This window comes from Triturus cristatus, chromosome 5_1, assembly GCF_964204655.1.
Source record: "Triturus cristatus chromosome 5_1, aTriCri1.1, whole genome shotgun sequence".
Lineage (NCBI taxonomy): Eukaryota > Metazoa > Chordata > Amphibia > Caudata > Salamandridae > Triturus > Triturus cristatus.
Window position 1 is genome coordinate 853,294,023 of NC_140587.1, and position 288,358 is coordinate 853,582,380.

The 288,358-nt window shown below is 45.9% G+C and overlaps 3 pseudogenes; all 3 read left to right on the top strand.

Annotated features, from left to right (window-relative positions):
• Window positions 1-7,994: 7,994 nt before the first annotated feature.
• Window positions 7,995-88,623, top strand: LOC146831547 (serine/threonine-protein kinase LATS1 pseudogene; annotated as a pseudogene).
• Window positions 88,624-92,317: 3,694 nt separating this feature from the next.
• Window positions 92,318-133,247, top strand: LOC146831548 (serine/threonine-protein kinase LATS1-like; annotated as a pseudogene).
• Window positions 133,248-136,513: 3,266 nt separating this feature from the next.
• On the top strand, window positions 136,514-140,722 carry LOC146831549 (serine/threonine-protein kinase LATS1 pseudogene; annotated as a pseudogene).
• Window positions 140,723-288,358: the final 147,636 nt, after the last annotated feature.

Below are 288,358 nucleotides of genomic sequence, written 5' to 3' on the forward strand. Positions count from 1 at the left end.
AGCCCATGGCTAAATGCCTTGTCCTTGTGCCAATGACCAATCCCAATGCTACATTGCAGCATTGCGATTGGCTTAGGGGAGGGAGCCTGGCTGCCTACTTCCTATTCTTGGAAGCAGACTCAGGAGAGCAGGAGCAACAAAGAGACGGGATCCAGCCTCGAGGTAATATTTCTCTCATTTAAATATGTACAACACACGCCCCCACGTCCTATCCAGTGTCCTTTTGGGTGTTTCCCACCTCCCAACTGTCCAGTCCCCCCTGCAGCACTTCTCAATGGTGGCGGCTGTACGGTCATGAGCAGCGGGCGTACAACTGGTGTGCCAAAGGTATATATGAAGTTACGATGCATACCATTACATCGCACTCCATTACAATGCATACCAATACTAGGCATATTGCAACAGTAGGGAAGGTGTTGGATAGCGTAGATGTAAATATTACTATTCCCACTTCAGTGAGTGCAACCCTAAAACTAACCCTTGCACCCCAAAGCAAACCCTGAACCCTAACATTCATCTTTGAGCCCCCAAAACACACACTAGAAATCATATTTGACCCAAATGCACACCCCAATTCTCATAATTGACCCCAAAACACAAACCAAATTTCAAATTTTACCCCATAATACATCCCAAATTTCATCTCCAACACCCGAAACCCATATCCACCCTAAAACTTAAAAAATATTTCATTACTGACCTCACAATGCGTTGTAATGGAATGCAATGTAAATGCACCTGCGTTGGTGGGGTTGCATTGTAAAGGCATTATGATGCAATGCCTGCATTGTAATGGACGTCTTCCATGCCAAAGGTAAGCCATAGGCAAGCCCGTCTGTGTCCGTCTGCCCCTGGAACGCGCTTAGCAACAAGCACCCTTTCTCTCGGACACTCCACTGCTACAATGCCAGCATCCTCCTCGCCGCCAACCCTGTACGCCACATTGCCTGCCAGGACCAACCTCAGTTGCTGACCGGACATCGCCATCACTGACGGCTACTAAATCACCCACAAGGACCACCCCGACCGTCCAGGAGGAGGCATTGCCATCACCTACAGAAGCACAATCCAACTGACCACATACACTAATGACCCAACGGTGACCATGGAACACCTCAACTTCCAGATCCGGACCAACCCAAGCTAATCCTCTGCGGCACCCTCATCTGCTGGCCCCTAGGGCCATGGACCCCCATTCTCCAATACCATTGTAGACCTCATTGCACCCCAGGCACTCCTATCCACCGACGACATCCTACTCGGTGAACTCAAGTTCCACATGGACAACCCCAGTGACCAGAACACCACCCCCTCCTGGGGTAGCTCCCCAACATCCGACTCAAGCAGCTAGTAACTGCAGCAACCCACATATCAGGACACACTGTCGAGCACGTGTCCTCTGCCAGCGGGAACTTCAACTACAGCCAAACCACCATACTCTCCTGGACCAACCATCATTGTATATATCACGGCTGTCACCATGCCCACTGTACACTACCGCCTTCATCGTACCCCCTCGCAGCTGGATCAAGGCCACCGAAGAACATATCGTCAACTCCCTCAGCATCAAAACTCCGCCAACGCTTACAGACGATGACACCGCTGCACGCAACCGCGAACGATGGATCTCCAACTGTGCCCACACCTTGGCACCCCTCAAGAACGGCACTGCGTCAGTACCTTACGCCTGCCTGATGGCAGGCTTAAGGGTGGTGCAGTGCCACAGGGATAGGCTGGCCACATGCATTGCTGAAGTTGCGTCATGGTTGTGGCATGACTGCAGCAATGCGTGACTTTGGCACAGACAGATACGCCAGGATTCCAGACGTATCTGTCATTACTTACGTCATGGAGCGCTGTCCAGTGAATACAGTGCATCCATGGTGTCGCAATACAGTGCATCCATGGTGTCGCAAGAAGGGGGTTGTGAAAAGTGTTGCAAAGCTGTCTTGATGCAGCGCTGCAACACTTTGCATGACTGAGGACCAGGAATTGATGGTGCGCATTCCTGCCCTGTAGTTTTTTTGCAGGGCAGCGCAGCAACATTGCTTGCAGTGCTGTCCAGCACCAAAACCTGCTGAAAAGAGGCCCTAAGTGTTAGCTCCATTTTTAAGACCAGCTATTTTCCGGTCTTAAAAAACTGCCTCCAGCTGCAGTTAGCAGCAGTTTTTTGAGTCCTCCACAGTTCAAGAATCCCCTTGTAAATATCAGGAAGTTGGGTTAGCAGCAGTTTTTGCAAGGGAACGCCTCCCTTGCATGTCATTATGGCTAACAGAAGTGGCGATCTCTAGATTGGAAGTTTTTGCTGGAAAACTGCCACTAACAGAGGTTAGCTGCAGCTTGTACATAAGGCGATAAAAATCTCGCAGCACAACAGTCGGAAAAGTCCTGTTAAGGCGGCCTTAACTCCTTTGCACATATGCCCCATAAAATGGTAATAACTTTAAGTTATTATCATTTTATGCTTCGTGTCATGCTGCTTTGTGGACGGGCATGTCGACGGGGCTGCTCTGCTCACAGAGCGGGGGAGGAGTGGTTTGCCCACTCCTAAATGTGCAATGACTGTTTGGCCGCCCAAACCAGTCTCGAGCACTTTCCTCATTCTCCATGCAGGTGGCATTACAGCCTGGATGGAGAACATGCCCACCCCTCCAGCCCCTGGCTGAACGCCGTGTCACAGTGCTCGGACCAATCACAACTCTGTGTTGCAGCATTGTGATTGGCTTAGGGAAGGGAGCCTGGCTGCCTGCATCCTGTTCCTGGAGTTGAAGACAGGTGAGCAGGAGCAGAGATGCAGGACACGGCCAAAAGGTAAGTTTATGTTTGTTTTTATTCTCCCTCCGAAAACGCCCACTGCCCCCCTTGTGACCCCCGCAACCACGCCCCCCAACCGCAAGCCATGCCGGCCACTGCTGCCTTCAAGAGAAGTTCCACTGAGCCAATTCAAAGGTCACTCTAAAGTTTGATTTGGTGCACCCTAAAACAGTATGGGCTGCGTATGTCTGTCCTTTGAAACAGCTTCGCTAGCCTCACAAGGCTCACAGACGGGCTTTTCACCAGTAGGCTTCATACATTGGTCTTCTAAATTGTTGCTTTGCTTCCACCCTCTACAGAATACTGCAGGGGGATCTGATCTCCTCACACAATGGCTGCCTTCACTTTGAGTGACTACACAAAGCCTGTGTACTCTATTCACATCCACTTAACATAATTACTTTCTCTCCAGGTGCAAAACTGGTTCAAAAGATGCTTTTTTATTTTATTTATTTTTTTTATAAAATTTTAAATACTAGTTATTTATTTTAGAGTGTGTAAGTGATATTCTACCATTGTAACTGCCTGCAATTTGTGTAATTGGTTAGATACAAATAAATGTTTCTCTCCTTCACAAATAATAATAAAAAATGCATGGCACAACCCCAATGAATAGAGTTTAAATATAATCAGTGGAAAAACAATCGCATTGATGTATGTTTTTTAGAAATGACATTTTATTGCTAGAGTAAAGACTTCAATACTTAGGTGACACATTTCTTTACTTTTCCCTTTTTATTTTCGTGGCAAATGGTTGCAATTTTTTTTTTAAATTTAACAATTGTACCAGTGTCCCAAGGTCAGGCCAATTGGCTGTACCAAAGCTTATTCTAGAGAAGGCCTTCAGGTGCAAAGATCAACAGACATAGACATGAATAATAAAGAATGTACAATCCAATTCAGGTTCATAAAAGAGTTAAAATTTACTACCAAAGAACAATAAAACTTAAAGAAAAATTTAAGGGAGCTGAGCACAATAGCTGCAAGTATGTCTACCAGCTTACAACATAATTATTAACAGTAAATTCAGTAGGAAAATAATGCAGGTCAATGAGAATTTGAAGAAAAATGGAAACAGCTTCTAAATATTACTTTTGATAATCGAGCGCTCAAAATGCCCTGCATGTTCCTATAAGATTGACTGGCATCATTGTACTTTGCAGAAATAGCCCACCTCGTTAGAATTCAATTTAAGTAAAATCCTAACTCATCAAGGAATCCAGAATATTGTACATGCAAAGAAAGGTCAGTCGGGCTCATTGGCTATGTGACCACATCCAATGTGTGTACTGATTTCTAGTTTTCTAAAATGGTCCACTAAGTAGGATACAGTTCGCTTCTAATTAAATGGTCTGACTGTTGAATTTGTCTATTATGTTTGACAAGCTCAAGTCAAATTCATAAACCGAAATGAAAGACAAAGCAAGAGAATAGAAAAAAAACATAAATTCTTTGGTGTTAAATTCACATATAAAAAAAACTAGGACAATCCAATCAAGTCCACATACACAAGATGTCTAAGTATTCAAAAATGTCTTGGTCAGAGAAAGGTCTATTTTAAACATACACAGGACTAGACTAGACAAAATGTCCACTCAGTAGACCCACCCAGAACAACCTACTAATGCCCAAAAAAGGCCACTATTAATTCATGCCCTGTGATACTGGCTATGTGCTCCCCTGATTTTTAAGACATGTATCAGGGGTGGATGTCAGAGCTGACTACATTTGATTAAGGGGCTTATTATGATATTGGGTGGACTCACTTCTGCCTGGCACCGACTCGGTCATGGGACCGACCGACATCAAGTCGGCGGTCCTGACTGCCTCATTAGGCCTATATTTCTCTATGGTATCATGCATTATGGCCGTAAACTGGCCGTAATGCATGCTCCCATAGTGAAATGGGAGATGCAGTTCATCCCTGAACCCCATGGCAGTCACCTCAATGTGCTTGCCACAAGGTTCAGGGATCAACAGGGGCACCATAGGTGCCCCTTCAGCCTCCAAACGGAGGCCGTGCACCAAAGGGGGCCCTACTGGGACCCCCAAACATGCTTTCTGACATGGTTTCCATGTCGGACAGACCGGCATGTCAACCATGTCAAAAACCGTGCATTGTAACCTCAAGGGCAGAAAGGCCTGCCCTTGAGATTATGGGCAGGATTCTGACTGGCAGACGGGCTCTCCGAGCCTGATGGAAGCCAGCTGGAATTACTTTCTGACCACCTCCCACATAATGAGGCGGTCCGAAAGTAAACCGACTGGTCCATTACGATGCAGTCCTAAAGGCTCTGACTAATGGTCGGAGCCCTTGAGGGCCATATCGTAATCGCCCCCTTTGAGTTTTATCAGACACACCAATAGACATTTTAAACCACCAAAAGCTTTTAAAAAATCTGGAAGTCAAACACAGCAGACAAAGAGGCCTACATTACACATATGCTGACAATTAGGAATCACAGAGACTGGACTTGGATTTGGACTAATTTTACGCTTGGTTTAAATGGTAGTACCTACCATAGTGGCTGAATCCAACAGCATGTGGGAATTGAAGTTTGTAAATTAATTTAAAGTGTTCTTGCCTGCAAATTCAAGGGTTTGAATTACTTCATAAATGCTACAGTGTCACATATGGTGAAACATTGCAAACACAATTTCTGCAACTTCTCTTGCATTACCAAGCTGGGTAACTGAGAAAACGGGTACTTGAATTACATTGACTGAAGCATTACTAGTGTCCCAGAGTGAGTCAAAATAGGATATTATTACCTGGGCACCTTGAGGGCAACTGACACTCTTCAAGGCCCGGATACTCTGACCATTCCCATGATAACACTTGGTCCCTTTCATGTGGCTGGAATCATTAAAAACTCAGCACATTCCTTAGGACACTGTAAAACTGAGATGGGTCCCTTCCTGTCAGGACTCACGGGAGGTTTCCTCCTTTTAACGCTATGCTGGCTACCATCTCCCCCCTGCAAAATTATCAGAAGTCAGTCAATCCCTTAAGCTGGGGTGCATGTTGGCATTGTTGGAACTCCAATATGGATGCCAGCATGCATATACTGCTACAGCACTCCGCTGTCAGCAGTCTAGTCTTTTAGGCTTCAGGACACCTGGTGAAGTGTGCACCAACATTCTACTGCGCACTTCACTGAAGACACTGAGAGAGGAGCATCTCTTTTCCCTGCGTCGAGTTAGTGAGTTAGGGTAGTTTGCGGAAACTGTGGGGTTAACTTTGTCGGTATTCTGAAATTCCCTTTGGAGTCAGGTTAGTCAAATATTAGAATTATTAACGTGTAAATTCCTGAGAGAATTAAAAGGCATTTAATGCTTCTAGGTAAAGGCCTCCTTCAACGTTAGTTGAGATGACTAAAAAATCACTTAAGGCAAAATTTCCTTTTTAAAAAATAAACAGTGAGCTGAAACGTGAGGAGTTTTCTTCAGCTTGCACTGTTTCTCGTTTCAGTCAGTTTAGACGTGGGCGCGTTAATTCAAGGACCGCGTCTGTCTAACCTTTTTGAAAGCATTTCTGAGGGCTCTAAAATAATTGACCCGAGGTAAACGTGGACGTTATCCTTTTAACGTCTCGCGTTTACATGAACTGTTAATAAGGCAAAAGCACCGAATTGAACTAGACACATTCGTGTCATTTCCGCACGGCGCGTCTGGCAAAAGCTTTCCGGTTGATTAATTCAGCAGTGTTTAGACCCGAGTAACATTTCCACATAACTCGCGTCTAAACAAACAAGCCAGAATGCATATTATTTGAGTTTAACAATCCCTTTAGTGTGGCTCGGCTAAAAGGGATACAAGTTTGTTTCTCATAAATTAATTCCCCAAACTAGAAAAGGACGAGATCCTTCAGCCTTAAAAAATATTGTGAAGTAGTTAAAACGTGATTAGCTGAAAACTTATTGCATAAAAGAATCCTCAATAAAAATCACCCTCATCGCCCAAACGAAGAAGACACAAGCTATCATAAAAGCAGAGCCAGAATCCCAATGCAATTCCTCACTCTCACCTCATCTCAGTAAGTAAAAGAGAGTACGGAAGGTAGAGCCACTAATTGAACGAAGTAAAACACACATACTTACCTAATTATCTTTTGTGAAAGGTTCAGGAAGAATCCAGTGCTGAGTGAACCTTAAATAAAGAAGAGGTAGAGTGAAGACTTCTCATTCATACTGTGCTGAGAAACATGAGAAGTAAGACGAGAAGCAAGCCTCCAAAGATATTCTGGTAAGGTAGAAATCTATATTTAAAAGTGAAGAAAGAACAGTAAATTCTACGTTACAATAAGTTCTAACTTTAATGTAACTGTTAACAGACCTTAAAAAAAAGGAACTTAACGAAGCAGAACAGGCAGACTTGGAGCAGTCTCTTCTCTGTCCCAACCCCTTTCCCCCCTTAGAACTTACCTGTGACGGAACGCAGAGACCTAACAGGAATGTTTGAGAAGGGCATTGGGATCTAGCATCATTCTGCTCCTGTGCAGTTTAAGTGGTTGCAAGTTATTGTCTTGACACTCCCTTCGGAGCTTATACATTTCCTCAGCCTTCAGTAAAGTCTGTTTTGTGCTCTATCTGCAGGAAGAAAGCTGGGAACTAAATTCAGACATTTGTTAAAAACTAGATTCTTTAGCTGCAGCTTTCTCTACTTGAAACTAAAATGGTTTTAGCACCAGGAACCCAAAGCTCGCATTTGCTTATACAATTGTATAGCTAAGTTCAAGAGAAGCAAGCTGAGGTATGTCTCTCATTCCTAACACATAACTTTCAAAAACACTTTTTAGGGATATGAGGTCTAAATTGCAAACAAGTGGAAACTGCAGAAGGATCTACAGCACATCCTTCCACTTCGAAGTCTTTTTTAGCACAGGAAACAGACAGCAGCCAACCACCAGGAAAAGCGGGAGGAAAACAAGGAGAAGTAAAAGAAAGATCAAGGCAAAACTTGAGAAGCCAGAGAATGACCTAGTAGTCAATATTTCATCAACTGAAATCGCTCCACATCGGAAAAGGATTTAATATAAAGGATTAGGATATGTTCCTACGTATCAAACCAGTGCCCTTGAGAATGAAATAACATTATATAAATTCATGAGGATTTTACGCTTGCGATACTTTTTTTCCACGTTGAATCCTTTGGAATCACAACATCTGGAGCCGGAATACATGGAGTTTAAACATAAATCTACATTTCAAGCTCATGTATCTCATAAGATTCGGAATGCATTTGAGAACCTTGTCAGAAACGATCTTCTCAAGATCAATATCAACAGATCCAGAAACAGTAATTTCACCAAACAAGAATACAACACCTTGAAATCTTTGACTCGTGATACCAGCATTGTAATACAAAAAGCTGACAAAGAAGGAGCTATAGTCATAATGGATAGGACATTCTACAACCGCAAGGTTGAGAAGCATAACACTGATTTGAGTACTTACCTTTTATTAGACCAAGATCCTACACAACAACTGATCTCGACATTGGAGATCATCCTTAATAAAGCTATGGAAATGGGTTGGATAACAACCCATCTTTATCTGACAGAAGTAAATCCCAAAAGGCCAGGGGGCATATGTATCAAACGATTTTGTATTCGCAAACACTGCGAATCGCAAAAAAACAGCGTTTGCGAATACAAAATCGCAAAAGGAGATGTATGAGGCATTTCAGCCTGGCAATCTTAAGTCTTAAGGAATCGCTAAATTTGCGATTTCTTAAGTTTGCGTAAGCATTTAAGAAATCGCAAAATGCGATTTCTTAAATGTAATGTAACACGCACCCAAGTTGTGCGATTTCTCCTTAAGAAATCGCAAATTACAACCAACTTCAAGTTGGTGGTAAATTGCGATTTCTTTGAAATATGCACTTTTTTGCATATTTCAAAGTGCCATGTGGTGCACATACATGCCCTTAGGGCATGTATGTGCGCCATATGTGCACACATGCTGATTTCAGGGGTGCATCAGGGTGTCATCCTGACACCCTTGCACCTTTGAAAATATTCTCAATTTGCGATTCGCAAATAGCGATTCGCAAATTGACAAGGACTTCCCATTCATTGCTATGGGCCTCCTGGCCCATAGGAATGAATGGGAAGGTATTCCTTAATTGCGATTTTGCAATTTGCTAATTGCATTTAAGGAATTTTAAGAAATCGCAAAATTTGTGCGATTTTTTAAATACATCCCGTTTTGCAATTCTCAAATAGCGATTCTCAAAAAATCGCTATTTGAGAATCGCAAATGGAGATGTTGATACATATGCCCCCAAGATTTTACAAGCTACCTAAAATCCATAAAGATTTATTTGATCCACCATTAAGACCTATTGTGACAGGGTGTGGGACCATCTTTGAACCCATTGGTCAATACATTGATTATTTTTTACAGCCTTTTGTTCAGGAGTGGCCATCATATATCAAAGATACTTCACATTTTCTCAAAAAGTTGCAAACAATTCAGGTAAATGACCATACAGTTTTATGTACGTTGGATGTCAAAGCATTGTACACCTCCATTCCGCACCAGGGATGGCATGGAGGCGGTGGAATGGGCTCTATTAAAACAACCAACTATAAGAGCAGACAAAGTTTTTGTGTTGGAAAAGTTAAATTTCTGTCTACACCATAGCTATTTTGAATGGGACAACCAATATTATCTACAACTGAAAGGTACTTCAATGGGCTTCGCTGGGGCACTGGTGCATGCAAATACCTATATGGCTCATTTTGAAGAGGCACATATATACAATGACATGGAATGGACACAGAATCTGCTGCTCTATTGCAGGTACATAGATGATATATTTTTGTTATGGAACTACAGTCGGGAACTGTTGGAAAGAAAGATCACTCAATTGAACTCTAAAGACGAGCACATTCAATTTACTAGAACTATTCATAGACAAACATTACCCTTTTTGGATGTACTGGTAACCATTGAAGAAGGTATCATTCTGACTGAAGTATATCATAAACCAACGGACAAAAATAATGCACTATTATTTACCATCTTTCATCCTCACAATTTGATTCATAACCTGCCGTTTTCACAGTTTCTAAGAGCGAAAAGGATCTGCTCTGATGAAAGAACTCTACAAAAAAATATTACGATTCTAAAAGATAGATTTGTGTCAAAAGGCTACCCAGAGGTTGTCTTGAACCAAGCTATTTTAAAAATGGAACAGCAAACATGTGACAGTATCCTGACCACTCAACCCAAAACAAAAAAGACTAGACAAGTTTTTGTATCAAAATATTCCACGTGCTCCAAACAAATCAAAAATATCATTAATGCACGATGGGAGATGTTGGAAAATGAAGTGGAGTTCAAAGATCTATTCAAAGATAAACCATTGTTTGCTTATGAGAGATCCAGAAATCTGAAAGAAATGTTAACCTATAAACCATTAGAAATCACGATAGAATTCAAAGGAACCAGACGATGCCAAAACTGCGTGCATTGCAATAACGTGATCATTGGCGATGGGGTCCAACACCCATTAACAGGTCCAACAATAAAACTAAGACACAATGCAGACTGCAATTCTAAAAATCTGATATATAGTATAAAGTGTCCACGTGGACTACTTTATATAGGCAAAATTGAAAGGAAAATAAAAACTCGTATTTCAGAGCACAAAAGTACGATTCGCAACTGCAATACCAAAAGCAGTTTGGCTGAACATTGGATGATGGTCCCTGAAAGCAAAGGAGTATTTCGAACAGCAATCAATATAGCCACAATTGGTACTATATTATAGCCTATGCCCAACCGGACAAGGCAACTTTAATAAGAAACAATAATTTGCAATGATCAAACAAATGTAAGCAAGGTATTGGTGGGACACAAGCCTGTATCCTGTGGCTTACATATCAAGAGGACATACATTTTCTGAAAAACATACAGGCAATTGAAGCGATGTTTCTATGTCAGAGAGTAACAGGTAGTGAAACATCTTAATATAAATCTAGTCACCTTCACGACATTTTATACACACAAGTAGTCAAAGTGTAAGGTGAACAACATAGTCGACGACGTTTCGATCCTTAAAGAGGGGATTTTAGGATCATCATCAGGACTAATTAGTATGAATTGCCCATTAAAAATGCCTGAAATAACAACAATCAGTACAAAAAACAACATATACAATAAAAGAAGGAAAAAAGGGGGGAAAAAAGACATAATGGTTAAAAATATATTGAAACATCAGACAATATTGTCAGAACACGTGCCAGTCATAATGGGATTGACGTAGTGAAAAGCAACGAATCGATGACAATTGAGGATGATTTGAGAATAAGTGGCGTGGAACATGCTCCCGAGGAGATCGTGTCGGAAAACGAGAGTTCTAATTACCGCGAGTGAGAGGGAGGATCTCGTCGGTGGAGAAAAGGGTGAGGAATGATACTGTGTCTCGTAAAAGGGCGTGAGGGGTGAGTGCATATACAGGAGGAAATTACCTCGTGCTGTGTAGGATTACAGCAAAAATTGGTACTTCGGCTTGGTCAATTGACCTAAGCGAGTTAGAATTCCTCACCCTCTTTCTCCACCGACGAGATCCTCCCTCTCACTCGCTGTAATTAGAACTCTCGTTTTCCGACACGATCTCCTCGGGAGCATGTTCCACGCCACTTATTCTCAAATCATCCTCAATTTTCATTGATTCGTTGCTTTTCACTACGTCAATCCCATTATGACTGGCACGTGTTCTGACAATATTGTCTGATGTTTCAATTTATTTTTAACCATTATGTCTTTTTTCCCCCCTTTTTTCCTTCCATTATTGTATATGTTGTTTTTTGTACTGATTGTTGTTATTTCAGGCATTTTTAATGGGCAATTCATACTAATTAGTCCTGATGATGATCCTAAAATCCCCTCTTTAAGGATCGAAACGTCGTCGACTATGTTGTTCACCTTACACTTTGACTACTTGTGTGTATAAAATGTCGTGAAGGTGACTAGATTTATATTAAAATGTTTCACTACCTGTTACTCTCTGACATAGAAACATCGCTTCAATTGCCTGTATGTTTTTCAGAAAATGTATGTCCTCTTGATATGTAAGCCACAGGATACAGGCTTGTGTCCCACCAATACCTTGCTTACATTTGTTTGATCATTGCAAATTATTGTTTCTTATTAAAGTTGCCTTGTCCGGTTGGGCATAGGCTATAATATAGTACCAATTGTGGCTATATTGATTGCTGTTCGAAATACTCCTTTGCTTTCAGGGACCACTGTCTCTTGTAAAACGTAACTTCCCAAGGTCCCTGTCCAATTGCTTTGGGTGCCCTTGTGCCTCCTTTACAGAACATTGGATGAAACATAGACACACAATAGCCCAAATTAAATTTCAAGTCATAGAGATGGTTTTCCCTGTCCCTGGTAGAAATCTCACAAAAACATTGTTACAAAGAGACATTTATTGGATAAGGAAATTAGAAACCCAGGACCCTAAGGGGATTAATGATAAGGTGGACCTAGGGTGTTTTTTATAATATGTATTGGGAAAACATCACATAGTATCTATAATGTGGTAGACTGGGCACTGTTTTATTTTGTCTCCGTGGAATATGTTGTGCAACATTTGTATACAGCATTTTGTACTATATCAGTATGAGGGTACATTGTGTTATGTATTATAGACAAACTTGCAATTATTGTCTTTATATTTGCCTGTATTTGTTTATTTTATTTTTTGACACTTTCATGGGTTTTTAATTTTTTATTTTATTTTCCACACTTTCTGGGTTGATGGTGGTTGTTTTTACTCAACACGTGATTTGTCCTTTTTGGACGATGGTTTCTTGTAGTCAAGATGGAACGGTGGTTAGAACACAGCAGTCCGGTTGTTTTATACTAAGGTTCTTCATTGATAGTGGTATTTTAGCATTTCTATGGTTTCAATATGGCACCTAAGGCTAGATCACGAGGTCTATGTTAGTCTGTTGTTTATTTTCACAGCTATTACGTCGAACTACGGTTTCACTTGACACTCTAGGCTAGATTGTGAGTTCTATGGTTAGTCCGTCGTTTATATTTTCAGTTATTACGTCAGACGCGGAGAAGCAGGTCAACGTTTTCTGGTGGAACTAAGTTAGAGATTGGTGAATCTGTGGACGTCGGATGGTTAGAAGTCCGCTATCTTTTGGAAAGGTGAGACTGTTAGTATGTGCATAATGAGCAGACGTGATGTTGGTTTTTTGAGCTGGGATTACAATATCATTTACGATCATTGCAGGTTCCAGGTTGTAGCGGTAGCAAAGACCTGTTCCTTTACTTTTATGGATTAGACGTGCATTAAGAGGTTTGTCTTGCTCTTTTATGGTGTTTTTAACTGCGAGGAGTGTATAAGCATGAAGAGAGTTCTGATCATGTCCGGTCTCTTTTCAGGTTTTATTCACACATGGATTAAAACCAGGTATGATGTTTTGAGACAGGCGGTGTATAATCACTAACGTGGCTTTTTCAAACCACTGGACGAAAAGGGTCTGTCATAGCGAACTTCTTTTTACACGAATATTTGGGTGCACCACTTTTCTTTTTTCAGTTTTTTCTTTTTAATTTAATTGGTTTTGTATACCTTGGGAATTTTTACAAAACATACAGGCAGTAACTATATTATGCACGGTGAATATCATTTACGATCATTGCAGGTTCCAGGTTGTAGCGGTTGCAAAGACCTGTTCCTTTCACTTTTATGGATTAGACGTGCATTAAGAGGTTGGTCTTGCTCTTTTATGGTGTTTTTAAGTGCGAGGAGTGTATAAGCATGAAGAGAGTTCTGATCATGTCCGGTCTCTTTTCAGGTTTTATTCACACATGGATTAAAACCAGGTATGATGTTTTGAGACAGGCGGTGTATAATCACTAACGTGGCTTTTTCAAACCACTGGACGAAAAGGGTCTGTCATAGCGAACTTCTTTTTACACGAATATTTTGGGTGCACCACTTTTCTTTTTAATTTAATTGGTTTTGTATACCTTGGGAATTTTTACAAAACATACAGGCAGTAACTATATTATGCACAGTGAATGATGTACATTAGCTGTATTGCGTTTTTTTTATAATGGTAGCGATGTTTCTTGTAAATCTGAAGAGCTGTTTCCCTGCAGGCTGAATCTAATAAGAAAATTATTTGTATTGTTCCTAGAATTTATCCCCTGAAGAAGGGCCAAATAGGCCCGAAATGCATTGGGCGGGCAACAACAAAAAGAACAATTTTCACGGATTGAATTTAAACAAATATAGCATCTGGATATAAATCATGTTTTTTCTGTGATATGAAACAGAATAAATGCTTTATATATCTTGAAAATATGAGCCAATGTTTTATGGTATTTTAGTATGGAGGTTTTTGGAGTTTGTATCTAAAAGTATTGTTTAATTAGAAGAATTTGTATGAGTTAATTTTGTGAATGTGAATTTTGCAAAAGCTCAGAGGTTACAGTGCACAGAGGTCAAGTTTCATCAACTTGAATTTAGTTGCTAAATTGCATTAAGCCATATTTATGCTTCACCTCCACATCACTGCTCATAAGGAAAGAAGAATAACTGTGTTTCACTTTCAGGATATCTCTCTTGAGCTGCCTGATTTCTTCCCTATGGCCCACTTATGTCAGAGTTTTGTTTACATTGCATATTTTAGTGCTCATACTCTTTGTGTGTTTGGTGTTTAGCCTTCATTTTGTTCCTTTGAGAGCTTACCTGTGCAACCCCTCCATTTGCAATTTCTATTAGATGTTTCTAGTATTGGCTAATAAAGGGCTTCTTTGTGTCTGTGACTTTGATCATGTTTCCGACTGAGGTGATCAAGGGTCTTCACCTCATTCTCCTTTTTGCAGTTCCTGTCTGTGGTTGGTCCCACCAGTTTTTTTGCGACTTTACCCCAGATGCCTACAAAGATTGCCTTTTGATTTGCTCTTTTTAAAATCATAAAATAATCTTTCTTATATTAAAAATCATTGAGACCTGGGACATTTATGTATGTAAAAGTGCCCAAAACAATCTTAATTTAAGAAATACAAAATTGTGATACTAGCCACTACGTAGAAGATTATACCTTTAATGCTTAAGCTAATTAAAAGATGAAGCCTATGCAGAGGTGCAATCCTCTGCCATGACAGAAGTGGGCTAGACGATATAAAGATTTATATGTGCTTTTGATTGTTTCACAATTTACCTTTGACAGAGATGATCCACAGATATAACCTAAAGGTCTCCTCGAAATATCCGTATTGAATTGATAAGGTAGAAGGTGTCAATCAATTCAAATGCTACCCATTTAGGATAAGAAAACAGGTAAGGTCAAGCTAAGAATGAAATCTAGAGATTTACAAATGAAACAGAATTGAGCAAAATCGACTAAAAAACAAAAACGTCTTCTCTGTGGAAGTTGATGAGGCAAATGTTAACATAAATAGCAGTTGGAACCACTACAGGGCCACTGGAAACAGCACAAGAGTCAGACAATGTATATACTTTAAAATATATTAAAAAGCTACATTTTAGTGCAAGAGTGTTGTCCCTTGATATAGTGGTAGTCCGAAGTGAATAGAAGTTAGAAAAATGCTTTTCAATTTAAAAAATAATATACATGTATTTAGTAATTTAAAATAATTAATTCTCTTTATATTCTATATTATTTTCAGTGCAGAGAATCACACCCTGATGGTGGAGATCTCCGAAAAATATTGGAAGTAATGTTACTAATCGTAAAATGACACTCATAAATTCAGTTGAAGGAGGTTGCACCCTTCCTTTCAGAGGTTGGACGCTCACCAGTAGACATCTAGATATAATCTACACATGAAAATGATAAATCCATCCATGAACAGATTTACACCAAGGTGTAGAACTCCAAGGAAGGATATCTACATATACCAACTTACCTTTGTGAGAAATGCTCTTTGCATAAGTAAATCGTTTCACAAGCCAAAACCTACGTTGTGCCATCAAAAGTGATTTTGTATTCATAAACAAGGGTAATTGCATGCATAAGCCTACCAGGCATAAAAAATTATTTTTTGAATTGGGCCCTTTATACCATTCAAAATCCCTAGATGACTACAAACAGTCCTGGCAATAAATCAAGTCACTTTCAGATTTATGGTACAAGGACATCACTAACAAAAATATTGTCTGACAGAAATATTGTGTCCTAATTTGTGTAAAATCTCTCACTATTGGAGTTAATAATATAAGGAAATACTGTCAATATGACAATATATTTATAAATGAACGATACTTTGGACACAACATTTCTGGCAGAAGATTCTTTTGCTAATGCTATTCTGAAATACAACAACCCTTTGTTCAGGTCTCACCAACATTATTGTTAGCAGTCCAAGCACCTGTAAACACTGAGCAATGTTTTTAAACAAAAGGATTAAAATGGCAAATCAAAACGAATTATATCCCAATCTAGTTTAGAGCCTGTTGTAGCCAGTCCCTTGAAATAGGGATGTTTTGTGACTTAGGGGCATGAGAGGATCTAGGCTCATAGCTCACTCAGTGGGACTTGTGCAAGGGATGAGAGAGGTGACCTGCTGTTTGACACAAATACATAGTGTGTAGGCACACCACAGAATAATTGCACACACTGGTTTATTCAGGTCCCTTTCAATCTAACACACTGACCATAGGATGTAAAAAAAGCAGAAAGAAACCTACAGGAACACATGGGTGAGGGAAAGTATCCAGGTTCTTGAAATGAAATTAAAAAAGTCAGAGGAGTTCTGAAGGAAATGGATATCAAGATCAGTCTATGGTATCCCAAATTCTCCTGGCTTAAAGGATGACTCTCAGAACGCTTGCTAAAAGAGGCACAGCAATCCCATTCAATATGGACAAAATGGTCTAAAGTTTCCTTAGCCAGAGCCTTCTTCGCTCAACGTCTTGAAAAACAATTAAGCATGATGGTCATTGTTGCATAACATGAAGCGACCTATGCGAAAAGAGTGTCAGCCTGATAAAGCCATAACTCATGTTAAATATTTTCTTGTGAATGACAACATAGGTGCTGATTCCGATCCGTTAAAAATATTCCCCGTACGAATCGTATCCGGATTTTTTTACGTACGAATCGTACAAGTCCCGCACAAACTGGCAAGTACGATTCGTATGTTAAAAAATCCTTACGAATCGCATTGGGAAAATTCCCCGACACGTCCTCGGGTCGGAAAAAGTGTCCGACACGTCCCCGGACAGTTTTACGCACGAATCGGGAAACTGAAGTCCGAGCGCGCAAGTACGATCCGTCCTGTCCGTCCGAATGCACAACCGTGAGGAAAAAACACCGTACGGAGCGAACTCCCATAGCAACCATGGAGACGTCCAAACATGTGCCCGCATACGCGCCGAACACCCCCCCAGCACTCCCCCCATGTCCGTGCCGAACCCCCACCCCCGTATGTACGGAGCGTACCCCCACCACACCCCGTATGTACGGTGCATACCCCCACCCCACCCCATATGTACAGTGCGTACCCCCAGCGTGTAGTGCTGGGGGTACGCACCGTACATACGGGGGTGGGGGTACGCACCTTACATATGGGGTGGGGTGGGGGTACGCTCCGTACATACGGGGGGTGGGGGTACGCACCGTACATACGGGGGGTGGGGGTACGCTCCGTACATACGGGGATGGGGATACGCACCGTACATACGGGGGGTGGGGGTACGCTCCGTACATATGGGGGTGGGGGTTCGGCGCAGACATGGGGGGGGTGCTGGGGTACGGCGCGGACATGGGGGGGCTGGGGGTACGGTGCGGACGTGTAGGGATGGCGGTACGGTGCGTACCGGGCCCCCTTTTCGCCGTGCATCGTGGCGTACTTAGCTTTTCCGGCACTTTTTGGGTCCCTTAAAAATATTGCCGTGCGAAGTGCTGTGGGTACGAATCATACTTGCTGGTCCGTAAAACGCTGCCTGACTCCCTGCGAATGTCGCGTACGCGGTGTCCCGGAACGGAATTGTGGGTATATTTTAGCCGGTCGGTGTTTTTTACGAATCGTACGGAAATGGTGTTTCTGTACGAATCGTACTTGCATGTTTGTAAGGTATTTTTCCCGGGTACGAGTCGGACGGAGAAAACGCTCCATCCGACGATTTGTACCCGGTTTTTCCAGGATCGGAATCGGCCCCATAATATTGGGAAACAAATATATTGTTGTTAAAGCATCAACTGGAAAAATACAGACTTTTATAACATCATACACAAAATGCTAAATATTAAAATATTGACCGCTAAATACTGTCATTCCAAATTTTGTTTAAACAATAACATACTGTGCAAAAAGTTAGATTTCAATAATATTGACAAACCTGAAAATCAATAAAAATAGCCCAAAAACAGCAAAAATAAAAAAATACAAGAGTTCTAAAACAAATCAACTAACATTTAAACATATATTAATTAAAAAATAGAAAACACATAATGCCACAAAGTATAAAAAAAGTTCACACATGAAAAAGAAATGAATTACATTCAAAAGTAGAACAGTTAACAAATTCTAAACCTTACTAATTACTGACGGGTATGAACAAAATGGATGCCCTACAATCAAACTGCTACACAGCAGCCTGCAGAGAGTACAACGTCACACTGCTTGACAGAACTACCATCATTTTTTAATGGAGTAAGTCCCTGTTGTTTAAACAACTTTAAACTATAAAAATAAATTCAGTGGCTAAAATAAACAACAACAATTAAATATTGCGTAGACATAAAAGTAACATTACTTTGTTATATTGCATTTCTTAAACATGACAAGCAACCTTGTATCTACTTAAAGAACAAACAGAAAGAGCCTGAAAATTGAATACAAGGTTTTGCATTTATATCTTATGAAGATAATATGTCAGTGTAACTTTTTTTAATAAACACTATTACTAAATTAAATGCAACTTCGATCACAATACTTTACATATAACACAAACATTATTTTTCTGTAATCATGCCTGTGGAACTGAACAGTCTACTGCTTGTGAACACAAAACAATACAGATATTTATACTGAACAAACATTTAACGGGCAAGATGATAATACCAACAGCAGAACAATAGATAAACTTCATAAATTATAGTTTGTATGCTCCTTCAAAAGTGATCTCTTGAGAAGAGGACAAGTACAAACGGCAATAAGCAGGTACTCTCACAGATTCTGGAACAAGACCAAGTGGCTCTTATGGGATAATAGTGTTACTCCCAGCTTCAGAATCTCAAAGACACACTTAGTAATATTAATCAAGATATCAACAAAACCACCAGAAAGGACACAAAGGTATACACTAAAAAACACTGATAAACATAACTGGGATTAGGGATCAAGGAGAAGTGGCAAGGGATTCTAAAAACATGAGTGTGTGTAAGGAAGGGAGGCAAAAGAAATCTTTTCTTTTAAAGACGAGAACCCTCACTCACCCGAGGGTGACATGCTTCATCATTGGGTCCCCTCTTGCACACTGTAACCGCAAGGTATACAGTGTGGGCTACAACTCTCAAAAAGGGACAAGAGAGGAGCGTAAGGTGTTTTAATGGGGATACCAAAGTTGACAGGGGGAGTAAGGGGCAGAGTGTGAATTTAAACAAAATGTGGGTAAATAAAACTAGCTACAGGGTAACAAAGTCAAATTTAATAATAGTTCCCATCAGCTAGAGTTAAAATGAGGTGATCTAGGATTGACAAAATATCCTAGTTATTGGTGGTCGACATGTTTCTGCCAGATGACTATTTGTTCGCGGCATTCATCAGGACCTCTCAATATTATCACTCTGCTCGTATAACCAAAATAAATGAATTACAGACCATACTCATTGGTAAGGTGTAAATGACAAGAGGACCAGCTGCAGTCCGGTCCAGTGTCTCTGGAAAAAGATAGTTGATAAATTCAGTATCATTTCTAAAACCTTAAGGTCAACCTCCACACACCAAAATAAACACCACACACGTGATATGTGTTGCACACGTGATTAAAAAGGGGGAAACAAACATCATTCAGGTACGTCGATGTATTATAGGAACTCACCTAGGGGTAATGTTAATTTACCTCTACCTTGCGAAGAATGATGCTACAGAGCACAGATTACTAGAAAGATAAAAGACCGGTTCAGTATGGTTCTCACATGTTGCACAATTATGGACACATGAACTGATAGATTGGTATTGCTGTCATTAGATGTCATTATGACAAGCACAATCTATAATTTACACAATACACAGTATTCAGGACAATAAATAAAAACTTTATAAATCACATGTCCCAAAAAACGAGTGACTCACAGTCACTACATAGCCACGTGTAGCTGTTGGAGTATGGAACATGTGTGAATGATATCAGCAATGTAGAAAGATTAAGTATGCTCTGCGCATAGCCAGATCAGTTTATTCTGGTCTAATGCTAGTAAAAATGAATTAAACAGCAAGCAAAATCAATTAAAATCGTCCGTATGCAATATTACACCTGCTAACCCAAGAATCCCAAAGAAGCGAGTGGGTCAATAGCGTTACACGCGAGCATCCAGCCCTTAGAATCATGAGGCATGGGTTCAATAGTAGTGGCTTAGTCAGTAAAAAACTGCACAAATCGGGTCGAAAATCACTCAATCTAAACAGCGCACAAGCCATCAACGGCTGCCCACACTCGCTCCCTCCAGTACCTTCCGTTAATCCGTGTCGTCCTATTCAGAGCACCAACCCGCTGGGGAGAAACTGCGCGTCTCACAATGGTTTTAAATCAACCCATGCACCTTCATTAATGCGTCTACCCGGAAGTAGAACAAGTAGCATCCGGGTTACACAGAATCATGGGAAATGTAGTATTATTCGGGGAACTAGAGGGAGATAACGCTAAACATGATCGGAATACATCAATGTACGCCGTTTTTTTGAACTTAAAAATTGCAACAGCCAGTCCAGACACTCTGAAAATACTATGTGTCCACCATGCAGTATCAGGATTGGTTTATTATAAAACGGAACTAGACACCAAAAGCGGGGCCATGCCATGACAAGTTGCAAGGGAACACGGGAAATATAGTTTTAGTCATCTTAGAACCAGTGGAATACATTACAGAAGATCGGGAGACAACAGTCGGGAGACAGCAATACCCGCAGTCTCGATAGCTCAAAAGACATACACACAGATATCCGTTGCACTCAGGATGACTAGTGTGCCCACCGTGTACTAAGAAAGTAAGTCGGTAATTGAGAGCTCTACACCAGAAAGGAGCTGTACCACCACGACATAACACATCCAGATTAGGTGGCTTAATAGATGGAAATACTACATACATGTAGTTCCATACGTAGAGCAAGATGCCAAATCAAAATCACACAATATTTGTGATTGGGTACATGATGCACATTAAAGACTGTCTATCCCATAAGAAATCGGACCAGCATGTGTAGATAATGTGGTGGTAGATCAGAATGTATATGATATATCTCAAAGCTAAAGATAAAACTTATATCATAATGCTGGCATTGATTCAATGAGGATCAGTCATAATGTTATCCACCCTCTATGAGTAACATCATTATTCCCATGTTTGTGTGTTGTTAGCCATCTAAAAATGGATTGATGTGCTGCGGGGGACCTGGAAAAGTTAAACAGAGCACCAGGGAATATCTTCATTAAGACCTCTCAGATGGCTTTTAAGACGGAACACCCACCGTTGTTCCCGGCGGAATAGAACATGTTCCAAAGGTCCCATATTCACATCATAATGAGGTTTGTCAATGATGACCCATTGAATATATGATCAAGTGCCCTTGCTCACTGATCTATATTGGAATGACTTGTCGCAAAGTACGACAAAGAATTACTGAGCATTGCAGTACCATTCGATGCAAAAAATCGAATACACGTATGACAAGGCATTACCTTGAGAAGGGTCACACGGAAAATGACCTTCAATGGGTCATCATTGACAAACCTCATTATGATGTGAATATGGGACCTTTGGAACATGTTCTATTCCGCCGGGAACAACGGTGGGTGTTCCGTCTTAAAAGCCGTCTGAGAGGTCTTAATGAAGATATTCCCTGGTGCTCTGTTTAACTTTTCCAGGTCCCCCGCAGCACATCAATCCATTTTTAGATGGCTAACAACACACAAACATGGGAATAATGATGTTACTCATAGAGGGTGGATAACATTATGACTGATCCTCATTGAATCAATGCCAGCATTATGATATAAGTTTTATCTTTAGCTTTGAGATATATCATATACATTCTGATCTACCACCACATTATCTACACATGCTGGTCCGATTTCTTATGGGATAGACAGTCTTTAATGTGCATCATGTACCCAATCACAAATATTGTGTGATTTTGATTTGGCATCTTGCTCTACGTATGGAACTACATGTATGTAGTATTTCCATCTATTAAGCCACCTAATCTGGATGTGTTATGTCGTGGTGGTACAGCTCCTTTCTGGTGTAGAGCTCTCAATTACCGACTTACTTTCTTAGTACACGGTGGGCACACTAGTCATCCTGAGTGCAACGGATATCTGTGTGTATGTCTTTTGAGCTATCGAGACTGCGGGTATTGCTGTCTCCCGACTGTTGTCCCCCGATCTTCTGTAATGTATTCCACTGGTTCTCAGATGACTAAAACTATATTTCCCGTGTTCCCTTGCAACTTGTCATGGCATGGCCCCGCTTTTGGTGTCTAGTTCCGTTTTATAATAAACCAATCCTGATACTGCATGGTGGACACATAGTATTTTCAGAGTGTCTGGACTGGCTGTTGCAATTTTTAAGTTAAAAAAAACGGCGTACATTGATATATTCCGATCATGTTTAGCGTTATCTCCCTCTAGTTCCCCGAATAATACTACATTTCCCATGATTCTGTGTAACCCGGATGCTACTTGTTCTACTTCCGGGTAGACGCATTAATGAAGGTGCATGGGTTGATTTAAAACCATTGTGAGACGCGCAGTTTCTCCCCAGCGGGTTGGTGCTCTGAATAGGACGACACGGATTAACGGAAGGTACTGGAGGGAGCGAGTGTGGGCAGCCGTTGATGGCTTGTGCGCTGTTTAGATTGAGTGATTTTCGACCCGATTTGTGCAGTTTTTTACTGACTAAGCCACTACTATTGAACCCATGCCTCATGATTCTAAGGGCTGGATGCTCGCGTGTAACGCTATTGACCCACTCGCTTCTTTGGGATTCTTGGGTTAGCAGGTGTAATATTGCATACGGACGATTTTAATTGATTTTGCTTGCTGTTTAATTCATTTTTACTAGCATTAGACCAGAATAAACTGATCTGGCTATGCGCAGAGCATACTTAATCTTTCTACATTGCTGATATCATTCACACATGTTCCATACTCCAACAGCTACACGTGGCTATGTAGTGACTGTGAGTCACTCGTTTTTTGGGACATGTGATTTATAAAGTTTTTATTTATTGTCCTGAATACTGTGTATTGTGTAAATTATAGATTGTGCTTGTCATAATGACATCTAATGACAGCAATACCAATCTATCAGTTTATGTGTCCATAATTGTGCAACATGTGAGAACCATACTGAACCGGTCTTTTATCTTTCTAGTAATCTGTGCTCTGTAGCATCATTCTTCGCAAGGTAGAGGTAAATTAACATTACCCCTAGGTGAGTTCCTATAATACATCGACGTACCTGAATGATGTTTGTTTCCCCCTTTTTAATCACGTGTGCAACACATATCACGTGTGTGGTGTTTATTTTGGTGTGTGGAGGTTGACCTTAAGGTTTTAGAAATGATACTGAATTTATCAACTATCTTTTTCCAGAGACACTGGACCGGACTGCAGCTGGTCCTCTTGTCATTTACACCTTACCAATGAGTATGGTCTGTAATTCATTTATTTTGGTTATACGAGCAGAGTGATAATATTGAGAGGTCCTGATGAATGCCGCGAACAAATAGTCATCTGGCAGAAACATGTCGACCACCAATAACTAGGATATTTTGTCAATCCTAGATCACCTCATTTTAACTCTAGCTGATGGGAACTATTATTAAATTTGACTTTGTTACCCTGTAGCTAGTTTTATTTACCCACATTTTGTTTAAATTCACACTCTGCCCCTTACTCCCCCTGTCAACTTTGGTATCCCCATTAAAACACCTTACGCTCCTCTCTTGTCCCTTTTTGAGAGTTGTAGCCCACACTGTATACCTTGCGGTTACAGTGTGCAAGAGGGGACCCAATGATGAAGCATGTCACCCTCGGGTGAGTGAGGGTTCTCGTCTTTAAAAGAAAAGATTTCTTTTGCCTCCCTTCCTTACACACACTCATTTTGCTTTTTAAGGACAGTAGCATTTCATCACTTTTAGTGAGATACATTCATTTGGAGTTAGTGATGCCTGATGCTTTGTTTTACTCCACCATTCGTACCCCTTAGTGTGATACATTCTAAAAACATGGACAGTACTGAACTCCGAGATTACAGAAACAGGAACGCAGAAATCCAAGAAAAGGGAAGCTACAAACAAACAGGAACAGGACTGGGACAAAGCACAGATTGTAAGGAATAATAATCCAAGACATAAAATCTGCACACCATCATTTGCAGGGCAGAGAGAGTGCAGACAGAACTAGAACCATTTGTTAAAGGGGGGGACATAAAGGCAGCAATAAATGGAACAGGAACAGGAGAGACCAAGCAGTAAGCAGGGAGGAAGAATCATAAGAAAAGCAAGATACAAACTGGTGGACATTGGGTTACTGGTTCATTGGGGTGTCAGTCCTGGTCAAGCAACAACAACAATCCTTGTCAGGGTAAGGCACAAGTGATCCCAAAATTAACCTGTGCTCAACCCTCTGGTAGATTGGCACAGAGCAGTCAGGCTTAACTCAGAGGCAATGTGTAAAGTATTTTTGGAACACTACAAACAGTAAAACAGTGAAAACATCAAACACAAAGATCTCACATCAGATTATAAAAATAAAGCTTAATATAATCAATAAAATAGGACCAAAATGACAAAAGTCCAAACAGTAGAACCGGATTTATGATTTAGAAAAATAAATAAAGTAGGAAATAGCACCCAAAAACATAAGGCGCCAACTGGAGATATCTGGTCACACTGAACCTGGTCAAAGTCAAAAGTTCTGTCCGACTGTGATGGATTGCAGTTCAAATACAGTCCCAGATTATTCCTGCTGAAGGTTTTCCTTCTCAGGTTTTGCACCAAGTGTCCAATTTGCATTGGCAAGGGCTCCAGAGAGCAAGGACTGTGTTGCTGGCAATGGTTAGTGTGGCGTGAACAGCAGGCAGGATGCCCGGATGGGTGGGCTGGAGCTTCGCCTTGGCAGTCCTCCACAGTTGATTGATACTTGCTGTGTGAAGAGATGGGCTAGCAGTGGCTCACACTGATTTTCGATGCGAGTGGCACGGTTTCATTGTGAACTGGCCCGTTTGCGGTCGCGAAGAACCCAAAAGCTTAATTTTGAGCCCAAGAGGCACACCAAGGGTCCAGGACCAGAGGAGCACCACTTGGGGTCATGGACTAGTTGCAGTGGAGTCCAGGAGCTGGGTGAGGAGCCTTTTATATCCCTGAGGCTCAGATCAGGAAGCCAGAAGACTACCCCCAGGAGCCACTTTGGGATCCTGGGTTCAAGATAAAGTTGCAGGTCAAGTTCTTCTTCCCTAGGCAAGAATGCAGAAGGCAGCAGGTCAGCACAGCAGGGCAGCAGTTCACTTAGAGCTGTGTTTTAGCAGAGTGGTAGTCCTTGTAGCAGTTGTATGATAGAGGTACGCATGGCTAAACCAAGTGTGCCTCTACCACGCAGCCTGATAACCATGAATGCATGTTAACCAGTCCTTCCTTTACCACACATGCCTTTACCACACAATTTCATTGTAAAGGCATGAATGGTAGGGGGCTATGCATGGTTAACTTTGCCACTACTCCAACCTCCCTCCACCCACCCTAAGCCCTTAATTATGAACCCCCTACCTGCCCCCCGACCTGAGGCCCAAAACCTGCCCTGAAAACTACCCCTTTCCCTCTCCCTCCCCTGAGACCTAAAACCCTGTCCCTAAACATACACTACTCTGCCCCCCTGTGCGGTCCCCAGTACTACCTAAACCCCTTCCACTGCCCGAGGCTTAAAACCCTGCCCCCAATTACAAACACTACCCTGATATCCCCTGCCCTCAGCCCAAAAACACCCTATTCCTACAAATCTCCACCCAACCCTCCCCTTAAAACTACTCCAACCTCCTCTACCCGCCCTGGGCCCTAAAAACCTGCCCCTTCTTAAAAGTACCCCTCCCTGATCCCTAAAAACGTGCCCCTTCCGCAAAGTACTCCACCCCCCAATGCAGCCCCCAGACCAGTTCCCAGTCTCCCTTTCCTGTCCACGTCCAGAGCTTCACGCTATCTGCCATAACCATGCATATGCGTGGTTAAGGAAGATGTGTTGTTCGGGCAAGCCTGGTTACATTTGCAGTGTTCCGGGATGCAAAGCTCTGGCCACATTGTTAAGGGTGTTTCCACCTTGTAGCAGCACAGCAGTTCCTCTTCTTGGGAGAGAATCCACGGGTCCAGAAGTGTACTCAAGAGTTGCTGTCTGGGGTTCAGCATTTATATCCAGTTGTGCTTTGAAGTGGGGGAGAAGCTTCTAAATGGTTCTCTTTGAAGTTCACAGACATCCTGCCTTCTCTGGCTCCAGACTAAATACAGGGGGTATGCTGCCCTTTGTGTGAAGCCATAACACAATCTATTCAGGTGTAAATGGGCTTTGTCCAGCTCCTCCCTCCCATCCTGCCAGTGATGGCCCATTCAGGCACATATAACCTATTGTGTGTGGCTGTCTAGGAGAATTATACAAAGCTCACCTGTCAGCTACACCCAGTCTGGTGACCAGAGACAAGCTGCAGTCACTAAATTGCTAGGACAGGGAAATGACAACTTTCTAAAAGTGTAATTTTCAGATTTGCAATTTAAAAACGACTTCACCATAAGTTAGGATTTTAAATTGTGATTCCAGAGACACTAAACATGAACTGAATATCCCTTCCCAATTGGAAATTACACTTATAAAATGTAATAAGGCAACTCCAATATTATCCTATAGGAAAAAGTGGGCCTTACAGTAGTGAAAAACGAATTTAGGAGTTTTTAATTACCAGAAAATGTAAATCTGACAAGTACATGTCCTAATTTTTAAATACATTGCACCCTTCCCTCTGGGATTTCCAGCGCCTACCCTTGGAGTGACATATTTATTTAAAAGGAAGGTTTGAGTCTTGCAGAAGGTTTATTTTGCCACGTCGAATTGACAGTTTAAAACTGCATACACAGGCTCTGCAATAGCAGGCCTGAGGCATGTTTAAGGGGCTACTTAAGTGGGTGGCACAATCAGTGCTGCAGTCCGACTGATTGCATTTAATTCACAGGCCCTGAAAACATGTTGTTCCACTTTACTAGGGACTTATACGTTAAATAAACATGCCAATAGGGAATAAGCCAATATTACCATGTTGTAAAGATTGAGCACATGAACTTTAGCACTGGCTAGCAGCGGTAAAGTACCCAGAGTCCTAATTCTAGCAAAAACGAGTTCAGGAAAAATGGAAGAGGGAGGGAAACAATTGGAGGGAATACCACCCTAAGGCTGACATGTCTAACACAAAGGAATTAATAAACAAGCTTGGATTTAGAGCAGCAAGCCAAACTGGAGCAGAAAAGACTGTTGCAGGCAACTGTACCCTTAGTTCCCAATGCAGAAATTGCTGGAGGTACGGTGTTAGCCATCAACCGGGTGCAGGGAATCAGGGAACCACCAATTAAGAGACTATTACACAGGAACTTGGAGAAGGGAGGACTATGAAATCCAGCTGTCACAACAAGAACAATAGGAAAAACAGAAATGGAGTGCAAAATGGAGTTTAGAGAAAGACAAGTCAACAAAGCAGAACTGAATGATACACTATGTCTGTAGGGTCAGAACTCATGATGCAAAACTGAATTGAATACTACCACCAGGACATAATCGGGCAGTGTTTAGCAACAGGGGAGACCACATACCCCATAATGCATGAGGATGGTAAAGGGAAGACTGAATTTCAAACGTAATGTGAATCCAGGTGTGCTGTGTGTTAAAGAGTGTACTGGCATGGTCAGGTCTGAAAGCAGGACTGCAGAGGGCCTACATGAGTGCAACCTAGTGGACAAATAATAGTTTCCTGAGATGGGTGCTTTGGTCATGCTATGATACTTAATGAAAACATTAAACATTTAAGAAAACACAACCATCCACTTTTCTTGGCAGGAAATGGAAATGTAAACATTATGCAATACTTACAGGAGGTACACTGGGACAAATATTAAAGAGAATGTTCCCACAATCCCACATCAATTTGTTAGACAAATGCCATTTAAGCAAACTTAAAGAGGTCATTAGCAGAAAAATGAGAATCCAAAGACAAACTACAACTGACCCTAACATATTTCGCCTCATCCTACTGAAGTACAGTCCATATAAGAATGAATCCTTTATGGCAACCAAAATGAGAATATTAGGTTAATTATATTCTGCATTACTAACACCCTAACAATATTAGCACATGCACCATTTAGCTTGTGGATGACAAATTAAATCATGCCCCACCCTTAAGCCAAATATATACAGCACATGAACTGTACCACAGTAATAACATACCCTTAGTGTTCTCCCTCGTACTAACCAAAATAATATCTTCCATGAATGTACAACTATAATACAATTGAAAATTAACAAACATGGCCCTAAAAATCATAATGAATTATGATCATGTAGTGAGGCACACAATCCTAAATATGGACGCCTAAGCTCAGATACAATATTTCTACTCTAATTTTAACAAGGCAATTTGCTGACACCTGCAAAAACCCACTTACAGCATTAGGTATGCATCAAATAGCCAATTATTTTTTCAAATAATGAAGATAAACTCATACTTTGAAGACACCTGGGTTGGATGTATGCATCGGTCAGAGCAATGGCGCTGACCTAGGTTCCATATAACATGGTGGAATGTCTTCAGTAACACCCTCAACAAAATGGCTGAGAACAAACAATGAAGAGAACGAGTTATAACCCTTCCAAAGTCCCACCAGAACACATTGCACCACTCTGTACTGAATAGCACAAACATCTAAAATGAACATAGCTCTTAAGATCAATGACAGAACTAGTCTCTAGGCCTTACTTTATAATTTAATTTTGCAAAGGAAACCAAATAATTAAATCACACACTTTGTAATGGCATCCAGTTTTCTTAAAACATCTTATAGGCAAGATTACTTAGAACAATTAGAATGTAAACTAATCTAACCAACACTTACAGATCAAAATACATTATCCAAACTCACAAAACAAACATATACGTGTACAAACTAACCATGTGACTTCTAACAATTGATAAAACCCAAACTACTCATCATAAATTAATTCTTTTCATGCTCAGTTTTTTTAAATTAACTAAATATTAACTACATGTCTCAACATACAATAAAATACTATTATACACAATGATTTATTAATTACCAAAAAATGTAAAACGTACCTACGCTGACAGCTTGACATAAATATACAAGACACATATTTCATAACAACAAAAAAAAAAACAATCATTTTGAATAATGACAGTCAATTCAATAACATATTAGAAACAACATTCATCTTAAAGAGTATACACATTATAGCAGGAAACAGAGTATATCGATGAAAAGATTCAAAACTATACACAAAAATAAAAATAGTATATAACCAAAGCATTTTAACTCACTAAAATGTCCTCCCATTTAAATAATTCTGAAAAGAATACTCCACTTCTGTCACTGTAAATAGTTTGTACAAATGATTCCATCGTATCTGCTGAGAATACAAAAGAGAATCCTCAAAAATGCTAAATATTACATGAAATTAGTTCCATATCAAGTCCAACAAATTTCTGTTGGAAAGGCGTTTGCCGGAGGGGGGTTCGGTACACGTCTTGCCCACCCCTTTGACCCACCTCTCCCAAGTAGGCCGAACCAGGCGCGCACATCCTGAGCTTACACTACGAACAGAGTGACACCACACGTATTCTTTGTAGGACGATAGGCTCTTTTATCGAAGGTTTCAAGGGATCTTTATGATCCAAGGTGTAAGTAGTACATCAGCGGCACAAGATACTACAAATCGGTAGTAGGGGAATGGGGGTAGCGGGACAGTCTTTGAAGGTAGTGTCTCTGCAAAGTACCCTGCGGATAGCTCACAATCCTCGAGCTAGAGGGTGTTGGTTCTCTGGGCGATCTCTTGCCAATTCGTCCTCGAGGGGAGCGCCGCGAGTCACTCAGCAGGCACAGGTAATCGGAGTTCGGGAGCCGCGATCTTGTCAGCAGGGCTCAGATGGTTCAATGGCTGGGGGCCGCAAGTCACTCAGCAGGCCCAGGTGGTTCGGTATTCGGGAGCCGCGACAGCGTCAGTAGGCTTCGATGGTTCCAGGTCTTCACTGCCATTCGTTCCTCACGCACCCCCTATTATACTCCCCCTGCCCTTTGAAGTCCGGAGTCCTCGCAGAGAGGGGCCTTTGGTGACTGAGGGGGTTCGGCGGGATTTCCTGCCGCTCGTTTCTTTGGTCCTTTCAGGTGGGTCTGGGAGGGTCCCCAGACGCTCGGCAGGCGAGGCGCCTGCTCCCCAGGGGCCTGGTGGCCGATCGAGTCCTCCCGGGGGAAGGCGATCCGAGGTGTGACTGGGCTGGCGCCTCTTGGTCTGGCTCGGGGGTTCCCGCTCCCTCGGTCGGACATGCGTGGTAGGGTGTCGAGTCTGTCGGGGACTCTGGCTGGCCCTCGGGTCTGTGTGGCTGGGGCAGCCGGAGTCGGAGATGCCGTGTCTTGGGGGTGGTTGCAGGTTGGCTGGATGATCGGGAGGGCATACGCCGTGAGGCCGGTCTCACACGCGTCCCCCCCAGCTGAAAGGCGTGGAGAACTACCCATCCACTGGGGGGTTCTCCTCGCCGAAGCGGAAGAACCGGGACAGGCCGTCGGCGTTGGCATGATCCGTCCCGGGGCAATGCTCGACAGTGAAATCCATCCCTTGGAGGGAGATTGACCATCGTGGTAGCTTGGGGTTCTCTCCCCTCATCTGCATCAGCCACCGCAAGGGCCGGTGGTCCGTCTGTACTCGGAAGTGGGTTCCAAACAAGTAGGGCCGTAGTTTCTTGAGGGCCCAGACTACGGCGAAGGTCTCTCGTTCTATGGTACTCCAACGCTGTTCTCGAGGCAGCAGCCTTCGGCTGATGAAGGCTATGGGCTGATCTATGCCCTTGTCGTTGAACTGCGAGAGGACGGCTCCGATGCCGTGTTCGGATGCGTCGGTCTGGACCACAAATTCTTCGGAGTAGTCGGGGGCCTTGAGTACTGGGGCGGTGCACATGGCGGTTTTCAAGGCGTCGAACGCCTGTTGGCACGGGGGGGTCCACTGCACCTTCTTCGGGAGTTTCTTGGAGGTCAACTCCGTGAGAGGCCCTGCGAGGCTACCATAGTTTTTAATGAACCGCCGGTAATATCCTGTGAGGCCCAGGAAGGCCCGGACTTCCGTCTGAGTGGTGGGGGGCTCCCAGGACTTGATGGCGTTGATCTTTGGTTGGAGGGGGGCGACCTGCCCGCTGCCCACCTGATGCCCCAGGTAGACCACGGAGCCTTGCCCGAGCTGGCATTTGCTGGCCTTCACTGTTAGGCCGGCTTGGCGCAGGGCCAGCAGTACTTGCCGGAGGTGCTGGAGATGCTCGTGCCATTGAGAGCTGAATACGGCTATGTCATCAAGGTACGCCGCGCTGAACTCCTCGAGTCCGGCCAGGACCTTGTTTACCAACCGCTGGAAAGTGGCCGGGGCATTTTTCATCCCGAACGGCATGACCCTGAAGCGGTAGTGTCCATCGGGTGTGGAGAAGGCGGAGCGTTCTTTTGCTCCCTCCGTGAGCGCAATCTGCCAGTAACCGCAGGTCAGGTCGAAGGTGCTGAGGAAACGTGCGGCCCCAAGGCGGTCGATGAGCTCGTCGGCGCGGGGAATAGGGTGAGCGTCCGCTCGGGTGACCGCATTGAGCCCCCGGTAGTCCACACAGAATCTTAGTTCGGGGCGACCCCAGGGGCAGCAGCTTTCGGGACCAGGACTACCGGGCTGGCCCAGGGGCTATCAGAGGGTTCGATCACTCCAAGGGTTAACATCTTCTGTACCTCGGTCTTGATGCAGGTGCGGACCCGGTCAGGCACCCGGTAGGCTCGGTGTCGCACAGGTGGGCTGTCGCCGGTGTCTACGTCGTGGACACATCAGTCAGTGACCCTTGGGATGAGGGAGAAGAGGTCTGCGAATTGTCTGAGCAGCTGGCGACAGTCGTCGGACTGTTGGGGAGTGAGGGTGGTTGACAGTTTCGCTCCCTCCACGGAACCATCCAGGTCTTTAGCGCACAGGGGGTCGGGCAGGGGTTCAGTGTCTTCTTCCGCCCCATCATCGGTGGCCAGTAGCAAACTCAACTCCGTTCTCACAAAGTGGGGCTTGAGACGGTTCACGTGGAGAACCCGAAGGGGGTTCCGTGGGGACTGTACATCGATCAGGTACGTGACCTGACTCTTCCGCTCGATCACCTTGAAGGGGCCAGTCCATTTGTCCTGTAGGGCGCAGGGTTTCACCGGGGCCATGACCCAAACCTGCTGGCCCGGCTGGAACTCGACCAGAGTTGCGTTCTGGTCATACCAGCGCTTCATCTCTTCTTGGCTGGCCTCGAGGTTAGCCTCTGCGAGTTCTCTGAACTTCCGGGTCTGGTTGCGTAGCGCCAGGATGTAGCGGAACACATCAGGGGGGTCCCCCGGGGGCTTGTCTCCCAGCCCTCTTTGACCAGGCTCAGGGGCCCCCGGACGGGGTGTCTGTATAGTAGTTCGAATGGGCTGAACCCCAGGGACTTTTGGGGAACTTCCCGGTACGCGAACAGGAGGCAAGGGAGGAGGACGTCCCATCTTCGGCGCAGGGGCTCCTCGAGGCCCAGGATCATCCCCTTCAGGGTTCGGTTGAAGCGTTCCACCAGGCCGTTGCCCTGGGGGTGGTAGGGGGTCGTGAACTTATATGTTACTCCGCACTGCTGCCACAGGGACTTCATATAGCGGGATATGAAGTTAGTGCCGCGATCACTCACAACCTCGCGAGGGAATCCGACACGGGAGAAGATCCCCATGAGAGCCCGGCCCACCACGGGAGCCGTCACGGTGCGGAGGGGAATGGCCTCGGGGTATCGGGTGGCATGGTCCACCAGGACGAGGATGAATCTGTGGCCCTGGGCGGTCTTCGGATCCAGGGGTCCCACGATGTCGATGCCGACCCGCTCAAATGGGGTACTCCCAACGGGAAAGGGTTGTAATGGAGCCTTGCGCTTGCCGCCACTTTTCCCACTGCCCTGGCACGTGAGGCAGGATTTACAGTGGGCTTCTACATTTGCTCGCATCTTGGGCCAATAGAAGTGGGTAACTAATCGCTGATATGTTTTGTCTTGGCCTAAGTGTCCTGCCAATGGTACATCGTGGGCCAGGCCCAGGAGGAGGCTTCTGAAGCGCAGGGGTACCACCAGTACTCGGGCTGCGCTTAGCTCGGCTGACTTTTGTTCGCTGTATAGGAGGCCATTGTCCCAATAGACCCAGTGGGTTCCGGTCCGGTCACCGGCGGTCTGGGCTTCGGCTTGTTGTCGGAGACCCACGAGGGAAGGGCAGGTGGCCTGTTCCAGGCAGAACTCTTCACGGGAGGGCCCTCCCTCACAGCGCCACTGGGCCATCTCGGGCAGTTCTCCGAGCTCAGTCAGTGCCTCAGGGGCGGAAGGTTCCGGCCCTTCTCTCGGGTTAGTGTCTTCTTCTCCCTCCGAAGGGGGGTTGTCCGTTTCTGGTAGGGTGTCCCTGTTCTCGGGGACAGTGTTCGGTGGGAGGGCCTCTCCGCCCTCGGAGAGAGGCAGTCGCGCGGTCATGGAGCGCGTGGTGGCGCAGACCCATTCGGATAGGCCCATCATCCCGAGATGGGCTCTTCGTTCCACTTGCCCCCACGGGGAACTCTCAAGGTCGTTGCCCAGGAGGCAGTCTACGGGCTGTGATGTTCGGACAGCTACCTTCAATTCTCCGGAGACTCCTCCCCACTCGAAAGGCACCAGAGCCATCTGGCAGATGCTCTCGGAATTGTCGGAGGATATGACCGGACAGAGGGAACCGGGTAGAATCTGGTCTTCAGAGATTAGGTTGCGGAGGATCTCGACTCGGTGGCCGTTGATGGTCACCTGCTGTCGGTACTTCTTCGTGTTGGCGGGCAAGGGTGTCCCGGGACCATTTCTCGATCACCAAGGGAGACCAGGGCCATGGCAGCGGGTTCCCACTCTTCAGAGTCCTCTATCTCTTCTCCTAGGGCCTCGGAGGCCATCTGTCGTGCCGGGGGGTTGGTCGTTGCGGTTCGTTGATACTGGGGACACTGGGGGTCATTGGCGTAGTGTCCGGGCTGTTGGCAGTGGAAGCAGGTGATCCTGGGTCGAGGCCCTAGCCGCCCCGGGGCTCCGGTGCTGGCTGGGGACGGGGCTGGACTTGCCGCTGGTGGGCTGCTGGAAGGGCTGTGCGGGGGCCCCCCTGGGAAGTCTCTCGGTCGGCCGTGGTTTCCTCCGCCCCTCTGGCGGGGGGGTCCTTGACTGTGGCGACCGTAGTCTCCCACGGGGCCTCGGGTGGCCCGGGTGTTCACCCAACGGTCAGCCTCGGCGGCCAGCTTTCGAGGGTCGGTGAGTTTACTGTCCAAGAGATGTTGGCGCAGTTCTACAAAGCAATTGGCCGCTAAATGTTCCCAGGCGATCAGATCAAACAGCTCTTCGAAGGTGGAGACCTTGCTGCCCTTGATCCACCCGTCCAAGGCCCGGCTGTAAAAGTTCACGTATTCTACCCATGTGGTGCCCGGTATCTTTTTGCAATCTCAGAACCGTTGCTGGTACATTTCGGGGGTGAGTCCATACCGGCCCACGAGGGCTTCCTTCATCTGGCTGTAGGAGTTCATGACCGTGGAGGGCAGATCCAGCAGGGTATCTCTTCCTTCGCTTAAGAACCGGCCCCATAGCCCGGCCCACCAATCCTTCTGCGGGACTCGGTGAGAGGTCATGGCGACTTCGTAGGACTTAAACCACTGCTGGATATCGTCGTTTTTGTAATACTCCTTTACCACATCCTTGGGGATGTTGACTTTGGCTTCCACGGTGGGAGCGGATGGTAGATTCCCGGAGGGTCGTGACTCTTCGCTTTTAGCCCTCAACTCGATCTCTTTCAGGCTGCGTTCATGTTCCAGCTGGAGTTTCTTTTCGTCGTGCTCTCTTTGGCGTCTTTTTTCCTCGAGTTCCCCTTGTAGCCGTAACTGCTCGACGGCTAACTTTTTCTCTGCCAGTTTTATTTCTCCCTCGATTTTCAGCTTGGCCAGTTCAAGTTCGTGGTTGCGGCTTCTCTCCCGGTCTGCAAGTTCCTCGGGGGACAGGTTCCCCTCTGGCCCGTTGTTTCTCACCGGGATGCTTTGTGGTTCATGGGCGGAGTCTCCTTCCGTTTGGGTCGGGGGCGCCCCCGTTTCGACCCAGGTCTTCAATACTTTCTGGAAGTCTTCCTTTGTGCTTAATCCGGTGGTAGCGATTCCAAGGTCTTTGCAAAATTGTTTTAGTTCTCTATGCGTATAATAGTCCAATTGATCCTCTCGGAACGGTGAGCTCATTTCGGTGCCTGCGGCACCCAGGGAGGTTTCTCCTTCCATCTCTGTTTGGTAGTGCGTCAGTTGTTCACTGCACGCTCTCTTTCGGTGTCGGCTCGGATCCCGTCGTCTGCCACCAAATGTTGGAAAGGCGTTCGCCGGAGGGGGGTTCGGTACACGTCTTGCCCACCCCTTTGACCCACCTTTCCCAAGTAGGCCGAACCAGGCGCGCACACCCTGAGCTTACACTACGAACAGAGTGACACCACACGTATTCTTTGTAGGACGATAGGCTCTTTTATCGAAGGTTTCAAGGGATCTTTATGATCCAAGGTGTAAGTAGTACATCAGCGGCAAAGATACTACAAATCGGTAGTAGGGGAATGGGGGTAGCGGGACAGTCTTTGAAGGTAGTGTCTCTGCAAAGTACCCTGCGGATAGCTCACAATCCTCGAGCTGGAGGGTGTTGGTTCTCTGGGCGATCTCTTGCCAATTCGTCCTCGAGGGGAGCGCCGCGAGTCACTCAGCAGGCACAGGTAATCGGAGTTCGGGAGCCGCGATCTCGTCAGCAGGGCTCAGATGGTTCAATGGCTGGGGGCCGCGAGTCACTCAGCAGGCCCAGGTGGTTCGGTATTCGGGAGCCGCGACAGCGTCAGCAGGCTTCGATGGTTCCAGGTCTTCTCTGCCATTCGTTCCTCGGGCACCCCCTATTATACTCCCCCTGCCCTTTGAAGTCCGGAGTCCTCGCAGAGAGGGGCCTTTGGTGACTGAGGGGGTTCGGCGGGATTTCCTGCCGCTCGTTTCTTTGGTCCTTTCAGGTGGGTCTGGGAGGGTCCCCAGACGCTCGGCAGGCGAGGCGCCTGCTCCCCAGGGGCCTGGTGGCCGATCGAGTCCTCCCGGGGGAAGGCGATCCGAGGTGTGACTGGGCTGGCGCCTCTTGGTCTGGCTCGGGGGTTCCCGCTCCCTCGGTCGGACATGCGTGGTAGGGTGTCGAGTCTGTCGGGGACTCTGGCCGGCCCTCGGGTCTGTGTGGCTGGGGCGGCCGGAGTCGGAGATGCCGTGTCTTGGGGGTGGTTGCAGGTTGGCTGGATGATCGGGAGGGCATACGCCGTGAGGCCGGTCTCACAATTTCTTTAAAAAGTCTGAAAAGAAAAGAAAAGAAAATGTTAAAAAGTAGTTGGAAACTAGAAACATTTATCCAAAAGTCTTTTCCAAACAAGGAAAATCAAAAAATAAATGAAACTTCTAAGAAAATCATTCTTCAGGGATGCTCATCCTTACTTGGGAAATAAAAGACTACATTTCAAATTCATCCCCAGTTCACTGTGTAATTAAATTTAATGCTAAGAAAATACTAACAGCACATTTACAAATTACATCCACACTAATAACAAAAATGCACTAACAATTAACCTACACTAATCAATACATTCATTTCTACCAACACATTTAAAATATAGTGCAAAGGCTATAAATTTGTTTTCTTACCTGAACCTGCATCCACCATCCTTGTCATTCACTGCTAGATACTATTGAACAAATAATCAGCAAAGGAGTTATTGTAAAGGCAAAATGGTGGCTTAATAGAAGTTCAAAAATAGACGGTGAATGTATATTTTAGTTAGTTAATAAATACTACTTTAACTCATATTCCACACATAATTTGGAATGGAGGAAAGTGCAAACAATGGATGTAGGAGCAGACAACTGTTCTATATCCAAATCCAAGAAAACATGGAAAATAAAAATGTTATGGAAAGGTTCCAATCAGCGGTTATAACTCCAATCCTAAAACAATTTGGGCAGTAAGGGCGAGTACGGGAGAGAGTTACTATTCTAACTTCAGTCCCATATATTGGGGAGAATGCTCCAATTGCATGTACATTGGTGAAATTTCAGATATGATGGATGATTTATTTATTTGAACTTGTAAGGCGCAACAGCTACCCAAAAAGGGTTTCCCGGCGCCGAGATACAGCAAGAAACATGTCAGGGACGAGTGCTAGCTAATCTAGTTATTGCTCGAATAACCAGGTCTTAACATTTCTTCGAAACCTGTCATAGTTTTCCTCTTTTCGAATGAAAGGAGGGAGTGCGTTTCAGAGGGATGGACCAAGGTAGGCAAACGATCTGCCTCCCATCCTTGCCAATTTAAATCTCGGGATACAAAAATTGGAGAGTGATTGTGAGCGAAGACTACGCTTGGGGATGTACGGCTGGGCCAAAGATAAAAGATAATTTGGTGCCGTACCAGCCTTGATTCTGAACATATAGGTCAGAGCTTTAAAGCGTATTCTGCTTTCCACCTTTAGCCAGTGGAGTTCCCTGTGGTGACTTGAAACACCGGAATTTTTCGGGATTTTACAAAGTAGGCGGAGTGCGGCGTTCTGAACAAGTTGCAGTCGACTGATTACCGCTTTATTTGACCCGAGATACAGAATATTCCCGTAGTCAAGCCGCGATGTAATGAGAGCATTGACTACAGTCTTCTGAGTGGAAGGGGGCAGCATCCATATAATTTTCCTCAACCATTTGATAATGGTGAGGCAAAGACCAACAACTTTGTTGGCCTGTTTCCTCATGGAAAGGGTACTGTCCAAAATGAAACCAAGGTTGCGAACTTGCGTCACTGTGGTAGGAAAAGTGGCCAACTGGTCAGGCCAATGAGAGGGATTCCAAAGTTCTTGCCATTTTCCTAAAAGAAGAACCTCTGTCTTGTCTCCATTAATTTTTAAATGGTTTCTAGTCATCCAATTCAGGATGTTCTGTAAACCAAGTTTGAGGGGAGAAGAAGAAGACGGACTAGGTTCGGATAGGGAGAAAATAATTTGGGAGTCATCGGCGTAGCTCATAAGGGAGAGTCCGGATTTTTCAGCTAAGTCTGCTAGGGGTCTGAGATAAATATTAACAAATAGTGGGCTCAGTATGGATCCCTAAGGCACGCCGTGGGGGGCTTTGAAAAAGTCAGAGCAAGCTGTGGAAGATGTTACTTGAAAGGTCCTGTCTCCCAGAAAGGAACGAATCCAATCAAGCGCTTTACCTCGGACACCATTCCGAAACAGTGCCTTGATGAGGATTTCATGGGATATGGTGTCAAAGGCCGCGCTCAGGTCAAGGAGCACGAGCGTGACCGTCTGACTTTTATCAAGCAGGTTACGAATGTGTTCAGTGACTCCAAGAAGAGTGGTTTCAGTCGAGAAACCAACGCGGAAACCAGATTGTGAGGGGTGCAAAAGTGAGTTATTGTCGACAAAGGTGGTTAAAGTCGTGTGGACATGTCTCTCCAGGCACTTAGAAAAGGCAGGGAGCAAGGAAATGGGTCTGTAGTTTGCCAAACATTCCGGGTCAGCTGTAGGCTTTTTTAATAATGGCGTAACCATTGCGTGTTTCCAAAGAGTAGGGACTGAAGAGAGTTCAAATGACGCATTAAGCGTATCAACAATGACCCCCAAGGACTGGTCATCAAGTTGTTTAATGATTTTAATCGGGATTGGGATCCTTGGGAGAACCAGACTTAGTGTTTTTAAGTATGATTTTCATTGTATCTACCGTAATGAGGGGCCAGACTTCCAAGGTATTTTCACCCAAGGAGACAAATTCCAAGTCGGTAGAAGAGGGTGATACGGAATTGTTAGTGTTTATGTCCCTGATAATTTTCTCAATTTTCTCAGAGAAGAAGCAACCAAGGTCTTGGTATTGTTGCGAGTTCAGTGTGGCAGCCAAAGCTGTGGTGTGGGCTCCGGCTAAGTCCTTGACTATATTAAACAATGTCTTCGACTTGTTTGTAGCTTCCATAATAGAATGAGAGACAAAAGAAGCACGCGTTTTTACACAGGCAGTGTGATATAAGTTCCTAGCCTTGTGATAGATGTTTTTAGAGTCAGGGGCATAATCTTTACCCCATTTGCGCTCCAGTGCCTTACATCTTGATTTTACAGTTTTTAAAAGATCATTGAACCATGGGGCAGGATGACGGTGTCTATTTCCTTTAAAAGAAGTAGTGACTAAGCAGTGATCAGCAGCATCGCGGAGCCATTTATGAGTGGCTTCCGCCAGGCTGTTAATGTTATGAATCTTCCTAGGAGGATTTACATGAAGTGTCTCATTAAATTTGGCCATATCAAGTAGCTTCCAGATGATCAGATTTACTATCCTAACTCCAACCACACAACCATTTAAGAATGTAGAAATGTTGAGGGGCTAGTCCTATTTACTATTCTAAGTCCAATAACTTAAAAACTGGGGAGAATGAAAATAGTGTAGGAGGTCTGATTTCGAATTCTAATTCCAATAAACAATATATGGAAATATGGGATATACTTTCCTAACTCTAGTCCCACAAACACCTTGGAAATTACCTATTCATTGGGAATGAGGCGCAATCTCTATTTGAACTCTAGTTCCACAACCATTGGGGAGAATAAACTTATAGGTGATATGATTTACTATTCCAAAACAAATTCCAGATACATTTTTATCGAAAATTCAGTTAATAGAGAGGCAGAATTATTGCCTGAACTCCAACCCCTCAAACTTTGGAGAAAGGGCAACTTAGCTGCGGCTTCACAGGGCTGTTACAGGCAGCCACTGATCAGTTTTTGGTGCAAATTGAAAAAAAGAATTGAATGTTCCATACCATTTTGGTTATAGTACAACCTGCACTATATGTGTAAATTGTTTTAAGGTGTCCAAATTGGTGTATATTGGATGGTCTTTAATTGTAGGTAACTTAGTAAGCCCAGAATTTACATTTGGTGTCAGATTTGACATATTTGAATTCCTTCACATGTATAATAATTTGAAACATTAATTTGGCCAAGTCTCAATGACATTCCTATTTTGACCTTCTCTTATGAGAGATTCAAATTCTCTGATACTGCAGCTGCCAGTTCAAAGCCCCTGAATATGGTGGGCCCATTCTAATGAGATTTGGTTACGTCTACTGCAAGAATGGGACAGGTGGAATCTTCAAAGATGTTATTAGCACCTTCATCTAAGTGGCTAGAAGTTTTTCCCACTGAGCAAAGAGAAAATGCTAGGCCTCTGCTCACTGAAGTTAGATAGCAAAGTCATAATGCCTGGGTTAGTGGAGGTTTGCACAGAGGGTACAAACGTTAGGATTTCATAGGGAATTACCATCTTCAGCCTTCCCAGAGTTCATACAGGAGTGTTAGTGGCATTAGGTTGGGTCCTTTGAGTGACATAAAAAACTCCCCTTTTAAATCAAGTCAAATCAAATCTCTGTATTTATTTTTGTCGCAAGCAAAATAAGACGTTGCAGCTAGTATTTTTCCACATTTATTTAAATAGACAGTGCACACGGTTTTTATAGGTTTAGCTACATGTATGTATGCGCCAAATTAAGTAAACACAATACAGTCATCTGAAAACTTTGCCACAGATTACTTACAGTATTAGTGAGCTGCTGCTGTTTTACAATATTGAAAACACTGCCATTAGCCATGATTATTAAAGGTAAACACATTTAGAATTTAGACAAGTTCACCCTTGCACTTTCAGTGACCTGAAATTAGTCCCCCCCCCCGAAATTTGGCGTTAGTTGCGCCTCTGCCAACTACGGTGGCCTCCCGAGGACACGACGTGACTGTAGTTTCGCCTCTGAATTCCTTAGCTACTTGCACACGAGCGTGGAAAGCACCTGCCCTCTGGGGCACAGAGCACTCACACAACATGTGTTCCCACTTTGGCCCAGGTTAGATGTGCTGAAAGGCGCTTTCAGTTCATCGCCTTCACGTTTGACACCGTTGGTTGTCTCTGCATTCAGAAAACAAAAGCTGAACATTCACAAGGTGAGGGGCCTGTCACTAGTGCAAGGGACCCTTCAGCCAAGCAGAGGGGGCACCTCATATCAGCAGCTTCGACCTCTGCACCCATGAACCCAAGAGGGCACATTTACGTAACTTTAATGTCATTTAAACCCTGAATTAGGAGAGAACACGTAATTGTGTGCACCACTACTCACTACTGGCATCAGTGAAAGTGTGCAATGCTGGCAGCAAACACGCATGCCTGTCAGCACTGCGCTTCCAAAGCAATGTTGCTGTAAGGCACTACGAGGCAGCTGCCCGGGGAGTTACTAGGTGGGTAGCAGCAGATTGCCCCTGGAGCCACCAGCCACGATTGTAGGGCACAGGCTTTGCCTCAAGGTGCGCAAATGAATGCCCTGGTGAAATTGCCGTTCCTCTTCAAGGCTCCTGGGCACAGACCTGGGCACCTCATTTTTGAGTGTGCTCAAAGGGCTTCAGCACCCCCCCACATCCCTTGTGTGTCAGCACGGGCTGAGAGAGCTTCCCAGGCACACACAAACATGAGCTTATCGCAGATGCACTCGAGTACTTCATGGGTCTTTAAAATACCATTTAAGTGTTAACCAGGTGCCTGCCAGAGATTAATGGCCCAGCAGGTGTTAATGTGGGCAGGCATACACCACAATCAGGAAGAGGGGCATGGCAGCCAACCCTGGGCTGGAGCACGGATTGCCGAACAATTCTCGGAATCCAATTTGGTTGTATTTTCCCGCTTCTATTTATAAATACAGACGGGAAAAAAATATTTTTCCGTCTGTATTTATGTGGAAAAATCTGTTTAAACGGAAAACCGGGAGCCTTAATCATATATAAAAGTTAAAAGACATAGATATAATCGGGAATACAAAATTGACATCCACAGTTAATTAAAACACTAAGCTCTAACTGTAGGCGACCGTCCTTTTCAAAAACATCGCAACTTTCCATATCATATCAGCATTGTCCAGGGTTTGCAAAGCAATATTCGCAGGTCGACAAGTCCTAAATCGCATAATTTTTAACATTGGTCAAATCCACACTTTCCTAATTTCAGAGTAAAAACCACAAAAAAAACATAACATGGATGGTGGATTGACATTAGCTATCATCACAAGGACAGACTATCAAAGTGCGACTCCAATTGTTCATATTAGGAAAGCTGGTGAGTCTATGAAATATACCAAGTCGGAATCTTGTTAATAAAAACCTATCAAACTCTGCTGGAACTATGGCTAAGCAAGGCTGTATTTTAAAAACACTTAAAATCATTTGATTATCTAATACCGAGGGTTTAGAAATTTCCGTCGTCAGCCTTGTCATTTCCAGCAATGCAATGCCTTCTTTTTTTAATTCCTTCCTGCTTACTGAGTGCAAGGATTCAGGGTCAGTAAAATATTCAGGATGGCCCAGATTATTCATAAAATTAGAGACATAATAAATCCAAGGAATCCTTAAAACTTTTTCCAATTTTAAAATATCCTTAAAAACATCCCTATTTAGGGACCGATTCCGATCCGTCAAAAATTTCCCCCGTACGAATCGTATCCGTTTTTTGTTACCGTACGAATCGTAAAAGTCCCGTACAAACGTGGGAAAAATCCATACGAATCGCATTGGGAAAATTCCCCCACACGTCCTCGGGTCGGAAATAGTGTCCGACACGTCCCCGGACAGTTTTACCTACGAATCGGGAAAATGAAGTCCGAGTGCGCAAGTACGCTCCGTCCCGTACGTCCGAATGCACAACCGTATGGAAAAAATACCGTACGGTGCGAACTCCCATAGCAACTATGGAGACGTCCAAATATGTGCCCGCATACGCGCCGAACAGCCCCCCCAGCACACCCCCCCACGTACGCGCCATACCCAAGCACCCCCCCATGTCCGCGCCGTACCCCCACCCCACCCCGTAGGTACGGAGCGTACCCCCACCCCATAGGTATGGTGCGTACCCCCACCCCGTGGGTACGGAGCGTACCCCCCCTCCGTATGTACGGTGCGGACCCCCAGCGCATAGCGCTGGGGGTCCACAGCGTACCTACCGGGGTGGTAGTACGCTCCGTACCTACGGGGGGGTTTGCTCCGTACCTACGGGGTAGGCTGGGGGTACGCACCGTCCATAGGGGGGGCTGTGGGGTACAGCGTGTACATACGGGGGGCGGGTGTACGGCACGTGCATACGGAGGCTGGGGGTACTGCGCGTACATACGGGGGGGCTGGGGGTATGTGCTGGGGGACGGTGCTTACATACGGGGGCTGGGGGTCCACAGCGTTCCTACGGGGGTGGTGGTACGCTCCGTAGTACCTACAGGGGGTACGCTCTGTACCTACGGCATGGGGTGGGGGTACGCACCGTCCATAGGGGGGGCTGAGGGTACGGCGCGTACATACGGGGGGCGGGTGTACGGCACGTACATACGGAGGCTGGGTGTACTGTGCGTACATACGGGGGCTGGGGGTATGTGCTGGGGGACGGTGCTTACATACGGGGGCTGGGGGTACGCACCGTCCATACAGAGGTGGGGGTACGCACCGTCCATACGGGGGTGGGGGCACACACCGTATCCCCAGCACCCCGTATGTACGCGCCGTACCCCCAGCCCCCCCATGTACGCTTCGTACCGTGGGTTCACGTATGTACGGCATGTACCCCCAGGCCCCCACACCCTGCCCGTGCCTGTACGTACCCTACCCGAGGCCCCTACACCAGCACCCTCACCCAGCCATGCGCATGTACGAGTCGTACCAAGCCATAGCAAATGTGAGCACTGTACAACAACATGGCCGATGTACGCACCGCACAGACGCGAAAAACACACGTACTGAACCCGTACACTGCAAAACACCACAAGGAGAGTCAATTCGAATCGCACAACACCACAAAACACGTACAACAAGCCCAAAGACACCCAATACACTGACCTGCAACAGCCAAACAGGTAAACAGAGGCCCAAAACACAACCACCCCTTATAACACACCCACCCAAAGTTCAAACACAGCCACACCCACAAATGGACCAAAACAAAGAGCCCACACACACAAACCATGAGCCTTTGCAACAGACCCACTGCTGCCAGACCCCACAGACAACCCACAGCACCAGACTTGAACCTTTACTACACCTTACACTTGCACACCTTCACACAACCACCTTCACAAACACCCCCTCATCACATTCACACACACACCTTCACAACCACACACACACACACCCACAACCATCCACACCATGCCCACAGACAGGAATCCAAAGCTCACAACAGCGGAGCTGGAGATCCTTGTCAACTAAATCATCAGAGTCGAGCCACAGCTCATTGGAACATTGGTCAGACAGACCAGCGTATCAGAAAAATCAGCCATGTGGCAGAGGATCATCGAGAGGGTGAATGCTGTTGCGCCCATCCAAAGGACCAGGCATGAATGCCAAGCCAGGTGGTATGATCTGCGGAGGACGGTCCGCCGCAAAATGACAGACGAACACAACCAGGCCAACATCACTGGATGTGGGCCGGCCCGCAGACCGGTACACTACCATCCCTGGGAGGAGAAGGTGATGCGCACGCTGCCGCCGGTGGGAGTACACGGACTAGAAGGACTCGCCGAGCCTGGTGAGTACACAAACAAATCACCCCACATGGGGGGAACCGCATCCACAACCCAACTCCCGATAATGCACGCAACTACCCCTAAGCCATCACCGGACGCAACCACATTTCAACAACACGCACATGCCACTATCGGCTCCATGCCCCATGCACCAAGCAAGGCCATGCCAAGTCACAGGCCACACAAAACACAAACACAAGACAGGATGCCCGTGATGCCGGGAGGGGGGCCTCCAAAATCACATTGTGCAACTCAGAAGCAGACACCAAAGTCCTCAGCCCATATGGCCTAGGGCAGAGCTATAGAAACAGTGTGTCCCGACACTGTACTGTGTCGCCTTCAAATGGCGGCCGTGTCGCAGGATGACATGGGTATGAAGGCCCAATTCGCACATAACAGCAGCTAATGAAGAGGCAACACTGTGAAAGAGTGTCAGCACACACCGCCGCTGCAGCGCAGACTCTGAGACACTCTGCCCAATGGGGTCCGGTAGATTCTATACAAAGCCACATGAACAAGCCAATGGCCTTTGAAAGACCTGCAAAGTGTGTGTGCCCAGGAAGCTGGGCTGAGGTGACAGAGGGTGACAGACAGACGGAGGGAGAGGGAGAGAGAGGGAGGGAGACAGAGGGCGACAGAGGGCGACAGAGGGCGACAGACAGAGGGAGGAAGAGGGAGAGAGAGGGAGGGCGACAGAGGGTGACAGAGGGAGACAGACAGAGGGAGGGAGAGGGAGAGAGAAGAGGGAGGGAGACAGAGGGCGACAGAGGGTGACAGAGGGTGACAGACAGACGGAGGGAGAGAGAGGGAGGGAGACAGAGGGCGACAGAGGGCGACAGACAGAGGGAGGGAGAGGGAGAGAGAGGGAGGGAGACAGAGGGAGACAGAGGGAGACAGAGGGAGACAGACAGAGGGAGAGAGAGGGAGGGAGAGGGAGAAAGAGGGAGGGAGACAGAGGGCGACAGAGGGAGACAGACAGAGGGAGGGAGAGGGAGAGAGAGGGAGGGAGACAGAGGGCGACAGAGGGCGACAGACAGAGGGAGGGAGAGGGAGAGAGAGGGAGGGAGGCAGAGGGAGACAGAGGGAGACAGACAGAGGGAGGGAGAGGGAGGGAGAGGGAGAGAGAGGGAGGGAGACAGAGGGCGACAGAGGGCGACAGAGGGCGACAGAGGGCGACAGAGGGCGACAGAGGGCGACAGAGGGAGGAAGAGGGAGAGAGAGGGAGGGTGACAGAGGGCAACAGACAGAGGGAGGGAGAGGGAGAGAGAGGGAGGGAGACAGAGAGCAACAGAGGGCGACAGAGGGTGACAGACAGACGGAGGGAGAGGGAGAGAGAGGGAGGGCGACAGAGGGCGACAGACAGAGGGAGGGAGAGGGAGAGAGAGGGAGGGAGACAGAGGGAGACAGACAGAGGGAGGGAGAGGGAGGGAGAGGGAGAGAGAGGGAGGGAGACAGAGGGCGACAGAGGGCGACAGAGGGAGACAGACAGAGGGAGGGAGAGGGAGAGAGAGGGAGGGCGCCAGAGGGCGATAGAGGGCGACAGACAGAGGGAGGAAGAGGGAGAGAGAGGGAGGGTGACGGAGGGCGACAGAGGGCGACAGACAGAGGGAGGGAGAGGGAGAGAGAGGGAGGGAGACAGAGGGAGACAGAGGGAGAGAGAGGGAGGGAGGGAGAGGGAGGGAGAGGGAGAGAGAGGGAGGGAGACAGAGGGCGACAGAGGGCGACAGAGGGAGACAGACAGAGGGAGGGAGAGGGAGAGAGAGGGAGGGAGACAGAGGGCGACAGAGGGCGACAGACAGAGGGAGGGAGAGGGAGAGAGAGGGAGGGAGATAGAGGGAGACAGAGGGAGACAGACAGAGGGAGGGAGAGGGAGGGAGAGGGAAAGAGAGGGAGGGAGACAGAGGGCAACAGAGGGCGACAGAGGGCGACAGACAGAGGGAGGAAGAGGGAGAGAGAGGGAGGGCGACAGAGGGAGACAGACAGAGGGAGGGAGAGGGAGAGAGAGGGAGGGAGACAGAGGGCGACAGAGGGCGACAGAGGGTGACAGACAGACGGAGGGAGAGGGAGAGAGAGGGAGGGAAACAGAGGGTGACAGAGGGCGACAGACAGAGGGAGGGTGTTGGACCCGGCCTCGTAGAATGGCCCTCCGTGCCCCCGCACCACCGAAACCTGGTACCTGCAGCCCAAGCACACGGCCCAGCCGAACCTCCCCACCAAGACACACGCACCGACCCGGACGTCCCCGTCCATGGACTCTCTCCTTTCGGCCACCCCGGGCCCGCGTGCCCACTTCATGCACCAAGATGGCCGCCCGGCCCCGGCGCGACCCGGGCCTAGAGGCGCCACTCCGGCTGGAGGACATCACGCTTCCAGGGGATGAGAGAGGGAGGAGCAGTTTCTATCGCACCTCTGAACCCCCCTGGGACGATGGGTTTCGATCGGCCCTCCGGCCTCCCTGAGGGCTGGCTCCGTGCCTGCTGGGCGTCTGGGACTCCTCCCGACCCGGCCCTGAAAGGATCAAAAGACTATAGCAGGAATCCCGGCAAGCGACCCCCAGGTGACAAGACCCCTGCCTGCACAGACTCCGGACATCAAAGAGGGGTCGACCTATAACAAGGGGTGCTCTGGGTCTGTCCGGCAGATTCGACGCTGGAACAACGAGAGCCTGCTGACGTGGTCGCGGCTCCTGGAACTGAACCGACCGAAGCCTGCTGAGTGACTCGCGGCTTCTTGAAGATCGTAAAACCTCCGAACCGGTACCTAAGCCTGCTGAGTGACTCGCGGCTCCTTGAAGATCGTAAGACCTCCGAACCTGTGCCTGAGCCTGCTGAGTGACTCGCAGCTCCTTGAAGATCGTAAGACCTCCGAACCTGTGCCTGAGCCTGCTGAAGTGACTCACGGCTCCTTGAAGATCGTAAGACCTCCGAACCTGTGCCGGAGCCTGCTGAGTGACTCGCGGCTCCCCCAGACTCTCACGGTCCCGCCGGACCCCGACTACGGCCGCGCATTTCCCCAGCTCGAGGATTGTGAGCTGGGCGCCGGATACCTCCCTGCTTTGAACCTTGCAAAGACTGTCCCGCTACCCCCTACCTTTCCGAGACTCTCGAGCCCGTGCTCACCTTGTACATATTTGCCGTGATAACCTACTTGATAAAGCTTACTGTCTGAGAAAACCCAGTGTGGTCACTCTGTGTTGTGTGGTACTACCAGTACGATCCTAGTTGCGAGATTCCTCCTCCTGGGGAGTCTCCCGCCAGTGCCCGGCTACGATACTACGAGGGTGGGTCTCAGGGTAGTCAGGACTCCCTCCCGGGCTCCTCTGAGGTCGCCGTCTAACATTGGTGACAAGCGACGGGATTCGGGCCCATCACCTAGAGATCGTACAGTGAACAACGGACGCACGACCGACAAAGATGGCAGAAGGAAGCGCCATGAGCCCCGCAGCAACCAACGCCAACAGAGTGTTCCAGGTGGAGCATCTAGAAGAATATACACACAAAGAGCTAAAGCAATTTTGCAAAGAGCTTAAAATCGCTACCACTGGTCTCAACACTAAGGAAGATTTGCAGAAAGCACTGAAAACTTGGGTGGAAACCGAGGCCTCCCGCACGGAAGGCACGGGGGAACACCCCGACGAAGCCGAACCCCCCTCAGGTGAAAGCAGCAGCAATCGGGTGCGAGGCATCGTACCAGACGGGGGCCTATCCCCGGAAGAACTCGCGGACAGAGAGAGAAGCCGCAATCATGAACTCGAGTTAGCCAAACTCAAAATCGAGGGCGAATTGAAGTTAGCGGAGAAAAAACTAGCGGTAGAGCAAATGCGCGTACAAGGCGAACTGGAAGAAAAGAAGCTCCAACGGGAGCACGAAGGAAGGAAGCTCCAACTGGAGCACGAACGCAGCTTAAAGGAACTCGAGCTCAAGGCCCGAAACGAGGAAGGGAGGCCCCCGGGAAACCCAGCGACGGCCTCCCCAGCGGAACAGAAAGTCCACATCCCCAAGGATGTGGTCAAGGAATATTATAAAAACGATGACATTCAGCAATGGTTTCGGGCCTACGAGGTCGCCATGACCTCCCATCGGATACCGCAGAAGGACTGGGGGGCGGGGTTGTGGGGGCGGTTTTTGAGCGAAGGAAGGGACACCCTGCTCGACCTACCCCTCGCCCTGCAGACCTCCTACAGCCACATGAAAGAGGCTCTCCTCACAAGATATGGCCTCACCCCAGAAATGTACCGCCAACGGTTCCGGGACTGCAGGAAGATCCCGGGCACCACCTGGGTGGAGTATGTAAACTTTTTCAGTCGGGCCTTCGATGGGTGGATCAAGGGCAGCCAAGTCACCACCCTTGCCGAACTCACTGATCTCATGTTGTGGGAACATCTGGCTGCGAACTGCTTCATAGAGCTACGTCAGCATCTGCTGGATAGCAAGCTCACAGATCCCCGGAAGCTGGCTGTAGAGGCCGACCGCTGGACCAACACCCGGGTCTCCCGGGGCATGGTAGGAGAGTACCCCCGAAACAGTCAGGGACCACCCCGCCAGAGGGGGGGAGGGAACCAGGGAGGGCCGAGAGAGTCCCAGCCTAGCCCCCCGAAGACACAACCTCCACCGTTCCCGGCGCCCCCCCTCCCGTGACCGGGCCCCCTGGGAGACGGGGACACCGGGTGACCGTCACCTGTTTCCGTTGCCAGAAACCCGGGCACTACGCCAATGACCCCGAGTGCCCCATGACCACAATCCCCCCCACAAGACAGATAGCCAACGTAGCCCTGGGGGAGGAGGTTGAGGAAGCCGAGGAGTGGGAATCCGCAGCAATGGCCCTAGTATCCCTGGGAGATAGGGAGATGATCCCTGGTAGCCTCCTACCCTCCAACACACAGAAATATGGGCAGCTCGTCAAGATCAATGGCCACCAGGTAGAGGCCCTGCGGGACACCGGGGCCAGTATCACCGGTGTCCTCCGGCACCTAGTCCCCGAGGAGCAGATCCTCCCCAACGTCTTTTGCCCCGTGATATCCGCCGACAATAGAGAAAGTATGTGTCAGGTAGCCCTGGTGCCATTTGAATGGGGAGGGGTGATAGGTAAACTCAGGGTGGCCGTAAGAACCTCCCAGCCGGTCGACTGCCTCCTAGGGAACGACCTGGAGAGTTCTCCCTGGAAGCACGTAGAGCACAAGGCCCACCTAGGCATGATGGGACTCCCCGAGTGGGTGTGCGCCACCACCCGATCTATGTCAGCCCGACTCACTCCCCGGAGAGAAGCCGAGAGCACCCCGGACGAAGAAACCAGTACAGTCCCCGCCGAGGGTCCTCCCGTCCCCCCAGCCGAAGGGTCCGCTGCCCGCGACGAACCCGCCCTATCCGACCCCGCCCCGGTCCCCGGGTTGGGGGATCTACCTGAGTTAGCCCAGTGGCGCCACAAGGATGGGCCCACCCGGGAAGAATTTTGCCGGGAGCAAGCCACTTGTCCTTCCCTGGTCGGGCTGCGGCGCCAGGCCGAGGGCCAAGCCGCAGGTGACCAGACCGGGACACACCGAATCTATTGGGAGAATAACATCCTGTATAGTGAGCAGAAGACGGTGGAGCTGGGATCCGGACGGGTGCTGGTGGTACCCCTCCGCTTCCGAGATCTCCTCCTGGGCTTAGCCCACGACGTTCCCCTCGCCGGCCACCTGGGTCAGGACAAGACCTACAGCCGTCTCGTAACCCATTTTTATTGGCCCAAGATGAGAGCAGCAGTAGAGGCCCACTGCAAGTCCTGCCCCACGTGCCAGGCCAGTGGGAAGAGTGGGGGGAAGCGCAAGGCTCCCCTCCAGCCCTTCCCGGTCGTCAGTACCCCCTTCGAAAGAGTCGGAATCGACATCGTGGGACCACTGGACCCCCCCACCTCCCAAGGTCACCGTTTCATATTGGTCCTAGTAGACCACGCCACCCGCTATCCGGAGGCTATTCCCCTACGCACCATTACGGCCCCCGTGGTGGGCCGGGCCCTGATGGGGATCTTTTCCAGGGTGGGTTTTCCCCGCGAGGTCGTGAGCGATCGCGGCACTAATTTTATATCAAAGTATATGACGTCCCTGTGGCAACAAAATGGAGTGTCCTATAAGTTCACCACCCCGTACCATCCCCAAGGGAACGGCCTAGTAGAAAGGTTTAATAGGACTTTGAAAGGGATGATCGCGGGCCTAGAAGAGCCCCTCCGGCGTAAGTGGGACGTCCTATTCCCCTGCCTCTTGTTCGCTTACCGGGAGGTCCCCCAGAAGTCCCTAGGGTTCAGCCCGTTTGAATTGCTCTATGGGCACCCCGTCCGAGGTCCCCTCCGTTTGGTTAAGGAAGAGTGGGAGGCAGCGCCCCAGACCACCCCCCGAGATGTGTTCCAATACGTCCTGGCCCTCCGGAACCAGACCAGGAAGTTCAGGGAAATGGCCGAGGCCAACCTGGAGGCAAGTCAAGAAGAAATGAAGCGCTGGTACGACCAGAATGCCACTCTGGTCGAGTTCCAGCCGGGCCAGCAGGTGTGGGTCATGGCCCCCGTGAAACCTGGCGCCCTCCAGGACCGATGGACTGGGCCTTACAAAGTGGTTGAGCGAAAGAGTCAAGTCACATACTTGGTGGACGTCCAGTCGCCGCGGGACCCCCTCCGGGTCCTGCACGTGAACCGCCTCAAGCCTCACTTTGTGCGGACAGAACTGAGCCTCCTGCTGGCCACCGATGACGGGGCCGAAGATGAGTCGGATCCCCTCCCGGACCTCCTGTGTGTCAAGGAGCAGGATGGCTCCGTGGAGGGGGTGAACCTCTCCCCAGCCCTCACTGACCAGCAACAAGCGGACTGCCGCCAGCTCCTAAGACAATTTGCCGATCTCTTCTCTCTGACCCCCCGGGTCACCAACTGGTGCGTTCATGACGTGGACACCGGGGACAGCCCGCCGGTGAGACACCGGGCCTACCGGGTTCCTGACCGGGTCCGGTCCTGCATTCAAGATGAAGTCTCGAAGATGTTGGCCCTGGGGGTGATCGAGCCCTCTGACAGTCCCTGGGCCAGCCCCGTGGTCCTGGTCCCGAAGGCAGCGGCCCCCGGTGTCGCCCCCGAGCTCCGATTCTGCGTGGATTACCGGGGGCTCAATGACATTACCCGAGCCGATGCCCACCCCATTCCCCGAGCCGACGAACTCATTGACCGACTAGGGGCAGCCCGGTTCCTCAGCACTTTCGACCTCACCTGCGGATACTGGCAGATTGCGCTCACCGAAGGGGCCAAGGAGCGGTCCGCTTTCTCCACCCCCGATGGGCACTACCGCTTCCGCGTGATGCCCTTCGGGATGAAAAATGCCCCGGCCACTTTCCAGCGACTGGTGAATAGGGTCCTGGCCGGGCTAGAACAGTTCAGCGCGGCATATCTGGACGACATCGCTGTCTTCAGTTCAGAGTGGAGTGGGCACCTCCAGCACCTCCGGAGAGTGCTAACCGCCCTGCGCCAGGCAGGCCTCACAGTAAAAGCCAGCAAGTGCCAGATAGGGCAAGGATCCGTAGTCTACCTGGGGCACCAGGTCGGGAGTGGCCAGGTCGCCCCTCTACAACCAAAGATCGACGCCATCCTGGCCTGGGAACCACCCATCACCCAAACGGAGGTCCGAGCCTTTCTGGGACTCACGGGCTACTACCGCAGATTCATTCGGGGGTATGGCAGCCTTGTCGGCCCCCTCACTGAACTCACGTCTAAAAAACAGCCAAAGAAGGTGCAGTGGACGGCCGCCTGCCAGGAAGCTTTCGATGCTCTAAAAAAGGCCATGTGCACTGCCCCCGTCCTCCAGGCTCCCGACTACGCCAAGGAGTTCGTAGTCCAGACCGATGCCTCCGAGCATGGCATTGGGGCCGTCCTGTCCCAAGTGAATGACCAAGGCCTAGACCAGCCCGTCGCCTTCCTCAGTCGGCGGCTGCTGCCCCGAGAACAGAGGTGGAGCACCATAGAGCGCGAAGCCTTTGCCGTGGTCTGGGCACTCAAAAAACTACGACCCTACCTGTTCGGCACTCATTTCAGAGTCCAAACTGACCATCGGCCCTTGCGATGGCTCATGCAGATGCGAGGAGAAAACCCCAAGCTACTGCGGTGGTCAATCTCCCTCCAAGGAATGGATTTCACCGTCGAACACCGCCCAGGTACGGACCACGCCAACGCTGACGGCCTCTCCAGGTTCTTCCGCTTCAGCGAAGAGAACCCCCCAAGATGATGGGCAGTTCTCTCCGGCTTTCAGCTGGGGGGGACGCGTGTTGGACCCGGCCTCGTAGAATGGCCCTCCGTGCCCCCGCACCACCGAAACCTGGTACCTGCAGCCCAAGCACACGGCCCAGCCGAACCTCCCCACCAAGACACACGCACCGACCCGGACGTCCCCGTCCATGGCCTCTCTCCTTTCGGCCACCCCGGGCCCGCGTGCCCACTTCATGCACCAAGATGGCCGCCCGGCCCCGGCGCGACCCGGGCCTAGAGGCGCCACTCCGGCTGGAGGACATCACGCTTCCAGGGGATGAGAGAGGGAGGAGCAGTTTCTATCGCACCTCTGAACCCCCCTGGGACGATGGGTTTCGATCGGCCCTCCGGCCTCCCTGAGGGCTGGCTCCGTGCCTGCTGGGCGTCTGGGACTCCTCCCGACCCGGCCCTGAAAGGATCAAAAGACTATAGCAGGAAATCCCGGCAAGCGACCCCCAGGTGACAAGACACCTGCCTGCACAGACTCCGGACATCAAAGAGGGGTCGACCTATAACAAGGGGTGCTCTGGGTCTGTCCGGCAGATTCGACGCTGGAACAACGAGAGCCTGCTGACGTGGTCGCGGCTCCTGGAACTGAACCGACCGAAGCCTGCTGAGTGACTCGCGGCTTCTTGAAGATCGTAAAACCTCCGAACCGGTACCTAAGCCTGCTGAGTGACTCGCGGCTCCTTGAAGATCGTAAGACCTCCGAACCTGTGCCTGAGCCTGCTGAGTGACTCGCGGCTCCTTGAAGATCGTAAGACCTCCGAACCTGTGCCTGAGCCTGCTGAAGTGACTCGCGGCTCCTTGAAGATCGTAAGACCTCCGAACCTGTGCCGGAGCCTGCTGAGTGACTCGCGGCTCCCCCAGACTCTCACGGTCCCGCCGGACCCCGACTACGGCCGCGCATTTCCCCAGCTCGAGGATTGTGAGCTGGGCGCCGGATACCTCCCTGCTTTGAACCTTGCAAAGACTGTCCCGCTACCCCCTACCTTTCCGAGACTCTCGAGCCCGTGCTCACCTTGTACATATTTGCCGTGATAACCTACTTGATAAAGCTTACTGTCTGAGAAAACCCAGTGTGGTCACTCTGTGTTGTGTGGTACTACCAGTACGAACCTAGTTGCGAGATTCCTCCTCCTGGGGAGTCTCCCGCCAGTGCCCGGCTACGATACTACGAGGGTGGGTCTCAGGGTAGTCAGGACTCCCTCCCGGGCTCCTCTGAGGTCGCCGTCTAACAGAGGGAGAAGGAGAGAGAGGGAGGGAGACAGAGTGTTAGACGGCGACCTCAGAGGAGCCCGGAAAGGGGTCCTGACTACCCTGAGACCCACCCTCGAAGTATCGTAGCCGGGCACTGGCGGGAGACTCCTCAGGGGGAGGAACCTCGTATCTAGGATCGTACCCCTGGCACCACACGACACAGAGACACCACACCGTGCGTTCTTAGGAATCAAGCTTTATCATTCAGATTAGCACTGCAAAGATGTACAAAGAGAGCGTGGGCTCAATGAGTCTTGGAGGGGGTTAGGAGGTAGCGGGACAGTCTTTGTGGATAAGAATCAAATGCAGGAGCGTACCCGGCGCACAGCTCACAATCCTCGAGCTGGGGGATACGCTTGTCGTCGTGGGGTCCGACGGGACCAAGAGAGTCTGTGGGAGCCGCGAGTCACTCAGCGGGGCTCGGTTACAAGTTCGGTGGTCTTACGATCTTCGAGGAGCCGCGAGTCACTCAGCAGGGCTCAAGCACAAGTTCGGAGGTCTTACGATCTTCAGGGAGCCGCGAGTCACTCAGCAGGGCTCAGGCACAAGTTCGGAGGTCTTACGATCTTCAGGGAGCCGCGAGTCACTCAGCAGGGCTCTAGCACAAGTTCGGAGGTCTTACGATCTTCAGGGAGCCGCGAGTCACTCAGCAGGGCTCAGGTGTTCCAAGGCGAATCTGCCGGACAGTCCCAGAGCACCCCTTGTTATAGGGCGACTCCTCTTTGATGTCCGGAGTCTGTGCAGGCAGTGGTCTTGTCACCTGGGGGTCGCTTGTTGGGGTTTCCTGCCATTGTCTTTTGATCCTTTCAGGGCCGGGTCGGGAGGAGTCCCAGACACCCAGCAGGCGTGGAGCCAGCCCTCAGGGAGGCCGGAGGGCCGATCGAAACCCATCGTCCCAGGGGAGTTCAGAGGTGCGACAGAAACTGCTCCTCCCTCTCTCATCCCCTGGAAGCGTGATGTCCTCCAGCCGGAGTGGCGCCTCTAGGCCAGGGTCGCGCTGGGGCCGGGCAGCCATCTTGGTGCATGAAGTGGGCACGCGGGCCCGGGGTGGCCGAAAGGAGAGAGGCCATGGATGAGGATGTCCGGGTCGGGTGCGTGTGTTTTGGTGGGAAAGACCGGCTAGGCCGTGTGCTTGGGGCTGCAGGTACCAGGTTAGGTGGTGCAAGTAGAGCCATGCTACGAGGCCGGGTCCAACACACGTCCCCCCCAGCTGAAAGCCGGAGAGAACTGCCCATCATCTTGGGGGGTTCTCTTCGCTGAGGCGGAAGAACCGGGAGAGGCCGTCAGCGTTGGCGTGGTCCGTACCAGGGCGATGCTCTACGGTGAAATCCATCCCCTGGAGGGAGATTGACCACCGCAGTAGCTTAGGGTTTTCTCCTCGCATCTGCATGAGCCATCGCAAGGGCCGATGGTCAGTTTGGACTTTGAAATGGGTGCCGAACAGGTAGGGGCGTAGCTTCTTGAGTGCCCAGACCACGGCAAAGGCTTCGCGCTCAATGGTGCTCCATCTCTGTTCTCTGGGCAACAGCTGCCGGCTGAGGAAGGCAATGGGCTGGTCTAGGCCTTGGTCATTCACCTGGGACAGGACGGCCCCAATGCCATGCTCGGAGGCATCGGTTTGGACTACAAACTCCTTGGAGTAGTCGGGAGCCTGGAGGACGTGGGCAGTACACATGGCCTTCTTTAGGGCATCGAACGCCTCCTGGCAGGCAGTTGTCCACTGCACCTTCTTTGGCTGTTTTTTGGACGTGAGTTCTGTGAGGGGGCCGACCAGGCTGCCATATCCCCGGATGAATCTTCGGTAGTAGCCAGTGAGGCCCAGAAAGGCTCGGACCTCCGTTTGGGTGGTTCCCAGGCTAAGATGGCGTCGATCTTCGGCTGTAGAGGGGCGACCTGGCCGCTCCCGACCTGGTGCCCCAGGTAGACTACTGATCCTTGCCCAATCTGGCACTTGCTGGCTTTTACTGTGAGGCCTGCCTGGCGCAGGGCGGTTAGCACCCTCCGGAGGTGCTGGAGGTGCTCACTCCATTCGGAACTGAAAACGGCGATGTCGTCTAGATAGGCCACGCTGAACTGTTCCAGCCCGGCCAGGACTATATTCCCCAGTCGCTGGAAGGTGGCCGGGGCATTTTTCATTCCGAAGGGCATTACGCGGAAGCGGTAGTGCCCATCTGGGGTGGAGAAGGCGGACCGCTCCTTGGCTCCCTCGGTGAGCGCAATCTGCCAGTATCCGCAGGTGAGGTCGAATGTGCTGAGGAACCGGGCTGCCCCGAGACGTTCAATGAGCTCGTCGGCTCGCGGAATGGGGTGGGCATCGGCTCGAGTGACGTCATTGAGCCCCCGGTAGTCCACGCAGAATCGGAGCTCGGGGGCGATACCGGGGGCCGCGGCCTTCGGGACGAGGACCACGGGGCTGGCCCAGGGACTGTCAGATGGCTCGATCACCCCCAGGGTCAGCATCTTCGAGACTTCCGCTTGAATGCAGGACCGGACCCGGTCAGGGACTCGGTATGCTCGGTGTCTCACCGGCGGGCTGTCCCCGGTGTCCACGTCATGAACACACCAGTCGGTGACTCGGGGGATCAGGGAGAAGAGGTCGGAAAATTCTCCTAGGAGCTGGCGGCAGTCCCCTTGTTGCTGGGCAGTGAGGGTTGGGGAGAGGTTCACTCCTTCCACGGAGCCATCCTGCTCCTTGACACACAGGAGGTCCGGGAGGGGATCGGACTCATCTTCGGCCCCGTCATCGGTGGCCAGCAGGAGGCTCAGTTCTGTCCGCACGAAGTGAGGCTTGAGGCGGTTCACGTGAAGGACCCGAAGGGGATCCCGAGGCGACTGGACGTCCACCAAGTATGTGACTTGACTCTTCCGCTCAATCACTTTGTAGGGCCCGGTCCACCTGTCCTGGAGGGCGCCAGGCTTCACGGGGGCCATGACCCATACCTGCTGGCCCGGCTGGAACTCGACCAGAGTGGCATTCTGGTCGTACCAGCGCTTCATCTCTTCTTGGCTTGCCTCCAGGTTGGCCTCGGCCAGTTCTCGGAACTTCCTGGTCTGGTTCCGGAGGGTCAGAACGTATTGGAACACATCTCGTGGGGTGGTCTGGGGTGCCGCCTCCCACCCTTCCTTGACCAAACTGAGGGGACCTCTGACGGGGTGTCCATAGAGTAATTCAAACGGGCTGAACCCTAGGGACTTCTGGGGGACTTCCCGGTAAGCGAACAAGAGGCAGGGGAGCAGGACGTCCCACTTACGCCGGAGGGGCTCTTCTAGGCCGGTGATCATCCCTTTCAGAGTCCTGTTAAACCTTTCTACTAGGCCGTTCCCTTGGGGATGGTACGGGGTGGTGAACTTATAGGACACTCCACATTGTTGCCACAGGGACGTCATGTATTTCGAGATAAAATTAGTGTCGCGATCGCTCACGACCTCGCGGGGAAACCCTACCCGGGAAAAGATCCCCATCAGGGCCCGGCCCACCACAGGGGCCGTGACGGTGCGTAGGGGGATAGCCTCAGGGTATCGGGTGGCGTGATCCACTAGGACCAGGATAAAACGGTGACCTTGGGAGGTGGGGGGATCCAGGGGCCCCACGATGTCGATCCCGACTCGTTCGAATGGGGTACTGACGACCGGGAAGGGTTGGAGGGGAGCCTTGCGCTTCCCCCCACTCTTCCCACTAGCTTGGCACGTGGAACAGGACTTGCAGTGGGCTTCTACAGCTGCTCTCATTCTAGGCCAGTAAAAGGGGGTCACGAGACGGCTGTAGGTCTTGTCCTGACCCAGGTGGCCGGCGAGGGGGACGTCGTGGGCTAAGCCCAGGAGGAAGTCTCGGAAGCGTAGAGGTACTACCAGCACCCGGCCGGATCCCAGCTCCACCGACTTCTGCTCACTGTACAAAATGTTATTCTCCCAATAAACTCCGTGCGTTCCGGTTTGGTCGCCTGCGGCTTAGCCCTCGGCCTGGCGCCGCAGTCCGACCAGGGAAGGACAGGTGGCTTGCTCGGCTTGGCCCTCGGCCTGGCGCCGCAGTCCGACCAGGGAAGGACAGGTGGCTTGCTCCCGGCAAAATTCCTCTGCTCCCGGCAAAATTCCTCCCGGGTGGGCCCGCCCTCGTGGCGCCATTGGGCCAATTCGGGTAGATCGCCTAACTCGGGGACCGGGGCGGTGTCGGACGGTGAGGGTTCGTCGCTGGCGACTGACCCTTCCGATGGGGGACGGGAGGACCCTCGGTGGGGACTGTTCTGACTTCCCCGGTCAGGGCGTCTTCGACTTCTCCCAGGGGGGTGAGTCGTGCGGACATAGATCGGGTGGTGGCGCACACCCACTCGGGGAGTCCCATCATTCCTAGGTGGGCCTTGCACTCGACGTGCTTCCAGAGAGAACTCTCCAGGTCGTTCCCTAAGAGGCAGTCGACCGGCTGGGAGGTTCTTACGGCAACCCTTAGTTTACCTACCACCCCTCCCCATTCAAACGGCACCAGGGCTACCTGACACATACTCTCTCTATTATCTGCGGAAATTACCGGGCAAAAGACGTTGGGGAGGATCTGTTCCTCGGGGACTAAGTGCCTGAGGACACCGGTGATGCTGGCCCCGGTGTCCCGCAGGGCCTCTATTTGGTGGCCATTGATCTTGACGAGCTGCCCGTATTTCTTCGTGTTGGAGGGCAGGAGGCTACCAGGGACCATCTCTCTATCTCCCAGGGATACTAGGGCCATAGCTGTGGGTTCCCACTCCCCTGTTTCTTCAACCTCCTCCCCCAGGGCTACGTTGGCTATCTGTCTCGCAGGGGTTGCCGCAGGGGGGACTTGGGTGGCCATGGGGCACTCCGGGTCATTGGCGTAGTGCCCGGGCCTCTGGCAACGGAAACAAGTGACAGTTACCCGGTGTCCCCGTCTCCCGGGGGGTCTGGTTACTGGTGGGGGGGGCGCTGGGAAAGGTGGAGGTTGGGTCTTTGGGGGGCTAGGCTGGGACTCTCTCTGCCCTCCCTGGTTCCCCCCTCCTCTCTGGCGGGGTGGTCCCTGACTGGCTCGGGGGTATTCTCCTACCAGGCACCGGGGGACCCGGGTGTTGGTCCAGCAGTCTGCTTCCACAGCCAGCTTCCTGGGATCGGTGAGTTTGCTGTCGAGCAGATGCTGGCGTAGTTCCACAAAGCAGTTCGCCGCCAGGTGTTCCCACAACATGAGGTCGGTGAGTTCCTCAAGGGTGGTGACCTTGCTGCCCTTGATCCACCCATCAAAGGCCCGACTGAAAAAGTTTACATACTCCACCCAGGTGGTGCCCGGGATTTTCCCGCAGTCCCGAAATCGCTGACGGTACATCTCGGGGGTGAGGCCGTACCTTGTGAGTAGAGCCTTTTTCATGTGGCTGTAGGAGGTCTGCAGGGAGATGGGTAGGTCGAGCAGGGTGTCTCTCCCTTCGCTCAGAAATCGTCCCCACAACCCTGCCCCCCAGTCCTTCTGCGGGACCCGATGGAAGGTCATGGCGACCTCGTAGGCCCTGAACCATTGTTGAATGTCATCGTTTTTATAATATTCTTTGACCACATCCTTGGGGATGTGGACCTTCTGCTCCGCTGGGGAGGCCGCCTCTCGGTTTCCCGGGGGCCTCCCTTCCTCGTTTCTGGCCTTGAGCTTGAGTTCCTTCAAGCTGCGTTCGTGCTCTAGTTGGAGCTTCCTTCCTTCGTGCTCCTGTTGGAGCTTCTTCTCTTCCAGTTCGCCTTGTACGCGCATTTGCTCTACTGCTAGCTTTTTTTCCGCTAACTTCAATTCGCCCTCGATTTTGAGTTTGGCTAACTCGAGTTCGTGATTGCGACTTCTCTCTCTGTCCGCGAGTTCTTCCGGGGATAGGCCCCCGTCTGGTACGATGCCTCACACCTGATTGCTGCTGCTTTCGCCTTGGGGGGGTTCGGCTTCGTCGGGGCGCTCCCCCGTGCCTTCTGGGCGGGAGGCCCCGGCATCCACCCAGGCTTTCAGTGCTTTATGCAAATCTTCTTTGGTGTTGAGACCGGTGGTAGCGATTTTAAGTTCTTTGCAGAATTGCTTTAGTTCTTTATGCGTGTATTCTTCTAGTTGTTCCACCTGGAACACCCTGTTGGCGTTGGTTTCTGCGGGGCTCATGGCGCTTCCTTCTGCCATCTTTGTCGGTAGTGCGTCCGTCGTTCACGGTACGATCTCTAGGTTATGGGCCCGAATCCCGTCGCTTGCCACCAATGTTAGACGGCGACCTCAGAGGAGCCCGGAAAGGGGTCCTGACTACCCTGAGACCCACCCTCGAAGTATCGTAGCCGGGCACTGGCGGGAGACTCCTCAGGGGGAGGAACCTCGTATCTAGGATCGTACCCCTGGCACCACACGACACAGAGACACCACACCGTGCGTTCTTAGGAATCAAGCTTTATCATTCAGATTAGCACTGCAAAGATGTACAAGGAGAGCGTGGGCTCAATGAGTCTTGGAGGGGGTTAGGAGGTAGCGGGACAGTCTTTGTGGATAAGAATCAAATGCAGGAGCGTACCCGGCGCACAGCTCACAATCCTCGAGCTGGGGGATACGCTTGTCGTCGTGGGGTCCGGCGGGACCAAGAGAGTCTGTGGGAGCCGCGAGTCACTCAGCGGGGCTCGGTTACAAGTTCGGTGGTCTTACAATCTTCGAGGAGCCGCGAGTCACTCAGCAGGGCTCAAGCACAAGTTCGGAGGTCTTACGATCTTCAGGGAGCCGCGAGTCACTCAGCAGGGCTCAGGCACAAGTTCGGAGGTCTTACGATCTTCAGGGAGCCGCGAGTCACTCAGCAGGGCTCTAGCACAAGTTCGGAGGTCTTACGATCTTCAGGGAGCCGCGAGTCACTCAGCAGGGCTCAGGTGTTCCAAGGCGAATCTGCCGGACAGTCCCAGAGCACCCCTTGTTATAGGGCGACTCCTCTTTGATGTCCGGAGTCTGTGCAGGCAGGGGTCTTGTCACCTGGGGGTCGCTTGTTGGGGTTTCCTGCCATTGTCTTTTGATCCTTTCAGGGCCGGGTCGGGAGGAGTCCCAGACACCCAGCAGGCATGGAGCCAGCCCTCAGGGAGGCCGGAGGGCCGATCGAAACCCATCGTCCCAGGGGAGTTCAGAGGTGCGACAGAAAGTGCTCCTCCCTCTCTCATCCCCTGGAAGCGTGATGTCCTCCAGCCGGAGTGGCGCCTCTAGGCCAGGGTCGCGCTGGGGCCGGGCAGCCATCTTGGTGCATGAAGTGTGCACGCGGGCCCGGGGTGGCCGAAAGGAGAGAGGCCATGGATGAGGATGTCCGGGTCGGGTTCGTGTGTTTTGGTGGGAAAGACCGGCTAGGCCGTGTGCTTGGGGCTGCAGGTACCAGGTTAGGTGGTGCGGGGACAAGTAGAGCCATGCTACGAGGCCGGGTCCAACACAGAGGGAGACAGACAGAGGGAGGGAGAGTGAGGGAGAGGGAGAGAGAGGGAGGGAGACAGAGGGCGACAGAGGGCGACAGAGGGTGACAGACAGACGGAGGGAGAGGGAGAGAGAGGGAGGGAGACAGAGGGCGACAGAGGGCGACAGACAGAGGGAGGGAGAGGGAGGGAGAGAGAGGGAGGGAGACAGAGGGTGACAGAGGGTGGCAGAGGGAGACAGACAGTGGGAGGGAGAGGGAGAGAGAGCGAGGGAGACAGAGGGAGACAGAGGGAGACAGAGGGAGACAGACAGAGGGAGGGAGGAGGGTGACAGAGGGAGGGAGAGAGAGAGACAGAGGGAGACAAAATCACCCTTGGGTGGTGTGGGCATGTCCGCTCATCAGCAGGTGGACTGTGTGCATGTTGACAAGGTCTGGCAGTGCGTGAAACACCCCTCATTCGTTTGGAAAGCACTGGGCCATGTGTCAAACTGTGCACGAGTCGATCCTTGCTGCAGGCACAAACCTAACCTCACACCCAGTATACCCACTCACTGTGTTTGTTACAACCCAGTCACAAATGCATAAGTTTCCGACCTGCATTCTCCAATAGACATGACAAAGCAACATTTGGCCGCGTACAGTGCAACACGTAAGTCAGTTCTGCAGCGCTCGCTACGCACGCTTGCTACACTGCTCACTGCGTTCAAAACTGATGCAACAACAAAGAGTGTGTCACACATAGTAAAAGTGTTGACAGCCGTGGCCAAGGGACATTCCCATGCACCATGCACAATGCACAGGGACTTGCCAAGTACAGACAAGGTAGATGACACTTGGCCCTGCTGTAGACAGCACAAGGCAAACAGGTGACCACTGTACACTCAAACACCAACTCCACATGCCCCCTACCTACCACAGGAACTCACATTCACTGTCATGCCAGCAGGCACCATGAGGGGATAGACACATCACCTGGTAGACCCAATGACAAATCACACCACACCCAACAGCATGCCCGGTCACACCCCCCCTTACACAAGCACACACCCCCGGGGCAGCCAACGCAAATTGTCACCCCCACAATGGATATGTGACACAACAAGACCAATCCATAGCCAAATAAGCATCCCAACACTCATTAGACAGGCCAAATAACCAGGAGTATATATCAATCTGACCCCTGCAACATACCCATCCACAAGTGCACTGTGAGAGGAATGCTAGACATATCCAACTACCCAGAGGAACAGTGCCAACTTGAATATGTATGAATCATGGATGACGCATGTAACACCATTAACATTGTCTCTCTCTCACACACAGGGCAACGTCGTTGATCTCCCCCAACACTGGGGGGGAAGACACACAGGACCAGGCTTGGCGTGACGATGATCCCACCGGCAGCGACGACTCTCACCACACCGTGGATGACCCCGACCAACCTGGCCTCTCTGGTGCCCAAGCACCTGCAGCACCTGCGTCAGGTACAACTGTGCCAACCACCACCCCCATTCCTGCCACATCCCAGGATACACACAGGAGCCCTGCTCGCACACAACGCAGCCAGTCTGACCAGGAGGGATGAGGGACCCCGGGCACCCAGGAGGAGGCAGGCGACCCCGCAAATGCCATCCCTCAGGGGTCCCGGAGACCCTACGTGCCCACAAGGGCAGGCCAGGCTCAAGTGGGCAGGGGTGGTGGGAGTGGAGGACGGCGGAGGCGCGAGCTTGACCAGGCAGCTGAGGAACCGGTTATGTCACACGTCCGCAACATCCTGGACACATACCAGCATGACACCAGAGGCATCGACCAGGTCGTGGCAAGACTCTCCGAGATGCAGGGGACCCTCGATGAGGTTAAGAACCTGCAGGTTGAGCATCATGCCAGTCATCAACAACACCAAGGACGGATGGAGGCAAGACTGGCTGAGCTCCTGGCGGTGCACAGGGACGTGAGCCAATCACTCCGTTGAATCGCCCAAAGCCTGGCAAACCCTCCCTGTGCCACCAGGCGTAGACCAGCACCAGACACAGGGAGGGAGGAGGAGGAGGATTCATCTGACGGAGCGTCCCCAGCATCGTCAAGGCCTGCATCTGAGGGTCCCCGGAGGAAGGTGGGTCGTCCACGCAAAAGACCGTGAGAGTCAGCGGACCATCACCATCTCCCAGGTCACCTGGCCTATGACATTCTCTGCCACATGGACTTGCTGGTCACTGTCTGACCAATGTTGACAAAGACTGTGGCATGGACTCTGATGACTTCCAATGGCAAGGATACCATCTCCCCCTGTGAACTTTGGATTCTATACCCCCGGTACAGCACCTAATTGCATCCCCCCCAAACACGTACCCCACCACCAATAACAATATTAGAAATCACGAGATGATGCCGTCATTTAGAATTATTCCATTACATGTGTGTGTTGGCAAGTCAAACCATGCCTGAGTTATGAAGTAACTCCAACCATGCATACCCTGGGGTCTGAGTCTGGCACAGGACACACATGGGTCACAATGTATCATCCAATACAGACATGGAGCACCATACTCACCCGTGATGGTCCCAACCAGCTGAGGGGGTGCCTGCACAACTGTGCGGACAGACCTATTTCGAAGAGCAACAGTCATGCGCAGAGGTCAGGGATCATGTGGAGTGTCCTGGGGTGGGAGTCCCAGGTATGTGTAGCCAGGTGGGAGAACTATGTCCTGCAAGCAGGAGTCAGGTGGATGTGGAGAATGGTGGCCAGGCCAAGGTTGGATGCATGGAGATGTCGCAATGGGGTCTTGGATGACAGTGCCACATGGTTGTGTTGGGGGCGTGGTCGTGGGCTGCATCCTGAGTGAGGACGTGGATTGTGAAGGTCATCCTGCAGATGACAGTGATCCATTGCCGCTATCCCTGTTGGACGGTGATGTGGCTGGGTTGCCAGATGTTGAAGCAGAGCTGTGCAGATGCACCCTGGATGTGGAAAAGTGTCATGGGAGTTGTAAGGTACGTCTCCCTAGAGTGCAGGGTAGGATTGGACATGGATGTCGAAGTTGACCTGGGGGATGGTCTGTCTTGCCTTGAGGTGGATCGAACAGTGGACCTTGTGCATAATGCAGAGTGTTCTGAGGCCTGAGGTACAGATGCTGGTGATCAGCATAGCACATGTGAGCAAGCTTTCCATGACTGTGTGCCTGTGCAGGGCCCTTGCGGGTGGGACACAAGCAGTTGACCCAGCTGTAAGGGGACAATCCGCAGATGAACACCTCAGTTGTGTACAAGTCCAGCATCAGGTGGCCAACGTGCAGCCATCTACGGCGACACAAACATAGTGGTACGGACCCTACACATGCGTGTACGGACCGTATCCCTATGGCATACGCATACGGCTGCTATACCATAGTGGTACGGACCCTACACGCGCGTGTACGGACCGTATCACCATGGCGTACGTGTTAGACGGCGACCTCAGAGGAGCCCGGAAAGGGGTCCTGGCTACCCTGAGACCCACCCTTGAAGTATCGTAGCCGGGCACTGGCGGGAGACTCCTCAGGGGGAGGAACCTCGTATCTAGGATCGTACCCCTGGCACCGCACGACACAGAGACACCACACCGTGCGTTTTTAGGAATCAATCTTTATCAATCAGATTAGCACTGCAAAGATGTACAAGGAGAGCGTGGGCTCAATGAGTCTTGGAGGGGGGTTAGGAGGTAGCGGGACAGTCTTTGTGGATAAGAATCAAATGCAGGAGCGTACCCGGCGCACAGCTCTCAATCCTCGAGCTGGGGGATACGCTTGTCGTCGTGGGGTCCGGCGGGACCAAGAGAGTCTGTGGGAGCCGCGAGTCACTCAGCGGGGCTCGGTTACAAGTTTGGTGGTCTTACGATCTTCGAGGAGCCGCGAGTCACTCAGCAGGGCTCAAGCACAAGTTCGGAGGTCTTACGATCTTCAGGGAGCCGCGAGTCACTCAGCAGGGCTCAGGCACAAGTTCGGAGGTCTTACGATCTTCAGGGAGCCGCGAGTCACTCAGCAGGGCTCTAGCACAAGTTCGGAGGTCTTACGATCTTCAGGGAGCCGCGAGTCACTCAGCAGGGCTCAGGTGTTCCAAGGCGAATCTGCCGGACAGTCCCAGAGCACCCCTTGTTATAGGGCGACTCCTCTTTGATGTCCGGAGTCTGTGCAGGCAGGGGTCTTGTCACCTGGGGGTCGCTTGTTGGGGTTTCCTGCCATTGTCTTTTGATCCTTTCAGGGCCGGGTCGGGAGGAGTCCCAGACACCCAGCAGGCGTGGAGCCAGCCCTCAGGGAGGCCGGAGGGCCGATCGAGACCCATCGACCCAGGGGAGTTCAGAGGTGCGACAGAAACTGCTCCTCCCTCTCTCATCCCCTGGAAGCGTGATGTCCTCCAGCCGGAGTGGCGCCTCTAGGCCAGGGTCGCGCTGGGGCCGGGCAGCCATCTTGGTGCATGAAGTGGGCACGCGGGCCCGGGGTGGCCGAAAGGAGAGAGGCCATGGATGAGGATGTCCGGGTCGGGTGCGTGTGTTTTGGTGGGAAAGACCGGCTAGGCCGTGTGCTTGTGGCTGCAGGTACCAGGTTAGGTGATGCGGGGACAAGTAGAGCCATGCTACGAGGCCGGGTCCAACACGCGTCCCCCCCAGCTGAAAGCCGGAGAGAACTGCCCATCATCTTGGGGGGTTCTCTTCGCTGAGGCGGAAGAACCGGGAGAGGCCGTCAGCGTTGGCGTGGTCCGTACCAGGGCGATGCTCTACGGTGAAATCCATCCCCTGGAGGGAGATTGACCACCGCAGTAGCTTAGGGTTTTCTCCTCGCATCTGCATGAGCCATCGCAAGGGCCGATGGTCAGTTTGGACTTTGAAATGGGTGCCGAACAGGTAGGGGCGTAGCTTCTTGAGTGCCCAGACCACGGCAAAGGCTTCGCGCTCATTGGTGCTCCATCTCTGTTCTCTGGGCAACAGCCGCCGGCTGAGGAAGGCGATGGGCTGGTCTAGGCCTTGGTCATTCACCTGGGACAGGACGGCCCCAATGCCATGCTCGGAGGCATCGGTTTGCACTACAAACTCCTTGGAGTAGTCGGGAGCCTGGAGGACGGGGGCAGTACACATGGCCTTCTTTAGGGCATCGAACGCCTCCTGGCAGGCAGTTGTCCACTGCACCTTCTTTGGCTGTTTTTTGGACGTGAGTTCTGTGAGGGGGCCGACCAGGCTGCCATACCCCCGGATGAATCTTTGGTAGTAGCCAGTGAGGCCCAGAAAGGCTCGGACCTCCGTTTGGGTGGTGGGTGGTTCCCAGGCTAAGATGGCGTCGATCTTCGGCTGTAGAGGGGCGACCTGGCCGCTCCCGACCTGGTGCCCCAGGTAGACTACTGATCCTTGCCCAATCTGGCACTTGCTGGCTTTTACTGTGAGGCCTGCCTGGCATAGGGCGGTAAGCACCCTCCGGAGGTGCTGGAGGTGCTCACTCCATTCGGAACTGAAAACGGCGATGTTGTCTAGATAGGCCTGCACTGAACTGTTCCAGCCCGGCCAGGACTCTATTCACCAGTCGCTGGAAGGTGGCCGGGGCATTTTTCTTTCCGAAGGGCATTACGCGGAAGCGGTAGTGCCCATCTGGGGTGGAGAAGGTGGACCGCTCCTTGGCTCCCTCGGTGAGCGCAATCTGCCAGTATCCGCAGGTGAGGTCGAATGTGCTGAGGAACCGGGCTGCCCCGAGTCGGTCAATGAGCTCGTCGGCTCGCGGAATGGGGTGGGCATCGACTCGAGTGACGTCATTGAGCCCCCGGTAGTCCACGCAGAATCGGAGCTCGGGGGCGACACCGGGGGCCGCAGCCTTCGGGACGAGGACCACGGGGCTGGCCCAGGGACTGTCAGATGGCTCGATCACCCCCAGGGTCAGCATCTTCGAGACTTCCGCTTGCATGCAGGACCGGACCCGGTCAGGGACTCGGTAGGCTCGGTGTCTCACCGGCGGGCTGTCCCCGGTGTCCACGTCATGGACACACCAGTCGGTGACTCGGGGGATCAGGGAAAAGAGGTCGGAAAATTCTCCTAGGAGCTGGCGGCAGTCCCCTTGTTGCTGGGCAGTGAGGGCTGGGGAGAGGTTCACTCCTTCCACGGAGCCATCCTGCTCCTTGACACACAGGAGGTCCGGGAGGGGATCGGATTCATCTTCGGCCCCGTCATCGGTGGCCAGCAGGAGGCTCAGTTCTGTCCGCACGAAGTGAGGCTTGAGGCGGTTCACGTGAAGGACCCGAAGGGGCTCCCGAGGCGACTGGACGTCCACCAAGTATGTGACTTGACTCTTCCGCTCAATCACTTTGTAGGGCCCGGTCCACCTGTCCTGGAGGGCGCCAGGCTTCACGGGGGCCATGACCCATACCTGCTGGCCCGGCTGGAACTCGACCAGAGTGGCATTCTGGTCGTACCAGCGCTTCATCTCTTCTTGGCTTGCCTCCAGGTTGGCCTCGGCCAGTTCTCGGAACTTCCTGGTCTGGTTCCGGAGGGTCAGAACGTATTGGAACACATCTCGTGGGGTGGTCTGGGGTACCGCCTCCCACCCTTCCTTGACCAAACTGAGGGGACCTCTGACGGGGTGTCCATAGAGTAATTCAAACGGGCTGAACCCTAGGGACTTCTGGGGGACTTCCCGGTAAGCGAACAAGAGGCAGGGGAGCAGGACGTCCCACTTACGCCGGAGGGGCTCTTCTAGGCCGGTGATCATCCCTTTCAGAGTCCTGTTAAACCTTTCTACTAGGCCGTTCCCTTGGGGATGGTACGGGGTGGTGAACTTATAGGACACTCCACATTGTTGCCACAGGGACGTCATGTATTTCGAGATAAAATTAGTGCCGCGATCGCTCACGACCTCGCGGGGAAACCCCACCCGGGAAAAGATCCCCATCAGGGCCCGGCCCACCACGGGGGCCGTGACGGTGCGTAGGGGGATAGCCTCAGGATATCGGGTGGCGTGATCCACTAGGACCAGGATAAAACGGTGACCTTGGGAGGTGGGGGGATCCAGGGGCCCCACGATGTCGATCCCGACTCGTTCGAAGGGGGTACTGACGACCGGGAAGGGTTGGAGGGGAGCCTTGCGCTTCCCCCCACTCTTCCCACTAGCTTGGCACGTGGGACAGGACTTGCAGTGGGCTTCTACAGCTGCTCTCATTCTAGGCCAGTAAAAGTGGGTCACGAGACGGCTGTAGGTCTTGTCCTGACCCAGGTGGCCGGCAAGGGGGACGTCGTGGGCTAAGCCCAGGAGGAAGTCTCGGAAGCGTAGGGGTACTACCAGCACCCGTCCGGATCCCAGCTCCACCGACTTCTGCTCACTGTACAAAATGTTATTCTCCCAATAAACTCGGTGCGTTCCGGTTTGGTCGCCTGCGGCTTGGCCCTCGGCCTGGTGCCGCAGTCCGACCAGGGAAGGACAGGTGGCTTGCTCCCGGCAAAATTCCTCCCGGGTGGGTCCGCCCTCGTGGCGCCATTGGGCCAATTCAGGTAGATCGCCTAACTCGGGGACCGGGGCGGTGTCGGGCGGTGAGGGTTCGTCGCTGGCGACTGACCCTTCCGATGGGGGGACGGGAGGACCCTCGGTGGGGACTGTTCTGACTTCTTCGGTCGGGGCGTCTTCGACTTCTCCCAGGGGGGTGAGTCGTGCGGACATAGATCGGGTGGTGGCGCACACCCACTCGGGGAGTCCCATCATTCCTAGGTGGGCCTTGCGCTCGACGTGCTTCCAGGGAGAACTCTCCAGGTCGTTCCCTAAGAGGCAGTCGACCGGCTGGGAGGTTCTTACGGCAACCCTTAGTTTACCTATCACCCCTCCCCACTCAAACGGTACCAGGGCTACCTGACACATACTCTCTCTATTATCTGCGGAAATTACCGGGCAAAAGACGTTGGGGAGGATCTGTTCCTCGGGGACTAAGTGCCTTAGGACACCGGTGATGCTGGCCCCGGTGTCCCGCAGGGCCTCTATTTGGTGGCCATTGATCTTGACGAGCTGCCCGTATTTCTTCGTGTTGGAGGGCAGGAGGCTACCAGGGACCATCTCTCTGTCTCCCAGGGATACTAGGGCCATAGCTGCGGGTTCCCACTCCCCCGTTTCCTCAACCTCCTTCCCCAGGGCTACGTTGGGCATCTGTCTCGCAGGGGTGACTTGGGAGGCCATGGGGCACTCCGGGTCGTTGGCGTAGTGCCCGGGCCTCTGGCAACGGAAACAAGTGACGGTTACCCGGTGTCCCCGTCTCCCTGGGGGTCCGGTTACTGGTGGGGGGGGTGCTGGGAAAGGTGGAGGTTGGGTCTTTGGGGGGCTAGGCTGGGACTCTCTCTGCCCTCCCTGGTTCCCCCCTCCTCTCTGGCGGGGTGGTCCCTGACTGGCTCGGGGGTATTCTCCTACCAGGCCCCGGGGGACCCGGGTGTTGGTCCAGCGGTCTGCTTCCACAGCCAGCTTCCTGGGATCGGTGAGTTTGCTGTTGAGCAGATGCTGGCGTAGTTCCACAAAGCAGTTCGCCGCCAAGTGTTCCCACAACATGAGGTCGGTGAGTTCCTCAAGGGTGGTGACCTTGCTGCCCTTGATCTACCCATCGAAGGCCCGACTGAAAAAGTTTACATACTCCACCCAGGTGGTGCCCGGGATTTTCCTGCAGTCCCGGAATCGCTGACGGTACATCTCGGGGGTGAGGCCGTACCTTGTGAGTAGAGCCTCTTTCATGTGGCTGTAGGAGGTCTGCAGGGAGATGGGTAGGTCGAGCAGGGTGTCTCTCCCTTCGCTCAGAAATCGTCCCCACAACCCTGCCCCCCAGTCCTTCTGCGGGACCCGATGGGAGGTCATGGCGACCTCGTAGGCCCTGAACCATTGTTGAATGTCATCGTTTTTATAATATTCTTTGACCACATCCTTGGGGATGTGGACCTTCTGCTCCGCTGGGGAGGCCGCCTCTCGGTTTCCGGGGGGCCTCCCTTCCTCGTTTCTGGCCTTGAGCTCGAGTTCCTTCAAGCTGCGTTCGTGCTCTAGTTGGAGCTTCCTTCCTTCGTGCTCCCGTTGGAGCTTCTTCTCTTCCAGTTCGCCTTGTACGCGCATTTGCTCTACTGCTAGCTTTTTTTCCGCTAACTTCAATTCGCCCTCGATTTTGAGTTTGGCTAACTCGAGATCGTGATTGCGACTTCTCTCTCTGTCCGCGAGTTCTTCCGGGGATAGGCCCCCGTCTGGTACGCTGCCTCGCACCTGATTGCTGCTGCTTTCGCCTTGGGGGGGTTCGGCTTCGTCGGGGCGCTCCCCCGTGCCTTCTGGGCGGGAGGCCCCGGCATCCACCCAGGCTTTCAGTGCTTTCTGCAAATCTTCTTTGGTGTTGAGACCGGTGGTAGCGATTTTAAGTTCTTTGCAGAATTGCTTTAGTTCTTTATGCGTGTATTCTTCTAGTTGTTCCACCTGGAACACCCTGTTGGCGTTGGTTTCTGCGGGGCTCATGGCGCTTCCTTCTGCCATCTTTGTCGGTCGTGCGTCCGTCGTTCACGGTACGATCTCTAGGTTATGGGCCCGAATCCCGTCGCTTGCCACCAATGTTAGACGGCGACCTCAGAGGAGCCCGGAAAGGGGTCCTGGCTACCCTGAGACCCACCCTTGAAGTATCGTAGCCGGGCACTGGCGGGAGACTCCTCAGGGGGAGGAACCTCGTATCTAGGATCGTACCCCTGGCACCGCACGACACAGAGACACCACACCGTGCGTTCTTAGGAATCAATCTTTATCAATCAGATTAGCACTGCAAAGATGTACAAGGAGAGCGTGGGCTCAATGAGTCTTGGAGGGGGGTTAGGAAGTAGCGGGACAGTCTTTGTGGATAAGAATCAAATGCAGGAGCGTACCCGGCGCACAGCTCTCAATCCTCGAGCTGGGGGATATGCTTGTCGTCGTGGGGTCCGGCGGGACCAAGAGAGTCTGTGGGAGCCGCGAGTCACTCAGCGGGGCTCGGTTACAAGTTCGGTGGTCTTACGATCTTCGAGGAGCCGCGAGTCACTCAGCAGGGCTCAAGCACAAGTTTGGAGGTCTTACGATCTTCAGGGAGCCGCGAGTCACTCAGCAGGGCTCAGGCACAAGTTCGGAGGTCTTACGATCTTCAGGGAGCCGCGAGTCACTCAGCAGGGCTCTAGCACAAGTTCGGAGGTCTTACGATCTTCAGGGAGCCGCGAGTCACTCAGCAGGGCTCAGGTGTTCCAAGGCGAATCTGCCGGACAGTCCCAGAGCACCCCTTGTTATAGGGCGACTCCTCTTTGATGTCCGGAGTCTGTGCAGGCAGGGGTCTTGTCACCTGGGGGTCGCATGTTGGGGTTTCCTGCCATTGTCTTTTGATCCTTTCAGGGCTGGGTCGGGAGGAGTCCCAGACAGCCAGCAGGCGTGGAGCCAGCCCTCAGGGAGGCCGGAGGGCCGATCGAGACCCATCGACCCAGGGGAGTTCAGAGGTGCGACAGAAACTGCTCCTCCCTCTCTCATCCCCTGGAAGCGTGATGTCCTCCAGCCGGAGTGGCGCCTCTAGGCCAGGGTCGCGCTGGGGCCGGGCAGCCATCTTGGTGCATGAAGTGGGCACGCGGGCCCGGGGTGGCCGAAAGGAGAGAGGCCATGGATGAGGATGTCCGGGTCGGGTGCGTGTGTTTTGGTGGGAAAGACCGGCTAGGCCGTGTGCTTGTGGCTGCAGGTACCAGGTTAGGTGGTGCGGGGACAAGTAGAGCCATGCTACGAGGCCGGGTCCAACAGTACGCATACGGCTGCACTACCATAGTGGTACGGACCGTACACACGCCTGTACTGACCGTATCACCATGGCGTACGCCTACGGCGACACAACCATAGTGGTACGGACCCTACACACGCGTGTACAGACCGTATCACTGGAGTAGTGTTGCCCTAAGGGCGTGGAACGCTCCGTACCTGTGTGTGTATAGTGAAATTACATAGGGGACACATGAGGGACAATTATAAGGGCCTAAATGCATGCTGGTTGTCATGGAGACCCAGTTTCAAGTTCAAATTTTTTCATCAGGTGTCCAGCAGAAGTCTGTTGGAGACAATATACAAAGTTGCAAAGTGGTTGTTGACTTGACATCATGCTCATTTTTTATAACATGCAAAGGCACCCACTGGGGTAGGTTTAAAGGGATTGGAGGAAATGTAGGATGCAAATGAGATTGACCAATCACTCTGTACTCCTGTAAATGAAACAGGACAGCAAGGGAAATATAAGGCAGCCAGGCCCGATTAGAGGGCACTTGCCTGCACAACCTTTCATTCCACACCACTGCTGCTGCTCGTGATTCCTCTGGCACCATGTCCAGGTCTGTGGAGAGGGTGAACAACCTTTACAACGCAACTTTTACACCGCACTACCATTACAACGAAACTATTACAACGCGAAATCTGTTACAACGCATGCCATTACAACGCATGCTATTACAACGAAATGCACTAGATGGCGTGCTAACATTAGAAATAGTGTAGTTTTACTATCCAAACACCTTCCCTACTGCAACGTGGACTGGAGTTAGAATAGTAAATTATACATTTCTAATGTCAGCACTCCATCTAGTGTACGTCGTTGTAAAAGCATGCGTTGTAAAGGCTGGCGTTGTAACAGATCTTGCGGTGTAAAAAATGCGTTGTAACGGCATGCGGTGTAAAAGCATGCGTTGTAACGTCATACATCCGTGGAGAGGGCCCAGCTATTCACCCAGGAGGAGAACCAGGCCCTGCTGGACATGATCCTCCCACAGTACCCTTGCGTGTATGGGAGACCAGGGGAGCAGGTGAGTGCAGACTCCATTAGCTTCGACTGTGCCCCTGTTTTGTGACTGTCACTTCTGGCATTGTGTCCAGGTGTGACAGACATGCAATGTTCTTCAGAGTGGGTCCCGGGGGGGGAATTCCTCATGTCTCCCATGCAGAGCATGCTGTAGTGCATGTCTGCACTCCTCACTTGCATGGTGCTTACTGTGACAATCACTACATGGTGCATGCCACATTCAGCCTGGATAATCCTCTTGGGAATGTTGTTTCTACAGTCCTGATGTGATTCTGTGGTCCCCCCAGTGTGACAGGTGACTGTACCCACAGATGTGTGTGAGTTGAGTGTACCTGTGTGAGAGTGTCCAAATGATGTGTTCGTCCCCTGGACATTGGTGTGTGTGTAAGTCCCCTGTCATGAGGGTGAGTGTCTATGTGGAGTGTTGCACCCCAGATGCATGAGGGATGCATATACCCTACCCATCTGATGTGACCAGGGAGCAGTGCTGTGTGTCTGACGTGCTGAGCCTGCCCCACACCTGTGACACCCCCGGTCTAGTGCCACATGTGCAGAGTGATGTTTGTACCCGCAGTTGCCAATGGCAGGTGATTGTCCTGTGCCTGTGTGTGTCTGTGTACCCTGCTGAGGTTGCGCCAGTGGCCTGGGGCATGTGAGTGCTTTGAGGTGCTGTACATGATCGTGGTGTAGCTTGTGATGCACAGTGTGAGCCGGGATCAGTGATTGTGTTGCACCCCTCATTCCACCTGTGTACTTTCAATGCCACGTCGTGCCTTTGGCCTTCCCCAGAGGATAATGTCCCTATGATGAAGGTGCAATGATTTTGCTGCATACTATGCCCTGTTCAAACCAGCCAAATTGTTCAAATGTGTGTCTCTGTGACATGTAGCAGGTGTATTGATGTTGTCTCACTTTGTCATCCTCACAGGTAGGCGTCCATGCCAAGGGGGAGATCTGGAGGGAAGCCGTCAGTGTCGTGAGGTCGGTGGAGGGTCGGAGGCGGCGCCTGCCCCAGGTGAGGAAACACTGGCAGGATATCCGGTGCTGGACCAGGAGGATCGCCCGGGTCCTGCTGGGTGACTCACCTGAGAGCCACAAGAACCGTGGGCGCCGGCGCCTGACCCACCAGATGAAGCGTGTGATGGCGGTGGTCTTCCCTGACTTGGATAGGCGCCTAGCGGAGAAGCAGCAGCAGGAAGGGGGTAGGTACATGTGTGTTTGTTGTGTGTCACCAGCTTTTGGAAGTGCGCAGTTGCATGGATACACTGCCAGGAATTCATATGTGCAGTACATATCCTGTTCCCCAAAGTAAACCGGTGCTGTTCTTCCTCCCTTCCCCTCCTTGACACGTGTTCCCTGGTCTGTGTGTAGTCACTCTTGCACAAAGTCATCTAGGCTGCCAGTTAATCCAAGTGCCCAATGCTTGCAGCATCATGTGTGGGGGTGGTGTGTAACATGTGTTGGGACCTTGCCTGTGCCCTGGCCAGTTCAGTTAATGTGGGGTCCATGTTAGTTGGCACTGATGCTGAGTCCTGACATAGGCGTGTGTCTGAAAAGTGTACTGCCTTACAGCATGCATGACCAATGTTGTTGCCTCAGACATGATGTGCATGAGTGGGAGATATGCATAGTGCAGGGACGTTTGCTTCTGTTGCAGTCATATCCATCCCGGACCATGGAGGAGTGTGGCCACTACAGTCCCCTGGGGCACCTTTTCCTAGGTATCATGTGTGTCATCCAACAATGTGGACATTCACTGTGTCTTCAGCATAGGTTGTGCTCTGTGGCATTGTACCCTGGCCTAATATGTATATACGTAAAGTGTGCTACATGTGTCCACTGTACAGGGTGACCCAATTTGGCTTGTGCATACTCACAGTGGCCGGTGCCAGTGTGTTTTGGTACAACTATCTGATGATGGTTGTTTGTCAATTTTATGTGTAGACAGGCGCACGAGGGTTAGTTCATGTACATTCAGGATTTATTGAAGGGCATTTTAGTAATCCCTGAGTAAGAGGTGTAAGTACTTCCTCTGTGTCACTCACATTGTCTCAGGTAGGGGGGGGTTTGTGCGGGAAAGGCCTACATGTCCAAACCGTATGTGTCCTTGCCAGGTCTGGCCTGTGTGTGATGATTGTCTGAACATACATTCAACATGCAGTGACCCAGTCATGTTGGGCAGGGTTAAATGTATTTACTAAGCAGCATGTGCCAATATTTACAAGACATGGTTCCTGCTCATCCCTTTTTTGGCTACGGTGTGTGGTCCAGATGCTGTACTCGACTGTCCCCAGAGACTAGCTCCTCAGTCTAATTTGATATCATGTTCTTTGCTGTTGTGTCATGCTCTCCATTGTTTCTCAGTGGCATGGTGGGTCAACCAACTGTATGGTGCAGGGCCTACATATGTGCGTAGTATTGTAGATGTTACTCATGTTGCTTTTCATGCTATGCACTGTGACCTATGTAGTTTGAATCATGTGTCATATGTATACAGGTGTCTGATTATTTCCTGTCTCTTCACCTTGCCCACAGCACCGTCGGAGGAAACCGAGGGAGACACTGGCACGGAAATTGAGGAGGGATCCAGCAGCGGTGCCACCAGTGCTGGCGTGTCTGGCTCAGCGAGTGGCACGGAGGCAGAGGGGAGTGCGGCGGAGGACCTGTCCAGTCCCACCACCGACTAAGACGCTGACGGGTCCAAGGCTGAGCTCCCTGAGAGGGCGGACGCTGCTCCCAGAGCTGAGAGCATCACTACATCTGTCGCCGCCCCCTCAATTCCCATCACCCGCCTCCCACCTGCTCGGGTCCCTTCCCACCGTGCTAGGCGCCAACAGGTCTCCTTCGTGCCAGGCACCGCACCCCCTGCCCCTGTCTCCCCTGCTGCCGTCAATGCCGAGTCTGTGGACATTCTGCGGCAGTTGCAGGTTGGTCAGGCATCGATGCTTACTGTACTCCATGGCCACACCACACTGCTGACACAGATGCAGTCGTACCTGGAGGCCATGTCAGCAGCGATGTCTGATCAACGGATGTTGCTGAAGTCCATAGACTCCTCACTGACTGCAGCAGTGGATTTCCAGCAGTGCTCCGTCCCCCCCTACCACTGCACCATCCACACTTCCTACTCCTATGCCTGTCCCACGCACACCCAGACGTCCCCATGCACGCACCCCACCAGACACAGGCAGCACACCACCAGGGAAGGCAAAGCGCACTCCTCCAGTCATGCACACACAGGGGGAAGTAGGCACACCCACTGGGTCTGGGGGCAAACGGCAGGCATGCAGCCAGAGTGGGAGTCCACATTCCTCAAGATCCCCTTCCTCCAAAACCACTCCCCTTAGCTCTCCTGGCCAAATGTCACCAAATGAGTCCTTGGTGCCCAGTGTGTCCCTCAGCCCCAGTGTGGCACCACCCCGCAAGCGTTGCAGGCAGTCCCCGGCCACGGGAGTAGAGTCCCCCCCCCTGTCCACACCCTCCCCCGGGAGCGCTGCAACCCATCCCTCCGCCCCCCCCGCTCCTTGGGGCCTGTGGTTCATTCGGGTGCAGGGGAGACGCTGGGCGACCTAGCAGTAGTGCGTAGTGCCATGCTGGAATCCACCTTTGGCGCTGCCCCACCCCCTGTGGTGGAGTCGTCCGTCCCTGCACCCACAACACCTACCCTTGCCCCTCCTGTCCCTGCGGTGCCTGGTCCTTCCCCCCCACATGATGCCCCCCCTTCTGTGGATGAAATGGACATGTGAACTGTGCAGGCAAGCTAGGGGACACACGTCCCGATGTGTACCCCCCCAGGACTTTGCTGATGGCCTGGCCCATGGGTCTTGTAAATAGTGGACATTTAAAACAATTTATTTGGAATGCTGAATAAAGCATTTTGTTTTTCTTTTGCACACTAATGCTTTCCTGGACTTGCTGTTGGTGGTGCTGCTCCATGATTTGGGGTGGTGATAATGTGTTAGGTGTCTGGGAAATGTTGTAGTGTGCTGCTCATGGGGTGGACCCTGGTATCTGTGTGCCATCACAAGGGCTCTGCAAATAATCTTTGGTCATGTGTGCTCTTACTGTATGGTGATATTGTCCCAAGGTGTGGACCTTCCTGTGTGGACCCTGACATCTTCCCTGCAGACTGTTTCCCAATTGTTGTGCTGAGCTGTGTCTACATATCCTGGGTGTGTGACGGATCCCTTCAACTTTGGCCATGCCTGCTCAGCAATGTCTCCACCTGCATCATTTGTGGCATCCTTGGTGGTCACTGTACTAGTGTATGGAGTATATTGACATGACTTCATGTGGACATGTTCCCTTTTACGCCCTGTGCATATGTGTACTCCCAGCCTCGCTCACATGTGTTGCGTGTTCTGCAGGGTCTTTGGTCACCTGACTGACAATTGTGGGCATTGTATCTGTGGGTACTCCACCCTTTTCCTTCCATGGGAGGCAACAACTTGTTGGCTGCCCCAGCACCTGTACATTCCTATCAGTCCTGGAATGTGCATGACAGTGTGTGTTCCCTTTGGGTCTCTTCGTTTAGTAGGGTGGCACATGAGTATACAGTCTTGTTGCATGCTCTCATTGTGTGTATTGTGCTGCCAGCACCAGGGGTGGGTATGCATGTGTCATATGTCTGGGCACTGCTGGGAGGACTCTGCGCCCACCCCTCCTATGTCTGGGCACTGCTGGGAGTGATAGACACCCACCCCTCCTATGTCTGGGCACTGCTGGGAGGACTCTGCACCCACCCCTCCTATGTCTGGGCACTGCTGGGAGGACTCTGCACCCACCCCTCCTATGTCTGGGCACTGCTGGGAGTGATAGGCACCCACCCCTCCTATGTCTGGGCACTGCTGGGAGGACTCTGCACCCACCCCTCATATGTCTGGGCACTGCTGGGAGTGATAGCCACCCACCCCTCCTATGTCAGGGCACTGCTGGGGGGACTCTGCACCCACCCCTCCTATGTCTGGGCACTGCTGGGAGTGATAGGCACCCACCCCTCCTATGTCGGGGCACTACTGGGGGGACTCTGCACCCACCCCTCCTATGTCTGGGCACTGCTGGGAGTGATAGGCACCCACCCCTCCTATGTCTGGGCACTGCTGGGGGGACTCTGCACCCACCCCTCCTATGTCTGGGCACTGCTGGGAGTGATAGGCACCCACCCCTCCTATGTCTGGGCACTGCTGGGAGGACTCTGCACCCACCCCTCCTATGTCTGAGCACTGCTGGGAGTGATAGGCACCCACCCCTCCCATGTATGGGCAATGCTGGGGGGACTCTGCACCCACCCCTCCTATGTCTGGGCACTGCTGGGAGTGATAGGCACCCACCCCTCCTATGTCTGGGCACTGCTGGGAGTGATAGGCACTCACCCCTCCTATGTCGGGGCACTGCTGGGGGGACTCTGCACCCACCCCTCCTATCTCTGGGCACTGCTGGGAGTGATAGGCACCCACCCCTCCTATGTCTGGGCACTGCTGGGAGGACTCTGCACCCACCCCTCCTATGTCTGGGCACTGCTGAGGGGACTCTGCACCCACCCCTCCTATGTCTGGGCACTGCTGGGGGGACTCTGCACCCACCCCTCCTATGTCTGGGCACTGCTGGGAGGACTCTGCACCCACCCCTCCTATGTCTGGGCACTGCTGGGAGGACTCCGCACCCACCCCTCCTATGTCTGGCCACAGCTAGGAGTGATAGGCACGCACCCCTCCTATGTCTGGACACTGCCGGGGGGAGTCTGCACCCACCCCTCCTATGTCTGGGCACTGCAGGGAGGACTCTGCACCCACCCCTCCTATGTCTGGGCACTGCTGGGGGGACTCTGCACCCACCCCTCCTATGTCTGTGCACTACTGGGGGGACTCTCCACCCACCCCACCTATGTCTGGGCACTGCTGGGGGGACTCTGCACCCACCCCTCCTATTTCTGGGCACTGCTGGGAGTGATAGGCACCCACCCCTCCTATGTCTGGGCACTGCTGGGAGGACTCTGCACCCACCCCTCCTCTGTCTGGCCACTGCTGGGAGGACTCTGCACCCACCCCTCCTATGTCTTGGCACTGCTGGGAGGACTCTGCACCCACCTCTCATATGTCTGGGCACTGCTGGGAGTGATAGGCACCCACCCCTCCTATGTCTGGGCACTGCTGGGGGGACTCTGCACCCACCCCTCCTATCTCTGGGCACTGCTGGGAGTGAGAGGCACCCACCCCTCCTATGTCTGGGCCCTGCTGGGAGGACTTTGCACCCACCCCTCCTATGTCTGGGCACTGCTGGGAGTGATAGGCAACCACCCCTCCTATGTCTGGGCACTGCTGGGGGGACTCTGCACCCAGCCCTCATATGTCTGGGCACTGCTGGGGCTGAAGCCCACACACCCCTATGTTTCTGTCCACTGGCGTGGTACGACCCGTACCCACGTCCTACGGCCTGGGTATGACCCGTACCACCATTGCAGTGGTGATGTAGGGGTACGCTTGGTACGTGCCGTACCCACGTCATTGAGGCATGGGTATGGGTCGTACCCCCATTGTTGGGGTGACGTAGGGGTACGCGTGGTACGGGCCGTACCCACGCTTTGGGGGCATGGGTACGGGCCGTACCACCATTGTGGCAGTGACGTAGGGGTACGCGTGGTACGGGCCGTACCCACGCTCTGGGAGCGTGGGTACGGGCCGTACCACCATTGTTGGGGTGCCGTAGGGGTACGCACCGCACCCATGCCTTTAGGACGTGGGTACGGGTCGTACCACGCCCACCCCTACGTCACCCCAAGAATGGCGGTACGGCCCGTACCCATGCCTTTGGGACGTGGGTACGGGCCGTACCCCCATTGTTGGGGTGACATAGGGGTACGCGTGGTACGGGCTGTACCCACGCTCTGGGGGCGTGGGTACGGGCCGTACCACCATTGTGGCGGTGACGTAGGGGTACGCGTGGTACGGGCCGTACCCACGCCCCCAGAGCGTGGGTACAGGCCGTACCACCATTGTTGGGGTGCCATAGGGGTACGCACTGTACCCATGCCTTTAGGACGTGGGTACGGGTCGTACCACGCCCACCCCTACGTCACCCCAAGAATGGCGGTACGGCCCGTACCCATGCCTTTGGGACGTGGGTACGGGTCGTACCGCCATTGTTGGGGTGACGTAGGGGTGGGCGTGGTACGACCCTTACCCACGCTCTTAAGGCGTGGGTACGGTGCGTACAACAATTGTTGTGTTGCCGGTTCGCGTCCATGTTGACTTCCGCTGTGGCGGACGCAGGCCTTGGTGGAGACGCCCCCACCCCCGAAGTGACCAGGCCCTGGGGGTCAGGTATGTACAGGGCATGTTTGATTTTGGACTTGGGTGGGCGTTATGTTTCCTGCCCCTGCCCCCCCCCCCCCTTTGACCCTGGGTGTTGTTCTGACCTTCTGCGGCGTCTGCGTCGGTTCCTGTACACCAGGTGGACTGCAATGAGGGCCGGGATAACACGTAGGTTGGGGTCCATGGCTGTCCGTCGCATACAGGTGCTCCTTGTGCGCGTCGTCCTGATTTCCCGGCAGTTTTTGGCTCCCGTAAAATATTGTCCGTGCGGAGTGACGTCGGTACGAATCGTACTTGCTGGTTCGTGAACGCTGCCTGACTCCGTCCGGGCGTTACGTCCGCGGTGTCACGGATCAGAATTGTGGGTATTTTTTGTTCGGTCGGTGTTTTTTACGATTCGTACGCAAATGGTGTTTGCGTACGAATCGTACTTGCATGTTTGTAAGGTATTTCTACCGGGTACGAGTCGGATGGAGAAAATGCTCAGTCCGACGGTTCATACCCGGTTTATCCAGGATCGGAATCGGCCCCTTAATGTAGATTCTTCTTTAGTCCATACACGGTGCCACAATAAGACTGGCTCAAGTTTAATCATGTCAGTCAGATATGTTAATCCCAATTCTGCATGACAGATGTATGCAGGTGTAGTTCTTGGTGCAGACAGTAAATATCTTAAAAATGTATTTTCCACTACTTGTAGGGAGTTAGTATTTGTAATACCCCAGATTCCAGACCCATAAGTTGCGGTGGAAATACATTTTGCCTGGTAAATTTGTAGAAGTTCCAGTGGTGGTCGTAACCCTAATCTTTTCAAAAACTGGGTGAGTGCGGATATAGTATTAATAAAACAAAGTGTTATACATCTTATTGCCTGTGTCCACATGTCCTCTTGGTGGAACATAACACCCAGATATGAAAAAGTTTTTGCTATGTCAATCTTTTGATCCACAATAAACACTTCCCAAAATGTTTTCCTCCCCACCCCACAACTCATAACATAGGTCTTAGACGTGTTCACGGTTGGACCTAAGTCTCGCATAAAATCATTAAAACCGTTCAAAACTCTCTGTAAACCGACTTGGGTTCTGGACATTAAAACTGTGCCGTCAACGTATAAAAGCGCAGGGATAGGGCGGCCATTAATTTTAGGGAAGTCCACCTTTTGCTCAAGTTATGCGCCTTCCAGATCATTTAGGTATAAGTTAAAAAGAAATGGTGCAAGGACACATCCTTGTCGGACTCCCCTGCGGATTGGGATTGGGGAAGTGGTCCCACCCTTGACATCAAAGCGGACTGTGGTTTGGGCATTAAGGTAAAACCGCCTTAAAAGTAAATAGTTTGATGATCCACACCTATCCTTTCTAGAATCTCCCACAATTAAATATGTTGTACTGAGTCGAAAGCTGCTGTCAAATCAACAAAGGCTAAAAACAAATTACCCTTTTTCACATGAAAATGTTTTCCCACCAGTAAAGCAAGATTAAGAGACTGCTCAATAGTGCCCACTCCTTCCCGAAAGCCATACTGCAAATCGGAAAGAGTCTTATTGTCAGATGCCCAGGCTTTTAGTCTTACTAAAATTACTTGGCCTAAGATTTTTGTCATTGAGTCGAGTAAAGAAATGGGCCTGTAGCATCTAGGGTCTTGACGGTTTCCTTTTTTAAAAATGGGAACTACGATTGACTCTGTCCAGGTTGCTGGAAATGGAGCGTGGCAGCTAGCATTCACTACTTGAGTAACGATCGGGCCCCAAAGAGATACATTTGACTTAAAGAGATCACTGGGGACACCATCTGGTGGTCCAGGCGCCTTTCCTCCACGGGTATTGGAGATTGCTGTCACCACCTCGTCTAGGGTGAATTTGAGGTCAGTAGTAGGTAATTTATTTCTTAATAAGGTGTCATTGTCAGGCCGATCTATCCCCCTGAAGACCTTTGTGAAATGCCCAATCCACTGTTCCTCTGAGATAGCAATCTCAATGGAAGTACCCCGTCTGGTTTCAGAAAAGGTGCTTTTACCGCCTTCCAGAAGGCACTACTATTCCTACTTAAGGCAGTCGAATGGAGGGACTCCCAGGCTTCTCTTTTCAAGCTATCTATTCTCGCCTTAATTGCTAGTTTATTCGTTCTCCTTGCCACCCTAATGGCCTCACGATCTCTCGGAATAGTGTGAAGAATCTTTTTTAAGTTTGTGTGTGCTTTCGTACATTGTGAGTCAAACCAACCCGTTAGTTTTGCGTTCCTGGCCTTATGAACAGAAAGGATTTTCCTCACAGTACTTGATATTCAGTCAAAAGCCTCTACAATGCTACTTGGGCCAGCAAAATTGCTAGTACAAATATCAAATTCATCTTAGCAATTAGTCACCACAATGTTTTGGACACGATCAGGATCAATCATAGCCCATTTCAATGCATAACCATTCGTTCTATCCAGTGCAAGTGACTCCAAAGGCATTGGAGCAATATTATCTCTATTTGAACTTTTTAAACATCCTTTAAATGTTGCACACAGTGGGAAATGGTCACTCAGTGATATACCTCCAATGTGAAATGAGCTAACCTAAGCGGCATAGAAATTTGACAGCAATAAAAAAATCTATTGGGGAGTATGAACCCCGCCCATTAAAAGTATACCCCATAGATACTGGTTCCAGGCACATTTCATTTACAAAGCCTAAGTCCAGGGTTCTTACAACTCATTTAGCCGCTCCCCAACTTTTGAGTGTGTAAAATGCGTGCCACTGGACCTTACCTCCACATTAAATCCACACACATTTGGCTCATCAGTGGGACATAAACCACAGTTAAAATCTCCTGCAAAGAGGATCCTGGTGTCCGAGACACTTTTATGCCAGAGAGATTGAACATCAGTTATTAACTCATTAAAAACAGCTTCTACATCAAGCGTGGGAATATTGTTATACAAATTAATCAAAATTATTGACCGCTTGCTGTCTGACTTAATATTAATAATTTGAAAAAAGGCATTTTGTAGCCTAGATTCTATTTTACAAAAATTCTGCGTATTTGCAATATAAGTACAATGGCCTCCCTTTAGTCTACTTCCTTTATTATCTCGTGCCTCGGTGTGTAAGGTTCTATACCCGTTGATATGTAGTGGATCTCTAGCCCATGTCTCTTGAAGGCAGAAAATATCCTGACTTTGAATGAAATCGCACCAAATTGGATTTAACAATTTTTGGTGTAATCCTGCTATATTCCAAGAGACCAGTTTACAGAGGGTTTCCTCTCCTATATTGTCCTGGATATACATTGGTAATTTTACCGAGGCAAGATTGCTATCAAGGTGCATTACGAATTGCATAACTTTTGCGGTTGTGACTCCTTCTAATATAGTTAACTGGGTGGCACAGGGCAGTGATAAATGATTATAATCTCTATCTAATGGCCCTTGCAGGGGAGCTCCATGGCTGGGAGTGATATCACAGTAAGCCAGCTTTCTACAATAAAGGAATTAACAGCGTCGTCATAGATAGATGGTTCATGTATGCTGCATTTGGAGCCTTGGTCTAGGGTAGGCAAGTATTCTTTATACGATACACTAGGAGCTTGATTGAATGGTCAATCAATTGCGTCTAGGGACTCAAATACTTCAAAACAATTGCTGGTTGGCACGATATATCGAGAAGAACTACTATTGGAGAAGAGAGGCTGTTGGAGATAAGACTGTTCATCAGTCAAGGGGTTATAAAAAAAACCCAGAGGGAAAATATTAATGCCATTTACGTTAATCTCCCCAGTTCCTGCTCTATTAAGAATGTGCCGTACTAGATTTGGCGATCTAAATGATAAAACAATACAATCTCCTTGCAATCGTTTGTTTGACTTTCCAACCCATGAGACTTGTCTTGCCATTTTGAAGTCACTGAAACGAGCGTTATTTAACCTTGTTCTGGTATTAGGAAAATGACAAGCTTTATTGCGTAGAGTTGACCAGTGTTCAAAATCATTACCAAGCACAGGAGGGACATTTGCTAAGACCACTGTGTATGGGGTCACTTCAGGTGGGAGATTTAAGACCATATTGGGCGAGGCTTCATATGTCCTACACTGCTTTGGTGCAACAGAACCTAGATCTACATTCATGTTCCCCTGAGCTCTTCCCCCCATATTGTGCGTGACATAAAAAACTCCCCTTTTAAGTCAAGTCACAGCATCAGAGGTCTGAAAATAGGACGGCAAAGGTGGAGGAAAGACTACTCAGATTTGATGCACCCCTGGCAGGAGTGGTATAGTTCTGTTGTTGGTTAGCTTGGAGAAGATACTATCAGCTTTGGATGGATAGACACACACCCTTCAAGTGAAGAAAGTAGTAATGTCCAAGGTTGCAGAAGGTCTGCATGGATCCTAAGCTGAACATTTTTGGGGTTATAAAGCCCCTAAATACTACTCTTGGTTGATTTACCATGCCGCCGGAAGAAAAATGCAACACGTCTTCTTTAAATTGGCCAAGTGAAGCCCAAGAGATCTTTAAAACGTTTGGCCACTCAAAGGTAGTATTTTGATGCACCATGTAGGATTGCGTACTAAAATGTACCCTCTATTAGAAATGTGGAAACTGAAGTCAACTGCTAATATTAATTTGTTAAGTCCTGGGACCTTTCTGTAGCCTCTCTGAGTGGGGTAGGGGGGTCCCCTGAGCGCACCAGTAGCATCAGCCATTCCCTGTATAGCACCTGCAGAATTCTGTGAGAATTAAAGAGACAGGTGGCAGAGAGGCCAGGGGCCCATGCAGCTCTGGAGAGTCCACTGCACAGACCCCCCTTTCTTGAAGGAGGCTGGTTGTGTGTGCTCGCATGCACAGGCAAGGGCACCCACTATACACATGACTCATTGGCAAGGCAGGCTTGTCCAAACAGCAAAAATGAAAAGGAAAAGCTAAATATATACTGAATCATCTGCAGCTGGGTTGTATGACAGAACCACGCATGCCTAAACCACACTTGCCTTAACAGCGCAGTCTAAACAATGACTGTGTCGTTACCACACGTTTCTTTAGCACACAAGTTGTTTCAACGACTTGTCTTAGGGAAGTGCCAGCCTTTGGAATAGTAAAATTTACTATTCCAACTCCAGTCTGTGTATCAGTAGGGAAGGTGTTGGAGTTAAAGTCCCACACTAGTCCAACACTGCGTTTCCTAAAGCAAGTCGTAACAACTTGCATGCTAAAGGAACATGCAGTAAAGACACAGTTGTTATTCAGACCTCACTGCGTAGTAAATTATGTTTCCCCTGCAGCAGCAATAGAGGCCTAGAAAAGAAAGGCCCCATTCTAAGAAGGAACCCATAATTACCAGGGGCTGTTAAAAGTTGGCATATTTAGTTGTGGTGCTCCCTTGAGGGCAAGGACCACCCACATCATTTCACTTTTGTTTTGCAGGGTGTTCTAGAGCAATGGTGGACCCTTATTTGCTCCTCTGCAGAGGAAAAATAACTAACTTAAATCTCTCAGGAGAGAAAATTTGTGACTTCAGGAGACTGTAGCTCGCTGTTAAGCTCCTCTCACAGGCTGAGCTTTAATGTTACATATTTTCCATTTCTTTGGAAGTTTTTGTTGTCTTTTTTGTTACCTTGATATTGTGGGTCTCTATGTGAGCTATGATTAACCTTCCTGAGAGTCCAAACAATCTGGATCTTATTTTGTAAAGCAATTTCTGTGAGGATATCCTGTATTACTCATGGCAGCTATTTCAAGCATGTATGCTTCCATAAAGAAATGCATGCACACATGTTGCTGCTGATCAAAACAGAAACATAGTTCAGAAAATAAAAAAGAATCATAAGTGGTAAGTTAAAATCAAAGTAGGTTGCAACCTGGCTAACTGAGGGTGAACTCTCTGATGTGCAACATTATGAGAACAGAAGATAAACCATTGGTTGAATCAATACATAGTCCCGAATCCTGAAGCCATGAACCTTTTACTGAGGATTTGTACAGAGTCTGCATATATACATGTTTTTGTGAAGAGGGGAGCGAAAACGGAAGGCCATCGACAAATGAGGTCTAAAACATTTCCTGTCAGTAACTTTCTTAGCAGTAGCCAACAGATATTGCAGGAAATAAGGGAGGGCCTTTGCCATCTGCTGAAGATATCAGAGGATGTCAAGACTAAGCAGAAGATAGGAAAAATGTCTGCTGAAAACTCTTGACAAGGACACAATCCAGCAAACTTTTTTACACATCATGAAACCTTACAACAGACACAGAACACCCTGATTCCCATTGCAAATTTATCAAGTTATTCAACTCATGGGGGCTTTGGTATCAACCAGCAAATGTATCAAGAACTGATCGAAGCTGAGTTTGAAAAGGAAATGGTTATATAAGCTCTCAGTCAAACTAACTGCAGTAGTATAGAGGCTCTAATTTAATGCATACATTTCCAAGAGTCATAGAGGGATCAAATGATTGCTTGGGAAACGTAACCAAGCAACGGAGGGATAGAACCAGTAGGGAATGCAGAGCAATCAGTTAATCTGAGACCTAGTTGGAATTGTTCTAGAGAATCCTTACACCATCAACAACAAGGTCCTTCACTTTCTGATGGTTTATATCTTCAAGAAACCCCCAATTCTAAATAGGGAACAGGACGACCCATGTCAGGCTCTCCAATAGCTACATTTGTGCAGGCTTATCCTGTGAATGTACAGAGAGTCCCAAGTAATAAGTGTGACTCAACCTCCAAAGGACAAGCTCCACCACCTAAGGGGACCACTTCACCACTGTCTTCCTGGGACTCAAGCTCTCAACCTAAAAATTATTCTGGAAATATGAGGTACATGATCTCTCAGATTTCTCCTGTTCCACCTGGAGTAAGGCCAAATGGGTACACAAGCCCAACCAATTAATCATCCTACACAGGCTCCAAGAGCTATAAATCCTCTTTCAGCAGGCAGGCAGTCCGTCATAATGCAGAGCTCTTCAAACATATTCAATTATTCTTCCGGGAAACCGGGAGTTCAGAATGGCAGTGGCAATAGTCAGTCAGATTCTATGGCACATCAAGGAAGAAGTCATTTGGTGAATCACCAAGCTACTCACCAAATAGCCTCACAAATCAACAGAGCCCTACAGTCTTACAAATGCAAGCAAAAGGACCTGCTGCAACCTATGAGTACATCAAAGGCACTCTTCCCCTCTATCTAATGGTGACAACCCGAAACACTCACAACATGGAGCTTTACAATATTACTGCGTCTGACCTGCCAACATCTTGGCCACAGCCTTCGTATGTCCAACTTCAGTCAGCCCCAGTATGTGGGCATGAGATGCCTTCCAGGCAGCAGAATAATCTACTTAGATCAAACTGCTTCAATAACCCCCTAGGAAATTTCCAGGCCCTTATTAACAACAGGCAGTCCTCTATTACTACAATAACAGCAATTACACTTGCTCCCATTCAACAATCTGTGAAAAGCATGCAGGTGCAAAGGTCGGAGTTGCTTATTGCTCTAGGGCCTACCCATCCTTCATGGATGCCCAAACCAATGCAGACTGTCCAGCCTGCAGCCTTCACAAAGAGGACCGCTGCAAATGTGATTCCTAAGTCACCTGTTGTGGAGGGTCCAAATTACCAGAGACCTCTACCACCTTATCCAAAGCACTTATTACCTGATCACACCTAGCGCCGGAACCCTGGACCTCTGGACACCCACAGGTACTCCATTGCAGATCTCCGGGCCCTAGACCCCGGATGCCACAGCAACTGCGGCCTCGCATCTCTTCACTCCACAGCTGGACCTTTCTCCTGCAACCGTTTTTTCTTCTCCTGCAACCTAGGAGCACTTGCCATAACATAAACCTGCAACACGCACACTCTGCCGACCGACACCTCCTCTTAACCACTCCATTGCCTCTTGATCAATGCCAAATAGCTCTGTAAACACACCACTGAAGTCTGGGACACAATCTCCATTTTAGTCCCTGACACAACCTTCACCACAGAAACTTGTCTCAACCCTTCCTCTGCCCCGGTCATTGCCACCGCCACACCCTATGGCTACAAGATTACACAATGGGACCATGCACACAAACACAAAGGTGGCATCACGATCATCCACAAAGGATAAAACCGCTGCACCACCACAGAGGACTGCACCTGAATATCCAAATCCACATGATGGCAAAACTACCATCAAGGGCACCCCCATCTACACCCTCCATGGACCTCCATTTTCCTCTGTGACACCATCACAGACATCATCGCCCCTCTTGGCATCGTATCCAAGCATTACATCTTCCTCACAGATCTTAACTTCCACCTGGACAACTCCACAGACACCTACGCTGCGAGCCTCTTGGAACAAATGGACAGCATCAGCCTCATCTAGCTGGTCACAGATGCTACACACAGAGCAGGACACACACTGGACCCTATCTTCACTTCCAGCAACAAATCAAATACAGCCATACTGCGGAATTCACCTGAACTGACCACTCCATCTTCCACGTCACCAACACATGAGCACCTTCGCACCACCCCAATCCTCCCAGTACCTCCTTTTGCAGCTGGAGAAAAGTGACACCTACCCAATGGATGGACCCGCTCAACACCACCCAGCCCCATGCTACAATCAACCTGAAACAGGCAGTTGAAAAACTCAACACCTGTATCACCAAGACGCCAACAGAGTGGTCCTACCAAACCAGCCAAAACCGAAAGAGCCACCAAACAAGCCATCTGAAACACACATAACTCAGCACAATAAAATGTAGCTGCAAACAACTGGAGAGAAGATGACGTGCTAGCAGAGATGACTCAGACCAAGCCACCTTCAAGTCAGCCCTCAACAGATGCCACCAATGACTGCAAGATGGAAAAAAGGACACCCTTGCATTCTGCATCGAAGCTAGTGCCAACCACACCATGAAAATCATCACCATCGTCAGAGAGTTCTCCTGCCCTACAGTTGGCTGTTGCAGGCTCAGGGCATTTCCTCAGTGGGCCATCAGGGTGGGGGCTGGTTTTAGACCCCTGGGGGGCCATTTTTATTACCGTCGGCCGGTTTTGCAGCATAGCTGCAATATTGCCCCCCTGCAACAAAAGCGGCACAAAGCTTTCCACTAGCACCCTCCCTCCCCCTGGGGCCAGCCGAACTCTTTGCCAGGGCGGGTTTCAGTTCCCAGTTCGGCCCTGCCATACAGCCCCCAAGAACATGACCTCTCCATCATAAGAACTCTGCGACTCCACAGCAAATCTCTCCCACAACAAGATATCCACCATCTACAGGAACTTCAAACCCCAACCCACCAACCTCCTCTGCCGCCTCCCTCCAACTGAAACATTCACTGGCCAACTACTCACTGCATGGAAACAGCTCACCGCACCAGACACCACAGCCATCTTGAAATCCATCTACCCATGGATCCCTGCCTCCACCACCTCTTCAACCTAGGAACTGACAAGATCAGCACCACACTCACCACCATCATTAACACATCTATTACCACAGCCACCTTTCCCGATGCATGGCAATACAGAGAGGTCAGAACTCTCCTCAAGAAACCCTCAGAAGAACCCAGAGAACCCCCAAACTACCGCCCCATCTCGCTGCTCTCATTTCCAGCCAAAGTCCTTGAAAAGGCCATCACCCACCAGCTCACTGTGCACCTAAAGAGAAACAACCTGTTAGACGCTTCCTAATTCAGTTTCCAAGTCAACCGCAGCACAGAGACCACCCTGATTGCCGCCACCGATGCTATCCATGCCCTACTCGACAAAGGAGAATTGGCTACCCTGATCCTGCATGACCTACTGCACCCTTTAACACAGTTTCCCACCACACACTCATCAAGATACTTCACCAGATCAGAATAAAGGGAGATGCACTAAGATAGATTGCATCATTCATCTTGGGACAAATGCAGAGAATCCCCTCATCCTTCTTACCCTCGGAACCCTTGAGCACCATTTGCAGTATCTTTTAATGCTCATCATTCAGCCACACCCTCTACAACACCTACATGATGCCTCTAGCCAACATAATCAAAATTCACAATATCAACATCATATAATATGCTGATGACACCCAGCTCTTCCGCTTGCTCTCAGCAGACCCCACCACCACAAAGACCAACTCAAACAACTGCATGAAGAACGTCTCAGCTTGGATGAAGGATAACTATCAGAAGCTCAACATGGGCTACCAGGCTTCCCTCTGGAATGACATCTGGTGGCCCATGGAGCTTGGGCCCACCCCTTTATCAAAAGACCACACCCACAACCTTGACATCATCCTTGACAGCAAACTCTACATGAAACGGCAGATCAACACAGTGTCCCCTGCCTGCTTCCACACTCTTTGCATGATACGAACAATCTTCAAATGGCTCCCCACAAGCACAATGAAAACTGCCCGCAAGCCCTGATCACCAACCGGCTGACCTACGGCAATGCACTGTATGCAGTAACCACCACTGAACTCATAGGAAGACTCCAGACAATATATAACTCAGCGATGTTAGAAATGGGGGTCTCTCATTGGCAAGGGCTTGCACCTTTTTCCAAGTAGGAACCCTTCTTCCTAGTCAGGATAAGGGAGTTACACTCCTAAAATAATCCCTGCTCACCCCCTTGGTAGCTTGGCACGAGCAGTTAGGCTTATCTTAGAGGGAGTGTGTAAGGCATAGCGTGACACTACAAAAGGACACCACACCAGTTTTAGAAAAGTAGCCAATATTTGTATATACTTTAAGACAAGACCAAAAACGATAAAAATTCACAATACACTACTCAAAAATCTACAGTTGTCAAAATAAGCTTTAAAAGCAGTTCCTTGATTTTAATAGCTCCGACCGGGCTATCACAGCGTTGTGAACAACAAATCCAAACAGTTCAGGCTGGTCGCGGTGTCGTGGCCCAGCTACGGTGTCGGGAAGACCCACAAACAGTACCTGTTAGAAATGCAGGGCGTCAAGGCCCTTGAAGTCACTCGCGTTACAGGTTGAGCTCTTTTCTGTTGGAATCAGGAGCGCTGGCGTCAACCGGTTTGGGGTGCTGCGGTGCAAAGAGCAGCAGTGTGGCGTGCAGTGCCCTCAGGTGGTGGTGTGAGCAACGGCTCGGTGGCGGCATCAGATGGCGTCATCGGTGAGACCAGGGTCTCGGTGCGAGATAAAGGCGGTGCTCATCATGCTGCAGGCAGGTAACGGTGCAAGCAGCTGCGTCATCGTTGCTGAAGCGCTGTTGTTGCCAGCCAAATGGGAATTGATGGCGCCAGTGTCGGTAGGCCAAGGCTGCAGTGCGGGATGAGGGCAGTGCGTCGTGTAACTTTACGAGTGGTGCCCTCGAACCACGGTGCAAGCAGCGGCGTCAATGTCGGCATGGAGTGGCGTCGTCAGGTCGGTCAAGGTGTCGGCATGATGCGAGGTGGTGCAGAGTGTGGTGCCCACAGGTACCAGTGCGGACAACAGCTCAGTGGCGGCATCAGTAGGCGTCATCGGTAAGACAAGGGTCACGGTGCGGCGTTGTGGCTAGGGGTGGGCGGAATTTGCGTAGTCGCGTTACGCAAATCTCTGCGAAATGGTTTAAAATCTCTGCGAACACGCAGAAATTCCGCGAACACGCGGAATTGCTTGTTCGCGATGCTTTTTTCCTGTTCGCGACCGCTGTTTGCGTGCTCGGGAGGAAATATCTCGCGAACACGCATTTTGAGATCGCGAACAAGGAAAAATTCCGCGAAGCCGCGGAAAGCAGAATTTTGGGCAATTCCGCGTTCTCCGCGGAACGCGAAATTACCTAAATTCCGCAAATTCCGCGAGTGGAACGGAATTTACCGCCCAGGCCTAGTTGTGGCAATGCCCAGGCTTTGGCGCAAGGCGGTGCGGAGTGCGGTGCTCACAGGTCGCGGTGCGAGCAGTGGCTCGGTGGTGGCGTCAGCAGGCCTCATTGGTGAGACAAGGGTCACGGTGCGGCGTTGTGGCGTTGCCCTCTGCGGTGCTGTCAGAACAGGGAGTCAGCAGTGGCGTCGTCAAGTTGCTTTTCCTCTGTGTACAGCACAAAACACACAGTCCACCAGTGCTGCGGGAAGTAGAGCTGGAAGTCTTTGCTGTTCCTGAGACTTCATTAACAGGGGGCAAGCTCTACCTCAAGCCCTTGCCGCGACTCATAAATTAGGTTGCAGAAAGTCCAGTCCTGGCCTTTCACTGCCCTAACACAGAAGCAGCCACTGCAGGTTTAGCCCAGCAAAGCACCCAGGAAAGCGGTCGTTCCTCCTCACAGCGTCTCCGGCTCTTCTTCTTGGCAGTCTTCTTGATCCAGATGAGTTCTAAAATTCAGGGGTCTGGGCCCCAGTATTTGTATTAAAAAATCCTTTGATCCTTCAGGCAGAGGGTGTCTGTGCCTGGCCAAAGCCAGTTCTGCCTTCTCTGGTGTGATTTCCTGGCAGGAGGTGGAGACGGCATTGTCAGAGGTGGACCAGGCCCTTTGAAGTGCAAGGAAAATTCCTCCCACTTCCCCCGTCGCAGCCCAGGTCTATTCAGCCCTTTACTGACCTACCTAGACTATCGAGAGCCACTCCTACTTCCTAGCCATCTGTCGTACAAAACCCAGACAGGCAATCCACATTCCAGCAGAGGCACACGGGATGACTGCGCAAGAAAATACCGACTTTCTAAAAGTGGTATTTCCAAACACAGAATGTAAAAATCACCTTCACTAAATGATGCAGGCAAACTAAACTTTATTTTCTTACAGAATTCCCCAGGCTCGTTATGTTTATAAGATGTTATAAACAAACTTCCCATTCTGTCCTATAGGGGTAACAGGTAGCCTTGCAATAGGAAAAAATTAAATTGGCTGTAATTCACAATCAGGGAATGCCACACACACCAGGGCATGTCCTGCCTTTCACATACACTGCACCCAGCCCACAGAGTTACCTTGGGCCTGCCTTAGGGGTGCCTGACGTGTAAGCAAAGGGAAGGTTAGGGACTGGCCAGTGTGTGCACGGGCCATGTTGACATGGCAGTTACAAACTGTGCGCAGACTGTGCAATGGCAGGTCTGAGATACCTTTTCTAGGCTACTCACGTGGGTAATGCAAAAACAACAGTCGATGGACAAGATGCAGAACAATGTCGTACATTCACCCCAGTACAGAGATCTGGGCCTAAATCCATCGTTTTTTTGCTCACCATGCCGTTCCAGTTTGAACCCAGCCATATGCAAATCAGTCTTGACCCTGTGCCTCATGGGAACAGTCCACCCCGAACTGCCAAGCCAGGTCCTCCCTGGACTGGAAACAAGCATCCTCGGACCGGTTTCGGGGTTTCACCCCTCTTCAGCCAGGATAGCTTGATTCCAGTGGCATGGAGAGCACGAGACCCACGTCTGGGCATACCCTTCCCACTTGGGGTGACAAATGCAAAAACAACAGTTGATGAACAGAATGCAGAATAATGTCGTACATTCACACCAGTACAGAGATCTGGGCCTAAATCCATCGTTTTTTTGCTCACCGTGCCGTTCCAGTTTGAACCCAGCCAAATGCAAATCAGTCTTGACCCTGTGCCTCGGGAACAGTCCAGCCCGAACTGCCAAGCCAGGTCCTCCCTGGACTGGAAACAAGTATCCTAGGACCGGTTTCGGGGTTTCACCCCTCTTCAGCCAGGATAGCTTGTTTCCAGTGGCATGGAGAGCACGGGTCCCACGTCTGGGCATACCCTTCCCACTCGGGTGACAAATGCAAAAACAACAGTTGATGGACAGAATGCAGAACAATGTCGTTACTTCACCCAATACAGAGATCTGGGCCTAAATCCATCGTTTTTTTGCTCACCATGCCGTTCCAGTTTGAACCCAGCCATATGCAAATCAGTCTTGACCCTGTGCCTCATGGGAACAGTCCAGCCCGAACTGCCAAGCCAGGTACTCCCTGGACTGGAAACAAGCATCCTAGGACCAGTTTCGGGATTTCACCACTCTTCATCCAGGATAGCTTGATTCCAGTGGCATGGAGAGCACGGGACCCACGTCTGGGCATACCCTTCCCACTCGGGGTGACAAATGCAAAACCAACAGTTGATGTACAGAATGCAGAACAATGTCGTACATTCACCTCAGTACAGAGATCTGGGCCTAAATCCATCGTGGGTGGTACAATCCGTGCTGCAGGCCCACAAGTAGCAGTTGATTCACAGGCCCTGGCACACTCGGTGCCCTTTACTAGGACGGACAAGTAAATCAAACATCCAGTCATGGAAACACCAATCCATAACATACTTTACCACAGGAGCACTTGCACTTTACCACTGACCAGCAGTGCAAAAAGTGCACAGAAACTCTACGCCTGCAACAACAGAGTCAAAACCGGGAGGTCAGAAAGCAAAAACTCAGTGGAGACGCGCCAAAAGATGCAAAGTCTAACACATGTTCCCCCTAACTGAAAGTAGGGAGAACTACCCATCCTCCTGGGAGTTCTCTTCACTAAGGCGGAAGAATCTGGACAGACCATCTGCATTGACGTGTTCTGTGCCAGGACGGTGTGCCACCGTAAAGTCCATCCCCTAAAGGGAGATGGACCACCTCAGCAACTTTAGATTCTTACCCCTCATCGGCATTAACCATCTGAGGGGCCTGTGGTCTGTCTGAACCCTGAAGTGAGTCCCAAACAGGTATGGTCTCAGCTTCTTCAGTGCCCAGACCACAGCGAAAGCTTTCTTTCTATGGCACTCCACCTCTGTTCCCTGGGGAGTAGTCTCCGGCTAAGGAAGACTACAGGCTGGTCTAGTCTCCGGCTAAAGAAGACTACAGGCTGGTCTAGGCCCTCTTCTTTCAGTTGTTAGAGCACCGCTCCCACCCCATGCTCTGGAAGCGTCAGTCTGCACAACTAATTCCTTGGAGAAGTCGGGTGCCTTGAGCACGGGTGCCGTGCACATGGTGGCCTTCAGGGATTCAACCGCCTTCTGGCAGGACTCAGTCCAGATCACCTTCCTTGATTGCTTCTTGGAAGTCAGCTCCGTTAAGGGGGCAACAATGGGGCCATATCCCTTAACAAACCTCCTGTAGTACCCGGTGAGTCCTAAGAATGCCCTCACCTCTGGCTGGGTCTTGGGGGGCTCCCAAGCCGGAATGGTGTCAATCTTGGGTTGTAGGGGCACCACCTGGCCACTTCCTACCTGGTGTCACAGGTACACCACTGAACCCTGCCCGATCTGGCACTTACTGGCCTTGATCACCTTTGCAGTGCCTCCAACACTTTCCTGAGGTGCTGCAAGTGCACTTCCCAGCTGGAACTGAACACTGTGATGTCATCCAGGTGGGTGGCACTGAAATACTCCAGCCCAGCCAACACCTGGTTTACTAACCTCTGAAAAGTGGCAGGGGTATTCTTCAACCCAAAGGGCATCACGTGGGACTGGTAATGTCCTTTTGGGGTCACAAATGCTGACCTCTCCTTAGCCCCATCGGTTAAGGCAATCTGCCAGTACCCAGACGTTAAATCGAACCTGCTGAGGAACTTGGCACCTCCCAACCGATCAATGAGTTTATCATCTCCGGGGATGGGGTGGGCGTCAGTCTTGGTGATGGCATTGAGCCCATGGTAGTCCACACAAAACCGCAGTTCTGGTGTGGCACCGGGTACAGCAGCCTTTGGAACCAAGACCACTGGGCTGGCCCAAGGACTGATGGACGGCTTGACCACCCATAACGCCAACATCTTAGAGACCTACTCTTTGATGCTGACCTTGACCCGATCAGCCAACCTGTACATTTTGTGCTTCACAGGGGGGCTGTTACCGGTGTCCAATTCATGGGTACACTAGTGAGTGACACCTGGGGTCAGGGAGAACAGTGGGGCAAACTTTCCCAGCAACCGGTGACAGTCGCTCTGCTGCTCGGCAGTCAGTGTCGGGGAGAGGATCACACCTTCCACTGACCCATACCCTTCCTTGGCAGACAGGAGGTCCGGGAGAGGCTCACTCTCCTCTTTGGCCCCGTCATCTGTCACCAAGAGCATGCTAACTTTGGACCTCTCGAAGTGGGGTTTGAGGCGGTTCACGTGGAGGACCCTCAAAGGGTTCTTAGGAGCCTGCAAATCCACCAGGTAGGTGACCTCACTTTTGTGCTCCACCACCTCAAATGGCCCAGTCCACTTGTCCTGTAAGGCACAAGGTACACTGGCGCCATGGCCCACACTTTTTGCCCAGGTTGAAACTCGACCAGTGTGGCATTCTGCTCATACCACTTCTTCATTTCTTCCTGGCTGGCCTCGAGGTTCACCTGAGCGAGTTTTCTAAAGCCAGCACTTTGGTTCCGGAAGGCCAACATGTAACTTAACATGTCCTGGGGAGGTTTCTTGGGAGCCGCCTCCCAGCCTTCCTTCACCAAACTTAGAGGTCCTCTCTCAGGGTGACCATACAGAAGCCCAAAGGAACTGAATCCGAGAGACTTCTGGGGTACCTCCCTGTAGGCAAAGAGAAGGCACGGCAAGAGGACGTCCCACTTACGCCTCATGATTTCCGTTCGACCCTTAATCATACCCTTCAGGGTCTGGTTGAATCTCTCTACCAGACTGTTACCTTGGGGGTGGTAAGGTTTGGTGAACTTGTAAGTGACACCGCACTTCTTCCACAGGGATGTCATATACTTCGATATGAAGTTGGTACCCCTGTCAGAAACCAGCTCTCTGGGGAACCCCACTAGGGAAAAGATCCCCATTAACGCCTGTCCCACCACTGGTGCCTTCGTTGTCCTGAGAGGGATTGCCTCCACGTACTGGGTGGCGTGGTCCACCAAGACCAGGATGTTCCTGTTGTCCATGGCTGTCTTTGGGTCCAGTGGCCCCACATTGTCCATCCCTACTCTTTCAAAGGGTGTTCCGACAACTGGGAAAGGTTGGAGAGGACAAGGGCTTTGACCTTCTTCCCACTCTTACCACTTGCCTGGCAAGTTTGGTAAGACCGGCAATGTATATCTGACTGCCTTCGCATTTGGGGCCAGAAGAAGTGGGTGACAAGCCTGTCAAAGGTCTTGTCCTGCCCCAAATGTCCTGCCAAAGGCACTTCATGAGCCAGACCCAGTAGGAAGGTCCTGAAACGCTGGTGTACCACCAGCACACAGGCTGACCCAGGCTCAGCGACCTTAGGCTCACTATATAGGAGATCATTCTCCCAGTGGATCCAATGTGATCTGGATTGATCACCAGCTGCCTGGGCCGCAGTCTGCTGCCACAGACTCTCTAGAGAAGGGCTCTCTCTCCGCTCCTGGCAGAACTCCTCCCTGGTGGGACCCCCTCTTGCTGCCAATGGGTCAGCTCAGAGATGTCCCTCGGTTCAGCTACCTGTTCCCCTGTAGGCACCGGGGCGCCCCCCTCAAGGTCCACCTCCTCCTGGGCTGTGGGAACCTCAGGGGCCGGTTTCCCATGCCCCCTGCCCTTTCTCTTGGCAGGGACCTGGGCAACTGTTTCAGGCTCCAAATCCCTCTGATCACCCTCTCTGGCCGCCATTGACCGAGTGGACATGCATGCCCACTCTGGCAACCCAAGCATCTCCAAGTGAAACCTGAGTTCAACATCCTTCCACAAGGACTGCTCCAGGTCGTTACCGAACAGACAATCTACAGGCTTGGAAGGGCTCACAACCACCCTCAAGGGACCTGACACCTCCCCCATTCGAAGGGAACCTGCGCCACCAGACACTGGCACTCTGAATTGTCCAGTGCAATTACTTGGTGGAAAGCCCCGGGGACTACCTGCTCCTCAGAGACCAGGTGACACCGGACTGAGGTCACACTGGCTCCAGTATTCCTGAGAGCCTATACCCTTCTCCCATTGATGGTCACCCAAGTGCTGTATTTCTTTGTGTTAGGGGGCACCTGGGCTCCTGGGACCATCTCACTGTCCTCTGGTGAGACGAGGGTCCTTTCTGCAGGGTCCCCAGCCTCCTGTGGGTACTCCTCCTCCTCCCCAAGCGCTAAACTGGCCAACACCTTGGACTGCCCGCCGGTGGGTGGCTGTGCCCCCTTGGACACCTGGGGGCAGATTTATGACGTCTGGCGCATCTCTGCTAATCAGCAGAGATGCGCCAGAAGAGTTGTGACGCATCTGCCCACCCGTGCGCCACCATTAATGCGCCGCATTTACAATGCGGCGCACCTGGGCACTCGGATGGGCAGATGCGTGACGCATCTCCTGTCGGAAAGGCGGCGCATTGCTGGAGTTGCGTCGCAAGTGCGACGCAGCTCCAGCAAGGCTCGGGGGTGCCCTATCCCTTACATGCTGCGTCAATCCTTACGCCTGCTTCAAGCAGGCGCAGGGTTTTGACGCAGCATGGCCTTAAAAGTGACTGAGTGAAATCTTGTAGATTTCACTCAGCCACTTTTAGGAGGCGTTCCTGCGCCGGAACGCCCCCCCTGCTCCAGAACGCCTACATGTGGCGCAGGGCTTTACAACGTGACGCATCTGCCAGTTGCGTCACGTTGTAAATACCCCGCAGCATGGCGTAAGATTTGCGCCGCCGCTGCGTCACAAAAGTGACGCAACGGCGGCGTAAATGAGGCACAAGGGGCTCATAAATCTGCCCCCTGGGGTCCCCGTTCATGTGCCCCACCTGGTCACATGCAAAACATTTGTGGGGGGTGGTCTCAGCAGGATTTCCTGAAGAGACCCCTTGTTTCTTATCTCTGGGGGAATGGGAACCTTTACCCTGGGTGTTTGTTTGGGGCCCATTAGAGAAATCCTGTGCTTTACCCTTGTCCCCCCCACTTTTCTGCTGGGGACCCTGCCCACCTTTGGCAGAGTCTCCCCTAAACGCTTTCTTGTGGACCCTGGTACTCACTCAGCGATCCGCCTCCATATCAAGCTTCCTGGGGTCAGTCAGCTTACTATCAACTAGGTGCTAGCGCAGATCTGAAAAACATAGACTAGACAAGTGCTACCATGCAGTCAAATTATAGAGCCCCTGTTAATCTGTCACATTACTGTCCTTCACCCAGCCATCCAATGACCTGCAAAACACATCCACACATTCCAACCACGTGTTGGCATCGGACTTCTTACTGGACCTGAACTGATCCCTGTACTTTTCAGTAGTAAACCCATACTTAGTGAGGAGGGCGTCCTTCATGTCCTTCATGTCTGGATAGGTGAGGTGATACCCCTTACCCAAAGCTATTAAAGTATCCCTGGCTTCTTCGGGGAAGAGAGGCTACAATCCTGCTCCCCAATTCTCTTCAAGGACCCCATTCAAATGGATAGCTGCCTCGTACCCCGGAAATCCCCTTTGTATGTCGTCCCCCTTCTTGAATTCCTTGCCTACATTCTTGGGGATGTGCATGACTCTGTCTGCCTGTCTTGACAAGTTGCTGCCACCATCTGAGCTGGGTCTTCTCTCTCGATCCAGCTCCTTCATCCTGATTTCGTAATCTACTACCATCCACTTGGGTTCCCCCCACTCCCAAAAGTATATCCCCCCAGAGATAGGCCCCTCCGCCTCTCCACCAGGATCACCAGATTGCCCACTAGCACCTCTGGCTGCTACTGAGGCCCTCAGCGCCTTTTGTAGCTCGTCCTTCCTAGTGAGGCCCCTGATTTGGATTTTTAGGTTCTTGCAAATGGATTTCAATTCCCTAACATTGTGGAGTTCCAACCTATCCTCTTCAAAGTCAATTTCCAGGGATGCAACAGATGATGCTCTTGATTCCGGCATGATGAAGTAGCAAGTTCCAACTGGTAAGAAAAAAAATAGGCCAAAAAGAAAAAGGACTAGTATGTGGCAAGTAATGGTCTGCGATATGGTAGTAGTGTACCCCAATCACTGTAAGTCAAGTACAAACGCAAGCCCTATCCTCACTGCTGACAATCAATGTTAGAAATGGGGGTCTCTCGTTGGCAAGGGCTTGTGCCTTTGTCCAAGTAGGGACCCTTCTTTCTAGTCAGGATAAGGGAGTTACACTCTTAAAATAACCCCTGATCACCCCCTTGGTAGCTTGGCACAAACAGTCAGGCTTATCTTAGAGGCAGTGTAGAGCATTTGTACATAACAGACAGTAATATAGCGTGACACTACAAAAGGACACCACACCAGTTTTAGAAAAATAGCCTATATTTTTATATACTTTAAGACAAGACCAAAAACAATAATACACTGCTAAAAAATCTACAGTTGTCAAAATAAGCTTTAAAGGCAGTTCCTTGAAGTTGATAGCTCCGTCCGGGCTATCACGGCATCGTGAACAACAAATCCAAACAGTACAGGCTGGTCATGGCGTTGCGTCCCAGCTACGGTGTCGGGAAGACCCGTGTTGGAGCGCAAAAACCCTGGCAACAGGGAAAAAGCAAACCCTCCTTACCGGTATCCTTCCCTGCGTCACAGACCCGACGTCACACTAACTCATTCACACATGCATTCAATGGTGGGGCCCATAACACCATCTCTCACACTAACCATTCACCGGTCTGCACGCAGTTGGATGGATGAGCGGTTTGAGAGCTCGACACGTGTGGGAACACCTTATAACCTATAGGGAAAGGAAAGTTAATTTACAATATATACATCAATACTCCTTCTACCAACAGATCTCAATCCTGAACATCAAGGCACTCCCTCCACGTGGTCAATGGACCAAATACTTGGATTGGTTGATGGTGATCTAGAACCAGCTAAAACACATTTCAAGATTTAGATCTTAACCTTCATAATAAACCACAACTCAATTCTTGTTAATCAATATCTGTTTATCTAAAATTTCTGGAAATGTTATATTTGCATTTGGAAAATTTATATCAAAGTTCAATTATAGCATAGAACCTCCTATTTACCTAATCTGGCTATTCGGAGTCCTCTAAGTCATCAGTCAAAAGTTTGTAGTTTTCTGCTCAGCACGCTACAGTCTCAAAGGATCGGTAAAGACGTGCAAGCATCTGTTAGTGCCCATAGAATTTTAGGAAAAGTTCTCCGTCATCAGGTAATTGGGCAGTGTCCGGACCATCTAGGATTCAGAGAACGCAGCAGTCACCCTAAGTAGTAGAGTTTGCGTAGCGTCACAGTCGTCGTCATTGTCATCGGAAAGGGCGATTGCCAGTCAATACTTAGCCGTCGGTCCGTAGGAAGGAGAAGGAGATCCCTCTCTATTCTATCATGTACTTTTATAATAAAATCACAGTAAAAAGTTACATTTTGATAATTTCGTATGGTCGTGATTGGTCGGTTGAGATCGTCCGATGGGGTTTTAGCACAGTTTGAGAGGTGAGGTCACAAGTTCAGTTCGTACTGGTCTTTGTAGATCTTCTTTGTCTTGTCACTTGGCTGTTGTCCCACCATGGCCTTGCCTTGGTACAGTGGGATATGGGTCACGAAGAGGCCGTAGGCGTCTTTATAGCTCATGCACAGTTCACTCTGCGCCTCGTGGGACAGTGGCCACTTCGTCGTGTCGCGTTGGCGGCCATTTTGGGATTTAGGCCCAAACGCCAACTTAAGCGAAACAAACACAAAAGTGTAATTAATACATAGAAATAATAAATCTAATGTTAACCCCTTACTAATCCCTCTATGTGGTTGTATTTATCTAGCGTATAGCAACATTTAAAGCATTTATATTCACCCTTTTGATTCTCCTCTCGAGCAACATTACCAAAAAATCACAAAAGTGACATATATCATGCAGTATTCTATTTATTACATATACTACTGTTAGTATGCGTACGAATTTTAGTCATTAAATTATTTAGCCATGCAATATGCAATCCCACGTGTAATTTGGATATTAGTAATTTTGATTTAATTATTTATGCAAACTCATTTAATAATATTATGATTAATAGATTATTCGATTAGTATCTTCATGCAGAATGGGGGAGGTATACAAAATGTTGTACTACCCGCTCCATCAATCCCCCCTTTGGTGATTTTATCACCACACCATTAAAATTTTGTATCTAATTGTCAAGAAAGTGAAAAGAATTCTTTAGTTAATTTACATTTCTGTTTCCCCAATTTCTTCTCTTCTAACTGTTTTATACATGCTTTCTTTCATCTGTTCTAATTCTACTTCTTCAAATCCCCTCTCTTGTTTCTTATTCTGCCTTCTTTTTAAATTTTCCCTTTTTAAGTTTTTCTGTATTTTCTTTCTTTTATGACATAAACAAACTAATCTTAGAATTAATACTATAAAAATCACACATGTTAATGGAAATCAGATCTTACCTACAAAAGTACTCCCTAAATTTACCAGGAAATCTTTAATAGAGGAGAGTTGCTTCCCAATTTTTTCCCGAACACTTTCAACCTCCAGTGGTGTAATTTCCTCATGCAATTCAGTTATATTTTTGATGTAAATTTTTAGATCTTTACTTTAGTCTGGAATGTAAGTACAACAATGTTGAACTTTCAGCATTCCACAGACTCCACCCTCTTTTGCCAATAATATATCAAGGGCAAGTCGATTTTGCATTACCATAGCACGCATGGCAACCATTTCAGTAATTGCCAATAAAAATCCTCCAGCGGTGCTTGTTGACAAGCGATCCACTACTGTTGATAGTTTTCTAATTTTGTGTGCATTTAGAGATATTCCCACTGCTGGTATCAATGCTCCAAAAATGTCTCCTACAATTTCTGACCAAGATTCTCTCTTTCTACGAGCTAAATGACTACCTAACTTGTGTACACCATCTTCTCCTCTTCCCATGTGGAATATCTTTGGAAAGACCAGACCTACATAACATGTGCCATACCAATGGTCTGGCAAACGATAATATGCCTTGTTCCCGCAGATAAATATAACCCAGGAAAAACTGGATCATTTCCTCCTTTAAATCCCCATCCACCCATGATTCGGTATGTATCATGGCACTCACTGTTACCAACACAATAATTATCATATGCAGTTTGATTCCTTCTAATACACAACTTCTCTTACTGGGGCCAATCTAAAGCCATAGTTGGACTAACTTCTCCCTTCAAGTGTTTTTCCATTTCAACATCCCAGACTGTCTTTTCCTCCCTTCTCTCAGATGCATTCTTTTGCATTTTCAATCTCCTTTCTTCAAACATATCCAAAACGTCTTTTCTTCTTTCTTTAAACTGCAAGTCAAGTTATTCCTAAATATGTATTCTAATGTTAGTTCCTTAGTTTCTAAGAAAACTTCACCTAACACCTTAGCAGGCTTTACTTTATCAACTTGTTATTTGTAGGTACTTGTGAAAATATGTTATCTACATCTGAAAAATAGTATTCTAATTTCCCTATTTTATAGAACAAACTAGCTATTACAGTACAGGTTATTCCATATGTTACTGGGAGTTGATGGTAGGTCACTCCCTCCGATACAGATGCAGGTAACTGCATACAAACGTAGCAATCTCTCACATCCATGGTCTTTACGGTTCGGTTCAAAAATCTTTATTCGATTCATACAATGAATCATAAAAGCACAAAGTTAAAAAACATAATACACAAATAAGGTGATCCATCCATAAAATAAAAATTACAATTCAAAAAAATCCATCATACAGCATAAATACAAATCCAATGGCAAAGCACAGTTCTACAGCTAATTTATCCATAGCGTTTCCTAATCTGAAGTGAAACTCTTATAAAATTTAACATGGCACAGCAAGTATCAACAGAATACTGGTCTTTACATATTCGTACAAAAGTTTTGAAAACACATTGTTAGAGAAATCGTTTATAGACCTGTCTTTATGTAGATAATTGCTATCTATTTTAGTCGGATATACTTTCTGAATCTTTTCTATATTAGTCTTATTTTCACTATGTCCTAGTTTTTCTACTTTCTGGGTTTGCCATTTTCGTAAAATGATCAGTGTCTTTTGACTTAGCCTCTTCTACTTCACACCTAGTTTTGTCTAACCCAAGGCTCTAAGCACCTACTTGGTTCTTTTGGTTATGTATTTTCCAGTATTCTATTTTACTTTCCATTAGCAGTATCTTTGTCAAATTCAGTTTGGCATTTGATCGTCTTTCACTTTTCTCTCATAATCTTGATACAGAACTTCCTGAACATCCGTCTCTTCTCCAATATCGGACAAGATAACTCTCAGGATTTCCTATTCTTCCTCTTCCTCAACCACTTCCGGTACAGTCACCTCTGGATTTTCTTGGCTATCTGCCTCTTCTTTTATTTCAGGCAGGGCCACATACGACCATTCTGGCGACTTATACTTCTGGTTGCGTTTTCTCGTTCTTTTGTTTTCCTCTGCTGTAACTATTTTCTCATCTTTCGACTTTTCTTGACTTGTTACTTCATTCACCTGCTCTGCTTTTGGTGAATTCACTCGTGTCAGTCGATATCTTAATCTCTTTATCTTATTAGGCCAGATTTCATCTCTTGCTGGTCTTTTCGATTCATTTCCTTTGTTATTCTTTTCAGCTCTCCATGCTCTTTTTCTCAAGGCTTGACCTTCTGGTATTTCCTCATCACTTTCTTCTGATTCTGTTTCAATTTGCTTTTTGCTTTCAGCTGTTCTTTCCCCCACTTCTTTTATTTTCCCTACTTCTGTCCCTCCTCGTGGTTCTTGTACACAATCTTCCTGCTGACTAATTGTCCCTTCCTCTAACTGGATGTTGGAATTCCCTACAACTCCTCGGGGGTCTTCCGCATGAATCTTTCCCTCTCTCTCTGTATCTTGCACCTGTTCATCTACTTTTGTTATCTCAGGTGGAATTTCTCTCAGTTTTCCATCAAGAATCTCTTTATCAATAACTTCCTTGATTGTTTCTTCACTGCTTTTCTTTTTCCCGAGCATTCCGGTATTTGTTCTGTCTCTGAGTCTGAGCTGGTATCAGAAATCTGTAATCTTCTTCTCAAGGGAATATTTTCTGGGGCAACGATCGAACTTGGTTCTGTTTCCCCCCTTTCAGGATTTTCTCTTATTCTTGTTTCTTCCGCATCTGATTCAGAACTAGTCTCTGGCTCTTCAAAATATTCTCCTTCTTTGTTATCCACTGGATTTGGAATTCTCAGTATGTGACTAGCATGTATCCAGTTCTTTATTCCAGCACACTTCACAGCTGTTGTTGTGGTCAAAATCACTTGTCGTAGTTTTCCCCAACGTGGGACCAGACAGTTTCTTCTTCTGTGTACTTTGATTCTCACCCAGTCTCCTGGGCTCAGATCATGAGCTTGCTTCTTTTCAAGGGTGGTGGCATCCGCGCCAACCTGATGAAACACAGAATGAACTGCGTCAGCCAGCCCCTTACAGTAATCCAACACCAAGTCATCAGTTATAGGCAACAGCTTGTTGACTGGTATGAAAACATGTCGCATTTCTTTGCCCATGACAATTTCATGGGGACTCAGACCTGTGTTCCTATCTGGAATAGATCTAATAGTCATGAAGACATCAGGCCATTTCAAACCTGTGGCTAAACACATTTTTCCCAATTGGTTTCTTAATGGTGCCATTCATTTGTTCCACCACACCAGAAGCTTCTGGGTGATAGGCACAATGTAGTTGCTGTTGTACATTCAATGCTTCACAAATCAATTTCATGATCTCATTATGGAAATGCTTTCCTCTGTCTGAATCAATTGTGACTGGGAACCCGAATCTAGGGATGAATTCCCTCAAAAGTAGTTTTGCTACAGTAATTCCATCACTCCTTCTTGTGGGATATGCTTCTACCCACCTTGAAAACAAGCAGACCATTACTAGAACATACCTCAACCTATTACATGGCGGCATCTCAATGAAATTAATCTGCATTCTGGTAAAAGGTTCTCCTTATCGTTCCTAGACTTACCACAGTTTTTCTTCCAGGATTGAACTGTTGACATATAAGGCATCTTTGACAAAGACTCTCAGCTACCAGTCTAAATTTTGCATTGTACCATGTTTGTTTGAAGGACCGAATCATTGCATCCCTCCCTATGTGTCCCTGTCCATGATACATCCGTGCCATGGTAGACACCATACTATCAGGCATGACTGGTCTTCCATCTCGATAAACCCACACATGATCTGTTTCTCTTGGTGCACATTCTGGTTTTGCCCATGGTCTCATTTCCTCATCTCCTGCATCTTCCTGCAATTGCCTCACTTCTTCCCAGGTACCCACAATGTTAGTAAACAGTAGGGGGTAGGAATTAATTTCCTTCTCTTTAGCCCTGTTAACTGAGTTCTGATTTCGAGCACAATATTGGGCCACATCGTTGGCATATTTATTGCCAACTGCGATATAATCAGCGGTTTATACATGAGCAGCACACTTCACAACAGCCAATTGCTTTGGCAGCTGTATCGCCTCAAGCAACTTCCCAACAACCTAAGCATTCTTTATTGGAGTTCCACTTGAAGTCAGAAATCCTCTCTGTAGCCATATCTGGCCAAAATCATGCACAACACCAAAACCATACTGACTTTCTGTTATCACAGTCACTCTCACATTCTTTCCAATCTTCCATGCTCTAGTTAAAGCTATCAGTTCAGCAACCTGGGCTGACTTTACTCCCTTCTGGTAGTATGCTTCCATTACTGCTGCGACTGTGCACACTGCATATGCTGCACTCAGATTTCCTTCATCTGTTCTCAAACATGACCCATCTACAAACATCACAAAGTCACTTTCAGACAAAGGTTCATCATTTATATCAGGGCGTGGTTTGGTACAGAAATCCAAAACATCCAAACAATCATGATCCACTTCATCTCTGACTTCGACATTTTCAGCATCAGGCTATAGTGTTGAAGGATTCACATTTAAGCATCTTGCAAGGCTCACATTAGTTGCACCTAATATGACTTTCTCATACTTAGTCAGCCGACTATGGGGCATATCAACAACAACCGGCGATAATTATCGCTGAGCGCACTTAGCGCCCGGATAATTATCGCCGGCTAGCACCGATTTTTATCGCTGAGATAGCGTGCTATTAGCAACGCTTATCTCATCAGCGATAAAAATCCTAGCGCTAACTGGCTAACGTGAGATTATCACTGGAAACCCAGTGATAATCTCACGTTAGCTAGTTGATAGGGACTCACAAACTTAGCCATGATATCCACCTTCCATAGGATATCATGGCTAAGTCAGTCCTGAAGCAGGAGTAACGAAAGTAGCGATAACAGGGGTTATCGCTACTTTTCCTGACGCTATGCTTCATAGCGTTAGGCTTGCTGATAGGAGAAATGTCCATTAGCGACATTTCTCCTGTCATGCCAGGTCAGCAACGCCCACTTTGCATCTCATTAGAGATGCAAAGCTGGGCGTTAGGAATCCCGACGCTAAAGCAATGTTTCACGCGTTAGAGTGACCTTGCTGATTAGGCCATAAAATTATCGCCGCTTTTCGGCCAAAAACGGCCGCAAAAGCGGCAATAATTTTTTATCGCCTGCTTGTTGATATGCCCCTATGTGTCACGAACTGAGTGTGACTCCTTCTTGAAAGGATTGCCACATCATGGGGTACATACACGCGCACAGGATATCCCATCACAATTCCCTCACTCTGTTCCAGACTCTTACAAGTAGCAGCTAATGCTTTCAAACAACCTGGCAAGGCTACAGCTACAGGGTCTAGCATAGCTGAAAAATATGCAATTGGTCTTCTCAATTTTCCATGTTTCTGCATTAATACAGAAAGTGCACATCCATTCCTCTCACTGCAGTACAACTCGAATTCCTTATCATAGTCAGGCATTCCTAATGCTGGCGCTTCACACAAGCTGTATCTAAATTTCTTAAATGCTGCTAGTTCTTCCTTATCTAAGTCAAAGGGATCTCTCACATCACTACTCGTCAGGCGTACCAAAGGTTTTGCAATCAGGGAAAAGTTACTTATCCACTGACGACAATATCCAACCATTCCAAGAAACATCCTCACTTCTCTTTGCGTCATTGGGGCTTTCATTCCTTTTATTATCCTGATTCTGTCTGTTGTTATTTTCCTCAATCCTTTTTCAATTTTGTTACCCAAATATTGTACTTCTTTCTGAAAAATTGCAATTTTGATGGTGACACTTTAAGTCCTCCATCGGCCAAATGATTTAATAAGGCTATGGTGTCCATTACACAGGCTTCTCGAGTTTTGGACGCCACAAGCAGGTCGTCGATATATTGGACTAGCACTGAAGTTTCAGGCATTTCTTAATTTTCCAAAGACTTTTTCAATATCTGATTAAATATCGAGGGGCTTTCTGTATACCCCTGTGGGATTCAGCACCAAGCAAAAATACGTTCGCCAAAACGGAACGCAAAAATTTGCTGGCTATCATGGTGCAACGGGATGGAAAAGAAAGCGTGACATAAGTCAATTACTGTGTACCATTCTGCATCATGAGGAATCTGATACAAAATCACAGATGGATTTGGTACAATAGGACAGCACGACACCACAATTTTGTTTATCTTTCTCAAATCCTGCACTATCCTGAACTTTCCATTAGGCTTTTTCAGTACCATAATTGGTGAATGTCATGGACTACTCATTATTTCTCTCAAAATTCCTTGTTTAATCATTTTCTCAATTATAGGGGTAACTCCTTCAATTATCTCTGGTGTCAATTTATATTGAGGAACATTTGGGTAGCTTATTCCTTCCTTCACTGTTACCTTCACGGGATCCACATTTCTCATCAATCCTACATCTTCTCCTGTAAAATTCCGAACCTCTGCTTTCACTGTCTGTTTCAATTCTTTTGGTAGTTTGTCAGGGTTGAATACAGCATAAACTTCAGTAATTTCAGGTTCCATATTAGCCATAGTCATTTTATACAGTACGTCTTTATCAGAGGTCTCACATGCTATACCATCAGGGGTACAAAATATGGTGCAATTCATTTTGCACAACAGGTCTCGTCCTAATAGGTTTACAGGACTTGAATCACACACAACAAAGCGGTGCATTTCGGAAAATTTCCCTATATTGACTTTTACTGGTTCTGTGAGATACGTTTTGATTTGTCTGTTGGATACTCCAACCACTTGGATTGTTTCATCCGAGAGAGGAAGATTCATAACATCAGCTGACCTAACAGTTGATCGAGTAGCACCAGTATCTACTAGGAAAGTAATATTTTCATCATTTACCTTTCCGTCCACAAAATGGCCTGTCTGGTCTACTTCTAGAGTTGCGCCAAGTACGAACTCTTCTTCCTCCCTTCGGCACCGTCAATATCCTTCTTCTGACTCCCTCTCATCGCGTTGTAGCCAATACTGCGAAATAGCGCTAGCGCGCGGCAGCTTAGTTACCTGTTCTTCATTGTAGAATCCTGTCTCATTACTGTATTTTTGTGAATTTACGCTCTGTGGAATAGGCCGCATTGGCACCTGATTCTATTGGGTAACAACCTGCTGCTGTCGCTGCGGTTGACCACTCACCTCTTTCTGCACCTGCGGATTCAATGATGCATTATCACCATTAGTATTCGGGGGAAATTTACACTCGGATTTCCAGTGCCCTATTCTTCCTCAATTATGACATGGCCATTTCTTTTTGGCTTCTTCAATATTGAATTATCCTTTTCCTTTTCCAGTGTTAAATCTAGGTTTTGGTCCTACATTATTTGCTTGTTCGATCAATTGTGCTTCCTGTCTTTCTGCTACATTTACTTGTGCCCACATAGCCTTTTCTTTTAATTTACGCTGCTTGGCCTCAATTTCATCACTAAAATACTTTGCATGTCTCAGTACCTCATCTATTTTCTTGTTTTGCCAGTCCACTGTGTGCTGCTTCATCATTTCACTAATTCCAGGACGTAGTCCATATACTAATCTGTATACAAAATGACCTAAATCTTTTTCACTTAAGTTTTCATCACCACTAAACTGCTTAAAGGCACGGATTAACCTTTCGTAATATGCATGTACTGACTCCTTAGCTTCTTGGTGAGTTCGGTCTATTTTTCCCCAATCGGTCTCTTTGGGAGGTACTTTGTTTTTCAAAAAAGTGATTACTTGTTCATATTTTTTCATCACTTCTGGATCAGGGGCACCAGTCTTTGGATCTCTAGGATATTCCTTTGTAGGCCAATCTATCACGATCTTGCACTCTGTTCATAAATCTGCTGGCACTATTATATCAAATAGGCTATTCAAATCAATCCATAAAACCTTCGATAATTTTACAAATCTGTCCTCTTGTCTATACCACTCGACTGGCTTCTCGCGTAGTCGAGGGAAATCATTTGTAAATGATAAAATATCTTGCCTAGTCCAAGGAACATGTACATATCCTCCTCTTGGAATTTCTCTCATAGGACATTCTGTCACTATCTTTTCTTTTTCTCTTATGGGGAATGCTGCAAACGTTTTCTCCGAGATATCATCTCGTTTTCTATACCACCTACTTCTCCATTTATCCACATCTCTCCATTTTCTCAATAAAATGATTATGTCTTTAATCTGGATTATCCGTCCTGTGGTGTTCAGATTTTCAATATCTTTCTCAGTAAAATCTACTCGATATGGTTTTTGTAAAGCCTTTACCTTCTCAATGTCTATACCCATTTCATTTGCTACTTCCTCTAGTCTCTCATGTAGATTATTTGCTCTCCAAGTTATACTTTTGCACAAGAAGAGTAATTCTTCATCCTGATAGGATTTTAATTTTTCTGTAGGGATAGTGCCTACTAATAATTCTTCCAAAACCATCCTTAATTTGGCCACATCTATAGATTGAGACTCTCGATATTTTCTCTGTAAGCTCCTTAACCATTCACCTAATTCTTCTGAAGTAGGACCTACTGGTTTCTCCACATTTCTTCGTTCTGAGTCTCTTGGGATTTCCGATATGGAATCTATAGTCGTTATCAGTCTTTCAACTAAACCTGGATGTGCTGTCAAATTTTTAGGCATACTCTGTTCTGATGCACTTACTGTCTGTCTCCATGTGTTCTCTTTTGAATTTATCCTTGGCCTCTCTGCCTGTTTATTACTGTTATAAGGAACCGTTAAACAATATTCATTATCTTTTTGCTTATCAAAAATGGGCATTACTGGACCTATGGTTACAGGAACAGTTACGGCTTCTAAGTTTTTAGTTGATTCCCTAATCTTTTCGGTTAACTCTAAAGTTGTTTTTGCTAATTCTGCTGAATTTTCACTACTTACCTTACTATCCTAATTTCTCTTAGGTATAAATGGCCGCACACTGCTCGTCAATCCTAATTTCTCTCTACTTCTTTGAAATAATTATTTTTCCCTAACTCTTGGGGTACTGGTTCAGTCTTAATGCTTCGCAAAGTCTCTCTCATTGGGGTACTTGGTGTTAACATTTCAGATTCTGGTTGATACGGGGGTGGATTTTTATAAAACATGTCGTCAAGAACATCTTCCTCTGATTCATTCACTCCATACCCTCCTGACCCTATATTATGTCTCTTTTCCGTACTTTTTTTCCCACTAACTTCTTCAACATGTCTCACAGGAAACGAACCATCAGCCATATTTGCACTTCGTCATCTCCTCATTCTGTCATCATGAATATCTTGACAATGAGATCTACCAAACATGTACCTATATCTTCCGCCACTTCTCTGTCTTTCTCTGTCATGCATCTCATCTTCCCATTCCGTCAATGCTTCAAACTGTGTTGGTCTAGGTCTCGGTTCTAAATTCATCATTCTCTCTTAAATTTCTCAAAACCGCTAAATGAAATGAACCATGCTCTGGAAATGCCAAAACTCCATCATCTTTCGTGTATTTTGCCCAATTGTCGAACAAAATACAAGTATGATATCCATATTTCGCAACCGTAAAAGATGCGGGCGATTTTGGTGGAGGAAGCAAACCAGGACTTTTTCTCTTTTTCTGGTGGATCGTAATACATCATTTTGTCTTCCGTGTATTGCTAGTTTTTCCTACGACTATTCTGTTGTTTTAACCAATCGTAGCACGACTCACACTTACACACCAATCAGCAGCGTCTATGTCACCCGTTAATTCTCCAATCTCAGCGCGACTCACACTAACGCAACAATCAGCAGCGTTTATGTTTCTTACTGACTAGCCAATCCCAGCACGGTCTTTCTGACGTCAGCTTTTCTCGCTGTCGCAGCTCCTGGTCCTGTTAACCCCTCCTTTACAAAATTTATCAGTAATTTTCTTTTACGTTCTCTCTTACTCAAAATCTGTTAGTAACGACATGAAAACACCACCATTGTCTGCATCGCTAACCAAAGAACAGTCAATAACCTTTTTCACAAGAATTCCATCTTTCCCGAGAGCAGCTCTTACCTCTGCCCTACTACGGAATCGTTACTTCCGTTGATAAAGTAGGACATACCTCTACTTCACCCTTCTAGCAAGCATCAGATAACCGTTTCTCCAGAATTAAGTCACCTAGGGGCATATTTACAAGCAAGCGTTAAAAAACTTATCGCCGCTTTTGCGGCCGTTTTCGGCCGAAAAGTGGTGATAATTTTATCGCCTAATTAGCAAGGCCACACTAACAGGTGAAACCGTGCTTTAGCGTGGGGATTCTTTACGCCCAGCTTTGCATCTCTAATGAGATGCAAAGTGGGCGTTCCTGACCTAACATGACAGGAGAAATGTCGCAAAGCGACATTTCTCCTTTCATCAAGCCCCACGCTATGAAGCATAGTGTCAGGAAAAGTAGAGATAACCCCTGTTATCGCTACTTTCCTTACGCCTGCTTCAGGACTGACTTAGCCATGATATCCTATGGAGGGTGGATATCATGGCTAAGTTTGGGAGTCCCTATCAACAAGCTAACGCCACATTGCGTGACATTATCGCTGGGTTAGCAGCGATAATCTCAAGTTAGGCAGTTAGCGTGAGGATTTTTATCGCTTAGGAGATAAGCGTTGCTAATTGCACGCTATTGCAGCGATAAGAATCCTTGTTACCCGGCGATAATTATCCTCACGCTAAGAGCGCTGAGCGATAATTATCGCCGGTTGTTGCTGATATGCCCCCTAGTTGGAGACGCTCTGCTCCTGAAAAATAAAACCAGAGTTTCACAATTAACCTGAATGCTATTTCATTCACGCACTTTCATACAGAAAATGTAGTTCATTCACACAGAATTCTGTCTTTCCCGAGAACAGCGAACAGTCTGCCCTACTACAGAATTATAACATACGTTAACAAAGAAGCACTTCCCTCTACTTTATCCTTCTAGCAAGCTTAGGGAACACCTATTACCTTTCCAGTGATAAGCGTTATCAGAGCTCCTTTTGGACTCCTGGTACCTAAGACCAAAATTTCACAGGTGACCTTCGCTACCATACACCTCTCTCATACAGAAAATGTACCTAATGGCAACACACGACGATGTTACCGAATCGAACCCAGACAATTCGTCGTGCAACTCCAATCGTTACACGTTTTCCCCGTGTACCTACAGGGCAACAACAATTCCATCTTTCCCGAGAGCAGCGCTTACCTCGGCTCTACTATGGAACCGTTACAAACTTCCAACTGCCTACATCCCAGAAGCCGTCAAACAATATAGAACTTGACGCGACTCAACATAGAGTGTTAATACTTAAACCAATACCAATCAATAATCAATAAGCAATTTACAAGCAATAATCACCAAACCAAAACAATATAACCGTCATACTGCTACCAGAAAAACTGTTGGAGCGCAAAAACCGTGGCAACGGGGAAAAAGCAAACCCTCCTTACCGGTATCCTTCCCTGTATCACAGACCAGACGTCACACTAACTCATTCACACATGCATTCAATGGTGGGGCCCATAACACCATCTCTCACACTATCATTCACCGGTCTGCACGCAGTTGAAGGGATGAGCGGTTCGAGCGCTCGAGATGTGGGGGAACACCTTATAACCTATAGGGAAAGGAAAGTTAATTTACAATATATACATCAATACTCCTTCTACCAACAGATCTCAAACATGAACATCAAGTCACTCCCTCCATCTGGTCAATGGACCATATAGTTGGATTGGTTGATGGTGATCTAAAACCAGCTAAAACACATTTCAAGATTCAGATCTTAACCTTCATAATAAACCACATCTCAATTCTTGTTAATCAATATCTGTTTATCTAAAATTTCTGGAAATGTTATATTTGCATTTGGAAAATTTATATCAAAATTCAATTATAGCACAGAACCTCATATTTACCTAATCTGGCTATTTGGAGTCCTCTAAGTCATCAGTCAAAAGTTCGTAGTTTTCTGCTCAGCACGCTACAGTCTCAAAGGATCGGTAAAGACCAGAGACGAGCAAGCATCTGTTAGTGCCCATAGAATTTTAGGAAAAGTTCTCCGTCATCAGGTAATTGGGCAGTGTCCGGACCATCTAGGATTCAGAGAACGCCGCAGTCACCCTAAGTAATAGAGTTTGCGTAGCGTCACCGTCGTCGTCGTTGTCATCGGAAAGAGCGATCGCCAGTCAATAATTAGCCGTCGGCCCGTAGGAAGGAGAAGGAGATCCCTCTCTATTCTATCATGTACATTTATAATAAAATCACAGTAAAAAGTTACATTTTGATCATTTCGTATGGTCGTGATTGGTCGGTTGAGATCGTCCGATGGGGTTTTAGCACAGTTTGAGGGGTGAGGTCACAAGTTCAGTTCGTACTGGTTTTTGTAGATGTTCATTGTCTTGTCACTTGGCTGTCGTCCCACCGTGGCCTTGTCTTGGTACATTGGGATATGGGTCACGAAGAGGCCGTAGGCGTCTTTATCGCTCATGCGCAGTTCACTCTGCGCATCGTGGGACAGTGGCCACTTCGTTGTGTCGCGTCGGCGGCCATTTTGGGATTTAGGCCCAAACGCCAACTTAAGCGAAACAAACACAAAGTGTAATTAATACATAGACATAATAAATCTAATGTTAACCCCTAACTAATCCCTCTATGTGCTTGTATTTATCTCGCGTATTGCAACATTTAAAGCATTTATATTCACCCTTTTGGTTCTCCTCTCGAGCAACATTACAACAACATCACAAAAGTAACATATATCATGCAGTATTCTATTTATTACATATACTACTTTTAGTATGCGTACAAATTTTAGTCAATAAATTATTTAGCCATGCAATATGCAATCCCACGTGTAATTTGGATATTAGTAATGTTCAAGCAAACTCATTTAATAATATTATGATTAATAGATTATTCGATTAGTATCTTCATGCAAAATGGGGGAGGTATACAAAATGTTGTACTACCCGCTCCATCACCCGCAAACAGTACCTGTTAGAAATGCATGGCGTTGAGGCCCCTGAAGTCACTCATGTTACAATGCGAGCTCCTTTCTGTTGGAATGAGGAACGCTGGCGTCCACTGGCGTCAGGTGCTGCGGTGCAAAGTGCAGCAGTGCGGTGCCCTCAGGTTGCGGTGCGAGTAGCAGATCGGTGGTGGCGTCAGATGGCATCGTTGGTGAGACTAGGGTGGCGGTGCGAGATTAAGGCGGTGCTCGTCACGGTGCTGGCAGGTCATGGTGCAAGCAGCTGCGTCGTTGTTGCTGAAGCGCTGTCGTCGGCTGACGAACGAGAGTCGATGGCGCTGGTGTCGGTAGGCCAAGGCTGCGGTGCGGGATGAGGGCGGTGCGTCATGTAATTTTATGAGCGGTGCCCTCGAACCACGGTGCAAGCAGCGGCATCGATTTTGGCATGGAGTGTCGTCGTCGAGGAGGCCAAGGTGTCGTTGTGAAGCGAGGCGGTGAAGAGTGCGGTGCCCACAGGTCGCGGTGCGAGTAGCAGATCGGTGGTGGCATCAGATGGCATCGTTGGTGAGACTAGGGTGGCGGTGCGAGATTAAGGCAGTGCTCGTCACGGTGCTGGCAGGTCATGGTGCAAGCAGCTGCGTCGTTGTTGCTGAAGCGCCATCGTCAGCTGACGAACGGGAGTCGATGGCGCTGGTGTCGGTAGGCCAAGGCTGCGGTGCGGGATGAGGGCGGTGCGTTATGTAGTTTTATGAACGGTGCCCTTGAACCACGGTGCAAGCAGCGGCATGGATTTCGGCGTGGAGTGTTGTCGTCGAGGAGGCCAAGCTGTCGTTGTGAAGTGAGGCGGTGAAGAGTGCGGTGCCCACAGGTCACGGTGCGGGCAACGGCTCGGTGACGTCGTCAGTAGGCATCGTCGGGGAGACCAGGGTCACTGTGCAGCGTTGCAGCAGTGCTCTCTGCGGTGCCCAGGCTTCGGCGTGAAGTGAGGCAGTGCGGAGTGCGGTGCCCCCAGGTCACGGTGTGAGCAGTGTCTTGGTGGCTGCATCAGCAGGCGGCGTCGTGAGACCAGGGTCGCAGTGCGGCATTGCGGCAGTGCCCTCTGCGGGCTGTCAGGACACGGAGTCGGCTGTGGCGATGTAGATGTCGTCAAGTTACTTTTCCTCTGTTTACAGCACAAAACACACAGTCCCCAGTGCTGCGGGAAGCCTTTGCTGTTCCTGAGACTTCGTGAAAAGGGGCAAGCTCTACCTCAAGCTCTTGGAGAGACTCACAAATTAGGTTGCAGAAAGTCCCGTCCAGGCCTTCCACTGTCCAAGACAGAAGCAGCCACTGCAGGTTTAGCCCAGCAAAGCACCCAGCAAAGCAGTCGTTCCTTGTCACAGCATCGCCAGCTCTTCTTCTTGGCAATCTTCTTGATCCAGATGAGTTCTAAATTTCAGGGGTCTGGGCCCCAGTATTTGTATCCAAAAATCCTTTGATCCTTCAGGCAGAGGGTGTCTGTGCCTGGCCAGAGACAGTTCTGCGTTCGCTGGTGTGATTTCCTGGCAGGAGGTGGAGACGGCATTGTCAGAGGCAGACCAGGCCCTTTGAGGTGCAAGGAAATCTCCTCCCTCTTCCCCCATCGCAGCCCAAGTCTATTCAGCCCTTTCCTGACCTACCTAGACTATCAGGAGCCACTCCTGCTTCATAGCCATCTGTCGTCCAAAACCCAGACAGGCAATCCACATTCCAGCAGAAGCACACAGGATGACTGAGCAAGAAAATACCTACTTTCTAAAAGTGGTATTTTCAACCACAGAATGTAAAAATCTCCTTCACTAAAGGATGCATCTTTAGATTCTGAGTTCAGGCATACTAAACTTTATTTTCATACCGAATTCCCCAGGCTCATTATGTTTATAAGATGTTATAAACAAACTTCTCATTCTGTCCTATGAGGAACAGGTAACCTTGCAATAGTGAAAAACGAAATTGGCTGTAATTCATCAGGGCATGCCACACACACCAGGGCATGTCCTGCCTTTCACATACACTGCACCCTGCCCACAGGGGTACCTTGGGCCTGCCTTAAGGGTGCCTGACGTGTAAGAAAAGGGAAGGTTAGGGACTGGCCAGTGTGTGCACGGGCCAAGTCGACATGGCAGTTACAAACTGCGCGCAGACTCTTCAATGGCACGTCTGAGGTACCTTTTCCGGGCTACTCACGTGGGTCGCACAATCCGTGCTGCAGGCCCACGAGTATCAGTTGATTCACAGGCCCTGGCACACTTGGTGCCCTTTACTAGGGACTGACAAGTAAATGAAACATTCAGTCATAGAAACACCAATCCATAACATACTTTACCACAGAAGCACATGCACTTTATCACTGATCAGCAGTGCAAAAAGTGTGCAGAAACGCTACGCCAGCAAAAACAGAGTCAAACCCAGGAGCTCAGAAAGCAAAACCTCAGGGGAAATACGCCAAAAGATGCCAAGTCTAACAAGCGGACAGACTGATCCTCAACCTGCTCAAACTGACCCACATCACTCAACACCTGAGGAACCTCCACTGGTTCCCTGTCCCGAAAAGATGCCAATTCAAGCTACTGACACGCTTATAAAGCCCTCCATGACCAAGGACCAGCATACATCAACTACCGACTAAGATTCCACCAACCATCCAGAAACCTCCACCTCCCTCGCCCTTGCACAGACCCACAGCAGAGGCCGTTCCTTCTCCGACCTCACCATCAAGTCCTGGAACGCCTCCCCCTCCACCTCCGAACACCTCCCTTGTTGACAGACCTCAGGCAGAGGCTCAAGACCTGGCATTGAGACCAAGACCAGCTACACAGGGCCTGGATACCCTAACAGGTGAATAGCTCCCCTATACAAGTACTGTATGCTTGATTGATTTCTTAAGAACCTCTTTGTCTTTTCATATGATGCCTCATTAACAAAACCTAGCAAAGAGGAACAACTTGGATTATCCTTGCCTTTGAACAAATAGGAGAAGGGTAAAATGAGTTCTGAGTGTTTGATAGCATAGGCAAAGAAATGAAGCAGATAGCCACTTATCCTGTTCCAGTGAGGAGAAGCTAGAGAGATGAACAGCATAGGGAGTCTCACACCCAGAGCTACTCACCCCAGGCCTTCAAATTTTTCATGGAACAGCATGTGCAGAACATCCTAAAGTCTCACCACCAGAGAATGCGTCAAAAAATCAGTTGGAGAATGAAAGGATGTGGTTGGGTTTATCCCAAGATGCGCAGGATCAGATGAGAAAGATGCTGTGCCAGAAAGAGTGGAACTACATCTGCCCCAGGTGAGCCAAGATGGTCAAAATCATGTTTGGAAAACCCAAAACACTGGACATTGGGTGTTTAGTAAGGTCAGTCTGGCAAGAAAAACAGATACAAATGCTTTGTATGCAACAATAACGCTCAGAAAGAAAGATGTGCTTCTTCAAAATCAGGTTGCCTATGTTAAAGCAGAGCGCAACATCCTTGCTGAGGCTACCATTGAGTGGGTAGTCCATCTATACTATTTATTCCAAGACAAGGACAGTTTTTACTTTGTGATGGACTACATGCCTGGGGGAGACATGATGAGCTTGCTCATAGGAATGGGCCTCTTCCCTGAGAATCTGGCACAGTTCTACAGCGCTGAACTTACATGTGCTGTTGATAAAATGGATTTCATTCACTGGGACGTCAAACCTGATAACATTCTGATTGATTGCGATGGCCGGAGTAAAATGACTGACTTTGGGCTTTGCCCAGGATTTTGATAGACTCGTGATTCATAATATTACCAAAGTAGTGACCAGACCATCCTCGACAAGGCAGCATGGATTTCAACGATGACTTGGAAGACGCTTCTAATTGCAGCTGTAGAGACCGGCCTCAGCCACTTGACCAAAGGGCATCCCTCCAGCATCAATGCTGCCTGGCACATTTATTGATTGAGACACTAAACTAAATTGCACCCAAAGTATTGTTATGGACAGGTATATGCAACTTTGCAACTGGTGGAGTGTAGGTTTTATCCTTAATTAAATGATGGTTGGACATCCTCGGTTTATGGCTCAGAAACCCCAGGGTACACAAATGAAGGTGATACATTTGGTGCAGATTGGGGTGTACAAAATCTCCCTACTTCCATGGATAGAGTAATTTCACAGTTACACGCACATACACTCATCATACGCTTGGGCCCATTTCACTAACATACGCTCAAATACCCTACCATCACTGAACCTGTGGAAGAAAACTCCTAAACACCCTGCATCTACACTGAGGTCGATAGGACCTAGTTATTGTAACTGTCTTGAGTCATGATCTAAACAATCTATACAACAATAATCAAAATAGAGTACTCAATAATTGACAAGAAATAACCACCGACACTGTAATTAAAAATTATGGTACTTTATCTAAAATTTGTCAAAGAAAATCAATCAGAGTAAATCATCATTCTCATAATTATCTATTCTAGCTAAATGTCAGAATGGGTCAGGACAGGTCTCTCAGTAGAAGTCTCCCGAGTCGCCGTCCTCACAGCATCGATCCTCACCAACGCAGATTTGGGAAGAAGTGGCAAAGTGGCAAAAACCCTCTCTAGGCTAACAATATTTATAATAATTCTAACAAAAGAAAGCAACATAAAAAGTTTTAGATATCTGCTGAGCCGCTGAGCAGAGCGAGCAGGAAAGGATGTAGCATGGCTACATTTGGAAAACCTCCGCTCAGAAAAATCACAAAAATAAAAAGACGGAAAACGGAACTAAACTTTCGAAAGTATCGCCTCATGTTCATATTTCCTCTGCACCAACATTATGATTCAGAGTCCATTCAGTTCATTCATTATGGCTCCTTTGTCCTCCAAGGTTGCTCAAATGTGTCTGGAGACTTGCCCAGAACTGCTGCTGTCCTCACGGAAAATTTTAACCAGGCGAAGACTGTGGTCAGATGACTCTCGACCATGTTCAGCAAGGCCTTCTCATCACAAATTTTACTCGAGCCCAGGCTGCAAACGGCAGCCATCCTATATTAGGCCAAGACGTACCATCTTAATTAAAAGAGACAAAAACAACGTTACCACAGCATAGTGATTAAACAGTGTTAACCCCACTAATACCCTTATGTGTATGTAATTATCTAGCCTTTGCAACACAGAAAAGCATTAATACATGACAATCCAAAAGCGTTTTGTGCTTTAAAATAAACAGCACCCAGCAACGTTTATTTAACAAAACATGCACATTATTAATAAGCAAAACGAAAGCATTCCCACGTGTCGTTTTTCTCTCATTAGTACATATTGGTTAGTTAAAACATTTACACAAAACAAATAATTAGTAATTATTAATTAATATTTTTAATTATGACAAATAGACAAACCGGAGCTTAAAAACCCAATAGATTTTCAACAGAAAACTCTGCTCCAGCAATCCCCCCTTTGGTGATTTTATCACCAAATAAACAACCCAAAAAAAAAAATAATTTGTGAAATTTTAGTCCCATTTTAGGAGAAATTGGAAATGTCTTTTCCTCCTTACACAACACTACACACCAGACACCCTTTCATCATCCCTCTTTGTCTCCAAGTAAAGACTCTCCCTCAATTCTTCTAATTCTATTTCTTGTGGTTCTCTTTTCAACCTTTTATTTCTCTTTTCATTATTTCTTTTAATTAATTTCTTTTTCCCTCCCCTGTTTTTACAACACAAACACACTAATCTTAGTATCAATAAAGCAAGAATTATACAAGTCAAAGGAAACAATATTTTACCTACAATAGTACTACCTATTTTTGCAATAAAACTCTTAACAGCAACTATTTTATTAGCTAATTTAGTCCAGATACTCTCAGCTTCAAGTGGTAGTAATTCTTCATGCAAATCAGTAATATTTTTGATATAGACCTTCAGGTCTCTGCTTTCGTCAGGAATGTAAGTGCAACAATCTTGAACTTTCAGCATTCCACAAACTCCACCCTCCTTGGCTAATAGAATATCAAGGGCAAGTCGATTTTGCATTGACATGGCACGTACGGCAATTAATTCCGTATTCACCAAAAGAAACCCTCCAGCGGTATTTGTCGATAAGCGATCCACCACTGTTGACAGTTTCCGAATTCCATAAGCATTCAAAGAAATTCCCACTGCAGGAATTAAAGCTCCAAAAATGTCACCTACTATTTCAGACCAAGTTTCTCTCTTAAAACGCATTAGTAAATTAATATGTTCTACATCTTCTATTCTATCTATATGAAAGATCTTTGGAAAGACCAGGCCCACATAACACGTGCCATACCAATGGTCAGGCAACCTGTAATAAGCCTTGTTCCCACAAACATAATACACTCCTGGGAACTAGAGCTAAAGTTGGACTAACCCCATTTCTCAACTCTTTTCCCATTTCAATGTCCCAAATTGTCTCACTCACTTTGTATTTTCCTGCCTTTTCATGCATGCTCAATCTCCTTTCCTCTACCATGTTTAGGAAAGCTTTCTCTTCTTCTTTCAGACTGCAAGTTAAATTATTCTTAAAAATGTAATCTAATGTTAATTCTTCTTTTTCAATAAAAATCTCACCAAAAATGTTAGCATCTTTAGCTGGATTCAGCCCTTTGTTCATTGGCAATTGCCCAAAAATGTTATCTCTGTTAGACATCTCATAATCTATTTTCCCTAACAAATAAAAAACACTACTTAACACACTACAAGAAATTCCATACGTAGCTGGTAAATGGTGATAAGTAACAACCTCTGAAATGGATGCAGGTAATTGCAAACAAACGTAGCAATCCCTAACTTCCATTGTCTTCACATATTCGTATAACAGCTTTGAAAAAACATTACTAGAAAAATCATTAATTGACCTATCTTTATGTACGTAAGTGTTACTAATTCTAGTCGGAACTACTTTTTGTGAACTTTTCTCTGCAAAAGTCACATTCTCAGTGTGTATTCCTAAAGTGTCTAATGTAACCCTAAAGGTAACTAATAAAGCTAGAACACCCCACAATAGCATTAATAATCCAGTACAGCAGCAGCACATTCTACACCATCTTTTCAAGAAGGCACATCTACTTTGGTTATTCTCTATGTTAGCCATTTTACTACTTTGACCGTGTCTTTTGGCTTAGCCTCTACTACTCCACTACTTGAGTTTCTGGAACTCTAAGTTACTTCAAACAACTAATTTTCAGTCTTTCTTCTTTTCACTTTCTCCAAGTGATTTCTCCTGTTCACTCAGTTTGGATACTCATCATTCTTCACTCCAATTTCTTCGACATCAAATTGTATTAGATCTCCAACAATATCCTCAGTATCCGACTTTTCATCAATGTCAGTCAAGATTACTTTCAGGATTTCACCTGTATCTTCTTCAACCACTTCTCGTACGGTCTCCTCTGGATTTCCTTGACTTTCTGCCTCTTCACCTTCAGACAGTGCCACGTACGTCCATTCCGGCGACCTATACTTCTGATTAGGTTTTCTGATTCTCTTGATCCCCTCTGGTTCTTGTTCTTTTGACTCTTTTCTCTTTTCACCTTTTACTGGATTCTGACTCGACACCTCATTCACTTGTTCAGCTTTCGAGGTACTCGCTCGTATCAGTCTATATCTCAGCCCCTTTATTCTGTTGTTAGGCCAAAGATCTCCTCTTACAACCTTTTTCGGTCTTGTTTCTGTATTATTTCTCTCTCCAATCCAAGTTCTCTTTCTCAGAACTCGACCCTCTGATTTCTCATTCTCACTTTCATCCGATTCTGTTTCAAATGCCTCTTGTTCTTCAGCAGCTTTCTTTTGCTCCACAGTCTTTTCCACCACTGTTTGAGACTTCCCTAACTCTTTCCCTCCTCGGGTCTCCGACACGCAATCTTCTTGCTGTCTATTTGTCCCTTTACCTAGCTTATCAGGAATGTTCCCTACACCTCCTCGGGGGTCTTCCGCAATCTGTCCCTTTCTATCTTCTTCTGACCCTGCTTCTTCAGGTGTAATCTCAAGTGGTTCTTCAATCTCCTCTTCTGATTCAGGAGTCTCTGTGGAATTGCTCTTTTCTCTTCTTTTCTCTTCACTACTTTTCGGAACTTCAGGCTCTTTTGCAGAATCTGATCTTTTTCCCAAGACTTTTAATGGTTCTCTTGAAGTCTTCTCTGATTCTTTTACTGGTTCTGTTTCTTCATCATCACTGGAATCTGACTCTTCAAAATACTCCTTACCAGTCCCGTCTTTTGGGTTTGGAACTCTCAGAGTATGACTCGCATGCACCCAGTTTTTCACACCAGCACACTTTACTGCAGTTGTCGTAGTCAGAATAACTTGTCTCGGCCTTCCCCACCTTGGAACCAAGCAGTTTCTTCTTCTGTGTACTTTAATCCTCACCCAGTCCCCTGGACTCAGATCATGAGCTTGCTTCTTCTCAAGTGTGGTAGCTTCTTCTCCAACCTGGTGAAACACAGAATGAACTGCGTCAGCCAGGCCTTTAGAAGTAATCCAAAATCATGTCATCAGTTATTGTCATCAACTTATTTGCAGGTACATATGCATGTCGCATTGCACGTCCCATTAAGATTTCATGTGGACTTAAACCAGTAGTTCTATCTGGAGTAGATCTAATAGTCATTAGCACTAGAGGCAAGACATCAGGCCATTTCATTCCAGTGGCTAAACACATCTTACCAATCCTGTTCTTGATTGTGCCATTTATCTGCTCAACAACGCCAGAAGCCTCTGGCCTGTATGCACAATGTAGCTTCTGCTGTATGCTTAATGCTTCACAAATCAAACTCATGAGCTCATTATAGAAGTGTCCACCTCCATCAGACTCAATCGTTACTGGAAACCCGTACCTAGGAATCAATTCTCTTAACAGTAACTTTGCCACTGTTATTCCATCATTTCTCCTAGTTGGATAGGCCTCCACCCATCTTGAAAACAAGCAGACTACCACTAGAACATACCTCAGTCTGTTCACTTGGGGCATTTCAATGAAATCAATCTGCATTCTCGTGAAAGGACCACCTTCTCTACCTATTGTTCCCAGACTCACTACTGTCTTTTTCCCAGTGTTAAATTGCTGGCAAATCAAACATCTTTGGCAGATGCTCTCTGCAATTGTCCTGAACTTTGCATTGTACCAAGTCTGTTTAAAAGACCTGATCATCGCATCCCTTCCCAAATGTCCTTGGCCAGGATACATCCTTGCCATTGTCGACAACATGGAGTTCGGCATGACTGGTCTGCCATCTCTATAGACCCAAACATGGTCTGTTTCTCTTGGGGCACAACCTGCCTTGATCCAGTCTTTCTTTTCTTCCTTTCCTGCCTCATCCTGCAACTGTTTCACTTCATCCCACGTCTCTAGGACATTAGTAAACATCACAGAACAAAAAGACTTTTCACTTTCTCGTTCCCGATTAATTGACTGGTTGTTTTTCGCACAATATTGTGCAATGTCATTTGCGTATCTATTGCCAACTGTCACAAAATCATCTCCTTGTCCATGAGCGGCACATTTCACAACTGCTAATTCTTTAGGCAACTGTATCGCCTCAAGCAATTTCCCAATCACTTCAGCATTCTTTATTGGAGTCCCACTCGACGTCAAGAAACCTCTCTGTAGCCAAAGCTGGCCAAAATCATGCACAACTCCAAATCCATACTGACTATCAGTTATCACAGTCACTCTCAGATTCTCTCCAATTTTGCAAGCTTTTGTCAATGCCATTAATTCAGCAACTTGTGCAGATTTCACTCCTTTCAACGGTGATGCTTCCATAACCTCTGAAACCTTGCACACTGCATATGCTGCACACAGCACACCCTCATCATTCCTTAGACATGAACCATCCACAAACAGCACATGATCACTCTCAAGCAAGGGAAGATCCCTTATGTCTGGTCTCGGTTTTGTACAGTAATCAAGCACATCCAAACAATTGTGATCATCTTCTGTCTTCACACCCACATTTTCAATATCCGGCAACAATGTCGCTGGATTCACATTCACACATCTTTCAAGAGTCACATTTGATGCTCCCAGAATGACTTTCTCATATTTAGTCAGCCGACTATGTGACATGTACTGGGTTCTGCTTCTTGTCAAAAGAATTGCCACATTATGAGGTACGAATACCCTCACAGGATATCCCATTATGATTCCTTCACTTTGTTCCAGGCTTCTGCATGTTGCAGCCACAGATTTCACACAACCTGGTAAACCTACAGCTACAGGGTCAAGTGTCGATGAGAAGTACGCAATAGGCCTTCTCAGTAATCCATGCTTCTGAATTAACACTGAAAGTGCACATCCATTTCTCTCACTGCAGTACAACTCAAACTCCTTTTCATAGTCTGGCATACCCAAAGCAGGGGCTTCACACATTCTGTTTTTCAGCTCCTCAAATGCTGCCATTTGTTCTCCATCTAGTTCCAATGGGTCTGTCATCTCACTTTTTGTCAGCTTAATCAGTGGCTTTGCTATCAGAGAAAAATTAATTATCCACTGACGACAATAACCCACCATACCCAGGAACATTCTCACTTCCCTCTGGGTCTTTGGGGCCTTCATTTCCCTGATGATTTTGATCCTGTCATCAGTCACCTTTCTCAGACCTTTTTCAATATTGTGTCCAAGATAATGCACCTCTTTCTTGCAAAATTGCAATTTGGCTGGAGATACCTTTAACCCTCCATCTGCCAGATGATTCAGTAAAGCTATGGTATCTACTTCACAAGCTTCATGTGTCTTTGATGCCACAAGCAGGTCATCAATATACTGTACTAGTACCGAGTTTTCAGGCATAATCAAGCTCTCCAATGATTTTTTCAATAACTGATTGAATATCGAAGGACTCTCTGTATACCCCTGTGGGATACGACACCATGCTAAAATACGCTGGCCAAATCTAAATGCAAAAATCGGCTGGCTGTCATGATGCAATGGAATTGAAAAGAAAGCATGACACAAATCAATCACTGTGTACCACTCAGCATCATGTGGAATCTGATACAAAATTACTGACGGATTTGGCACAATAGGACAACATGCCACCACAATTTGGTTAATTTTTCTCAAATCTTGTACAATCCTGAATTTCCCATTAGGTTTCTTTAGCCCCATTATCGGTGAGTTACACGGGCTACTCAGTAGTTCTCTCAGAACTCCCTGCTGAATCATTTTCTCAATTATAGGAGTTATTCCTTCAATTATTTCTGGTGTCATTTTGTACTGAGGAATGTTAGGATAAGTAATTCCCTCTTTCACTGAAATTTTCACAGGATCTACATTATTCATCAATCCCACATCCTCTCCAGTAAAATCCCAAACTGTTCTTTTCACTGTGTCTCTCAGCTCTTGAGGCAAATCCTCCGGATTAAACACAGCAAATGCACCAACCATTTCACTCTCTCTATTTCCTAGAGTCATTCGGTACAAAACATCCTCATCTGGTGTTTCAAAAGCTATTCCATCCGGTGTACAAAAAATTGTACAGTTCATCTTACATAGCAAGTCCCTACCTAACAAGTTCACTGGACTAGTGTCACAAACAATAAACCTGTGCATGTCTGAAAATTTCCCTATTTGTACTCTTACTGGTTCAGTAAGACGTGTCTTGATTTGTGTATCGGCTACACCAACTACTTGGATTGCTTCATCCGAGAGAGGAAGATTTCTAATATCTGTTGACCTGACAGTCGATCTTGTCGCACCTGTGTCTACTAAAAAAGTAACACTTTCTTCATTTATTTTCCCATCTACAAAAGGTCCTGCCTGGTCTATTTCTAGAGTTGCACCAAGTATGCACTCTTCCTCCTCTCTTCGGCACCGTCAATAATCACCTTCAGACTCACTCCCTTCATTCTTTAACAAGTACTGTTGTACCTGGTTAGAACGCCTTGGTTTGTTTACCTGCTCATCATTGTAGAATCCTGAATCCTGATTGTACTTTTGTGACCCTCTATTCTGCGGCAAGGGCGGTTTTGGCTCTTGACTCTGCTGTCTCACAACAGAAGGTTGTTGCTGCTGTCGATTACTCCCTTCGTTCTGCACCTGTTGATTCAAGGGTTTACCTTCATTATTCGCTAATGGTGGATTGGTACACTCAGATCTCCAATGTCCCAGTTGGCCACAGTTGTGACATGGGAACTTCTTTTTGGCTTCCTCAAGATTCCCCTTTCCTTTCCCTGCATACCTGGGCCTATTCCCTGCATTATTTCCTGCACTATTTGCCTGTTCCACCAACTGTGCTTCTTGTCTTTCCGCAACTTTCACTTGTGCCCACATTGCTTTCTCTTTCAGCTTTCTCTGTTTTGCTTCAATTTCATCACTGAAATATTTCGCATGTCTCAGAATCTCATCTATTTTCTTACTCTGCCAGTCCACTGTGTGTTCACGAATTCTCACTAATCTCAGGTCTCAGGCCATATACAAATCTGTATACAAAATAACTCAAATCTTTGTCACCCAGGTGTTCATCTCCACTGAATTGTTTAAAAGCCAGTATCAGCCTCTCGTAAAAAGCATGAACTGATTCTTTTGCTTCCTGTTGTGTTCGATCTATTTTAACCCAGTCTGTTTCTTTTGGAGGTACCTTACTCTTCAGGTATACCATCACTTGTTCATACTTTCTCATTACCTCTGGATCTGGTGCTCCTGTTCTCTGATCTCTTGGATATTCCTCAGTAGGCCAACTCACAACTATTTTACACTCAGTCCACAAGTCTGCTGGAACAATTATATCAAACAGACTATTCAGGTCAATCCACAGCACTTTTGACAATTTCACAAACCTGTCTACCTGCCTATACCACTCGACGGGCTTTTCTCTCAGTCGAGGGAAATCATTCGTAAATGATAAAATATCCTGTCTGGTCCATGGAACATGTACATATCCTCCTCCAGGTATTTCTCTCATAGGATAAGCAACAGTAGATGCTTTCTCTTTTTCTCTCACAGTAAATGCTGAATAAGTCCTATCCTCTGATTCTTCTCTTTTCTTGTACCACCTATCCTTCCACTTTTCTACATCACCCCATCTTCGCAATAATGCGACCATTTCTTTAATCTGTCCTGTTCTACCAGCACCATTCAGATTTTCCATGTCTTTGTCCGTGAAGTCCATCCTGTAAGACTTCTGCAAAGCTTTCACTTTATCAATATCAACTCCCTGTTCATTCGCTATTGCTCTTAACCTGTCATGTGTATTTCTTGCTCTCCAGGTGATATTTTTACACATAAACAACAGCTCACCTTCATGATGGTTTTTTAGAATTTCTGTAGGAACTGTCCCTGCAACAAGCTCTTCTAATTCTACACGTAACCTAGCCACATCAATTGCCTGTGAATCTTTATCCCTTTTCTGGAGAACTTTCATCCAATCATTCAAATCTTCAGCTGTAATTTCAGTAGTTTTTCTCACCGGAACCACTTTCTTTTGCGGTTCTAAAATCGGCATCCCTGAACAACTAGCTTCACTAGCATCCATTCTCGAATTAGACTGTGCCTCCAATCCTTCACTACAGGTGTCATGTCTGGATTGTCTCAGATCACTATTCTCTGTCCTTGTTCCTGAATCTCCTGAAGGACCAGCAAAACTTGTTATCTTATTTCCAACATATGGAATCACCAAACCATTTTCACCTGTCCTCTGCTTATCAAACACAGGCATAACTGGACCTATAGTTACAGGTACCGTAACAGCTTCCAGATTCTTTGTTAGCTCTCTAATCTTTTCAGTCAACTCTGATGTAGTTCTGGCTAATTCTCTTGTATTCTCGTCACCACATCGAATCTCTCTCTCTCTGAAAGGATTACCACTTCTTAACTCAGGTGTCACATTTTCTGTCTCAATGATACGCAATGTATCTCTTATTGGAGAAACAATTGGTGTGCTCTCTTCTGGTTCTGGTCTATATGGAGGTGGTCTCTTGTAAATCATGTCATTCAAGACCTCATCCTCATATTCATTAACTCCATATCTTCTCATTTCTGCCTCAGGAACCCTTTCTGCTCCCTTCCTTTCTTCTTCAACAGTCCTCATAGGATATAATCCCTCTGACATGCTAGCATCTCGCCATCTTTTCATTCGATCATTATGAGTTTCACGATCATGTCTCCTTCCAAACATGTGTCTGTAATTTCCTCCAGACCTCTGCTTTTCTCGCTCATGTACTTCTTCTTCCCATTCCACTAAAGCCTCAAACTGTGTCGGCCTTGGTCTTGGGTCAAGACATAACATCTTTTCCCGTAAATTTCTCTACACGGCCAGATTAAATGAAGCATGTTCCGGAAATGCTAGGACACCATCTTCCTTTGTATACCTAACCCAATTCTCCAACCATATACAGGTATGATACCCATATCTCACAGCCATGAAGGATGCAGGTGTTTTCGCTGGAGGTATCAATTCACCCTCTCTTGTTTTAACATCTTTATCTTTGTCAAACCAGCGCTTTATCTTTCCAAACAAAGATTTTTTCTTTTTCTCTTCTTGGTAATACATTTTAACGTTTACCAAAACTTTCTAATCCCTTCCGTATTACAACTACACAATACAGTTTTTTATCCAATAACAGCGCGACTCACACTAACGCACCAATCCTGGAGCGCCTACGTCACTAGAATACCTCTTCCAATCCTTGCGCGGCTCACACCAACGCACCAATCCTAGCGCGAGCACTATCCTGATCCAATATCCAATCAGAGCGCGGTCTCTATGACGTCAGCAGCCGCTGCAGTCTCTTCTGTCTCCTGTCTCCTGTCACTCGTCTACCCCTCCTTTACAAAATTTTCTCAGTAGACTTCGTGTCAAATTTCTACAAAATCTATTAGTTACAACATATAAACATCTCCATTGTCTGCTTCGCCAACCATAGAATAGTAAAGAAAATCTATTTCACAAGAATCCCGTTGACACAGTAGCACATCCCTCTACTCTGCCCTTCTAACATACATTCATTAACTGCTTCCTCTAGGACTTATCCAAAGAGTTTTACAATCAACTAAATGTATAAGCATTCACGCACGTTCATACAAGGAAATCTAGTACATACACACAGAATCCTGCTTCCCCGAGAACAGCGAACAATCTGTCCCGCTACAGAATTATAACAACCGTTAACCAAGCAGCTTACCTCTGCCCAGTCCTTCAAACAAGCTCAGAGAATACCTATTACTTCTCCCGCGATAAGCTTTAACGGTGAACCTTACGGATCCCTGGGACTTAAGACCAGAGTTTCACAGATAACCTTCGCTACCATACGCACTCCTTTTATACCAGAAATATATCTAATAGTAACATACAACAATGTCACTGATTCCGAACTCAGACAATGTGACGCGCAACTTCAATTGTCACACGTTTTTCCTACAATCCCGTCTTTCCCGAGAGCAGTATATACTTCCCTCTGCCCTACTACGGAACTGCTACTAGCTCCCAAGTTCCAGAAGCACTACATATAACTCAACATGACAATTTCAACATATAGTATTAGTACATATACCAACATCAATCAATAATCAATAAGCCAATGTACAAGCAATCTAATCAGATCAAGACAATCATCAATAACCATCAAATTCTGCTACCAGGAAATTGGTGCAGATTGGGGTGTACAAAATCTCCCTACTTCCATGGATAGAGTAATTTCACAGTTACACGCACATACACTCATCATACGCTTGGGCCCATTTCACTAACATACGCTCAAATACCCTACCATCACTGAACCTGTGGAAGAAAACTCCTAAACACCCAGCATCTACACTGAGGTCGATAGGACGTAGTTATTGTAACTGTCTTGAGTCATGATCTAAACAATCTATACAACAATAATCAAAATAGAGTACTCAATAATTGACAAGAAATAACCACCGACACTGTAATTAAAAATGATGGTACTTTATCTAAAATTTGTCAAAGAAAATCAATCAGAGTAAATCATCATTCTCATAATTACCTATTCTAGCTAAATGTCAGAATGGGTCAGGACAGGTCTCTCAGTAGAAGTCTCCCGAGTCGCCGTCCTCACAGCATCGATCCTCACCAACGCAGATTTGGGAAGAAGTGGCAAAGTGGCAAAAACCCTCTCTAGGCTAACAATATTTATAATAATTCTAACAAAAGAAAGCAACATAAAATGTTTTAGATATCCGCTGAGCCGCTGAGCAGAGCGAGCAGGAAAGGATGTAGCATCGCTACATTTGGAAAACCTCCGCTCAGAAAAATCACAAAAATAAAAAGACGGAAAACGGAACTAAACTTTCGAAAGTATCGCCTCATGTTCATATTTCCTCTGCACCAACATTATGATTCAGAGTCCATTCAGTTCATTCATTATGGCTCCTTTGTCCTCCAAGGTTGCTCAAATGTGTCTGGAGACTTGCCCAGAACTGCTGCTGTCCTCACGGAAAATTTTAACCAGGCGAAGACTGTGGTCAGATGACTCTCGACCATGTTCAGCAAGGCCTTCTCATCACAAATTTTACTCGAGCCCAGGCTGCAAACAGCAGCCATCTTATATTAGGCCAAGACGTACCATCTTAATTAAAAGAGACAAAAACAACGTTACCACAGCATAGTGATTAAACAGTGTTAACCCCACTAATACCCTTATGTGTATGTAATTATCTAGCCTTTGCAACACAGAAAAGCATTAATACATGACAATCCAAAAGCGTTTTGTGCTTTAAAATAAACAGCACCCAGCAACGTTTATTTAACAAAACATGCACATTATTAATAAGCAAAACGAAAGCATTCCCACGTGTCGTTTTTCTCTCATTAGTACATATTGGTTAGTTAAAACATTTACACAAAACAAATAATTAGTAATTATTAATTAATATTTTTAATTATGACAAATAGACAAACCGGAGCTTAAAAACCCAATAGATTTTCAACAGAAAACTCTGCTCCAGCAATACATTGTCACATATCCTCATGCCAAGCTGAGCCTAGAAGCTTCTGATCTTACTATCAAACTGGTCGTGGATGGTGCAGATGAAATATAAGTGCATCCATTTTTTAAAGTATCGACATTTCCAGTGACTTCCGACAACAATCTGCTTTGTACATTCCGAAACATCCTATCCAACAGAGACTTCCAATTTTGACCCGGTGGATCCAGAAAAGCTGTGGAGTGATAGGACAAAGAGGGGAAAACTAATAATACGGTTACAATAATGCAGAATTCCTACAAAGAAAAACTCAGTACTCTATACCTGTTACATATTTTTGGTTCTGACACAACGGGGCAGGCTGGCCAACACAGAAGTAACGGCAGGCTCCCACGCACTTTGGGCCCCCGACCGACAGCACCTTCTGTATATGGCCACGGGATTAGGAGCAGACCTCAATGAGGCCCTCCTCGACCCTCAGCCCTGGCTTCACCCTTGGCATCTCGCGTCACAAACTTGCACTTGCCATTCTTTCTCCTAGGGGCTGGCCCAGCACTGTTCAAACCTTGGCATTGACATTTTGACAAGAAAAGGACAAAGAATAGCTGCTGGTGTAATTTACGTTTTAACCTTGTTCGAATGGTTTTATTCTTAGTAGAGATATTGCATACGACTGCCTTTTATGAGTAGCAATTTTATCCTAATACATGTGAAGTTCTCTAATGTACTTCAGGTTGTACCTTTGGTGTTATAATTGCAATGGTGTTAATTAACTGAAGAAAGAAAGAAAGAAACAAAAACAAAATTTTGGGGTTCCAATACATTATTTGTGTGCTTCCCCAAAGCGTGGAACATGGGGGCATATTATCAAGCCAGGCGATACAATTATCGCCGCATTGGCGGCAGAAAACTGCCGCTAAAACGGCGATAATGGGCTTGATAATATGCTCTATGGAATTCCAATTGAAGCCCATGTTAAATGTGAAGGACATCTAACATGGGCTTCAATTGGCATTCCATAGAGCATATTATCAAGCCCATTATCGCCGTTTTAGCGGCACTTTTCTGCCGCTAAAGCGGCGATAATTGTATCGCCTGGCTTGATAATATGCCCCATAGTTCCAAATATTAATTGTATCCATTTTTCTTAATTAGAAATGTAGAAATATTTTATACCCTTTTCAAAGACAAAACAGGATGAACTGCATATTGCAACTGTATATTGCAAAAAAAATTTTTTGGAAGACTTAAAATAGGGAGTAGTATAGTAAGATTGCTAAAAGAAGATTTTTTTTGTGCTTTTTGTACATATGCAAAATCAATTAAAGCAACATTTTTATGAATAAAACTTCTTTAATGCTTTGATCAAATCTGAGTCAGTCCAACCTGTTTTAAAGGTTTTTTGCTAATCGTACCCAACAAGTATTTTCTTCCTTGAAATCTCTTTGATTTATGCAAATATTGTATTTATAAACTGTGCCTATAGTAATTTACTGTTCTTGGAAATAGTTCTCCCTGATTCATGACAGAGTGACACGACCCGAGGGCAGGCGCTCTCACTGTATTATCAATTCATATGTTTAGTTCCTTGTATTTGACTACTGTATAGGTATGACTAAAAAGGAAATTGAGATGGATTAGCATGAAAAAAGTCTGCTGTTGCAGAGTGCAGAGTGAGTGGTTTTATCTGGACTATAATAATATCATATTATTGGTCAATGCTGTGGGTGAGTTCCTATATAAAGTCGCAGAGACCCAAAACAGCATTTACAACTTCTCTTTATGTGCATTCGGAATTTAAAGTGAGTAGATGTATCCTATTTAATTACACCAAAGTGAAATTATGGTTTTGATGGATCAGAATTCATAGAAGTTTGTACTTTGTATTACAAATTCTATGCTGACACATAATTGTATTGAAAAAAAATCCCACCAGCTATAGAGATTGATTTTAGACTTTAAAGTGATATTGTTGTTTCTGAAACAACTCCTCGTGATCATTGACTTTATGACATATTTTTTCAATGCGTTTTCTCAAGTTCCAAGAATCACGTTCACTAGTGTAAAATTGCTGATGAAGGAAGAAAACACAAATCAAGGTAGGTAACCACATAGAAATTGAAAAATAAAAACTAGACAAAGTGAAATAAATCTGCCGAAAAGTAATAGTACTAATACATTCCAAAACTGCTTTGGAAATAGAAAAAAGGTGCTGGATCTCTTTATCAAAAAAGGCACAAGGCAGCAGCTGTTGTTTTTTTTTACCCTGAATAACAACAATGCACATAAAGGAACTTGGTGGGAGAACCCCTATTTTTACACAAGGTACCTTAATGTCGAAATCTTCATGACTGTTTCCTGATATACCAGCTCATGACACGTGTGGCCAGGAAGGCCCCACACAGCACTAGTTAGGGTCCATATCAAACAGCACCCCAGATTCCTCGGATCAGAGAGGTCAGTAATTTTTACTAGTAGCAAGGCACCACAGCTTTTCCCCCTTTTCTCCCCTCTGTCTTGCGGTGGGGTACACATGGCTGATTGAAAGATACAACCACTCTATAATAAATGAAAACCACTGAGTGAATCAAAATCGGATTCTCCTTCCCCCAGCTTTTTCAACAAGTCACCTAGTTCCTGTTTTAAGGTACAATCTTTCTGAAAACGTTGTCCAAAGTGTTTTTACTCTAGCGATACATAAGGTCAGTAGCGTGGTTCACTTTTACTGACCTCCATCTCTGTTTCAGCTGCTCCCACTTCCTGCTAAGTTACTCCTTCTAATGAACAAATGACCTAATGATTCAGGAAGGTCTCCCTTCAAAAGGAAACTAGGGCCACATTTAGAAGCCCTTTGCATCACTTGTTTTGACGCTACGGTGGCGCACAGTGCAGGCCCATGTCCACGAGGCCACGCAAAACCATCTTGCGTACCTCTTCATGGCCTTGTAGAGAAGGAGTAAGGCCACTCAGCGCAAGTTGCTGCGTTGCCTTACATTGCAGCAGGGAGGCGTGCCATGGGCTTTGTGGTGGGTTTTCCCAGACAGCATCCATGAATTTTGACACTGCCCCAGATTTAGTAAGTCACGTAAACCTGGTGCAGTGCCAACATTTTACACCTCCCCAGAGCAGGCCTAACAAGGAGAAATATTTGTATTTCTTCAAATGTTTTCCTCTTTCCATCTGTGCTGCACACATATATAGAGGGAAATGCCTATCTGGATTGTTTTGGGGCAGGAAGGTGCCCCTTCCTTCACAAAAACAATCTTACCTGCAAAGGTGGCATCCTTGTACCATGGTGCAAGGGTGCCTACATTGGCGCTAGGCAGCACATTGTGCACCAGCGCCGGGGAAAAGGACAAGAATGCATTGTATTTCATCAATTTCTGGCCTTTCACATTGGTGTACGGCAGCGCAGAAGACTTGCAGCGCTGCCCAACGCCAATTCCTCGTAAATGAGGCACTAGATGTGGCCAGTCACCTTTCAAAGCGATGTGCGACCTGGATGTGTTTGCTTCCTTGCTGAACAATTTGTGTGGGTTTTTCTTTAACAACATGAACTTGGCCTACTCAAATCTAGGGGAACTAGGTATGAACAAATTCACAGCCAGGCTTGACCAGGAGAAGGTCAGCCAAAGAATGTAAATAGTCTATTCTAAGGACTGCGTCTGTGACCCAGGCAGGGAATAATTAAACATTTGAGGCATGAATAAATAGTTTAGATCACAAAAAATCCATTATTATAAAATATGTATCTACAGAAATGTTGCAAAATTCATGGTAACTACAAAGTACCAACAGATTTTTCAATTTGGAATTTGATATCCAAGCCGCTCTTGTAAAAACAGAGCTTTGTAGACTGCTGCACAGTCATCGGCCTGAAGTATATGCTACTTTTTTGTGTAAGAGGGTAAAACCCTCTGTTTACCATTGCATCCCATAGTTGTACTACACAAACTTTGAACAACATTAGTCCACATTTACAATTGCCATAGAATAGCAACACTTATGGCAACTATAAAGCAAACATATTTTTCCTTTTCAGGGCAGAGCACAAGTAGCTGAAGCCTGGTGGGTACGCTTTAGATGCTCCTGCTTCAGATGTCTAATACCACATGGCCAGAGTAAAAAATAAAGAGGGGTGCACAGAAAATGGATCGAGTTCCTCCTGGTTGTGCCTCTTCAGCCAAGATGACATGGTCAGGAAGGGACCAACATGTGAAGCGAGGCGGTGAAGAGTGCGGTGCCCACAGGTCGCGGTGCGGGCAACGGCTCGGTGACGTCGTCAGTAGGCATCGTCGGTGAGACCAGGGTCACTGTGCAGCGTTGCAGCAGTGCTCTCTGAGGTGCCCAGGCTTCGGCGTGAAGCGAGGCGGTGCGGAGTGCGGTGCCCACAGGTCGCGGTGTGAGCAGTGTCTTGGTGGCGGCATCAGCAGGCGGCGTCGTGAGACCAGGGTCGCAGTGCGGCATTGTGGCGGTGCCCTCTGCGGTGCTGTCAGGACACGGAGTCGGCTGTGGCGTTGTAGATGTCGTCAAGTTGCTTTTCCTCTGTTTACAGCACAAAACACATAGTCCCCAGTGCTGCGGGAAGAAGAGCTGGAAGCCTTTGCTGTTCCTGAGACTTCGTGAACAGGGGCAAGCTCTACCTCAAGCCCTTGGAGAGACTCACAAATTAGGTTGCAGAAAGTCCAGTCCAGGCCTTCCACCGTCCAAGACAGAAGCAGCCACTGCAGGTTTAGCCCAGCAAAGCACCCAGCAAAGCAGTCATTCCTTGTCACAGCATCTCCGGCTCTTCTTCTTGGCAGTCTTCTTGAACCAGATGAGTTCTAAATTTCAGGGGTCTGGGCCCCAGTATTTGTATCCAAAAATCATTTGATCCTTCAGGCAGAGGGTGTCTGTGCCTGGCCAGAGACAGTTCTGCGTTCGCTGGTGTGATTTCCTGGCAGGAGGTGGAGACGGCATTGTCAGAGGCAGACCAGGCCATTTGAGGTGCAAGGAAATCTCCTCCCTCTTCCCCCATCGCAGCCCAAGTCTATTCAGCCCTTTCCTGACCTACCTAGACTATCAGGAGCCACTCCTGCTTCATAGCCATCTGTCGCCCAAAACCCAGACAGGCAATCCACATTCCAGCAGAGGCACACGGGATGACTGAGCAAGAAAATACCTACTTTCTAAAAGTTGTATTTTCAACCACAGAATGTAAAAATCTCCTTCACTAAAAGATGCATCTTTAGATTCTGAGTTCAGGCATACTAAACTTTATTTTCATACTGAATTCCCCAGGCTCATTATGTTTATAAGATGTTATAAACAAACTTCTCATTCTGTCCTATGAGGAACAGGTAACCTTGCAATAGTGAAAAACGAAATTGGCTGTAATTCACTATCAGGGAATGCCACACACACCAGGGCATGTCCTGCCTTTCACATACACTGCACCCTGCCCACAGGGGTACCTTGGGCCTGCCTTAAGGGTGCCTGACGTGTAAGAAAAGGGATGGTTAGGGACTGGCCAGTGTGTGCACGGGCCAAGTCGACATGGCAGTTACAAACTGCGCGCAGACTCTGCAATGGCACGTCTGAGGTACCTTTTCCGGGCTATTCACGTGGGTTGCACAATCCGTGCTGCAGGCCCACGAGTATCAGTTGATTCACAGGCCCTGGCACACTCGGTGCCCTTTAATAGGGACTGACAAGTAAATGAAACATTCAGTCATGGAAACACCAATCCATAACATACTTTACCACAGAAGCACTTGCACTTTACCACTGATCAGCAGTGCAAAAAGTGTGCAGAAACGCTACGACAGCAAAAACAGAGTCAAACCCAGGAGGTCAGAAAGCAAAACCTCAGGGGAAATACACCAAAAGATGCCAAGTCTAACAAGCGGACAGACTGATCCTCGACCTGCTCAAACTGACCCACATCACTCAACACCTGAGGAACCTCCACTGGCTCCCTGTCCCGAAAAGATGCCAATTCAAGCTACTGACAGGCTTACAAAGCCCTCCATGACCAAGGACCAGCATACATCAACTACCGACTAAGATTCCACCAACCATCCAGAAACCTCCACCTCCCTCGCCCTTGCACAGACCCACAGCAGAGGCCGTTCCTTCTCCCACCTCGCCATCAAGTCCTGGAACGCCTCCCCCTCCACCTCCGAACACCTCCCTTGTTGACAGACTTCAGGCAGAGACTCAAGACCTGGCATTGCGACCAAGACCAGCTACACAGGGCCTGGATACCCTAACAGGTGAATTGCCCCCCTATACAAGTACTGTATGCTTGATTGATTTCTTAAGAACCTCTTTGTCTTTTCATATGATGCATCATTAACAAAACCTAGCAAAGAGGAACAACTTGGATTATCCTTGCCTTTGAACGAAGAGGAGAAGGGTAAAATGAGTTCTGAGTGTTTGATAGCATAGGCAAAGAAATGAAGCAGATAGCCACTTATCCTGTTCCAGTGAGGAGAAGCTAGAGACATGAACAGCATAGGGAGTCTCAGACCCAGAGCTACTCACCCCAGGCCTTCAAATTTTTCATGGAACAGCATGTGCAGAACATCCTAAAGTCTCACCACCAGAGAATGTGTCAAAAAATCAGTTAGAGAATGAAAGGATGTGGTTGGGTTTATCCCATGATGCGCAGGAACAGATGAGAAAGATGCTGTGCCAGAAAGAGTGAAACTACATCTGCCCCAGGTGAGCCAAGATGGTCAAAATCATGTTTGGAAAACCCAAAACACTGGACATTGGGTGTTTAGTGAGGTCTGTCTGGCAAGAAAAACAGATCCAAATGCTTTGTATGCAACAATAACGCTCAGAAAGAAAGATGTGCTTCTTCGAAATCAGGTTGCCCATGTTAAAGCAGAGCGCAACATCCTTGCTGAGGCTGCCATTGAGTCGGTAGTCCATCTGTACTATTTATTCCAAGACAAGGACAGTTTTTACTTTGCGATGGACTACATGCCTGGGGGAGACATGATGAGCTTGCTCATAGGAATGGGCCTCTTCCCTGAGAATCTGGCACAGTTCTACCGCGCTGAAGTTACATGTGCTGTTGATAAAATGGATTTCATTCCCTGGGACGTCAAACCTGATAACATTCTGATTGATTGCGATGGCCGGAGTAAAATGAATGAATTTGGGTTTTGCCCAGGATTTTGATAGACTCATGATTCCAAATATTACCAAAGTAGTGACCAGACCATCCTCGACAAAGCAGCATGGATTTCAACGATGACTTGGAAGACGCTTCTAATTGTCGCTGTAGAGACCGGCCTCAGCCACTTGACCAAAGGGCATCCCTCCAGCATCAATGCTGCCTGGCACATTTATTGATTGAGACACTAAACTAAATTGCACCCAAAGTATTGTTATGGACAGGTATATGCAACTTTGCAACTGGTAGAGTGTAGGTTTTATCCTTAATTAAATGATGGTTGGGCATCCTCCGTTTATGGCTCAGAAACCCCAGGGTACACAAATGAAGGTGATAAATTGTCACACATCCTCATGCCAAGCTGAGCCTAGAAGCTTCTGATCTTACTATCAAACTGGTCGTGGATGGTGCAGATGAAATAAAAGTGCATCCATTTTTTAAAGTATCGACATTTCCAGTGACTTCCGACAACAATATGCTTTGTACATTCCGAAACATCCTATCCAACAGAGACTTCCAATTTTGACCCGGTGGATCCAGAAAAGCTGTGGAGTGATAGGACAAAGAGGGGAAAACTAATAATACGGTTACAATAATGAGGTATTCCTACAAAGAAAAACTCAGTACTCTATACCGGTTACATATTTTTTGGTTCTGACACACCGGGGCAGGTTGGCCATTGGTCAACACAGAAGTAACGGCAGGCTCCCACGCACTTTGGGCCCCCGACCGACAGCACCTTCTGTATATGGCCACGGGATTAGGAGCAGACCTCAATGAGGCCCTCCTCGACCCTCAGCCCTGGCTTCACCCTTGGCATCTCGCGTCACAAACTTGCACTTGCCATTCTTTCTCCTAGGGGCTGGCCCAGCACTGTTCAAACCTTGGCATTGACATTTTGACAAGAAAAGGACAAAGAATAGCTGCTGGTGTAATTTACATTGTAACCTTGTTCGAATGGTTTTATTCTTAGTAGAGATATTGCGTAAGACTGCCTTTTATGAGTAACGATTTTATCCTAATACATGTGAAGTTCTCTAATGTACTTCAGGTTGTACCTTTGGTGTTATAATTGCAATGGTTTTAATGAAAGAAAGAAAGAAAGAAAGAAAGAAAGAAAGAAAGAAAGAAAGAAAGAAAGAAAGAAAGAAAGAAAGAAAGAAAGAAAAATATTTTTGGTTCCAATACATTATTTGTGTGCTTCCCCAAAGCGTGGAACATAGTTTCAAATATTAATTGTTTCAATTTTTCTTAATTAGAAATGTAGAAATATTTTATACCCTTTTCAAAGACAAAACAGGATGAACTGCATATTGCAACTGTATATTGCAAACAAAAATTGTTTGGAAGACTTAAAATAGGGAGTAGTATAGTAAGATTGCTAAAAGAAGATTTTTTGTGTGCTTTTTGTACATATGCAAAATCAATTAAAGCAACATTTTTATGAATAAAACTTCTTTCATGCTTTGATCAAATCTGAGTCAGTCTAACCTGTTTTAAAGGTTTTTTGCTAATCGTACCCAACAAGTATTTTCTTCCTTGAAATCTCTTTGATTTATGCAAATATTGTATTTATAAACTGTGCCTATAGTAATTTACTGTTCTTGGAAATAGTTCTTCCTGATTCATGACAGAGTGACACGACCCGAGGGCAGGCGCTCTCACTGTATTATCAATTCATATGTTTAGTTCCTTGTATTTGACTACTGTATAGGTATGACTAAAAAGGAAATTGAGATGGATTAGCATGAAAAAGTCTGCTGTTGCAGAGTGCAGAGTGAGTGGTTTTATCTGGACTATAATAATATAATATTATTGGTCAATGCTGTGGGTGAGTTCTTATATAAAGTCACAGAGACCCAAAACAGCATTTACAACTTCTCTTTATGTGCATTCGGAATTTAAAGTGAGTAGATGTATCCTATTTAATTACACCAAAGTGAAATTATGGTTTTGATGGATCAGAATTCATAGAAGTTTGTACTTTGTATTATAAATTCTATGCTGACACATAATTGTATTGAAAAAAAATCACACCAGCTATAGAGATTGATTTTAGACTTTAAAGTGCTATTGTTGTTTCTGAAACAACTCCTCGTGATCATTGACTTTATGACATATTTTTTCAATGCGTTTTCTCAAGTTCCAAGAATTACGTTCACTAGTGTAAAATTGCTGATGAAGGAAGAAAACACAAATCAAGGTAGGTAATCACATAGAAATTGAAAAATGAAAACTAGACAAAGTGAAAATAATCTGCCGAAAAGTGATAGCACTAATACATTCCAAAACTGCTTTGGAAATAGAAAAAAGGTGCTGGATCTCTTTATCAAAAAAGGCACAAGGCAGCAGCTGTTGTTTTTTTTTAACCCTGAATAACAACAATGCACATAAAGGAACTTGTTGGGAGAACCCCTATTTTTACACAAGGTACCTTAATGTCGAAATCTTCATGACTGTTTCCTGATATACCAGCTCATGACACGCGTGGCCAGGAAGGCCCCACACAGCACTAGTTAGGGTCCATATCAAACTGCACCCCATATTCCTCGGATCAGAGAGGTCAGTAATTTTTACTAGTAGCAAGGCACCACAGCTTTTCCCCCTTTTTTCCCCTCTGTCTTGCGGTGGGGTACACATGGCTGATTGAAAGATACAACCACTCTATAATAAATGAAAACCACCGAGTGAATCAAAATCGGATTCTCCTTCCCCTCCCCCCAGCTTTTCCAACAAGTCACCTAGTTCCTGTTTTAAGGTACAATCTTTCTGAAAACGTTGTCCAAAGTGTTTTTACTCTAGCGATACATTAGGTCAGTAGCGTGGTTCACTTTTACTGACCTCCATCTCTGTTTCAGCTGCTCCCACTTCCTGCTAAGTTACTCCCTCTAATGAACAAATGACCTAATGATTCAGGAAGGTCTCCCTTCAAAAGGAAACTAGGGCCACATTTAGAAGCCCTTTGCGTCACTTGGTTTGAAGCTACGGTGGCGCACAGTGCAGGCCCATGTCCACGAGGCCACGCAAAACCATCCTGCGTACCTCTTCATGGCCTTGTAGATAAGGAGTAAGGCCACTCAGCGCAAGTTGCTGCGTTGCCTTACATTGCAGCAGGGAGGCGTGCCATGGGCTTTGTGGTGGGTTTTCCCAGACAGCATCCATGAATTTTGACACTGCCCCAGATTTAGTAAGTCACGTAAACCTGGTGCAGTGCCAAAATCTTACACCTCCCCAGAGCAGGCCTAACAAGGAGAAATATTTGTATTTCTTCAAATGTTTTCCTCTTTCCATCTGTGCTGCACACATATATAGAGGGAAATGCCTATCTGGATTGTTTTGGGGCAGGAAGGTGCCCCTTCCTTCACAAAAACAATCTTGCCTGCAAAGGTGGCATCCTTGTACCATGGTGCAAGGGTGCCTACATTGGCGCTAGGCAGCACATTGTGCACCAGCGCCGGGGGAAAGGACAAGAATGCATTGTATTTCATAAATTTCTGCCCTTTCACATTGGTGTACGGCAGCGCAGAAGACTTGCAGCGCTGCCCAACGCCAATTCCTCGTAAATGAGGCACTAGATGTGGCCAGTCACCTTTCAAAGCGATGTGCGACCTGGATGTGTTTGCTTCCTTGCTGAACAATTTGTGTGGGTTTTTCTTTAACAACATGCACTTTGCCTACTCAAATCTAGGGGTACTAGGTATGAGCAAATTCACAGTCAGGCTTGACCAGGAGAAGGTAAGCCAAAGAATGTAAAAAGTCTATTCTAAAGACTGCGTCTGTGACCCACGCAGGGAAGAATAAAACAGTTGAGGCATGAATAAATAGTTTAGATCACAAAAAATCCATTATTATAAAATATTTATCTGCAGAAATGTTGCAAAATTTATGGTAACTACAATTTGCCAACAGATTTTTCAATTTGGATTTTGATATCCAAGGCGCTCTTGTAAAAACAGAGCTTTAAAGACTGCTGCACAGTCATCGGTCTGAAGTGCATGCTACTTTTTTGTGTAAGAGGGTAAAACACTCTGTTTACCATTGCATCCCATAGTTGTACTACACAAACTTTGAACAACATTAGTGCACATTTACAATTGCCATAGAATAGCAACACATATGGCAACTACAAAGCAAACATATTTTTCCTTTTCAGTGCAGAGCACAAGTAGCTGGAGCCCGGTGGGTACGCTTTAGGTGCTCCTGCTTCAGATGTCTAATACCACATGGCCAGAGTAAAAAATAAAGAGGGGTGCACAGAAAATGGATCGAGTTCCTCCTGGTTGTGCCTCTTCAGCCAAGATGACATGGTCAGGAAGGGACCAACATGTTTAAGTATGTACACACTCATTTGATGGTTGTGTTTGGACTCTTACATCAGTCTAGGCAAAACAGAAAGAGAAAAGTACTTAGGTCGTAGTCTGTGTTCGGAGGCAGCAGAAATTATCATCAAACTATAGCATTCAGCCTTCAAGATATTTCTGACCTCGTTGTCTAGGTTTTTGTTAATCCTGTTTTAGTCTAGGCATGCTTAGGAGTCTGTCTATCTGTGTAGCCTGCTACTTTCCCTGGCCTGCAACTAGGCTGCACCTGGCCGGTAAACAACCTTTACAACGCAACTTTTACAACGCAATGCTATTACAACGCATTTTTTACAACACAAAAGCTTTTACAACGCATGCATTTACAACGCATGCTTTTATATGGTAGGTACTTTTACAACGCATAGACCTTTACAACGCATATTTATTTATTTATTAAAAAAAAAAAAATTAAGAAACAATAATTAATTAATATTTGAGTATTTAGTAAACATATTAATATTTAAAAAATATGATAGAGTAATTTTGGAGTATTAATAAATAAATAAATAAGAAAAAGTAAAATAAATGAGTAGTATTATAAAAGATTAATATTTGAGTATTTTTTGCTTTCTTTTTTAAAATGTTATTCAAAATATTAATTATTTTAAAAAAAGAATGAGTACTTTTGGAGTATTAAAATAAAAAAAAAGATATTGTTAAATAATAGAGTATTAAAAATAAAGAAAAATACTTCAGTATTTATAGAGTATTTAATAATAATTTAAGTAATAAAATAAATAATATAAAAAAAGATTGAGTATTTATTGATTAATATAAAATAAAATATTAAGAAAATGTAAAATACTTGAGTATTACTTTCTAAAAAATAAAAATAAAAAAATAAACCATTTATATTGAAATAATATGTAATTATTAATTATTAATAATATTAAAAATTAAAATATAGTTTTTAATTAGTACTGTAATAATTCTAAAAATAATAAAAAAATATATATGTAGGAAAAATAATTAAATTAAAAAAAAACAAGTTGCATTGATACAAGACATTAATACTAAAAAGTTTATGTTAAAAAATAAATATTTTAAAATATAAAAAAAAGGTTTTTTAAAAAATTATTTAAAACATTTTAAAAATGTAAACAATATAATTAGAGTTTAAAAAAAATTATTTAACTTTTAATATTACCAAAACAAAAGAGATCAAAGAAAATAGAACTTACTTTAAAAAAATTCCCACGCTTTTGTATTGAAGTCTATGTGAAAAATTGTCCTTCATTTATTTTGGCAGCTTAAGAAAATACAACCCGCGGAACAAGAAAGGAAGGAGTGAAAAGAGAAGAAAACGCAAGTTTGAAAGGAAAAAGAAGTTAGAGTCGAGGTAAGGAACACATTTATTAAATTTAGAAATTATAATATAAATTTATCATGGATAAATAACAAATTAATAATAAATAACAGTAAACAAATAAGGTGTATTAAATAATTATTTATTGGAAAAAAATAGGATAAACATTTTGGTTTTATTCTTTTTTATAACATATTGTACATATTTTAGAAAAAATATACTTTATTTATAAATAATTTAAAACATATATTTATTGAAACAGTAAATAAAATAGTCCTTTTTTAACATTGATGCACGCAATGACGTCATGACGCGGACGTAAACGTAAGGCGCCATTTTGGAGAGCATCGGAGGAGGAAGCAGCAGGAAGCTGATCTGCGTCCAGGTAGGAAACATTTTCACATTTATTTATAGATATAAAGTTAAAAATAGATACATATATAGTAAATAAAGAATAAGGAGAGGTTGCGGAATAACTAATTGATGTTTAAAATGTAAAAAAGCATGTCCACGTTCATGTCATTAGTGTATGCCTATGTCGGGTCAAGGAAAGTTAATTGTAACAAAAAAAAAACTTGTTTAACTGTACAATTAATTAAAGTTTCAAAAAAATGTTCATTTAAACACTTCGGTACGAATATAAATGATTTATATCTTGGTTTTAAAAAAAACAATTTTTGCGTTTTCGTATTTTGTGAAAAAATGATTGATTTTTTATTGTTGTTTATGCAGCAATGTGCATTTCGTAAAATCGATTGACATTGGGAAATTTTAAGAGGTAGAGATATTTTGGATTTTTTTGGTGGTAGTCATTTAGGAAGTTTACTAGGCATTAATATCTTGCTTTTGATCATTGGAAAGTTGGAAAAATATTCTAGGGAAGTCGTTTTGGATACTTTGGTTGATTTGAAAAAAAGTAGATTGGAAAAAAAAAGGGAAAAATGAGTAGACCCGAATCGTAATTTTGAAAAAATGTTTGTGTAAGCTTTGTATGCCAATTGTAATTAATGGTTATTTAATTTTTTAGCAAAGCAGGAAAGTAAGTAGATAACTATTTTTAAAAAGAAAGAATGTTAGCAAGATTTTCCAGGTAGTCTAGAGCCACACACAACGTAAATTGTTGTAAAATACCCAATAGTCTCTCAGACATTTCCTTTGTTTTTAGAGTTACTCGTGGGTTTAGACTACCAGCAAGTGTTTGGGAAAGTCTAATTTCTTGAAAACTTTGCTCCTTCTTCAAAGTTTCCAAGAAAGAGTAGAAATTCGGATGAGGTTTGCCAATTGTATGGTTGAAGGAGTTATGCCATCCCTCAATGGCATTATTTGTTTTTGCTTCTCCCTCTAAACAGCTCGTGTAACAGTTCCACCACTCCACATGGAATCGTGGCTTCCTCCTGCGACCCGATCTGCTTAGGTGCCCAATCCATGTGTCCTCGAAATATTTTAGGATGGGTGCTAATTTTTCTTCATTACTTGTAAAAAAATCAGATTCTGTAATAGCAGGGTAGTACTCGTCCACACTATCGGGAGGAACAAAACAAAGTGCTGTTAATTTTTTTAATTCAAACTGTAGTTTGCTATCTCGACAGTATTCTGCAACTAGGGATGTTTTTTGTAATTTACGCCAAAATGCCTGGGAAAAATGGAAAAAACATCCCTGAATTTGGGTATCCATGTACGTTTTAGTGATCACATTGATCATGCTCAATTCAAAATCTACTATTATTTTCCTAGGACTTTTGGAAATTTTATTTTTAATAACTGATAAAAGTTCAGAGTATGTTGCAGAAGTCTTATCAGGTAGCAAACTATATACTAAGGGGATTACATTATTGTTAATTTTTGCATGTATAGTGTAAATTTGAGTGAAAGGATGGGGTGTACTTTTAAACGTCCGATACATCATCCAAATTTCACTATTTTCTAACTTAGCTAGGTTACGTGGGGTACTAAAAATAAGAATTAGTTTCTTAGGGTTTTCGTTATCATGCAGAAGGAAAGGTTCATCAGCAAAAGAAATAGAAAGATCATGTGGAATTCTAATATCAGAAAATGTATGTGGTGTAGATAATTGGATGTTACTTGCCTGCTTTTGTCTTTGAATAATTCATCTCAAATTAGGAATTATAGGCATATTACTAGCAACATGACTGGGGACATGCTGTGCAACCTCTCTTAAAATGGATCCTGTAGAATCATTGGAGGTGCTTGCAATGGCTTTCATTTCATTTACAGTTTCTCTTATTTCTACCTCCATTGCAGAGGCAGAGTGGTTATGTTCTGTAGTTTTTACAACTAAATTATCAAGTGTAACCGCTCTGCCACTGCAATGGGTAGAGTAGTATTGCACACACCTCCAATGATTTCTAGGAAAACTTATTCTTTCCTTACTATATATGTATCCTGCATGGTTCAATACATTTTTTCCTTTCCTAGATTTAATATATTTAGCAGCTTCAAGAGTAGACATTATCTGTGAAGAGAAGAGAAGAAAAAAAAATTAGTCTGTACAAGTAAATACAGTAGCTCTAATGTTACCCCTAAACCATCCCACAATTTCCCTACTGCTGCACCTTCCTGGAGTTAGATTAGTAATTGTTACCCCTACACCATCCTACACTTTCCCTACTGCTGCACCTTCCTTGAGTTAGAATAGTAATTGTTACCCCTACACCATCCCACACTTTCCCTACTGCTGCACCTTCCTGGAGTTAGAATAGTAATTTTTACCCCTACAACATCCCACATTTTCCCTACTGCTGCACCTTCCTGGAGTTAGAATAGTAATTGTTACCCCTACACCATCCCACACTTTCCCTACTGCTGTACCTTCCTGGAGTTAGAATAGTAATTGTTACCCCTACACCATCCCACACTTTCCCTAATGCTGCACCTTCCTGGAGTTAGAATAGTAATTATTACTCATACACCATCCCACACTTTCCCTAATGCTGCACCTTCCTGGAGTTAGAATAGTAATTTTTACCCATACACCATCCCACACTTTCCCTACTGCTGCACCTTCCTGGAGTTAGAATAGTAATTTTTACCCCTACACCATCCCACACTTTCCCTACTGCTGCACCTTCCTGGAGTTAGAATAGTAATTGTTACCCATACACCATCCCACACTTTCCCTACTGCTGTACCTTCCTGGAGTTAGAATAGTAATTGTTACCCCTACACCATCCCACACTTTCCCTACTGCTGTACCTTCCTGGAGTTAGAATAGTAATTGTTACCCCTACACCATCCCACACTTTCCCTACTGCTGCACCTTTCTGGAGTTAGAATAGTAATTATTATCCATACACAATCCCAGACTTTCCCTACTGCTGCACCTTTCTGGAGTTAGAATAGTAATTGCTATCCCTACACCATCCCACACTTTCCCTACTGCTGCACCTTCCTGGAGTTAGAATAGTAATTTTTACCCCTACACCATCCCACACTTTCCCTACTGCTGTACCTACTGGGAGTAAGAATAGTAATTGATATTCCTACTACAACCCATAGTTTATATATTGTGGCAGCTTATTTTAAAAATTAAAAAAAAAGGTTAGACCATAAGATTGTTGGATTTATAAGAGTGTTTATTTTAAATACCTTTTGGTTTATGAGATATTTTCTAGGTTTTACTTCTGGTATGGTTATTGCTTGCTGGCTGGAGTTTTGTGTTGTTTGGTCTTCTTTTCTTCAACTTTTCATATACAGTAGCAAAGATTTATCTGAGAAACAGATAGAAAAAACAATTCAGAAATGGGAAACATTGTCAATGTTTTGAAAAATTGAACTTTTATATTGTTGGATTTATAACAGTGTTTATTTAAAATACCTTTTGTTTCTGGTGTTTCTTTCTTGGATTTGCTTCTGGTACGGTTTTGGCCTGCTGGCTGGAGTTTTTGGTTGTTAGGTCTTCTGTTTTTTTACCTTTTCGAGAAAGTTGAAAAAAATTATGTGAGAAAAACAAAAAAAATACTATTAAGAAATGAACAATTTTGACAACGTTGGAGAAAATTGCAACATTTGTAAACTTGTTTGTAAAGGTAATATTTGTTTAAAGTCAATCACATATTCCCTGCTGCTGCACCTATCTTCAGTTAGATAAATAATTTGAACCCCTAAACATCCTACACTTTCAAAAATGTAGTACCTTCCAGGATTTAGAATAGTAATGGATACCCCTACACCATCCCTCACTTTCCCTTCATCTCCACCTTCCTGGACTTACAATACTAATTGTTTCCCTTACACCATCCCACACTTTCCCTAATGCAGAACCTACCTGGAGTTAGAGTAGTAATTTTTACCCCTACACCATCCTAAACTTTCCCTACTGCTGCACCTTCCAGGAGTTAGAATAGTAACTGTTACCCCTACACCATCCCAGACTTTCCCTACTGCTGCACCTTCCTGGAGTTAGAATAGTAATAGTTAGCCCAAAACCATGCAACACTTTCCCTACTGCTGCACCTTCCTGGAGTAAGATTAGTAATTTTTACCCCTACACCATCCCACACTTTCCCTACTGCTGCACCTTCCTGGAGTTAGAATAGTAATTATTACCCATACACCATCCAACACTTTCATTAATGATGCACTTTCAAGTAGTAAAAAAAGTAATTGTTACTCCTACACCATCCAACAGTTTTACGAATGGTAAAGTAAATGTTTTTATTTTCAAAATTTTACATTTTTATGAAAAATTAATTAATTTACCTTCACATTTAGAAAGGTGAGTCGTGTAGGTTGTGTTGAACGAAAATTTTGCAAACGATATGTTGGTTTTGATAGAAAAACAAATTCCTGTTTTAGGAAAAAAAAATATATATTATAAGTCCGTATATATTAAAGTTACTTCACAGAAAAAAAATGGTTAGAGTACTTTTTAAAAAATAAAAAAATTATATTTGCTGCATTGGTTCGATGGTAATGAAACATGATTTTTAAGAAAACATGGTGTTAAAAAATAATAGAAACTTACTTGTAGTAGGAAAGAAAGAATGCTTCTCCAATGGATTGCAGTGTTCTCTCAGTCTAGGAGTCAGAGGGTCAGGTTTTTGCGTCTGGTCTCTCTGGTAGTTGATAATCAACTGATTGTAAAATGGTGTCTTGCTGGTATTTATAAGTTTCAGTCAGTGTCATTATTGATTTTTTTTAAAACTGCGTTCGTTGTGTTTTTTATTATACTTTTATTTGCTGTGGAAAATTATAATTTAAAATAGCATTAAAAGATGTGTTGTTTACATTTATTAGCTCCGTTTTGGCATCCATTTTGGAACATGTATTTTGCTATTGTTTTCATAGAAAGTGTTGTAGGACAAGTTTTAGATGTGGGATGGTTAAAATGGAGACTATGTGTATGTGTTTTGTGTGTTAATCCGTTTACTTATTTTATGATATAATCATGATTTGCATGTATATTTACTGTTGTTTAATTATTCGTTATTTGTATAAAACTTTTAAATTTGTAAAAACTGATTTTTTTGGGAAATTGGAGTATTATTTGTAATACTCGAGTATTAATTTTAATACTCGAGTATTAATTTTAATACTCGAGCATTCATTTTGTAATGCATTTCAGTTAATTTACGTTCAGTTTTGCTCCACATTTTAATACACTTCCCCACCCTAAAACCCCCAATTTCCCTGCATCCCGTGCCAGATTTTATTGTACTTTAAAAAAATGTATCTATATTTTGGCGTTGTAATGGTATGCGTTGTAATTGTTTTCGTTGTAAATGCACTTTTAATTATTTTACTCAGTTTTGCGTTGTAACAGTATTCGTTGTAAAATAATGCGTTGTAATAGTGTTTGCGTTGTAAAAAATGCGTTGTCATGGTATGCGTTGTAATAGTATTCGTTGTAACGTCATACATCCCACCTGGCCTGACCAGACATGTGGGAGGCAAGCAGTGTGTGTGGGTGTGTTGACATCTGAAAAACAGATGTTCATAAAAGTGTGCTGCCTCAAACGTGTGACATTTCATAGCTGCACAGCTGAGCAAGTTTTATGCACAGTGAGTGAGCTGACCTCATGAGGGCGCCATTTTTCTCTCAATTGTAAGAAAACAAAATACAGGCTAAATAATATATATATATATATATACCAGGTGCGACATTGCACACCAGAGAGCCAGCACTTGGTGCCAGCTGGGACTCTTCTTTTTATAAATAAATGCACACATATGACAACAATGTTTTGTGCTAAAATGGACTTAGCATGACCAAATGTAATCATCAGATCAATGATTGCATTGAGCCGTCTGTGTGTAAACCCCTGCTCCTGTGGCTTCTCCTCACTCCATTATAACTGAGCAGGGAGCAGCGTGATTGGCTGCTTCTCCCAGCCCCAGCAGAGGTTGACAAGCCCAGCTCTAACTCACTCATACTTTGATGACTGTCCTGTTATACCAGATTAAGCAGCTACAAATCACAAAACAATACACTTATAGGTAAACCTTTGCATTATACTACAATATAAGTTGATGTGTGCCATTATTTAGGGAAATCTCATACTGTTTATTTTAACTCCCTACGCTGTTTGTCTGCTCAGTAGTTGTCTTGGAATTCAGGTGAGACAGCATACACAGTCACACAAAAGAAGCCAAATGTTCCCGTATTTATCCGCTTTTAACAATAAATGCAAATAGGAAATGTATTGATTTGTGCCTGTATTTATTCGAACAATTCATTAAAAATGGAAATCTGGTAGCCTTAATTGTAGTAAGACATGTGACAGAACATTAACATTCGTAATTATTTTTCTTTTGTACTTCCTGAAATGGTCTTGGATCACATTCAGTCACCAAACTAATCTGTTGCCATGGTGACAACAAGGAAGTCTGCTGTTTTCAGTTGCTGTGTCAATGTTTCTCCAAACGCTGCCCTGCTCCACGTCGGAGAAGCTGCCTCTCACCTATTCAGACTGTAGGCTGGTGAGTGTTCCTGAAGGAATAGGTGGGAATGGATTTACCTAAGTATGGGTTCAACAAATGTAAAAAACACAATATTATGAGATTGAAATATTATCTTTTTACATACACGTGTAACATTTAATCAGCAAAAATGTTTCTGCTGAGTGGCTGCATATTTAGAGGAGGTAATTCCTAAAACAAATGTTGGGGCATATTATCAAGAAACGGTGTTAAAATTATCGCAGAAAACTACCGCTAAAGCGGCGATAATGGGCTTGATAATATGCCCCATAATTTCCTTTCCAAACTTTCTTTGTTGTTTTTTATATCAACGTACTGGTTGCCTTATTGCATTAAGTGACGGGTCTGTTTCAAATAATACATTATTTTACTGCTCGAATTTGATATTTGAGAGCAATCTGATGCAGTGCTCAGATGAGAGAGGCTAGAATGTTGTATACTGTCTTTTAGGTTTAATGAGTAAAAACATTTACTCCTGTAGGACCATATTCCCACTGCCACTTTTCAAAAACCTCAGAAATAAAACTACAGCCATGAGTCTATAGTTGGTGTAGGGCTTCCATGTACATTATGGCGGGAGAATTTATTTAGAATAATAATTTACTGTTGGATTTTCTTTTCTGCACAGGTTTTGCATGAAGAAAGCTAAATGCAATGCGAAGACTTATATAAAGTACAGAGGGGCCGATCCCAATAGCTTTATTTCATATCGGAAATAGGGATAGACTCACAAATCATACAAAACATTTCTGTGGAAGGTAGCAGTAGTTGGACAGCAGTGCTGGCAAGCGGTTTGTAAATAGACAGTGGTGAGAGACGATGGAGGGGGACTAGTTGATTTATACATGTTAGGTGGCAAAGTCAGGCATTCTGTGGGGCTCAAAGAGGGGCATGATTAACAGGGAGAAAAGAGATGCATTCACGGGATAGGGCACAGGTAGATGACACCTTCGTTTAAGGCTTTCCTTGAAGTTTAAAGTGAGAATTTGAAACAATTCGCAGTTTTCAAACATTTCAGTGCACTTAGAGGGATTGAAGGTTAATCGTGACTTCTCTGGTGTGACTGCACTGAGCCTACATTTATAAGCAAAACATTGTTGGGAAAGTTTTGGGGGGATTTTATTTACATACTTTCAAAAAAATGTTTCCATGAGCAGTGACCCACAGTTTACTGTCACCTAGGGGGATTATCCCATTGAGGGGACTGACCTGTGCGGACAGAAGCAAATCTACATGCAGAAGAGGGTACCAGGAGGCGGTGGAGCTTAAGTGTTCCATGAAGGGGCTGGCACAAAGGAGAAGAGATGCAGGCTGGGGGATTGAAATTAGGGCTGAAAAAAGGGTCATTCTGAGGTTGGGCTCAGAGGATGGGAAGGCTGTTGTGGAGCAGTAGTCCACCAGCTGCCACGAACAGCAGCAGTAGGACAGTTATCGACTTCTTTCATGAGTGCTAAAATCTGCCCCTTTGACACTTATCAATTTTCAAATGGCATCTGTGAGTCCTCTAACTTTACTAATTCACAAATCCCTGCAATGCATGTGTTGTTCCAAGAAGCTTGTCTTCTTATAGACTTTTAGTAGACATTCCTAAGATGTAGCAGCGTTAATCGCAAGAGCAACAAGCATTTGTAATGCAAATTGGTCTCGCATTGTTGAGAGTTACAGATATTGGCGTTGTAAATGCCAATGTCTTTTACCCAAGTGTTTTGGATTGGAGTGGATGCATGTTGTGGGGAGTGGAATTATGTGGGTTGGATTGGAATTGTTAGTTCTGGAATTGTGTAGTGTGGAGTGGATTTGTGTAGCTGAATATGTGGCATGGTGTTTAGTGGAAATACGTGGCTAGTAATAATGTGGTATTGAGTGCACTGGAATTATGTGGAGTGGGTTTGTGTGTCAGAGTGTGATTAAGTGGAATGATATTTTGTGTGGTGGAGTGGTATGTTGTTGAGTTCAATTATGTGGTGTGCTGTTGAATTAGGTGGCATATTGTGGAATTTTGTGGTGTGGATTGGATGTGGGTTAATTGTGCTGTTGAGTTGAAATATGTGTTTTGTTGTCAAATTATGTGGTTTTGAATGGAAATGTGTAGAGTGGAATTGTGATGTGGAATTGTGTGGATAGCTTTGCTTTTTTTGTTGATGGAAAAATGAAATAGGTATGAGCTGAGCTCCGGATTTGTGTAGATTTGCGTTTTTTGTTGATGAAAAAAACAAATAGGTATGAGCCAAGCTCCAGATTTGTGTATTTGGGTGTTAAAAAAAAAGACTAGACATTGTCCAGACTCGAAACTATGAATTGCATGTCTTCTCTGTATACACATCCTATACTTCAACATCAGATGCCCCAACCTTCTGTCGTTTAGAAAACCCCTATAGCTAGAACTGTTGTAACATGCTCGAACTCTATGTCCAAATGTGCATTAGGGCACACACTCTTGTATAGGATGAGATAACCCTCTATTAAGTTTAGACAAACACAACTTAATACCTCTGCACCAAATAATTACCCTCTGCCCTGAGGGATAAAAAAATAGATTTCCCGTATATAGAGAGTATCGGACCTATATTATGTTAGCATGATGCATCTATACGTACACTCCCTATTTGATATATATACATTTGCTTGGAGGAAACTTGTTTATTTCCTCCCTGTATATCTATTGCTAAAAGAGTAGGCAGAGAACCATACAGACGCCATCATTATCATCACATGCTCGAGCACGGGCCGTGATCACGCGTTGATCACGTGAAATTGTCAGGCCCCAGTTCATCTGAGTTACTGGTAGCAGCTGAAGGTAGGCTGTTTACTCGACTGTTCTAAGACTCAAGGTCGCATCTGGTTTTGGGGGTGATAAGCACATTCCTGGAGGCGCCGTGTCTACACTCCCAGGCACCAAGACGAAAGGGAGTCACCCCTCCTGATCTCATCAATAATACATAGTCGAGCCTTTGTACTGGTCTGACGTGTGCCATATATGGTCCTTTCCTGGAGCTCGAGGGCCAACTGGTGTTTTTCCTTTTACAGTGATTGTATGTGTTGAACCGAAAAGTATATAACCTCATGTTTGAATAGGAGCCAACAGTCTTCTCGGCGCACCTGATGGGTGAGGTTCGGAGAGGCTCCTCTATAGAGTATTTTGTTCAATAAACGAATGAATCTTCTTCACTGCCAACTGACTGATTATTTGGTAATGGTATTGGGACTATTGGTAGGTATGGTCCTTTAGTTTATTTTTATGGTACATCAGCCCAACAGAGCTGCATGTCTGACTATGTTACTTCTTGTTCCCATACAGGATAAACCGCATGACAGACTGCTTAACATTCTGTATAACAACATCCATTATGCCTAAGCTCTAATGCATTATTCATGTCGCTGGTGCCTAAGTGCAGTAACAAACAAGCACATTAAGCCGCTTAAGCTACCACACAGGCAAATAACACACACTACACTGCTCCATCCTTTTGCAGCCCCACGGTGTAGTGCTGCAGGCCCTCGTTAGTGCTAGAAACTGCTATATGATTGCACCTACTTTTCATTACAATATAACGCCTCATAGGTATTAAATACTATGCAAATGTAATTACAATCACTATGACGTACAACGTGATGAGGACAAGCGACTATTGGTGTGTTTTGTTGAGCGTGATAGGTGAGCAGGAAAGGTTATCTTTGGTTTACTAATGATTTCCTGTTTCATAGTCTGAAGTTTATCACTAGGTCCTCAAGACACGCAGAGGAAGTGCTTGGGCCTAATGTCACTGTACGCAGGGTATAATCACATTTAAAGTTTTTAAGCTATTGTTATGGAAAACACGTGTTTGTCCTGGTTGCCTGGTAGTGGGAGTTTGACTAAATGCCTAAGGCATTCTGGGGCACGGTTATTAGACAATGAAAGGCTTGGAAGTCATTAGAACAATGCCATAAAATACATTGTGTTTTTTTGTATGACACCCACAGCTTAATTATCACCTTGGTACAACCCACATTAGGAATTACGGTAATTAATACCTTAATTAACCCGTGAAACAACACGACTCCGGGAAAGAGTAGTGTGTCCTAAGGGAATTGTCGGAACTTGGAAATGGTTATAAAGGAAATAAGAAGCTGCGTCAACGCACGCAGGAACTGTTTCAAGGTGGACAGCAAACTCATTAAAAGCTAGATTAGCTAATCTAAGTGCAGTGAACTGGCAACACCGGAACCAACGTAACCATAGAGAATGTAGTCACAAACGAAAAAAACTACAATATCCACAGTGCACTAAGGGGCATATTCTCAAGGACTTATCTCCGATTTGTCTGCATTTTAGCGCCTCAAAAGTGGCGATAGATTTGTCGCACTATTCCCAAGCTGGTGCAAACTGCCCATATCCCCAGGTTTCCCGCGATAGCTGCCGCAAAAAACATCGGCACGGATGAGAGTGACAACTAACGGCAATGATATGCAGAATAGGCGTTCCCGTACAATAACACACGAAAACACCACTGCGCGACATTCACAACGACGAGCCAAATCTGCCAATGCAAACCAAAAACAGGGAATAAGGCACGTTAGCAGCAGGGATCTAACACCTGCCTTTTACTGGTGTTAAGCAGGACGACAACCTGCAGTATGAAAGTGAGGCCAGCCCAGAGCCACATCTGAAGACCAACACATGTCATGGAGCTACTGATCATGCAGCACGGAGACCCAAGAGGGCCACAACATGCACCTCCACTACCCCCCGGCCACCCCGACTACCACCCAGGCAGCACAGAACAAGACAGCTGACCTTCCTAAAATGTCATGGCCCCTCAGCCACACAACTGCAGAATTTGGAGGGAGGTGGGAACCAAGTATGTGTGAAGGAGGCAAGTCCCCCATGAACAACAATGTAAACAATGCCAAGTGTGGCAGTGATGTGCGGGACAGACTTCAGGATGCAGAGCACAGACATGTCCATGTGGACATATACTGCTGGTGTTTGTAGTGTTGTGGACAGTGGACGCAACCATGTTACCTCAGGCAGTAGGGAAGACCTCGGTCATGAAGCTTTGTCCCCCCCTGTAAGCGTACGCTGAGTGGGCTGGGCCTGCGTACATCAGTCCTGCGTAGGAGTGTAAATAAATAGGCCGGGGCTCTGGGCATGGTTCACTTCCGGGATGGCCAACTCGTCTGCCAGGGCACCTCACCCTGCAACGAGTCCTCCGCCTTGCCGCCAGCCTCCTCAGCCGCTTGCTGGCCTCCGTGACACAGGCCCCCAGCGCACTCAGCGGCACAGAACGGCGGAGTCATGTGTGTCCCGACTACTGCCTTCTGCCTACACTGTGGTCAGCAGGTTCCCCAATTCAAATTGAGTCTTGATTTATTTATGGCAAAGTCCAGTAGGCCACAGACATTGCTTCCATTGCGGCCCCCCCTTGATGATGCATCACCGCTGGCTGCGCACACGCTAAGCTCATCAGGTGCCACTAACTCTGTGCAGCTCAAGTCAACGCAAAGTGGCTGTGGGCCCTTGCTGACCGCTGCCTCCAGCCTACACTGCGGTCAGCTGGGCTCACAATTCGAATCTAGTCTTGATTTATTTATGGCGCAGGCCAGAACGCAACAGAGATTGCTTCCAGTGCGGCCCGCCCAGACGACGCATCATCGCAGGCTGCGCACACGCTGAGCTCTTCAGGTGCCACTAACTCTGTGCACCACAAGACACGGACCCTTTATGATTGAGTTTTGTGCTGTGGACAGCTGATGCAACAATGCCACCTCAGGCAGTAGGGAAGACCTGGGACGATGATGATGAAGATGAGGCAGGTGTACTGCACCCCACTGCAGCTGCAGCAGGAATCTCCAGAAGGGACACAACCATTAACAATGACTTCACATGAGCACGCACATCTCTGGTGCCCCTAACTCAGTGCACCACAAGTAATGGACCCTTTATAATTGAATTTTCTGTGTGTGATTCCAGTTCTGCTGCAGAACATCACAGTATCATTGTCAGGCCTGTGGACATGCGCAGACAGGCATGGTGTGCCATAGGTGTGCAACGGATGCAACCGCGCTGCGCACACAAGTGGTAGAGAGGAGCAGCAGTGAGGCAACATAACACGCAGTGATGCCGCACATTTGCTACATGCCAGACATGTCAAACATGAATCCCAAAGTCGCACATATCCCACCACACCCCCAACAAGCCTCCTCACAGTACCTGAATGCAAGAAGATGACAAACAAACACTAGGGATGAGAGCTGCTTTGTCTGAACTATCAGGCGGAATCACATCTGCACCTCCGACCTAGGAATTGCATGTGCCTGGCACCCCCTGACAGATACTATTGCAGCTGATGGCGACTCCCACACTACACACAGCCTGATGAGAGACCAACGTTTACACACCCCACACACAGGAGTCCTTGCTCGAAATTATCTTGCATGGAATGGCCTTCACACTTACTCCCACACCATACCAGGCATACAACAGTTGCACACTAGAACAACTCATTGATACGAGCTGTGGCATTTCATCCACAGAACTGGTGCAGGTCAGAATAGTGCCGATTCAACCTGAGCCACTAACGCAATGGCAGAACATCCCGGACACATGCACAACCCCTGTCACATGGAACTGTACCGTGCACGTATGCTGCATTTACTAGGGGCACTGCCATTGGCAGTGCTGTGGATCAGTTACTGGCTAAGGATCCGCCTTGCCAACGTCACCTGCGTTCAGCCTGTGTTGCATTGTCTATCTTGCATATTCGAGTGGTCTGTGGATGTCTGCCTATCCAACAGGACGGTAGCTGAACTGGATTTTTTACATGTGTGGGCACCCCCTGTTGGCCCACGACCAGGAGTGGCACTGTGATACCCGTTAATGGGATGCCTTGATACTTGGCATACATGCTGGCAGCTGGACCTGGGAGATTGCAAAGATCCTCGTGTGCTGTGACCGCATTGAAGCGCTCCCCTATTGGGCTGTAGTGCTAATTGGTGTAAGGGGATGGACGTAGCACATCTGTCCGGACCTGCTAATGGATAGCCTCGCTGTCCTGTTTGATGAAGTCGACAACTACCTCATGTTGGAAATTATAGCCTACGAAGCTGCAATCACTTTCATGGACAAGTAACTACGTACCTGCAGCCACAACAGATTGGAACCCATTGCACATGTCCCAACACCTTGTTGCATCTTGGAGATCAGGTCACATATCCCACAACATCAGTGGACATGGCTGCATTCGCCTGGACTCCGAATACATGAGCGGACAACAACGCGGGTTAACACACACCTGTGAAAGGTGAGGCACTCCCCCGGAGTGAACAGCGGCGCTTGGCAACATTCCTCATTCTGACATACTGCTGCCTTGGTCTACATGTTGTGGCACTTATCTTGCCAGTACTGACATGCATATGCTAATAAAGTCTACGCACCTTCACTTGTATTCAACTGTGATGAATGTTGATTTGAATGACAATGTGTGTCTCACTGCCTATCTGGGTCACGGCCATAAATGCTCATTGACAGCATTACCCAGAGAGTACCTTTTTTGTGGAATCACTGTCCCTCCATTCATCCATACTTTCATACTTGATTGATCATGGCCAAGACACATCTGTGTGAATTTGAATGTTTTATTCACATTCAGTGGAGTGTTGAAGCTGGACCAGTACAGGGCCATGCAAACCCCACTTTACATTGTTGGCCCGTGGAGGGCCAGCCAGAGTTCTTTTGGGATTGACAAGTTCATAGGGAGTGGAAGACTACAGTCCGCAGTGTGATTGCTGTGTCATTGGTAACCAAACAAAATATGGCAGTCCATGTCGAGGTCCAAGGTGAGTGTTGCTGAGTGTATAGGGGGACAGTGGAAGGGATTATTCCAGGGCATGATGCAGAGGGCAGAACCAAGCTGAAACCGGCCATATGGCGGGGATGAATGCTACCACTTCATTCTTGCCACAAAGCCAGATTCATCATCATCTTCGTCCTCTGATGTGTCAGGTGCCTCACATGCGGGTGGTGGTGTTTAGTCTGCATTACTGTGTGGCAGTGATACATCAGGGGACAAAGGTGGAAATGATGCCACAATGTGTGGCACTGACACTTCAGGGGGCATAGATGTGGATTTAGTAGTAGCACCAGCATTCATCCGTGCCAGGCCTTGTGGTGGCAATGCCATGATGAGGAGCTGCAGGGCATGGAAGATCACCGCTACATTTCGCTGGCGTGCAGCCGTTGCAAACATTCTTAATGCCTGCATCCGCTCCAAGCTTTCCATCATTCTCCTTATGTTTCCCAACTCCCGGCTGACATCGTTGGAGCCACTCTGACTAGACAGTTGTTCTTGGCTCAGAGTCATGACTCCTGCGATGTCAGCCATGGATTGTTGGAGAGCATGGAGCGGACAGTGGGTGTCCGTTAGGGACTGTAAGTGGTCCCTGATGGTACTTAGACACCCACGTATGGCATCTAGTTTGGCTGACATGAGGGCGAACCCCATCTGCAGCTGGTCGGCCATCTCCTCCTGGCACCCTAACATACGGCGTTGGAATGCCATGTGTTGGTTGTGGGGGTTCTGGGAGACAGCAGCGGTGGTGGGTGCTTCCTGCTGTGTGGTCTGTGCAGCGGGTGGGGTCTCATCCATGCATCTGGGCTGCCCTGCTCCTGGAGGTGGGGTGCCGGGGCTTTCCATGAGCTTTTGAAGTACGTTGGTGTAGATGTTGGGGGGGTCCTCTTTATCCTCAGTGCTGTGTTGTTGGGTCTGCTCTGCAGGATATGTTGATTCTCACTCTGCAATGTGAAGGGGAGATGCAGAATGACATTGTGCTCACATGTATGTTCACGCATTGTACAAGTTTACTGTCAGACTGCATGGCAATGTACATTGCGACTGTTTGTGAGGAGCTGCCTATTTTATGCAGGACAGTTGACATTTCTACTCCATCAGGGATGTGAGGTTGTACTTGTACATTGTCATCTCACAGTTTCCTGCTATGCCTACACACAAGCGGTAGCAGTTGTGTCCTCTGTTCTGTTGTGAAAGTGTTGCAGTTTGTACTACATTGTTGGCAATGTTGAGGTGCTCTGATTCTTATGTGTGTGTGCTGCATTGTGGGTGATTTGCCCCTTCAGCTCTGATTTGGCTGGCCCTTATCCCTTTCAGGCCTGTGTGCCTTTCAATTCTGTGCTTATGCAGTGCTGAGATGTTGCTGACTTGGGTAACGTGGGCTTTTGGTCGGAGTTGTAGATCTTAGGCATGGTTTGTCTGCAGATGTGCTGTACCTAATTGTGCATGTGTGCCATTGTGCCCATCTCCCCCAGTCCCCTCAGTCCCTGGTCGTTACTCACCCTGTTGCTGTTGGCTCAGGTCTTGTTGTGTAGTGTCCGGGACCCCAACTCCTGCCACCGTCTTCCCAATGAGGGTCCTAGGCTGGTCCTCCGCGGGGCTTGTGGGGTTCTGGTTGTCCTATGTACCTGCTCCAGCTACTTCCATGGTGCTTTGCAGTTGTTTGTGTTTTTGGTTGCCGCTTTTATAGTGATTTTGGCCACCTGACTTGTGTTACTTGCAGTCCTGGCGCTGCTTCTCCCTGGATTTTTTATCGCAGTTGTGCCCATCGCAAGTTTTTTCACGTTCGAGTTTAGATTTTTATCGCCATCCAGGTGTTTCTATCTCGGACATTTGACGCGTTATCTGGAAACTATTGCATGTTACCGCCTTGTTGTGAATCCGACGTTAACACGGAGTTATTTTCCCGCGATATGAAAAATTGTGTTAACCTATTTTGGCGATGATTATCGCACGTTTTTGAGAATATCCCCCTAAGAGTGTTGAAGCTAAGCTACACACCTGATAAATCATGATGCGATACTGCTGTGTTGGAGTGAAGCCACAGCACGTGTGTTGAGATGAAACTGTTTGCGCGAGTTACTTTCATGTATGGATTAAGAGTGATTCCCAAACCACTCTCGCCTCCAGAATCTCTGCCATCCTTACATATCACTGGTGGGTCTCACCCTGACTCATTATATGGACAACTCAGTTCTACTCGAGCAGGACGCCCCTGAACAGCAACACAACAACACACACGTAAGAGTGAACAAAACACCACAACACTCCTGTCAGTCCTTCCACAGGAAACCTCTAAACACAGAGCAGCCCAACTCTCTTTAAGAAGACCCTTCACGCCCTTCCAGTCATCTGTCTACAAAAGGGGCTAAGTTCTTCTTTGCCATGACAAAGCTACAGACAGGATAAGACAAGCACGATCTCGGTGTTTAAAAGAAAACAAGTGCACTTTTAAAACTCTGTTGAGATAAGTTTCAAAGTCGTAAATTGAAATGATGGCAGAGCTGAGTCCCAGAGCACTGGGGTGGCAGGGCATCTGTGCAGTGAAGAGAGAGCTCATAACTCGGCTCAGTCATTATTTCAATTTATGGCTTTCAATCCAGTCCGCATTCCTCGGTGTGTGTGTGTGTGTGAGGCGGGGGTAGGCAGCGCTGGAAGCTTGCAAGTTGGAGGCCTGCAAAAACACTTGCAGGGGCAGGTAAACTAAAACAAGTTAGAGAGCAAGGAGGAGGGGCCATCACCCGCTGTACACTGTGATGGCCAACCAAAGTGCTCTCTGACTGAAATCTCCGGAAAGAGAGATAAGCACAAAACGTAGGGACATTTACAGAAATGAACCATTAACAAGCCAGCATTTCTGAATGCCATATGAAACAACCAATGGAAATTGATCTGTGGGCCAGAGCACATAGAAGGGGATACAACAGGTCGATCAAAGCTCGACCTAAAAATAGAGTAACTCAGCACGTGGAACAGACTGCCCCTTGACGCTATCTTTGCTTCAAAGATGATATATATTAGTACACACAGAAATGGAATATTGATCAACCGCTGGTGAGTCTGGTTTTCAAAACTTGTGGATTTACAAATGCAAACATTATCTTAAGTCCCTTTGTGGAGGGCAGGCATTAGTGAGATTACTTGCAGACTTTTTGTAATCAATAGGTACATAAAAATGTTTAGTCTGAAAGCCGGGTTATTATACAACTCTTTAATTCTAAAAAGCATCAGCTTTTAAACTGTAGCGTGCATACTGGACTGCCATATTTTATATCATAGGGCCCATTTCAGAAACGAATGAGCTCAGACTACTGCTGTCATATGTGCAGCCTTATGTTTTCTGACTGCAAGTCCTACTTACAGCTATGATCTGCCAGCAGGAAGAGGGCTGTGCAGAGACTGCAAATGCAGTGCTTACATTTGCCACCCATCACTCCATGGATTACAAATGAGTGGACTCAGAGGCATCTCTAAAAGGGATCTTTTATGGGGTCACAGATAAAAGTGATGGGACCACGTACAAAACAAAGCTTGTGCAAAGGTAGCGGCCACCGGGCATGGGGGTTCACGAGGCCACCCCAACATAATTGGAATTAGCCACAAGGAGGTGGCTTTGATAAGCCCTAGGAGGGGGGCCTGGGTGCCCCCTCCTATATTCATTACATGCTCCCGGGACCTGGCCCACCCGCTGGTTGTTTAAAAGCAGGGTGGAGCCTGTGCTTGCTTTTTTTCCCCCCAAAACTATGCCGTGGCGGGGTCCCAGGAGGACCCCAGACTATGGCTTGGTTGTCAGGGTATTCTACCCTGCTGCCTTTTCTTTATTTTCACTTATTTTTTGGGGGACTCAGTGAAGACAAGTCCCAAGACGGCTGGTTGAAATGTTGCCAGCCAGTCAGATTAGTGCATTTGACTGCACAAGCTCGTCTTTGTTTGCTAAGGCTTTGCAGCCAGAGATATATCTATAATTTTCAACTTACATTTTTCAACAACTACTGAACGGATTTACACCAAATAAGTGAAAGGCACTTCTTTGAACCAACATCTACCTCCTTGCCAAATTTGGTGTAAGTTCGTTCAGCAGTTCAGGCTGAAGCTGTGGCTAAAGGTTCTTATGGGAATTAACATTACAAATGCCCCCCTTTTTCGTGCCACAATTTCTCGGTCCCCACTGCACAGATCACCCCCAAACTTTTCATGACACACAGAACCTACCTTGACACTTATTTTCGAAACTTTCATGATGGTTGGTCAAAAAAAGACACCAAAGTTATAGCCTAGTCAAAAAATTATTTTCCTATGTAAACTAGGTTCTAACTATAACTACATACCGGCGACAGCAGACTGTAAATTTAAACATTACTAAGGTCTAGGTCTGTGGAAGAAGTAGTGATCTCCAGACTGTCTCAATTACCCCAGTGCCACTTTTTTCTGCTGTACCTCAGTTCCTGTTGGACTTTTTCGTCAGATATCATTGTCTAACTCTGTTCAACAGCTGCTCCCACTACTCTCAGAGCTGAAGAATCACTGTACGTAGACCTCCTAAGTCCTCCCTTCTGAACTCGGAGGTGGAACTGTGGAAGGCAGAAAGTGGACGGCAGAGCAAGGTAGTGAATGGAGTTGCGAGACGCGGAAGCCGAGCTCTTAACAACATACCATACCCATGGCCCTGATGGCTGGGGTAGATATCATGACCCCTGGAAGTCAAAGACCAAGGGCAAGCGGCAAGGGAAGCAAGCAAGCTGCTGCATCGGGGAGTAACAGGTTAGTGCTGCGGTTCCTTCCGCATGCTCGGAGGAGGCTGGTGTTAGGCCAGCGCGGCTTGCACTGCGGAGAGGTCTGCTTAACCCCCTCTCCCTACCCCTGTTCGTTTACGCTCTCCAGTGCTCTGCCATCCTGCACCACACCGTATTCGGCCTGAGCCTGGCATGCTGAGTCAAGCCGTGGTAAAACGAATCGACCAGTGGTGTGATATTCTGTGCAGGGGGCCCAGGGACATAATTCAGCAATCAATATTCAAGATCGAGCATTTAGCGTATACCTAAACTGCCCCCACAGTCTATATGGGCAGTTGAGGTGGTAGACCAGCAGTGCCAATCAACGCCAATCAGCAGCAACCTGCAGCAACTTGGGGACAAGTAAGGCGGCGTACCTAGAAAGCTTGTGACAACACAACCTATTTAACCTACCTCATCTGCCCACGCCATAACCTGTGCATCCTCACCCACCCATCTGCCCATTAATCTGCTTGCCCACCTGGTTGGGGTTCCTCCCTCTTCCACCGAATTTGATTAGGGAGAGTACTGATAGCCAGGACCAGGGTGAGAAACCAAGCATAAGGCAGTGACAGCAGATAGCCGACCACGCTGAACGTGAGGTGAGCTACATCTTGTAAAGTACCTTTTCTTGCAGTGAAAGCTTGTATTAAACTGCACAGAAACACTCATTGAGGACCCTTACATAAGACACCTCCCCAGGGTCCTCTTAATTGGGCTCCAGGGCTTCTAGGTGAGAAGAATCAGCACAATCCATACAGCCTATACAACCCTCACAATCAGATTGGAGTTAACACATACTAAAAAAAGGATAACTAAGTGAACATCTAAGGAAACCAAAGGAGCGGAATCAAATAAGTAAACATGCGATTAAGGAAGACACCAGGAGAAAGAAAAAAATGCCCAAAAGAGAGGTACTAACATAAAGAAAAAACTGCAAAAGCAGTAAAACAGTAAACATGATCAGATCAAACCACACACTAAGGAGTCCGTTAATTTCCCCGATAGCTACCATGATAGGAGATCAGCTATAAATATAAAAGAGAACCAGACCTCGAGATTCAAATTCTTAAAGGACCTTGGGTCAGCCGTCTTATGACCCCCCTGGCTCTCCTGAGGATTGTCAAAAATCAACAAGAGAGGAAGGGATCTACACGGCTAGTCCCCTCAGTAGATTATCTAAAATCAACAAAGCCAGTGTACAGTAAATCAAAACAAAGGGCACTGTAGTCAAAACAGCACTGTAGTCAAAAGAGCACAGGTCCACAATTTCCATACAAACCGGTATGTTCACGGAAAGAAAGTAGACCTCTATGGAACAATACCCAGTTGGTATTAAAAGCCCTCACTCGCCAACCTGGTTGGTGACATGCTTCATCATCGGGCTTCCACTGGGACGACCGAATGTCATCCCAGTGTGCTGCAACGCCAGGTTACTGCGGAGCGGGGTTTTTTTGTGTGGGGATAGTGAATTTAAAATCTCCAATTGAGTCAAAAAATAAAACTTTAATAATTTTGCTTAATTGGAAAAGAATAAAAGGGAGTGAGGGTCAAAAAAATAAAAGACCTGGTTCACTCCGCGGCGGTCAACATGTTTCTGCCTCTATGAGTGTTAATCGGGCATTCTTCAGGACCAGAGTGGAGGTGCGGAGCCCCGGTGGTGTGAACACTCTAAGGTTCACCCTACCGTGGGCTACTTATGTGAAAATCAAAAACTTAATAGTGAAAACTCCGCCAGTTAATGTTAATTGTTAAGGGGAGAGGAACGAGTTTACTCTGACATTACAAAGAGACAAACAAACAGAAAGACAAAACATAAAAAGAAATATCAATGTTTGTCGCAAAATCGTGCTCTACAACTCAGGAGTTAAGAACTGTTGTGCTCGAAGGACAAATGAGTGCCTCTAGATCTACCTCAGGTGCCAAAAGGTGAAGAAATGTGCACCTAGGTATACTCAAATATCGGTGTAAGATAACAGTTCGTTATCATATCGATTGTGACTAATAGTCAAATCTCGGAACGCACGTGGAATGTATTGGCGTGCCACTCAAAATGTGGAGAAAAGGGAGGGCTAGGGACTGTTTCAACTGCCCACGATGCTCAGTATGCACATATTAGGGTAAGATCTTACAGAGAGGCCAATCCGTTAATTGCCTCATGGATCCCGGGAGGGGGGTGGGAGCAAATTGGCACACCCTGCATCAGGGAAAGATAAAAAGAAAGGGGAGTCCGGGTCATTACCACGAACGGAGGAGAAAGCGAGAACTCGCTTACCTTCTCGGGCGAGGAGCGGTATGTGTTACTTACGCCCTTGCTGCTCAGCACCCGTGGAAAACCTACACAGCCTCTTGCTGCCGGGTCCGGATGGTAGTGATCCGGGGCCGGAGGTGCGTATAAAGAACCCTCGACGCGTCCCAGGTTGGGCTCGCTGAGAGAGCTTCTACCTGATTGGATAGAATGCTCCAGCTCCGTTACTGATTGGATAAGGGAAATCCAATAGGAGCGAATTGAAGAAAAAGGAGTCGTTCGTCGTGCTAGACAACGTGTAGAAAAAAGGAAGGCACAAAACTTTAATGGCAGGTTCCATAGGGGAACACATAGCAAACATAGCAAACTAAGGATTGGCCAGTGGCCGGTCACACAAGTGGACGAGAAATCTTCCACTACCGCCGTAGGAGTAACAAATCAACTATTACCTATGGATCAAGACCCTTGTGTATTGAATCTTCAAACGGAAATTCATGACAGGAAAAACTTAGCTAATGGAGGCCTACACCAACACACCTTTAAAACAACAGCTCTTGTACATGTCGTAGGTGCCGAAAACAGCAAAGTTGAGAACCATGGATGGGTAACCCCACGCAATTTGGTCTTTCCTGCAGCGACGGTGCAAGCACATCAGTAAGTTCAAATGTAAAGCATGAGAACCAAACCCATTCCTCTTTGACGGGCACACTTGCTCAAGTTTTAGGGTAAGGGCACACTTCCATCTCACAAGCCACTCAATCGGGCGAGGAAGATTTTGATCCCTCCTGGTTAAACTCGCGTATATCATCAATAAACCCAGATGACGGGCTCATTAATGACTCCAAATCAATCACACAAAAGGTATTGGAAGCGGTCCAAGGAAAGGTACAAAAGGGAAGTTCGTCATAAACTTGAGTCAAAGTGATAGAAAACTAAAAGAAACATGTCTGACTATTGAAAATCTGGACAATCAATCTCGACATCTATTAAAGGCTACACAAAATATCAATAAAAAGAAACTTAGAAATGAATTTGTTACCAAAGATTAAGCAAAGGGATAGCACTAATAGTCCGAATCCAAATTCAAATTTAAAATAATGGGGCAGCTGACAAACACAGTAATCCAAAAATCACTCCGCTGCTACAAGCACTTCTTGAATCAACGGACACTCTCATAATGCAGTCAGACAAATTAGATATCCAAATAGATCTAGTGAACATTATTGCATCATACATCTCAGCTATAAATATGAAATTGGATAAATTAACTAATTTAATAACGAGAGTACAATCTATATACGCACTGTGAGAATCTCCCTGGGCGGCGAGGAACATGGCGCCGCCAGCTAAATGGCCGCGGCTCGGCTCCCCCGTGGGACTTTTTCAGCATTATGGGTTCTCGCTAGGAAAGCCTAATTAAGTATTTTTCTGCCTGTTTTTGATTCACCCCCCCCCCCCCCCACACCTGAGGATATGCTCCTTGAGCAGGTGCCCTTCGGCTTTGGGCCCCCGGGATCTTCAGGCACCCGCAGCAAGAAGAGTGGAGCAGGCATAGCCGGCAGCACGATTCGTGGCTGGAGCTGGGAGGAAGCTGCCCGGACCCGGTGGAGACACGACTCAGCTCTTTTCCAGTTCCGGGTTGCGGGAGGTAGAGCTTGCACTAGTGCATGCAGGTCCTTGGCCCCCAGTGTTTGTGATGTTTGCTGAGTGGATGCCGGCCTCCAGGTAGGGAGTCGATGATTTTCACTCCGCTCCCCCTCAGAAGACGTCACCTTTGGGGGGGACAACAAAGGTAGGAGGAAGCTCCTCTCCCTCCTGGGAGCCCCATTTGGGTCTTGTGCTGTGCCTGGTTCGATAAGCTCCCTTAAAGGCACAGGGGTAGCACATGCTGAGGAATCAGTCAAGTGTATGGAGACAAGAGAGGTGCCCAGTTCCGGCATTACAGGTGGTACAGCGACAGCGTTAGCAGACACTTTAGCGTCCAAAATAAATAGATATACTCTTTGGACGAGAGTAGTCCATGCTTCAAATATCGATGTCAGTGTATCCTCCACGCATTTCTCCTGTAATCTCCTAAGTAAAAGCTCACACAAGACAGGGCAGACCAAAAGGGAGCAATACAGCCGAAGGTACTGAGTTTAAAGATGAAGGGGTCGACATTGGCAAGAGGAAAGGAAGGGGTAAGAAGTGGTCTTTTTCCAAAGTTAAAATCACCCCCTCACTCAAAACGTTTTATAAAGTTATGTCTACCACCACTAGCACTACATCCTCCACCCTGGCTGCCTTAGCAGGTGACACTTTAAAGAATAGGGGTCAGGGAAGCCCCCCGAAGGTCCCTTGCTCCTTGAGCTCTCCAAAGGAAAGGGCAGCCAACACCCTGTATATTTCAGATACAGACACTGTCAGGAGGCATCCAGCAGTAAGCCTGTCTAATAGATATTCAGCTTTGGCTATTAATGAACCTCAAACTCCCTCTGTAGAACCATCGAAGGCTCCCAACTCAGTATCCTCCAACCTCACAGATGAAAACGCAATGATAGATAGATCAGTCACATCAGGCACAACCGATACTACATCACATTCCTTGGCTGACATACTACTTGCGATGAAAGACGAAATCACTAACAGATTCACTGTGTCTGAAACTAACCAAGCGGAGATGACTAATACATTTTTAATCTCCGAGGGAAACTAGGCAGCAATTCAAGCCTCCTGTGAAGTACTAGCAAAAAGATTAGATGAGGTCACACCGAGAAGGGAGGCAATTGAACTGGAAATTCCTAAAATTAAGGACACTGTGCGTACCACTACAGAGGAACTAACTAAATTATCAGCTCAGAATAAAGAGTTGAAAGACGATCTCGAACGCCTGGAGAATTACACCCGACGGAACAACCTAAGGCTCTTAAATGTACCAGAAGCTTTGGAGGGCCCTGACATTAAGGGGTTCGTGATATCTGTATTAAAAGGGACAGTATTAAAGAATGCGCCAGAAGTGGACCTTGTGCATGAAATACAAAGGGTGCATTGCGATCCCTTCAAAAGGAGCCTCGCCAAGCAAGAACCGAGAAAGACACTGGTTAATTTTTTTACTTATTCAGTTAAGGAACAGATTCTGTCTTCTGCTCTAAAAGAAGGTACCGTAACCTTCAATAGCTCTAATCCCTTCTCTTTTCAAATAAGATCAGACATTTCTCACACAACAGCAACAAGACAGTGGGAGTTGGGGAAAAGGTTGGAGGAGCTGAATAGCATCGGGGCCAAGGCACAGTTGAAGTTCCCAGCACAACTCCACGTGATGTGGAATAACCATATGCATCAGATAGGATCTGGCAAGGAAGCAGATGCCCTCATAGCGAAAATCAAAGCTGAGCAGGGAGGGAAGTAGGGGGGATAGCAAGTAAAAGGAGAGGCACTCGACTTTTTTTGACACATGACCCTAGTAAGAACCCAGCAACAATTGTAGTTTTTTTATCCTAAGGGGGGAGAGGGGGGCCGTATAGGCTTGTCTATTGGAAGGGTGGATTCCTCCTGGGAAGGGGGGCATTGGGGGAGCAGGGAGGGGGGGAGGGAGGGACATCACTGGTGGGGAGCAGTGGGTAAAAAAGAAAAAAATGAACCTCATTTCACTTTAGATATTAGGACATCTTGCCAAGCTGGTGTGTTAATCTCACAGGTAAATGGCAGGAAACCAAGGCTTAAGGGTTAGAAAGACCATCTTTATCTCCTGGAACGTTAATGGGTTAAGGTGCCCCCGTAGGCAAAGGCTGATTTTAAAATAATTGGAACTTTCCTCTGCCCAGGTCTGCATCTTACAGGAGACACATTTGAGCTTAACGGAGAGGCGCTTAATCTTTGCCAGGGTCTCTTGGATAAAATGTTACTGTGTACCACAACAGACATCTCATAGTAGAGGCGTGGCAATCCTGGTTAAACACGGTGCCCCTTGTTCTATAAAAACATTGCAGTCTGACTCAACTGGGAGGTGGCTGGTAGCACAATTGGCCCTAGAAACCGCAGACTTAGTCTGTGCTTAGTTTTACAGTCCAAACATAGACGACCCCTCCCACATTTGTAAACTGCAATCAATACTGACTTTGGAAACCCCCCCTTTATTATTGGAGGTGACTTTAATGTCCTTTTGGATCCATCAAAAGACAGATCTAATTTGAGTCACTATGTTGGAGCCCCAAGGATACATCGTGCTTTGTTAAACATGTTACAAGATCTGGATTTGGTTGATGTGTGGAGGGCTAAGAAGGGTGATCTACAGGGCTTTACGTTTTATAGCAATAAGTATAGTCACTCCTCCAGGATAGACTATATCTTGACAGACAGATCCACCTTGAACGGCCTGGAGGGGATTTCAGTAATGCCAGCCACCTCTCAGATCATGGTCCAGTGCAATTTTCTTATCAAAGTAAAGGGCTTCCATTGCAGTCAAGATGGACGCTTAATAGAGCCATGCTTCTTGATCTTGAAATTATCCAGGCTCTTAAGTGTTCCTCTTTAGAATGTTTTTCTTTAAACATGCATGGGCTCTACAACCATGGATTTTATTTGGGATGCCTATAAGGCAAACTTGAGGGGGAGGCTCCATGGCTCATTTCTACCAAGAATAGAGCTGAGGGCAGGGCTCTAAATATAATCGAGGAAAAAATAAGCCAGCTAGAGGACGAGAGGAATAGATCAACTCATGGGGGCACAGAGCGTCTATCACAAGTCTTGAAGGATCTAGATGACGCAAGACAGGAGTATAGGGGGAACCTAGATGCAAAGTGCAGAGCACAATGACATACTAAGAATATGCAAAATTTTGAATATGGGGAGAAAGCAGGAGCTTTATTGGCCTGGAAAGCCAGAATTGATTGTACAAAGAATAATATCAACAAACTGATAGTCAACAGCAATGGGGAGATCTCGAGTAGCATTGAAGATATGCAAACTTGTCTTCTTTCCCTTTTTTCGGTCCTCTATAAAGAATATCTGGCTCCATCCCCAAGTTCCATACAATCATGACTGAGAACCAAATCACTACCTTTCCTGTCAGAGGAGAGCAGGAACAACTTAGACGCCCCCTTTACTTTGGAGGAGATAGCTGAGCAAATCAAAAAATCCAAGAACAAAAAGGCTGCAGGCACGGACTCGCTTCCGAACGAAGTGTACAAACTTCTAGCAGAGGAATTGATCCCTGTATTGGGTTCCACTTTTAATCCAGTTTATTGTCCTGCTGGCAAGGTCCCTGAGTCTTGGAAGGAGGCCACAATCGTCCTGATTTTAAAACTAGGCAAGGACCCCCATAAAAGCCGACTCATATCGCCCAATCTCTCTGCTGAATGCCGATTATAAAATCTTTATGGGCATTCTAGCTGGGAGATTGGCGAAACTAGTTTCCAAGCTGGCTCATACTGACCAGAAGGGCTTTATTGCAGGTAGGTACATCCAGGAACAGACACAACTATTAATAGGTAACATCGACCTGGCCATTGAGAGATCCGATCCATTGGCCATAGTTGCCTTGGACGCGGCCAAGGCATTTGACAGAGTCAGTTGGGTGTACCTTTTGGAAGTACTGGAGGTAATGGGTTTTGGCCCTATTTTTATTCAAACTCTGAGGAACTGTTATCAGGGAACCTCTGCTCGGATTCTTTTGAATCGCTTATTGACCCCAAATTTTAATATCCCGAGGGGGACCCGGCAGGGTTGCCCGATCTCGTCTCTTTTATTTAACCTCTACATCGAGCCACTGGCACAAGCCATCAGGTTAGATGAATCAATCTACCCCTTTAAGTCCCAACTTTATAGTTATAAATTAGCTCTGTACGCGGATGACCTAATACTATATATAAATAACCCTGAGGTGGTTATTCCCTGTGTGGAGGCGCTCTTGGAAGGATTTGGGTCCCTTTCAGGTTATTTAGTCAATACATCAAAGACAGAGGTGATATGCTGGAACCTAGATCAATGGGGGGGAGCCACCAGTGCAGAGTTAAGATACTTAGGTATCTACATTGTTAAAGACCTGGAAAAAGTCCCACAGATTAATCTTGATAGAACCATCAAAGAAATAGATCGCCTCTTTAGTAGATGGAGGAACCTTCCATTAACTATCTATGGGAAAGTCAACTTAGTAAAGATGGTCATTCTCCCGAAGCTCTCCTACCTACTCACTACTATTCCTCTGGCCTTTCCACACAAGAGCATTAGTAAAGTACAGAGTAAGCTTGGGGAAGGTTGTTGGGAGAATTGGCAAGAACTGAAGGAGGTGGAGGTAGGGAGGCCTTTTTGTATAAGTTTGGGGTCCCAAAGTACTTCAAGCGAGTACGCCTGAAGGTTCTGAGGGCAGCCCTGGAGATATGGTACAAAGTCAGACTCAAATGGGGGATAGGTTATTAATCAGACCTGGCTCCCATTTGTGATGCTGTATACAATAAAGGACCTGTTCACACAGTGAGCACATAATTCATACATCCATTGCAGTTGTCATATATTTTAGACAGTCTGTGGAGCAAGTGATTACATCATCTGTGCTACTTATCGGTATGGCTCACTCATAAAAGAAAAGACAAGAAATTTTCATACGAGGTAAGACAAGAAAGCTGTCTATATGACTAAAAAACTTGTGTCTCCAACACTCAAATGTGGTGAAAAAAGTGTAGAAAAGGAGTGTTGGTGCCTCACGGTAGCAACACCAAGGAGGATAAAGCAGGAAGGTACTCGCCTGCTACCTCAAGATCTCATCATCAGCTACCAACACTCCAGGGAAAGAAATAGGTGTAAGAAAATGAATGGGTAATGACCCAAAAAGCAAAGTGCTAGGGTGTGTAGTACGAAAGGAAAAAACTGTGCAGTAATCCGTGCACCACGTTAAGCCCCACAGTTATGTACAAGTTTGAGCTAGATCACACTGGCTTGCGTTTTTTATTCTATGCTGTGTGACTGCTCGTATTTAAAATGCCGACATGTTTCATTGCCTTTTGGATAAACTCATGGCAACTTCTTCAGGGCGTGGGGTATTGTCATTCCACCTTGCACCACTGTTTTTGTCTATTAAAAACAATTCTGTTAGAGACAAAAGATAGACAAACAACACATAGCAAAATGAGTTGGCATCCGGTTTAAAAAGAAGAAACTGATGCAGTATGTACTGCATTCCGAACTGCATATCCTCCACAGTATTTACCGGGATATTGCCCACCGTGGGCATACCTTTACCCTTGAGCACTTGTACGTGTAGCTGCGATCACTCATTCAAGGCTCAACCACTCGACTCCTATCGTGAGTCTGTAATACACAATGAGAGTCACGAGACTTTAGGGAATACAATCACCAGATACCTGCCACTCCCCATATCATGGATTGTTATCACTCCTATGTCTCATTCTTGTTATATGTCTACCCTCCTATTGTGTACCTCTTTGAGTGTAACTAGTACTCGACGAAAGGTCGGGTGAGCCCTGTCCCATTACAATAGCCTCCTCTTGTCAAGTCCGTGCCTGCCTAGTTTATTACCTTGTGGCCTGGATTCTCACTCAAATTGTGCTAGCACGGGTTCCCATCCCTTTTTAACCGAGTGCCCTGTTCTAAAAATCATGCATCGGGACCCACCGTAAATGCGTCCGTGTCCGGCATCAACTCAGCACCGCAACAGCGCGACTGTTGTTTTTCGTGGATATGAGCGTAATCACGCTCACCACGTGACCGGGCTTGGATAGTCCTGCCCTCCTCAAGGGATCAGCGTATCTCGTATTGTGACAGACGCCGCCATGTTAGAATGGTGAACTCCTCAGTGCATGCTATGGTTTTTCAAGTTCCCCCGCACATATAGAGAAATCTACATAATAGCAAACGAGGGCACATCAAGACATGTGTTCTCTACATCCTTCAGGTGAATTTTATCGTGTACGATGTTAGGTCAAACTTTTTACAAAAACAAACATGTCTGCCCCCAGATGATCCTCTATATGGTTTTTATTTTTGTTCCCAGAAATCGTGTTAGGGTTGATATTGTTACACTTCCATGCAAAACCTTCCTAAGAGAATAAATGTTTTTACATTGACTCTCAAGTTCTAAAGCGATAGCGATCTGAAATGGAGCATGTTGTAATACACTCTCTTGATTATCTGCGGGCTGGATGTATGGGCCTTTTTAGTGTGGTGTTCCTAACTTATTTGATGCCCCAGAACTTTATTAACACCCAGCCATGCATGATGGGAAACCTATATCGGTGGGGGCATTTGGGATGAATGGGTTATATATTAACCTTATTCCATTCAATGAAATCATTCAGTCCGGTTTGATCTGCACCTTCCTGATAAATCCAACGTGCTTCCCTACTACTCAGTCTAGATTCCATATTAAACTGGTCGCCCGTCACCCTTTCTAAAACTACCCACCGCACATCTTTAGAAGTATGTTTGTGAGACTGGAAATGTTGCACCAATTTTGTGCTCAGTTTGCCTGCGCGTAGCGTACTAAGATGTTCTTGTATCCTTATTTTTACCTTCCTGGTGGTGAGGCCAATATAGTGAAGCTCGCAGGGGCACGTCAATCTGTAGATGACGTTGGAAGTGTTGCAGTTACTGAATTTATTTAATAACCACGTTTTTTTATTGGCAAGGGTAACACTTTTTGTGGCTGATGTAAGCGCACATACAGAGCAACTCCCACATGGGTAATGCCCCTGCGGGATGTTGGTCTCCCGTAGATCTGTTTTGGGTCTAGTGTGAACTAGCCGGTCTCGGATGTTTGCCGATCGTTTAAATGCAAACCGGGGTGGAGGCATTTGCATATTGGTAGTGTTTAGCAGATGCCAATGTCTACGAATGATCTGCCTGATTTTGGTAGAGAGTGGGCCAAAAGTAGTGACCACTGGAATTCATTCACCATTTTTCTTGGGTTTTTTTTCCAAAAGAGCAGCACGGGGGTATTGTATGCTCGTTTTTTTGCCTGTTTTATTACCTTCTTGGGGTATGCTCGATTCTCTAGCTTGGTGGCCAGCATATTGGACTGTTCAGAGTATTGTTGTAAGGTAGAGCAATTACGACGATATCTTAAAAACTGTCCCACAGGCACGTTATCCCGGAGGGCTCTGGGATGATATGACCTGTAATGCAGTAAGGAATTTTTATCAGTTACTTTGTGATGCACCTTAGTCACGAGCTTGTCATGCTCAGCCTGAATGTCAAGGTCTAGATATACTGCAGATGGTCTACTCACCGACCAGGTGAACTTTAAACAGCCATCTAGACCATTGAGCCAGGTTAGAAATTCATTAAGTCTCTCTTCCGAGCCTTCCCATATACATAGCACATTGTCTATGTATCTCTTCCAGAGAGCAATGTTCCTCTGGAAGAGATTGGTGTCAGGGTGGATGTGGTACGCCTCGAACTGGCCTACGTAGATGCAGGCCAGACTTGGGGCAAAAGTAGCCCCCATCGAGGTACCAGACACCTGGAGGTATATCTGTTCCTTGCATGAGAAGAAGTTTTGGGTTAGTGCGATCTCTATGCATTGTAGGACAAAGGTTTGAGGAGTGTCATAGAACCATTCAGAGTCCCTCAGGGCACGGTCTGCTGCCACCAGCGTGGCTTCCTGAGGGATACTTGTATACAATGATTCTATGTCTATAGTGACTAGAAATTGATTGACAGGATTGTATGTTACATTCTCCAGTATTCTCAAAACATTGGTGGTATCCTGGACATACGAGGGTTGGGTGATGACACATTCCCTTACAAAAAAGTCCGCAAACTGTGACAATGGTTCTAGTAAAGATTGAATGCCCGATACTATTGGGCGTCCCGGGGGGGGTCGTTGTGTCTTATGAATTTTGGGTACAATATAGAACGCCGGGATTCTCTGTTTCATGTTAATCAAAAATTCGGCTTCTCTATATGTTACCCATTTCTTTTCTTTATCCTCCGTCACCAGTTGGGATGCACCTGGAACACCTTGCTGCCTAAGAGATAGCCTGGCGCTCCCCATCAAGAGGGCGGGTATAACCATCTGGTCCAACCTGGCAGACTCTGAAGGGATCCACTCCTGGGAACTGTTGAGAGCTAGGATTGGCATTGGGTTCCCCAGATTCAAATATCTACAGCTGGTATCTTGGTTTGACGCTGAAAAAGGAGAAGTAAGAGGGAATGGGGATATTGAAAGGTTGTGTCAATCAAATATCACCCAATAAGAAAAGAGATATCAGTGTGGTATCGTCATCTACTAGAAGCTGAAGACCTGGAGATTCCTCCTCTAACCACGGCCAGGAATCAAAGTCCCCTTGAACCCTCAATAGATGCCCTCTTTGAGCCCTCATTGAAGGTACTATATAAACATATCAAACCCGCTAGCCTAAAAAAACAAACATTTTTTTGTCGTTAATAGGCTTTACTACACCCCAGTGAAGATAGACAAGTTTGCTCCAACTCCAATACCAAAATGCCCAAGATGCATGATGCCTACAGCCAACGACCTACACATCTTTTTTGAGTGCTCTGAATTAAAAGTCTTTTGGAAAGAGATTGGTGATACTCTCTGAGATATCTTTAAGACAAACATAGATGTTAATTTGTCACTAGTTTTTTTCAGGGATGATGGTCTATTTTGTCAGGCAGCATTACAGCCTCACAGAGGGTCATTATTATATTTGGTACTATTAGCACGGACAGAGGTCTGTAAGAAGTGGAAAGACCCCATACCACCGAAGAGAGAGGACTGGCTCAAAGCTACTTTCGCTATGGCTCGCCTGGATTATGAAGGTGCAGAGGATAAGCTGATAAACATCTGGCAGCCCCTCATGAGCTGGGGACGTAATTTTAGATTAATTCAAGATTAATATAGTTGGTCCTATGATTACACCAAGCTCCCTCACAAATGGGACCGGTCGGGCGACCAAAGCGAGTGCGGTAAGCCGGGAGGCCCTTAGATCATAACATCGGCTTCATAAGAACCGGCAGATGCTTATTGGTGAGATGAGGACAAAAAAAGGATCTCCCTGCGCATGTGGTCCCATACTCGACAAGTTAAGTTTTTTTACCAGCATTACTGGAACAAATCCTTAGATTTAACAAACGTCATGTCACTCCTAAGATCGACTTAGAAGAAGCAGACAAAGAAAAACTGGGTTCAACCACAGACCAGCAACAATCGCCATTGGTTTTAGATATAGCCTCGGAACCAAGAAATGGTTCCCAGTTACCACCCGTAGAAATAGCAGAGATAGCAAAGGCCGAACAAATGACAGTACCTCAGGTTAAACCTGTCCAGCCCAAAACATAAACTCAATCCAGAGGACAAAAAAAGTGGGAAAGCAAATCTAGAAAATGGCTATCCGGAGGCATCCCAGCGCTATGAAGCGGTCCAATCATAAAACTCCGAGAGGGTCTTCACGGAAACAAAAACATTTTAATACGTTTTTGAAAGGTCAAGTAATTAGACTCCAGACGAATGTGAGTGGGGAGCTGGTTCCACAATTTCGCTGCATTATAGGAGAACAGACGGCCTCCACTTCGGGATCTTTTTATCATAGGAACTAATGCCAAGTGCTTATTACCTGAGCGCAGGGCCCTGTTGGGACAATAGGGAGAGATGATAGACCAAATAATGGTCAGCCCCTTAGCTAACATTGCCTTATGTGCAATACACAGAGTTTTAAACTGGACTCTTTTCGCAATTGAGAGCCAGTGAAGAGTAGCAATAGAAGGCGTTTGCAGATATACGACTAGATGAAACATCTTTCAGCCAGAGTGTGCTCCATCTTCGCTATAATCCATGAATGGAAAACTTCAAAAGAGTCCGCTACTCCACCTACATTAGTTAACCTCCTGCCCAATATTAGTACTCCAAATGGAGGGTTAGGAGGAAATACTATCGTCAAGTTAATGGCTAATAAAAAACATAACAGTGACTCCACAACCATGAACACTCCCGACACTCATGACAAAATCGACTCACCTAAGGTGGTCAGGACAGATAATCTGATCGTACAAAAAGTCGAGATGAGCATAGGTAGGGAAAAAAACAACAAAAGGAAAAGCCTAACATTATTAAGCCCTCAAATGCCATCAAACCTGCAAACATCGGCTAATGCACGAAACAATTCTTTTTCAAGAACGGACAGGCTCAAAACTGTCAGCACTTCAAATCTAATGTTGAAAGGAAACGATTGATCAGACAGTCCAGACGTAATGCTCCATATACAGCAGCAGGAAAGTAAAGAGCACAATGGACCACAACAGCCAGAAACTTCCAGCAAATATACTCAATGACATAAAATAAGAGACAATAGTCAATCGCCACAAGGGCAACTTGGATTTCATATTCAAAATCAGATCAAACCTGCCCTGGAGTATTGTAACTAAATGGAAACATCATGGACAATAAGGCACAATCAGGCACTACAACTGATAAAATGGACGCCTTAATATGAATCACAAGGTAGGCACGACATCTTGATGGGTGAAATTCCGGAATTAAAACATATACAAACGGCTGACCTCCTGGCAGTACATTTTCTCACAACGGGACAAAATAAATCCAAAGAGCAAACACTAACAGCATGGCAGTTAGTAGAGACAGTACAGCTAATGTCCTAATATCCTGGCCCTTTGTCGGTAAATCAACAGCAGCAAAGCAAACAAGTGCCAAATCAAATAATGAAACAAAACTGGTTAACTCAATTTTACATAAAGCCAAGGAAAGATGCAACTCTGATTTGACCTGTCCTGCTAAAGACATGCAAGCGTAAACTGATTCGAACCCACACCAATGAAATTGGCTCCCAAGCATTTTTAACTCCAAGAAGACCGACTGATGAAGGAAAGATAAAGTAAGCAATTCTCAAGAAGGCAGTATCCATATTTTATCATGGAATATAGCTGGAGCAAAAAAACTGCTTGGAGAAGGTCCCCTACTGCACGAGTGGGCTACTTGTGACATAATTGCTCTATAAAAGACATAGGCGGTGGAAGATCTTCCCCTACTTGGATTTGTTCATTACATGGTAGCTGCTGAAAAATGTAAACAATATGGCCGTGCAAAAGGGGGTTTGGCAGTTTATGTATCTACAACCTTAAACATCACATCAGAACAGTTAAAATCTCCAGATCCTAGCATTCAGCTTATAAAACTCACTGACCAATGTCTGGTCAAATAGAAAACAGTGATGTTGATTAATTACTACACTCAAACTACGGTCCCCAAAATAAAAGGCAATAATGCACTATTGATCAAAACTATTTTGGATTTGCGATGCACTGAACCTGCCTGGAATATGGTATTGACAGGAGATTTCAACTCAAATTTAATTTGCACTCCAGATGAAGACAAAATACTGTCAGCGAAAACATCTTCTGGAGTATAAAGCAACTGCTCCAAACTAGGATGACCCGCCCGGACCGCATTGGTCAACAGTTAGGGAAAGCATTGGAATATCACGGAATGCGAGTGTTGAATGGCAGATCTGTAGAAGATAACCCTATGAAATACACTCACCATGGTCCGAAGTCTCAATCGATGCTCGATTTCACTATCATCACACTAACTTTAATGCTATCTCTTGCACACTTCTCTATGGAGTTTACTACTCAGAGTGATCACTCGTTTTAACACATTATCTTTAACATTAATCTGACAATATATCAAAGCATTATATTACCAGAAGGAAACATGCAATCAATAAACTTAAAATGTCTCAAGTGGTCGAGCGAAAATAAACTGGAGTGGGTTATAACAATTAAAAAGCTACTGGAGAAATCAGTATTTGAATGCACCAACAGGACTTAAGCCTGGTCTAATTTCTTGACCAAAAAACAACTGTAATGTCCAAACCTTGAATTAAGGCCAGAAGGTATAATCCATTTAAAGGTTTAACAAGTGAAGTCCCAAAAAAAAAAAGAATTGACTTAAAAAGTTTGTTTAGGAAATTGAATTCAAGAAACAATGAAGGCTTTACATGGGTGGCATTCCGGCATCAGAGGACATTTCTTTTTAAAAAAGCTATGGGAAAATATAAGAACATGCATGGAGAACTTCTGGTCCAGACTGATATACAGCGTAAGGCACCCAAACTCGAAAAAATTCTGGCAAACAATAAACGACCTGAACAGGCCAAGGAACATCTTAACATCAAATGTGCAGGAACAGGATTGGGCCAATTACATAACAAAAAAATTTAATGAGAAAAAACATAATATGCAATTTACACAGGAATCAACGGACTCCCTAAGTCATCAACATTTAGCAGAAACAGGCATCAGCCAGCCTTATACAAAGGAGAGGACCGAGCAACTTGTCCATCGAGGGGTACCTAAAATATACAGGGGCAGATTTACAAGCCCCTTGCGACAACTTTACATCACCGTTGCGTCACTTCAGCGACGCAGCGGCATTGTTAACAATGCGCCACATTGCGACATATTTACAATGTGGCGCATCTAGGGAGATGCGTCACGTTGTAAAGCCCTGCGCTACATTATATCTGTGTCAGGTATAATGTATGCAGGGTGAGCGTTCTGACGTGAGAAAGCCTCGTAAAAGTGATGCAGTGAAATCTACAAGATTTCACGGAGTCACTTTCACGATGCTGCTGTGTCAAAACCTTACGCCTGCTTAAAGCAGGCGTAAGGAGTGACGCAGCATGTTGGGAATAGGCATTCCTAACCGTTGCTGGAGTTGCGACATGACTCCAGCAATGCGCTGCCTGTACCCCAAAAGGGGTGTCATGCATCTGTCTATCCTTTCACCCGTGCGCCGCATTGTAAATGCGAAGCATCCATGGTGGCACAAGGTTTTTTTTACGGGATGCAAATGAACTGACGCAGGCTATTGGTATGGGCGAAATGAGGGAAAAGTCGACGCATGATGCAGATGGTGTGGTAAAAAAAAAGAAGAATCTCTAACCCACGTTATCTGCAGATGCGAAGCCCTGAAAACCTTGAGGTATTATTGGCTTTGACCAAGGAGTGGGGGCTATTGGAGGCAAGTTTTTTAAAGTTCAGGGCCATTGCTGGGGCCTTTGTCACTTTCCCTAGCACCCTGAGGTTAATTGCAGCATGTATTGGAAGGCTTCAAGCGAGGAAGAGTGAGAGAGATGGAGTGTATGAGGGACAGAGATAAAAGTGCATGGAAAGACTAACACAGCGATGAGGGGAAGAGAGTGGTACTGTTTGAGCATTTGTGCCAGGGCTGAGGGCTGGGTTTGGTTCCTCAGTCCGGCCTGTTGTGGAAGGTCATATGAGTCCTGTTGATGTCAGCAGGCCCCTGTCCAGACACCTAATAGCCTACTACTTGCCTTTAATTTTTTTTTTTTATAATATTTTTTAATAGTTTGTAGTTTGTTTTCCCTAATATTCAAGTTGTAGTTTTAATTTGACATCTTTGGTGTATCCTGCCTTCCTCTACATACACAGATGAAGTCTACTTTAATCTAGGAAATACTAACCTCTAATATTAATGAAGCTGTAATATTGTTAAAACTTAAGGCAATGACCTTTGAGGGTATACACTAAAAAATGTGGTCTTTTTATGACTTTTTGTGACTTTGGACCTACTTTTTAAAAGGCAGTTCTTCTTCTCAGCGCACATCTATGAATGTATCGTCCTTAAATATATCTCTCTGAAACAGGACATCATATTTAATGACATATCACAGTGTAATATTTAAATAATGTCGAGAGTTGATCACCTCACTGGAGAGCAGAAGACATCCAGACATAATGTGCTTTACTGACAAATACCGTCTCATAACAGCCATGTGTATCCACAATCTTAAGGAATCAAATAGGATGTGTGAACATTATGTATTTATTTAGATAGAAATGTCTGTATATCACACATACATAAGTGTGATCTTTTGGACCCTTCATCAAGGCGGACAAGACATCAACTGAAATCATATCAAGGCAGACAAAGCAGTTTCGGCAACAGGGGTGACCTGGATGTAGACACAAGCAGCAATGCTCTGCTGGCATGAAGTGCAGCGTTTTCCCAGGACACTTGTGACTGCTACCCAAGGAAGTGTGGTGTACACAGTGGAAAACATCCATTACAACGCAGGCATTACAATGCAATGCTCTTACAATGCAGGCAATACAACGCTAGTTCCATTACAACGCTCACTATTACAAAGGATGCCACTACAAAGCTGACCAGCACCTTCCCTGAGGTAAGCACCCGGCTGTGTTAGAATAGTAAATTAAGTTGTAATGTGCATATGTTGTAATAGCATGCGTTGTAATGGAAGTTGCGTTGTGAAAACTGCATTGTAAAGTATGCGTTGTAATAGTTTGTGTATTAATGTCGTACATCCATACACAGCATATGGCAGGATTAGCAAGGATGAGTATATATTGCAAGAGGGTTTGAGTTCTCTTTGCTAAAATGCTTCATTGATCAGCACAAAGCTGCCTTCTTTATTTTAGTTGCGTTATTCTAGTCAATGACTTACCCTAAAAACCAAAACAAACAAACTGGGCTTTAGTTTCTCAGGTAATTGGTAGGACTTAAGAAAGAAAAGGTGAGTTAAGTCGTCGAGAAGAGTCTACTGATAACTATTTCATCATGCCTATGTATAGCTGTAGCTATTTAATTTGTTTTACCTAAGTGAAATATAATGCTTCAACAGCATGGGAAATTAAAGATAGATAAATATTCATAGGGTGACCATCTCACTCCATGTCATCGCGGGCACAGTCAACAGTCCTGAACTTTTCATCTACAAATGATTGATTTCAGATTGGTCAGTCTAATTAGTTCAATGGAAGTAAACCAATGGTATAACATCTAGAATCAATTAGGCTGCCACACGAAAGCCCAGGCCTGGAATCTGTGCCAATAATGACAGAGAGTGAAGTAGTCACCGTAAATATTCAGCAACATTGCCAGTGGCAAGTGAAGTCACTCAGTCACTCAGTTCTGAACATTGTCTTCCATCCTTGGTGCAATGTGTAATTGCCATCAATCTAGGCTTCCAGTCCAATGTTATTCAGTCTTTTGATAACATCTAAAAGTTGGCTATTTGTTTTTGAAAGATGCAATTGCTGGATCCAACATTGAGGTGGATTATGGAAATGACCAGGCGGAGATCAGTGGGGAATGTAGGCAGCGTCTACGTCAGTCACCATTACTATGAGCATCGAGTAATAGTAGTTAGACCATAATTTTAATCTCAGGCGATATTTTAGCTACGTGAAAATATTTTCGTTGGACGGCTGATGTCCAATTCTGATTATTGTGAAGAATAAAAGAAACTGCATGGGCTTATTCTAGTGATCTTGACTTCTTCTCTGGTGCACCCTCCCCAACGAAAATATTTCTACTCTGGATGCCAGTGGAGCCTAATTGCGGCAGGTTCCGGAGGTGTATTGCACAGAACTTTTAATCTAATTGAATAGGGATTGATGTGCAGAACCTATGGTCAGACGCTCTTGTGTGTTTGTGTTTTAGCTAGGATAGGCTGATACAGTATTGTAAAGAAGCTACTATCATGAGATGGGATTTCCTCTGTATAGGTTCAGCAGACATGGAAACCGAAAAGAACACCACTCCATTCATTGCTCCGTAAAATAAAATGGATAGCTCCACTGGACCCAATACATCTTCATTTTTGTGGACAGGGCATTGAAATCTCAATAAGCAAGCCAATACCGGTGTTTGCAAATCATCCCTTAGAAAGATTGGGATTTAGTAGCTAATACAAGAGTGTCAGAATGTAAAAGGGTCTATATAAATCTACACATTTATGATTCACCAGAGGGAATAGAGGGACATAATGGCAACAAAGTAGCTGTTCGAGGAATGAGGGAGCATGCAACTAATTCGTTGTATGTTATTTACCTACAATGCAAACCAGCTGGTTTTAAATTGCTATTTAAGTGCCGTAAATTGCTTTGTTAATCAATATACTCTGCCAGCCTTCATTATGAGAAGGTGCTAATGTATTTTCATGTGAAGCATTAACATTAAAAATGCATGTGGGAAGCGCATTAGCACATTTCAACAGGGTCTGCAAATTTAAAGGGGATACTCTCAGGAAACCAAGGGGCATATGTACAGGGGGATTGCCCTGCTCATATTTACAAAGCTGCTTCAAGTCAGTTTTTGTGACTTAACACTGCTTTGTAAATATGGTACCCTTTTACGCCTGTATCTGCGTGAAAGGGGGGTGCATTGGGTGTTGCTGTGGGCGTTCCACTGCAACGCCCTTTGTTTTTTGACGCTGCCCCAGATTTACAAGGATCTGCAAATCTGAGGCTGCGCCAAAAACCTCACACCAAGCAAAAGCACCCGTGAGATTAGCGCAACGAGGAGAAATACTTTTATTTTTCCTCATTTTTAATTTTTCTACACAAAGAAAGAGCAAAACACCATTAATGATTGTTTTTTGTTCATGAAGGTGCCTGTTCATGCCCAAAACCAATCATTAAATAATGATGATTTGCTACTTCTATTTCTGCTGCAGATTGTTTATGTGCAGGAAGTGACACCCATAAATAATCATCCCTTCAACAAAGGCACCCTTGCACTATGGCGCAAAGGTGTCTGTGTTTGTGGTAGGCAGCTATTTTTAGTGCATTTTCTGCGTGATCCAGTCTCCCACTGGTAACACATGAGACATTTTAACTCAGGGTGCGCATTCAAGTCAGAAATGTTGTGCAATGTCAGATAAGGTGAATTTTTTCAAATGTCAAATAAAATAAAATTCTCAATTTGTGTAGATTTTATCATCTTTTTAGAATTTCACCCAGGTCTACTATAAATAGGTTAATAGGAGTTCACAGTTTCACCCTCTGACACTGCACTTTCCTCTCTTACAGCTAGCGAAGAGTGCTAGAAACCACAAATTCAGCACTATCATCTTCCTGACTCAAAGCAGAAATGGACAGGTCGGGCAACACCAGGTATTCCTAGTGCAATGGCTGTACTGTCACAAACAGTTGTAGAATTAACAGAGAATGTCGAATGTAACTTTAAGGTTAATAAACCTCTGCCCGCAAAAATTCCTTGTTTGTTTCGATGCCAAAGACAATTTGCAGAGTAGCTCTATGTGGGCCTCAGTCTTCTCTACGACTTATAAATGGGGATAATTAAAATAATATGTTGGAATGTGGCTGGACTGAACTCAGCGAACAAACGCCAGATGGTACGGGCAGAACTACAGAATTATAGACCCCATATCATTGCTCTCACTGAAAAACATTTGGCACATAAGGATAGACACCTGTTAAAGCAACTAGGCTATAAGACAGTGGTTTGTACATTGCAGATGGTGTCCATTAGAGGAGTTGCTTTGCTAGTCGATATTCGATAATAAGCTTGACTATACTTTGCTTAGAACTTCTTATGATATTAGAGGCAGTTGCTCATCCAGGGTCGTAAGTTTGTTGTATGTGTAGTCTATGGTCCAATCCTGGATGACCCATCTATTTTTGATTCACTATCTTTGGATCTTTTTGAGTGGCAGAGGGATTTAATGATTATGGGAGATTTTAATTGTACTATGAACTCACACATAGATTTGACTAATCAAGGAGCCTCAACTAGAATGAGGAAGGATAGGGCTGCTATTAAGGAAATGGCTCAACTGCATGATTTGTAATATATAGGGCACCTATTGCATCCTTTAATACCTGACTATACCTACTATAATATGCCTCACCGACAATATTCAAAAATTGATATGATTTTTGTTAGTAACTCTATCCTCAATATAGCCAAATGTGAAATCTGCCCCAAGATAGTCTCAGATCATAATCCCCTGACAATGACACTCACATTCAGCCTATGTAATAAACAAATACGTCAATTTACTTTCCCTCGCTATCTGTTGATAGATATAGAATATCAATCCTTCATGAAGGAGAGTATTAATAACTTTTTAGCTGATAATGAAGGTTCTGCTTCCCTTTTCTCTATCTGGGATTCACTTAAAGCTTTTATAAGAGGAACTACACAACAGTATGCCTGGAGACAAAATCTCATTAAACATCAGACAATTGAGGACACTAGAGCGGAAGTCCGACAATTAGAAATAGCACACTCAGACGAAATCAGGCGAGGGAATACTCAAAAGACTTTAGCTCCTACACATTCTCAAACGTATCTATCCCTAATTGAGAAACGTGCTGTATTAGGACGGTCTTTAAAAGATAAAACTGCGGCCTACTATAATAAAAATAGAGCTCTCCAATATGAGTATGGCGAGCAAGTAGGTAAAGCGCTTGCACACTAACTCTCTGATAAAAGGGCGGGGCGAGTAATAAAAAGTATAAGAGGAGCTGGTGGATTACTTTATACACATCCAGAAGAGATATTAGAGCAATTCTCAAATTTTTATCAGGCACTTTATAGCAATCCTAACATGTTCGACGTAAGGAAATTTACCGACTATATTGATAGATGTAATTTCTAGGGGTGGGCGGAATTTGCGAAATCCACTTTCGCAAATTATCGCGAAAATGTTAAAAATTATCGCAAACACGCGGACATATCGCGAAGATGCGGAAGTTTTTTTCCCGCATGTTCGCGAGATTTTCTGCATGGTTGCGGCTCGCCAACTTACCCATGTGGTTGCTCGCGGGCGCGGCCATCTAGTTTTCAGTTGTCTCGCGGTACATGACGCGAGAAATAAGACGTGATCGCGCGACGCATGACGTCACTGCAGTCGCGAACTGTCGCGAGACAGCGCAAATGGCGAAAAACAATACAACATCTCATGGAGAACGCGACCGGATCAAGAAAACTTGTCGGCGAACGCAGGGATTCAGGTAAGGCGATCGCGAGCGCGCGAGAATGTATTATTTTACAGCGCGATCAAGAAACAAATTAGCGGAATGCGGAAATTTTGACATTTTCGCGCTCTCCGCGGAACGCGAAAATGTCAAATTATCGCAATTTCCGCGAGCGGAACGAAATTTTCGCCCAGGCCTAGTAATTTCTGTGAAACTATCCAAAAACTAGAAATAGACCAGGTACAAGATCTTAACTTAGATCTTACAGTTGAGGAAATAAATGATGCCATAGATGCACTTCCGTCGGGTAAAGCAGCAGGAGAAGACAAAATCCCACTGGAATTCTATAAAATATTTAAGACCAGCTTAGCTCTAATTATGTCCCAGCTTATGAATCACGTTGGTGTAAAGGGGATGGTGCCACACTCGTGGGATATGACAAATATTGTCTTCTTTTTGAAAAAGAGTAAGCCGAGGGAAGAATGTGGGTCATATCGACCAATTTCATTAATTAACGCAGATGTGAAAATTTTCGCAAAAACACTGGCTATGCGTCTTACACCGCAAAAATTCCTTGTTTGTTTCGATGCCAAAGACAATTTGCAGAGTAGCTCTATGTGGGCCTCAGTCTTCTCTACGACTTATAAATGGGGATAATTAAAATAATATGTTGGAATGTGGCTGGACTGAACTCAGCGAACAAACGCCAGATGGTACGGGCAGAACTACAGAATTATAGACCCCATATCATTGCTCTCACTGAAAAACATTTGGCACATAAGGATAGACACCTGTTAAAGCAACTAGGCTATAAGACAGTGGTTTGTACATTGCAGATGGTGTCCATTAGAGGAGTTGCTTTGCTAGTCGATATTCGATAATAAGCTTGACTATACTTTGCTTAGAACTTCTTATGATATTAGAGGCAGTTGCTCATCCAGGGTCGTAAGTTTGTTGTATGTGTAGTCTATGGTCCAATCCTGGATGACCCATCTATTTTTGATTCACTATCTTTGGATCTTTTTGAGTGGCAGAGGGATTTAATGATTATGGGAGATTTTAATTGTACTATGAACTCACACATAGATTTGACTAATCAAGGAGCCTCAACTAGAATGAGGAAGGATAGGGCTGCTATTAAGGAAATGGCTCAACTGCATGATTTGTAATATATAGGGCACCTATTGCATCCTTTAATACCTGGCTATACCTACTATAATATGCCTCACCGACAATATTCAAAAATTGATATGATTTTTGTTAGTAACTCTATCCTCAATATAGCCAAATGTGAAATCTGCCCCAAGATAGTCTCAGATCATAATCCCCTGACAATGACACTCACATTCAGCCTATGTAATAAACAAATACGTCAATTTACTTTCCCTCGCTATCTGTTGATAGATATAGAATATCAATCCTTCATGAAGGAGAGTATTAATAACTTTTTAGCTGATAATGAAGGTTCTGCTTCCCTTTTCTCTATCTGGGATTCACTTAAAGCTTTTATAAGAGGAACTACACAACAGTATGCCTGGAGACAAAATCTCATTAAACATCAGACAATTGAGGACACTAGAGCGGAAGTCCGACAATTAGAAATAGCACACTCAGACGAAATCAGGCGAGGGAATACTCAAAAGACTTTAGCTCCTACACATTCTCAAACGTATCTATCCCTAATTGAGAAACGTGCTGTATTAGGACGGTCTTTAAAAGATAAAACTGCGGCCTACTATAATAAAAATAGAGCTCTCCAATATGAGTATGGCGAGCAAGTAGGTAAAGCGCTTGCACACTAACTCTCTGATAAAAGGGCGGGGCGAGTAATAAAAAGTATAAGAGGAGCTGGTGGATTACTTTATACACATCCAGAAGAGATATTAGAGCAATTCTCAAATTTTTATCAGGCACTTTATAGCAATCCTAACATGTTCGACGTAAGGAAATTTACCGACTATATTGATAGATGTAATTTCTAGGGGTGGGCGGAATTTGCGAAATCCACTTTCGCAAATTATCGCGAAAATGTTAAAAATTATCGCAAACACGCGGACATATCGCGAAGATGCGGAAGTTTTTTTCCCGCATGTTCGCGAGATTTTCTGCATGGTTGCGGCTCGCCAACTTACCCATGTGGTTGCTCGCGGGCGCGGCCATCTAGTTTTCAGTTGTCTCGCGGTACATGACGCGAGAAATAAGACGTGATCGCGCGACGCATGACGTCACTGCAGTCGCGAACTGTCGCGAGACAGCGCAAATGGCGAAAAACAATACAACATCTCATGGAGAACGCGACCGGATCAAGAAAACTTGTCGGCGAACGCAGGGATTCAGGTAAGGCGATCGCGAGCGCGCGAGAATGTATTATTTTACAGCGCGATCAAGAAACAAATTAGCGGAATGCGGAAATTTTGACATTTTCGCGCTCTCCGCGGAACGCGAAAATGTCAAATTATCGCAATTTCCGCGAGCGGAACGAAATTTTCGCCCAGGCCTAGTAATTTCTGTGAAACTATCCAAAAACTAGAAATAGACCAGGTACAAGATCTTAACTTAGATCTTACAGTTGAGGAAATAAATGATGCCATAGATGCACTTCCGTCGGGTAAAGCAGCAGGAGAAGACAAAATCCCACTGGAATTCTATAAAATATTTAAGACCAGCTTAGCTCTAATTATGTCCCAGCTTATGAATCACGTTGGTGTAAAGGGGATGGTGCCACACTCGTGGGATATGACAAATATTGTCTTCTTTTTGAAAAAGAGTAAGCCGAGGGAAGAATGTGGGTCATATCGACCAATTTCATTAATTAACGCAGATGTGAAAATTTTCGCAAAAACACTGGCTATGCGTCTTACACCTTATATGGCACAATTAGTCTCTGATCAACAACATGGATTTATACCGGGTAGGAACACAACCTCACATGTGAATACAGCTCTAGTTGCCTTTGATGCTGCCTCTAAACTTAATAAGGACTTAGGAATGATCATGCTTGACGCTGAGAAAGCATTCGATCATGTAACCTGGGACTGTCTTTGGGCTACACTCTCAGCATACAGCATTCACGGTCACTTCTATGATTGGATCCATGCTCTGCACAAAAGCCCAGCAGCTAAACTAATCTATTTAAATCTTCAGTCTGCCCCTTGTTCCATACTAAGGGGTACTCAGCAGGGATGCCCTCTATCCCCTTTATTATTTGCCCTATACATAGAGCCATTTATCAGATCTTTAATTACTAACTTACAAATTCTTCCAGCTTTATTAGGTTCTGAGGAATTAAGAGTGACGGCTTATGCTGACGACATTGCCGTTTTCTCTGCGGATCCAGCTAGGACTATAGAGGCTATCCAAATTGAAGCTAGCACATTTTATAAATTCTCTGGGTATAAATTAAATGTTAATAAGACCAAGATTATTTCACATTTTCAGGCAAACAGGGGAATGACTGGTATTGTTACAACAGCAATTTATTTAGGAGTACAGATCTCCGCAGACCTGGGACAGGTCATAAAACTAAATTATGAGTCTTTATTTAAAGATACGGTTACTAAAATGAAGGAATGGCATAAACTCCCTATTTGTATAATAGGACGTTGCAATATTGTTAAGATGATTATTTTACCTAAATTTCTTTACTTATTTAGGGCAATACCATTGCGTGTACTGAACTATTTCTTTAAAAAATTGTAGGGGGCTATTAGCAGCTTCATTTGGAGCTATAAACAACCAAGACGTGCTATAACATTTTTAAAATTAGCTTACAGATATGGAGGATTACAATTACCTGATTTTAAAACATATTTCTGGGCCTCTTTTGCAGGACGCATTAGCGACCTTCTTGCTTCAAATAAGCTACACTGTTGTTACAGTCTTGCCGTTGGCAATGATATTACCATGTTTTTATACAGGATGCACGACCCAAATTACTTTAAGATTGTAAGATTCAAGACACTGAGGGACATAGTGTACATATGGCGGGATATAGTGTCTAGATGCAGTCTACCGTTGACGCATTCTTGCATGCCATTATGGAGCAACCCCTTGCTCCCGGAAATCTTTCATGACGTGCAAGCTAAATCTTGGAACATACAAGGTGTTAACCTACTCAAACATCTATATAACGTTTCTGGCTTCCTCACGTTCTCCGACCTTCAGAAGTTATATGGCATTCCCAAAAATATGTTTTATAAATATTTACAGTTTAGATACTGCTTATGGGGGAGCAGAGATATTAGACATCCTATAGATTCGGATATACTGAACTATTTACACTCAAAGGGAAAATTGACAATCAGTAAGGCATACCAATTACTTTCTCAAATATGGGAAAATGATAGCCTTAAAATAGCGACTAAATGGAGTGAGATATTGGGACAAGAAATAGTTCTTGTGGATATTGACGAATCATTAGAATGTCTAGACACTGCAATATGTTCTATTAATCTAAAGCTGCAACAATTTAAAACTGTATATATGCTCTATTACACCCCAGAACGTATAGCTAAATGGACCGATCCTATCAGTATCAGCTCAAATAACAAATGCAAGTGCGTCAAGTGTGGATTGGTCGCTGCTGATATCCTACATATGTTTGTAACCTGTCCTGGTCTGACTGATTTCTGGAGAGATGTCTTTTGTATAATAACCTCCTGTTTAAAAATTCATGTACACTTAACAGATAAAGATCTGATACTAGGCTATAAGCCAGAAGTAGCTCTGGGATTAAGATCCTTTATTTCAATTATTATAGCAACAGCAAGACTTTGCATTGCCAGTGCATTGATATCGAAGTTTCCACCTAAAGCTTATGAATGGTGGGCAATGTTAAGGGAGATTTTCGAAAGGGAGTTGGCTATAGCAAAAAGTAGAAGCATACGCTCTAGAAATAGGTTTCATCAAATTTGGGGCCCTATGTTAAATTGATTAACTGTGCCATGTTAAAACATTGTATTTCTTTTCATCTTTGCCTTTCCCCCTCTGTTTTTCTTTGCTTACTTCTTATTTGTTTATTTGTGGAATGTTTATTTATGTTTTCTTCTTTGTAACTTGCTCCTTCTGACGAAATAAAAAAAAAAAAAGAATTAACAGAGCGCCAAGAATAAAGATTAGGTTATAGGAAGACAGCTCAACCAGAGGTGGGCCAAGTAATATGCTGGCAATGGCTTGAGTCCGGGAAAAGGTTTGTACTCAGCGATCGTGTTAAATAATATAAGTGCAGGGCCACCACCTATGATTGAGCTCTAACTCACTTCTGTTTCCCAATCTCTGGCTATCTGAAGTGGTGAGAGGTGATACACAAAGCTCGACAAACCTTTTAACAAAACAATAAGTAAATAAATGATGATGTTAGAGAGACTTAAAATGTATTCATAAAGATAATTGGAACTCCCTTTGTAGCTTTTGTGATATGATTCAGCATAACTGGGCATAATTTACCACATGAAATAATAATTTATTACATGTGTGCTATATTCCTCTGCTCAAAATTAGGGACTGTTAGACCTGGCATCTGTACAGGGAATGGACTTTACGGTGGAACACCGTCCCGATACAGAACACGCCAACGCTGATGGTCTGGCCAGGTTTTTCCGCCTTAGCGATGAGAACTCCCAAGAGGGTGGGTAGTTCTCCCTACTTTCAGCTGGAGGGGACACGTGTTAGACCTGGCATCTTTGGTGTGGTTTCCCCTGACTTTTTTGCCTCTACCTCCTGTATTTTTGACGCTGTGCTGGATTTTGTTTTTGCTGGTTTAGATGCTTTGGGCACTTTGCCACTGCTGATCAGTGTCAAAGTGCAAGTGCTCCCTAGGTAAATTGTTATTGTAATTGGTTATCCATGATTGGCATATTTGTGTTACGAGGAAGTCCCTAGTAAAGTGCACTGAGTGTGCCAGGGCTGGTGATTCAAATGCTACTAGTGGGCCTGCAGTACTGATTGTGCCACCCACATGAGCAGCCCTAAAATGGTGTCTCAGGCCTGCCGCCGCAGTGCCTGTGTGCAGTTGCTAACTGCCATGCTGACTGGGCAAGTGCACACACTTGCCAGTCCCTAAACCTTCCCTTTTCTGCATATTAGTCACCCCTATGGTAGGCCCAAGGGCAGGGTGCATTGTAATTATAAGGTAGGACAATCCCTGATGTGTGTGGCATGTCCTAATAGTGAATTACAGCCATTTTCGATTATCTGTATTGCAAGGCTACCTGTTCTCCATAGGCCAGAATGGGCAGTTTGATTATTACATCTTATAATCCTAAACTGACTCAGGGAACATGGGTTTAGTAGGCCTGAACTCAAAATGATAAAAATACATCTTTTAGTGAAGTTGGTTTTAACATTTTGTGTTTGAAAATACCTCTTTTAGAAAGTAGGTATTTTCTTGTCTAACCATCCAAACCTGCCTTTGCTAGGCTGTGTATTCCTTGTCTGGAGTTTTGAGTGACAGGGGCTGGGGAATTCCAGGGGGCTGGGGAATTCCCAGAGACAGGGTGAGTCAGCACAGGGCTGAATAGAGACATCTGCATCTAGATGGGAGGGAGGAGTTGCACCTGGGACCTGAATAGGACAGTGCCTGCCCCCCACAGTGCTGGCTCCAGCCCCTGTGGTGCATCTGATGTCTCTGCCCTGCACTGTGAAAGGAGAGAAGGAATCATGTCAACAAAGTGCTCCAGGGCTGTGTTTTCCCTCCACAATGCTCGCTCCACCTCCTGTGGGGCGTCTGATGTTTCTGCCCTGCACTGTGAAAGGAAAGAAGGAGTCATGTAAACAGAGTGCTCCAGAACTGGTTTGGACTGGGAAAAGGCCCCTCTGCCCTCAGCGGACAAAGGATTTGGGGGTATAAATATTGGGACCCTGATCCCAAGAAATTAGATCATCCTGGAATCAAGAAGGAACCTCTGCCAAGGAGAAGTCTGGAAGACTGAAGAAGGACTGACCTGCTGTAAGGCTGACCTGCAGTTGCTTTGCTGCCAAAGAGAGGGGAAGGAATTTGCTGTGTGCTGTGTCCCCTGGCTTGAATGAATCTCCAAGGGCCTGAGTAGAGCTGGCCTCCTATTAAGAAGTCCCAGGAACAAAAGAACTTCACCCCCAGCTTTCCCCTGAACTCTGCTGTGTGAGTTCTGCCCTTCCTAGAGTGCTTGATCCAATTGTGGGGCCTCTGAAAGTTGTGCCTGCTGCTGGGAAGCTGATCAAGAGAAAAGAAGTGAAAGATCTGCAACTTTTTCACGCACCGCCAGCTTAGCGAGAAAATTTCCGTCGCCGCAAAGATCGTCGGAGCGCCTGTCGCCGCTGCAACGTCAACGCCGCGTTCATCTTCGGAGCGCATCGCCCCCGGAGCTGGAAGATTCCCGTTGCTGGCGAGTATCGTCGCAGAGCCTGCCGCCGCTGAGTGAGATCATCGCACCGCTCGTTAGCGGGCCGTATTTCATCGCTGCGAACATCGTCGCAGAAACATCGAAGATCGTCGCATCTTGCCTTTGCGAGTAAATTTCTACCGGAGAAGCTACGCCTTGGAATCCATACAAGTATCGCCTCACTCCCCATACAGACCTGATTCGTTGCACACGCCCGCTGCGTGCAGCAGGGTTGTCGCATCGCTTCCCCAGGGTCTCAGCACTGACGCTGTTGTTTGTTTTTCGACGCCTGAGCGCCGCTAGGAACTTTTATCGCATCACCAGGTACTGTTGGCTAAAATCGACGCTAGTGTGGATTATTTTGTCGCTAAGCTAAGAACTCTTTTGAAACCATATTCTTGAACTGTGTATGTTGGATTTTTGTCGTTTTGGTCTTGTGTAGTTCATATAAAAGTACTTTATTTATCTACACTGGTGTGGAGTCCATTTGTGGTGTTTTCACTGGGTTACTGTGAGTGTTGGTGCAAATACTTTACACATTGCCTTTGATAAACCTGTCTGCTCGTGCCAAGCTACCAAGGGGGTGAGCAGGGGTTATCTAAAGAGTGTATCTCCTTTACCCTGACTAGAAGCAGGGGTCCCTACTTGGACAGTGGTACCTACCTCTGCCAACTAGAGACCCCAGATCTATCATTGGTGGTCAGCGGTGAGGATTAGAACTTGTATTTGTACTTGACCCACAGTAATTGGTGTACATCACTAGTTTAAGTGCAGACCACTACGCAACCACATACTGTGTTTTTGGTTCTATTTTTGAGTAACTCTTCTAGAGCATCATGTCTCAGGTGGCAACAAGTGAGAGGGCAGGATTGGAGTTTTCCATTGAGGATCTGTATTCGTACAAAGCTGAGGAGCTCAATCAATTCTGCAAAGACCTTGGCTGCCCTGTGAAAAGCGGATCTAGAAAGGATGTGCTACAAAGAGTCTTGAAGGCCTGGTGGGAGGCCCAAGAAGACGATGTTGCAGGTGAAGAGAATAGTTTTGTTCCCCAAGATCTGCCTGTGGGCAGATCAGTCTCAAGGGCTGGCAGCAACCATTCCAGTAGGGGCTTTACCCCAGAAGAGTTAGAGGAGAACCAAAGGGTGAGAGAGCATGAATTGGAAATCATGCGAATGAAGATGAAGCAATTGGAAGTAGAGAAAGAAGAGAAAAGATTGCTTTTGGCTCATGAGTTGAGCATGAGGGAACTAGACATCAGAGCCAAACAGGTGGAGACCAGTTCCAATGGTGGCAGCGCACCGCCAGTGCAAGGGGGTAAAGTATATATCCCCAAAGATTTGGTGCAGAATTGTAATAGGAGTGAGGATATCTATGCCTGGTTTACCTCGTATGAGATTGCATTGAGGATGTATGGTGTGGCTGATCAGCATTGGGGGGCGGGCCTGTGGAAACATTTTGAGGCTTCTGGGAGGAGTGCTCTAGAACCCTTAGAATTAGCAGGTGCCATGACCTACCCCAATATGAAGGAGGCCCTATGTCTCAGGTACGGACTTACTCCAGAGCAGTATAGACTGCAGTTTAGGAACTCCAAGAAGAAAGAGTCTGAAACTTGGATGGGGTGTGTGAATCTGTACTCGCATGCACTGGAAGGCTGGATGAAGGGCAGCAAAGTAACTGATTACAAGGGGTTGTTGCATTTAATTAGTTGGGAGCACTTGAGTAGTCTATGTGTTCCAGAGCTGCGCCAACATCTTTTAGACAACAAGCTGACGGACCCCATTGAGCTTGCTAAGGAGGCGGACCGCTAGACCAGTACCAGGGTCCACAGAGGAATTGTGGGTACCACAGCCAAAGGTGGGCAGGGTCCCCAGCAAAAGAGTGGGGGGGACAAGGGTAACCAAAAGAAGTTCTCTCAAGGGCCCCAAAACAGTTCTCAGGGAAAGGAGTCCCAACCCCCCAAGCCCAAACCGACCTGGCCCCCTAGGGGCAGGCGGGACCCCAGGAGCCCACCTACCTGCTTTCACTGCAAAGAGGTGGGGCACATTGCTCCTAGTTGCCCCAAGAAACCTCCAGCACCCACTGGTGCTCCTAAACCGGGTTTAGTGAGTATAGCTTTGGGGGAGGATTTAATTTCTAGTGAAGGGGAGGGACCAGCAGTTATGACCCTTGTCTCTTTAGGAGACCAAGAGATGGTCCAGGAAACCTACCTGCCCGATAACACTAAGAAATACGGGCAGTGGGTGACCATCAATGGGAAAAGGGTAGAGGCTCTGAGAGACACAGGAGCCAGCGTGACATCTGTGAGGTGTCAGTGGGTGTCTGAAGAGCAGGTCATTCCCAATATACTTCACCCAGTAGTTGTAGCTGACAACTCAGTGCGCCACTGTAAAGTGGCGCAGGTTCCCTTTGGGTGGAAGGGGGGTCTCAGGTCTCTTGAAGGTTGTTGTGAGTCCATCCATGCCTGTAGACTGTCTGCTAGGTAATGACCTGGAGAGATCCCCATGGAAGGAGGTGGAACGCCAGGCTCACATGGAGATGTTGGGTTTGCCTGAGTGGATCTGTGTGACCACTCGGTATATGACAGTCAGTAGGGGTGATACAGCAGACCTGGAGCCTGAAACAGTGGCCCAGGTACCTGCCCAGAGGAGAAGGAGCAGAGGGCGTGGGAAACCAGCCCCCACCGTTCCCACGGTCCAGGAAGGAGCAGAACCTGAGGGGGATGCCCTGGAACCTACAGGGGAACAGGTGGCCGAACTGGGGAACCTACCTGAGCTGACCCATTGGCAGCAAGAGGGTGGCCCCTCCAGGGAGGAGTTCTGCAGGGCGCAGAAGGAAAGCCCTTCCCTCATTGGTATGCGGCAGCAGGCTGCAGACCAGGCAGCAGGTGGAGCAGCCAAGGATCACCTCATTTACTGGGAGGATGGGTTGCTTTATAGTGAGCCTAAGTTTGCTGAGCTCGGTGCAGCCCGTGTGCTGGTGGTACCCGAGCGCTTCAGGGACTTCCTACTGGGTCTGGCTCATGACGTGCCTCTCGCAGGACATCTGGGGCAAGACAAGACCTTCCAAAGGCTTGTCACCCACTTCTTCTGGCCCCAGATTCAGAAGCACGTCGGGACATTCTGTAGAACTTGCCAGACTTGTCAGGCAAGTGGGAAGAGCCAAGACAGCCTTAGGCAACAGGTTCATCCTGGTCTTGGTGGACTACGCCACCCGGTACCCGGAAGCGGTACCTCTCAGGACAATCACAGCACCCATGGTGGGCCGTGCATTGATGGGGATCTTTTCCCGTGTGGGGTTCACCAGAGAGGTGGTCTCCGACCGGGGTACCAACTTCATCTCTAGGTACATGAAGTCTCTGTGGGAGGAGTGTGGGGTAACTTATAAGTTCACCACTCCTTACCACCCTCAAGGAAATGGGTTGGTTGAAAGGTTCAACCGAACCCTGAAAGGTATGATTATGGGCCTTGCGGAGCCCATGAGATGGAAGTGGGACGTCTTCTTACCATGCCTGTTGTTTGCCTACAGGGAGGTGCCTCAGAAGTCCTTAGGGTTCAGTCCCTTTGAGCTTCCGTATGGCCACCCTGTTAGAGGACCTCTCACTCTGGTGAAGGAGAGGTGGGAGAAATCCCCCAGGAAAACCCCTCAGGATGTGTTCAGCTATATGCTGGCCTTACACAACCCGACACTGCGCTTCAGGAAGCTAGCCCAAGAGAACCTAGAAGCCAGCCAGGAAGAAATGAAAAGATGGTACGACCAGAATGCCACACTGGTCGAATTTCATCCTGGGCAGAAAGTGTGGGTAATGGCGCCAGTGGAGCCTTGTGCGCTCAAGGACAAGTGGACTGGGCCATATGAGGTGGTGGAGTGCAAGAGTGAAGTAACCTACCTGGTTAACTTGCAGACCCCCAGGCAGCCCCTGAGGGTCTTACATGGGAACCACCTCAAACCCCACTTCGAGAGGTCTGATGTAACCATGCTCCTGGCTACAGATGCTGGAATGGAAGAGGACAGTGACCCTCTTCCTGACCTCCTGGCAGCCAAGGAGCAAGAGTGGTCAGTGGATGGTGTGGTCCTCTCGCCCACCCTGAACCTAGAGCAGCAGAGGGACTGTCGCCAGGTGTTGGGTCAGTTCTCCTCCCTGTTCTCCCTGACCCCAGGTGTCACCAACTGGTGCGTCCATGATGTGGACACTGGAGATAGTCTACCTGTAAAGCAGAAATTCTACAGGGTAGCTGACAAGGTCAGGGCCAGCATCAAGGAAGAGGTTTCCAAGATGTTGGCGCTAGGGTTAATTGAGCCCTCCAGCAGCCCCTGGGCTAGCCCAGTGGTCTTAGTTCCAAAAGCTGCTGCGCCCGGTGCCACCCCAGAACTCCGGTTTTGTGTGGACTACCGTAGGCTCAATGCAGTCACCAAGACTGACGCGCACCCCATCCCCAGAGCTGATGAGCTCGTGGATCGGTTGGGAGCTGCCCAGTACCTCAGTATGTTTGATTTAACATCTGGGTACTGGCAGATTGCATTAACTGAGGGGGCCAGGGAGAGGTCTGCGTTTTCAACGCCAGAGGGACACTTCCAGTTCCGAAGTATGCCCTTTTGGTTGAAGAACGCCCCTGCCACATTCCAAAGACTGGTCAACCAGGTACTGTCCGGGCTGGAGGAATTCAGCGCCGCATACCTGGATGACATTGCTGTGTTCAGCTCCACGTGGGAAGAACACTTGCAGCACCTCTGTGAAGTGTTGATGGCTCTGCAAAGGGCAGGCCTAACTATCAAGGCCAGTAAGTGCCAGGTAGGGCAGGGTTCTGTGGTGTACTTGGTACACCAGGTAGGGAGCAGCCAGGTGGCGCCCCTCCAAGCAAAGATTGATACCATTCTGGCTTGGGAGGCCCCCAAGACCCAGACAGAGGTGAGAGACTTCCTAGGACTCACCGGGTATTATCGCCGATTTGTCAAGGGATATGGCACCATTGTTGCCCCCTTGACAGAGCTGACTTCAAGGAAGCAGCCCACGAGAGTGAATTGGACCGATGCCTGTCAAACTGCTTTTGATGCCCTGAAGACTGCCATGTGCACGGCACCGGTGCTCAAGGAGCCTGAATTCTCCAGTGAGTTTGTAGTGCAGACAGACGCTTCAGAGCATGGTGTGGGAGCGGTACTCTCACTGATCAACGACGAGGGCTTGGACCAACCTGTAGCTTTCATTAGTAGGAGGCTACTTCCCAGGGAACAGAGGTGGAGTGCGATTGAAAGGGAAGCTTTTGCTGTGGTCTGGATTCTGAAGAAGCTGAGGCCCTACTTGTTTGGGACTCACTTCCGGGTTCAGACAGACCACATGCCCCTCGGATGGTTAATGCAGATGAGGGGTGAGAACCCAAAACTGTTGAGGTGGTCCATCTCCCTACATGGAATGGACTTTACGGGGGAACACCGTCCCGGTACAGAACACGCCAACGCTGATGGTCTGTCCAGGTTTTTCCGCTGTAGCGATGAGAACTCCCAAGAGGGTGGGTGGTTCTCCCCACTTTCAGCTGGAGGGGACACGTGCTAGACCTGGCATCTTTGGCGTGGTCTCCCCTGACTTTTTTGCCTCTACCTCCTGTATTTTTTACGCTATGCTGGATTTCGTTGTTGCTGGTATAGATGCTTTGGGCACTTTGCCACTGCTGATCAGTGTCAAAGTGCAAGTGCTCCCTAGGTAAATTGTTATTGTAATTGGTTATCCATGATTGGCATTTTTGTGTTACCAGGAATTCCCTAGTAAAGTGCACTGAGTGTGCCAGGGCTGGTGATTCAAATGCTACTAGTGGGCCTGCAGTACTGATTGTGCTACCCTCATGAGTAGCCCTAAAATGGTGTCTCAGGCCTGCCACCGCAGTGCCTGCGTGCAGTTGCTAACTGCCATGCTGACTGGGCAAGTGCACCCATATGCCAGTCCCTAAACCTTCCCTTTTCTGCATATTAGTCACCCCTATGGTAGGCCCAAGGTCAGGGTGCATTGTAAGTTTGATTTGATTTGATTTGATTTGATTTGTCTATTTATAAAGCGCATGGGTGTCTTGGCGCTAGGAATTGTCCGGTTCCGGTGCAGGTCTGGCATTAGTGTATTTTATGCGGTGAAAAGACAAGTCTTGATTTTCTTTCTAAATATCTCCAGAGTTGGGCTGTTTTTTACATCAAACGGTAATAAGTTCCATGTCCGTGCTGTGTGGACGAAGAAACTTCTTCCTCCCCAGTTTGATCGTATGAACTTGGGTATTGCTATCAGCTTCTTTTGACTAGATCTAAGAAGCCTTGCAGGTTGGTAGTGTTTCAGGTGTGTTTTCAGGAAGTGGGGGCCTTTGTCCTGCAGTGCCTTGTAGGTTAGGCACAGTGATTTAAACTTGATTCTTTTGGCCACAGGTAGCCAATGTAGTGAACCTAGTTTGTGGCTAATAGGCTGGAACTTTGGAATTTCCAGTATCAGTCGTGCCGCTGCATTCTGGAGTCGCTGCATTTTTTTGCTATAATTTTTATTCTGGCTCCCGCATATAATGCGTTACCGTAGTCCAGTCGAGACAGTGCAAGGGCTGTCACTACCGTTCTACGTGTGTCTTGAGGTAGATATGGGAGTATTTTTCTTATCATTTTTAATATCAGCCAGAAAGACGAGGCTAATTTATTTACTTGGGCTTCATAAGTTAATTTGGTATCTATCATGAATCCCAAGTTTTTGGCTTTCTCTGAGGGTTCTGGTCTGGTTCCCAGTTCAGGAGACCACCACTCTGGGGACCAGATATCAGCATTGCCTCCCAGAATTAATACCTCACTCTTTTCTCCGTTGAGTTTGAGGCAATTTTGTTGCATCCATTGACTGACTTTTAGCATGCATAATTGGAATTTTTTGGCTGTTACTTTATTGTCTTTGCCTATGGAGATGACAATCTGTGTATCGTCGGCATAGGATATTGGTGTAAAGCCATTTTCTCTTATTACTTCAGCAAGGGGGGCCACATACAAATTAAAAAGTGTTGGGCTCAATGATGAGCCCTGTGGGACACCGCATGGTACTTCAAAGGAGTCCGACTTTGCTTCTCCTAATTCAACTGTGAATTTTCTGTCCATGAGGTAGGATAAGATGAGACTGCACGCGTGGTCACTAGCTCCGACTTCTCTAATGCGTTTTATTAGTATCTCGTGGCTAACCGTGTCGAAGGCCGCCGAGAGATCCAATAACACCAAGGCGGCCTTTTCCCCCTTGTCTAGTATACTTCTAAGTTCCTCAGTGGCCGTGAGGAGAGCTGTTTCTGTTCCATGTCCTTCACGGAAACCGAATTGAGAGTGGTCGAGACAATCGTTGTCCAGTAAGTACCTTGAGAATTGTTTGTTCAGCAGTTTCTCCAGCACTTTTGCGGCGAAAGGAATCCTAGCTATGGGCCTATAATTGCTGTGGACTTCACTGTCCAGATGAGGTTTTTTCAGTAATGGCTTGATTGAGATAGTTTTCCAGTCATTTGGAAATATACTGGTATTCAGAATTACTTCAAACAATTTATGAAGTACTGGTCCTATTTGTTTTGAAAATATTTGCCATATCTTCGGTGGACATGGGTCTGAAGGACTGCCTGAATTAGTTGTCGTTATTTCCTTAATAATTTGTTCCACTGTAGGTAAGGACCAGTAAAAAGATAGGGTGCCGCTGGGTTGATAGTCTAGTTTCGAGTTGTTTGTGGGGTTTTGGGTTATATGATCTATCTGATTGTTTTTGAATAGTTCATATACTGAGGACACTTTATTTACGAAGAAATGGCCTAAAGTATTGCAGAAGTCGGATGAGATATCTTCTGGATTATTATTTTCGATTTTGGCAAGTTTTTTGACTACTGAAAACAAATCTTTGCTCGAATTCTTAGATTCATTTATTTTGTGTACAAAGAATTTGCTTTTTTCTGCGATTATCATATTTTTATATGTAGCCAGTTCATTTTTATAGTCTACCTTTAATTTGGAGTCATATTGCGATCTCCACTTTTTCTCTGCTCTTCTGCAGGTCTGTTTTTGTGTTTTTAAAACTTCCGAATACCAGGGCTGTGAAGGTGACTTCCTTTTGAAAGACGCTCGTTTCTGTGGTACGGAACTCTGGGTGGCTGTTTTTAGCCAGTTATTGAATTGCGTGCATGCTATATTGCTGTCACTTTCTAGCATTGGAAATGAGGAGTTCATTGCCTCTATTACTACTTGCGGGTCTATTTTTGACCAATCAGGATAAGTGACTTTCTTGGGATTTTTAGTTGGATTTCCCGAGTCCTCTATAGTCTCTAGCTGAAAGGATACTAATTTATGATCTGACCATGCGATCGGGTGGACTTCAACCTTTGTTAATTTTTGGCAGGATGTAAAAATACCATCAAGTGTATGTCCAGCTATATGTGTATCTGAATGGACTTTTTGTTCTAGATCAAAGTTAGCCATTGCTTGTTTAAAGGTGTTGATTCTGGGGTCTGTGGTTTTCTCCAAATGCAAATTGAAGTCTCCCAATATTGTATAGTCCTGGTTCATTACACAAGATTCAAGGAAGGGACTTAATAGTTCAATGAGCGGTTTTTTGGCATTTGGTGGTCTATATATTAGTAGCCCATTGAAGGTATACTTGTTTGTAGCCATAATTTGAAATGTCATGATTTCGCAGTCAGGGTGGCTACCTTTTTCTGAGCTCTTAATCCTGAGGCTTTCTTTAGCTATAATCGCTAACCCTCCTCCCCGTTTCATTTTTCTATCAACTCTATAAAATGAGTATTTTTCGGGTATTGCTAATGAGAGGTCGGCGTCGGATGCTTCATCCGCCCATGTTTCCGTTACAAACAGTACATCGACTTCTTGGTTTTCGATCAAATAGGCGATGTGAGTGTTGTGTTTTATCATTGATCTGGCGTTTATTAGCCCTGCCTTGATAATACACTTTTTAGTATCCTCTATATTGTTATTTTTGGCAATTTTATTTGTGTTATTTACTGTGGTGAAATCGAATTTAAGAGGGCAGCAAGGACATTGCTTACCTTCTATCTGCAGATCTATTGATGGGCATGTTGCGGCGCATTTTAGCGACAAGATTTCCTGTGCAGTGTATTTCCTATGTATGATTCCTCTATCCTTTTGGGCAGGGGGTATGGCCCTGGGCTCTGTCCTGGCTCGGACGGGCGCAGACGGGCTTGACTTAGGCTCGACTTCGGCGCGACGCCGGCGCGCCCGCTGCGCTCGCCCGCTGCGCGTCCAGAAAGGGCACATTTATAAAGGGCGGGGAGGCGTGGCCTTGAAAGTGGGCGTATCTGCGGTATCGAGCGCGCGAGGCGTCAGCGCGTTACCTCCCTGCAGCAACGCTTGGAGCAGCTGAGCTGAGCTTCCCGCCTTCGCAGCAGCTGGCAGGTCAGTGGGTGCTCAGGGTGCAAGTGCTCGTATAAAATCAACAGAAAACAAAGCTTTTTAAAATACAGTAGAAACAGACCTCCCGGCTTCCGCCTCAGGAGTATTACAGGTTATGGGGCGCTTGTCGTTCAGCGCGAATATATGGCTGGGAAAGGGGGCGTGGTCTCAAGTAGGCGTGGCCTTGAAAGTGGGCGTATCTGCGGTATCGGGCGCGCGAGGCGTCAGCGCGTTACCTCCCTGCAGCAACGCTTGGATCAGCTGAGCTGAGCTTCCCGCCTTCGCAGCAGCTGGCAGGTCAGTGGGTGCTCAGGGTGCAAGTGCTCGTATAAAATCAACAGAAAACAAAGCTTTTTAAAATACAGTAGAAACAGACCTCCCGGCTTCCGCCTCAGGAGTATTACAGGTTATGGCGCGCTTGTCGTTCAGCGCGAATATATGGCCGGGAAAGGGGGCGTGGTCTCAAGTAGGCGTGGCCTTGAAAGTGGGCGTATCTGCGGTATCGGGCGCGCGAGGCGTCAGCGCGTTACCTCCCTGCAGCAACGCTTGGAGCAGCTGAGCTGAGCTTCCCGCCTTCGCAGCAGCTGGCAGGTCAGTGGGTGCTCAGGGTGCAAGTGCTCGTATAAAATCAACAGAAAACAAAGCTTTTTAAAATACAGTAGAAACAGACCTCCCGGCTTCCGCCTCAGGAGTATTACAGGTTATGGCGCGCTTGTCGTTCAGCGCGAATATATGGCCGGGAAAGGGGGCGTGGTCTCAAGTAGGCGTGGCCTTGAAAGTGGGCGTATCTGCGGTATCGGGCACGCGAGGCGTCAGCGCGTTACCTCCCTGCAGCAACGCTTGGAGCAGCTGAGCTGAGCTTCCCGCCTTCGCAGCAGCTGGCAGGTCAGTGGGTGCTCAGGGTGCAAGTGCTCGTATAAAATCAACAGAAAACAAAGCTTTTTAAAGTACAGTAGAAACAGACCTCCCGGCTTCCGCCTCAGGAGTATTACAGGTTATGGTACGACAAGCCCTGATGTGTGTGGCATTTCCTAATAGTAAATTACAGCCATTTTCGTTTTTCAGGCTATCTGTTCTCCATAGGCCAGAATGGGTAGTTTGATTATTACATCTTATAATTCTAAACTGACTCAGGGAACATGGTAGAAATTTGGGTTTAGTATGCCTGAACTCAGAATGATAAAATACATCTTTTAGTGAAGTTGGTTTTAACATTCTATGTTTGAAAATACCACTTTTAGAAAGTAGGTATTTTTTTGTCTAACCATCCAATCCTGCCTTTGCTAGGCTGTGTATTTCTTGTCTGGAGTTTTGAGTGACAGGGGCTGGGGAATTCCAGGGGGCTGGGGAATTCCCCAAGACAGGGTGAGTCAGCACAGGGCTGAATAGAGAGATCTGCATCTAGATGAGAGGGAGGAATTGCACCTGGGACCTGAATAGGACAGTGCCTGCCCCCCACAGTGCTGGCTACACCCCCTGTGGTGCGTCTGATGTCTCTGCCCAGCACTGTGAAAGGAGAGAAGGAATCATGTCAACAAAGTGCTCCAGGGCTGTGCTTTCCCTCCACAATGCTGGCTCCACCTTCTGTGGGGCATCTGATGTTTCTGCCCTGCACTGTGAAAGGAAAGAAGGAGTCATGTAAACAGAGTGCTCCAGAACTGGTTTGGACTGGGCAATGGCCCCTCTGCCCTTAGAGGACAAAGGATTTTGGGGTATACATATTGGAACCCTGATCCCAAGAAATTAGATCATCCCGGAATCAAGAAGGAACCTCTGCCAAGGAGAAAGCTGGATGACTGAAGAAGAAGGACTGACCTGCTGTAAGGCTGACCTGCAGTTGCTTTGCTGCCAAGGAGAGGGGAAGGAGTTTGCTGTATGCTGTGTCCCTTGGCTTGAAGGAATCTCCAAGGGCCTGAGTAGAGCTGGCCTCCTGTTAAGAAGTCTCAGGAACAAAAGGACTTCACCCTGAACTCTGCTGTGTGAGTTCTACCCTTCCTAGAGTGCTTGATCCAATTGTGGGGCCTCTGGAAGTTGTGCCTGCTGCTGGGAAGCTGACCAAGAGAAAAGAAGTGAAGGATCTGCAACTCTTTCACACACCGCCGGCTTAGCAAGAAAATTTCCGTCGCCGCGAAGATTGTCGCAGCGCCTGTCGCCGCTGCAACATCAACGCCGCGTTTATCTTCGGAGCGCATCGCCCCCAGAGCGGGAAGATTCCCGTCGCTGCAAGTATCGTCACAGAGCCTGCCGCCGCTGAGTGAAATCGTCGCACCGCTCGTTAGCGGACCGTATTTCATCGCTGCGAACATCATCACAGAAACATCGAAGATCGTCGCATCGTGCCTTTGCGAGTAAATTTCTATCGGAAAAGCTACGCCTTGGAATCCATACAAGTATGGCCTCACTCCCCATACAGACCGGATTCGTTGCACACGCCTGCTGCGTGCAGCGGGGTTGTCGCATCGCCTCCCCAGGGTCTCACGACTGAAGCTGTTGCTTGTTTTTCTACGCCTGAGCGCCGCTAGGAACTTTTATTGCATCACCAGGTACTGTTGGCTAAAATCAACGCTAATGTGGATTATTTTGTCGCTAAGCTAAGAACTCCTTTGAAACCATATTCTTGAACTGTGTATGTTGGATTTTTGTCGTTTTGGTCTTGTGTAGTTTATATAAAAGTACTTTATTTATCTACACTGGTGTGGAGTCCATTTGTGGCGTTTTCACTGGGCTACTGTGAGTTTTGGTACAAATACTTTACACATTGCCTCTGATAAGCCTGTCTGCTTGTGCCAGGCTACCAAGTGGGTGAGCAGGGGTTATCTAAAGAGTGTATCCCCCTTATCCTGACTAGAAGCAAGGGTCCCTACTTGGACAGTGGTACCTACCTCTGCCAACTAGAGACCCCCAGATCTAACAGGGACCATGGCTATCAAAATAAAAGATATATGTTCAAGTCTTTCCCTCTTCAAATGGACTTCTCCGCAGAAACTCAGGATAGGCTGGATGGAGGTTACCTAACTGTACATCCACACATAGTGGAGAGCTGTTACCAGCTTAACAGCAGAAGTAAAATGAATGATTAATGGCTGGTCATAACTGTTAATGCTGTAATAAAGACATTTGTGTCTTTACCACTTTAAGGATGTCTTCTGATCCCCTCATTGATTATCCTCCTATTTTCCCATGTAGATGGATTTTCTCTTTCCCCTCTGCTTTGCAATGAGAGGCCTGCTCTCATCTCAAGGACCATCCCAAGTTCAAAATGATTAGGAGGAACACTCTAGAATACAGGAGCTATAAGAGCTTGAAGTCCAGATGTCCTGAACCAAACGTGTGACGCAAGATTAATATCAACATCTATAATAATAATATTATATCATATTATATATTAATATAAAATCTATAGAATTTTGCAGTGTTGCGAGCATTCTCAAGAGACCCTCAACCAGAGCCTGCCAGAATGCTCCTGACAGGAAAGAACTTAAAAGACATTCTATACTAAGCAATATATAAATTACTTGAAGGACTTTCTCACCACCACCCATCTGGTTAATGAAGGTTAATTTAAAACTCCACCCATTAACACAGAACTCTGGCTCATCACCAGCACTAGTAAGCAAATGTAATGTCAGGAGTGTCTCCAAATTATAACTCAGCTTTATTCCTCAAATATCGAACAGCACCGAATTTGTAGAGTTCCATAGTGAGTTCAACCTGAAGTGCCAAAAACCCATATAAAGATACAGATCACTTTACATCAACTGTCCCTGCCTTTGATATTCATGCCATTTCTGTCAGAACCTGGCACTATGACAACAGCATGATCTGTGGTTGCAGGATGCCATAGATTATGGGCATAAACATCATCTAGCTCATATTCAATTCCAGGTAAAAAGAAGTCATACACTTTGGGAATAAACAGGTATTAAGGTACATGATATTTTGGTTAATATCACTTTGAGGTACAGCAGTGTGTCTTCTGCTATCTAATGGAGAGAATTATGACCCTACGATCTTGCAGTTCTGGTGTTTGGGACACGGACCACAGCCCCCGTGAGCCTCAGCTGCCCTGGCGTTGTTTCACATGCCCGGAGATGCTTAATTAAGGGTGCAAGGCCCCCTCTCTAGCAAAGCAAAGAATCGCCACTTTCCTATTTGCAGACGATACCCTCCTTGTTTCGAAGACTCTAATGGGTTTGCAAGAACTTTTAAACCAATTCAAGCTTTTCTGCGATAGGAGTGGGCTCGAAATTAACACATCTAAAACACAGCTTATGCTATTGAGCCCCCATAAGTCCTTCAAGGGAAATTCGCTCCTAGACAACATTCCCCTGGAGGGAGTGAGTTCCTTTGATTACCTGGGAATAAATTTGTCAGAGGACATGGCCTGGGATCACCATCTCAATAATGTCCATCTCAAATTTCCCCAGGTAACCAGGGCTCTGTAAAAGGAACATTGTCTCTCCTACACCAAGCTAATTGCACCAGCACTTAAACTATATAGTTACAATGCCGTGAGCAGTGCCCTCTATGGAGCTGATTTGTGGGGTTGGGTAACAGCAAGTGGCCTAACAACTCTGAAGAATAAGTTCCTCAGAAATCTGACTTTCCTCCCGCAGAGCAATCCCCTTTGACTATTATTGCTCAATATGGGTATAAAACCCATCAGCGACCCAGCGAAGCCCCGCCCCCTGTTGTTCTGGCAGCCGATGCTCTCCACTCCAGGACTGTCATCTTACGCTGCTGCTTTTGAGGAGGTATGTGCCTTAGACTCTGCAAACAAAATTGGCTGGATCAAATATGTTAAAAGCCTTATGTCAAGGATAGGCCTCCCAGGCCACAACATTGCCTGCCCACCAACCCACACTAGAAGACAGATTAAATCACTTTATTGGAACAGGGTTGAGCTTAAAGCAAACACAGATGGCCGTCAGGGCAGATTAACTGATGGATTTAGAGTCTTCAAAACCAGCTGCACTCTAGAAAGTTATCTCGATATAATCAAAGTGGCAGCTGACAGGAAGCTATACATCCAATTCTGGCATGGCAGTCTACCACTCAATGCATTTACAAACTCATGGTCGGACAATAGAACACAACTAAAGGGCTGTCCTTGTTGCCCTTGTTCGCATGAATCAATAGGCCACTTCCTCTTTGCCTGCAAGCATATGCAAAACCTAGAAGTAAATGGCTGTCCCGTTTGTAGGCAGCTTGATATTTGAGACTTCAGAGTGGCCCTGCGCATACTGACATCTGATGCAAGACCTCTATTCGTGTGCGCAACTCTGAAATTCCTAGGCCAATCATGGGCAATTAGAATGAGGGCACAGATAGCCCAACCGTCCCACTCCCAAGAACTGCAGATATGATCTGCTGCCTCACTGGGGGGCATATGTATCAAACGATTTTGTATTCGCAAACGCTGCGAATCGCAAAAAAACAGTGTTTGCACAACAAAATCGCAAAATGAGATGTATGAGGCATTTCAGCAGCACATTCTTAAGGAATCGCTAATTTTGCGATTTCTTAAGTTTGCGTAAGCATTTAAGAAATCGCAAATTGCGATTCCTTAAATGCTATGTAATACGCACCCAAGTTGTGCGATTTCTCCTTAAGAAATCGCAAATTACCACCAACTTCAAGTTGGTGGTAATTTGCGATTTCTTTGAAAAATGCACTATTTGGCATTTTTCAAAGTGCCGTGTGGCGCACATACATGCCCTTAGGGCATGTATGTGCGCCATATGCGCACACATGCTGATTTCAGAGGTGCATCAGGGTGTCATCATGACACCCTTGCACCTTTGAAAATATTCTTAATTTGCGATTAGCAAATTGCGATTCGCAAATTGAGAAAGACTTCCCATTCATTGCTATGGGCCTCCTGGCCCATAGGAATGAATGGGAAGGTATTCCTTAATTGCGATTTCGCAATTTGCTAATCGCAATTAACGAATTTTAAGAATTCGCAAAATTTGTGGGAATTTTTAGATACATCCCGTTTTGCAATTCTCAAATAGCGATTCTCAAAAAATCGCTATTTGAGAATCGCAAATGGAGATTTTGATACATATGCCCCCAGGTACTTCTACCAAGCTGGATATCAAATCTAAGACACAAATAGCTATTATGTTTACCTTTTGCTCATTTGCACACCTATGATTGCGGTCTTAACTGTTATTATTGTGATGAATGGCTTTTAAAATTAATTTTAATACAATTGTGCGCTGTTCGCGAACACAATTTCTTAGCCAACGTAAACGCACTTTAGACAAGGGACTTCACCAAATTTGCACATCAATCATCCCTTCCCAACTAGAACTTGCAATGTCAAGCTTGAATTGTAAGATATCCGTTGTTTTTAAAACTTCTCACTGCCTGTCTGTTATAACTTTCTATGGATTGTCATCTTTTAATTGTATTGTTAAAATTAATCATATGTATTGTCATGTTTCCACAATGGCATGTGCGAAGCTTGCTTCGAATCTTTGTTTCGTTTATGGTATTTTACCAAAATGAAGAGTTTTGACTGACTGACCCTAAGAGGCTCTGCATATGAGTATTAAGAACCTGAGGAAACGTATGGACCACTGATGGGGAGGAGATCCACGTTGAAGGCTCTATTTCGGTATATTGTTGTCTACCCCAGTGGAAAACAGTCAGCCAATCTAGGATAGTATCTGTTATTTCCATTCATGTAGAGAAAGTTTCAAATTGGTCTTGATTGCTTATGGCATATACGAAAATGAGGATGCATTGATCTCTACATCCAGTGATCCTTGGTGTCTTTTTAACTAACTAGAGGTTCATTTTTCAGTGTTGAATTATTGGTAAAACCTACCTAATTGGTCTGGAGCTGATGAAAGTAATTGATATGCTTCAGGAGTAGAATATTAACAACTCTTTCCAATATTTGTTTTTGCATAGAGAGGTGGGTGAATGATGTGTAATTTGAGACTTGGGCCTGATTCAGAGTTTGGCAGATGGGGTAGTGGCCATCAGGATGGTGGAGGATATTACCTCCTCCATCTTGAGAGTATTCCGTCCACCAAATTTAGAGGTGACTGACAGCCCAGTGGTCATCACTGTATATTGAAGGGAACTGCTGTCAGGGTGGGTTGTTTCAATGCACTAAACGTTTGGTGGATGCTAGCCCTCTGCTTTACTGGCAGTCTATCAAAGTTTTGAATTTGTTCTGTTTTTTAGAAACAACTCACAAAGCAGAGTTTGTCTTTCACAAAAAACAAATCACTAACAATCCGCTCAACCTGGTAGTTTTCTCCCAGGGTATGGTGATCATTATTGTAGTTTTCTATCCCTTCTACCAGGTTTCTCCTGGCAGTGATGGACAGAAAAAAACAAAAAATTACATTGCCGAGTGGATGGTGTAATGTTCTTCCTCCAATGGGTCCTACACCACTGGGCTGTCGGAGGAAGTATTAGCTCCATTGACAAAACATTTAAGGTCCACCTTTCTCTAAATGGGTGCCCTGAGAGTTTGGTGGCCGAGTTACTCATCACATTTGCAAAGGAGTACCCTGTCTACCAAAATGTAAATCATGCCCTTAAATGTGTGGAAATGAGACTTGTTGAGGGGTTATTTGAGAAGGCTGGTAAGTTCTGTATTGGGAGAGAGAAGTTGGCAACAATGAGGGAAGTCTTTGACAGTGATGACGAAGATAAATTTGAAAATGATAAGTTGTGGGATGTAGGGAGGTTAATATAGATATGTATTTAAGTCATAGATTGCTCCTGCTGTGATGAAGAAGAGAGCTTTACAAGTGTACTTAACTTTTTAACAGTCTTTGCCTACTCAAGATTTGAGCCAGATCTTTTCAAGTTGCTTTTTGTATCACGATCATACACAACACACTAACATTCACATTGTGACCATTATCATCTGTAACATTGTTTTGGTTTTCAAACTCATAATGAGCTACATTTAATTTTCAGAACAATTACAGGCATACAAATTCTGGTAAATCTGTATTTGCAGAGCATCATTGTTTTTAAAGCTCGCTTTTTGATTATTTTATGCTGTTTTTCAGTTTCTGCTGCATATATTTTTGGCCATATGGCAATCAGGTAAACAACAGCATTCCCTTTCTAAACTTCAGTAACAAAATGAGTGGCAGCTTGCAGTAAAACATTCTGAGCACACAACATCAACAGAATGGATACATAGGGAAGGTTTGAGGCACTTGGTTCTTCAACATTTTACCTTTAAAAACAAGATTTGAAACAGATTGGGATTTAACAAATGAAAATAATTTTGCACATGTCAGTTTTTATTTTAATCTCTACTTTTTGTGACCATTGGGCACTGAGGCCAATTGACTCACTGGAGGGGGCGTTACTTACCAAGGCTTTGCACATATGCCTTTTCTGTACAAAGTGATTGAAATATTTACTTTGATTTACTTACTAATATAAAAACCCAAAGGGTCAATAAACACGCCTGGTATGAAAATTGTTCCCTTAATATTTTGAGCACTAAGTGCAAATGTTAAAATCACAATCTTTGCACCGATAAATTGATGGCAATCAACTTGCTCATTAATACACAGGGACTTAAATAAACTTGGCTCCTTCTCAGGTGAAGAACATTGCTTTTCACTCTCTGGTATTTCCAAATATAAATAACATATGTTATGTTAAAAAATGAATGACTTTCAAGAGTCACGATGAAGCAGAGATTGGCTGTATTGCAAACATTATCCTCAATAAGTTTTGATTTTTATTCCAATTACAGCAAATGTACATTATTACAATTCACTTTCATTACAATTACATAGTCCATCATTGCTGCTCTTTACCATTGCAACTAGTTATATTTCCTTGATGTAATAGGTATGCTTCTCATGTATATTGTGAATAAGTTCTATATGCTTCAATATTCCAAGATGTAACTTTCCTTGTCACAAGGCAGTTATATCTTATCCAGAAACAGACAATGCTGTGTCTCATAACTAGACATTTTGCACATAGTGCAAACACTTTGCTTCCGTTTTTTTTTTATTAAAACCCCACCCTAACAGCCAAGATGACATATCTTGAAGGTAGAGGAGGAGCACTAAGGAGCTGTCAGGGTTCACCTGCAAAATTCTGTCTAAATACACTACACTCTACTAATACCTATGGTCAACAACCAGAACTCTTGCCTATTCAACATTCATGATTAATTCATTCCAACTGTTGAGCGCAAGATGTGTGAAGACGCTACACTTGTTCACCAAAGAGACCTTGAGTTTAATCTCAGTCAATAGCCTGAGTCCCTCATTTACAAGAAACTGACGCATCGTCACAGATGCATCTGTTTTCTTGCGCCTGCATCATATGCCCTTGCGACACCATGTGTGTTCGGCATTTATAATACAGGGCTCCATGGCACAAGGATTAACAGATGCGTCAGAAATTCTGATGTTTATGTTGGTTCAAAAGTGAGGCATTGCTGGAGTTGGTTGTAAAACTGACGCAACTCCAGCAATGCATCAGAACACATAGGCGAGTCCCATTGCAAAAGCCTGCATCAATCCTTATACCTGGTCTGAACAGTTGTAAGGATTCTGATGCAGTCAAGTCATAGAGTGATGCAGTGAAATTTTGCAAATTTCACTGCACCACTTTTGCGTGGCTTTTCGTGTTGGAACACCTACCCTGCATACATTATACCTTGGGCAGTATGATGTGACGCAGGGCTCTACAAACTGATGCATTGAACCTAATGCATTAGTTTGTAGATAAGGAGCAGTGAGGCACACTGCTTGCACCGCCGCTGCATGAAAACAAATGACGCAACGCAGGGCAAGGGGCTTCTAAATGAGGCCCTGAGTTTCTAGTCATCTATATGTTACAGTTGTGTAGGAGAAGTCACAAAGTGTAATCCTAAACTTTTGCTTTTACCCTACCACGATCTCTGCCTAAAGCAGAGTCCTGTTGTTTTTCCCTTATAATTCACAAGCTGACTGCAAATTAGTCTGTCAGAACAGAGAATGCGTAGGTGAACCATATGCAAGTCATTGAAAGGCAGGAGTAGATGTTACAAAATAAGCTTCATTAGGTTGGTAGGTTGACATTTTTCTTTACATCACTTACACCAAAAGGACCTTTGAAGATCTAGTTGAAAAAAAGAACAAACCTTGGGTGAACCTCAACCAGCAGCCCTATGACCAGTGCAATGGCACACCAAGTGTCACGACCCAGGTGCTTGCCAAACCCATCCAAGAATATCCAGACATCTCTAGAGGCCAAAATAAAGAAAAGGAGGGCAGAAAGACAGGCCATTCTCCCGAGGTGGCTGCTGCTGCCCAAAGCTAAAAAAGGGCTCACCAGTGTCATCCATGGGACACAGGAGAGGAACAACCCAGTTGAGATTAACACCATGAATGAGCAGGGTAAGCAGAAGCCAAAGAACCCATGGAGCAGACAAGACCAAAAGAAAATGTGTCTGTCAGAACAGAGAATGCGTAGGGGAACCATATGCAAGTCATTGAAAGGCAGGAGTAGATGTTACAAAATAAGCTTCATTAGATTGGTAGGTTGACATTTTTCCTGGCATCACTTACACCAAAAGGGTGTCTAAGGACCTTTGAAGATCTAGTTGAAAAAAAGAACAAACCTTGGGTGAACTTCAACCAGCAGCCCTATGACCAGTGCAATGGCACACCAAGTGTCACGACCCAGGTGCTTGCCAAACCCATCCAAGAATATCCAGACATCTCTAGAGGCCAAAATAAAGAAAAGGAGGGCAGAAAGACAGGCTATTCTCCCAAGGTGGCTGCTGCTGCCCAAAGCTAAAAAAGGGCTCACCAGTGTCATCCATGGGACACAGGAGAGGAACAACCCACTTGATATAACCCATGAATGAGCAGGGTAAGCAGAAGCCAAAGAACCCATGGACCAGACAAGACCAAAAGAAAATTTGAGAAAAGTCATGAAGTTGACAACTAAAAGCAGAAGGCACTCAGTGGGAAGCCACCAAATGCAACTAGTATTAAAGGTCAGTACTGAGCAAGGAAGACAAAAGACTCCCTAAATGCAGTAGAAGCCCAGCTGGAAAAGTATTGGGTTGCCCATATCAAGGTGAACACTGCTAATCGCAGAAGGGTAGTAGTAGCAAAGTAGTAAGCCAGTCAACTATGTAGAAAAAAGCCAAAACACCTTTTAATACAAGAAAATTACACCAGGATCATGAATTCATGCAGAGCTATTTACAGGCTGAAGAAAGCCCTCGGCTGTAGGAGAGTAGGATCTGCTTCACATGGGTACCCCCACTTTTTGCTGGTGTTTCACTGTTTTTCGACCTAAGTCTGGCTCTGTCCCTGCTAATCAGGACCACAGCCTAGCTGCTTCCTCTCTAAATGGTTTGCATGTACATTAGGTACATATCTAATTGGATTCTGGAGTGCCTTATAAGCCCCTAGTATATGGTATTCTATGTACCTAGGGCATAGGTACCTCAGAGGCCTACCAGGGGCTGAAGCATGTATTATGCCACCCCTGGGAAGCACTCCAGAATGGCACCACAGGTCTGCTACTGCAGCCTGAGTAAGGGTGTGTTGGCACCCCTTACAGTGGTATAGGCTACCTATATCCACATATATTTACAGACACATATAAACCTATAAGTCACTCCTATTGCAGGCCTTGACAATCCTGAGGGCAGAGTGCTTGGTTTTGTGTGAGAGGGTGCCCAAGCATGAGCTGAGCCCCTCTGCAGCTTTCGTAAATACTTCCTTGTGGCTGTTCTGTGATACAGCCATACCATATACTCTTAAGTGCATTATAACCTCGCGGTAAATGCTAACTTTGGAATGGCTGCATCAAAACATGTTGTGTTTGGTGTCAAACATCTTGGAATACTAACCCCCGCCTGTTCTGGCGGTGTGGGTAGCATTCCACCCTTCTAGAGGAAGAGACATGTTCACACAGGTCAAATCCGGTAGGACTTTCCTGAGCCCTGGCATCACAAAATGGATGCCTCTGCCACAGACATGGGTCTGGCCTCCTGCTGACCGAAACTCTGGCAGGGGAGGCCTGGACAATAGGTTTCCTGTCGAAGGGAGGTGTAACCACATCCCCAGACAGGCAGATGTGTATTGGGGCTGGGCGGGAGCACTCTCTGGTGCTTTGAAGTCCTGCACTGGGGGCACGTTTGCTGTCCCTGTGCATAATCCAGTTCAAACCGCTTGTAGGGGCTACCTGCCCCTGCTCTGGCGTGAAACTGGACAAAGGAAATGGGTGTAACCACCCCTCTTTCCAAACCCTCCCATAGGTGGGTCCTTAGAGTATGTCCAACCCCCAAACGTAGTATAAGTATGGGAACCCAGTACTTGTGACTTTAGATTACCCTGGACGAAACTCTGCAACAGTAATCCTGGACCTTCAACTTTCTGTTTCGACTAGAAGATGGAAGAAGTCTCCCTTGGGGTCAAGGAGTGACTCCCCTGCTTGACAGGCACCAAAGAAGCAACTGACCGGTCTGCAATTCTAAAGCTCCTGCTGGACGCCAAAGTCTCTGGATCCCCTGAGGTAGATTTCCAGACTTCCCCAAGGCTACCCTGAGTCCACAGCAAAGCTGAGGCCCGTGGCTATCATGGGTGACGTGGAACTGTGACCCCTGGACACCATGAACTTTTGCAGCAACACTATCTTCTGGGACTTCCTCAAAGTTGTGCTTTGGGCTCCGAGTAGCCCTTGCCTTGAGCTCCTCCTGCAGCAAAGATTGCTGGCCTCCACTCCACGAGTGACCCGTGGGCAGTTTCAAGTGCGACCGCTTGAGGCTCCTTCGCGATCACTAGCCCGTTGGCTACCAGGTCCCCACGAAGGCAACTCCTCTTCTTCTTGAGCTTTCCTGGTTGCTCCAGATGTGCCCTGACTTACCCTTTCTGGGTGAGTCCCTCAGACCTTGCTGGTCTGCACCGCAGTCCTTTCTCTGAATTCCTGTGACTTGCCGTTGCCAAGGCTTGTTGGGTCTTATCTGGTCGCTGACACCGCAGCACTTGACAGGCTTCATGGGACAGCTCAAATCTGGCTCGTGGACTTTGTCAACAACTCCTGGACCTTGTAGCTGAAGAGTCAAGACACCCATCAAGTCACCTGAAGCACCCAACATCTGTGGGCATTGGTCCATCCTGCCCTCGGTCACTGGCTAGTGACCCAGACTCTGTCACCTCTGCTTTCAGGTTCCTTCCATCCTAGATCCAGGCTTGGATCTCTTCGGACACTTCTCCTCTTCACGGCAGCAGCAGTTCTTTCTTTGCAGGCTTCCATTCCAATCGCCGACGCGACCAGACACCAAAAGACACCTATGCACCCGGCTTCCCTGGGTGAGGTAACTCGAGTACTCCGGTGCTCCCGTGGGTGCTAGCCCTAGAACTTCTTAAGTCCAAAAGGGTTTGGTCGTGACTCGATTCTAAGTGTCCCTAATCTCTAAATTTCCCACCGCGACATTGCCCATAGAAGATAACGGGAACCCGCGGTTGTATTCACAAACTACATACAGTCCCCGTGGGTCCCCTGTGTCACTACCTTGGGTGGTTCCTTGGGGTCCCAGCGATTCTACAGGCTCTAGGCCTTGTGTCTAGTTCAGTCATGGTTCTTATACCACTTTTTTGGTATATGGTTTGGTACACCCCTAGGGCCCAAACGTGTATTTGTGCTATTACTGATGATTGCTCACTTGTAACTTAAGTACTTCGAACTCCAGTCTCACAAAGAGACTAGAGGGGTGTGTTTTAACCTAAATACATATATTTTAAATATATACCTGGTTTATCCTTGTACAGATTAGGAGTGGGCTTCTGTATTGGGAAGTCCTGTCCATGTTGCACAAAACACTTGCTTCTGCCTTATCCAATACTACGTAATCCAAAAGGCCTATCTCACCCCTGCTAAGATTAACAGATAATTTCAACAATCAGAATCTCACTGTCCCAGATGTAATTTACTCCTTGAGAGATGTGCATCTTGGGTGTCTTTTGTAGGAGCAAGAGACAAAAGGTCACTTTCTGCTTTCTTGATTTGAGATTGGTAGTGGCAAAGCGTTTGATCACCAAATATTGGAAATTGCCTGAAGCTCCCTCTCTGGTAGCCTGGAGGCAGTCGCTACTAGTGTGGGCTCAAGCCAAGAGTACTGCACTACAGAAAGACGACGCTTTAGGGTTACGTAAGCCACCTATAGATGCCAACTGGGATTCTATACTACATGACTTCCAAAACGATCAAAACTCAGACTTTGGAACACATAGACACTGCAGTAGGCAGGGATGGAATAGCTGCTGAATCCTTGCTTAATGTTCCACATCAATCCAGTGAGGTACAGGCCCCATGCCAGCCCCTTATACTGATTAGGACCTGCTGGGTTCATTGATGGGAAATGTGTAGACTGTTGTTTTATTTGGGGGGTGGGAGGGATGGGGAGGCTGGGGAGTCTCAAGTTGGGCTGTTTTGTATTCTTCCCACCTCATTTTTTATTTTTATTTCCTTTTTTCATTACTTTAATATATTCTTTTGTTGATGATCTAGAGACACACCTCTGCCCCTGCTATCACCACGTCGTTGGCCCTGCAGTGAGAAATCTACAACAGTTCAATAATGTCCCCCAAACATTCAGCCATCCATGCCTTTAGACCTCTGATTATGATTTCATGCCTGTTCATGCATGTGACCCCTTCCTCTGCGGAGAACGCTGTACTCTTATCTTTGTACCACATGTGAAGTTGTTGTATAATTGACACTGTCTCTGATTCTTATCTGTCAACCCCTTGACCATGTTCATGTTTCTTTATCATAAAACAGATTTAAACAAAAACAACCAAGCCAGAGCCCATACTTTCAAACTGAGGGTCCGAGTTATGCCAAAAGGTCACTAGAGCCAAACAATACAGTGGCAATGACACAAACACACTGATAAGAAAAAGGGAATGCCCCCACAGGGTGGAGCCACCTACTGAACCTGAACAGATAATGCCCCAGAGTGTAGATCAAAACTATCAAGACCATTAGGACACGTATGGAGAACTGAAACCCATTGACAAGAACTCATACTCTAGCCATGTTAAACAATCCCAGCTCATACTGCATCACAGGTGGAGCATGACACAGACTATGACCCCCCCACCCCCAAACCACATATGGGAGCAAATGAGGACGAAGATCAGAGAACCTGAATTTAGAAAGGTGGACATGTCAAAGCATGGGATCCACCACTACGAGCACATGGCCAACCAATGCACTAACTGAAGAGACTACTGAGGACAGCAGAGAAGAACAAGGGTAGACAGGGTGGGTGGAGGGCGAAACGTACAAGCAAGATATTCTTCAACATGTGGAGCCACAACCATTAGAAACAGATGTAAAATATATCCTCATGAAACCAAAACCCTGACCAAGCACATGTTAAAGGATTTAGAGAACTAATTTGTTAGAAGACTGAAGTGAAATGATGGAGATTAGGAAATTATCAAGTAGCAATTTGTTTGCACATATAAATCCCAGGTAGTACGCATATTAAGAGTTCTTTTCTCTGTTGCATCGAATAAAACACATTGAGGTTATTGAAAAGCAGTTTTTGTCACTGTCTTGATATATGAAGTTGCATAGGCAATATTACAGTAGGGTAAACAAGTTTAAAAGAATGACATATATTATAAAAAGATGTTATTTATGGGCAGCATTTTAAGGCTGAAGTTTCCTACAACAACTATGAGATTATAAACAGGATGCAGGACGACAACTCAAAAGCACTATACAGTATAGGAAACTCAAATGCAATCCAACCAGGAAACTACTGAAATACATCAAAAAGGTATTGGAAGAAGGCACTAGGATACAGCTTTCTCTCTACTAACAAAGGTACAAAAAATCTTGAAAGGATCTTTGTAAGGCTTATCATTTATGACTGCAAACCTATCTTAATCTCCTGTCTGCAAATGTTGACATATTCCTCAAGCAATGTGTTTCCCATATAGAGTCCTGGATGTCTTCAACACATTGAGTGCAATATATTTGATGAGGCAACACAAAGTTTGGACACACAGGATGTGGAACATCTGCATAGTAATATACCCTAAACAGGACCAGTGCTTGATGCCCTGAAAATACTGCTTTATTTTTAAATATACTTTTTACATTATACAGCTAGAGAGGTCAGCATACAAGGCCATACAGATTTTCCAAAACAACCCCTAGAAAAATCAGATTAAGTGATTGTATCATTGCAATTATGTGCACTGCTTTCTACTTTGAAAGACTCACACAAAGAAAAATGGCATTCATGACCAAACAACAAAACACCTGTTGATATATTCAAAATGAACCACAGTATACCAGAATGAACTTCTTGGATCTCTGGATCACAATTGAAGTACTCTTGATGACAAAATCTTTTCCAAAGAAAACTGATAGAAACACTTTACTGCATTACCAGAGTGCCCACCTGTACAGCTTACATGATAAACTACCCTATTGGAAATTTCGCAGGAGACATGCAAAAAACATTTTAACATTCAAAGAGAGTTGCTTGGTATACCTTGAGAAAGGAACTTATATAACTAAAAGAAGAAACAGATACATGAACCCTAGCATGCATGCCTGCATAACCACATTCATCCTGGCAAACAACTAAGGAAAAAATGCATCCATAGACGTTTGTCCAAATTGGCGAATTGGGAATGCATGCTGGAAAATCTTCTGCTCTCTAGAAAGAGGAATAAAAGCCTAAACCTGTTATTGAAACATTCTCATGCTGCTTGTCCCATTACAAATCTCTTGCTCCATATGTGGATTTTACAGCTGGACTAATGTCTCAACTTCTGAACAAAATATTGAAGGGAAACAATCCACATACATGTCAAAATTGCACACAATGTATTCTCTTGAAGCTTCAAGCCCTAAATATAATCTATGGCATCCTTTGCCCCTGTGGTCTTTCCAATATAGCAAAATCAACACAGGTAAGGGGGAAACATCCAGAAACATTATATGGAAGCGCACTGAAAGATAGTTAAGTTCCCCTTCCGTGAGCAGTAAATAGAAAAATAGCATGTGAAAGAAGATTTGCATGGAGTAACTTTAAAAACTCCAAGATGTGGCACTGGCGACCTTTCAACACTGCTCCTTAAGAAAGCATATGCACTGATATTGTTAATAAAGACAGTGGTGATTGATCTCAGCAATGCTTGGGTTACTGGTTGAGGCGAGTGAAACGCTACTCAAGCAGGAACCACAATCCTTGTCAGGGTGTAGTCATAAGCAGACTGTCAATTAACCTGTGCTCAACCCTCAGGAAGCTTGGCATGAAGCAGTCAGGCTTACCTCAGAGGCAAGGTATAAATTATTTGTGAAGCACTTCAAACAGTATCACAGTGAAAACACACCATAAAAGGATCCCATAACAGTTTAGACAAACATTGTGATTTTTAATAAATAAAACAAGATCCAAACAACACAAATCCAATCACTAGAACCAGAGAGATGCAATTTTAAAGTTTCCAGTAAGAATAGATCCAAGAAGCACAAACTACCAACAGTTGATATCTAGTCATTCTGGACTGGGTCAAAGTCACAAGTTCAGGCTGACTGTGATGGAGCACAGGCCTTAAATCCTGGTTGTGGTGTGTTGCGAGGTCCAACGCTAGGGGTGCATCGCTGCAAGACTGCAATGTGAGGTCCTGCGATGTCGTCAAGGATCCCGTCAACAAAGGTTTGTGAGCTGAAGTCTGGCGTTGAGGTAGACCTTGCAGTAAGTAGTAAAAAATGACTTTTGGAATTTTTCACTACCAGTAGATGCAAAACTTAAAAGTACATGTTCTTCCTTTTAGTTACATAACACCCTGTCCTATGGGATTCCTAGGGCCCGTATTCGGGTGACATTTATAATAAAAGGGGAATTCAAGGCTTGGCAAGGTGTTTTAAATATCAAGTCGACATAGTAGTGTAAACTGCACACACAAGCTTGAGTAAGTGGCACGAGAAGTGCTGCAGTCCCACCAGTAGCATTAAATATACAAGCCCTGGGCACTTGTAGTGCACTGTACGAGGGACTTACAGTTAAATTAAATGTACCAATTATGGATAAGTCAATCAAACCATGATTTAGAGAAAAAGCACATGCACTTTAACACTGGTAGGCAGTAGCAAATACTCATATTCCTAAGGCCAACAAAAAGAATCAGAAATTACATGAGGAAACCAGCCAAAATGTTTGGGGGAAGACCAACTTGAGACTATCATGTATAACAACCCTGCTGAAAGGCATGTCAGCTGTGCAGCCAGTTGCACAGGTCCTGTTTTTTTCAATAAAGGGGCAGCATAGCAGCTGCCTTTAAGCTCACTAGACACCTTACAATCCCGCTGACATGGCTGGCTTTCACAGAACACATACTAGAGTCACAAAAGAGACAGGGAGGTTGATAGATACAGCCTCTCACTAACACACGGAGAAATATTAGCCTGTAGGAGAGAGCTAAATGGCCCGGACAATACTCCCTCTTATATCGAGACAGTCAAAGATATGCCAACTCCAGCGTCTTCATGTCTAACAGAAACATGGTGCACCAACTTCTGAACAATGTAACATGATAAAGAAAAACTTAATTCTTCCAGTTACAATGCAGACCCTAACTGGCATATATGAAAACATATTACTATGGCACCCTTAAAAAATGCTTTAAATTACTAATGGAGTGGCAGCTGGTGACGTTAAGAGGTTGTGGGCAAGCAAATCAATTACTTGGACCCACTGACAGGCACTGTGGGAAACCAGCAATGCCTTTAGGGTCCATACCCAAGCTCTAAATCATGGCTCTTTATAAACAGTATTTTTATAACGGACCACGAATGAAAGCTCTGGGGTTGAGACTGAAGGCAGTGTGAGTTTCTCACAATCCCCGTCAGTGAGTCATAAAGTAAAAAATTAAATATGTACTTAGCCACTGAGTCGCCTCCACCGGTCCTAACCATTCTGGAAGTCCATCCAGTGTGTAGTCTCAGAGCCAGCCTACCCTAACCAATCTGGACCCTGCTCTCATACTGGTAATAATGTTAAGCTTCATGAGAGAATTGCAAGGATTGTTTGCAGTGGGCTGGCTCAATGCTCCCTCAGGCACTGGAGGCCTGTGCCTGTTCTCCACCCAGCTGTCTAGGACAGCTGAGGTTGGAGAGGCTTAAAGTGCTATTATCAGGCTGGCGGTCACAAGACAGCCGTCCAATGTGACATGCACACTGCAAACTGGACTGGGCATTTCTCCTCCCCTGCTGTCAATCAGCATCATTGCACCACCCTGCCCACACACTCGATTTATGCTGGGAGCAGTGAGACATAAAATGGTAATAAATTCAGTTTAATACCATCTCATATTTCACATTTGTTGCTCTTGCAGCAGAAGGGGCAAAACTCCTCCGCCCTAATAGAGGAGCCGCTGCTTACTAATGGAAATGTTAAGATGTCACACAGTTGGTCAATGTAATTGAAACAAATGTCATTCAAATACATGGTAAAGCCAGGGAAGTCTCCATGAGCAGAATCTTGTGCAGGATACAGGTGTATGCCTTTGATGACACTCTCTAAGACCAAAGAGAACAAATCAACTCAGCAAACAAATCTACTCCCATACATGCTATACAGCAGATCACTACTTATAATAAAGTCAATAGTCAGTTTGAAAATGGTAGCAGACATTATGCTAAAACAGGTTGATTTCCATCCGCAGTAGCCAAGTGTCATACATCAAGGAACACTGTTCCATATATTAATGGCTTCCAAAAAGAAGTGTCATGTCAAATGTCTACTTACATCAGCTCAAAAACAAGAATTGTGCCAGGTCTTTAACAGGGAAATTTGAGCTTGGGTTGTGGAGCAAACTCCCCCCCCCTCCCCCTCTATTGTGGTTGATTGTCTGAGCAGGCCGTTGAAGCCACAAAATAAATCTATTTAGCCCCAAAAAGATTGGTTATGAAACAATACAGGGAAGGAGGCAGACCCATTGAGGGATCTGCAGAGAAATTAAATTAGTCATTTGCTAACAGCATTTCTGAGTTTCAGGCAGGCACTATGTGACAACATAAAAAAAAAGTCGCAGAGCGAAAATGATAAAAATATAATATTTCTATTCACTTTAAATTTGTATTTACCTACAAGCTGTAAAACTGAAATTGAATTGTTATTAAAATTAAAATTGAAACTAAGAAATTAGGGTTTTGGTTAATGGTTTACTTTTAACCACAGATCCTGCAGCCTTTTCCACAAACATGCTTTTAAGCAGTTTATCTTTTTAGACGCTGGTGGGGGAAATATTTTGCTCATTCTCACATCCCAGGTGTGAACTTCGTGCAGGTGTGTAAAACCGTTTCACACAATTTAAACTGACATTCAAATGTGAAATATATAACTTAAATGTAAACATGTTTTCCTTTTTAGGCCAGAGCACGTGTAGGAGGGGTCTAATCAGCAGGCTCTAGCTAACCCGGATGTAAATTACCAGAAATTATTAGAATAGAAATAGAGAAAACACAGCTGCGGTCGGTAGTAGGAGTAACTGCAGGGCGGTGACGTGGGGAGGGGGAGGGGCAGGGTGGGGTTAGTAAACTATGGATTACGGAGGTTTACAGGTAAGTTAACATATAAATTAATAAAACACATTTTGTTGCGTGCACTGCATCCCCAAATGCGATGCTGTGCACGCAACGAAATTCGTTTTATTAATTTATATGTTAACTTACCTGTAAACCTCGTAATCCATAGTTTACTACCCCGCACCCTGCTCCGCCCCCTCCCCACGTCACCGCCCTGCAGTTACTCCTACTACCGACCGCGGCTGAGAAAACATGATTTTGTGAACGCATTTTACTCCTTGAACCCCCCTCCCTGACAGATTTAAAGTTATGCTGATATACCGCGGCAGGTAAACAGCGTTTACAATGCAGACAGAACAACGCACTAGGCACTACAATGTACTCATCATTACTGTGCGTTCCATTACAACGCAAATTGTTACAACAACTTGCTTTAGGGAATGCATTGTTGAATTTTAACAATGCGTTCGTTGTAATGCCAGCTGTGTAAAGGCATGCGTTGTAAAAGCATGCATGAATACGTCATACATCCAACACGGCAAACTAATAAAATATATTTGTAATATGTGAATTTTTTGCCTCCCCTGTGGAGAGCTATTTACTTTTTAATGGACACGGGGGATGAGGAGGATAGTGCATGAATTCACCTTGTGCAGAGACAATCACAACAAGGGCCAATCAGGTTGTGTGACAAACCTTGCATACTGTTTAATTGCACCGATCAGAGTAAATAAATAGCAAAAGCCCGGGGATACTACACTGGAGAAATGAAATTCTCAGCTATTAATTGGTGGAACCAGGTCACCATCCATTCTCTCACAGGCAAATGCCTCTACATGGTCTCATTTCCAACAAATGGGCTGGTAGGGATATACATACAGGTCCTGAGCTGGTTTAGACATACTTGAGGACCTTTCCATTCAATTAATGATGGCAGTAAAAAAGAAATGTCCAAGTGCTAGGATTTTCAAATTCCGATCAAGCATGGGGGCTTATTTACAAGAAAGTACAGCGGCAAGCCCTTTGGCTGCGCCACGCTGCGGTACTTTCAAAACACAGGGATACGTCATATTTACAACAATATGATGCATCTCTGTGTGTTTCCCTGCGATGGAGCACAATCGTCTGCAATGCGCCACGCAGGCACCCTTGCGCCATGGTGCAAGAGTGCCTGTATTGAGGGGAGATTGTTTCTGTGCAGAAAGGGGTACCTTCTTGCACAAAAACAAATAAAGAAAATTGAAAAGAGGTGATTTCCTCTTCCTATGTGTGCTGCAGAATGCTGAACCCCTAGAAAGAGGAAAAAGCTGGGAGAAATGCAAACATTTCTCCTTGTTGCACCTCGCTATGCCACCCATGTCATGCCCCTTTCACGCAAAGTGTTGCTTGAGAAGGGGCCATATTTACAAGGAAAGGAAAAGCCACGCAAGGTGGCTTTACGTGTCCTTGTAAATATGGGGCAGGAGGTTGTGCTAGTGGTGTGTCGCATCAGTGACATAATGGGCTTCTAAATAAGCCCCATGGTGTCCGAAACGCCTCTTTGCACTACTGTTATCATTTGTCACTTTCAGGTATACCCTAGTGAAGGCACACACAGAATAGCCATGCCCTTAGATCTGAGGGAAAAGCCTCTTCACCTTACTCAAGCAGACCATCCACATTAAAAGCACCATCTTAGGCCACTAGTAGACCATGAAATACCCTAATCAGACCACATTATGTATTTCGGGGTCAAATCTTCCCATGGCACACCTTTGTATTCCTCCTCTGAGAGTTTAGTGCTCCCACCCCCAGGCTAGACAGATGATGATCACCACAAAAAATCACTGCTGAATACCATGCAGGCGACTCATGATACCACCAATCAGGGAAAACTTTACTGCCATAAGCTATCAGTTAAGAGACACCATCAAGACCTTTAAGTTCTTCAGGTTCTCCTAAGTGAAGCTATCTAAAGTTTCAAGCTCCTGGCACTCTTCTTTCACTCTTCCCCAATCATTTTTCCACCCTTATCTCACCTATCTCAGGGGCACATCCAACAGTGCGCTCACAACGTGCAAGTTGCTTCCCCTCCTCCTCTGTGAAGTCTCTCAAGGAGAGATACAACTTCGATTATGGCTTAGCCAAGGTGTAGCCTCTTATCTTTATCCACACAGCATCAGTTCCGTGAGAAATGAGAACCATAGTTAAGCAGACATAATCGTTGTGAGAATACAGGGCATATTATCAGCAAAACAGCTCCAAGATTGTATGCCTATCAAGTAGAGGCAGAGAGACAGGAGAGTGTAAACAGCTTTATTCCAAGAAGAAAAGCACCACCAGTTACATGATTGCCCACGTCGGTATCTCCCTGTCAACACAACAATGCCCCTTATCTTTATTCACACAGCACCAGTTCAGTGAGAAATGTGAACCATAGATAGACATGCATAATAGTTATTAGAATACAGGGCATAGGATCAGAAACACAGCTCAAAGATTGTACAGGCAAAACAACAATTGTCTTCACTTTCCTTTAGAGCACAACACTCCAGAATGCATAGTGCCAGAAGGCCCCTATTACTTATACATCTCCCAGGCCCTACACCAAAGGCATCCTGGGGATTATTGAAAAGCACACCTTAGTGGCAACTTCCCCACTGTCTCACAGAAAGATGGACAATACCTGCAGTTCCATACCAACACATACACCAGAGCACCGCATAGTGCTCCGTCCCTGCTGGTGTACCTGTCACAAGGCAAATCCGCCCACAATGTTCAACTCCAGGCATTGCGGAGTAGGACAGAGAGTCCAGGACCACCAGCAGGTCAGTGCCCCTTCCTGCCTACCCATTCCCCGCACAAATAACCACCCCTCCACAGGTTCAGCTTAGTAGATCAGTCCAAAGTTTTGGGTAGCCCCTTTTTCTGCTGTTAGCAATTCCACCTACCAGGAGTGGGTGAGTGGGTGTCTGCTCCTGTATGCTAGATGCTAGTGAGCGATCGGTAAAAAAGGAGGCCAAACCATCGCCTCTCATTGCTTTAACCCCTTCAGCGCTCATGACGGAGCCACTCCATCATGAGCCACGGGTGCCGTGTGCTCATGACGGAGTGGTTCCGTCATGCCGCGGCCGTTGGCCGCCGCTCCTCCTACGCTGCGCTGATTCCCCGCCTGTGCGGGCGATTAGCGCAGTGGGCGGAATCATGACGGAACCACTCCGTCATGAGCACAGCTCAACTGTGGCTCATGACGGAGTGGCTCCGTCATGAGCACAGCGCCACCGCGCTGCCCCCAAACCCCCCCCAGCGCTGCGGCGAAAATTCCCGCTGCAGCACAGGGGTTAAAGCTGCCATCCCTGGTGCCTCTTGATGAGGTCACAAAAACCTCTTATGTCGAAACAGAGAAAGGACTCCCCAGCCTTGGTTCCTTCTCAGGGAGCGACTAATGGTGCCGCTCCACTATTTGCAGGGGGCGCCTGGCTATTAAATGCATCTTATCGCAGTGGCTGAGCCCTGAAAATTGCCACTTGCTTAGCAGTTCGGAACTTCTAAGATAAACATGCAGTTCACACCCTTAAGAGAGGCAAGTGCAGTTAGTGCAAAGCAGATCTTTTGCACTGGCATTCACACAACTCAGGTAGCACCAAAAAAAGTGGCCTCGGTGGGGCAACCCACATACTTCTGAAGGACTGGGCTATTCTAAGGCCCAGCGGTGCCAGGGGACAACACCTGAAACCTTTGTGGGTTACCTGTTCCGGCGTACAAAACACAGAGACACGGGACACTTCCGGCGGCGTCAAAGATCGGCGTTTATTTACTGCAGGGATACAGAAATCGCAAGAAGTACACAACGTGTAGGTTCTGAGAGACTGCCTCGAATTGCAAAAGTGGATCGCTCCTTTTATACACATTTTGGTCATTGCACAACATGACAAACAAAGGTTACGACTCAGTTCCCACAATAAACTTCAAAAGGGTCGCATTCATGTTTCAGAAACCCAGAACATAATCACAGCAACATTGCCGGTTCCCAACTGTAAAAGCACATTATCCCCACATTAAGCACATTCCATCTCTAACTGTAAACACATTAAGAGAAGGGACAAAAACAGATGCAACGGAAGAACAAGGATGCACAACAGATTGAAAAAGAGTGTAGAGAGTAATAACGGAAACTTGATTGCAGGATCATAGACCTCGTGCCTAATGCATGCATGACTGAAACAATAGACTGGCACGGCAAGATGAGCCTTGAGCGGGGCCATCTGCCTTTGCCGTGTCATTTCCCCTATCATAAAAGACACCCTCAAAGAAACACGTGTCCTTCGTGATAGCTTGGGAATCCCAGGGTCACAGAGCGGACAAGGTCCGTTCGCTGGCTACTTGAGGGCAAGAAACAAAATGGATGCCGCATCTAAAATGGAACCCGAGGGTTCGGATGGACATACCTAAGAATGAGACGATCCGTACATAGTAGCGTAGCAAAAACGCGTACACCCACTAAACTCGTCATTTGCGGTTCGTAGATACCAAACTCGTCCATATTCGAACACACCCAAAAAGTGTTGTTCCGATTCTCACGGAACCTCAGACGCTCCTTTTGCCCTCATGTAGGCAAGCACTAGTCGAGATCAGAATCGATTTCGATATTCATCAGATCGTTCAGCTGTTGCTGGAACATCATTCTATCCATCAATGTCTCCTTGATAACAGATGGCCGTCTTATACACGTTGTAGCACAAAGACTACATAAGGCAGGGCCACACTGCACACAAAAACAACACGTGAATAGGAACGTCACAAAAACCCCTACGATCATCAGAATCTTCCAACCCCAAGTTGATATCAGGCCCCAAAACCATCCTAGAAGCGCCCAGTTACTCTCGTCCACGTGTATGGACTCGGAAATCTTATGCAACTTCGAGATGGCTTGGTAAACAGTTGGAGCGTTGTCAGGAATGAAAATGCAACAGCTCGAATGGATAACTTTGCACACACCACCTCTATCTGCAAGAACAACATCTAGAACCATACGGTTCTGCAACGTCATAAGTCTATCCGCCTGAAGTTCTGCTGTTAGATTACCAAGAGCACTCGCAGTTATGTTAGCAGTCGACTCTACCACACGGGTCAACTGTCTTAGGTTCCTACTATTAACCATAGGTCCCCAAAACGGCAAGAAACCCTTAAAGAAGTCTCCTGCTTCTTGACCGGCAGTTTCCTCTTCGCTCATAACGCCTCTCACAATCCTAGTTTTGTGATAATCTGAGGAAACTGTAAAGGTCGGTGGCAAAAGATTCGCAATATAACAGGTACCCGAAAAGTCACGGGGCAACCATGTATATGCACGTTCATAACATACAAAATAGGTACCCATGGCAGTCAGAAAAACAGGGGAAGAGAGCATCGGTAGAACATACGTATCAGTGCAAGCACTGTTCCCAAGTTGTGCTCTCGGATTTCGACCCAAACCTTTCAAGCAGAAATTACTGAGGTGGGGTACGATCCATATTGGAGACGAGCTCTTGAGTTGTCTATCACCCACTGACGTACTATACTCAGCCTCACTCAGATCCTTATAGGCTCGCACCTCTTCCTCTGGAATAAGCGATGCATCAAAAACATCTCTATCTAAATCCGCAATCGCTATCGCCAAAGGTTTATGGTACGGGCCAGGACCAGAGCTTGCAGAGCGTGGCTCTCGACTGGGGTAGGAATCTAGTGCACTACGGAACATAGTTTGGAATGCTCGAGCTGACCCTTGGGAGCTATAAGGAAGAACCAGATACGGAATACCCCTATCCGTGGTATGTGGCATTAACCCACACACCCAACAGTTGGTAGTATTCATCACCAACTGGTGCTGATGTAGGAGTTGAACGAAGGAGTTATTCATAAATTCCGCACGTCTAACCTGTTCATGTTGGGGCAGAGGATGAAAGGAATGTGGAGAAACAGTGGTAATAGAGCTTAGTTTAGGAGAAAGAGTAGGTGAAATGAAAGGCAAGAGCGACTGTATTCCGAAATACACTCCACCCACCAATAGCATAGACACGGTCAGAAACAGCAGAAATACCTGAAACAAAAAACATTTCATTCGTACAATCTTATGCAATTTTGATCTTTGCGCCGACATCCTTTCTACTTCCAACAGCTTAGAGAATGCCATCCTCTAAAAACCGTCCGTACGTTCTTGACGCACTTCGTTCTGAGTAGCGATTATCAATTCCCAAGAGTTCCCAGGAGTCAACAAAAGTAACCAACCTAGTGTCAGAAACCTGCTAAACAGAAGGGAGTACCCGCACGGCCCTACGGTTAACCCGGATGATAGGTTTTCCTAAACACTCGGCTTAATACAAATCTCTTTGGCTGTGAAAAGCACACATAAAATTTTATTAGTCTTTGTTACGTGGACGAAGAAAGTATCGATTTCTTCCAGGTCGAGTCTGTTCTTCAAATAATTGTTCAGCTGGTGCAGCTGGTGAAACAGTGTTCAGTCGATTGGATGATGATTCAGACCTCGAATTCTCTTCAACTGACGACTCAACAGGTGTGTCTGACTGTAATGAATTGTCTCCTACAGGTTGAGCATCGCTAAACGGCACAAAGCATAGAGGGGTCTCAGTTTCCGTTGCCGCAATACCAGTTCTCACCCAACTATCTGTTGGTGAAGGGATCGGCACCTTCTTGGTATGACCGGCGTGTACCCAGTTCTTTCTGCCTTCCAACCGAACTGCAGTCCTTGTGGCCAATAACACCTGAAAGGGTCCCACAAATCTTGGCTCCAAGTTGCGTTTTCGGCCAAAATTTCGGGTAACGACCCAGTCACCCGGTTGGAGCCGATGTCCAGGACCCTCTGTCTGTGCCGGCAAAGCTTCAAAGACCTGTTGATGAATTAACCTCAGTTTAGCCGTCAGATCATAAAGATAATCAATCAGCATTGGATAATCAAGACTATCAAAGGCCTTAGGTCTCGGGACTCCCCAAATGTTTGCAGGGCGGCCGAACACAATCTCATATGGGCTAAGCCCTACTCGAGAGTGTACAGTCGCCCTGGTTGATAAGAGAGCCAGAGGTAAGGCATCAGGCCATGATAAACCAGTCGTAGCTTGTATCTTTGCAAGTTTCAGCTTCAGAGTACCATTGTACCCTTCAACCAAACCCGCTGCCTGAGGATGGTTGGCGCTATGGAATTTTTGTCGAATACCAAGGCCCTTACACACACTCTGCATCACACTTCCCACAAACTCGCTTCCGTTATCTGACCACACAATCCGTGGCATTCCATACCGAGGGAAGTATTCCTTCAGTAGGACTTTCGCTGTGGACAGGGCAGTATTATCCTTAAGAGGATAGGCCTCGATCCATCTGGAGAACGCACAAACCACAACTAAAACATACTTCAGATTATTGCATCTCTCCATATGGATGAAGTCCAGTTGGATAACCTCGAAGGGACAGGCAGGAGGAGCGAAATGACCAGGTGGAGTGGGGGTGCCCTTGCCAGGATTATGCATCAAACACACCATACAATTCTTAACCACCCTCTCAGCACATTTAGCAATATCATCGTTCTTCCATACAGGGGACAATAACTTGCATATACCTTTCGCACTAATGTGTGACAACCCATGAGCCATAGTCACGACGGCCAATACATAAGCATCCGGTAACATCCACCTCTGACGTTCCGACAAGTCAACCCAACATCCATGCATGTCCAACTTTCCCGTGCTTTCTTTCCACAGGGTTCTCTCAGTTTCAGAGGCCTCATTCTGAATTGTTTTCACGCTCTCAACAGTGTCTTCACACATACCAGTCTCCGTCGGCCGTCTCACTGAACCCGTAACATACATTCGGGTTGCAAGATTCTTGGCCGTTTCCTTGGCAATCTCGTCCGCAAATGCATTACCACGACCAACATCATCCGTAACCTTTCGATGAGCACTACATTTAACGATCGCTACCTGTTTGGGCAATGTAAGTGCATCCAAAAGATCATTCACGAGCTGTCCGTGTTGGATCTTCGTACCATGCGATGTCATAAATCCTCTTTCTCTCCACAATCGACCAAAACTATGCGCAACACCGAATGCATACTGACTATCGGTGAACACATTCACTCGCTTTCCCTTAGACAAAACACACGCTCTTGTCAGCGCAATCAATTCTGCCACTTGCACTGAATTCTGACTCAATCTCGCGGTTTCCACAACTGTGCTCAGCGTCACTACAGCATACGCAGTCGTCACATCACCATTCGGCAACTTGAAGCAAGAACCATCCACATACAAAGTACCATCGGGATCTGTCAACGGAGTGTTTTTCAGGTCCACACGACCCTTCGTTTCTTCCTCAGTTCGTAAATAACAATCATGTGGTGGTACACCATCTGATTCCATATTAATCGGCAACAATGTCGCCGGATTCAGTACATTACAACGCTTGATCTGTATATGACTTGCCAAAAGTGTCAACTCATACCCGGACAACCTTGCACTCGTCAGATGTTGAGTTTTTGTCCGGTTCAGGAGAGTGTCAACTGCATGGGGAACCATCACTATGAGCATATTATCCATGACCAGACCTGCGGATTGGCGAATAGACACCGCAGCTGCCGCTGTTGCTCTCAAGCAACTTGGCAATGCTCTAGCTACCGGGTCTAAAGTCGAGGAAAAATACGCACATCGACGCTGCTTACCACCGAATTGTTGCGTCAAAACACTCAACGCACAACCTTCTCTCTCGTGAACATATAGTGTAAATGGCTTACTGTAATCAGGAGTACCTAACACAGGAGCCGAACACAACGCATCTCGTAGTTCAGAAAAACTTTTCTGACAGTCTTCCGTCCATGGGAAAGGAGTCAAGACATCCTTGCACGTGAGAGCTATCAATGGCTTCGCTAACAGTGAAAAATTTGGAATCCACTGGCTGCAGTATGACGTGATACCTAGAAAGGCACGCACATCTCTCTGAGTTGTTGGCACAGTCATTCGAGCAATTGCTGCAATTCTTTCAGGGGTCAACCTTCTTCCCGCCTTTGACAATAAGTGACCTAGATAGGTTACTTCTTGACAACAATATTGTAATTTAGAAGGTGACACTTTGTGATGTAAGGCACATAGATGCTGTAACAGTGACACTGTAGCAGTTTTGCAAATCTGTTCAGTGTCAGCAGCTACCAACAGATCATCGACGTACTGAATCAAAGCCGCCCCAGCCGGCAACACGAACGCATCAAGTTGACTCTTAAGGGCTTGGCTGTAGATCGATGGACTCTCACAGTAGCCCTGAGGTGCGCGTTTGAACCTGAAGCTGCGACCACCTAATGAGAAACCGAATAAATCCCTACTTTCCTCAGCAATCGGAATGCTAAAGAACGCATTCTTCAGATCGATTACCGAGAACCATGATGCAGAAGCTGGAATCAGAGTCAGCAAAGCTGTAATATCAGGCACCACGGGGAACTGTGGAACAACAATTTTATTCACCTCCCTTAAATCAATAACAAAACGATACACAGGAGGCTTAGATGGATCAGTTCATTTCAAAATAGGTAACACAGGACTATTACACACGTTACCCCGTGTTTCCTCGATGACATCTTTATCGATCAAATCATAAATGATCGCCAATAGCGCTCGTTCACCATCAAGAGAGATACGATACTGGGGGATACGTGGCAATCGCACATTTGATTTCAATTGAACAACGTAAGGTGGGATATCCAGCAGGCCCACGTCATTGGGACCTGTCGCCCACAAAGAGCCAGGAAGAGAACTCAATTCCGGTGGGAGCTTATCAGTCGACAGATACATAGGAGAGATCACTCTCTGACCTAGCGTAAGCTCCACTCCAGCAGGAGAACAGTACAAAGTCGCATATAACCGTTTCAATAAATCCAAGCCCAAAAGATTCTCACCACAACCAGTAGTCAAAATCAAGGGAGCTGTTAACTCACGAGACCCAATTGCAAGGGGCAAAGGGCTAGAAACTGGATTGCTAACGGGGGCGCCAGAGAATCCAACGGAAACATTCGTTAAGCCAGACAAAGGCGCGCCAGGGAGTTTCAAATACATAATGGAACTTTTCGCTGCACCAGTGTCCAACAGAAATGGCTCAACTACGCCCAATGTAGCAACTGCGACATAAGGCCCTCTCTGATCAACCGGAACTGATACTTCTCCCTTTCTTTGTCTACGGCTGTCCTAGTAATTACCGTCAGCACCAACATCATGCTCGACATAATAGTCATCCACATGATACTGTGCAGATCTACCAGACGATGGATCGCGCCGATCAAAGCAATTTTGCGAATCTGATGAAGTGGCAAGACGCTCGTTCTGATTCTGAGTAACGCCGCGACCTCAATCACGTGACGCTTGTTGAGGACCACTACGACCTCCTCGAGCCGAAACACCATTGTTCCGATCACGCAAAACTGGACAATTAAACTTCAAATGACCCTCACCCCTACAATATGCACATTGATTGTACCCTAACACAAAGCAAGGTGTAGAGGGGTCATTACGCGACTGCGATCTAGAAAACTGTGATTGTAAGCGATTTGGCTGTTGCGAGTCATTTGGATTCGAGCGCGGAGGATACGCTTGCTGCAATAAGACCTTTGTTTTAAGATCCTTCGTTTTCTTATCTGCGCGTTCGCTTTCTTCTTTCTCTCTATTTTCGTAGTATTGGGCCGTGGCTAATATCTGAGCAGTGGTAGAAACGGCCCACGAACTTTCAGAATTCTTCAATTTGTTGCTGAGTTCAGGCAACAAATTCGACACAAATTTATCAACAAACAATCGCTGACCTCCCTCAGAGCTCATATCCTGACCACTATGATCAATAAATGCCTCCTCAAATCTCGTAAAGAAATCGGAGACACTCTCGTCCTTCTTTTGTTTGCATGCGGACAATTTGTCCCAATTAACGCGTATAGCTGGCATAAGTGTCTTCATAAGTGTAATTATCCTCTGGGGCAAATTCTCAATGAGCTGTTCAGGTTTAGCCCCACCAACTTGCCGTCCGTCAGCCGCCGCAAGAGCAGCCCAATCACCGCCTAACTCAGCTGCGTGATTCTCTTGACGGATTTTCGCCCAAATCGGTTGAGGCACTACATTACCAAACAACATGTCAATATCGGCAAGGTTCATGACAGTAGCATCCACTAATTGGGACAACTCCTTATAATAACCTGCAGGATTTTTACGGGGGTCAGGCAAGGTTTGCTTCACCTGCAAAACCTCCGATCGCTTCCATGGGAGGTGTATCCAAACTCTCTGAAAGTGTGGTGGAATAGCAGGATTAGCATTAGGATCACCTGGCATCCATACTGGGGGAACTTCCCGCATAGGATACTGACCTGGTTGTGCCATCCATTCCTCAGTGGTGTCCATAAACAATGCTCGAGGCTGCATTATAGATCGAAAAGATAACAGACGCTCTAAAGCACGTCGGACGTTACCACCTACAATCGTGCCAGTCGAAAATTGATTCTGAAGCTCAGTGATCTCGGGCGGTACATTATCTACCTCCTCATTATCCCACTCTTCTCTCAAGGATTTACACATTTCCTCGAACACGAATCTTTGAGTGGGCTCATTAAACTGAGGAAATGTCTCAAAAACTACACGCGAAGCGTACTTCGCAGGATGCCTAATCCATTTACGCGCCATTTTCACTAACGACTCACGTTCCCTACCATCAGGAATTTGACTGCGCCTCTGAGCAATATCAGAAAGATTTGACCCAAGTACTGGTCCAAAAAACGGAGAATAGAGAGTAGCAACAGCATTAAATATACGACTACGAACAGAAGGGGATGAAGAAGAAGGCACAGGAGCACCAACACTAGGAGTAAGCGTAGAAACAGTAGCAGTAGTCGGGGTAACAGGAGTAGTAGTAACAATAGGCTGGGGAGGTACTGGCAAAGGAGCAGTAGGAAAAAGAGCGGGTAAAGGAGGATGGACAATTTGTGGCACAAGGGGATTCGGAAGAACAGGAGGGACGACGGGCTGACCAGCAGCTGCCAGAACAACAGGTTGAGGAACAGGAGGAATCACAAGACCCACGGTATCTGGAGCGTAGGGAGGTGGTGATTTCAATAGATAGGACAATAGGGAATCTTCTACCACTTCTTCTCCCGTCTTATCTGGACTAGACGGTAAAACCGGATAACATCTATCCACCGCCATATGATGAAGTCTAGCACTAACTTCCTGCTCCTTTTCATCTTTGTCTCGCTGATACTGTTCTGCATTTCGCATTACCGAAATGACACCTTCTCTCTTATTTTTCTTAGTCTGTTTGATTTCCTTCTGCTTGGCCTCTTTGCGCCATAACCGAAAGGAATCAAACATGGCCGGCCTAGCCTTCTTCTTAAACAATTTAGCTTCAAGATTATCTAATATTGCAGTTTCGAAACTACCATGTGATGGCCAACTAAGAACACCATCTTTTTTAGTGTAACGAATCCAATATTCATTATATACAATAGGACCTACGCCGTGGCGACTATAGAGCTCATACATTGGAGTTCCAACTGGAGGTATCGGACATGAATCCTCCAGTCGGGAATCCGTGCTGCAACATTTAAGGAAACCAAACAAAGTACTACGGCCAGGCATCGTGCACACTAACCGAGTTTACAAACTTCAAGGGCTATCGAATTACGATGTCCTCGCAAAAAAATGCAAGACCCTCGGTTTTTGGCAATTGCAATCGTCAAATAAAACCCAACAACTAAGAACCAACAACTAAGATCCACAAATGCAATGGAACCATGCAAACAACAAAGTAACCTGGGAGCAACCCACAAATACTTAACTGAAAGAGCAATGGCGTCACCAGGAAGGCCCGTCTGTCGTCTCGCCGTACAAAGGACTACGCCAGGCGCCAAAACAGGTCGACAGTCAGGGCATCAGTCCGTCGCAGCCGTCAGGAGGCGGGAATATTCGCGGGAAAAGTCTTCGGGCCACTTATTTCGACAACTGGATCGATGAAGCGGGGTGCACCTTCCCTCGGAGATTTCACACAAAGTTCCTCACGATCGTCGGGCTTTGGACCGGCACCGCTGATGTCGCCCCACAATGGGCGCCAACTGAAGGACTGGGCTATTCTAAGGCCCAGCGGTGCCAGGGGACAACACCTGAAACCTTCGTGGGTTACCTGTTCCGGCGTACAAAACACAGAGACACTTCCGGCGGCGTCAAAGATCGGCGTTTATTTACTGCAGGGATACAGAAATCGCAAGAAGTACACAACGTGTAGGTTCTGAGAGACTGCCTCGAATTGCAAAAGTGGATCGCTCCTTTTATACACATTTTGGTCATTGCACAACATGACAAACAAAGGTTACGACTCAGTTCCCACAATAAACTTCAAAAGGGTCGCATTCATGTTTCAGAAACCCGGAACATAATCACAGCAACAATGCCGGTTCCCAACTGTAAAAGCACATAATCCCCACATTAAGCACATTCCATCTCTAACTGTAAACACATTAAGAGAAGGGACAAAAACAGATGCAACGGAAGAACAAGGATGCACAACAGATTGAAAAAGAGTGTAGAGAGTAATAACGGAAACTTGATTGCAGGATCATAGACCTCGTGCCTAATGCATGCATGACTGAATCAATAGACTGGCACGGCAAGATGAGCCTTGAGCGGGGCCATCTGCCTTTGCCGTGTCATTTCCCCTATCATAAAAGACACCCTCAAAGAAACACGTGTCCTTCGTGATAGCTTGGGAATCCGAGGGTCACAGAGCGGACAAGGTCCGTTCGCTGGCTACTTGAGGGCAAGAAACAAAATGGATGCCGCATCTAAAATGGAACCCGAGGGTTCGGATGGACATACCTAAGAATGAGACGATCCGTACATAGTAGCGTAGCGAAAACGCGTACAACCACTAAACTCGTCATTTGCGGTTCGTAGATACCAAACTCGTCCATATTCGAACACACCCAAAAAGTGTTGTTCCGATTCTCACGGAACCTCACTTCTCTCCTGCAAGAGCAGGTATTAACTTGCTCAATGTTCCCAGCACTGTAAGCTGCACATGTCTCCTATTCATTACTCTTATCTTGGGCTGCTACATCTGCCATACCCATACAGCTTCTTCTGTCACCTAATTGCAGTGATTGTGTACGGTAAGTCACTGTGTATAACAGCCCATCTAATCTAAATACAAAGCAATGATAAAATGTACCATAATCCTTTTTGGTCTGAAGTAATAAAAGTAATAACTCCAGCTATGACCTAGCCTTCACTCTAGCATTTCTACCATATTGAAGCACAAAATTACCTACACTGTGCACAGCTGCAAAGTCATGTAACACATTGGTATTTATTTTCCAGCTAAGAGGTATATTGCGCTGCAAAGGTGATTTTTTCAGTACGAAAAACCATTTGCGCAGCTTGACATCACTCTTTATTAAGGTGGCATTCCTGAGAGTTACTGGTCAAACATAGGGGCATATTAACAAGGGCCAGCGATAATTCTCGCTGTCCCCACATAGCGGTAGAAATATTATCGCCGGCTATCTCTGAAAATTATCGCCATGATAACGCTATATTAACAATACATAGCGCTATGGCAATAATATATCAGCTATAGCGGTGTTTACCATGGAACATCGCTGGTTTTCCAGCGATGTTCCATGGAAAACAGCGATAACATTGCTGATACGACCCTGTGGTCGTATCAGCATAATCCACCTACCATTATTAGTATGCCTTAGTCTGGAATTTAACAGACGTTAAATTCCAGCGTTAAGGCCGAGGTGGCGCTATCGCTGCACCTCCTTGTTAATATCGCGAAGCTGCCGTCCCGATATTTCATGTGTTGTTTTCACAGCCACGCCTTCTTTGCATCTCATTAGCGATGCGAGGCTGTGAAAAAACGAGCTATACATCAAAGAAAAACGCGCTAGCGTGTCCTTGATGAAATTGCGATACAATTGTCGCCGCTTATCGCCCGAAAACGGACGCTAAAGCGGCGATAATTATATCACCAGCCCTTGCTAATATGCCCCATAGTTTTTGACGCAAAGCCCAATTTACCAGAGTATACAGATCAAGTATTGCATAATGAAGTAATGCCTCCCTGAAGCATGTGCTAACAAGAAGAAATGTTTTCATTTGTGTGACTTACTGCTGCATTGTAAATAGCGTACCCTTTCACGCAGGGATCTGCGTGAAAGCGGCGTGCAATGGGTATTGCTGTGGGCATTCCACTGCAACACCCATTGCTTTTTGACTCTGCCCCAGATTTACAAGGATCTGTTAATCTGAGGCAGCCCCAAAATGTAACACCACTGAAAAGCAGGCATTAGATCGGTGCAACGACGATTAATACTTTTATTTCTCCTCGTTTTTGCACTTTCTATGTGTGCTGCAATCTGCAGCACTCATAGAAGGAGCAAATTACCTTAATCATTGTTTGTGTGCAGGAAGGTGTACCCTTACTGCACATAAACAATCATCCCTGCAATTCAGACACCCTTCGCTCCTTGGTGCAAGGGTGTCTGTGTTGGCACTATGCAGCTTTTTGAAAATACAGGGGTGCACCGTATTCTTGCGAATACGGCACATCCAAGCATTTTTTAAATGATGCAGCGGCGCACTGCTGAATTGCTTGCAGCGCTGCGCCATTTCTTTGTAAATATGCCCTGTTGTATTTTCCTGGTGTAAATAAAGTCTTTGTTCCTACCTCTTTTGTTCTCTCTATAACTTATGGGTTTGTACCCTACCTACATGAGTTTTAGTCTCTCCTTCTAACCTACGCTGCAACGTGATGCGCTCTCGGTTGCCACACAGTCGTAAATGTGTATTTGCCTGCATTCATACAATAATGTGTTTACATATGAATCACAACACAACAACGTCTAGCAGCTTTATAGTGCTGTCCATCCCAGCAGGAACATATAGAGAAAACTGGGTACATTTGAAACAAAGATTCGCTAAATAATTTAACATGATCTATAAAAATAGTACTCATTAAATAATTCAAAGTACAGCAGCTAGTTGATGTTTACTTGACCTGATTCACAAACTTTTGCTCTGATGGCATTTGAAAGTCTGTTCTCTATGTGTCTGGCGAAGAAAACAAAGGTTGTCCCCTAAGATCATTTCTCCCTGTGAACAGTACAACTCCATTAGTTTGCAGACAATATTTCTCTGCTGTGTACCCCTTGGTTTACGTTATCACTCTCTCTGGCTGAAATCCTGCCACAGTGTTTTTAGGGATACTTGTAGTCATATCCAGGTCTAATCTCTGAAGTTAATTGGCACAAAAGCTGTCCCCCCACACTTGTCATCTTCAATTTTCAGTGGGTTGGGAATATGCGAGGAATAGTGATAAGGTGATGGGGGCAGGAGAAAGGAGAAACACAGACTTCAGTACAGTGGCTTCTAGTTTTCTTGAGAGCCAGATTGGAGGAAACTGATTCAAGCTGCTCCTGTACCCCGCTGAATGTCGACACATTGGGCGTGGGTCCAGCTCGCCCATGCTAAAGGCCGGCCATGATTGGCACCCTGGATTGACCAGCTGCTGCACGAAGAGCGAAATTAGGCATTATACTGCTTTGGATACTGTGTTGTAAGGGAGGGTGCCCCTTTCATCAAAAATCAAAATGTATTTACCGACATGGCCTAAGAGACAGTAGGTTGTGCGTAAGAAGCGTAGGTGACTAGGGTATCATTATGACAGCTGAGGGCTGTATTACTAAAGCAGTTGTCTAGCAGACGTTAGTGACTGCCTATTGTTTCAGTCTTGGGCCACTACCTGACTCCTGTGCCTTCAAAACAGTGTTCACTTTTCTTAGGGAGCACTAAGTACAGTCTATTTATTAGATTTATATATCTCTAGAGTCAATCAATCAATCAGGAATTGTAAAGCGTGGCTACTCACCCGTGAGTGTCTCAAGGTTCTGTGGGGGGCGGTGGGCGCAGCGGATCAGATATTGTCTGTGTCAGGACCATCAATGTGACACAGTCAACATTTTGATCATGTTAGGAACATATTTGATGGTCAGTAACTCCAGGCGATGTCCATGCCTGACGGCCTGATCATCGGTCAGTATTTGCATATGTACTGTTTGGAGGTTTCCACCACATTACATGTATCCTACCCATAGTCCTCTGAGGTTGGTCAGTAGTGCTCTACAAAGTCTCCAACTAAAGAAATATTCCACCAAGGACAGTCACTGGAAAGGGAGAATCGTTAGGTGCCCTTCGGTAAAGTTTGAGTAGATGCTATGAAGTAGGAAACATTATTTTGAGCAGGTAAAACACCTTTTTGGTATGGCAATTTCCTTTGATTCTGGACGATGTACTCTCGCACCCAGAAAATTTGTTCCACGCTAATTCACTCACAGACAGTTTTGCAGTAAATTTACTCCTAGAACCAGAATGTTAGGATGCATCATATTCAGGTGTCCAGCTGCAATGTTCAAACTGGTGCATGGTGTCGAGGATAAAAGAGGCGTGTCAGAGTGCTGACAGTGCATTGTAATTCTCACTCAAATTTACATGTTATTGTGGGGATGCTTGTATATTTCTTTGCAATACCACTATTGGCTAGGGCACCACTACCAAACTCTTTCATAATGTTGATCTAATGGACTAAGACCTAGATTCCACCAGACTATAGGCATTGTCAATGTTATGGGGTTGAGTGGTAGTACACCTCCTTGCCTGGATATCCTTTACTCTATAGCATCTTTTTTGTGTAATTTCATATTGTGCCACTCTCATAGCTTGGACAAGTCAGTATGAGATGATGACCTAAAAGATGTTTCAGACAAGGCAAATTCCTCAAGTAGGATGAAGAGAGAAGTCTTCCACTTTGCGATAATACACCTGCCTTCTGCTTGGCTGAATACATTAGGCACACTTTTATTTTTAAAAGATTTAACACGGTGTCAAAAGGTTCAGAGTTTGGAATCCACTGCTCTTGCTTGTTGGTCACCCAGCACAGGCCATCGCCCACTGTCCTGATAAAATTACACTATGGAATACGCTAAATAGGGGTGCAGCATTAGAGTATCTTTAATGCCCCGATCCTGAGTTGTCAGATACGTTCTGATCCCTTTACAAACTGGAGTTTGCATAGGGATAAGAATTCTGAGCAATTTCCTTAGGCTTCAATACGATTTTGTTGTAAACATCCCAAACCCGTCAACACCACTGGTTACAGAGGGGAATTATGAATATGTCTGATGTTTCCGATAGTCAGATCTCCCACCTGATATAGCTGCAGAAAAATACCTGACAAAGCAGGACACATGCAGATTTAAAAATCCCCGATATTTCCATTTATATGGCGAGCTCATAATTGCTAGAGTTTATTCCATAAGATAAATCACGAATCCTGGTATTTTTTTAATTGAAAGCATTTGAAAACGATGCCATTATAAGAAATTCACAACTGAAGCTCAAGTATGACAGATTTCTAAGCAATAACCTGGCAAAATAGATCAGGGGAAAAAGGATGTAAAAAGGCAAAACTTCAACAATTTGGTGCAATAGACACTGATTGCGTGTGTGGTCTGCCCTCTTTCTGCTCGGAAAACTGTGATTAAGAAGACCTTAGTGCATCCAGTAAATAACTCAACCTGGGCGAACATGGTTTACCAGCCACAGTAATGATCATCTCCTATTTCCTACTGCTCAGAACCAGTCAGGGCCTATCAGTTTTCCAGCTGAGAATGAGGCACAACATAACAGCTTGTGGTTATGCGCCTGGATTTTAACATTTTGCTTGGTTCCAACCACTTTTGCCCATTCACATTTCACATAGTTTTTCCTGGTAAAATGTGATCAGTGAAAAGTATCCGATGTGAGGTGCAGCATCTTCCCTAGTCCTGGAACATGCAAATGAAACATGCTCCATGGGAGCTGCAGTTAAATACTTCTTTATTCTTCAGCATACACTCACACCTCATGCATTATCTCATACTCAACATTAACTACACCATTACACCTCCCCGCTGTTCTGAGTCTGCCCCAGAACCACGAGGGTCCTAGTGTGTATACATCAATATGCTACATCTCCCACTTTGTTAGATAAAAAGTGGTGAACATCACTAAAGTCGCATTTCTTCAATCGGCTAGGTGTTTGCACATGTCAGCCGGACCGGGTGATCAAAGATGATCGAGATCCCCCCAGAATGTACAACTGTGATATTGGCGCAGGCGCTTGAGTCGGACTTGCTGGCAGAGCTGCTTCACAAATGGTTTCAGGTCTCGACAAGTGTTGCAGTAGGAGTCTGAAACATGATGTTTCCCAAATGATGGACTGTGCAAGACGATGTGCTGTTATCATATGTCCCTTGCACACCAGTATCCGTAAAGGGTCAGCTGCAAAAGGAGTGTGTGTTTTCCAGTTTCATCTCTGCTTAACCAGTACCCAGTCTCCTTTGTCAAAGACTGTCTCCTGGTCATGGCGACGCTGATCTGCATACATTTTCGTTTTTCTTTTCCGAGTTCATCGGTGTCTTGAACTTTGTCATCATTCACTGATCGATCTGGGGTCCATTGGGGTAGTTTTGTTCTTCTGCCTCTCTCAAAAAGGGAAGTGGCTGTACTCTCAGCAGTTGTAGAGTGAGGGGTTGATCGATATGCCCATAGGTTCTGTCACAGAGCTTGGTTTAGATTTATTCCCTCCAATGACGTTAGTTGAATGACCCTCTTGAGGGTGCCCATGAGTTGTTCGAATACACTATTGGCCTGGCACCAGTGGGAAATACTCTTTTGGTGTTTTTTTCATTTGCGACAGACAAGAAATTCTTTGAACTCTTTGATGTTAAAAGGTGGGCCATTATCAGATTTGAAGATTGTGGGGATGCCCCCTGTTGCACAGATGTCATCATGCCATTATATGACATTGCCATGAGTTGTCGAAGATAGGTCTTCCACCAAAGGAAAATGTAAATACTCATCAAATACTACCATGAGATGATTTATATTTCCTAAAAGCCCAAAAAAGTCAACTGAAACCCTCTCCCAAACACGGCAGGAAGGTCAGACATTGTCACTGGGTGCTGCGTCACCTTGGGAGACAAACATTTACAAATGTGGCACGCCTTCAGTACCTTTTCAACTCGCTCATCTAGCCGAGGAAACCAAACTCAATCTCTTAAGACTCTCTTGGTGGCCCAAATACCATGGTGTCCTTCAAGGGCCAGCTCAATGACCCCCGTCTTAGGCTTCCAAGTATGAAGATCCTTGAGCCCCACAATATTACATCTTCTTGGGTGATTGCTAACTCATCCTGTACATTTTTCAACTTTTGGAATTCAACATCATCAGCAAGGAGCTGGGTACTTCTCCTCCCTGATTGTGCGGTTATAAGTTCTATGTCTTTCTCTGTATTGGTAGCAGCAATGATTTGTTCCGCAAACAGAGCCGCTGATGTGCTGGACCTCACAAAAAATTTGAGCTAGACTTCAGCTGTCTTGGATGTCGAACTGTAACAATGTAGCGGCATTCGTGAAAAGTAACATTCTGGGTTTTGATCTTTCCCTGGTTTGTGTACGATCCCATAATCATACTCTTGCTGTCTCAACACCCACCTCTCAATGCGGGGGGCATCTTAGCTTTTGGGTTTCCAAAAATTGGAAGCAATGCCTGGTTGTCTGTGATGACAGTGAATCCTTTTCCGTAGAGGAATACATGAACATTTTGCAGCCAGATGCTCCTTTTCCAGCTAAGAGTAGGCATGTTATGTTTTAGACAGGCTTCAACTGGCATAGGCCACAATGTGTCTTTGAGCATTTGAATGGTATTTTGTTTTGAGCAAGGATTGCTCCTAGCCCTACCAGGCTCGCATCAGCCATTATTTCGATATATGACTTGGGGTCAAAGTAGACAATTTCAGTTGCATTCCCGATCGCATGTTTAATGTCTTAGAAACTCTGGTCGCATTTCGGAAACCACTGAAACCATACATTTTGCTTTGTCAAGTTTCTCAACGGGGCACTCACTGTAGCAAAGTTGGAGATTTATCTTGAGCAATAACTGGCCATGCCTAGAAAGGATCACAGCATGGTCAAGTCTTCGGGGGGGGGGGGGGCAAGTGGATGACAGTACTTGTATGTTGTGTGCGTCTGGAGCCTTTCCCCCATCAGAGACGAGGTGCCCAAAATATTTGAGTTTGGCTTTGTGAAACTCACTCTTCACAGCGTCCAGAGTGAGAACTGCATCAGCAAGTAGCTGGCACACTTGGTTAAGGCTTTAGTCGTGTTCTTCTTGTGTTCTTCCAAAAACCAGCATGTCATCACTGTAATTGAAAGTATGAGTAACAGGTTGAATTATTTGGCGAATAGTGTCCTAAAATATTTCCACAGCCGAAGATACTCCAAAACTCAGTCTCTTATATCTGAATTGACCAACATGGGTTAAAAAGGTAGTAATGTACCTGCAGTTCTACTCCAACTCGATTTGATGGTATCCTTTGTTCAGGTCAAGATGGGAATACACTTTGGCTTCATTCAATTGCTTGATTATGTTCGCGATATGTGGAGTAGTGTGACTTTCCCTCTAAATGGCTTTGTTTGCCTAGCGCATATCATCACAAATTCGCGCTCTTTTACTCTAGTACTGTCTATTTTTGGTACTACTACTACGGGAAAAACCCATGGCATGGGCCTGTGGAACGTTCAATGATGTCAAACTTTAAAAACACTTCCAACTCTATCACTACAGCTTCTTGCAAGTGGTAAGCAATTCTTTGGTGTTGCTGAGCCACAGGGCAAATGTCTTCATTTATGTGAAGCTGTACTTTCAGTAGAAAAAGTGGAAAAAACGTTATCTCAGCCATTGACCATAAAAGCTGTACTTTCATTTTCTTGAGTTTTCTCTGGCTATAAAACAACTATGAGATTCGGCTCATGAGCTCAGACTGAGCACAGAGGTTGTATTTGAGGGATATCAACTCCATGTCAGCAGCAGTGGCAAAACTGAGCAAACAGGCATTGTTGTCCATTGTTGAACATGAATAGTGGCTCGCACCAATTTCTTTTTGTGTCTCACTGTCGTTGTGAATAATCCTTGGCTTTGTAGTGGAACAGAAGTGGCCCAGGAATATACCTTTGTACCTGATAGAGTGAGGTGAGGCACAGGAAAGAGGCTGGTAAATGTTTCCCCTGGAATGAAATTTAGCAACGCACCACTGTCTATGATGAAAATTATGAGGTGATTGTTCACTTTCAATGCGATTCTAGAAAAGTGTCCAAATGATGTTTGCCGCTGTCACGATGGCCGGGGAATTCTCTCCTCAGGATGACGCTGATGCTAATGGGGTCCACCTCCCATCCGTCCCCAGTCCGGAGAACGTGTAACACACACGGACTATGGAGACAGGTGGGCGAGGGAAGGAAGGGAGGGAGCAGCTGGGAGAGGGACCTGGAACGAAACAAGCACACCGTCAGACACCCGTCAGTAGTGACCCACTTGTTGCCTCCCCCCCACTTCGCAGTGATTTCTCACCTGTTACCTTCCAATCCGTGGTACTGAGGGTTCTCTGGCCTGGCCTGCGTGACGCTCAGTTGAGGTTGCACTGACGTACAACCGCAGAGCCAGGGCGGACCCTTGGGATCGGACCGGAAGGGCATTGGGACGCTGCCTACTGGGAGCAAAAACCAGCACTTGAACGACAGTGCTTGATGCCCCCCAGAGCGCGTCCTGGATCGGGGGCACTCCCAAAAGAACGAAGAAATCGCCTCCCTGAAGGCTAAAGGAAAGAACAGTACTCACAGTTGTGCAGTGCTGAAAAAAGGAGCGGGCGCTGCTACTCTAAACCCGGAACTCCATGGGCTGAGGAGCGCCCCAGTTCGCGCTTCCACTCTGGACCCGGTTCTCCGTGGGCAGAGGAGCGCACCAGTCCGCGCTACTACTCTGTAGCCGGAACTCCGTGGGCAGAGGAGCGCGTGGAATGGAGGAGGGAATAAAACAGGAACGTGGAAGGTTTTTCAGACGCGGACCAGCGTCGGGGCTCACCGGCGAGGTTTTCACCTTCGCGCTACCACTCTGGACCCGGTAATCCTTGGGCAGAGGAGCGCCGATGGAGTTTCCCGGGAGTCTGGAACGTTGAGGCTTGGGAGCTCCCCGCGGTCTTCCTCGCGTCAGGGAAGGCGGCGAGGTAACACCGCTGGAGACGGAGAGTCTGGATGCAAGGACGAGGGTAAGGCCGAGGATGCAGGGCTGGAACGTTGCTTCCGAAACAAGAGTGCGAACTGGACTGGCAGGAATCATCGGCACCGCTTGGTGTTTGTTGGCGGTTTTAACCGCTGTCGCGCTCGGCGCAGGGCACGTGGGGCGTGTTCTGCCGGGCGTCCTGGGAAACGTAGTTCCCCCGCGTGGCGGTGATGCGAGCTGTGTACTACCGGTTCTCGCCACCTGACAGTCGCTTTATTTGATTAGCTGTCTTTGATCTGTGATTTACTTTATAGGTAGCTAACCCCACATCTGCATGCCGTTCTTTGGTAGATATCATCAGCGCACACCCATCTTTTTCACTGATATTCGAAAATGACGCCAAAGAGCCTTTGAATGATGAGCTTGATGACAATTGATCTTGCCTGGTTTCTACTTGTCATAGCTGATGTTTCATCTTGTGGATTTGGTGAGAGTGCTTTTGGAATGTTCTTGCATCCATCTTTTCTTTCTATCATGATGTACTTCATTGTTCTTCACCTCAGCACACAGTTATGAAATGATTCTTTTTCCCACAACCTTTGCAGACCTGCCTGATGACTGGACATTGACCTTCATGGGGAAACGCAAATCCACATTGGAAGCATAGCTTTGATTTTTTCTAAGACGTCAATTTATATGCATCTTGCTTTTGCTTGTGGTTGCTTTTCACAGCCAAGGCTGATTCATTGTGGACTGTTCCTACTTCTATTTCAGCAGCTTGTCAGTTTCTCATTCTTCTGCTCCTACAACCATCAGCATTTTCAAGTATTTAATTACCTTCTTTTCATCTTCTTCTTCTAGTGCATCTATGAAGTCAACTATTAGTTTAATCGACACATCCCACCTGGCATTAATGTTCTGCTTCCTAGAAGTATTAACCCCTTAACTGCTGGGCCTTCCCCCTCCCCCAGTGCTGAGCCCTTTTTTGGCTGTTTGTAGTAGTTTGCGATTAGGCCTCTGTAACTTTTTGACCACAGAAGGTATTCATGCCAAATTTGCGTCCTTTTCTTCCAACATCATGAGGATTCTAAAGGTACCCAGGGTTTGTGGATTCCCCTGGAGGGGTCGCAGAAATTAGCCAAAATACAGCTAAAATTAGCTTTTTTTGTGAAAACTGGGAAAAAAGTGCTGCAAATGAAAGCCTCTGGGTTTTTCCCTACAAATGGTATCAAAAAAGGGTTTGTGGGTAGGAAAAATGGAAAATTAGTTGAAAAAAACAGCCTTTTGTGTCAACGTTTTCACCTGTAACTTCTTCTAATTATGACAGCTCTTTGAAAGCAGTATACCGTTACATCCACTGGACCATACTGGTTGTGGGGATATATAGGACTTGTAGGTTCACCAAGAACCCAACGAACCCAGAGCCCAAAACGGAGCTGCGTCTTGCAATGGTTTTTTATTATGTACCGGGTATATAGCAATTATTCTGGGAAAATGTATACATGGAAAATTCGGTATTAAATACTCCTATGTATTTCTGAAATGGGAACAAAATGTAGAGTTTAGAAACAGTATACATTTGCACATTTCCGAAATTGGGAATACTCATGCTAGCATGAGAATTATCATTTTTCAAAAAGACTTTTTTTTTACACATTGCCTTTCATTTGGAAGGCAGAAATGCAACGAAGGTTAAAAGGTAATAACAGTTGCTTTGCAAATTACCCTAAGTCTCCCGATAAAAATGGTACCTCACTTGTGTGGATAGGCATAGTGGCCACTACAGGAAACGACTCAAAACGCAACGTGAACATTGAAAAATTACCCTTTTTTTTGCAAAGTGCCTAGCTGTAGTTTTTGAACCCGAACTCTGCCGGCACCTAGGGAAACCTAGCAAACCTATACATTTTTTAAAACTAGACACCCAGGGTAAACCAGCATGGGGTGACTTGACTGGCTCTCACCAGGTTCGGTTACCCAGAATCCCTTTGCCAAAAAACACAATTTCTTCACATTTCTGTGGTGGAAAGTTCTGGACTCTGCGTGGATACACAAAACTCCACCCACCCCGCGTTCCCCAAAGTCTTCTAAGAAAAATGGTACCTCATTTGTGTGGGAGGCCCAAGTACCCGCGACAGGAAATGGACCAAAACGCAACGTGTACACACCACATTTTCACAGTGAAACCTGACCCATTTTTTGCAAAGTGCCTAGCTGTAGATTTTGAACCCTAGCTCTGCCGGCACCTACAGATACCTAGCAAACCTATACATTTTTGAAAAACTAGACACCCAGGGGAATCCAGGATGGGGTGCTCACCCGGTTCTGTTACCCAGAATCCATTGCAAACCTAAAAAATTGTCAAAACAAACACATTTTCTTCATATTTATGTGGTGGAAAGTTCTGGAATCTGCGTGGATCCACAAAATTCCACCCACCCCGCGTTCCCAAAAGTCACCCGAGAAAAATGGTACCTCACTTGTGTGGGAGGCCCAAGTACCCGCGACGTATTGAGTGTTAAGTTTTCAGTCACGTGAAATCCAGGTTATTCTGCTTGAGAGATGCGAGGATTCCTCCCTATACCCCCAAAAACCTATGCCAGTCTAAACTGCACATGGATAGTCAGTTTGACTAGGATAGATCTCCAGGGGAAGGGGGAAAAAGGGAAAAAATAATAAAACACAAAAAACACTCCACTGTAGTAGCTTCAGTAGATGCGACTCATCCTCTGCTTGATGTTTAGCTTATTACTTTGGAAGATAATATTCTTCAATGGTGTGATATCTATAAACATTATAAACCATGAGTTTAGTATTACTTGTCAAACTTTTATACTTTGCACTATCTATTTTCATGCATAAATTCTTTGAATACCTTGTAAATTATCACACTCTTTAAATACACGTGGTCCTTTTCAGGCAAGAACAACTTCAAAGCGTCCTTTCTTATTTATGCTGGAAGGAATGAAATGTCATTAAAACACTGTTACCTTTTTTATCTAACAATGTTCTGCAGGAAGTCGCATCGTTGATGAATCGGGAGGCTTGCTGGAGACGCGCTGGAAATCAGGTAAGGAAGAAGCAGTAAACGAACGCATGTGCTTCTCGTTTCTGATGTGGGGGGTTTTATAGGAAACCAAGTGGGTGGGAATCTTCCGTTATGGTGGGGCGCTTAACAACGTACCAAGATGAGTCAGCGCATGGGAAAACACGACTTCAGATGACTCAACGCCTGCGAGGAAACATTGTGCCATAAACAACGTGCCATTAATGCAAATGTGCTCCCAAAGAGAAAACACGTGCAAACTGCTTTAAAGCTTCTCATGATTCACTCCAAGTTCCTAAACACAAGTGTGAGCACAATTTGATTGTTGTAAACATGCTCCAACATTTCTAAACATAAAATAAAGACAAAAGATTCCTCATCAAGGAGAAGATACACACTTTGAAGCCAACCCCTCAATAAGCAATATGAGGTTGCGCAAGATTGAGAGAACAAACCCTATCATTGAGGCGACATCAAAATTGCCTATCATTCATTCATGAAACTTTATTTCAGCTATTACGGCCATAAAAGTACATACATATACACAACCACTTAAACTTAATATCGAGAAAGAATACAATGTCGTAAGAACCACATATTATAAAATAGTACAAGCATAGATAGCAGTAATAATCACTCATTGGGAAACAGGGGAATAAAATGATAATCATCACTATGGGAAATATAATCAGTGCAACCCAATCATTAAAAATATAAATTAAACTAAAAAAGTTAAAAGGAAATTCACAGTCTATGTTTTTATATAAAACCTAAGTCACAATAGCAGCCAATTAAAAGCAGGTCTTAATAGATCTCATATCAGTTGTTTGATAAAGTATCTATGCTTACAGGCTAGGTTTTTGCCAAAACTAGGGTCACAATAGTTGTCAAGTGGGAGCGGGTATTACTAATTCTCACATCGATTTTTCAATAGATACCTTCGCTTACACCACATTGCAAAAAGAAACTTAGAAATTGCAACAACAAAAACCGGGTTAGTATCAGATTTTAAAACCCTGTAGGATTCCTTATAATTTCTAATACCTAGGTTCCTACACAGTTGAGTAACCCACTTTAACCTTGCCCACTTACATGACAAGCAGAAGAACAACACATGAATTACAGTTTCCTCCTCTACTAGGCACCCCGGGCAAAGGTGGGTGGTAGCGCCTGTCCATTTGTTGGGTAAGTGCATGGAGCAGCAGCGTCCCATATCTAAATTGCAAAAACAGTTTTTTTGCTGTTGGGGGTTGAATAAAATCCAACACCTGCTCCAATTTATATTGCTGTTTTATGTCCAGGACCACATAGGTTGAACTAGAAGAGTTAGCGGTCTGTAAAATGCGTGACAATTTATACTCCTTCAGTACACAAACCAATGATTTTTTTTAAATGGCTGAGCATGACTCCTCCGGTGGGGACCATAGGTCCTCCCTTCCTATCGCATGGAATGAGTCTCTGATAAAGGAGAACCACGGTATACTACCCACCCCCAGAGTGGACATTACAGCCTTTAATTCCTCTCTATAATGTCCTAGCTCTGGTGTACTCCACAGCCGTCGCCAATAAAGCAGTGGGCGTGAAGCAATTAGGTCTGCAATGGGAAGGATGCCCAAATCCATCCTTAGTGGCGTTAAAGGAGTACTTTTGGGCATACACAGGATTTGTCTCATAAAATTATTTTCTGTTAAAGTGAGGGCATTAACTAAGCTATGTCCCCAAAGTTCGGCCCCATACATAGTTGCCCCCCTAGCTTGAACCTTGTAGATTTCTACAGGCGGGCTTATAACCTTTAGGGCGCAACGACTGCCTGAATTTGTTTTAAATTATCTTTATTGATTTGGGGTCCCCACCCCATTTTGTCATTTAGTGTGAGGCCCAAATAATCGAAGATAGGAACCCTTTCTAAAGGTCCATCATCCATTCTTGGGTGCGGACAGTTTATGGAGTCAGCGTGGAAGACCATATATTTTGTTTTCTTAATATTAACTACCAAATTTCCCTTTTACAAAACCAACTAAATTCCTCTAATACACGCTGCATCCCCATAGGTGATTTCGAGAGGAGCAGGATGTCGTCCGCAAACATTAGGGCAGGGAATTTGCGGTTGGCTAGTTTTGGGGAGTCAATGTCCTTAATGGTAAGAAGGTCTCCTAGTAGCCCGTTGAGAAAGAGTGAGAAAAGGGTTGGTGCAAGCATACAACCCTGCCTCACCCCCTTTCCCACAGGGAAAGGAGCCGTTAATTTCCCATTCTTGCCGAACCTGACCCTAGCAAATGTTCCCTCATGGAGGAGTTTAAACTGGTGGCAGAGGTATGGTGGTACTCCCATATCCAGCAAGATTTCCCACAGCTGGTCACGATCCACCATGTCAAACGCCGATTTAAGATTCACAAATGTAAGGTACAGACTACCACCCTCCAAAACTATATGCTTCCAATAGATCAGTTGAAGCCTAAACAACTGATCTATAGTAGATGTTTTACATCTGAAGCCTGCCTGTAAAGGAGTTAAAATATTAAGGTCTTCCATCCATTCCTAGAGTCTTCCCAATAAGACTCTAGCAAAAATCTTTTGAGTTACATCGATGAGGCTGATTGGCCTGTAGTTTGCCGGTTCTATGGGAGACCCATTTTTATAGGTAGGAATGATCTCTGCCCCGGCCCACGTAGGGGTGGGTGACATGCCATAAAGAATGGCATTAAATAATGTCTGGAGGTATGGGGCCCAAACAATCTGTTCATTTCTATACAGGTCCCCGGGGATTCTATCCAGCCCAGGAGCTTTGTTTGGCAGCATTTGGCTAAGGCAGATAATACCTCAGCCATGGTACATGGAGGTATATCCCCAAGGGAATCAAAGGTATGACAGCAAACCAATATCCCACTCTCACTAGGTCCATTATAGGGGCTTGAATATAAATCTTTCAAATAAAGACGCCAGGCTTCCTCAGCAATATTAGGCTCAAGGGCAGACCTACCCTCTATTTTCCCGGTATGGACTAAATTCCAGAAAGCTCTTGTGTCTTTAACGTCCATAGCATTCTTAATGGCCTGCCATCTTTCCATTTCCCATTCAGATTTCGCAGCTAAAAGGATTTTTTTTAAAAACACCCTTGCTTCTCTTATTTGCTTGCTATCCACCCCCCTCAGGCTCGACAACAGGGCTCTCTTTGCATCCCTGCATGACCTATTGTACCAGGGGTTTTTATCTCTGCGATAGTTACTCTTATTGAACTTATTGCTATAAAAAAATTCTGCCAGGCATGCAACCATATCAAGGTGGATTTTTCCTAGATCTTCATCGGATTCTAAATTAGCACTGCTTCCAGAGACAAGACTTGCTTTTTCCAACAAGGGAATAATGCTAGTATACATATCCGCCATTACTTCTGGAGATTTGATTATTGAGCCCCAGCGTATTTTTCTCCCTCCTTCAACTATCAAATTGTCTAGTAGCGGATTTTCCAAGTCTGCCCTACTTCCACTACATGGCTATCTAGGGTTACGACCAATGGATTGTGGTCGCTTTCATCATGGGGGAGGACAGAAAACTTTGCAACCTTATGCCAAATTTCAACATTTATTAAAATATAATCAATTATTTTTGCCTGTCCAGTTCTATCGAAGGTGGGATGCCCAGGATTATCATCAGGGAACCGACCATTACATGCCCTCAATGAATTGGTGAGGGTAAGAGAGGTTAATTGCAAGACTAATGAGGTCCACCCCCTTATCGGGTACGCATTAGACGCAGGAATTGACCATAATGAATCCTCTTCACTAGTAATAGATGTTAACAACCCGGTGAGGGGTTTAAAGTGACAATTAAAATCCCCACCAATTAAAAAATACGCTTCCCCAGACAGTAAATTAAGAAGAACAGCCAAACAATCTAGTGTCGGCGAAGTTTGCCCATGCTTAACTGGGCGAGAATAGACATTGATAATGGCCAGCTTTCGAAGGTTTCTATGGGTGAGAAGAATACATAAAATGTCAGGTGAATGAGTTTCTATTCTCTTCACCATATAACCCAAGTGGGTACCTACCCAAATACACAAACCCCCCGACGGTCTACCCTTGGGCCCTTCACTGCCACTTCACAATATGCTACAAAGCCTACTCTATATAATGATCTTACTGCCCAAGTTTCTTGGAATAAAGCAAATACCATCATTCACTCCTATATTGAAGGCATTATCTAACTGGGCTCTCCCTTCCCAATTCTTGCCTGGATGTCCAAATTTAACCATGGTGGTTGGGTAAGGATAAAAGTAACTTAAGTCAAAAGACTGAATACCAGTTTTTGTCCTTTGATAGGACCACTCGCATATATGTTGGACCACCCGTCTGTCTCTAAAGTTAATAACAATACAATCGCCAGCTTACTCTATGGGCAAACAAGATTTGACTTTGCACATTCGGCGGGAGAGGTCTGTTTTTATTCAGCCAATGAATAGATTTATTTTTTAGTTCATTGTAAGATTCTACACTATCTTTGTCTAGTTCAGACACCCTGGTCAGTACGACGACATATGGTGAGGAATCAGGGGGTAAATCAATAAAAGGCAAAATATGCTTAGACTCACTAGGATTAGATCTTTCCTTTGGTCCTCCAAGCGATTTTTGTGCCTGACCCCCTCCCAAAGATTGCTGTACTGCTCTTTAACCACGGGGACAACCTGTACTTCGTTGGGCGACTACACCGCTATAGTAGGTAGATCCGGCTACTACACTCCCACTAAGTGAAGCATCCGCTGTGTTACATGTAATTGAGGTAGGCAATGGGTGTTTGGAGACTACAGAATCCGGAGTTATATTCATCATCACTTCGTTAGCCTGGGCACTCCTCCCCAGACTACTCTTGATACAATCAAAATTAGTTACTGTAGACTGTGCAAGTTTTAACAATTTATCCTCAATTGATAACAACTTATCTAAAAAAGGCTGCATGGATGAGGTTATGAGGGCTCCTACTTTTAACCAAAATCCATCTTCAGATGAGGGCAAGGGAGAGTCAACAGATCCCATAGATGAAGTGTTTAGTCCGAGAGAAGTTGCCTGCAGTGCTTCAGAACATATAGGGACTATGGTCGCCTGGTCGCTGTTCTTAATATTATTTTTAGGCGCCTTTGAGCTATTTCTCCTCTGTACGCCCCCTCCTCGCTTCCTCTTAGAGGCCACGCCTGGTGTGAGGTCCGTTGGTTAGGGCAAAATTTTTGGTGCGAGCCTTGTGGTTGCACGGATAGCTGTGCCGCTATCAGTGCATGACGGGGATGTATCCGTAAATGAAACAGAGCGGCCAAGCTCCTGAACCGTAGGTGTATTCACAGGTTCCTGAGGCATTAGGCTACTACTTTGCTCCAAATCCCCAAAATCGGTTTCTATGGGTGTGGGCTGCCCCGGAGAATGTGCCAACATTAGTCCCCCCACAGATGACCTTTTGGAAAATACCGGATCCAGTGAGAGACGGCGCTTGGTCAATGCAATCTCATGCGCCAACACTGACGTTGCTCTTGTTATGAACTGGTCAAGAGTCCCGGTAACAGTAACAGTCCCACCCATTACATCTTTCTTCCTCTTCCCCTTCCCTTCGCGCACAGACATCGCAAGCTAAGTATAGCACTATAGTTTCCACTAAGTGTCACTCCTCTCATCAGCAGTTAACAAGAGCAATTTAACCGTATGGCTGACCTTGCGTTGCTGGGGATGTCAGAGGCCCAGTCTCCACTGATCTCCAATGGGCTCAAATGGGCCCGCCCTTGGCCCGGGCTTCGCCGCGAGAATCTATGAGTGTCTTTAAGCGTCTTTAAGTGCCTCCTAGTGCTTCCACGCGATGACTGGTGCCACAGTTGGGGCACTGAAGGTTGTAGTTTTCGGCCCCCGTAGTGCTCGTGGGTGGCAGGAGCTTAGCGGGAGCTTGGAAGGAGGCGGCGTTGCAGTCCCCCAAGACTGTATCCAAACACGCCAGTGAATGTCTTCACTTGTCTTCAATGTCCCTTGACTCTTGTTTGCATAGCACTGCACTGCACTGCACTGTAGCTTCACCACACTGCTCCTGCAGTGTTCCTACTACTTCAACCACCTTAAGTGGAGCCCTGCGGGGTGTGGGAGCTGCAGCGGCGGTGCTGACCCGGCTGTGGTGCTCGTGTAACTAAAGAATTATGTAATGAGACCTGTGTGGTAGCTATGTCCTATTCCACAAGTTTGTTTGATAGATGTATTTTATTTGTTGTCCCGTAGTTACAATGTAGTTACAAGCTGTGCTGTTAATTGTACATTGTTCTCTCATAAAAACGTCAGCTCGGTTCACAAAACAACCTGGTTTTGCAAGGGGGGTCACCTCGGTTTTTGGCCCCGTGCTCGGCGGCCAGCTAGGGAAACCTAATAAACCCACACATTTCTGAAAATTAGACACCCGGGGGTTCCAGGGAGGTATGGCTTGCGTAGATCCCCCAACGTTTTCTCACCCAGAATCCCCTGCAAACCTCACATTTAGTTGAAAAAAACTTTTTTTCCACACATATTTGTGTGGGAAAGTTGTGGGATCCTTGGGCTGACACGAATTTCCTACCCCCTAGCGTTCCCCCAGGTCTCCCAATAAAAATGGTACCTCACTTGTGTGGATAGGCATAGTGGCCACTACAGGAAACGACTCAAAACGCAACGTGAACATTGAAAAATTACCCTTTTTTTTGCAAAGTGCCTAGCTGTAGTTTTTGAACCCGAACTCTGCCGGCACCTAGGGAAACCTAGCAAACCTATACATTTTTTAAAACTAGACACCCAGGGTAAACCAGCATGGGGTGACTTGACTGGCTCTCACCAGGTTCGGTTACCCAGAATCCCTTTGCCAAAAAACACAATTTCTTCACATTTCTGTGGTGGAAAGTTCTGGACTCTGCGTGGATACACAAAACTCCACCCACCCCGCGTTCCCCAAAGTCTTCTAAGAAAAATGGTACCTCATTTGTGTGGGAGGCCCAAGTACCCGCGACAGGAAATGGACCAAAACGCAACGTGTACACACCACATTTTCACAGTGAAACCTGACCCATTTTTTGCAAAGTGCCTAGCTGTAGATTTTGAACCCTAGCTCTGCCGGCACCTACAGATACCTAGCAAACCTATACATTTTTGAAAAACTAGACACCCAGGGGAATCCAGGATGGGGTGCTCACCAGGTTCTGTTACCCAGAATCCATTGCAAACCTAAAAAATTGTCAAAACAAACACATTTTCTTCATATTTATGTGGTGGAAAGTTCTGGAATCTGCGTGGATCCACAAAATTCCACCCACCCCGCGTTCCCAAAAGTCACCCGAGAAAAATGGTACCTCACTTGTGTGGGAGGCCCAAGTACCCGCGACGTATTGAGTGTTAAGTTTTCAGTCACGTGAAATCCAGGTTATTCTGCTTGAGAGATGCGAGGATTCCTCCCTATACCCCCAAAAACCTATGCCAGTCTAAACTGCACATGGATAGTCAGTTTGACTAGGATAGATCTCCAGGGGAAGGGGGAAAAAGGGAAAAAATAATAAAACACAAAAAACACTCCACTGTAGTAGCTTCAGTAGATGCGACTCATCCTCTGCTTGATGTTTAGCTTATTACTTTGGAAGATAATATTCTTCAATGGTGTGATATCTATAAACATTATAAACCATGAGTTTAGTATTACTTGTCAAACTTTTATACTTTGCACTATCTATTTTCATGCATAAATTCTTTGAATACCTTGTAAATTATCACACTCTTTAAATACACGTGGTCCTTTTCAGGCAAGAACAACTTCAAAGCGTCCTTTCTTATTTATGCTGGAAGGAATGAAATGTCATTAAAACACTGTTACCTTTTTTATCTAACAATGTTCTGCAGGAAGTCGCATCGTTGATGAATCGGGAGGCTTGCTGGAGACGCGCTGGAAATCAGGTAAGGAAGAAGCAGTAAACGAACGCATGTGCGTCTCGTTTCTGATGTGGGGGGTTTTATAGGAAACCAAGTGGGTGGGAATCTTCCGTTATGGTGGGGCGCTTAACAACGTACCAAGATGAGTCAGCGCATGGGAAAACACGACTTCAGATGACTCAACGCCTGCGAGGAAACATTGTGCCATAAACAACGTGCCATTAATGCAAATGTGCTCCCAAAGAGAAAACACGTGCAAACTGCTTTAAAGCTTCTCATGATTCACTCCAAGTTCCTAAACACAAGTGTGAGCACAATTTGATTGTTGTAAACATGCTCCAACATTTCTAAACATAAAATAAAGACAAAAGATTCCTCATCAAGGAGAAGATACACACTTTGAAGCCAACCCCTCAATAAGCAATATGAGGTTGCGCAAGATTGAGAGAACAAACCCTATCATTGAGGCGACATCAAAATTGCCTATCATTCATTCATGAAACTTTATTTCAGCTATTACGGCCATAAAAGTACATACATATACACAACCACTTAAACTTAATATCGAGAAAGAATACAATGTCGTAAGAACCACATATTATAAAATAGTACAAGCATAGATAGCAGTAATAATCACTCATTGGGAAACAGGGGAATAAAATGATAATCATCACTATGGGAAATATAATCAGTGCAACCCAATCATTAAAAATATAAATTAAACTAAAAAAGTTAAAAGGAAATTCACAGCCTATGTTTTTATATAAAACCTAAGTCACAATAGCAGCCAATTAAAAGCAGGTCTTAATAGATCTCATATCAGTTGTTTGATAAAGTATCTATGCTTACAGGCTAGGTTTTTGCCAAAACTAGGGTCACAATAGTTGTCAAGTGGGAGCGGGTATTACTAATTCTCACATCGATTTTTCAATAGATACCTTCGCTTACACCACATTGCAAAAAGAAACTTAGAAATTGCAACAACAAAAACCGGGTTAGTATCAGATTTTAAAACCCTGTAGGATTCCTTATAATTTCTAATACCTAGGTTCCTACACAGTTGAGTAACCCACTTTAACCTTGCCCACTTACATGACAAGCAGAAGAACAACACATGAATTACAGTTTCCTCCTCTACTAGGCACCCCGGGCAAAGGTGGGTGGTAGCGCCTGTCCATTTGTTGGGTAAGTGCATGGAGCAGCAGCGTCCCATATCTAAATTGCAAAAACAGTTTTTTTGCTGTTGGGGGTTGAATAAAATCCAACACCTGCTCCAATTTATATTGCTGTTTTATGTCCAGGACCACATAGGTTGAACTAGAAGAGTTAGCGGTCTGTAAAATGCGTGACAATTTATACTCCTTCAGTACACAAACCAATGATTTTTTTTAAATGGCTGAGCATGACTCCTCCGGTGGGGACCATAGGTCCTCCCTTCCTATCGCACGGAATGAGTCTCTGATAAAGGAGAACCACGGGATACTACCCACCCCCAGAGTGGACATTACAGCCTTTAATTCCTCTCTATAATGTCCTAGCTCTGGTGTACTCCACAGCCGTCGCCAATAAAGCAGTGGGCGTGAAGCAATTAGGTCTGCAATGGGAAGGATGCCCAAATCCATCCTTAGTGGCGTTAAAGGAGTACTTTTGGGCATACACAGGATTTGTCTCATAAAATTATTTTCTGTTAAAGTGAGGGCATTAACTAAGCTATGTCCCCAAAGTTCGGCCCCATACATAGTTGCCCCCCTAGCTTGAACCTTGTAGATTTCTACAGGCGGGCTTATAACCTTTAGGGCGCAACGACTGCCTGAATTTGTTTTAAATTATCTTTATTGATTTGGGGTCCCCACCCCATTTTGTCATTTAGTGTGAGGCCCAAATAATCGAAGATAGGAACCCTTTCTAAAGGTCCATCATCCATTCTTGGGTGCGGACAGTTTATGGAGTCAGCGTGGAAGACCATATATTTTGTTTTCTTAATATTAACTACCAAATTTCCCTTTTACAAAACCGACTAAATTCCTCTAATACACGCTGCATCCCCATAGGTGATTTCGAGAGGAGCAGGATGTCGTCCGCAAACATTAGGGCAGGGAATTTGCGGTTGGCTAGTTTTGGGGAGTCAATGTCCTTAATGGTAAGAAGGTCTCCTAGTAGCCCGTTGAGAAAGAGTGAGAAAAGGGTTGGTGCAAGCATACAACCCTGCCTCACCCCCTTTCCCACAGGGAAAGGAGCCGTTAATTTCCCATTCTTGCCGAACCTGACCCTAGCAAATGTTCCCTCATGGAGGAGTTTAAACTGGTGGCAGAGGTATGGTGGTACTCCCATATCCAGCAAGATTTCCCACAGCTGGTCACGATCCACCATGTCAAACGCCGATTTAAGATTCACAAATGTAAGGTACAGACTACCACCCTCCAAAACTATATGCTTCCAATAGATCAGTTGAAGCCTAAACAACTGATCTATAGTAGATGTTTTACATCTGAAGCCTGCCTGTAAAGGAGTTAAAATATTAAGGTCTTCCATCCATTCCTAGAGTCTTCCCAATAAGACTCTAGCAAAAATCTTTTGAGTTACATCGATGAGGCTGATTGGCCTGTAGTTTGCCGGTTCTATGGGAGACCCATTTTTATAGGTAGGAATGATCTCTGCCCCGGCCCACGTAGGGGTGGGTGACATGCCATAAAGAATGGCATTAAATAATGTCTGGAGGTATGGGGCCCAAACAATCTGTTCATTTCTATACAGGTCCCCGGGGATTCTATCCAGCCCAGGAGCTTTGTTTGGCAGCATTTGGCTAAGGCAGATAATACCTCAGCCATGGTACATGGAGGTATATCCCCAAGGGAATCAAAGGTATGACAGCAAACCAATATCCCACTCTCACTAGGTCCATTATAGGGGCTTGAATATAAATCTTTCAAATAAAGACGCCAGGCTTCCTCAGCAATATTAGCCTCAAGGGCAGACCTACCCTCTATTTTCCCGGTATGGACTAAATTCCAGAAAGCTCTTGTGTCTTTAACGTCCATAGCATTCTTAATGGCCTGCCATCTTTCCATTTCCCATTCAGATTTCGCAGCTAAAAGGATTTTTTTTAAAAACACCCTTGCTTCTCTTATTTGCTTGCTATCCACCCCCCTCAGGCTCGACAACAGGGATCTCTTTGCATCCCTGCATGACCTATTGTACCAGGGGTTTTTATCTCTGCGATAGTTACTCTTATTGAACTTATTGCTATAAAAAAATTCTGCCAGGCATGCAACCATATCAAGGTGGATTTTTCCTAGATCTTCATCGGATTCTAAATTAGCACTGCTTCCAGAGACAAGACTTGCTTTTTCCAACAAGGGAATAATGCTAGTATACATATCCGCCATTACTTCTGGAGATTTGATTATTGAGCCCCAGCGTATTTTTCTCCCTCCTTCAACTATCAAATTGTCTAGTAGCGGATTTTCCAAGTCTGCCCTACTTCCACTACATGGCTATCTAGGGTTACGACCAATGGATTGTGGTCGCTTTCATCATGGGGGAGGACAGAAAACTTTGTAACCTTATGCCAAATTTCAACATTTATTAAAATATAATCAATTATTTTTGCCTGTCCAGTTCTATCGAAGGTGGGATGCCCAGGATTATCATCAGGGAACCGACCATTACATGCCCTCAATGAATTGGTGAGGGTAAGAGAGGTTAATTGCAAGACTAATGAGGTCCACCCCCTTATCGGGTACGCAGTAGACGCAGGAATTGACCATAATGAATCCTCTTCACTAGTAATAGGTGTTAACAACCCGGTGAGGGGTTTAAAGTGACAATTAAAATCCCCACCAATTAAAAAATACGCTTCCCCAGACAGTAAATTAAGAAGAACAGCCAAACAATCTAGTGTCGGCGAAGTTTGCCCATGCTTAACTGGGCGAGAATAGACATTGATAATGGCCAGCTTTCGAAGGTTTCTATGGGTGAGAAGAATACATAAAATGTCAGGTGAATGAGTTTCTATTCTCTTCACCATATAACCCAAGTGGGTACCTACCCAAATACACAAACCCCCCGACGGTCTACCCTTGAGCCCTTCACTGCCACTTCACAATATGCTACAAAGCCTACTCTATATAATGATCTTACTGCCCAAGTTTCTTGGAATAAGCAAATACCATCATTCACTCCTATATTGAAGGCATTATCTAACTGGGCTCTCCCTTCCCAATTCTTGCCTGGATGTCCAAATTTAACCATGGTGGTTGGGTAAGGATAAAAGTAACTTTGACTTTGCACATTCGGCGGGGGAGGTCTGTTTTTATTCAGCCAATGAATAGATTTATTTTTTAGTTCATTGTAAGATTCTACACTCTCTTTGTCTAGTTCAGACACCCTGGTCAGTACGACGACATATGGTGAGGAATCAGGGGGTAAATCAATAAAAGGCAAAATATGCTTAGACTCACTAGGATTAGATCTTTCCTTTGGTCCTCCAAGCGATTTTTGTGCCAGACCCCCTCCCAAAGATTGCTGTACTGCTCTTTAACCACGGGGACAACCTGTACTTCGTTGGGCGACTACACCGCTATAGTAGGTAGATCCGGCTACTACACTCCCACTAAGTGAAGCATCCGCTGTGTTACATGTAATTGAGGTAGGCAATGGGTGTTTGGAGACTACAGAATCCGGAGTTATATTCATCATCACTTCGTTAGCCTGGGCACTCCTCCCCAGACTACTCTTGATACAATCAAAATTAGTTACTGTAGACTGTTCAAGTTTTAACAATTTATCCTCAATTGATAACAACTTATCTAAAAAAGGCTGCATGGATGAGGTTATGAGGGCTCCTACTTTTAACCAAAATCCATCTTCAGATGAGGGCAAGGGAGAGTCAACAGATCCCATAGATGAAGTGTTTAGTCCGAGAGAAGTTGCCTGCAGTGCTTCAGAACATATAGGGACTATGGTCGCCTGGTCGCTGTTCTTAATATTATTTTTAGGCGCCTTTGAGCTATTTCTCCTCTGTACGCCCCCTCCTCGCTTCCTCTTAGAGGCCACGCCTGGTGTGAGGTCCGTTGGTTAGGGCAAAATTTTTGGTGCGAGCCTTGTGGTTGCACGGATAGCTGTGCCGCTATCAGTGCATGACGGGGATGTATCCGTAAATGAAACAGAGCGGCCAAGCTCCTGAACCGTAGGTGTATTCACAGGTTCCTGAGGCATTAGGCTACTACTTTGCTCCAAATCCCCAAAATCGGTTTCTATGGGTGTGGGCTGCCCCGGAGAATGTGCCAACATTAGTCCCCCCACAGATGACCTTTTGGAAAATACCGGATCCAGTGAGAGACGGCGCTTGGTCAATGCAATCTCATGCGCCAACACTGACGTTGCTCTTGTTATGAACTGGTCAAGAGTCCCGGTAACAGTAACAGTCCCACCCATTACATCTTTCTTCCTCTTCCCCTTCCCTTCGCGCACAGACATCGCAAGCTAAGTATAGCACTATAGTTTCCACTAAGTGTCACTCCTCTCATCAGCAGTTAACAAGAGCAATTTAACCGTATGGCTGACCTTGCGTTGCTGGGGATGTCAGAGGCCCAGTCTCCACTGATCTCCAATGGGCTCAAATGGGCCCGCCCTTGGCCCGGGCTTCGCCGCGAGAATCTATGAGTGTCTTTAAGCGTCTTTAAGTGCCTCCTAGTGCTTCCACGCGATGACTGGTGCCACAGTTGGGGCACTGAAGGTTGTAGTTTTCGGCCCCCGTAGTGCTCGTGGGTGGCAGGAGCTTAGCGGGAGCTTGGAAGGAGGCGGCGTTGCAGTCCCCCAAGACTGTATCCAAACACGCCAGTGAATGTCTTCACTTGTCTTCAATGTTCCTTGACTCTTGTTTGCATAGCACTGCACTGCACTGCACTGTAGCTTCACCACACTGCTCCTGCAGTGTTCCTACTACTTCAACCACCTTAAGTGGAGCCCTGCGGGGTGTGGGAGCTGCAGCGGCGGTGCTGACCCGGCTGTGGTGCTCGTGTAACTAAAGAATTATGTAATGAGACCTGTGTGGTAGCTATGTCCTATTCCACAAGTTTGTTTGATAGATGTATTTTATTTGTTGTCCCGTAGTTACAATGTAGTTACAAGCTGTGCTGTTAATTGTACATTGTTCTCTCATAAAAACGTCAGCTCGGTTCACAAAACAACCTGGTTTTGCAAGGGGGGTCACCTCGGTTTTTGGCCCCGTGCTCGGCGGCCAGCTAGGGAAACCTAATAAACCCACACATTTCTGAAAATTAGACACCCGGGGGTTCCAGGGAGGTATGGCTTGCGTAGATCCCCCAACGTTTTCTCACCCAGAATCCCCTGCAAACCTCACATTTAGTTGAAAAAAACTTTTTTTCCACACATATTTGTGTGGGAAAGTTGTGGGATCCTTGGGCTGACACGAATTTCCTACCCCCTAGCGTTCCCCCAGGTCTCCCAATAAAAATGGTGCCACACTCGTGTGGAAGACCCAAGTACCCGTGACAGGCTAGGGCCCAAAACATATTGAGGCGACATCAAAATTGCCTATCACAAAACAACCTGGTTTTGTCATGGGGTAACCTCGGTTTTTGGCCCCATGCTCGGTGGCCAGCTAGGGAAACCTATCAAACCTACATATTTCTGAAAACTAGACACCCGGGGGTTCCAAGGAGGTATGGCTTGCGTGGATCCCCTAATGTTTTCTAACCCAGAATCCCTTCCAAACCTCAAATTTAGCTGAAAAAATCACTTTTTCCTTACGTTTTGGTGTTGGAAAGTTGTGGCATCACCGGGCTGACACGAATTTCCTACCACCCAGCGTTCCCCCAGGTCTACCGATAAAAATGGTGCCTCACACGTGTGGGAGGCCCAAGTACCCGCGACATGCTGGGGCCCAAAACGTATGGAGGTGACATCAAAATTGCCTATCACAAAATGTTTTGGGCCGTTTCCTACCGTATGTTGAGTACAAAAAAAGCAGTGAGAGCCACACAAGTCATTCACCCTTGTACTTCCCCCTTTGTCTACTACTCAAAAATGTGAAGGTTTGCCTAGGTGATGACTGAGCTAGGCCAGAAAGTCCCCTGCTACCCATTTCTACAACAACAAAAAATATTACAAAAGGCAATGAAACTGCCACAATGATATATCTAACACTAATTTGATAAAGCTAATCCATCATTTACACTGGTTGGTTTTAGCACCTCCAGAAAAGCTGGTTTCAAAGCACAAATACTTATCAAAGTATAAAAATATTGAAGCCAAGCCTTCTGAAGGTGAGCCACAAAGCAAGTCATGGCACCAACCACTTTATGGTCCATTCACATGTCATTCACACACCACACACAAGACTTCCATACCGCCAGCCACGGGCCCAAACAACCAAATCACTTCCACTCACACAAACATACCTCTGCCATGCAAGGACCCATCACATTCATATGCCACAAGACATAATGAGTTTGATTACATTTTACCACCTGTCAATTCACCCCCTCCCACTTCCTGAACGTTATTGAACGCATGCCGAGTGAGCCTTTACTACTGGCTTACAAGACAGCCACATGAGGCTCATGAGGACATGTCTTTCATGCGCCTTTGGTGCACTCACTATGCTAAATCCAACTCCTTCCAGTTTGTAGATGCAAGTTGGGGGGGTGTCCGAGTATCCTTATAGGCCATATCCTAAACAGAGTGAGCAAATCTACCTTTAAAACTAAGGCAAACATGCTGGAACTTTTCAAAAGATAACATCATAAACTATGAAGAACGGATGAATGTGAAACACGGGTAGTCCGTGACAACATAGCATATGTCCAATCCACAGTTATGTGCAGTGACTGTAATGCACTTATCATACAGCAAACTGACCGTCTGCTAAGTTCTAACGGAGAATGAATATGACAAGCAGCATTGACCCATAAGTACTACAGTTAATTCAGTGTGAGTGTGGCAGCAATGTGTTTGAATCTATAGGTGAAGATGAAGTCAGGACGTGTATCTATACTACCTTTAATATCTGCCTTCTGCCTTCGCAATATTCCTTGGAAAGCGCACCTACCGTAAGCTGTTCTTACCCGTTCGTGTGTCTATCCTCAGAGTCCTGACTAATCCGGTCCAATTGCTAGGAGACCCTATACTAATGCCTTCCATCTCTAGCTACTTGAAGCTTGAGTGAACATTTCTGTCATGTGCTAACAATCTCCCACAATGCTCTATCCAACTCCTTCCAGTTTGTGGATGCAAGTTGGAGGGTGCCCGAGAATGCATTTCTTGAGCTGAGCAAGCTTTGAAACTAAGGCAAACATGCTAAAAATGTTCAAAAGCTTCCTCAAGAGAACAACATAAACTACGAAGAACGGTTGAATGTGAAACACAGGTACTCCATGACAACGTGACATATGTTCTGTCCACCAGTATGTGAAGCGTGGGAACTATAATGCACTTGTCTATTGGTGAACAGAACAACTACCACGTTCTGAAAGCAGACAAAGGTGTTGAGAAGTCCATGATTTCATGAAATAGAGGAAGAAATATTCGGCAGCTGCTTGCGTAGTGAAGGAGTGGCCCACAGACAGTAGGGATCCATTCACACCAATTGAAAGGTTTACCTATTGGCAGCTCCACCTCAGTCAATTTCCCAGTATTTTGCTTTAGTGTGTGTTAGAAAAGGCGATTTCTGGTTGGCTAGGGCTTGAGCCAAAGCCAGGTAGAAACCACCACTCATCCCCCAATCACTCTGTGGGATTCGGGCCAGTATGTAAAGTTAGCATAACGTATCTTGAGTTGTGTCTCCCACTATGTACACTAGAACTGCTTCCTAAGATGGCCTATTCCTTATTGTGTCCTGCATGATAGAAAGGGCCGGAAAGCCACACTTCAGCCATATTGGATTATGACTAGCCATGCCTAGGTCACGTGGTCTTCCTTGAACACCATCTGTATAATTTAGCTTGTACCAGCCTAAAGACAGGGTGAATTGTATTTACGACTGAGGCCCAAGGTCACATCTGCAGTAGGGAGTATCAAGAGACATTCCTCTACACCCGAGACGAAAGGGAGTCACCCTGCCGACCTTCTCTGAAGAGATAGCAACCTTATGTGTGCAGACGGTATGAGCTCATCCAGGAGCTCTAGGGCTAACTGGTACTTTTCCGCTTGCAATGCTTTGTATGCTGAATCTGTAATGTATATAAGTGTGGTTCTGTCAAGGAGCCAGCAGTCTTCCTCGGCGCACCTGATGGGTGAGGTTCGATGAGGCTCCTCTATGTAGAGTTCTGTTGTGGCCAATAAACGCTTGAACCTTCTACGTTGCCAACTGCTTATTATTGATTTGATATTGCGGGCCACTGGTAAGTGTGGCCCTTGGGACTACTATTAGATTACTTCAACTCCTCACGCTGGACTCCTGTACCCTCCCTACCGGAGCTGTACTGCCAGACTCTAGAACCACAGGAGCCCTGTTTACAGGCGCTCCAGGTCCTCTACTCACTAAGAGATCTTCCTCAAGTGGAGTAACAGGACAGCCTAGGTCCCCAACTTGGTGATCCCTCATGAAACCATCCAAGTCCTGAGGCAGGGTTTCGTGCGTCTGGGGACCCTCGGTCACCCACTTACTCCCGCTCCACTGAGCCAGGCAGTAAGCCCCTACACCCTCCTCTCTATCCTGGGACCTAGCTGGGCTACACTGAGCCTCTTCCACCACGCTGGGCTGGAAGATACCTGAACCACTACTTTTGGATTCACTCCCTAATGACTCTAGAGAACCTCTAGCACTTTCCCAGCGCTCTGCTTCCTCTGCAATTTCCCAAGGACAAAAAGAGTCATACCTCAACAGGTGTTGGCGCAACCCTGGAGAACAACTACTGAGCATCTGCTCTTTGATAACCAGATCATACATGGCGGAATAACTGCGTTCCGGGCTAAGATCCACCCAACCGTCCTGTGCATCATCACATTCATCCGCAAACTCCTTCCAAGTCTGGTAAGACAGCTTCCTGCTGCCCCTGAATTTCAACCTTAACTCCTCCTCCTGGGAAACAGGTACCAGACTGGGGGAAATGGGACTGGGATTTCCTACACTGAAATCTATATAGCTGCCACCACTGGACTCAACCCTCCCTGGGGAGCCCAGAAAATTAAAACTGCGCGCAAGGGATAGTCTGCCCTCCAGAGCTACTTTGCCTCTGGTGGAGGCCCTCTCAGCCTCCTCTATCCTCTCCTGCGCCAAGACCCACTCAGTTTCTAGCTGTTGCTTTTTGACCTCCAGCTGAGCCCTAGCCTGGGCATGCTCCAACCTGAGCTTTTCTAACGCCAGCTGGTGCTCCCTTTCTTTCCTCCTATCTTCCCACTCCTCTGAGGACAGGGAAAGGGATGAGGCGCTGCCTCCTATGCTGGACCCAGCAAGGGACTCCCTACCTATGGGGTCTTCACTCTCTACTGGCGTCCAGGTACTGTCATCTTCTTCCTCCTCTTCTGAATCTTCAGGGCTCCCCACAGACTCACCACCCTCCAGGTGTGAGGCCCGGGCCCTTTCCCTACTGTGCTCAAGATCCCTTTGATCCTTAACCCACTGGATCAGGTGGTCCCTAAGTTCGTACAGAGTGTCTGACTCTCTCACCCCTATGTCTCTCTTTCTACAGAACCTTTCCAACTCCTGCATACTGTACCAAACTAGATCACAGAGATCAAAAGCAGGCTCCATTCTGGCGGACGTTCTGGTGAAAGATTACACAGGGAACCTAGGGGTCTGAGCTTAACACAGGAGTACACAATTCACAAAGGATTCAGCAAGCTCTCTATCCCAGAGAACTCACACACACTTGTCTAGTGCCACACACCATTCATTCACGCACAACCCTCCCCTCAGACTGGTAAGGCAGTTTCTACCACCCCTGATTCCTCAACCTGACCACAAGTGACACAGGTACCAACTCCGGGCGCAGGGCGGGGAACAAATGTACTGGACACTATTTTGCTGCCACCACTGGATCCCACCTTCTGGTGAATCCAGAAAACACACTGCACTTAGGGGGATGATCTACCCTCCCGAGCTAGGGACACCTAACTCACAGTGCACAAGAAACACATTTCCAAAGAAATGACATTTAGCAAACTTAAAACTAAAAACAATAATCCCCAAAATGTGAGTTTTGTGGTGCGGCCAGTTGCTGCTGCGGTACAGCGCAAACGCAAGTCCAAATCCCACCGCTGCCACCAATGTTAGAAATGGCGATTTCTGGTTGGCTAGAGCTTGCGCCAAAGCCAGGCAGAAACCACCACTCTAGTCAGGGCTGGGGAGTTACACGCCAAAGATAGCCCCTGCTCACCCCCTTGGTAGCTTGGCACGAGCAGTCAGGCTTATCCCGGAGGCAATGTGTAACGCATTGGCGCGCGCACCCAGCAACAACACCCAAGGCCCACCACAAAGGAAACTCCACACAAGGTTATATATAAAAATAGCCTTTGTATTATACCAAAACACATTAGATAATCTTCACACAATTTACACTGTGCCAACTGGCACGGGGCAGAATTTTACAAGGGATTATATGCACAGGGGACAGGGCCACATGGACCACTGTCAGGAATTAGCACTCTTAGAACTTAGCACTTAGAACATAGGATATAAAATGACTGTAGCACAAAATAGAACATGTAGCGCACAACCAGTAACCACTGGTAACAGGTAAGTACCACCTACGCAACCCTAACCACCTTAGGAAAATATTCCGCAGGGAATCATGAACACATCAGCATCACCTATACTAGGAAAAACCCTCTCCTACGCATAGGTACAGCTAGCAATAAACACAGCACAAAGGCATTGCGCAGGCGCAAAAGTACACAGGTATCAATGATCAAGTACCCTAGGTGAGGGCACAACACAGCAAAACTGTCCCCAGGCCAACTTGGCCTTTCAGGGGCTCAAACGCCCTTTGTCTAGCAGAGTCAGGGCAAGGCTGCGCAGGCTGCGCAAGCCAAAGCGTAAAGGCCACAACCTAAACGTTGCAGCTGCCCACTAAGTGCTGGGCAACTGGAGAAATGCTGGGGCACCACTGTGCCTTCTCAAAACAATAGACAGCACTCACGTGGAGCCTCTCTGGGCTCTTACAGCAATGAGGGGGCCAGACGATGGAGCCTCGTGGGCTCAAATGGAAAGAATTGCGCCCCAGTCACGTGGTGCCTCGTGGGCTCTTTCACCACCAATATGCCCTGGAACCCGTTGGAGCCGCCCGCTGCCTTCCGGGGCCGCTCTAATCACTAAGAAATGCCCCCGTCTGTTGGAGCCTCCCGGGGCTCGAAAAGAATAATGCCCCCGGACGTTGGAGTCCCGCTGGACTCTTAATAAGGATGCCCCCTTAAACGTTGGAGTCCCGCTCGGGGGACTCAGCAAGATAATAGGCCCCCATAGTTGGAGCGACCTCGCGCTCTAAACCAATACTGCGGTCCCGTGGGAGCGGCCTCTGTCAAGCGGGCCGCTCTGCTTCCGCCTCTCCCCACCCGGACTCCCTTTCTCACTCACCGGCTGGGGGGGGGAATGCTGAAGGCAGGACTCGGTCTCCGCGGCTCCTTCCTTGCAGGCTTCACGGGACTGGAATGCGGAGCATACGGGCTCCGCGCACGAAGGCAGCACGTCCCAGTGCGGGGTGGGCTCCCGCCTGGGTGGGGGTCGCAGCGCTTCTCCTCCTGGCGAGTGCACCGGGGCGCAGGGTAGGCTCCTGCCTGCCCTGGGGCTTAAAACCAGCCGCGAGTCTTCGGTGGGAGGCGGGGTAGGCTCCCGCCCTCCTACTTCCGGTTCCCATTGTCCCGGAGGCCCGCCCCGGCCTGCCTGACTTCCTGAGAGCCCGGCCGCGGCGGTGATTGTAGATTACGGCAATAAGAGGGGTAGGCTCCCTCGTTATCAGAGATATACGGCGGGGTGGGCACCCGCCGTGAGATCAAACAAATAAGCGGGGTGGGCACCCGCCAACGAGCACACAATGCGGGGTGGGCACCCGCTCCAAATCTCGGCACCCAGAAAGGGAATCCCTATGACGGGGATTCCCTCGTTTAGGAAGAGCAGTTCGGCGCTGCAGAGGCGACACAGGAGCGCTCTCTAAGCGCTGGGGCACAATCACCAGCCCTCTTCGCAGCAGCGCTCCCAGGGGTAACAGTCAAAGCTTCAGGCAAGGTCCAGGAAAAAGTCTCAAAAGCAGGGGGGCAAAGACTGGGCCCAGGGGCCAGCTCACAGGGCTCTCCAGCAGGGAGGCAGTCCCCAGTGGCGGTCTCTCCTGGTGCCCAGTAGCAGCAAGCCCCCCTCAAATTAGGATCAGCAAGAGAACATTTTACATGGGGTCACAGCCCCTTCTTATTCACAGCTTTCCTCTGTCTCAAGGTGCAGGGAAGGGGCAAACCAGTTACAACTGGTTACTGAGCACTTTGTTTTGCTCCGCCCCTCTCCCTATTCAGAGAACAGGCCAGGGTCATCAGTCGCACCACAGGGGGCGGAGCCAGCATTGTGTGGGGAAAGCCCAGCCCTATTCAGGTCCTAGGTGTACTCCTCCCACCCATCTGGCTGCTGATCTCCCTATTCACCACTGGGTGACTCCTCCTGACTCTGGGGATTCCCTAGCCCATTACATGACCTCAGCCAGCCAATCACGCGACAGGCAGTCACTCCACATTTATGCCAGCGTCTAGAAGTGGCACTTCCACACTAGCTACATGCACGCCGCACACATCATCGCGCAGCATTTCACCACACAAGTCTGTACATACCAGACTCGACCCTGCACACCCCACGCATCAGGAACTACCGGTGACACATACATTCCCCATGCATTCCTATGGGAGGGCAGGCCTATCTCACCACATGCACTCAGAGTGCGCACGCACTTTACTCTGGGACACAGGGAAAGCGCGCAGAAACCAGAAATCACTACCACCAGGTCACCAGTAAAAGCAAAAAGTTTAGGGGTGAACCTGCCAGAAGGGCCAAGTCCAACAGTGTGATACAACATAAAGCAAGTAGGAAAACAGAAGGCAGGCTTACTTGGGCATCGGGGACAGTAAACACGAGTCTCCTGCCTCTTTCCCTGCATCAAGAACACTTTACAACGACGACATGGTCGCTCTTTTTTGGGTGTTGCAGCAATTTTATCAGCAAAGTGTCACTCTTGCAGCCTTGCCACGTCCTCCAGAACAGATGAAGTGTAGGCTGCTGCTTCTGTAGCAGTAAGACTTTCAATCACAGACAACTGAGAGTCAAGGAAAGACATGAGTCTTCCTGTGGTGGTCTTACAATAAACAACATACGCATTGTATGTTGCATCCGAGTCAGGTGCGTAAACAGTTTCTTATACCAAATGCGAATTTTACGACTCACATTGTATGGCTGAAGAACCTGGTCATTCTTGTTCACTCCGCATATGTACTTGTTGTAATCAAATATACAGGTGGGCTTGTGGACTTCGGCCATCTGACCCCAAACCATGACAGGGGAAGTGCTCTCAGCATGAATTGTAGTGAGCACGTACACATCACGCCTATCTGAAAACTTGACTGCGCGCAGTTCGTTGGAACGCAACGCAGTGCTCTGCAATTTATGAAGATTCTTGCAAAGAAGCTCCTGCGGGAATCCTTTGTGGCGACAACGAATTGTACCGCAAGCCATGGTGCCAGCTTTGTAGAGCTCACTGAACAGCTCTACTCCTGTATGGAAATTGTTCAGATAAAGGTTATAACCTTTGTGAAGAAGTGGCAGGACAAGCTCCCATACAATCATTCCTGTGACCCCTAGCATGGGAGGGCAACCTACAGGGTTAAGAGTTGTGTCCATCCCTGTATTCACTCTCAAACTGTACACATAGCCAGTCGAGCTCTCACACAGCATGTACAGCATGTACAGCTTGATGCCATAGCGAGCGAGTTTGCTCAAAATTTACTGCCTAAACAGCAGCCGCCCTTTATACAAGATCAAGGACTTATCAATGGCTATATTCTTTCTTGGAGTATAAACCTCTGGAAACCTGGCAGACAAATGTTCCACGACAGGCCGAATTTTGAACAACCTGTCATGGTCTGGATGGTCCCGGGGCAATGCGGCAGAATTGTCATTGAAATGCAGCATGCGCTGCAATAGCAAAAACGATCTCTGCTCATATATGGTGCAAAGATGGGGGTTAACCAAACCGTGCAAGTAGACCAGAAGGATAGCAAGGTTGGTTTATGCACTACCCCCATTTTAAGCATGAAGTCCAAAAATATCTTCAACTCCCCTAGAGAAGTGGGAGTCACTTGCGCGCCCTAGAATGAGGCCCAAGAGTACCTCCTTGCTCCCTCCGAAATTGTTCGGCACGCAAATTTGTTTGCTGCACAATTTCGTCTCGGATGCCAACACCAAAAAAGAGATGGAAGTAGTCAATTGGCAAAAAATTTGCCGTATCTACGTTACATCCAGCGTCACCAGTGAAAGGCGGAATTTTGGGCTGAACTAAATTGTCAGGCTGCCAAGAAAGCACTCCGTCTGTGCTTGCGGCCGCATGTGCCTGCACTCTGGGTTGCTCTAACCTGTTACGGGTGTCCTGCTGCACAGACTGTGCGCCTTAGGGATTGTCGAGTGGAGTGGCTGTGTGTTCCGGACTTCTTAGTCGGATAACTGTCGAAGTAGCGATCCTATTGGAATAATTTAAACAAGTCGTCCAGCGTGATCAGGGAGGACTTCCTGTGCCAGGAAGGTTCGGCACCCTTCTGGGTATCTGGGGACCCGGATGACCCGCATGTTGGAGCGTCCATTGGGCCACCTTACCCCTTGTGTGTACATTCTTTGTATTAACCCTGTCCTGAGGAGGCCGAGGAGTTTGTATGGCCGAAACGCAATTGCGTAGACCCGGTTTTGAAGGAGGAGTCCTTGAAAATAAGCACAGTGTGGTTATTCACTGTTGAGTGTGCTGAGAAAGTCCGACAATAATTTGTTGAGTCGCAGCGCGCTCTGTGGACTACCTTCCAGTGGTTCGCCCTGAAATTATTAGGAGGACACTAACAGAAAATTATATGTTTGTTTAGGGGTTAACTTTTTTGTGTGTTTAAGTCTTTCTATGTTTGTGACGTTCTGCACATGTTCAATTTATGTATATTTGTAATGTTGTATTTCTTGCTTTGTTGCTTTCATCAAGGTCCGTTGTCATTTTTTGATGCAGGAAAGTCCAAATATTTTGATAAAATCTGTCTAGATTAATAAACTAGATATAGAGTTAATTAGCGTGCTCTTGACCAAAGTTATTTCCTTATTTCTTCCTTTTGTACCATTTGTTGTTTGCTCTTTATTGTTCCTTACCCAGGTATTAAAAGGGTCAATTGGGTATAACCCTGTTGTTTGCCGGGCACAGACTGTGCTGGCAAAGAGACAGCACGACTGACATTGTCTCCTTCAGAATCGCTGGACGATGAGTCATTGGATGGAACTGCGCCGACTGAAAAATCAACTCCCAGATTTGGCTCCATTGTCCTCTCCCTCAGATGCTGTCTCAGTATCTGCTGTCTCAGTCTCTGATCCTACCTCAGAGCTGGACTCCAGAAACAGATATAGGGCCTGGGCAGCATTCATCCAACAATATGCCATCTCTGCTAGTGCCTAAAACTATCCTTTTAAAACACTGTCCAACGTAGAAGGCAGATACGTTGTTGGTTTTAAAGTGTAGGTGGGTGTGTGCGTGAGTGAAGTGTTTAACAGTCAATAATGACGAAGTCACCTTACCTTTGCGAAATCCGTACGCTCTCCAAAAAGACTAAGAAAGAGAGAAAAAGACATAGTAGTACTTTACCTTGTCACATATCCATCATCGCAGCCTTTTAGCACTGGTGGGAGCCAGTGCGACCATCATTTTGCACCAAGATGCCTACGGGTGAACGTGTGCTTTACAATTGCACGCTATAACCTCCTTTGACTCCCACACTACCATCCTTGCAAACGTGCCCCTCATCTCTCCATAGCCCCTCTGTCAAAAATAAATTTCTTCTGTTTCAAAGTGTTTCTACTGCATGGATTTACTAATCCACTTAGCTATCCACATAATACAGAACTGTTCTTCCCAGCATGCCCTTTATGGGGTCAAAACTGCCACTAGACAAAAGTCAGAAATCTCTATCTAGCAGGATTTGATTTTTTTTTGTACTCTGCAGCAGTACTCCACTTTACTGCATTTCATGCAACTTCAAAGAGACTCAATATAGTTATTTCACAGTCTCATATTTTCAGCACTGGGAAATCACTCTGTAAATATATATATATATATATATATATATATATATATATATATATATATATATATATATATATATATATATATATATATATATATATATATATATATATATATATATATATATATATATATTACCTAATGGCAGTCGCCAGTAGGTAGATATAGTTAGGACCTATTTTCCATGGGAAATCTGCAACATTCTATTTGGAATAACTGTGGTGCCGATTGACGAATCTTTGCGAAATTTGGCCAGCTCCGGTCCGCTCCTATCCTGAAAGTTTCACGGTGATTCGACAAGCGGGGCCGAGAAAAAAGGGGGGTCCCAAAACGCGTTTTCCCCATGCATTTTCCAAAAGGACCTTTAGCCGCAGCTACAGCCCGAACTGCTGAATGGAATTACACCAAATTTGGCAAAGAGGTAGTCCTCAGATCAGACAAGTGCCTTTTGCTTAAATGGTGTAAATCCGTTCAGTAGTTCCTGAGAAAATTAGAGTTAAAAGTAAATATATATCTATGGCCTCGTAGGATCCGCGCACCCTCCCGATCAAGAGCTGAATTTTAATTGGCTGCCAACACTCTGAATCAGGAAGTGTTGGCAGCCATCTTGTGCCTCGGTAGAACCGAGGCACAAGAAAGCCCCAAAAATGCGACGCAAAACGGGACAATGCGCACTGGATGCGCGGATCATCCCGATAGAAAAAATTCTAGCCCACCAGGTACCTCCAGGAAGAGCCACGGAGCTGCGTTGCAGAGTGTTGTAAAAAGGGGCGTGGCCTCTGAACACCTCTCTGCAATGCAGCTCCCTGGCGCATACTGGAGGTACCTGATGGGCTAGTTGTTCCCCAGGGGACCACAGGATTGAAGAGGAATTAATTCCCTAACTTAAAACGCACCACAGGGCGTGTTTGCACACGTCACCTCAGGCCCTGCCACCTTCCCACTGACCCTGAAAAGTAATTAAGCGTACTTACCAGTAACTTGTATTTCCTTCCATAGTGTGGTTTTCACCAGAAAAGTTTCTAAATGTCCATTTTTGAAACATACAAATATTCCTCTAAAATCAGCCGAACTACGAATTCCGATTTACTCACCTGTTATCAGGAGAGATCCCAGTGCTGCATCTTTTAGCCCAGCACTGACCCTGAAAAGTAATTCTAAGCGTACTTACCAGTAACTTGTATTTCCTTCCATAGGAATCCATTGTGTGGTTTTCACCAGAAAAGTTTCCAAGTGTCCATTTTTGAAACGTACAAATATTCCTCTAAAATCAGCCGAACTACGAATTCCGATTTACTCACCTGTTTTCAGGAGAGAACCCAGTGCTGCATCTTTTAGCCCAGCACTGACCCTGAAAATTAATTCTAAGCGTACTTACCAGTAACTTGTATTTCCTTCCATAGGAATCCATTGTGTGGTTTTCACCAGAAAAGTGTCTATTTTCATAAACTAAAAATATTACTAAAAAATCGTCTGTATGACTTACACACATTCTTTCAACTGTTTACAGGAGATGCACCAGTGCTGGATCCAGGGTCCACCACTGAGTAAGAAAAAGGGACGATTGCACTACTTACCTGCTAAGTGAATTTCCTGCCATAGGATAACATTGGTGATTCTATGTGAAAACTTTTCAGTGTCAACTTTTAAAATACAATAATATTCCTTAAACATCACTACTGTAACCAAAAGGCTTTTACTCAAATGTTTACAGGAGATGTCCAAGGACTGAATCTAGGATCCAGTCCTGTGGTTAGAAAAGTAATCCATAAAGTAACTAATTGCATTTGTCTAGAAATTCACAATGAGCTTATTGTTGCATTGTGTTTGAAATTGTGTTGCCCATTGCAACAACTGTAACTACTGTATTTAAAAGTCTATTGCCTATTTGCAAAGTATTTAAACTAAAGTAATTCATTATGAGAAAGTATATTTTGTATTGTAATGTATAATGTAATTAAAGAAATAAAATATCTAAAAATAAACAGTTTACAAAATGTACTAACTCAGTATCAAAAAAATCAGTATAACAATGCATTAAAAATTGTCATTTACAAAACCTTTGAAATTCACTGAAAAAAACATAGGTTTCAGGCCTGATATAGTTAGGAATTAGCATTTACAAAACCTTTGAAATTCACTGAAAAAAACATAGGTTTCAGGCCTGATATAGTTAGGAATTAGCTTTTAAAAAAACTTTGAAATTCACTGAAAAAACCATAGGTTTCAGGCCTGATATAGTTAGGAATTAGCATTTAAAAAACCTTTGAAATTCACTGAAAAAAACATCGGTTTCAGGCCTGATATAGTTAGGAATTAGCATTTAGAAAACCTTAGAAATTCAATGAAAAAACAATAGGTTTAAGGGGTATTATAGTTAGCTGGACATTTCACTCGAACAAAACCATTGAAATTCCTCCGATATAGTTAGTTGTACTAACTACATCTCACGCGCCCACAATCCACTGCTGATGATGTCACATGTTACATCATTCATGACATGGTCAGTGACATCACTGATGACATCTCAAATGACATCACTGATGACATCACTGATGACATCATCCAGTGAATGTGGTTTGGTTTGTTATTTAAATATGTATTATATATTTGCATTTGCATTGAAGAATCCAGCGTAACGTGGGCACGCGGTGCGTGTAGCGCACCGCGTGCCCACCGTGCGTGCACGGCACTAACTGCGTAAAGTGGGCGCGCGGTGCACGAAGCGCACCGCGTGCTCACTGTGCGCGCACGGAACGAACTGCGTTAAGTGGGCGCGCACGCCACGAATGGCATAAAGTAACTTAGCATTTAAAAAAACATACAAATTCACTGAAAAAACCATAGGTTTCACACACGTTATAGTTAGGAATTAGCATTTAAAAAACCTTGCAAATTCAGTGAAAAAACCATAGGTTTCACATGTTATAGTTAGCTGGACATTTTACTGATAAAAAACCAATGAAATTCCCCCGTTATAGTTAGTGCAGGCAACTATAACTCACGCGACCGCAATCCTCTGCTGATGACATATGTGTCTTTATGAAAAAAAAATATTTGTAATATATGTATAGCTAAAATTTAATGGAAGAAGACATGGGCAAATAATTGTCTAAATACAGTATTAGCATCAGCAGAGGATTGCGGTCGCGTGAGTTATAGTTGCCTGCACTAACTATAACGGGGGAATTTCATTGGTTTTTTATCAGTAAAATGTCCAGCTAACTATAACATGTGTGAAACCTATGGTTTTTTCACTGAATTTGCAAGGTTTTTTAAATGCTAATTCCTAACTATAACGTGTGTGAAACCTATGGTTTTTTCAGTGAATATATATATAGCTTTCAAGAATTACGTCAAATAAAAGACAACATATTTGCAGAACTTTTGCAGTGGAAACGAGTGGGCTTATTAACTAAAAATGAATATAATTTTTTGAAAAATGACCACCCAATGAATCCCTATTTATACTTCATCCCGAAAGTACATAAGAATTTAACACCAGTTCCAGGCAGACCCAATATATCTGCGCAAAAAAGTTTACTGGAAGCTATGTCCAAATATATAGACTATTTTTTACATGAATTTGTGGAAAGTTTGCCGTCATATATAAGGGACACTGGTCATTTTCTAGCTAAATTAAAAAATGTAAAATGGGATAATGATTGTCATTTAATAGTGATGGACATTTGTTCGTTATACACGAGTATCAACCATAGTGATGGTATGAATGCAGTTCGCTATTATTTGGACAAAAGGAGTATAAATATGTATGAGCATAACAAAATGATTATAAAAATGATTGCCACTTGTTTAACCAATAATTATTTTCTTTTTAATAAGGAAGTATTCCAACAGCTGCGAGGCGTGGCCATGGGAGCATGCTTCTCCCCTAGTTACGCATGTTTACATGTGGGCTGGTGGGAGGAGCATGTTCTGATGGCCACCCATAAAAGTATGTTTGAACAGCATGTGCTCCATTGGTGGAGATTCATTGATGATGTTTTTCTAATTTGGAAAGGAACCAGAGAGTCAGCAAACATCTTTATAGATGAAATAAATAAAAACACATTGAATCTTAGGTTTACTTCAGATATAAGCAATATTGCAGTACAATTTTTGGATGTTGAAATCTTTATTAAAGAAGACACATTACACACTAGAATGCACAGAAAGGTAACAGCCGGGAACTCTGTATTACACGCTAAAAGCTCTCATCCTCGCCATCTGATTCGTAGTATCCCCTATGGGGAATTTTTAAGAACTAAACGGATTTGCAGCCATGAGGAAGATTTGAAAACTTGTCAAAATGAGATGTTTGAGAGATTCCTAAGGAGAGGGTATAAGGCCTCTGACCTACACATAGCTCGAGACAAGGCAAATAATACAGCTCTGGTTGCTTATCAACACATTGCTCCTAAGGCCCAAGAACAGATAAGGCCCAGTATGAATGATACGGACTCCACTATCCCGGAATCAATAAGTAACATCAGGTTAATAACTAACTATTGCAGGCAAGAAAGACAGATTCGTAGAATCTTATATAAAAATTGGCCAATAGTTAAGACGGATATCACTATGTCTCAAATTTTGCCGGAACTTCCCCTATTGACATTTAGAAGGGCACCCTCAATGAGGGATGCTTTGGTCAAGAATAGTCCAGAGGTAGTAACTTCCAATACTTGGTTAATGGCCAGAAATGGGTTTTTCAAGTGTAATTCTTGTCGCGCTTGTAAGTTCGGAAAAAATGTCTCAGAATATGTCACAGCATTTAGTCCTGAGCCAGTTAAGATAAAAGGACATCTAACTTGCAGAACTGAGTATGCAATCTATGTTTTAGAATGCACTTGCCATCTATTATATGTGGGCAGTACGAAGTTGCAAGTTTTCAACAGAATTCTTCAACATCTTAGAGCTGTGGTGAATTCCGATCCTACATACCCTGTAGCGAGACATTTGAAATTGGTACATAACAACAACCTCAATGACCTTAGATATTATGTCATTAGTGCAATATCGAAAAACATCAGAGGCGGAAATAGGGAGAAAAGATTGAGACAAGTGGAGTCTGAATTCATTATGTTATTAGATACTAAGATGCCAAATGGGCTCAATAATAATGAAGATCTGCATAATTTTTTATAGTGAATTGTTGAATTCAAGGATGTTGAGGAGTTGATGAGTTCCTGGTTACTTTTTAACTGACATTTTATGTTTAATTTTACCAATTTTGTCTAGGTTCTAGACTTTGTTTGGTTTTATTGGATTTTAGTGTTGGTTTTCAGCTTCCAGATTTTATGAATTTTAGACATCTATTTAAAGCTGTGCAAACTAGGTGTGGTTTGTGTCTGTTAACCTTTGATCATTTAATGATGTTTACTAAACTATGCACTTTATTCAACTTTTTAAGAGCCCAAATATCTCTAGATATGTGTCCAAAATCTAATTTGTAAATATTTTTTGGCTTCCTCAGTTTTATCAGATGCCATCGATAAGAATGTTTTGGAGAAACTGTTGCGTGGTACTGTATGAACATTCCACTTTTGAATATTGAAACATGAAAAGAATTTGGAAACGTCAATTACAAGCTGCTATGTATTATACATTGATCATATTTATATATTTATAAGTTTACTTTGCTATGCACTTTAATATCAATTATCACACTATTTTGCACTAGTTTTTACAAATCATCGCTACGTATGCCAAATATAATCTTTAAAGAAAATGATGATTTAAAGATGTACTGTATATATAGATCTAAAACATGGGCAAATGAGCTAAATTGTTAGATGCCAACTAAAAATGCTTTTTTCCTACTGCATTTGTGAATCGTAAAACAAATGAACACTATGTTCTTATTCAAAATGTATTTGATTGACAAAATTAGACAATACAATATTATATTTTGCGCATCGTGAGCACTATGCTCTGACTGGATGTTAAAAAATGTTAAAAAACTACATGTCTGATGATGGTCTAGTTTAAAACATTTCTTCATTTAACAAAGGTTGGCAAACATATTGAGGTATAGCTCAAAGTGAAGTCCCATGTTTATGTTTATTAGAAAACTGTGTTGGCAATTGTCGAAGTGATGATGTAATTGGTCGGCTTATATAAGGTTATACATTGGTCCTGCGCGTCATGTGATCAAGACTGCCGTGGGCAGTCGAAACGCGTCAGGCTGAGCTGAGCACTTGCTTGAGAATGCACTATGCACTTTAATTTGCACCATCAATAAAAAGAAAATTATCTCCACGAAGTGGTCCGTACCTGCTTTCTTTGGATCCTATCGGATTGTTCCAGGACTTGTGGTTGTATATATATATATATATATATATATATATATATATATATATATATATATATATATATATATATATATATATATATATATATATATATATATATATATATACAAAAAAGAAGCAGAGAACTCTGGGTAGTTCTCAAGTTTAGGTGGAAAGCAGCTCCTGTATGGAGCACTCTCAACACCAATCCTATGCTTAAAGATTTTGATAAAAAAACAGACATTTGAGGTGAGCAGATCTAGAGTGTCGCTGGTGTTGAGAGTGCTCCATACAGGAGCTGCTTTTCACCTAAACTTGAGAACTACCTAGAGTTCTCTGCTTCTTTTTTGCATAATTTATTCGTCACTCTATGCCTGAAAGGGTATTTCTTTGACTTATACTGGGTGCTCCCTTGTGTCTGGACAAAGCTATACCTCTCTGAAGAGCTCTAATTAGAGCGAAACACTATGTCAGGGGTTGCTTTTACTCATTTCAGTTTGGCTTGATTGGTATTTTACCAACTCAAAGCTGTAATACTGTGCCTGGAGTGGTAATTGGCTTTTGTCATTTTACAGCTCGGCAAGGACAGCACTGTGCTAGTCCTATGCTTAAAGACTTTGCTGTACAAATGACAAAAGACTTTGTCCTTTTCTATCTCGGCGTGGATGGCACTGTGCTAATCCTATGCTTAAAGATTTTGATAGAAAAACAGACATTTGAGGTGAGCAGATCTAGAGTGTCGCTGGTGTTGAGAGTGCTCCATACAGGAGCTGCTTTCCACCTAAACTTGAGAACTACCCAGAGTTCTCTGCTTCTTTTTTGCATAATTTATTCGTCACTCTATGCCTGAAAGGGTATTTCTTTGACTTATACTGGGTGCTCCCTTGTGTCTGGACAAAGCTATACCTCTCTGAAGAGCTCTAATTAGAGAGAAACACTGTGTCAGGGGTTGCTTTTACTCATTTCAGGTTGGCTTGATTGTTTTTTTACCAACTCAAAGCTGTAATACTGTGCCTGGAGTGGTAATTGGCTTTTGTCATTTTACAGCTCAGCAAGGACAGCACTGTGCTAGTCCTATGCTTAAAGACTTTGCTGTACAAATGGCAAAAGACTTTGTCCTTTTCTATCTCGGCGTGGATGGCACTGTGCTAATCCTATGCTTAAAGATTTTGATAGAAAAACAGACATTTGAGGTGAGCAGATCTAGAGTGTCGCTGGTGTTGAGAGTGCTCCATACAGGAGCTGCTTTCCACCTAAACTTGAGAACTACCTAGAGTTCTCTGCTTCTTTTTTGCATAATTTATTCGTCACTCTATGCCTGAAAGGGTATTTCTTTGACTTATACTGGGTGCTCCCTTGTGTCTGGACAAAGCTATACCTCTCTGAAGAGCTCTAATTAGAGCGAAACACTGTGTCAGGGGTTGCTTTTACTCATTTCAGTTTGGCTTGATTGGTATTTTACCAACTCAAAGCTGTAATACTGTGCCTGGAGTGGTAATTGGCTTTTGTCATTTTACAGCTCGGCAAGGACAGCACTGTGCTAGTCCTATGCTTAAAGACTTTGCTGTACAAATGGCAAAATACTTTGTCCTTTTCTATCTCGGCGTGGATGGCACTGTGCTAATCCTATGCTTAAAGATTTTGATAGAAAAACAGACATTTGAGGTGAGCAGATCTAGAGTGTCGCTGGTGTTGAGAGTGCTCCATACAGGAGCTGCTTTCCACCTAAACTTGAGAACTACCTAGAGTTCTCTGCTTCTTTTTTGCATAATTTATTCGTCACTCTATGCCTGAAAGGGTATTTCTTTGACTTATACTGGGTGCTCCCTTGTGTCTGGACAAAGCTATACCTCTCTGAAGAGCTCTAATTAGAGCGAAACACTGTGTCAGGGGTTGCTTTTACTCATTTCAGGTTGGCTTGATTGGTATTTTACCAACTCAAAGCTGTAATACTGTGCCTGGAGTGGTAATTGGCTTTTGTCATTTTACAGCTCGGCAAGGACAGCACTGTGCTAGTCCTATGCTTAAAGACTTTGCTGTACAAATGGCAAAAGACTTTGTCCTTTTCTATCTCGGCGTGGATGGCACTGTGCTAATCCTATGCTTAAAGATTTTGATAGAAAAACAGACATTTGAGGTGAGCAGATCTAGAGTGTCGCTGGTGTTGAGAGTGCTCCATACAGGAGCTGCTTTCCACCTAAACTTGAGAACTACCCAGAGTTCTCTGCTTCTTTTTTGCATAATGTATTCGTCACTCTATGCCTGAGAGGGTATTTCTTTGATATATATATATATATATATATATATATATATATATATATATATATTCTCTGAAAAAACCATAGATTTCAGGGGCGTTATAGTTAGCTGGACTTTTCACTCGTACAAAACCATTGAAATTCCCCCGTTATAGTCAGTTCAGCTAACTATAACTCATGCGCCCACAATGCACTGCTGATGACGTCACATATTACATCACTCATGACATGGTCAGTGACATCACTCATGACATCACTCATGACCCTGAAACCTATGGTTTTTTCAGTGAATTTCTAAGGTTTTTTAAATGCTAATTCCTAACTATAACGTGCCTAAAACCTATGGTTTTTTCAGTGAATTTCAAAGGTTTTTTAAATGCTAATTTCTAACTATTCCTACAGAGATAGGACATGTGAAGAAAGAAGAAAAAATGCACAGAAAGAAAAAAAAGAAATGCAGAAAGAAGCAACAGAAGTCCTCAAAGACGAAGAAAAGTGCAGGAAGAAGGATAACGTGGAGAAAGAACAAACAGAAGAGCAGAAAGAAGCCTTGTTGCTAAATCATCCTGTACCCTCAACTTTTTCAGACGGATACTGGTGGTAACTGAGTCTGACTAACCAGTTTTAGAGCCAGTGCTATGTTAAAAAACACTCAGAATACAGTGAAAACACCTACATACACTAGGGAACACTATACGTTGGGGTCCCCCTGTGATTAGCATGACCTCCTCTATAAGCCCCTAGTATATAATAGGGCAGGGGATTAAAACTACCTCTTAAGACGTGCCACAGGGCCTGTTTGCACACATCACCTCAGGCTCGTCCCCTCCCTTCCCCACTGTGTAAACACGCCCTGTGGCCATTTTAAGTTGGGAGATTAAGTCCCCTTCAATCCTGAGGGTCCCTAGGGTCCAACTAGCCCACTAGGTACCTCCAGTAAGCGCCACAGAGCTGCGTTGCAGAGAGGTGTAAAAAGTGGCACGGCCTGGACCACCACCCTGCAATGCAGCTCAGTGGCGCTTACTGGAAGCACCTGGTGGGCTAGTTAGCCCCCAGGGCCCCTCAGGAGTGAAGGGGAATTATTTCCCTAACTGAAAAAGCGCCATAGGGCGTGTTTTCACACGTCACCTAAGGCCCCGTCCCCTCCCTTCCCCACTGTGTAAACACGCCCTGTGGCCGTTTTAAGTTGGGAGATTAAGTCCCCTTGAATCCTGAGGGTCCCTAGGGGCACAATAGCCCACTAGGTACGTCCAGTAAGCGCCATTGCAGAGAGGTGTAAAAAGGGGCATGGCCTGCACCACCTCTCTGCAACTCAGAGCAGTGGTGCTTACTGGAAGCACCTGGTGGGCTAGTTGGCCCCCAGAGTCCCTCAGGATTGAGAGGGAATTATTTCCCCAACTTAAAACACGCCACAGGGCATGTTTGTACACGTCACCTCAGGCCCCGTCCCCTCCCTTCACCACTGTGTAAAAGCGCCCTGTGGCCATTCTAAGTTGAGAGATTAAGTCCCCTTGAATCCTAAGGGTCCCTAGGGTCAAACTAGCCCACTAGGTACCTTCAGTAAGTGCCACAGAGCTGCGTTGCATAGAGGTGTAAAAAGGGGCATGGCCTCAGAACACCTGTCTGCAACACAGCTCCCTGGCGCATACTGGAGATACCTGTTGGGCTAGTTGGCCCTCAGAGACCCTCAGTATTGAAGGGGAATTAATTCCCCAACCTACAACTGGCCAGAGGGCGAGTTTGCAGAGTGCTGCAAGGAGGGGGCGTGGCCTCCGGCGCGATGCCTGTCTTTTATTTATTTTATTTTTTTAAGAAGGAGGGCTGTGTGGCCCCCCCTTCTTTTTCTAATTTATTGGCCCTAGGGACCCCATCCCCCAGGGCCTGCACCCTAAATGTTTTTGTTGAAAAAAATTAATTTGGAAGGGGGCCCGTGGCCCCCCTCCCAAGGCCTTAATCGGCCCCGGGGACCCCAACCCCGGGGTCATGGCCTTTTTTTTTTTTTAGTCTTTTTAAAAAATATATATTTATAGAAACACCTAGGACATGCTGGACAAATCGTATGTACCTATCACCATGACGATTTGAGTGATATTCATTAAAAGGCGACTATGCATACAATGAATCCACGTGGAATGTTTTTACACCGCTGGTGAAGCTCTGACGTGTCTGATGCCCTACCGTGCCTAATCCCGGCGCCCCCGCCGGTGGGTACTCTTAAAGTAGACACCCTTGTCGTTTATTTATACAAACATGGGTAGCTATTGACGGGCACATTTAATACACACGCACACCAAGCCATTCAAAGGGGATTCGACAAAAATTTGACCAAACTATGCAAGAAACCCCCCTCACTGTTAATAAAACACACATCCACCGCCGGATGTGTAATACTTTTTATTTTACTCACTGGAAAGGAGACGAACCTCACTTGAGAGTCACAGCGTGCTACTGGCTGAGCCCAATGCTGTGTTACACCCACCAGTGCCCGCCGAGTGCCACACACCTCTGTGTTGTATTCCACAAGCTAGTGAGTATGCTATGACACTCTCTAGCCCATGTGCACTGTAACACCACTCCGTGAATATGTCATGCCACACTTTCCTTCGCACGGGTTATATTGCCCCATCTAACGTGCCTTCCTCGATGCCTATGTTATAACGCACAGCGCTATGCCATACATATTACAATCTGGGATCCATATCTTTGTCACAGTGCATATGCAACGTTACACTCCCAGCACATATTTTATATTACAACTTTAGAGACTAGTTAGGTTACACAACACTGCCCTGTGCATATTACACACCAAGACGCATATCGCATAGCACGCGCTAGTGCCT